Source organism: Vulpes lagopus, chromosome 5 (assembly GCF_018345385.1).
Source record: "Vulpes lagopus strain Blue_001 chromosome 5, ASM1834538v1, whole genome shotgun sequence".
NCBI lineage: Eukaryota > Metazoa > Chordata > Mammalia > Carnivora > Canidae > Vulpes > Vulpes lagopus.
In genome coordinates, this window is record NC_054828.1 from 127,181,640 (window position 1) to 127,469,997 (window position 288,358).

The window sequence follows — 288,358 nt, forward strand, 5'->3', positions numbered from 1 at the left end:
CTGAAGGCAGGCGGGGTTGGGAGGCTGAGGAACTGAAGCGGATCCCCAACAGGATTCCAGAGGGGCCAGGACAGAGCCAAGGTGGGGGCCCATTGGAAGACACAGGAGCTCCAGGACTCAGGAGCTTGACTCAAGTTTGGCCAGAGCCTGGGTCACCTCAGCCACGCAGTGGAGTTGGATGGCTGTGATAGAAAGTGAGCCAGAAGGATGTTTCAAGACAAGTGAACTGAGGGAGAAAACCATAAGAGCAGGAGGGGACAGCGCAGCACAGCAAAGCCGACATACCTCGCTGTGGCTGGGATGGAAGGTGTCAGGTGGGAGACTGGCTGGAGCCCAAGAGGCAGGGAGGGCGATGCAGAGCATAACCAAGCCCTCGGGCCAGTTCCCTGGCTTCACCTAGAATCACCTGGGGGAACTTTAAAACTGTGCTGATGAAGGACCCTCACTCCAGACCAACTCACTTCTGATGGTGAGACGTGGGCGTCTGTGTGTCTTACTGCTCCCCACGTGATTCCAGCGTGCAGCCCGAGCCCCTGGCTTCGGTCAGGTGTTTGGACTTGACCCTAATTACAAGGAAGCCCTGCAGGGCTTTCAGCAGGGAAGGCCTGAGAGCAGGTGTCTGCATCTCAGGACTGGACCACAGGGAGGCTGTGGCAGGACCCAGAGGGGACCGATGTCAGGGACTCAGAGCCCCAGTGCAGAGAAGACAGGGACAGACAGACTCAAGAGCAACTGGGAATCCTTGACTCAGACTGGTTACCTCGGAGAAAAGACAACTCCCTTTTACTCTATATATTGCTTTTTTTTTTTTTTTTAAAGATTTTATTTATTTATTCATTCATTCATGAGAGATACAGAGAGAGAGAGGCAGAAACACAGGCAGAGGGAGAAGCAGGCTCCATGCAGGGAGCCCGATTTGGGACTCGATCCTCGGACCTCAGGATCATGCCCTGGGCCAAAGGCAGGCGCCAAACCGCTGAGCCACCCAGGGATCCCCTATACATTGCTTTCTAAGATAATCTATGATAAAAAACTTTTACGTGACACAAAAGGTGACCCTTAGAGCTTTGGTTTGGGTCAGAGACAAAGTGGTGTATCTTACAGAAATATTTCAAGTAAAAGTTCAGATCTGTGCACTCGGGTCTCTCAACAGGAGGCAGGGAAGGAGTGCTCGGTGGCTCTAAGTCACCAAGAGGTGAGGCGAGAAGAGCACGAACAGGGCTGGTCGAGTTTAGGGGCTGTGGTTGGCAGACACTTTAGCTTGCCGGTCAGTGTGAGCCACTCTCGAGTTGGGCTGTGAAGGGGAGAGCGAGCTTCTGCACGTGCCTGGCCCTCCCACCCCCCGCAGAGGCGTCAGGCAGACCCCCAACACCATCCTGCTCACCTGCACTGCACTCCACACTCCTGTGTCCAGTTAAACTGGCAGGTCTGAACTACACGTGCTTCAGGAAATTGGCCAAATGACCACACAGAGCAATGCAACCACTCACAGCTGAATACCCTTGAACTTAGCTGTAAAAATTAGCCTGAATCTCTGAACTGAATGTGCAGATATTAAGAAAATATCACTGAATCCCGAAAGTCGTAATTTTACAAATGCACAAGTTACGGAATCTGCCAAGAGGATCGGGAGGGAAGGAAGAGAAAAGGCGCGTTAGGTGATCATCTCTATTAATTCACATTCAGAATATGGGTAAGAAAATACAAGCCATCATGCATTTTCTTCCCTTAGAAAGGACACTGCGACGTTCTGGTTCAGTTGCTAGGAGCCGATCTTTAAGGTTTCCAGGGCAGCTGTGCACGTGCCTGGAAGCAGAATCAATGCATTCTGAAATAACAGGCCTTTTATTTAGGAGTTCAGGAATCCTGGGCAAATTAGTTGGTAATTTAGGAGTACTTAAGCTGTTGGAATAAAGGCCATTTAACGTCATGAGTAAATAGGCTACGCCAGAGAAACTAACGTATTTTATTTTAAGTAACAGAAGCAGAGTCGAGCATTAAAAAAAGCTTTAACACGTACAGAGACCTCGAGGTGTCAGTGGACCGGTGTGAGGGCCTCGTACAGTCTCTGCGCGGCCAGCTCCACCATCTCTCGGAGGGACTCATCATCCTCGCTTCCTTCTTCACACTCTACAGTCTGAAAGTGAAAGCAGACAGGCCTTTCACCCGAAGTGTCTAGAGTGTACTATTGAGGATAAAGTCAGAATCATCATTTCCGGGAGGGGAGAGAGCCTGGCCTCTCCAGAGCAGAGCTGCTGCCCTGCAGGCTGCAGGCCCAGAGGCCCGGGGCGCACAGGCTCGACAGCACGATCACTGGGTTTAATTAGAGATTAATTTTGGAAAAATGCAATACATGGAAAATCTAGTGAACTATATTTACTCCAAAGCCCATATATTGACCCAGTAAGTGACAACTTGAATTCAGTCTTTGTAACACAAATTACTTAGCAAGTGACAGGTGTGCTCATCTACTCAACATTTGGTATTACATTTGCTTTAGATTAATAATCTAGTTATTTCTCAGCGACAAACAATATGATGTTTAAAATTTTTTTATCATACTGTAAATATTGCTCATATTAAAACTTAGTAAAGAAAAAAATGACACCCTTAAGTCTATATAACCTAATGTTGTCCAGATCACCATCTCCTGGATGGGTACATGGACAGTACTCCATGTCTTCGTGTACACCATACACATAGTCTATTTATTCAGTGACTTTATTTACTGTCTCCTACTCTTGTATATTTCAGTCTCTTGCAGTTTTGTTTATATGATAATTAATGCTAAGATAGAAATCCTTGTATATATATCTTTGCTTGAATTATTTTATCATTAACTTGTCTAATTTTCTTTGATTAAATCCAGTAAGTGGAACTGTGGATAAAGGTATTTATATTTTTTAAAGATTTTTATTTATTTATTCATAGAGACAGAGAGAGAGAGGCAGAGACACAGGCAGAGGGAGAAGCAGGCATCATACAGAGAGCCTGACGTGGGACTCGATCCAGGGTCTCCAAGATCACGCCCTGGGCTGCAGGCAGTGCTAAACCGCTAAACCACCCGGGCTGTCCTGAACAGTTGTTTCACGTGCTTGCTGCCTATCCATATTTCTTCTCTAGTTAATCGCTTGGCTATGTTCTTAGCTTTTGTTTCTAGTGGGGTAAGATAATCTAGTGTCTTCTCAGAGCATCTATATAGTCAAAGATGTAAAAGAAATTTAAAACCTATGTTATTCATTTGGGAGAACTGTTCTAATCTTCAAAAACAAGCCTGCAAGATATACTTATTCATTTATGCTCTAGAAATAGTTATGTAGGATCTCTAGTGTGAGACCAGAGCAGCCCCCCCTCGCCCCCCAATCTCAAATCCCATTTGAGAAATTCTGGAAAAACCACTTGGATCCTGCTGGTACAACAGGAGAGCAGCTTCTCTGAACAAATCTAGAGTCAACCAGATGCCAAACAAGAGAAATGCTGGGGTGGACTCCGGCCTCTCATGGAGAAGGAAAATCATGGGAAATGCACGGGAAACGTGTGGTGTGCAGCGAGGCGCAACAATACTTAGGACAGAACAGGGAAAAAAAAGCAAGAACACAGGGCACCTGGCCAGCTCAGTCAGAAGAGCATCCAACTCTTGATCTTGGGGTCGTGAGTTCGAGCCCCACAGTGGGTATAGAGATTACTAAAAAAAAAAAAAAAAAAAAAAAAAAAAAAAAAAGCTTAAAAAAAAAGATAAAGCAGGAATGTGTAACTTTTATAGATAATAACATAAAAAGCACGGAAAAAGCAAATCTGGAAGGAGAAGCCAAAATGGGAAAGTGAGCTGTTGGTGTGAGACCAGAGATTACTTTTGTTTCCACTTTTTTCCCCAAATGTCCTGAGATGTGGGAAGGCGCAGCTACATACCCGGGTCTCCAAGTTTATATTAGCAGTTTTCCCGTCCACTGTGACGCTGAGAACAGAACCATCTTTTACGCTTACACAGTCTTCTCCAAATATGTCCCTTAAGATAAATGAAGATGCCATATTAGTGAAAAATGCATTTACAAGTAAGTCAAGTACATTCTGATATATTTGGGGAAAAAATAATATTGAAGATTGCCGCTAGTTCCAAAGTAGAATACTTCTATCTATATACTTCTATCGGTTCCTGAGATGTACTTAATTTAGTTTCACATATTTTATTAATTTTATAAAATGGGTAAAACACGGGACGCCTAGGTGGCTCAGTGTTTGAGCGTCTGCCTTTAGCTCAGGGCGTGACCCCGGGGTCCTGGGATCAAGTCCCGCATTGGCCTCCCTGCAGTGAACCTGTTTCTCCCTCTGCTTGTGTCTCTGCTTCTTTCTCTGTGTCTCTCATGAATAAATAAATACAATCTTTAAAAAAAAAGAAATGGGTAAAACACATAGCTATCATTTATTAAGACTGTGTTCTTCACGGGCGCCTGGCTGGCTCGGGCTGTGAGTTGTATTTCCCTCCTGTGTGAAGTTCCTCAGTCTCAACCGACTATCCAAGGCATCAGGGATCTAAAATGATGAAGACCCTCAGGCTCGCAGGCTAGCAGGTCTGGCTTTTGGGAACTGCAGAGCACAGCCCTCTGTAAGGAGGAGTAGGACTGGGGGCTACTAGGACCGTCAGGGTGGGAGCCAGCAAACGCTGAATCTGTTGCCTTTCCAATGGCCCTGAGGGTCCCTGTGGGTCCCTGCCCCGCACTCTGAGCTGCTTTTCAGTTTGTGCAACAGGGATGCTTTTTAAAATCAAAATGGCAGCACCAAGACCAATTTTCTGAAGATATGTGGTAGCTTCTTATGGCAAGGTCACCATTTAAAGCTCATGCATTTTTTGGGATCCTTGGGTGGCTCAGCAGTTTAGTGCCTGCCTTCGGCCCAGGGTGTGGTCCTGGAGACCCGGGATCGAGTCCCGTGTCCGGCTCCCTGCATGGAGCCTGCTTCTCCCTCTGCCTGTGTCTCTGTCTGTCTTTGTGCCTCTCATTAATAAATAAAATCTTAAAGAAAAAAAAAAAAAGCTCATGCATTTTTAAAAGCTACTAGATGGCTGCCTTAAAAGATTATCAGTGAGTAATTTGAGGGGAAAGGAAGGAACAGAAATGTTAACATAAAATCTCCAAACATGCAGAGCCCTTCTTTTGTTAAGATATGTCAAGTTATTTTTTTAAAAAAAGATTTTATTTATTTATTTGAGAGAAAGCGACAGAGCACAAGCAGGGGTGAGAAGCAGAAGCAGACTCTATACTGAGCAGGGAGCCCAATGCGGGGCTCCATCTCAGGACCCCAGGATCATGACCTGAGCTGAAGGCAGATGCTTAGCTGACTGAGCCCCCCCAGGTGCCCCTAGTCAAGTAACTTTCAATTTAAAAATAGAAGCAGTTGGGATCCCTGGGTGGCGCAGCGGTTTGGCGCCTGCCTTTGGCCCAGGACACGATCCTGGAGACTCGGGATCGAATCCCACGTCAGGCTCCCGGTGCATGGAGCCTGCTTCTCCCTCTGGCTGTGTCTCTGCCTCTCTCTCTCTCTCTCACTGTGTGCCTATCATAAATAAATAAAATTAAAAATTAAAAAAATAAAAATAAAAATAGAAGCAGTTAATAAAAACGGAGAAATAAGTAGAAGCAGTCACTTACCCAACAAGAATTTGAGAGATACTATGTGCAAGGCACTGTGCTAGATGTGGAAATTATAAAATAAATTCAAATATTTTAATTTTCCTTTTCTTGGTATAATATATAGCTTAAATGGTAGCTATCCACTATGATGCAAATGATTATTTTGTTTGGAAAAAAAATTTCAAAATCAGGTTTTTAAAAATTTTTATTTTAAGTAGGTTCCATACCCATTGTAGGGCATCAACGCATGACTTTAGCAATCAAGAGTCACATGCTCTACCAACTGAGCCAGCCAGGAGCCCCCCAAAATCAGTCTTAAAGAGTATCTGAGGGGCACCTGGGGAGCTCAGTCAGTTAAGTGTCTGCCTTTAGCTCAGGTCATGATCCCGGGGTCCTGGGATTGAGGCCTGCATCAAGCTCCCTGCTCGGTGGAGAGTCTGCTTCTCCCTCTCCTTGTCCTACTCATGCTCTCTCTCTCACTTTCTCTCTCAAATAAGTCAGTCTTAAAAAGCAAAAAAAGAGTACTTGAGAAAAGGGGAAAAATCTAGTATCTGGTTTAGAAAAATACTGAGTTTTAAAGGTAATTCATAGTTTATAGACTTACTATCTGAGAAGAGTCCAGAAAACATTCTTAACACAGAATTTGCATTTAAGGAGAATATATATAATAGTTCTTAAAGGCACAGTAACACCAAGTGAAGAGTTTAGTACTCGTCCTTAATAACGATATAAGAATCTTTGTCAACTGTGCCAGAAATGGCAAACCAGGGTCACAGGTATTTGGAACTGGCTAGAGTGTTTAGCTGGAAGGATGCGGTTCAAACCACCTTACAGATACAAACACAGACATCCAGAGTGGTGAAGTGACCTGTCTGAGCCTCACGACCATCAGTGAGCCAGAACTAAATCCCGGCCTCCTCCTCCCTGCCCTGCCTCGCCACCCCTTGTGGGGCAATAATAAGGACAATACTTACTGGAGCATGATCTCCAGCCTCTTGCTATAGACATGCATTTCTAATTTTTTAGAAACCTTCTGTACTGCACCTGGGGGAAAAAAAGCAACATAGTTCCATTTCCAAATTCTTATTTAGAATAATTCCTGAGTCAATAATCAGAACACAGCTGCTGATAAGGTAAGATGATCACCTATGGAATCCTTCAAGTGACAAACCATTTACCTGCTGAGGCAAACCGATATTTTCGTCACTTTTGTTCTTGTTAAATACAGAACACAGAGTGACATTTAAGATTACTTTAAATTTTATTTGTAAAATTTATTTGTAATGTTTCTCAAACTTTTCTGCATTTTATTTATGAGCGGAAGTGAACCTAGAACTCCAGGAGTTCTAGGGTCATGTCCAGGCTCAGAGATCTCTGGAATTTTTGTTTTACCTAAAACGTTATATAACTTTTGCATTCTACTATATATAATGCACACAGGATGATTTTAATAAAATTACTATTTAAAATCATTTGCCTGTCATATTACTTAGCTCCCCCTTCCCAAAACAAAGTGATCTAACGATTCAGGAAGATGACCTGGAGTTTCAAATGTGCCCCTAGATCACTAAGTATCTCCCAGCCCATCACCAGCAGCAGAACAGCGAGGAACTATCTGGCAGTTCCTCAGAAAGTGAAACCTTCAGTTAGCCTATGACCCAGTAATTCTACTCTTAGGTGTAGATCCAAGAGAAGTGGAAACATATGTCTACACAAAAACTTGTACGTGAATGTTGAGAGCAACATTATCTATAGTAGCCAAGTGGTAGAAACCACCCAAATGTCTATCAGCTGATGAACAGAGAGACAAAATGCGGTACATCTACACAATGGAACATTATTTTGCCATGAAAAGGAAGTACTGATTTATGCTACAACATGGATGAAACTTGAAGCACTGTGCTCAGGGAAAGAAGCCAGTCACAAAAAAAAACATGTATTATTATTCCATTTATATGTAATGTCCAGGAGAGGCAAGTCCATAGACACAGAGAATAGGAAAAGAAAGTAGATTAGTGGTTGTCTTGACTGGGGGCTTATCACTAAAGAATATGATTTTTTTTGGTGGGGTGATGTAAATGTTTTCAAGCTGACTATGGTGAATCTACTTTGTGCAAAAGAACCAAATTGTCGTTTCTCTTAAATTATTCTATAGGTTAGACTATAGTTACTCTGATTGTTTTCAATTCATGAAGCTTTTTCCTTTTCAAAGAAATACAGATCTTGTTGGCATATAGCACTATATTAAAGATTTAATATCTGTACACATAGAGAAATGATCATAAGAAACGTAGTTAAGCATCTATCACAATAGTCACAGAAGTATTTTTCCTTGTGATGAAATAGTTTCATGAGTTTTTTTAAAGTTTGTTTGTTTGTTTGTTTGTTTATTTATTTATTTATTTATTTATTTATTTATTTATGAGAGAGAGAGAGAGAGAGAGAGAGAGAGAGAGAGAGATAGAGAGAGAGAGAGGGGCAGAGACACAGGCAGAGGAACAAGCAGGCTCCATGCTGGGAGTCCGACGTGGGACCCGATCCTGGGACTCCAGGATCGTGCCCTGCGCCAAAGGCAGGCACCAAACCACTGAGCCACCCAGGGATCCTGTTTCATATATTAACTGAATATAAAACAAACCAGATGTCAGCCAAGAAACCTATATAATAAAACTGTATACTTTAATTATAATCATTAGTCCTATTAAGTATTAAATAAGCATTTACCAGATGTGTAAAATCTCATAAAATACATTAAAAAAAATCTAAGCTATGAAGCTATTATAAGAAACTTTCCAAAATGTGAGTGCACATGTATGCATATTTGCCTATTTATCATAATATTTATGAGAAACTCCTCTGATACATGAGACTATATGTGTACAATGTGAGATCAGTTATACGTGTGTATACCTGCCCCTAATCGGTGTGTGTCAAAACAGGACACAGACATACTGAAAACCAGTGCATTGTAAAACAGAGGAATGTTAATGGAATAGAAGAACATAAAGGAATACATTTTGAAAATGCTTAAGCTTTGCTGTGTGTCCTCGGTGAGAACAGGAGACACAGAAACTGAAATTGGGGTAGAACACACACAGGTACAAACCCAGGTTGTGTTTCTAGAATCTGCACCCAAGGGCCAGCAGGCTAAGAAATGAAAAGGGAGTGAAACACTAGCAAAGAGGAATCAGACTGTTCACAGAAGGTGCCTCTAGAAGAGACCTGGCAACCTTCTGTGGATGGCCACACTGTATTTCAGGCTTCAGGAGCCACGTGGTCTCCACTGTAACCACCCAACTCTGCTGTGGGAGCTCGGAGGGCAGCGTTAGACAATATGTGAACGAATGGGCATTGCTGTGTTTCAATAAAACTTTACAAATACAGGTGGGGGGCGGGACTTGGCCTGTGGGCCCCAGTTGTTAACTCTGCTAGAAAATGTTACAATACCAAGTTTGGATAGGAGAAAGTCAATTTCTTATGCAGTAAGTGTACAGAATGAATGTCCTCCACTTCCCCATGTGCAACAAAAGAGGGAGCATGTTGATCCTCATAATATTTTTCACCGCCCACGGGAGCAAGTACTGCTTATTAGAAACCCTCTCACTTAGCCCCATGGGTGACAGCTCTCCACGCTAATGTATCACAGACACTCCTCACTGTCTTGTCTCTTGAAAATTCATCTTGTCTCTTTTCTCTCACCATCTGTATCTAACCCAGCAGGAAATACTGCTGGCTTTGCCTTCAAAGTGTCTCCAGAACCTGAGCACTTTCTGCCACCTTCACCACCTCTGCCTGAGGTCCTCCCCCCACCACCTGCAGGGCCACTGAGCTCCTGAAACACCTGCTTTCTTACTTGCCCCGCCAATCCCTTCTTAACGAGAACCAGAGCAATCCTTGGAAACCTTACAATGTAACCCACTTCACTCAGACTACAAGTCCGAAGTCCTTAATATGGCCCCTCAACCCCTATACATCTGCTCTCGCTCCCTCCAAACCCTCTGAAGCTGCCCCGGTGCTCATTAGAGTACCAGTTCCCAGAGGGTAACGATCTGCTGCAGTCGCTGCTCTGCCCTAAGCACCTAGAATAATGCCTGCCCGACAGAAGGTGCTCGATAAATATCTGTCAAATGAATGTAAGCTATGCCGGCCACTCATTTCTCCAAAAGAACAGAATAGCCTTTTCTTAATACAACACAAGCAGGGAAGAAGAGGGAGTACAGGGCAGCCAGCTAATTCGGCACAATTAACTCACGGAAGAACCCTATTCTGACCTGTCCGCTATGAATCCCTGCTCCAGTGCCCAGAGGCTAACCTTAGGAAACAATGTTTACACATTATGTTATTAAAAATGGAGCACTCTTAACAGTCATTTTTAAGTCAACTCCCACAGATCAGAGTGAGGGTATACTTTCACTCTGGACCAGAGAATACTGAGAGAGAGACTCAGCATCAAGTCAGACCAACCTATGAGAGCTCACACGTTCTCTCCTGTATGACACAGACGTGAAACGTTGGGTGATTATCTTTTCGTTTTTCAGCCGATCACATAGTGGCTTCACCACAACTGTAGGTGGCATCTTGCCAACACAGTTGACAGTCTCAGGCCCAACATGCCCCGTGACCCCTACCCCATCACACTGTGTGGAGCGGGGCTCAGGAGGGCTAGGACATGACACACCCTGGAAGACCCCCCCCAGCATCCTCACTGGCCTAGAAACACACCATTCTCGCACAGAAGTTTCCTTTTCCAGAAAAGTACACAAGTATCTGACAAAAATACTGACTTCAGGTGATTGTATCGCAAAACAGACTGCATTCTACAAAAAGACTGTTGCATTATACAATAGGAAGGAGCCCTGGAGGTTAAAGCAATTAAATTCCGGGGTATGTGGTGTGAACTGAACGAGCCTAACAGGGTGAGGGCTCTGATCCTGAATGGTGGGCCCGCTCATGGCTCTGCGTCTGAGCCTTCCACTCTTGCTCTCTGCATTCCACTCCGTCTCTCGCATCCCTGCCCCTCACTGCTGCAGCCCAGGTCCCCCTCCCCATACACCCCCATCTTGCACTTTGTCCTTTGTATCTCTATCACCTAAGATAAGAAAAATGTAAAATAGTAAGATAAGAAAAAACTGACACCGCCTTTAAGGCTGTTCTGCTGTGAGTGGGGTTCTGTGCTCCGGGGTAAAGTCTGTGACGCTGAATGAGCACCAGGGGCAAACCCAAGGTCCTCGGTGCCCCTGTGGCTGGTAGAAGCACACAGTTCCCTCTCCTGTGTTGCACGCACACAGGGGCATCCGCTCCCCACCAGTTACTTAATCCAACTAAGACAAGTCAAGTCCTCAGTGGTGTCTAAAATTTTTACCATTTTTCACAATTACTCAAAACAAATGCAAATGCTTACCAGTACCTCAGATGAATAATTCAGATTTGTCCAGGTATTTATTCATTATATAGATGCGGTCAGTTACGAGAAGATGGATTATTAAATATCCAGCTAAATATTTTTTCCTCTTGCAATCAGACTACCTACTTATTTTTTTTAAATTTCAAGACAGAGAACCATTGTCAGAGAACAAGACCTGGTACCATGAGAAGGGTAAAGGCTGGGAGGCTTCCCCAAATTTTTCAAGGGTGGGGCACCTGGGTGGCCCAGTGGTTGAGCATCTGCCTTTGGGCATGATCTGGGGTCCTGGGATCACATCCTACATTGGGTTCCCTGCAGGGAGCCTGCTGCTTCCTCTCCTTCTCCCTCTGCCTACGTTTTTGCCTCTCTCTGTGTCTTTCATGAATAAATGAATAAAATCTTAAAAAAAAAAAAAAAAAAGTAATTCTTTAAGGGTGACTCCCTCCCCTGGTAGCAAAAAGGGTTACCTTACATGCCAGTGAGGCATTATACTGAATTATGTCTAACATAGACTACAGGAAATCCCACAAAGATATCTTCAACTATTGTCTTCTTTGATTGAAAATGGCTATTTGGAAAAGAAAAAAAGTGACTACAAAAATTGCCCTATGGAGAGATTCCATTCTGCTCAACAGGTTTCACTAAACACCAATAGGGCAGAGTATTTTCTTATTAGACATGCTGGATTGATTCAGCAAATATTTTGGAATTTCTGATTAAATTGTTTTTGAGAAGACTGTTACCAAGGAATTTTATCTTAGTGTTCATGGCAACCAGATTTTTGGCAAGAGCACAAATAAAGATCTAGGACAAAAAGTAAAATATTAGTAACATGCATTGTTATGCACATGCTGTATCTTAAAGGCTACAGGAATGGAACAAGCAGATTTCAAGTTCTAGGATTCTATTTTCTGCTTTTTAGTTCACAGACTATGGGAAAAGTGAAAGAATTATTTGATAAAAAGGAAATCATTCCATACCTTTCCTGATTTTCGGGTTGGACTGAACTTCCAGTATCACAGTTGTTACTGTATCTGCGTACATATCGTTGGAAGGGTTTGCTAACCACTGCGAAGCAAAAGGCAGAATTAGGAAGGTATGAATACAGCCAACTGCAAAAGCTGTGAACCCGACCATCCACGGACTGTACCTATGGGACTTCTGTGTCTAGCATTTTAATTGACATTAACTATTTCCTGACATTACTAATGCTGGACTTCAGTACTGTGTTTCAGAAGCACACAGCATGGGAAGAGGGTAATATTTTTAAACATTTACTTTAATTACCCACACAAAGCCTAGGACCAGTTGCTCCTGCACATGCCCAGTGCTCTGAGATAGTTTTCCTTGTCTGCCAGGTTAGGGTGAGACCAGGTGAATTCTTTCAGGAACGAGTGCCTTCCCTAATGTGTAAGGGGCACCTGGGTGGCTCAGTCGGTTGAGTGTCCAACTCTTGATTTCAGTTCAGATTGTGGTCTTGGGGTCATGAGATTGCCCCAAGCATGGGCTCTGAGCTCAGTGGGGAGTCTGCTTAAGATCTTTCCCTCTGACCCCACTCCGGTTGCACACACACACTTTCTCTCTGTAGAAGAAATGGCTAAAGTCTTAAAAAAAAAAAAAAATGTGTAAGAACAGACCAGCAGATGATCTAGATGGAGAATTTACATATTCTACCCTGGGGCAGAAAAATGGATGAGGTACCTCCCTGGATCACTTAGTTCCAGGATTCACTTTAGAAGTCCTTCTTTGGGGATGCCTGGGTGGCTTAGTGGTTGAATGTCTGCCTTTGGTTCGGGGTGTGATCCCAGGGTCCTGGGATCAAGTCCCACATCGGGATCCCTGCAGGGAGCCTGCTTCTCCCTCTGCCTGTGTCTCTGCCTCTCTGTCTCTCATGAATAAATAAAAAAAAAAAAACTAAAAAAAAAGGGCCTTCTTTGAACTTAACAGAGGCCAAGCTATCAAAATCAACCATCAAATTAATTTGGTGTCTGGGTTCCAGATTCTACCAGTAGGAATTTAAAATTCTAATAGTAGGAACCATTCAATGGTTTCTAGCCTTTGTGTATTTGGGTCATTTTTAATATTGCTGATCCAAATTTTCAAAATTCCACTCTCTTTAAGCGTGCTATGTGACAAGTCTGTTTGTTTCAATGTAATAGAATTTCATTTTTAGCTTGAGCATGTTGGATATTTTGATATAACTGAAGACATCCAGGGCTATCACAAAATTAGTTGAGCCTTTCTCATTTGAGACATATATTCACTACACATATTAAATATTAAGACTTAATTTGTTATTAGTTTCATTTTTCTTTTTAACTAGGCTCCATGCCCAGCATGGAGCCCAACACGGGGCTTGAGCTCACAACCCTGAAATCAAAACCCGAGCTGAGGTCAAGAGTTGGGATGCTTAACCAATTAAGCCACCCAGGCGTCCCTAATATTAGTTTCTATGTTACTGGAACTACATAGAAAATGCTCAACTGTGTCATATTTAAAGCTGATTTGGGAAAGATAAATATGCACATATATACATATTTTTTTCCTGACTGAGAAGAAACAAGTTTTCTCTACAATTATACGTGAAGTCTTAAAATATTTTCCCCCTCCTTGTTAAGGTAAATGATCCTATCTTACTTCTAATACTACCATTCCTGGCTCCTGTATGACAGTAATATTTTTGAATACTTTCAGAGCAGGTTTTTCTTGAATTTCTAACTCTTCCACATCACCTGAAAAAAAGAATATTAAGACATATATAATTTTTTGATAATCTTCCATAAGCATCATTATTCCTTGTTTATATAGAGATAGCTGAAATAAATATGATACACAATGAAAAAAATTAATTTGCTCATTTATATAGTTAGATTTCAAATAAAGTTTTCTGTGAATTGCTTAGAGCAACTGAAAGATCTCAATGTCAATATGTATTAAAAAAAATTCATATAATGAGGCATGATTTACCTTGGACATTCAACATTTTATTAACCACAAACTCTGGTGACTGTCAAACATCTGTGTTTGTATAAGCCACCAGCATCTTAAAATTTAACATGAGACCAGTCAACTACTGCCACCTGGTCCCTTCTGCCTTCGTCTACACAGGCTTTATCATTCTACAGGAAAATTCTGTTGTCTAAGAGGAGACCTTCCTGGTCTCCCAGCAACCTCTTAATTAAATATTAATTCAGACATATTTTATTAACTTTCTGTGTGATGACCTATAATTCTAATATGAGGGTCTGAAGTAAAAAAAGGATTTTCTTTCTATTGGTTTATTCATGGTTGTATTTTGCTATTTGAATTATCAAGAGCATATTAATAAAAAGTGTAATTTGTAATTCAAAGTGTTCCTGCTTATTAGAGGGAATCCACACCTTTTAACTCAGGCATTGTCTCTCATTCTGTTCATACATAGAAATCTCTAACTCAAAATGGTCTAATATGAAAACAGAATAGGTGGGACACCTGGGTGGCTCAGTGGTTGAGCATCTGCCTTTGGCTCAGGGCATGATCCCAGGTCTGGGGATCGAGTCCCGCATTTGGCTCCCCGCGAGAAGCCTGCTTCTCCCTCTGTCTATGCTTCTGTCTCTCTCTCTTTGTGTCTCTCATGATAAATAAATAAAATTGTAAAAAAAAGAAGAAAGAAAACAGAGTACTGTTTTACTGGCCTTTGGCCAGTGGTCAAGTGTTCTTATAAAACCTGCTGTATAGACTGGTACTGACGGAACCAGAAAACTTATTTTCTGAATAAGAGATAGATAAAAATTTAGCAATAGTATACTAAACCCTAAACCAGATTTTAAACACAAGGAGCAAAGACTACTGATATTTCTAGAACTTTCAGTGGATCACGGATAAGAAGTATAATTCAATTAAAAAAATTTATGAGTACATTTTCAAAAATTCACCTAAAGCTGGTAACATGTCCCAGTGAAGTGCAAATAAAATTTGTGCAAATCCTGAGACAATTACCCAAATTAAATAATGTCCTGTCTCAGACATATACTAATTCTTACTCAAAAGCGGAAAATAATTAAATGATTTTTTATAAATATACACACCTGTCAATTTCTGTAGCTGATAATAGAGCAGATTAAAAGGGCCAGTATAGGGAATGGCTTGGGTCTGTTTTACAGTGCTCATGGCCAAGTCAGTATAATCTGAAGAGGAAATTAGGAAATTAGAATAAATACACTTTCAGTGACAATACTCGTCACAACAAAATACGATCTGCAAACACATATGGGGGTAGAGAGAAGTGAAAGTGAAGTAGACCAGAACGTGTTTTCAGAAAGCTTGTGAGGCACTCTTTCATTAGTTCTCACCCCACATTTCCCCCCTTAACTCTCGACCCCCACTCCCAGTCTAGTTAGCTTAGGCTTCAGCCATAAGCCGGTAGCACTACCCTGAAAACATCGGGTCCCCGAAGGTCTCCAAGCCAGTAAGCCAGCTGTCCTCTGTTTTCCTCTGGGCATGGCTGTTCCCGATGGCCCTTCACACCCGACATAAGTGCTACCTGGTCTGCAAAACCTTTCCTGACTCTTCTAGATCTTCTCCCCTTATATACTTATGTACTTCTCTGGGTCACTCATCAGTGCTGTGACTAGCTCTTGACAAGAGTGCTTCTCTCATTAGCTTTCCAGGGGCTGGGGCTGTGCTTTGCAGAGTATCTTTAGTCCTCCAACACCTGGCCCAGAGTAAGACTGCGCTCACCACTGAACAGAGGAGCAAGTTATGTTCACTGCATGATGGGCTGAAAGCTGACAGCGGGTCCAGATCACAGACGGCTATCTGAGCATTGCTATTTCTTGTTCTTTCACATGACACTCATACTCGATTAGTGCTATATGCATAAAATTGAGCGCTGTTATTTAAGAAAATACCGTATTTACTGCAAAAGTAATGGTGGCCCAGCATTTACACAGGCACACAACATAAAGGCTCCACAAACAAGGAGACTCTAGGTCATAAAGATCAAAATATGTGTGTAGGGAGGCCAAGGTTACTATAGAAAATAAAAGCACCAGAACTCCAGTGTGAAAAGTGGAAAACAGGCTTGTACAGGGTCAGCAGGAGTGGTCAACCATCTCAGAGGTGATCTCATGTTCCCAATTAAGAAAAAGTTATTTCACAAAGAATTCAAACATTTAAATAGTTCAAGAAAGATTTTTCCCCCCCATAAAGCTATGTGATATAAACTCATTAACTTACATATTATTACTTGGCTATTCCTTAAAATTTGGCCATCAGCAAGAGAAGCATTCATAGATTTTCTTTCAATGTTAAAATCAATTTATATTTGACAATTAATAGTATACTTACTGGAGAGGTCACAAGGAGAAAGTATGTGATAATTAAAGTTTCTTTTAACAAGTATTCCCGAGACCCGCTGGCCTTGTTCTGGTTTTTTGTCTGCTAAAAAGCCCATGACCTATTACGAAAAAAAAGAAGACAGAATCCTAGAAAATGCAATTATTCAGATACTCAGTCATAATGATGATCATCAGGCATTTGAAATCAAAAGTCGGGCGCTTAACGGACTATGCCACCCAGGCACCCCTGTAGTTAAAACATTTTTAAGTGCTGCATACTGTATTTCTTGAGGGTTTATAATGCACAAGGGCCTAATAAAAACTCTGAAAAGTCCTACTGTAAAGAAATCAGCTTAACCTTGTTCAAGTCTACTTCTCCTAAATTGTCATACTGTAAAACTGTCTCCCTCCCCAAATCTCAACCAGCAGTTTGGGAAATTCAATTCTTAGATTCCTAACTGAATACATTTTCTATAGGTATAAGATTGCGTCCAGTAAACTGGCCACTGGAAAGTTTTGTGAACAGGGGTTAATTCAGGAGTAAATACAACCATCTGTCTGTCCTTCAGCAACAAAAGCCTTACATCCTAACTTTTGCTTTTTTTCTTCTCAAACTTAACTGCAAGGAAGGATATTCATCAATTAGCCTTTTCATTTCTGGCTCATTATATAAAAGAATTGCTGTAAAGTTGCTCATTAATATATGTCTGATATTAAAACTTCAGATAATCATTAAAAAGTTTCCCTTAGATGTATCTTTAAAAAACTCCTAACAGGAGGCACAAATGCAGATACCTTACCACATCCCTCTAAAATCTCAGGAAGATTTTTAACTATTTATTTATTTAAAAAGATTTTATTTATTTATTCATGAGAGACAGAGAGAGAGACAGAGATGTAGGTAGAGGGAGAGCCCGATGAGGGACTCGATCCCAGGACTGCGGGATCATGCTCTAAGCCAAAGGTAGATGCTCAATCTCTGAGCCACCCAGGCGGCCCAACTATTTTATTTTTAAATTCTGAAAATACTATATTTCAATATCAAAAACAGACAATTTTTTATAAGTTCCACCATACCACATTTGTTTGTTTATTTATTTTTTATACCACATATACATTTAAAAATATGAGCTTATCTTTAGATTCTTTAGGAGAAGGACCAGTGGACAGAATACTATATTAGATGTAGTAATAAAACAGTAATGAATATTTGTTTATTTTCAGAAACAGGGAGGAAAAGAAGTGGTGATGTGGATGACAAAACTATCAAATTCAACTGCACTACGGTCTAATGTACTTGAAAACTTTCTATGTGAAGAAATGAATTAGTAGGACCAGAAGAAGACCTAAAAAAGCAAACGAGTATAATTAATATACTAAGCAAACAGAAAATCATCATTAAGGACATTATCTTGCTTTGATTAAAAGAAGTCTGTATTTTTAAGACATATACATTTCCCTTTAGAAAAGGCCTGCATAAAAAAGAAAAAGAAAGAAAGAAAAGGCCTGCATAAGATTAGAAACCACACTGGGACGCCTGGGTGGCTCAGTGGTTCAGCATGTGCCTTTGGCTTAGGGTGTGATCCTGGGTCCTGGGATCGAGTCCCGCATTGGGCTCCCTGTGAGGGGCTTGCCTCTCCCTGTGCCTCTGCCTTGCTCTGTGTCTGTCATGAATAAATAAGTAAAATCTTAAAAAAAAAGAAAAGAAAAGAAAAGAAAAGAAAAGAAAAGAAAAGAAAGAAAGAAAAAGAAAGAAAGAAGAAACAAAGAAAGAAAGAAAGAAACTATAACTTTTTACCTTGGCTAGCTTTTCTCCTCTGAAATTCAAGGTCACAGCTTCTGTATTCCGAGGATTATGAACCTCTATGTGAACTTCATCGTTATCCTCATATTCTCGAATCAGGGCTGCTTTCAATCTGGCCATTTCATTCTGTTCTCCATGGACTAAAATCTACATAGAATGAATTGGAAGAGAGCACAGAGAAACATCCTGAGTTTGGGTTAATGACAGCTCCTATCTGACACCGACATATACTTGGAAGTCATTAACTTAACTACTGTGAAGGGCCTCCAATCAGACTTGTACAGGTATTCTCATTGTTTGCCTTTAAAAATCCTGAAGTGAACTATTTTAAGAGAGAGTAAAGACTTCCACCTCAGGTTTTGCCACTAATGAGTTATGCAGCTTTATGGAAGCTGGCTTTTTTCTAGACTCCTATGCTCAACTGCCAAGGGCTGTACCACATGACTTCTTTAGCCTCTACCAGCTTTAGATGCATGATTCTTGTATGAAACTAGTGCTACTCTTAAATGCAGAAAATACCCAATTTTCTTTAGGTTTCTTAATACAAGACTTTCAAAAGAAGCTTTTTATGGGGGAAAAATAGACTGGTGATATTTTCTTCCATTTATTATAGTAATACCAAATAAAATATTTCAGAACCAAATGGAACTCCATCTGAGAGATATTTACAGTTGTATTTGAAACCAGATTCTTCCTATTTACTTTTGTAATCTATACCTTACAAGACCTAGTATTCTTAAACCTGCACACTACTGGTTGATGATTTCTTGCCTGGGCTTACAGAAGCCTACCCAGCATCACTACTAGGCAGAGATGTATGGCTTAGTAAAGAGCCCCAACTTTGATGCCTGGCTGCTTAAACACTAGCTATGGCAACTTGGGCAAGTTACCTAACATCTCAGTTTTTGCATCTACACAAACAGTTGTTGGTTGTAAAGAGTAAGCAAGTTGGTATCACGTGTAAACTATGAGTACGGGGTACCTGGCTGGCTCAGTCGGTAGCGCAGGTGACTCTTGAGCTCGGGGTTGTAAGTTTGAGCCCCATGTCAGGCATAGAGGTTACTTAAAACATGAGAACAGTACCTGGCACATGGTAAATAATAAATGCTAGCTGTTATTTATTATTACCACCAACACTATGGTTATTCTATCACGTAGATACACTTTTGCTGACCTGGTTATTGAAGGAAGGTAAGCATCGAGTTCAATCCAGGAATTTAAACTGTCGGCACAGAGAGAGCCTGAAGAGCAATGAAATGGGGCTGAGGAAGAGGTGGTGAAAGCCGAGAGGAAAAGGCAATACATCTCCTCCCTGGCTCTAACATGTGGGAGCGTTTCCATGAAACACACACACACACACACACACACACACACACACACACGGGAACCCCTGGCAGGAGCTGCACTTTAACAAGATTCAACACCTCACGATGCTAAAAATTTTTCTCCACCCAAGATTCTGCCGATTAAGGGCTGCTGGCAAATCCCTGCAAGGACTCCCATGCCAGAAAGAACTCAGAATAACAGAAGATCACATGAAAGGGCGCTCAGCATCATCCATCATTAGGGAATGGACGATGGAAACCACAGTAGACATAGACACCAATGCATGCTTACGGGGAACGGCTAGAATTACAGGAAGGCAAATAGCACGTGCTGGCAAGGGCATGGAGAAATTGGAACATCTGTGTACCACTGGGGGGTCACCACAGCAAGTCATCACAGCAAGTTGGGTGACTCCACCAATAATGAACAGAATTACCCTGTCACTTGGGGTGAGAACGGGCACTCAAACAGGTCCTCAGAGGCCAGTGTTCACCACCGCACGCATACACCACATGCATGAATGTGGTGTTTACCCGCAAAGGGGAAGGGAGTTCTGATATGTGCTACGGTGTAGAGGAACCCTGAATGCAGACGGTAACATGCTATTGGATATTTTGCTTAATAGGTACAGTTTCTGCTTGGTGCGATAAAAAAAATCTGGGAATAGGTGGTATGATGGTGCACAACACTGTGAATGTGATTCATGCCACAGAATTCTATGCTTCTTCCATAGAATGGCAACTTATATATATAATATATTTTCCCACAATGAAAAAACCAGCAAAAGGCTATTTCCTTTAAACATCCTTTTTAATACATTCAGGAAGGGCACTCCATCTGTTTCCCCTCCTACACCCTTGTTCCCTGAGTGTTCTGTTGATTAAAAATACCTATTTTTTTTCTAGCTTTCTTCTCTTATCCCCTCTCCAACCTCACCAAAATGTAACTTATTTTCGTTATTACATAAAACTTAAAAATATAAACAAAACACATCAGTAAGGAGCTATGTGATTTCAGATCCATTTGGATCTTTGACTTTTACTATTATGTGACTTGTGTTTCTCTTCTTTCCCTATTATTGAGCATTTACTCTATGCCAGGCACCATATTACATGCTTTAGATATATGTTCTCTAATCCCTTTCTCACAGCTGCCTTATGAGGCATTATTATCCCTTTTTACAAATGGGGCAGGGAGAAGTTAAGTAACTTGCCCAGGGTTACCCAGCAAGTGAGGGATGGAGCTGGGATTCAAAACAAGCAGTCACCAGCAAAGCCTGTGGTCTTAAGTTATTGGGGAGGCAGCAAAGAATGACAGAAAGAGCCCTGGAGTTGGGGTTGGGGGAGCTGATGAGGGACCCCAGGTAAGTGGAGACAATCAGAGCACACACCTTCCTAACTCAGCAGGGAGCTGCAAAGGTCAGGTCAAGGTGCAGGCAGAGGCCCCCGGGGAAGGGCTACCCTAATGACAGGCAGCGTTTGATTTGAAAACCAAATCGGCTACAGTCTCTTGGGTATGTTTTCTTCCCCTTTAATGTCACAAATCAAATTCATAGACTAACCACATGAGGCGGTTTCAAAGCACGAATAAATTCACTGGTTTGCTGGTAATCTGTGTGAGCAGAGAAAGAAATGTAATCAACAGACATTTTCAGTGGTAGCTTCTGTCCAGACATGGTAGTGATCTCTTCTGGCTCAGACATGATATGCTGTTAAACAGAAACAAAAATAAAAGAAACAAAACAAATAAACTACCCAATTAGAAGAGAAAAGGCACATTTTCTATTTGTTACTACAGCCAAAAACTTTTACGTTAAATTCGGGACTGTTAGCACACAAAGCGTTTTAACAATTGACTCAGTAAATATCAAATACTTATGTTCTTGGTCAAGCAAATATTTTATCAGGAAGGTAAGCAGGTTAGCTAAAATTCAATGTATTTGGAGCATTGGAAGTGGCAACTGTAACTTATGACCAGAAAGGCAAACTTGTATTCCCAGCTATTCTCCTGTTCTAGAAAGTCACTTTTCAGACAGATGTACTTCTATTCTGGAAATCTATTTTAAATCCACAGCCAAGGTTGCCTGTGTGACTTAGAGAATACACTAAAGTAGTAAAAAAAAATGGGGAATCATAACGTATTTAAAAAAATAAGACAAGTTCTAGAAAGAAGAGATAAGAGGATGTGATGATTAGATGCTCAGAAACTGCTTCTGGAGCTCAGCACCTATTTCCTACAATTTGTAGGAAATGTCCTCAAGAGTTTAACATCAACCGTTTTGTATCAACAAGAAGATAGGCAATCAACCCAGACACCTGTGACTTTTCACAAGAGAACACATATTTGCAAACTTCTGTGAATGAGGGTTGTCTGTGTTTTTGTATTGGTCTCAAACGAGTTCCTTTCCATAGTTTTTACTGCGACCAGATGGGTGATCCTTAGGCTTCACTGAGCCACCTTGGCAATTCTGATTAGGAATAACATGGTGGTCTAAGACCATGGCTGACCTTGGCAAGTGTCCCTTCCACACAGTACCCTGCTATAATGACGCCGTTCCTCTTATCCGTGCACCAGCTTTCAAAGAGCTCTCTGGATAAGCCACTCTGCATCATGCCCGGGGAGGCCATCACGACGCTGGGACCAATGTCATCAAAATGATCCATGCTCTAAGAGAGAAAAAGGAATGGCAGAGGAATGCTAAGTACCAGGGTTTGGCAAGGCATTCCTTGTTTTTAAAGAATAACAAAAAGCTAGGTGAAAAGATTAATCACACTACTGAAAGGGCCTCAAGACTAGTGATAAACATTTTAAGTCTGATATGTAAGTTCCTAAACAATTTAGGCTAGGAATGAAAGGAGAACAAAGTGATAGAAGGCAATTAGCTCACACTGACCTTTTAAACCTTCTACCAGAATTAATGGACTATTAGGACCATTTTTATTGCTAGGCAGGCAGGAAAAAGTAAGAGTCAAATGGCTTCCTATCTGTCCAAGATAGAACTCTAAAAGAATTCTCCTGCTCACAATGGCCTTGCATACTTCATGAATATTTTAAGCTACTTAAAAATCTAACCAAAAAAGTTTAACATTGTTTCTAGGGAAAATCTGGCTCTAATTCTTAAGCAACTAATTTAGAAAATAATAATGAACAAAGTCCATTTATAACTGGAAGAGGACTTATAGCTTGAATTATTTGGAGGCATTATTTATTAAGATTAAAGCATTCGTTTTAATAAAACAATACTTCTGTTAAAACTATTTTTTAACAAAAGGAAATCAGACTGTACTGAATGAATGTTCTACAAAAGTAAACATGAAAATTTTCATATGTGGAATTTGCAAGGCAAATCAGAAAGATGATTAGGTCTGAGCAAGAATAGAAAAACTTAATATGTGATGTAAGATTTTTTTTCATCAGGACTTCCTGTTCCTATGGCAGAGAGACCCAACTAAATCAGCAAGCGTAAATACTGAGAATGTGTGGAGAGTTGGAACAAGTGGTGAAATCTGTTTCAGCAGAAAAGAATGCCAGTTACCAGATTTTTGTTTTCAGGCAGAAAAATGGTGCCTGCTAGAGAAACAGTGAGACCTCAGCAAGAAGGACTGGCCCCAAATCAATGGCAGGCAGCTAAGAGCACTATAGACTCTGCGTTTACGGGTCCGTCAGCTTCCTTCCTCGGCACTCACCTTGAGGTTACTAATGTGCTTGAAAACAAAGGGATTATTGATGTTGATCTGTTTGCGGATTTTGTCATTCATGGCATTTACATATGTCTGGTACACTGCCATGCACTTCTTGGCCAAAGACGATGCGTAGTATATGGGGATATCATGGAGTTCTGGGTGGTTCTGCCAATACTCATCTAGAGAGATTTTATAAGAAACAAATTTCGTTTTGTGATGTGGGGTAAATAGTTCAAATAATAAATGATACATGTAACTGATTTTAAGAAATTCAGACAACCAAGAAATAAAGCATGTGACTATGTATATATAAAACAGTACATATATACACGGCCACATATATACATATTTCTCTATCTCACAATTTCTATAAATAACTAATTTAAGTGTTAATAACAAAGATAAAAGGTTTGGAACCCCCTGGAGTGTGAGAAGTACAATTTTTAATTACAAGCACAGAACGATTGATTCAACCTGTCAGCCACGGCTGCAGTAGTCATTACACGGTTAAGGGTAAGCCACGTTTAATGACACTGCTGTGCACGGCGATGGGAAGCTGGGGGTGAGGGTGCTGGGCTTGGACCTTGGTTGCCTTCCTTGAGGCCATCTCCTCTCTTAGGTCCCTTCTGGTGCTTTCTATAGTAGGCCATGTCTTCATGGCTCTGCACCTGGTTTCTCACAGAGCTGTGCCCCACCTGCAGATACCCATGTAACAATAAGTGGACCCTCCTTCCTGGGACTCATTCCTTGTGGATCTTGCCTCCTCCCCCCAGGAGGGGTGCTATTCCATCCTTGCTTCCCAATTTTCCTGGACAGTCTGGGAACACCAATACTTTTTAGTACAACCCGTCTTGCTTTAGTCAATGAGCCTGCCATAGGCTGCCTGTAGCGGAGGCTCTAGCTTCTGCTCCCTAGTTTCCCTAGAGGCCCTGCAGCTCTGTGGCAGGGATAGCCAACGGCACCAGAGGGGCTGACATTCCCCGGGCGTGCTGAGTAGGACTCACATAGGGTGTCTGCAACCACAGGGAGAGAGCACAGTCTGCATCTTACAGAAGGAATAGAGGTTCAGAAATACCAAACCCCTTGCCCAAGATGCAAAGTCACACATCAGAATGTGGGCAGGTAGGCTTTGATGCCAACAGATGGCCCAAGGCTCTGGGATGCAGCCTCTGGTTGGAAAGGGTGCTTCTTCATGCAACATACGTTGGTCAGGGATCTCTGGGTGGCTCAGCGGTTTGGTGCCTGCCTTCAGCCCAGGGCCTGATCCTGGAGTCCTGGGATCAAGTCCCGCGTCAGGCTCCCTCCATGGAGCCTGCTTCTCCCTCTGCCTGTGTCTCTGCCTCTCTCTCTCATGAATAAATAAATAAAATCTTATTTAAAAAAAGACAAAAAACAAAACACGTTGGTCCTTCTTGTGCTCTGGCTCCAGTGCAAGGCGGAGGCTATAGAGGAGCAGCAGGAGAGACATTCAGGCTCCTAGGTGCCTGGCCCTGGCTAGGCTAACATTTTTTTCCCCCAAAATTGAAGTATAATTGACATACAATATCCTATTAGTTTCACATGTACATCATAGTGATTCAATATTTTTAAACACAACAAAATGATCCCCATGGTAAGCCTAGCCACCATCAGTCACCAAAGTTATTACATTATCACATACTATTCCCTATGCTGTGTATCAATTACATTTCCATAACTTCTTTATCTTATAACTGGATGTTTGTACCTCTTAATCCCCCTCGCCTATTTTGCTCGATCCCTAAGCCCTCTTACCTCTGGTAACCAATAATTTGTTTTCTGTATCTATGAGTCTGTTTCTATTTGGTTTAGTTTGTTCATTTGTTTTGTTTTTAGATTCCACATGTAAATGAAGTCACACAGTCTTTGTCTTTCTCTCTAACTTCTTTCACTGCATAATACCCTCTAGGCCCACACATGTTGCAAACAGCAAGATTTCATTAGTTTTTATGGTGAAGTAATATTCTTCACTGTCTATATACACTATACTTTCTTTATCCATTCATTCATTATTGAACACTTAGGTCATTTCCAGGTCTTAGGTATTGTAAACAATGCAACAAGAGGGGTGCATATATATTTTTAAATTGGTATTTTAATTTTTTTTGGATAAAAACCCAGAAGTAGGATTCCTGGATTGTATAGTATTTCTATTTTTTACTTTTTGAGGAGCCCCCGTACTGTTTTCCTCAGTGGCTGCACCAATTTACATCTCCACCAACAGTACACAATGGTTCCCTTTTCTCCACATCCTCATCAACATTTATCTTTTTTTTTTTTTTTTTTGGTCTTTTTGGTAATAGCCAATCTGGCAGGTGTGAGGTGGTATCTTACTATGGTTCTGATTTGCATTTCCCTTGATGATAAGTAATATAAGTATCTTTTTCATGTGCCTGTTGGCCATCTGGATGTCCTCTGTGAAAAAATGTTTCTTTCAGTCCTCTGATCATTTTTAAAATCCAGTTGTTTTTTGATTTTAGGTTGTGTAAGTTCTTTATATATTTTGGCTATTAACCCTTTATCACATGTACGATTTGCAAATATCTTCTCCCATTCAGTAGATTGCCTTTTTGTTTTGCTTAATATATTTTAAAGAGTTCAAGAAAATTAGCCTGGTTCTAACTTAAACTTGCAAAATCAAAACTTTATTTTACATACTAGTGTATGACCTAAAAAGAATATTGTGATCACAATCCCAAGATGTAGAACCTTTTAAAAATTATTCAGTAGAAGTTTACAATGAATAACAGACCATAACTATTACCTTAAAGAGACATTAATTCTGGATAGTTTTAAATGAAAATGTACTCTCAATATTTCAAAGACTTATCAAAATTAGACTTTTTGTAGTGAGACTTTGCTAGTTACAAAATAGGATTGTCAGAATAAAATTGTTACTGATCACTTAAAAACAGGATAGTCCTATTACTGCATATTTTTAAAAAAGCTGCCAAACATATTTCTGGCAATATGACTTCAAAGGAAGGTTTATTTTAGGGGAAAATTCTCATTAAATCCCAAAATATTGTAACAGTACTATGGCCAAAAGAAATCACTTACTCTTCCAGGCACACCTGTATTTAGAAGATGTATTAAATGTCACCTATGGAATTTACATTTATTATTTACACATTATCTCTAATTTTGAAACAACTTTATGTAGATTCATCTCTACTGTACAGATTAGGAAACAGGCTTAAAAAAAGGTTGAATAGTGTGGGAACATAATTTTTCAATTTGATTTGTAAGTGAACAATCTATATACAGACAGGGACTTTTCTTGTCATGCACATTACAAATATATTTCCTGCTTTGCCCTCTGGTTTATTCTGCTCGTGTTTTTACTGATATAATTAAAATGTTTAATGGTGTCAAAGTTATATATATATATATATATATATATATATATATATATACACACATACATACACATACATATATATGTATATTTATATACACACATATATATATACATATACATGTATATTTATTTATTTTCTCTATATACTTTTTATTTCTCAAATATCTTGCAATGTATACTATATCCCAAGGTCGTATCACATCTCCTATTTTTTGTGTGTATTTTTATGGATGAATTTTAAATATTAAAGAAAAGTTGAATAACTTGCCCCAAGGTCAGTCACATGCCTAGAAAATAGACAAAATTTGAAACCACTCATTTAAATGTCTATCCTTTTTCTATTATACTACATCATAAAGGAGAATTTAGGGGGAAGGGAACAACCAATCGCATAGAGCAGTCCTGGTTCATAAAAGAAATCATAATATAAATCATAATAAATGCCATAATATAAATCATAATATATGCCCTGATGGTAGAGTTGCTAGATAAAAATACCAAATGCCAAGTTAAACTTGAATTTCAGATAAAAAAAACACCAAAAGATTTTCAGTATAGGAATATATGTTAAATATTTGAGACACTTCTGCTAAAATATTATTTATCTGAAATTCAAGTTTAACTGGGTGTCCTGTATTTTTGTGTGCTGAATCTGGCAACCCAATTTGATGATAACAACGTGACTTCCCCTTCCCAATTTCCTTTGTTCTTCAAATTACATTGTTATGGAAACTTTTTATTTATTTCAAAGATTTTATTTATTTATTTTAGAGAGGGAACACGAAAAAAAAAAAAAAAATTAAAAAAAAAAAAAAAAAAAAAAAAAAAAAAGAGAGGGAACACGAACAGGGAGAGGGGAATCTCACACAGACTCCTTGCTGAACACCGAGCCCCATGTGGGGCTCAATCTCACAACCCCGAGATTAGGACCTGAGCTGAAATCAAGAGTTGGACACTCAATCGACTAAGCCACCCAGGTGCCTCTATTATGGAGACTTTTTAGTTCAAGATTTCTAAGGATAGGGGATCCCTGGGTGGCTCAGTGGTTTAGTGTCTGCCTTTGGCCCAGGGCGTGATCCTGGAGTCCCGGGATGAAGTCCCACGTTGGGTTCCCTGCATGGAGCCTGCTTCTCCCTCTGCCTGTGTCTCTGCCTCTTTATCTCTCTCTGTTTATGAATAAATAAATAAAATCTTAAAAAAAAAAGGATTTATAAGGATAAATCTGACTTGCAGTTAGAAAAAAGGACTAAGAGAAAACTGGACTGGGTTAGGAGATGCAGAAAATGCAGCTCCTACTACGTCCAATCTCTCTCACAGACCAGCTCTTGAGTTGGGGTCTTTTTTTTTTTTCTTAAAGATTTTATTGACTTATTCATGAGAGAGAGAGAGAGAGAGAGAGAGAGAGAGAGACAGGCAGAGACACAGGCAGAGGGAGAAGCAGGCTCCATGCAGGGAGCCTGACGTGGGATTCGATCCCAGGTCCCCAGGATCATGCCCTGGGCAGAAGGCGGTGCTAAACTGCGGAGCCACCTGGGCTGACCAAGTTGGAGTCATTCACTCCATTTTTCCTTGTTTTCCTTTTCAGTGTAATGGGGAGAGACTTATCCTCATCACCCTACAGATGGAGGTGAGAGCAAGAGCCTGATGTGACAATTTCTAGTTCTTCACACTGAAACTGTATACACAGTCTTTAAGGAGAAAAAAGAAATCTGGATAGTGAGAAAGTGGATGACTTAACATCTTTCCAGTCATTTGGGTATTTTTAACTAGGATTGGAGTACATACTATTCTAAACTCCAATTTTTTTGGTCCGATTAATATTTTACGTGAAAGTATAAAATTACTCATCTGTGACGTGATTTTTTTTTCTTACAAGGTGATATTTACTGACATGATATTTCTTTTTCTTTTCTTTTCTTTTTAAAGATTTATTTATTTATGATAGACACACACACACACAGAGAGAGAGAGAGAGAGAGAGAGAGAGAGGCAGAGACACAGGCAGAGGGAGAAGCAGGCTCCATGCCGGGAGCCCGACGCGGGACTCGATCCCGGGACTCCAGGATCGCGCCCTAGGCCAAAGGCAGGCGCCAAACCGTGGAGCCACTCAGGGATCCCCTGACATGATATTTATTTAATAAAATGATGGGGCACCTGGGTGGCTCAGTTAATTGAGCCAAACTCTTGGTTTTGTCTCAGGTCATGATCTCATGGGTCATGGGATCAAGCTCCAAGTCAGGCCTGCGCTCAGTGGAGAGTCAGCTTGAAGATTCTCTCCTTCTGCTGACCCCCCAAAACAAATGTCTTTTAAAAAGATACCAAAATGATGAATACCCTTACTGATAAAATTCTCTTTGTATCATTTATTTCCCACAAATGGTACTGTTGGGTCAGAGGGTGACATATTTTTAGGACTCCTGAGGCTCACTGCAGGGTGTTCTGAAGCTGCTGGCAACCAGAAAGGACACCATTTATATTCCCAGTAGCAGTGCCCAAGGGTCACTGTTTTTTGGGCACATGTTTTTAGATGCAGAAACTGAAGTCCAGAAAGGCAGAATAACCGATCCAAAACCAAGCAACTACCTTGACAGAAAGACACTCCCAAGATTTTGAGAATCCCCCAATATAAAGGAAAAGGCATACCTAAAATCAAGAGCAGCTCCTGAGCCCTTCCAAGGGCAAAGACAGGAATGAGGCCTCTGCCCCCTCTGTTTACAATGTCATGAACAGTGTTACAGAATCTTGCTTCTCGCTCTTCGCGCTTCTCATGGATATGGGTCCCATAAGTAGATTCCTAAATAACACATTAGAAGTATGAGACCAAGACTGATGATTCCCAAAGAAAACAAAAGTTAAACATCAATAAAATGCAGCAGCAAAGTGTTTCATTTCCCCACTGACATGCCATTTACTTGAACATGTATTGTTATAATACTAATTGAAAAGAAGAGTAAATAAAAATGACGGAATTCAAATCTGACTAAGCAGTTAAGACATTTTTAAAAAAGGAAACAGGAAAAAACTTAAAAATGTATCTTCCCTGCTCAAGAGAATTCTTTTTTATTTTTTAAACCATTTTACTTTCCATGGATGAGCATTCCCGGGAGCTTTTATTTTTTTTTTTTTATTATTATTTTTTTTTATAAGGGCATTTATTTATTTTTTTTAATTTTTATTTATTTATGATAGTCACAGAGGGAGAGAGAGGCTCAGAGACACAGGCAGAGGGAGAAGCAGGCTCCATGCACCGGGAGCCCGACGTCGGATTCGATCCCGGGTCTCCAGGATCGCGCCCTGGGCCAAAGGCAGGCGCCAAACCGCTGCACCACCCAGGGATCCCCCCGGGAGCTTTTAGATGTGCTGCATCTTAGGTCCCAGCCTGGACCTACTGAACCCAAATCTGTATTTTAACAATGACAGGATGATTCATATGCAACATCAAAGTTTGAGAAGTACTGCACCAAAGAACCAGATATAATGAAAATAACTTTTTTTCTGAGGGTCAAAAAAACCCACAAACATACCCCACAAAACTTCCCTTAAATTAAGATCAATTTATATGCAGGGTACCATTAGCTGAGTGAAAATGAATTCATTTATATTTTGCTTATGGACAGCAATATGCTAGGGTCTCTCATACTTGGGTAGTTGGGGATATTATAGGTGATGAGGGAGAAACAGTTCTTCTGTCTTGAACTAAATATATTTAATATTCTTTTATGTATGATTAAGTCCAAAAGATCTCTCTCCTAATCCCTGACCTCACTGTCCCAATACACATTTATTAATTTGTTCCTCATCAACCACCACCCTACCCCTCACCAAAAACTCTGTACAATTAATTTTTTATTCTCCTGTGACTTGCAAACTAGTAGGCAGCTACAACACACACACATATAAAGTTAGTGGGTGCTACAAGGTGAAACACAGTAACGATGGCAAAGGCAATAAGGTCACATCATTCTATACAACTCTTACGACGTTCTATTAGTTTGGGGTAATTCTCTTAGAAGAAAATACTTAGGAGGTGTCGTATCATCTCTGATACAAGACTACAGTTAAGATATTGAACAGCAAAAAAGTAGAGCTGTACTAAGAGAAACAACAAAAAAGAATTAAAAAACTAATACGTTTACATCTAATAACATATATTATGCAAATATGGTATTTTTTCCATTAGAAAAAACTCTGCTTACATTGCACTAATGAAAACACACAGCACTAATACTTACAATAATAAGAATATCAGGTTTAATATTAGGAATTTCAGCTGCCATTAAGTGTCTGTCTTCTTGTCTTGAGAAGTCGCCTGTGTACAAAAGCTGTGAAAAAAAATAAAGTGAGAAAGTTAGGATTTTGGAAGGTTTGTTTTCCTAGTGAATATATCTAGCTCATAAAATCTGAAGGTGAAGTTTAGTAGAAAAAACAGCCTACAACTGATGAAATTTAGATGCAATATTTGTATCTAATTCAAAGTGTATATCTCAGTGTAGTTACACAAACTGCCCAGTGTTTCAATATTCACTCTAACTTGGGGGAATGATACACTCCCAGATGCACCCAGCATGCACAACCTGCATATTAATAATCCTGAGAAGTGCTCTGAACACCTGAGACAAAAAGGGAATGATGAGGAAAGAAATCTAAGGTATATGGAAAAACCATCTAGAGTGGAGGAGAAAAATTATGGGAGGGTATACATCAAATTTCACATGGGAATTCAGATCTGCATTTGTGCTATTTTCTGCGCCTCTGAGCAAAAAGAATAAATGATTTAGCAGCAACAGTCAGTACAACTTGTTGTGCAAACATTTCAAATGTATGAGTAATTGCTAACAGTTTGGGACAGTACTGCACTAGAGCATTGATTCTCAGTTCTGCCTACACATGGGAATCATCTAGAAAACTTAAAAAAACAAAACAAAACAAAAAGGCCAGGGCCACACCATGAGTATAAACAGGCTAAGTGACTCCAACATGCACCAGGGGTAAGAGCTGGTGCTGTCATTGATCTATGCCTTAGGTGGCATAGGATGGTGGCAAAGATCTGTTCTGATTAACACCTGTGACTCATGCAGCTCCCCCCGCCCATCTTCAGAGGCTTACATGTGTATCCTAGAACACCCAGACGACACAAATGCCTAATCACGGTTTAATGTGAAACAGGTACAGTCACAAAGACAGCTCTGCCCGCATCATTTTTCTAAAGGACCCTGGAAAGGAATCAATCCTATGGTCCTGTGAAGAAACTTTAGGCTTTAGAGAAGCTGACTTTACTATTTCTAATCTTGAAACAGGAAATCTTACCTTGGGGTTATGACCTGTGATATTTAAAAGGAAAAAGTATCAATTTTTATCCCACGTTTCAGTGTTTGGACACCTCACAAGTCTTAGGGAATCTCCTTGGGTGTCACTCGGGGGCAGAAAGCTCTGCAAGGATTTCTCTGGGGAAGGAAGCTGTCAGGGCAAGAGTACCTTCACGCCTGCGATCTCAATCATGAACATGGCAGCTCCCAGAACGTGGCCTGCGTGGTAACACCAAAACTTGATTCCTGCAACTTCTTTAACTTCATGGAAGTTGATAGTTTCAATTTTGTCCATGCTCTCTTCCAGATCCGTTTCTGTATACAGCATGTCGTCTGCCGATATGTTACTAAATATTTAATGAGGTCAACACAGAAGAAAATTACAGGTAAAAAAAATTTTTTAAAACTCTTTGAACTCAAAGAAACTATCTGTGAATAAAATAGCCACAAAGTTCTTTCACTGTATGGATTATGCTACTTACAATCTCTTGGACATTTTGTGTATTTTTTTACTAGGTAATTATAATCAAAGTTTGGTGCGTACAGCTACAAAGCATGATTTTAAGCAAAGTACACAATAACTTAAAGCAGCAGACTCTTATAGTATTTCTCAATATGATAGTTTTTCTTCCTGCCCCAATACTCGTTAGAGATCAACTCGCTCATATACTCAAGTACACTGAAATACAGCAGAGTTTCACATCAGGATGTGAAAAGATTTCTCTACGAGGTATAGTATAAGTTTTCTCCTGAAAATTATGCTAATGTACTTCCAAAAAAGCAAAAGGGGGTTGTGGTTAAGGCCACAGACTCTTGTGCCAGATTGCTTGGGTCCAGATGCCAGCTTCATCTCTTACCATGACCACCACAGGCACATCACCTAACCTCTGTGTGGCTCAGTTCTACCACCTGTAAAATGGGCTTCATAACAGAATCTACATCATGAAGTCGAGACGAAGATGAAATGAGTTAATACATGTTGAGAAGTGAGGACTGCGTCTGCACATGCTAGCATTATTTAAGTGGTAGGCAGTATAATTACTAACGGTAACTCTTCCATTCTTGTCTATTTACATGTGAAGATAACAAATTGCCTCTTTGCTATTTTTGGAATGTACACACTAAACGGTAAACTCCTGAAGGCTAATAATTTATGCTGTAGGTATCACAAAAATGCTTCTAACTTTCCTGATTATCCTCTTACAACTAAAAAAAACTTCCTTTAGGAAACTTTTTCACTTAAGATAGTAAATTGCTGTGATAAAATAATCTAAAATAAGATTTCAGTATATATCACAGTATCAAGTACTTGATCTTAAATTTTAATAAAATCATAAAATTAGGTTTATAGAATATTGTTTGTGTATCTTATAATTCACCTAAATTACAAAGATTTAAGGATGTAAAAACTTCATAAGGACTTTATAGCCAGGAAGGTGCTGGTACATGATGGGTATTTGAGGAGTTGATATTGAATGACAAATAAGGGGCGCATGGGCGGCTCAGTCGGTTAAGTGTCTGCCTTCCACTCAGGTCTTGATCTCAAGGTCCTGGGACCAAGTCCCGCATCGAAGTCCCTGCTCATCGGGGAGTCGGCTTCTCCTTTTCCCTCTGCCCTTCTCTCTCCCTAACTTGTGTGCTCACTCACTCTGCTCTCTCAAATAATGATCCATATCTTAAATTGTATGTATTCTACAGAAGGAAATTCCTGTATAAACCTAATAGAGCAATTTACCTGACTTTGACATAATCTGAAAGAAGCCATCTATAAATAGCTTTTGTAGCATGAGTCATAAATGTTCTTCCTTTGAAACTTGTCTTCTGTAGAAACCAGGGCAAAGCTCCACAGTGATCCAAATGGAAACTTAAAAAGAAAGAAAATGATTCTGTTAGTTCTTAAAATACTATCCACCATATAATTTATGAAATGAAATCACTGTTCATTGTACAGAGTCCTATGTAATAGTTGCATATGGATACTTTCAGAACACCAAGGGTATCTTGTTGCAGAAGGAAGGAATAATGAATGCATCCAGTTCTAGTGTAAGAAGATATCAAAAGTATTTTTTAAACATCAAAATACTTGCCAGTGATAATTACAGAAGAAAGAACATGCCCAAACCTCCTCTCAACAGCCAGAATTATAACAAGCGCTCTAGTGCCATGAAGCTGAAACATGTCACTTTTTACAAATGAAGTTCCTATAAAATGTGTCAAGGACAGTGATGTCAAGGAGATATTCCAGGAAAGGGCTTTCTTGGTTTCAAGTTTCACAGTGGTCCAAGGTGTACACTATCTCCTTCTCACTCTACAAGTAGGAGAGTATGTTTTTTTATAGCAAGCATTTCTAACCTGTGATGCCAATATGAAGTGCTGTCTTAGATGTCTGCAATATGCTTCCAAGTAGAAAATCCTCTTTTATTTATTTCTTAAGATTTTATTTATTTAGGGGCACCTGGGTGGCTCAGTCGGTTAAGTATATGCCTTCCGCTTAGGACTGAGTCCCACGTGGGATTCCCTGCTCAGTGGGAAGTCGGCTTTTCCCTCTCCTTCTTCTGCTCCCCCTACTGGTGCTCTCTAGCTGTCTCAAATGAATGAATGAATGAATGAATGAATGATCTTTAACATTTTTAAAAAATTTATTTTAGAGAGAGAGTGCATACCAGCAGAGGGAGGAGCCTCGGAGGAGGGTAAGGGAGAGAGAGATGAGGGAGATAATTCCCAGCAGACTCCCTACCAAGTGCAGAACTGGAGGAAGGGCAATCCCAAGGCGAGATCACCACCTGAGCTGAAACCAAGAGTCAGAAGCTCAAGCAACTGAGTCACGCAGGTGCCCCTTTATTATATTTTTCAAAAAATTCTGTTTATTGGGCAGCCCTGGTGGCTTAGCGGTTTAGCGCTGACTTTAGCCCAGAGCATGATCATGGAGACCCAGGATTAAGTCCCACATCGGGCTCCCTGCATGAAGCCTGCTTCCCCCTCTGCCTATGTCTCTGCCTCTCTCTCTCTTTGTGTCTCTCCCGAGTAAATTAATAAAATCTTAAAAAGAAAATCTTTTTATTAAGGGCACCCGTGTTTTGGCTCAGGTCATAATCTTGGGGCCCTGGGATCAGCCCTGCATTGTCAGGCTCTGTGGGGAATCTGCTGGACATTCTCTCTCCCTCCCCCTCTGCTCCTCTCCCTCCAATTCTCATGCGCTCTCTGTAAATGAACAAATCTTTAAAGAAAAAATTATTTTATCTTTTTTAAAGATTTTATTTATTTATTCATGAGAGACACAGAGAAAGAGAGGCACAGACATAGGCAGAGGGAGAAGCAGGCTCCACGCAAGGAGCCTGATGTGGGACTTGATGCCGGGACTCCAGGATCAGGCCCTGAGTCAAAGGCAGGTGCCCAACCACTGAGCCACCCAGGTGTCCCAAGATAAATTTGTTTAAATTAACTCTACCACCCTCAATGTAGGACTCAAACTCATGACCTGGAGATCAAGAGTTGCATGCTCTGCTGACTGAGCCAGGCAGGTGCCCCAGAAAATACTCTTTTAAAACACCAGAATCTTAAAATCTGATAATGACCTTATAGTAAAAGTTCTTGAGAAACAGTGCTGTTAAGAAAGAAAATAACTTACTGACTAATTAACAGGAGATCAATCTCGGCTGGGTCAATTAAATCAATATATGGAAGAGCATCCATTCCTTCTAGGCCAGGGTGGATCCCGCAGTCTAGCTGCAGAGACAGAAGAAAGGATTACCATCTCCTATACGTTTTATTAACACTTATTTAATAGACAATATTTAAAACAAATCCTTGACACACATAATTGAGATGGACTGTATACAGTAACACCTGCAATGCAATTCTTACTAAACATAGCAAATCTGGGGTGCCCAGGTGGTTCAGTTGGTGAAGTGTCTGCCTTTGGCTCAGGTCATGATCTCAGGATCCTGGGATCGAGCCTCACATAGGGTTCCCGGCTCTCAGCGAGGAGTCTGCCTCTCCCTCTGCTCCTCCCCCAACCTGTGCACATTAGCTCGTGCTCTCTCTCAGTCTCTTTCTAGTAAATAAATTCTTAAAAAAAAAAAAAAAAACAATGCACATTAACAATTCTAACTCCCCAAATATAAAATACGGCTCACAGGATACCAGGCACCTTCTTTGCAGCTAGTTTTCGTAGTCACTCTAACAATGCACGAACTCTTTTCCAAAAACTTTGATATGATAAGATGATGGGCATTTTATTTATATAGATTTGCTACTACTGGCTCTGGCTACTGTGAGAAACCAATGATCAGAAATGGGAAACTTACCAGATTAGGGCAACTGAAGTATTTTTCTTTTTAGAGATTTTATTTATTTATTCATGAGAGACAGAGAGAGAGGCAGAGACATAGGCAGAGGGAGAAGCAGGCTCCCTGCGAGGAGCCCGATGTGGGACTTGATCCCAGGACTCCAGGATCATGACCTGAGCCAAAGGCAGACGCTCAACCACTGAACCACCCAGGTGCCCGAAATTGAAGTATTTTAAGGCATTAGGGAGTGAGTTCTTCAAAGTCAGTCATTAATGAGTTACCAATTCATTTTGGGGCATTTCTACCCCACTGATACAATAAATGACTACAAAGACAATACCTGACATGTGCCTATTCTTTAACAATGGGAAAAAGTAGAGAAGTGGAATCACAGAACATGATGAGCCATTGACGTGCTTTTCTAGGGAGGACTGTGTAAATCATTGCTTCTAAACCCTCTTGTAGATAAGGAAACAGGCTTAGAGGAACAGACTGCCTTGCCTAAGGTCAGGGGCCCTGATGTAAACGTCAGTATCTAAGCTTCCAAAGCAGGGCTCTATCATCCCAGGCTACAAGGGGCTGGCTGGAGCTCTGCGTGTTTGGGCATTCAGTTCTTTGGCTCTCTTCCACAGGCGTCAGGAGGGAAGTTAGGTTGGTGCGACCTCCCAGAAGTGAAAGAGGGACCTTGAAGAAGCAACAGTTCAGGAGACATAGTTGACAATCTTACAATTTTAGAATACATCTTCTCAGCTTACCTCCTGTTTTGTCAAATTACTAAGCCCTAGTGTATATTATTTATTCACAATACTGTTTTACAGCCTAAGCTACATATACCAACTATGACCACAGTCCTGGAAAAGATCTAACCCCACAAGATCTCTTCCCCTGGAAAGGATCTACTAGTACAACAGACAGAGCCATACTATTAACCTGACTGCAAAATAATTACCATTATTTTTCTTCCTTTGAACTCCAGGATAATACATGATCTTCCTACTTCTTGTCCAGCGCCACTGCAAACATAGGGAGAGAAGAAAAGAGGATTAAATACAAAGTCAAGCCCAATAAATCAAACCTTTTTACAATTTAAATTATGCCCCATTTGATGACAGCATTTATCTCATGCAGATAAGAATTCGAGAAACGACAAATATAGGGAAGAAGAGTATCAATGTGGGAAAAGATGGAAAGTGATCCTTGGGAGTTTTCGGGACTTTGCAGCTGCTAAGATGGCGAGATGAGATGGTACAGATGCGAGAAGCCCACGGTGAAATTCAATCTTCTAAATGTTAGGGTTAAATCATGAAGTAATGGAAATGAAATCTCAGTTATGCAGATTATGTGATCATACTTCTAGGATCAGCACTTAAGTTGTAAACCCATAAGCACTTCAAAACTCTTTCACGGTCTTTAAGAGCCTAAGACGCACTCACTACATAGCTTCAATTTCAATAGATTTATTTTATTTGTAGCTGCGCCTCTCACTCCCTTTCCCCTCGAGCTTGTTATTTCAGGATCCTGGATGCCCCGGATTTCAACAATTGTCCTTTCTTCTTAAATGAATAAAACAGCCTTAATTTCCAATTATCACTAGATGCCCTTGCAGCTGAACCTCAGCTGTTGCTGCAGCCCCTCACCTTCTCTGAGGTCTTTTCCCACCTGCCCTAGGTAATGTTTCACTCACTCATTCAACACCAAGCACTGTACCCTCGGTGGCTCAGATGTGGAAACGCTAGTACCTGGAGCCTGATCTCAAGGAACTCAGCCCATTTATGAGGGGACACACACGAGATGGCTCCATCCCCAACTGGAGATCCTGCCGCAAAGCAGGATGCTGATAAAGAAAATCAAAGGACCCTGGCGCTGCCGTGACCTCTGGGTCCCCCACTTTCACTGGCCTGCAAGGCAACCTCTGAAGTGTCCCGGGCTCAGTTCTCTCTGCCACAGCAGGTGTTTCAAACTTTGTCCCCATTCCTACATTTCCCAACCTCCTATCTCCCTCTTCAGTTGCGGCGGGGCCTCCTTAGCATCAAAACAGAGGGCATCTGTCATTTTCTCAACGTCAACCTGCCTCCATCCGGTCTCCCTCCAGTTCTCCTGTGGTGACACAATAGAGCTCTTTCTGTCCAAGGCTGATCCTGCCACCAGTGTTCTCCACCCTGCACACTCCGCGCTCCAAGGACCTGGCCGTAGCCAGGCGGACACTTCCCTTCCTGTCTACTTTAGCATCACAACTGAGGTGTGCTACAGGGTTCTCACCCACAAATTAAATTCCCTGCATTCTAATTTCCTTTCCCCACCACCACCTCCCAGGAGAGCCGTGCACACTCCCTGCGGCTGGTTCCTCACCTCCTCTCCCTCGATTCACCGCAGGTCGGCTTCTGCCAACCACTTTTCTGGAACTGTGCTTGCAAGGTGGCTCGTTGTTGCTAAATGCAAATCGCCTTTCCCATCCTTCTCTGGTTCTCGCGGCAGCTTGGCACCCCTAGACCCCAGTCACTCTCCAAGTGCTCCCCCCTTGGCATTTCTGCCTCATGCTCTCATCCGTCTCCCTGGTTCCCCTCTGGAGGTCCCTTCGCACTCAGAGGCCTCTGGCCACATCCAATGTTGATACTGCAAAGTGCTCTCCCTGCCCACTTCTCAGGTTTCCTGATCTTCAGTCTCACGTTTTTGACACAATCATGATTACCAAGTCTGTATCCGTAGCCCAGAGGCTTCTGAATGGCGTTTAGGTGTCTCTCCTGGGCTAGCACACAGACACCTTAAATTCAAATGTGCCAAACTCGTTTTCACCTCAAACCCCTTGTACTTGCTTTTCTCCTGGATTATCCCTCAGATACTGACATGGTTGGCTTCTTTGTATCCTTTGGGTTTCAGTCCAAATGCCACCTGCGAAGGCCTCCTTCTGACCCCTCTTTTCATTTGCCCTTCACCAACTCTATCGTAACATAACTACATGAAGTTACTCTACCTATTTATAGTTTCTCACCATGAAAATGAAGGCTCCATATGAGCAGACATTATCTATTTTGTTCATTATTTAGCTGCAGTACCTGAGATGCACTCAATCTCAACAAATACTTCCCAAGTGCCTAAAAACTCCTAAATTATAACCTTGGAAACATTATGCTAAGTAAAAGAAACTGAAGTTGGTTATAAAAGGTTGCATATTATATGACCTTATTTAAGTGAAATGTCCAGAATAGGCAAATCTGTAGAGAAGGAAAATTAGTAGTGGTGGCCAGGGTCTGGGGATATTGGGGGAAATGGGAGTGACAGGCTTTCTTTCTGGAAGGACAAAAATGTTGTGGAATTAAACAGTAGTGATGGTTGTACAACTCTGTGAATATACTAGAAACCACTGAATTGTACACTTTCAATGGATTGTATGGTATGTGAATTATATTTCAATAAAGCTGTTATAAAACAAGAGAACTCCCAAATTTATTCCAGATCTGCCCCAGCTCCCGTACTCCTTGAGTGAATTCCATGATCGTTTACCAGTTGCTCAATCTAGAAATCCAAGACATCCTTACACTCCTCTCCACAGCTGCCCCTTCCAGTACATCTGATGAGCTACTAAACTGTAAAGATTTCAATTCCTTACTCTCTGAAACCTACTTCTTTCCAACTCAACTTTCATTTCATTCATTCCAAGCTCTCACTGCTTTTTACTGGGATTATTTCAATTCCATCCTCCTGGATTCCCTCCACTGAACCCACTCTTATTCATCTGCTTACCCTGCTGATAGGCGTGATCTTCCTAAACACAGCTCCCACTATATCTCATGGATGCTTAAACCATTCATTGGCTCTCTAGAACCGGCATGAAAAGTGCTCAAACTCCTCAGTAGGTATACAAGCCGGTCCCTGGGTCCCTTTCCCACCTCATCTGCTAATCTTTCAGTCACAGCCATGAGGAAACTGGCCACAACTACGACCACTCTCTTCACATGTGCCACTACTGCTGCCTGGAACACCCTTGCCCTACACTATTTTTAGTTCCTATTTATCCTTTAGGGCTCAGCTCACGCATTCTATTTCCCAGGATGCAGCCGTTAGCCTTCTCTTCTTAATTTGCTAGAGTGTGTGCCTCTCTATTCTCTTCTAACATTCCATTTACTGAGCAGCTTCTATGATCCTCAAAATAAGTGCGGCTATATTATTTTCACATGAAGAAATGGGTTCAGCGAAGTTGCTGCCAGGAAGTGACAGAGCAGGGACTGAATTCCACGTCTGACCCCCAAGTAAGGGTCTCCTATTATTCTAAACTATCTCTCTGGAACTTCTCACTTTGCACTGCAATTCCTTCCAAAAGGGTGAATTCAGTTAACTCGGCGCTCTCTTAGGTGCATCTCCAGTGCCCAGTGCCACGCTTGACACTTGCTCAGTGTTTGCTGCCCACAGGAAGAGAGGGTGAGTGCGAGATGAGTAGTGGAAACTTGTGTTACGTCCCCAGCAGGTGCTCAGCTAGGCCCTACTGATGGATGTGTAGATACTGCCCGCCTTTTGATAAAAGAAAAAAAAAAATGCACAGGTTAACGTGATGCTGACTCCTATCTACATGTGTTTGTGAATTCAAATTGCTCGCCTACAGGAAAAGGGGGGTGGGGTGGGAGTGACAGGCTTTCTTTCTGGAAAAAGAATTTTCTCCACAAGTCTGCTTTCCGGCCGGCAGACCGCCACCTCCACTGAGAGACGAGCCCTCCCACGGACAATCGCGGGCTGAATTTCCGTCAACATCTCCGCTCTTTCTCCTCTCCGTCTACCTTCCTTACTCTGTTAGGGTCTGAAGTCTGGACCTCAAAACTCATACAGCTAATGGATTTCCTCTTTCCCGTCTTGGCAAATGTCAAGTCCTGGAGGAAACAATAAACAGCTTTAGTTCGGCTTCGCGCCGCCACAGCCGAATCCGGGTCGGGTCCTCCGTCATCCCGCCGCCGCCAGCAGCACCGCTGCCCCCTGCGCTTCCACTCTAGCACCGAGGAAAGCGCCCAGAGGCCCAAAGCCATTCTTTCCCGCCGCCAACCCCAACATCCTCCGCCCTGAGATCGAAGAAAAGCCACGTCCCGCTCAACCCGGCAGACCCGTTCCGACCCACGTTTCTCCGAACCCCTTCAGCCTGAGAGGCCCGGCCCGCAGCGGCGGAGCAAGGGCCGGCTCCTGAGGCCTGCGGGCGAGGGGGCGACCGGGGGGGGCGACCGCGAGGGGGGGGAGGCCGACCCTCCGGCCGCCGCGCCTGCCTCTCACTGCTCCCAGCTTCACTCCCTCTCGCGCTGGGCCCTTACAGGGGTCGGATCAGCAGCTGGTCACTTTCCTCGGCGGGAATCGCAGACATCTCCGAAATCTGACGGCGAAGCGGGGGTGAGGAGCAGGCGGCGCGAGTCTGCGTAAACAGAAAGCAGAGCCACCGGGAACCTGAGGTAGAAAAACCCCATCCACCAAGAGCACAACTTCCGGCACTCGGGCGCCCGCGACACCAGGCTCCTCCCCCCGACTTCCGGCCGCAGAACCTGGGTCGCGAGGCTCCTCCCCCAGCGGAGTCCGGAAGCCGGGGGCGGGGTCATGTGTGCGCCTGCGCGGAGTCTCGGAGGCGGGGCTCGGCGGGCGGGGCCGGGGGCGCCGGAAAAGCTGGCGCTGGATTAGAACTGGAGTGGCTGCCCCGGCGTCGGTTCCCGGGGCGGTGGGGGTCTGACCTGGGTCGCAGGAGGCCCCAGGGGCGGGCCGGCGGCTGCGAGGTGAGAGCCGGGCCGTGGCCGAACCCGGGCTGAGCCTGGCCGGGAGCGCGGGAGCTGGGGCGGCGTTGGCGGGAAGGCCCGCGGTGGGGCGGATGGGTGGGGCGGCGGGGGCCGCGGGGTCCCGTCCTCCCGGGGTCGGGGACCCGGGCCCCCAGGCGGCGCGGGGCGGGCGGCGGGGCCGAGGAGCGCGCCGGGGCCTGTGGGAGGATGCGGTGCCCCCCTCCCCGCCCCGGTGCCCGACCCCAGCTCGGGCTGGGACTGCGGCGCCCGTGACGGCAGGTGTCGGGGTGGATCGGTCCCGTCTGCCGCGGGGCGGCTTCGCGAGTGGGCTCTGCTTTCTGGGGCGGAGAGGAGCAGCGCCCCTCCGCGCCGGCCCCCGCGGGGGTGTCCGCCCTGCCGCCCCTCCCCCACCGCGCCGGGCGGGGGGCGCCCGTGTCGGGTCCCTGCCCGTGCGCACCTGCACCTGCACCTGCACCTGGCAGGCGCCGCTCAGCCGCGCGACAGGCGCGGGAGGCCCGGTGCGGCCTGGGGAGAGCGTGGGCCCGGCTGTCTCGGGTTCCGACCTCGGCCCCACCCGTGATTAGCCCCGCGGCCTCAGCCGAGTCCCTTCGAGTTGTGGCTTCTTGCTTTGAAAGGGGCTGTAAGACTGCAGCCTTGCTGGTCTCTAGCGCGGGTTGCAGGCACACACAGCACCCTGCACTGGACGGCGCACGGCAGGTGTTCAGGACAGGAGGGTTCTTGGATGTCATCTTCCCAGAAGGTTCTTTGGTTCATTAAGCATGCCCTCTGCCAGCCCGTGCCAGGCATTGGGTGCACTGAGATGCAGGACCTAGCCCTGTCTTTGAGGAGCTCGCGGGGAGGTGGTTCTAGGTAGGCGGATGCTGCCATCAAGGTGTATGCTCAGGCTGCGGAGCATGGGCCCTTAGCCCAACCTGGAGAGGTCCAGCCCAGGCTTTCTGGTAAAGAAGCAGCCTGGACTGAGTCTTGAGAGGTGAGTAGTTAGCTGAATGAATAAAAGGTGGAAGGGCATTCCACGCAGACAGCATGGCAGGAGCAGAGTAGAGCGCATGCTGAGAACCTTGGAGAGGCCTCGTGTTCCTTACGGATTACTGTGTGAAGCTGGATGTGGAAGATGAGACTACAGAGGTAGATAGGAGCCCCCTGACATGCAGGACCTTGCAGGCCCTGGCGGAAAGCTTTGACTTCAGTCTCTCACTTTGACGAGCCAGTGAAAGATTTTAAGGACGTTAATGGCATCAAATTTGAGTTTTAAAGAAATCATCCTAGCTGGGGCTTGGTAGTAGATTTAAAGTGGCGAGGAGTCCTGTTGGGACAGACATGAATTCCTTATAGGCAGGCCCAACTTTGTGTATCTGTGCATTGTTATGGGCTGAGGATCCACTGCTTTCATCAGCTGATGAAAAAGCATTTACATACAGCAAAAGTCTAGCGATGGCATGGGCCTGTGAGAGGTATGGATGAGAGAACTCTTCTGGTGGCATATTCAGCAGATATTAGTATTTTCTTGGATGTGGGGCCTGGAGGACATGTCAGTTGAGGATTTCCTGGTTTCTACCAGAAAAAATACAATTTACTGAAAGGCAGACATGAGGGGTGGAGCAGATATGGAAAGGAAGATGAAGGGTTTGTTTCAGGCATTTTTGCATTTGTCAAGTTTGGAACATACAAGTGACAATCGGTATCTTTGACCTCATTTTAGTGCATGAATAATTTAGAGACAAGAATGATTTCCTTAAGAGCATGCATCAATATAGCAGCAGAGAGGTGCCCGGGTGGCTCAGACAGTTAATCATCTGCCCTCAGTCCAGGTCATGATTCCAGGGTCCTGGGATGGAGCCCCACATCCAGCTCCCTGCTCAGCAAGGAGCCTGCTTCTCCCTCTCCCTCTGCATGCTGCTACCCCTGCTTGTGCTCTCTCTGTCAAATAAATAAATAAAATCTTAAAAAAAAGCAGATATCAGAGATTTTAATAAATGCCTTTCCCTCCCCAGCTCCTAGATTGGTGATAGAAAGTCTTAAGGAGTTGCAAAGGCATGATAGTACCAATGGGGTGATATTCAAAGCATTCTAGTGTTCCAGGGATTTTTTTAAAAAAAGATTTTGTTTATTTATTCATGAGAGATAGAGAGATAAGCAGAGGGAGAATCAGGCTTCCTGGAGGGAGCCTGATATGGGACTTGATCCCAGGACCCTGGGGGTCATGCCCTGAGCCAAAGGCAGATGCTCAGCCACCGAGCTCCCCAGGTGCCTGACCCATATTCCAGGGATTTGAAGGGATGCTTCAGGATTTCACGAGCAACGGATTCAAATTTTATTTTAAAATTGTATTTAAAATTGTTATATATGTGTGTATATATATATATATATATCAAAATGTGCCTATATATATGTGTGTGTGTATATATATGTGCATACTTAAGATATAATGTTATTAAATAAGCTACACACCAATATTTTGACCCATCAGAGATTGCAGTTTGTGTAGACCTGGGAATAAGGCTCTCTTGCCATCTTGTTCTGATTGAAAAGCATCTCGTGAAGGCTCGGTGGTCCATGGCAGCAAATGATCCCCAGTATAGCCTGCTAATTCGTCTCCCTCTTTTTACTTGTATCCTCTGCAGCTAGTTCTCTACCCGCAGCCAGTCATCTTTCTAAAACAAGTCTTATCCTATCACTTAACTACTTTTTAACGTCCCCTCAAGTCTTTTTGTTAAACCCAAAATAAACCGCAGCCTTTTGTTGTGGTTTGCAAGGTGTCCCATGGATCTTTCTCCTTGTCTGTCCCTGTCCCTCCTTCCTGCTCCCATGAAAGCCACATTGGCCCCTTGCTGTTCCCTGCAGCAGGCATGTGCCCTCAGGACCTTTGCACTTGCCCTAGTCTCTGCCAGAAAGATTTTCCTCCATATTTCCATGGCTGCCTGCTCTTCCTTCTTCAGGTCTCCTTATTGTTCACTTCCTCAGAGCATCTTTTTCTGTCTAAAATGCTCACCCTTCCTTCCATCAGTTGCAAATGTTGAACCTGCTTATTCTGAACTTGCTTTTTTTCCTCTCATATCAGTTGTTTCTAACAACGCTTTTGTATTTGGTTTTCTTGTTGGTCTTTCTTGTTCCTCTGAAAACGGCTCTGTGAGGTCAGGTCAGGGGCTTTATCTGTCTCATTCACTGATCTATCTCCAGCACCTAGAAGGTGCTCACTGGGTACTCAAGAATGAGTGAACAAATCATATTTTCTTGCTCTTCCACAAATTAAGCAAAAACATAAAAATAGATTCTATGAAAAAGCTTGGGCTTGGGAGTTAGTCTTGGGCAAATGGCCTAAGGCCAGACCATAGTGAGTGGTTTGAGAGTGGGGTCTCCAGTTAGAGCGGGAGAAACTTCTTATGAGAGTGGGACATTCAGTGACCGCCCCATGATTTACCCATTCTTCTTCCTTCATCAGGTACCTTGTTTTTCTGAAAAGAACTGACCGTGTCAGAATGAGAGGAAGCTCTCTGTGCACACTGCCATCTGTGGGGCCTTTGAAGACAATAAAGTAGTATTTGTTCTACGTAAGTACATTGCCTTGCTCCCTCTGTAGGATCCAATCTTTGGTAAAAATTTGCTAGGCTATCTTATTCATAACGCCTCCTGAAAGACGGGTCACAGTCCCCTCATCTATAAATGCAGATTATAATCTCCCTTCTATAAGCCCCCAGCATAATATGCAGCACAGGCTAGAAACCCTTCTGGAGCAAATGAATGTGTCCCCAGGTTGTTGTGATGATAAAAGTGACACGATGTATTTGGAAGCATTTGAACTATGATATGTTCTGCAGATTAGTCAATATTTCTTCAAGTATAATAGATGTGCTCCTATGAAACAGGCAAGGATAAATTTTGTTTTCAGGGCATCAATTATTACTTAAAAAAAGATACATGTCATACTGACTCTGGAGGTCACCTCCTTCCCTGGCTTTACGGGAGAGCTGGCACCTGGGCATGTTTTTAGGTCAACTTATACTTCAGGATAGCTCAAGATGTTGAGAAAAATCCACAGTTCTGAGAGGTATCTCTGTGTCTTCTGTTCCAAGCCCTCCCAGTCACAGAATGTCAACCTGAGATGGCAACAGAATCTCAGTATCTCAGTTGGTAAATTAACATGCCACCTGTTTTACTAATGTCTTGAATTGATTCAAGAGAAGCAAGGCACTTGAGTATTCTGAGAAGTAGATGATGTGTGTCTGTTACTCCCGAGAACCATGCCTTTCACACCCCTGGGTATGACAAGAAGGGTTTAGTCTTTTTGGATCATTGGGTTAGATTTTTCAGCTTTATTTTTTATTTTTATTTTTTTAAAGATTTTTTTATTTCTTTATTCATGAGAGATGGAGAGAGAGAGAGAGGCAGAGACACAGGCAGAGGGAGAAGCAGGCTCCATGCAGGGAGCCTGATGCAGGACTCAATCCCAGGACTCCAGGACCACGCCCTGGGCCGAAGGCAGACGCTAAACTGCTGAGCCAGCAGGCATCCCAGATTTTTCAGCTTTAAAGAGAAAGAAGGAATGAAACAATAGTATCCAAAGGAAAATATTTCTGCTTCCTGTAGGAGGAATACACCATGAAGCGGGAAGAAATGGATGATTTTTATTCCTGTTATGCATAAAATGATTTAAAGTTGTTTTTCTTGCTGTAACTAACCACCATTTGTTCTTCTAGGGCAGCTCCTTTGGATCAAGCTATGGTGAAAAATGTTTCGGAAAGGCAAAAAACGACACAGTAGTAGCAGTTCCCAAAGTAGTGAAATCAGTACTAAGAGCAAGGTAGGGGGATGGAAATAGGAGCAGAGCCATAAAGCAGCGAGCGTTTTGTTTCTCTTGACTGATTCTTCATAAAGAATACTAAGCATGGCAGCCCTGTTGATAATTCTTCAGACTAGGTGTGTGACACTCATTTTTTGTACTAGAGACACATTCTGTGCCTGATTTAATTTTATTTTGTTCTGGAAATTTTCTGAGATTCCTCATGAACCTAGATGGGCCAGGACATATGAATGGTCTCACTGAAACACTGATTTTTAAAATTTTTGACGTGATCAAAATTCCAGGCCATTCAGGGTATGGAGCTCTTGAATTCTTGAATTGGGTTTGCGGTGTGTCCTCATGACTATAATTCTCTTAATAGTGAGTTGGGAGGCAGATGCCATGTTTAGGACTCTAGAAAAACGGAGCACACGACTACAAAGGGTCAGCAGCGTCCTACATCCTCATCCCTGGACCCAGTCGGTGGTTCTCACAGTTTTACTCCTACATTTTCCACCCTGTGAGCTCCCTGTTTTAAAAGACGAGTGTGTGCAATGCCAGGACGTGGTGAGGCAGGGGAGGAGCCGATGGCACAGCACAGAGGGGGTGCCCTCCTGCTGGGAGATGCACCCCCCTGGCCTGTGGCCACCAGACTGAGTCACACACATTGGTCAGTGAAGACACACATGACTGTCACGTTTCACTGAGCTGGGACTCTCCTCGCTAGGAGCACAGAAATTTGACATTTTAGGAATCCTGCCTCAGAGTGGGGGAAACTGAGTTTTCCCTAAGGTTTTTGAGCTGAAGCCCGTCAGGAACCTCCCTGCTATTAGCTTTGGGGCCCTTGCATGAAGACCTCAGCCTGGGAAACTGGTCAGGCCCACCTCTGGTCTTCTAGATCAGAGAACAGATAAAGGGAGACCTGAGGACTTCTGCTGGCGGAGTAGATTTTCGGAGTTCTAAGGCAACTTGCTGATGGCTTGAGATGCTAGCTCCAAGCCCTGGGTTCTCCGAGGTGGCAGGTGGGGCTGGAGTTGTGCAGAAGGGGCCACCTGTGAGTGAGGGCCTTACCCCGGGGGTGCTGTGACTGCCAAGTCATGACCGTTAGGTTTTAGGTTGACGTAAGCTTTGTTTGTCGTCTATTCTGAATGTGGGAAAAACAGACAGTGTCCCCTTCCTGTTCTCCTGGTTCAGAGAGAGGCTCACTGGGCACTGGTGGTGTCCGGCGTGGGGAGTAGTATGGAGCACAGAAGCTCAGTATGTTACGCTCTTCGGGGCTTGTGCTCATCCCATACGTCAGTCTCAGTTTGTAACAACATCTCAATTCCAGCTCCCTTCCCCTCGCCTGTTGGATATGTACAGAATTTCCAGGGTTCAGTACCGCACAGAGCATCATGGGGAACGTCTCTGTGCATACAGCGCTCTTCTCATTTCGCATTATACTCTAAGAAGTACAGGTTACAGAAAAAGGAAAAAACATATTTAAAACCTGTGACATTTTCGTATTCCCCTTGATTCACTTCTTGGAACATTGAAAAAATCTGAGTGCGTTGCACTTTTAAAGTCTGATTTTGATTTGAGGTGCAAAGACTAATGTTTTGAATTAGAGGCATTCACCGAAGGTCATTTCTGAAGAAAGGAAGCATATCCGGAGAGTACAGTTCTGGAGAACATACTACGCTAACGTGTATGGTTCTTCGTGTTTTGCTTAACAATTTTGTTGGTTTTCCTTTGCAAGTCACACCGCTGACCGTGCCCTGGTCTGCCAGTGGGCCTGAGTGTGACCGTGCGGGCCGGGTGCTGGTTGGCCTCCACAGAGGCATGGGGAGGGAGGGCCGGAGGCCTGGGGCAGAGGTTGGGGCCATTTCCTTGGTGTTCCCCTTGGGGAAACCACTTCATGCCGCTCGTTTTACTGTATAGAACCATACTCCCTGCCTGCTTTCTGCAAGGTTCAGGGGGAGTCACGTGAAAGCGAGGTGCTGATTTTCACATACAACCAAAATACCGGGCGGCTTACAGGGAGGCAGGGGTAGTAGCCTTGGTTTACCCTGGGACTGTCCACACCGCATTTACCTGACGTCGTGTTCAGGGGAGGGCAGCTGGGATTTCCTCTTTTTTGGAGTTTGCCATAGAATTCGACTTTAGAAAAACCTGTCCTGGCCTAGTATCTGCCAGAGCCATTTCTCTGCTCTTGTATGTGTTGACTCCACTCTCATAAATAAATGGTTTGAGTGTTTGCTATAGAACTTGAGAGAAGACAGTGCTAATTCTGTTTACATTTTTGTTGGTTATTTCTCAGTCTGTAGATTCCAGCCTTGGGGGGCTTTCGCGATCCAGCACTGTGGCCAGCCTCGATACGGATTCTACCAAGAGCTCAGGTACAGAGAAGGGTTGGACTTTGGTTAAGGCTGTTAGCTGGTGTTCACATAGCTTGACCAGAGCAGCGCAATAAATTCTCTTGTACCAGGGGGTCTTCGCTGTGTCGGGCAAGAGCTTCGGAAGGGCTCCGGGTCTGGTGGGACGTGGGTTGGTGTGAAGTGGTTGGCGAAAGCCGCCGCCTTGGTGGTTTGCTAGCGCCCGTGGGCAGCCTGCTCTGAACGACTCTCGAGCAAGACTGCGTGGAAAACATCATGGTAACAATTGAGATGTTTCTGAACAGCTTCTTAGGATGTGCGGTGGCCGAGTGTGAAGTATGTTGGCACTACGTTGTTCGTGGGGTGTAGGAGGAGCCTCTTGCCAAGTGAAGGGGTGGAGCCGCGGGCCCAGAGATCCCCCAGCTGGCAGACCTCAGAAGCACCTGGTGATTGCGGGTAGCATCCGTCACAGGCCCTCGGAAACGTTCACGAAGCCACCGGAAATTCGTAGCTCCTCAGAAATCAAAAAGTGGCTTCTGACCCAGGGCAATAAACAGCTGGTGTCTAACTAGAAATATAAAAACATACTCATTTTCCTGTGTGCAGTCTTTCCACTTGTCCCTTTGGGACCACAGACTAGTCTGTGAAAAGTGAGGATGAGGGAGGAGGGGGATGAAGAGAATCCCCACATGATGTACGAGAGAATATAGTAGCTAAGGTCTATTATTTTTGCTTCCAGATGCCTTAAAAATATTAAAAATGTGGGCATCTTTCTTTACATAAGCATAACCCAAAAGTAACCACCTACTACATTCCCTCAATGTGGCAGATACTGTAATGCGCTCTGGCAGTGGGGCCCTGGCCCAGTTCTCCAGCCCCTTGCCCTCTGCCATGTAACCCAACATCTGTTCATGTTAAAGGACTTCCTGTCAGGCATCATTCCATCTGCATGAAAAAAAAAGGATTTGTTTTTTTTTTTTTTTTTGACTGGTAGACGTAGACCAGGTTTGCTGACTCAGGAAAACAAGTGAATAATGAACATGGTGAAAGAGGGAGAAGAAACCAAAAAAAGCTTTAATATCTTAATATATTGTAAAGGTACCCGATCATTATCTAGTCAAAATTCTATTTTTTTTCCTGTGTCTTAATTTATTCTTATTGAGATTTTTATACATTTAGTATATTGCGAGTCACTGAGGAAGAGGTTAAATCCCAAGTTCTTTCCTGTTCCTTCAAGTAATCTTGCATTAAAATGTTTTAATTTTCATGAAAGTTAAGTTCTATTGATACAGCCTGTTTTTTATTTGCAAAGGAATTGAGGACATGTTGTAACGCAGATATTTCTTTTGAAGTCTTACCCTTATGACTTCTCTTTCACCTTTAGGACAAAGCAACAACAATTCAGAGACCTGCGCGGAATTTCGAATAAAATATGTTGGTGCCATTGAGAAACTGAAATTCTCTGAAGGAAAAAGTCTTGAAGGGCCTCTAGACCTGATAAATTATATTGATGTTGCACAGGTAAAAAAAAAAAAAAAATTAAAATGTTCTGGAGAATAAGTTCGTGGCTCTAGGGAAAGATGTTCCACTGTTAAAATATTGACTGAGCACTGTGATCATAGGTGGTTCGAGGTGCCTAGAGACTGAGTCCCAGAGAGATCAGAGTTCTTCTCTTCAAAAATAGCACTTTTCACTTTTTTTGGGAGCTAACTTCCTTGTTCAAATGAGGAGCTGAGTGCAGGGATGGGTTATACACCATAGGTATTTTTTTTTGTTTTTTTGTTTTTGTTTTTATTTTTTTTTAATATATTGGGAGCCTTACTGAATTTCCATTGAACTAGTCACCGCTCTTTAAAGAATCTGCCTCAGAGTGGTGTTGACCTGTCGATTCCCTCACACCCTGTTAGCAACAAGCATTAAGGTTAGGTGAGCTTCATAAACGTATCCCAGTCAAGAAGATTAAAAAGAAAATAACCGTGAAGGAAAACTAAGAATGAAAACAGAGACAAAGCAAAGATCTGTACCCTCGCCAGTGTGGAAGTGCATAAGCCATAAGATGGGAAATTGCTTCCTGAGTTCTAGAAAATGAGATTGCAGGTCTTTGTGTTTATTAGCAAAGGGATATTACCACCCTGGAAAGATTCCTTTATCAGTTCCTAGAGCGCTGGTTACTCTTCAGGCTGTTTGGTCTGGTAAATCATGGAGAACAGGATCACTAAATACAATGCTCCCTGCCCTCACAAAAGCAAAGGAAATCTGTCCTGAGGGGAATCAGCCAATCGCATGTGCGTTCCACAGAGACCACTTGGGAGTCTGGACTTAGACGGTATCCCAGTTGGTTTGGCACCAATCATTCCAGACAGTGTGCAAGCAACACCTCACCTAAGTGTTGCACTGAAAGATTGCTAATGTTTCCCCCCCGAAGTGCACTAGGATTGTTTTCATCCCGTTCGGGACTGCTCAGTTTCTCAGGTCACCATAGACTGTGGGCTTGTCAAAATTCCCTTCTGGCTAAGAGCGTTAGTATTGTTGCATCTTTGGATTCTTGGAATGCTTGAACCCTACCTACTGGGAGAAATCCCGGTAGTCATTTGAGGACCCCCGAATCAAGGCATGCAGGCATAGCTTCTTTACCAGAATTTCTGTAACGTAGGCAGATGTTTCCAGGCTAACATTTACAGGATGGAACATCTACTGATGGCCCTCTCTATCTTACGTACTGTGCATTAGACTAGGCAGGCCGTATTCTGACTTTGGGGAAAAAAGTGGGCAATCTGCTAAGGAAACCTTCACATATCATTTGCTCACGGCCCCGGGATGTGGGGCAACCAGACATACCTGGCATCTGGGTAAGATGTAAAATGGCTGCAAACAGTATTCCCCACTGCTCCGCTTCCTGATGGTTTCCTGTGCTGACATTAGCATAAGCTCTGAGCACTTTAAAACCTAAATACCTTTCTTTTTCTTTTTTAAGATTCATTCATTCATTCATTCATTCATTCATTCATTCATAGAGACACAGAAAGAGAGAGAGGCAGAGACACAGGCAGAGGGAGAAGCAGGCTCCATGAAGGGAGCCCAACGTGGGACTCGATCCCTGGTCTCGGGGTGGGGGGGGTTCTTCGGGATCATGCCCTAGACTGAAGGTGACGCTAAACTGCTGAGCCACCCAGGCTGCCCTTTTTTTTTTTTTTTTATTAAAAGATTCCTTTTCTTTTTTTTCTTATGTAGATATTTAAACCTCACTGGGAATTGTGTGAGGCAGTTTGTAGTTAGGGCTAACATTGAGACAAATGGAAGTGAATTTTGCTTAGGTCTGTGGACCTGAAAACAAAACAAAACCCTAGTGACAATTTCTCTTCTGCCCCTTTGAAGAACAGTTTTTGCCAGGCTGTCGAGTACCCCACATTCTTGAAAGGGTTTGGGTTTGGAATGGCCAGATACTAAACTGGACTAATCAGACTTAAGGAATGATGTAATTTTTAATGGAGCTCATGTAATTTATTTTTGCTTTTAAAAAAAAATTTTTTTTTAATTTTTGCTTTAAAGCAAGACGGAAAGCTGCCTTTCGTTCCCCTGGAGGAAGAATTTATTATGGGAGTTTCCAAGTATGGTATAAAAGTATCAACATCGGATCAGTATGTAAGTAATAGAATTTGTTAGGGAAAAAGTGGGTTTCAGGTATTTGGGAGTCAGCCTGCTGAGAGCCCACTTGTTCTGTTTGTCTGCAGAACTGTTGGTTGGTAAACATTCCTGGCAGCTGGTCTTAAAAAAATGACCGATTTCTTGGGGTGAATGAATAGAGGCCTCCGTTTGCTTCTGTATTGTGGGGCCCTGGCCAGCACCCCTGCTGCTGGCCCCTAGTGTGGTTTCAGTGTAGGACCCCATGCCAGTGCAGAGCAGCTGTCAGCTTGGAAACTGGGCACAGAGAGCAGGATCGTGAACTTGGATCTTCCTCCTGTCTTTGTGGAATGTTAAGTGGGAAGGGCTAACCCTGAAGGATAACTGCCCCATAACTGAGCATTTTAGAATTTCCCTTTGGGGGAAAGACCTATCCAACTATTTTCAGTCAGCTCCATAGATCGGCTCTGATGAAAGCCTCACATAGTAGCTCCTGCACAGAAAATGTCAACATGTTAAAACAGTCACGGTCTTTCTTTCTCTCGACTTGGGCAGGATGTCTTACATCGGCATGCTCTGTACTTAATCATCCGGATGGTGTGTTACGACGATGGTCTGGGGGCAGGAAAGAGCTTGTTGGCGCTGAAGACCACAGACGCAAGCAACGAGGAATACAGCCTCTGGGTTTATCAGTGCAACAGCCTGGTGAGGTTTAAAGTTGTTTGCTTTTTGGTCTCACTCATCAGGCGAGGTGGTAAAAGCAGAGGAGACTTCCGGTCTAGAAGAGGTGCTGTCCACTAGCATCTGATGCCTGGCAGAGTGTGGGTGACCGTCAGGCCCTGGGTCAGCCAGTGGTTCGGACCTGCCGCAGGCCGTCACCTATTTGGCCAGGGTTGGGCCTCACCTGGGCCATGATCTCCAGGTCAGGGCAGACACAGAGCAGGTGAGGAGACGTGGTACAGCCCCTCCTGCTCTGTACGTGTTATCTCACTGACTTGTCACACTCCTTCCCAAGGGCTGAGTTCCTACAGGTTACCACGCACCTGCTTCTCCAAAGGTGCGCTGGAAGGGGCCCAAGGGAGGTGATGTGTCCTGGGCTTCCAAAAGCTGTTGGTGTGTAGGTTTTTAAATTTTTTACTTTTTTAATATTTTATTTACTTACTCATGGGAGACACAGAGGCAGAGACACAGAGGGAGAAGCAGGCTCCCTGTGGGGAACCTGAAACGGGATTTGATCCCAGGACTCTGGGATCACGACCTGAGCCCAAGGCAGATGGCTCAATCACTGAGCTACACAGGTGCCCCAGATTTTATTTTTTTTGGGGGGCGGCAAAGTGTATTGAGCGCTTGTGAAGTTTGGGGAGTAATAGTACGAGCTCTGCAAGAGGCCTCAAGGAGACCAGAGAGGGTTGCCCGGGTGCAGGGTCAGGAGAGGTGTTAGGAGGGTCAGAGTCATACCTGTTTGGTCACATTAATTCAGGAAGAGAGCGATGAAGTCTCTTACTGTGTTTTCTACTTCACATAGGAACAAGCACAAGCCATCTGCAAAGTTTTATCCACTGCTTTTGACTCTGTATTAACATCTGAGAAACCCTGAATCCTGCCCTCCAGTGAAAGCTGGCTCCATGCGGACGGGCAGTGGCTTCCGGTCTGGAGTGCTGAACTGTTGTGGAAATAGAAAGTGATCCCTTGCTCTAGGTTTTCTGAAGAGATGCAATGTAGAAAGTATTGATCATTTGCTTTTCTATTAAAATGTGTCTTATTACAGTTAACTCTCAATGAGGTTGTCTACTTTCTGGGACTAAAAAAGAAACCTTATCTGTTACTTTTATTTCTCTTGTTTTTAAAGTTTTATTAGAGTGAGCGAGTGAGGGGGGCAAGGAGAGGGAGAAACAGACTCCCTGCTGTGCAGGGAGCCCCATGTGGGATTCCATCCTAGGACCCCGGGATCACAGCCTGAGCTGAAGGCAGATGCTTCACTGACTGAGCCACTCAGGTACCCATCTATCACTTTTTTTTTTTAAGATTTTATTTGACAGAGAGCAAGTGAGTGAGCATGCAGATGCACACAAGCAGGGGGAGTGGCAGGCAGAGGGAGGAGAAGCAGGCTCCCCACTGAGCAGAGAGCCTCATATAGGACTTGATCCCAGGACCCTGACCTGAGCTGAATGCAAATGCCCAACCGACTGAGCCACCCAGACGCCCCTCATCTGTCACTTTTAAACACAACTGAGCTCAACACCTAAGTGTCACAGACGTGCACGCAGTGAGTAGGCAAACACAGAAGACTTTCTGAGGAGGTTGCACACCATCTATTGTGTGGCGCATGGCCCCACTGGCTGGGAGCTTGGGCTGCTGGTTTGGAACAGCAACGCTGCCAACTTAGGTCACAAAAAGCAAAACTTTGGGCAGCCCGGGTGGCTCAATGGTTTAGCGCTGCCTTCTGCCCAGGGTGTGATCCTGGAGACCTGGGATTGAGTCCCACGTCAGGTTCCCTGCATGGGGCCTGCTTCTCCCTCTGCCTGTGTCTCTGCCTCTCTCTCTGTCTCTCATGAATAAATAAATAAAATCTTCAAAACAAAACAAAACAAAAAGCAAAACTTTAAAAGTGTATCGTTAGGGTGGCATGCTAGTAAGCCAAAGTATTTACCTGAGTTCAGGGAGGAAAGATCACCGTGCATATGAATAGCATAGAAAGAATCTCCTGTACAGTAGGCCAGTGGGTTTCTCTAAAGGACCACTTTAATATGCAGTGCTTATGGATTAAAAACATTAGAAATAACACTATGTCCATTTAAAAGTATTTTATTTTTTTTCCAGTCTCAAATGACTAGTTAACAGGAAGAATCAACTTATTGAACATGCTCTAGTTATAAATCACTGCATTAAAGACAACGAAAATAAGAATTGATTTAGGTTATACAATATATACAGTTGCGCTGCAACTAGATCGAAGTAATCAAGTGAATGAATCGAGTATCATACATCTCAGATAGCATTCCAAGCTGCATATTATTCTCTCCACCCCGTAGCAGATCACACAGGACCTAGGAGTCTGTGCACATGTTGGAGTCCTCATCCCTAGAAGTCAGATCTGATGGAAGATGGCATGCACAATGCCAGAATCCTGCAGCTAAGTTCAAGAAAAGTAAACTTTAAATATAAATAGATATCTACAATGTTTTCCTTCCTCTCGGTTGGTTTTTAATTTGCAAAGAGCAAATTACTAGGAAAGGATGTTAGCAGGGAAGTTAATATAATTTCTCCTCTGGCAAGAGTAATATTATTTACTGCACAATAGCACCACCAAATTGTCAACTGGAAAAAATATTTCCTAGATATTTATGTACCAGTGAACCTGATAGATTAGTTTGGGACTGGTGTTTAAATGTTGGTGAGGATCAACTTTAATTCCTTAGATAGCTGGCACCAAGTAGTCAAAAGGCTGATTATAAGACACAGATGCAAGAGGACTGTGTTAAAATATACATAAGAAGTGCACTGTGCAAAATATATCTGTTTACTTTCTTAAATCTAGAGAGAATTAACTAAAAGAAGGGTTCAAACAACGGAAATGAACAATTAGTGAAAATAGATGTAGTGCTTTAAAAAAAAAAAAACCCAAAACTTTAATTACAGATCTAACACATTTTTACCCGGAACTTTGGAGGGCAAAAAGCCATTGCCACACAACATCGTAAAACATTCCAGTTTGTTCTGTTTTCCTTTATAATAGCAACACAAAGTACAATGCAATAAAAAAAAAAAACTGCCTAATAAAGACGGGCTGCTCCAATCAAATGTACCATTGTCACCATGCGATGAAAACATCGCTGCCTCGCTTTCCAAGCCCAGACCTAAGCTTATTTCTTCACTTCTGGTAAAAATCCAAGTGGGCCTTATAGGCCTATTTATTCTCAAAGAGTGCCAAAATGTCCAATATTCCTATTATGAATCTTATGCTCACAATTACTAAAGAGAGGTATGACAGTCAAGTTCATTAAACTAATGAATTCTGATTTATCACACACAACCTAACCCCCCACCCCCAGTAGCTTCAGTTTAAGAATAACGTGATGGACTTTGGTCATGAAACTGGGATGTGTGTTCGGGAGTATCTTATTACCTGGGACCTACAGATTTCGGATATGCTCTTGATTACAAACAAACGGACAGATTCGATCTCAAGACAGTATAACTACCATTCCTGTTGGTATAGCATATAAATACAAGACACTAAATTGAGTACACATTCCCGGGAGCCGGGAAGGGAAGGCAGTGGTACACCCAATAGGAAACAGCAAGTGTGTGTGAACGTGCTAGCTGGGCGACGGAGGAGGGTCGAGAAGGCGAATTCCAAAACACCTAAAGCATACCAACTAGTTTAAAGAACTGTTTTGCAATCCATCATCCTTAGTTTTTAACCAAATTCAGGAAATGCAGGTTTCTAGAATGTGGAGCTGAATTAGCTATTACCATATGCCGTAATATAAACCATGGGTAGTTTTGCTAGGTAGGGTTGTTCACAACAGGCTACACGCACATGCAGGATACAATGAGAGTTGCAACCTCACAAATTAGGGCTGGAAGGTACAAAGCTAAGGTGTAAATTTCCAAGTTGCTTTAACTAAACCTTGGGTGGATTCCAAAGGAAATCATTAAATGTATGTTTAAAAAAGAAAGTCTTTAAGGTGAACTGATAGCATTTTTTTTCTAGAAAGTCTGGGGCTGGGCTATTTCTAAAGCAAGTTTACTGACTTCCTAAGACAATTGCGCTAGTGGTCACCGACTCTAGAATCGGGCCGAGGAAAGGCTGGAAGATGTCTTTCTAGTACTCAAACACTTAGGTTTAGCTAAATCTGCAGAATGACGATCTTGATTAGTTAAAATAACTTTTCAGTTCACCTTTTAGGAAATTCAGTTTTTCCTAATAAAAAGTATGGCAGTTATTTCATGAAAACCACAAATTATAAAAACAATTCATTTACACATACAAGTTGCCTTTGAGCTTGTAAAAACAGAAGAGCGGCGTTAGAGAAAGTGGCCTACCGCACGATACATTTCATGAAACTGGTCATCTGGCAAGAGTTTTGGTACCAATAACAAAACAGGAACATAACTGTTAAAAGAAGTATTTTTGTTCAGTAGCAATTCAGTCAGCAATAAAGTGCACAAATGATACGGGAAATGCTCCTTTGCGACTGGGATCTCCATCGATGTGGCCAATCTGAAAATAATCAAAGTTTATAGGTGGTTATAGAAATTCCAAAAGCAACTTTGAAGGACATTATAGCATTTGGGAAAAAAAATTTTTTCAGAGGAATTTGAGAAAGAATTACTTGGGTAAGACATCTAAACTGTTTTCTTTCCCTTTTTTCCTTCATGCCCATTTCAAATACAGTTGACCCTTGAATGCATGAGGGTTAGAAGTGCCATCCCCGACCCCCTGCAGTTGAAAATCTGCCTACGCAGAGCTTCTGACTCCCCAAAATCTTAACCACAAATAGCCCACTGTTGACCAGAAGCCCTACAGATAACAGAAACAGTAAGTGAACACATATTTTGTATGCTACCTGTATTGTGTGTACTGTGTTCTTCCAGTAAAGTAAGAAAAAATGTGAAGAAAATTATAAGGAAGACAGGGATCCCTGGGTGGCTCCACGGTTTAGTATCTGCCTTTGGCCCAGGGCGTGATCCTGGGGTCCTGGGATCAAGTCCCACATCAGGCTCCCTGTGTCTCTGCCTCTCTGTCTCTCTCATGAATAAATAAATAAAATCTTAAAAAAAATTAAAAAAAAAGAATCATAAGGAAGAAGAAATACATTTAAGCACTATACTGCACATATCAAAAAATAGTTCTGTGTGAGTGGACCCACGTGGCTCACATCCACATCATTTAGGGGTCAGCTGTGATGCGTGTCAACTGTGAGGAAGCGCTAGGCTAGTGGGTCAGGCATCTGCCTGGACGTGCACGCATCAGGGTCCTGGCTTCCCAGGGTGTTGGGGGGGGTGGTGGTCAGGACAGTCATCTGGTTACTGCCCCCCACTTGCCTTAGAAACCGAGTGTCAGATGTTGTTGCACAGTCACTGAAAGTGGCAAACATGTGAGTTGGCTCTACTTAAATGTAGTCAAGCATTTATGGAAGGTTTCAACAGATTCACTGATTTGGAGTCTGGGTAAATTATACACGGAGTATGATCTCAACCATGTAAATTATGTAGGTAAGTGAAAGTTTAAAAGAAAAATCACTGTAACATAATTGCTAAGATTTAGGAGAAACTGCTGAGATGTTGGGCAGCATTTACTTTCTTCGCTATACCTTTCTCGATTTCCACAGTTCTGGAAACAAACAGGTATTTTCCAGATGGCCAAGCCCACTGGCAGGCTGGAGCCCCACCCTAAGCCGGGTTGTACACAAGTGTGGAAGCCAGGCCTGCTTCAGCTCTTGTGGCCACTCAGGGGAGGAAGTTCGGGTCCTCACACTGTGGACGTGAGCGCCTCATGCCAAGGCCCACCATCCTCATTTTTAGCAGTAGCCTCTCACTGGGGGCCTTCTGTACCATCTCCCCTGTGGGGCTGAGGGGACTAAGGCTTAGTGACATAAGCAACCTGCCCAACGTCACCAAGTCTAAGAACTGAGTCTGGATTCTTAGGGTCATCAAGTGAAACACCACATTCATGCCATTCCAGCTCCCACCTGGATGTTTCAGGGACTTCACCCTCTGGGTCAGCTTTCTGTGTGCCTCCCTCCACCAACCGGCAGTGTGTGGAAGGACAGAACCACCTCTAAGCTCAAAAGCTCACTCCAGACCCTGAGTGCATTCTGAAAACTGCAGCCCACGTTGTCTGCCCACCCCCGTGTGGGAGAATCCCACTCTGCAGGGAGAAATCAAGCCCACACAAAAATGAGTATACATGGAAGGGACGGCTGAGGGGCAGCACAGCCAGTGGTCCTGAGGCTGCACGGACAGGGCTCTCAGGCCAGGTGGGCAAGGATTCACCTCCGCCCCTCCCAGGCACATCCCAGGCCCAGGCCCCCGACTCACCCACCACTCTTGGTCCTCCTCTCCGTCCACGATAATCACATCCCCCTCAGAGAATGTCAGCTCGTCTGGGTTGTCAGCCACACAGTTATAGAGAGCTTTGACCCGCTTGGGCTTTAACTTGGTCTGTATTAGAGAAGAAGGGTCAGAAGTGAGCATTGCTGGGGCACATCAGCTCCTGGGGCAGAGAATGGGGCCACTTTGTTTCCAGCTGGTCCTGGGGTCCTGAACACAGGCCCCGGAGCCCACAGGCAGGTGTAAAGATGGGTAGATCAGTGTAGCTCAGGGGTTGGGGGACTTCTAGGAGGCCCAGAGAAAAGTGCAGAGAGCGAGGAGTAAGGCTGCCCGGTGCCTAGGGTGCATGTGCCGAGGGGCCGAGCCCACCAGCTGGAGAGCTCTGTGGCTATGTCCTGCCCAGATCCAGGAAGAAGCCTCCCTTCCGCCCGCCAGGGGAAGAGGGAAAGACCTGTTTCCTAGGGGAGTCTCCTGATCACTGCTGGCCAGAGCCAGGGGGCAGGAAAGGAAGGGCTCTTCCACTTACTGTCTGTGACTTCCTGGGCATGGGGGCTGGGGGCTGCAGGACTCCAGTGTTGGACAGAGGACCCAGAACTTCCGTTCCAGAGAGATCTGCTGCTTTAGGATTAAAATGAATCAACTTCACAATATGCCCTCAGTCATAAGCCATGAGTTACACACAATTAATATAAATGCCACAGCATCATGTCCGAAAGGCAGGTTTCCAGAGATTTTCTGATCTATTGAGGGGAAAGTCCCTCAAAGGCCCAAGAACCTGTGACTTCGTGCAGCCTCTGTAAAGTGTGCAAGGCATGTGAGTGTCATGGAGTGGGTAAGATAATGCCAGCCCCTCTACAGATTTCTAGGTCCCTGCCCCCTCAGAGGGCGACAGGAATGCAGGACACAGTACAGAGCAGGCCAGGAGCAGGAGCGGCAGAGGCTCTGGAAGGTGGGGTGGCAGCTGGGTCTGGTACAGGGCTGAACATGGCTGGAAACGGCTCCTGCTCTGCCCCCATGGAACAAGCAGCGGTAAACCCTAGGTCCAAAGGAAATAATTACCAGGTCCTCTCGGCTGGCCTTTGTTGATCAGCGGGGTTGACTTGTCAGCCCTACAAGAAGAGGAAAGTAGATTTACTGATGCCTGACGCCCCAAAGACACGTATCTACCTGCACCTCACTCCCCTTTACAAAGGAACCATCTGTGCTCAGACCAATGGTGAAGAAAACATAACACTGATCTTATGTATATTTTCCAGAAATTAAAATCACATGACAAGCAAAGGCCCCAGCACCCAATGGGTCCTACCATTTGACTTCCATCAATGCCAAGACAGGAGTCATCACATTGACCCCCTCTGCCTTTAGTTGACAGGCCCACAGGAAAGGCCTGATCCTCCAAGATGCCAGGCAGCAAACCTTTCTTCTAAAGGGCCAGGCACTAAATATTTCAGGCTTTGTGGGTTATAAAATCTGTCGGGGTCACTCTACGCTGACGTCATGGCACGAGAGCAGCCATAGATAAAGCATAAACAAGTGAGTGGAGGCTATGTTCCCAAATGCTCTATTCACAGGCACTGGAACCCAGATTTTACATAATTTTCATGTGTCATGACATAGACTTTTTTTTCCCAACCATTTAAAATTATGAAAACCATCTCAGCTTGTGGGCCACACAGAAACAGGCTGACCAGGCTGCAGGAGTAGTTGGTGGACTCCTGCTCTAGGAGGACACATTTTGTAAAAACCCTGATTTCTACCCAGGATGAGAGTAGGGTGGGGGCTTCCTTTGCAAGGAGGCCACACCAGGGTATTCTTTTGAAACACAACTCCACCAGGCGGTGAGGACGCACAGGAACTAGGAGAAGCGCAGGCTCTGGCCTCTTAGGGCAGCGGAGAGAGCGTCCTCCCTGCTGCTGAACTTGGGGCCAGTGAGATGGCATGTGTACTGCATAGACCAGGAAGGCAAGGCCATATGCGTTCCATTTTAGGAAGAGCTCTTACAAAGCAGCATGAAAAACGTTCTGAGAGTCTTCTGGTTAAAAAAGGCAGACTGGGGCAGCCCAGGTGGCTCAAGAGGTTTAGCGTCTCCTTCAGCCCAGGGTGTGATCCTGGAGACCTGGGATCGAGTCCCGTGCCAGGCTCCCTGCATGGAACCTGCTTCTCCCTCTGCCTGTGTCTCTGCCTCTCTCTCTCTGTGTCTCTCATGAATAAATAAATAACATTTTTTTTAAAAAAGGCAGACTGAAATCCATTTAATTCCACTTTCTCTGAAGGAGAAAGATGGGAAAAAAACTCAAAGAGAACCTGAAGAGGAAACGCGATGGAAGCGGCCACTGGAAGGACGAATCCTAACCATGCTGGCTCACTGGCGGAGGAGGATCCCTTGTGCAGTGAAGGCAGCCCTGAAGGACCCCCACCTGTGCTCTGAGCCCCTTGGAGTGGGGGTAAGGCAGGGCAATAAACACAGAGATTGGCCCAAAACCTGCTCAAGGAGCTACTGAATCCCTGGATTCCCAGCCCAACCCTGAGAAGCTAAGCAACTACCCTCCCTCAACCCACTGAAGACTAGAAGTTTCTATTACTGGAGAGGATAGAATAAAGGGTGTCTGGATGGGGGGGCACACCACTGTGGTTTTGGGGAGCATCTTTTAAAAAGGGAGGGGGACTAAGAGCGCCTGGGTGGCTCAGCTGGTGAAGCCTCCAACTCTTATTTTCAGCTCAAGTCATGATCTTAGGGTTGTGGGATTGAGCCCTGTGTTGGGCTCAGAACCTGCTTGAGATTCTCTCTCCCTCTGCCCCTCCTCTCCACCTCTCGAAAAATAAAGTGGGAGAACTAAATGAAGGCTTAACTTTATTTTTTAAAGATTTTATTTATTTATTAAAGAGAGAGCATGAGTGAGGAGGAGGGGCAGAAGGAGAGGCAGGGTCCTCTCTGAGCAGGGAGCCTGATGTGGGGCTTGATCCCAGGACCCTGAGATCATGACCTGAGCCAAAGGTAGAAGCTTCACCGACAGCAACCCAGGCACCCCCTTAACTTTATTTCTATATTCAACTCCTAGAAAACCTGCTCCCTTCAGGCAAGAGATGAAGACTGTTCTCTACAGAACCTGAGTTGCTCAAGAAAAAAGGCCCCAATTCAGGGTTCCCCAGTGAGACTCCCCAGGGAGATGCTCCATGGCCAAGCCCACACAGGCAGCTCTGCCAATGAGGGTACCATGCGTGATCAGTTTTAATGCCTCAGCTGAAGTGGCAGCTATTGGGCAGGGAGCACCAGATTTACAGGAAAAGCCTCTAATGTAACAGAAGTGAATACAAAGATAATGGACACGGAAGAAACAAATTATTCTGAAAAGCAAAAGCTAACATAAAAACACCACCCCAAATCCATCACTCATAATCTGAGATGAGAGAAAATGATTCCATGAAACAAACAGGATATTGTTACCTTGAAAATTATGTGGTAACTGAAATGAAAAGCTCAGTAAAGGAACTGGAATATACAGTGAAGAAAATCTCCCAGAAGGCAGATTTGAAAAGCAAGTAAACAAGCAAGGAAGCAATGCAGAATGGAAGCTAGAAGGTGGCGGAGAGCCGCCTCTCGGCTGAGCAGAGCTGCACTTCCAGCCCCGGCCTCCAGATGGAGCCCCGGGACTGGCTCTGGTCAAGGCCCTCCCGCTCCCCCACCCCCACCCCCCGCTGCTCCCTCAGGAAGGAACCCTGGGTTTGGGGGGAACAGAGAAAGTGGTGTCAGAAGTAGAAGGAGGGTCCAGTCTCCCACTCGCCCCTAGAGGCTGCTGTACAAGCAAGAATGTGGGCACCCAACTTCGTGTAAGTCAGCTGCCTATGTTAAACCACGGAGATGGATTCAGGGGGAAGCTCTGAGGGCTGTCCTCTTACTGGAATAAAAAGAGAAAAGACAAGACCTGTATGAGAAAGGCCAAGGGAGTCTTCATCTGAATAACACAAATTATATTAAAAGAACAGAAAAAACAGAAATTAAAAAAAAAAAAATCAACGAAACTTCTCAGAATTGAAGGTGTAATTTATATCCTGAAAGGCTCCATCATCTATCTGGTGGCATGGATGAAAAAGGACCAGCCCAGGGAGTCAGAGCCTCTGCGGGGACAGGAGGCCTGATGGGGTGTCCTGGGTGGGATAAGGCAGGCAGCAGGGGGAAGGGGGCCTCCCTGTGGGACCCGGGATCTCAGTGGGGAGAGGAGGTGGCAGCAGAGATGAGAGATGAGAATGAACCCGTGGTGCTTTGCAAACACTGCCCCCAAATTCTTTCCCGAGATCGGGAGTTTGCAACTGCTCTGTGCTGTCGCATTGTCTCCACTTCAACCCTTACCCTGGGCTCTGCCACTGTTTGACCAGTGACACGCAGAAGGAGTGATGACCTGCCGTTCTCCAGGGCTAGACCTGTCTCTTGGGCATCGTTCCTGGGCCCAGCCACCGTGACTGCAGGAAGCCCTCACCACACAGAGAGGCCACGGACGTGTTAAGCATTCCAGCCAAAAGCCCCAGCTGACAGCCAGCACTGACCACCAGGTGCAAGGACTGGAGAGGGGACATGAGCCCTCAGTCAATGAGTCACTTTCTGAGTCCAACCATTCCCAACCTCCAGGGTCTTTTCAGGTAGGGTCCCAGATAATGTGGAGAAAAGACCATCTATCCTCACCATGCTGATGCAAATTCCTGACAAAGTCTGGGAGCATAATGAAACGGTTGTGTAGGCCAATAAGTCTTGGTGTGGTTTGTCACTACAACAACTGACATGGGGGACTGTGTGGACTAATGAACTCCAACACATACAAATATGGAGACAAATGAGTTTATAAATGTATGTATGCATGGATGTACATCTATGTATGTACCTGTGTGTATCCCGGGTCCTGACCACACAGAGGGCCTGCCTGGGAGCAGTGACACTCCAAGAGCAATGAGCACACAAAGCACTCAGATCTTGGCTTCTATGTATCACTGCCACTAAAGGAAACAAACCATTGTCCACTAGAAGGATCCAGTTTGAGACCATGAACTGGATCCCTCTCTGGTAAAGGATGTTATATGGACATCTATAAACCTTGAATGGGGTCCAAGCATTGGAACATTGTCTTTGTTAATTTTCTGACTGTGCTGTATTGTGTTTATGCAGGAGAACATCCTAGTTTGTAGGTATATGCCCCATGCTGCAGAGGATGCACAGAAGCCAGATAACCTCATGAGTGACCAACAAATTGAACCTAGAGGCTTCACACCTTGAGGACCTTAATCCCAAATCTAAATTCATTATGTGGATAGAAGATGTACATTTGTATGAAATCTTTACAGTTTAAACCAAAAAAAAAAAAGAAAAAAAAAAGAAAAAAAAAAAAGAAATCTTTACAGTTTAAATATTCTTGTGAAGTTATTTTTAAGACACTTGAACCTGGTGAATTAGTTAGGTGACACCTGAACTCAAATGTTGTAGTAGAAGCACCAGACATTTCAAATGTTTGCACCAAAATTTCAGCAGATGGGGCCATTGCCCCTTGGAAGTTCCTTGAATTCAAGAAGCAAGGATGGCAAGCTGGCCAGGCCCTGAGGGGGACGTGAAGACAGGTGGTTACCCGGGAGCAGGCCTCTTCTGGGGGAGGCGGCTGGGCGGCTGGGGCGGCAGGGGCGGGGGCGGGGCTTTGCTCAGTGAGATCCCAGGCTGGGCAGGCTTGCTCTGCTGGCTCAAGGCTTCTATCACACTGGGCGTTTTTGCTACTGGAGGGGGCGGTGTGGGAGCCAAGGGATCTGCAGAAAGAGAAAAGGAGAGGAATAGAGAGGGTCAGGCTTCATCACATCCCCAGCCTTCTCACCAGAGGCTCTTCTGGTAAGGGCTTCCTTTTCTTTTAAAATGGTGATTTCATTAGGGAAAAAAACCCTCCTTTCATGGCAGATTATTAGAAAACCGTATTGGCAAGGAGTCCTTCCAAGACTCAGGTTAGGATTAAAATGTTCCTATGAGCCTGTGAGTATCTGCCTCTGTGGGGAAGCCACCCCGAGACCTGAAGAGACAGAAGTAGGAGGCTGAGTCTGGGCCTGGGATCTTGCCCCAGTCCCATTCCTGGCAAGCAGGCCTTCCTGGGCTAATTCTCTCACTGCCTTAGCTGGCCCATGGGCCCTGCCCATTCCACCAGGCTTCCAGCAGGTCAATATGAGAAAGAACTAACCCTGTAAAGGCTCCACAGTCTATGAGAGGCCACAAGGCGAAGAGGCTATTTATTCACAGACTTGGAGGCCGAGAAGTGATGTGCTTGCCCCCTAAGTTAGAGAGTTGGTAAGACAGGGAGCTGGGCCTGGAGTCCCTGGGCTCCTTTCTCCGTGGCCCCCTCTCCAGAAAACATTAGTGCTACTCCCAAATATCCAGTGTCCTTACCCGCCATCCTTGCTGAGGCAGCAATCGTGCTGAGGACAAGATGGGGACACCCAAGGAGCCTTCCAGTGCCACCAGCTCTCGCACACATGGCACTTACTGCAGCTGGGGCTGGGCCTCTTCTCAGGTTAAAAACCTCAGGGAGCAACTTGGGTATACCCCAGGGCTCCCAAAGCCAGCCCCGAGATGCTGGAGGTCCTCCCTCCTCTAGCCTGCAGCTTGACACCCCACGGGTCCAGCAAAGGCGTTCCTCTTCCCCGGCCCCTCCCCTAGGCCACAGGCCTTACACCCACATGTTGACACGGAAGAAAGACACGTACCAGATCATATCCACATGACTGTGCCCAAATATTGGGAACCATAGAATGGCCAGAGGAAATGATGCCCTGGGCTCGTGCATGAAAGAAAGCAATGTTGCTCAAGTGCTCGGGAAGACAGAGGAGAGTATGTGAGCCCCCTGGGGCAGGGTGCGGGACAGACAGGAGCTGCAGCTGGGGAGGGCGGCTGCGGGGGCTGGGGGGACACACAGTGCTGGGCTCCTGGCAGCGTCTGCCTGTGGGCGGGCGGCTTCACAGCTCTCCCCGCGTGGCTGCCGAGAGCACCCCCCAGACATCCAGATCCAAGAGCCCACTGGCAAGAAAGGAAAAAGGAGAAAACGTACTGGTAGATGTCACGCGGAGAGGGGGCAGCGGTGGATGGACAGCTGGCGGATCTGACGAAGATCGCTGCCTGCTTGCACCGTCCACACTTACAGAGTTTGTCTTCCACAGGGCGGTAGCGGAGGAGGCTGTCTGAACTGCACACGCACGCACATGCACACGCACGCACATGCACGCATGCACACGTACATGAATGCACGCACAAGCACAGAACAAAAACAGAAACAGAACACTGCATTATTGATCCTCTCTCTCAGAAAATGGTAAATATGACCCTTCTAGAACAGCATTAAGACCACAAAGAGAATCCTGATTTTTCTTTTTTTAATTCTTGTCTCTGATAAGATAAAGACTTATCCACACCAATTACCAGCTGGTTTTCACAATCTCACTGCTTTTCTTTCTCAGATATAATATTGTTTGAAAAGGTTAACGAATAACCACAGGGACAGGTCCTGAGCACTGCACTCAGGCTGTAGAAGGTCTGCTTGTCTCTACCCGTTCATCAAGTCCTCCCATGGGTGTGTGAGGGTCACTGTCTGGCAGAGGGGAGCACCTGTCCTCAGAGCACAAGGAGACAAGGTGCAGATTGGAGGCTCCCCACCTCCTGACTAAAAGTCAGCACACTTGACACCATGGAGGCTCAGGTGACACACAAGGGAGGTAGCACTGCCTAGGTCACTGTCCCTCCTCTGTGCCCACAAAGCTCCATGCATGGTGGGGCCAGGCCCGGGGAGGAAAGCGAGCACGCCAGCATGGGGCATCGCTGCTGCAGATGACGTCTGCCCTGGTGCCGACTCCCCTCCTGTTTGCCGTGTGGGGATGCCCTGCATGGAGATGCCCTGCTGGGCCAAGTGTGGACTAGACTCCGAATGAGGAGGCTCTCTGGGGACTACAGGGATGAAGGACAATCTATACCATCAAAGGATGGCATGAAACTAACCACACGGATAGTTTAAAAAAAAAAAAAAAAAGTAAAAAAAAAAAAAGAATCCCAAACCTTCTTATTCTAAGACTTTACGAAAACAAATTCTATTCCTTTCACATGACCAACAGAGCAAAACAAAATCTTTCCTCCCATGACACACAAGTCAGTAAAAGCCAAATCATTTTAGTTCTAGGCTTCCAAAATTAGTAGACACACACAGGATATAGGAAGAGGCTGGGGAGACAAGAGGCCCCACAAGAACCCGACTGTGGCTGCTGCCCTCAGCTGCCCTGGGCCACTCCCTGCCAGTGCAAGGAGGTGACAGGGAGAAGGGCAGCTGTGGGACCTGGCCTGCAGCTTCCTTCCGGCTCAGGAGTCACCCCATCAGGCCAGGTGTGGCCCTGCCTGGGGTGGGGGCATGCAGGGGCTGTGGGCCCCATGGGGGAGATGAGGAGACTGTTTCTGGGGCCCGCCTGGGCAGCATTCACTGGCCTCTTGGGAATTTACTCCTGGGGGTGTGACCTGGACAACAGACCTATCAGCCTTCTCTGGGCCTCCCTGAGCAATCTCCCTAGTGCTGGGGGCAGGGCCACGGCCCTCGCCCACATCCCCTCCCAGAGAGCAGCTACTGCACCACTGCAATCTGGGACTTATTTCTGGACCACCAGTAGCCCACAGCAGCCACAGTGCCTAGACACCACACCCCACAAGGCTCTGTCTCTCCTTCTCACGGGAAGCCCCCGGGAGGCTGTGCCGGCCACGTGCTGGACCTGCCTTCAAGGAGCAGACTGGCTAGCTGGCCTTCAGTCCTGGGCAAGTCATTTAACTTTGGGGGCCTCAGTTTCCATTTTCATAAAAATAAAAACCAGCATCTGTTGAGTCTAACTCATTCTGTTGTGACAGAGCAACTAAGGTTAAGCTTAGCAAGCTCTGGCCCTGAAGGCCCTTGTTGGATGTAGGGATTATTTTGTATCTTTACAGTTAGGTTGAGTATTGTTTACCAAATTAGCATCTTTTTACCCTTCATTTCATGGGAATCACAGAGATAAAAAAAAAAAAATAACCATAGGCATCACAAGCTGGCTGAATGCAGGCTGGGCAAAAGGAAATAGCAAAGAATAAAGGCAGAGGGAGGGGCAGTGAGTGGCAGAAGCAGAGAGAAAAGGAAGGTCTGCAGGAAAATGTCTCACAGGACCAGTGTCATGAGCTGAACCACCCACCTCAGACCTGCCCTGGTGGCGTCCCTGCACTCCCTGAGTGACACAGATGCCACACCTCTGCCCAGAATAAGGATCAAGCCAGATGTTCCACTACCATTCAGCATCCTAAGAATGATGAGCTCCTTTAGGATGCCAACAGCATAACTATAAGACCAAAAAAGCCCCAAATGTCATCTAGCAGGGGGCAAAGCAACTATAAGCTTCCCAAAGCAAAAACCAAACCATACTGTTCATGCACTGGCAGGAGCTACAGCAGTTCAATACCTTTGGCAACATTCCGTGGGGGCAGCGGGGGGGCGCTGGCGGTGCTGGGGGCTGCAGGCTGGGTGGGTGGCGGGCTGCCACTGAGGATCGCTCCGTACGTCTCGTTCTGCAAGATGCTGGGCACAAAGCTCCTCTGCTTGTCCTTGGCCAGGCTGGCGGCATCTCTGGCCAAAGATGCGGCATTAGACTGCAGCTGGTTGGAGCCCAGCTGGTAGAAGCTGATGGGCCGGTCTTCTCGCCGACTGGGGCTGGGCTGCGGAGGGATGGCAGGCAGAGGTGTGTGGCATGCACACACACACTGACCTCTTGGTCTCAGCGTCAGTCTACTGGTGACCACCTCACATTCACTGCGGCTACTTGGGCACGGTACCTTTTTTGGCTCTCAACTGTTACATGAGAACCACAAGATTTCAAAGTTAATCTCAGCATGTCTCTTATTGGAGATACACATGACCCCCAAAACCATGATTTATAATTTACAATTCTCTATTCTGTGAAGGATTTACAGCATTGGCCATTTCATCTTTACTAGCCAGAGTGATTTTAACCTAGATCTGTGTTTTCATTGGATTTCCCATTAGTAAACAAGCTCTCAATTGAACACCCAGCTGCAATCAATCCCCAACATCTAGGCGGCAAATTCAGGGGACTGATGTTTTTTTTTTTTTAATATTTTTATTTATTTATGATAGTCACACACACAGAGACAGAGAGAGAGAGAGAGAGAGAGAGAGAGAGAGAGAGAGAGAGAGAGAGGCAGAGACAGAAGCAGGCTCCATGCACTGGGAACCCGACGTGGGATTCGATCCCAGGTCTCCAGGATCGCGCCCTGGGCCAAAGGCAGGCACCAAACCGCTGCGCCACCCAGGGATCCCCGGGACTGATGTTTTTCTTCCCTTATGAACCGAACTCTCGAGATTCCCCTAACTCAAGAGTCAGCAAACCATGGCTCGTGGGCCGCCATCTTTTTTCAAAAAGTTTTATTATTAGAATACCATCATACCCAATCATTTACATATCATCTATGGCTGCTTTTAGGCCACCCTGGCACATCTGAGTCAGAGTAGAGATGGTGATTTCTTAGGCCAAGAGGCCTGAAATATTTATTATTTGGCCCTTTTGGTTTGCTGACCCTTGCTCCCCTGAAGGTCATGTGCATAAAATCAGGACTCGGGTAAATCAGACCTAATTCATTTCAAATACCAGCTTCATTATAAGAGCTATGATCCTGAGCAAATAGCTTAACCTTGCTGACCCTATTTCTCATCTATTCAATGGGTAGAACTTTGCTTCTCTAGCACAGTGATTGGCAGATACAGTACTGGCTGTCACACCCCATGTCCCCTCACAGGACCACCCACCCAGTCAAGGCTCTGGCCAACCCAATGGCTCAAACTCAACTCAGGTATACAGAACTTGATGGCTAGTTCTCTTTGTGCATATTTTAGATTCAACAAAGCCCATGACTATATGAACAATACCCACCTCTGGTGGAAACAGGGAGTGGATGAGGGTTAGCACTTGCTGTCACACTTTTACTTGGACTGTGTGACCTGCTAGGTTATGCTACACTGATGTGTATACCTGCCTTGGAGTCAATGTTTACAATACTTTTTTAGGGTAAGTATAACATGAGTCATGAGTCAGCTCTTCTCACTTGGACACCGTTTTATAGCTAACTCAGTGGAGAAGTTTCTTAGTCTAAGAAATTTTAAGTATGGATGTTGACTGCTCCACAAGTAAGGATAGTCAAGGAGGTACTGGAAATGCCACACACGTGTATAATGAGACATCCTCAATGTGCATCAGGACACTCAAGTCCTACCATAAAAACAAAACTTTACATGGGAGTCCCCACTGGTTTCATAGCAGCCAGGAGTGTGGGCTCTGGAGTCAATCTGCTAGAGTCTGACTCAGCTTTAAGACCTGCATGAAGGTGGTCACCTGCCAGCGGCACCCCCAAGACTCAGAAGCAAGTGCCCTCAGTCTGGGCCTCAAGCTGGCCTCAGTCAACCTCTCTCGAAACATCCCTGAGACATTTTCTTATCTGATAAAGGAAAAAGGTGGACCCAGAGCTCTAATGGTCATTTAATGATTCTAATTAAGGTTTTGAAGATCAACTAGGTGAACATGAACTATGATGCTGGGGACCCTCCAGCTCTTTATCACATCCACTGTGCGAGGGCTTCCCCTGTATCTTTCTCTCAGATCAAAAGGTGGGCAGCTGACAATGATGATACAAGGGACATTCCTTTAAATCAACACATGTAGGAGCTGGGAGACCAGTGACAGTTGGGGGAAGGGCAAAGCCAAACACCTACTGAGATGGATGGAAGCAGAGTTAATTCTACTTCTTGAACAGATCCACTCTGTCCCCTGATTCTAATCCAGGATCCACACAGCTCCAAGCAAAGCTCATCTCAATACTCCTGGCACCCCGAGGAATGGCACTGACCTGCAATTTCTCGTCCACATCATCATCGCTCTCATCCAGGTCTTCGTGGAGCAGTCGCCACTCGTACTCGACATGGACATGAGAGTTGAACCTCCCAGATAAGGCCTGCGTCAGCTGAGGGAAGGAAGGGCTGTCAGTGATGCTGCCTGTGAGGTGGGCTACTGCGGGCGGTGGGGAGGGGCAGAGGCCAGCCCACAGAAATCCCTCTCCCAACTTCAGAGGACAATGCACGTGTCCACTAAATGCTGACCCAACCGTGCCTGGCCAGCATGATAGATCAAGTCCCACAGAAAAAGGATGTGAATTTTCGCAACTCTTTCAAGGAAGGTAGATACCAGCCTCTGTTTTATTTATTTTTAAATTTTATTTTTCTTTTTAAAGATTTTATTTATTCATTCATGACAGAGCGAGAGAGAGAGGCAGAGACACAGGCAGAGGGAGAAGCAGGCTCCATGCAGGGAGCTCGATGCAGGACTCAATCCCGGGACTCCAGGATCACACCCTGGGCCGAAGGCAGGCGCTAAACCGCTGAGCCACCCAGGGATCCCCCCAGCTCCATTTTAGATACACAGGAGAGAAGGGAATTCATGAGATTCCGTGGGTGTCTTAGTGAGTTAGCCCTTAATTTCCTCCACAGCCAGAGAGGAGCTGGGTGACCTTGGGCAAATGACTGAACCCTTCTGTGCCTGTTTCCTCATTGGTAAAACAGAAGAAACCATGTCATAAGGTGCCTCTCAAGTACTAGGAATAGTACCTCTTACTCTTCTCACCTTGGGTGGCATTTACTCTCTGTTCTGTTTATTGAGCACTTACTGATTTTCACAGAGTGCAATGCTGGCTCTCACAACAACCATATAAACTGGCAAAGCTGACTCCATCTTAACAACTAAGGAGACAGCTGGAGAGCCGGCACTAGCCTGACTTTCCCACGTCATGGTGGGGGAGCCCTACACTGTCTGACCCTGTGGGCTCTGTCCACTGGCCGTACTGCCTCTTCTTCTAGAACAGGACAGGAAAAGGTGGTGCAGAAGAATCCACAGGATTCGGGACTGGGAACAGAATAAGACACCAGCTTTGGATGCTGCTGCAGGAGGAAGAGCTAGCGGCTTACAGACTCCAGAAAAGAGCCAAAGCTGTGGTGGCCTCCACCTGCCTCAGATAATGCCACAGCTACCATACACCTGTCTAACAAGCAAGTAGTAATGTGTGTTCAGGTGTCACTACAAAGGGGTGGTCATGCCCTCTCCAAAGATTCCCAGGACGCTTTCTCCTGGTTGTCCCTCTAAGGTCTGTATGTGGGAAGACCCTCTGCACAGAGGACAGGGCCCCCCCACCCTGGTCCGGGAAGGGCGCCTTGACTCCATCTATGCTAGACAGAGGCTCACCAGCTCCTCGCAGTGCTCGTGCCTGAGGCGTTTGGCGATGTCCAGCGGTGTCTCTCCGGACTCATTAGCTAAAAGGCCGGGCAACAAAAGGAGGCATTATGGCAAAAACAAGCAAAGGTCTGGTTGGCGAAGCAATTAAAAGAAAATATAGTGAAGCAGCAGTAGTGAAACTGAGCATTGGGGCTGTACTGGTCTTACAATCGCACAGAACTGCAGCAGTGTATGGCCGGTAAGACTTCAAAAGACAGGGTCAGCTAACCACGGATGCAGATATGAACTCCTGTCAGCCTGTAAATCTGAAAATGTGTGTTTTCTTCTAAATAAGCCTCCATCAATAAGGTTTGGTTATTAATTAAAAAAAAAAAAAAAAAGGCAAGAAACTTGGCTCAAGCAGGTGTGTGCCTTCTCTTCTCTGTTTCCTGTTCATGGTTCTTCACAAACCTTCCTCCTGATGTGATCACAGCTGCCTGCCCTCTGGCTGGCTGCCAGCACATCAGGGTCCCCTGGCAGAGGGAGGGATGAAGGCCCAGCAGATCAGGGTCCCTCATGGAGGAGACTTGGTGCCAGGATGGGCAGTGAACAGTGAGTCCCCACTGCCCCATAAACCTTCCACCCAGAGTCAGGAAGGAGTTAAACCTGGTCCTGGGTGGTGGAGATTCTTAACAAGAGGGCAAGATGCCCCAAATCTTGTTCAAATTCACCTCGGCACGAGTGACATCTGCAGGGTCTGTGCTCTGCCTCTTGTAACCTCTGATGCCTGCCAATGATGGAAAGTCTATGCAGCAGATGGAGGGAGACCACAGCAGCCTTACAGAGCATGCAGGGGAGGCCCCCGCCTTTGGAGGGCAGGACTACGGTCTCCTGAGCTTGACAGGAGCCCAGCACCTGGACCAGGAGCCAGGGGGGTGCCCACTCACCCGTCTCGATGGACGCCTTCCCCCGTAGGAGGAGCTTGAGGCACTCGGCGTTGTCCGTCAGGCAGCAGTAGTGCAGGGCAGTGCTGCCCTTCCCCGTCTGTTTATCCAGGTTCCCACTGGCCAAGAAGAGGGGCAGGGCAAGAGAAGGAACAGTGAGTCATGGGCCAGCAGAGCAGCACTGCCCAGCGGGGGCCTGAGCACGTGAGCAGGAGGCATCCGGCCATCGAGTCACCGAGGGGCACTCCTCCCAGTCCCCCTCCTCTGTGGTAGGACACGGTGCCAGCCCTTTCATGTGGATGAGGCAACCTTGGCGTGAGGCCACCAGGGCACTAGCAACGGTGGTGGACAAGGCCAGGAGGAGGCACCCATGTGGCTGCCGAGCGGGGGGCTGAGGGGGTGTGCATCTTGCCTCCCCCAGGCCTGCCCCAGACCACGGCATCCCTCCTGCTTCCCCAGCAGTGCCCAGATGCAGGGTCTGTCGGGGCCTTGGGACACCTGTGTGACTTGTCATCCTGTTCCCCAAAAGGACAGGGAGAGCTTTTTCTCATTATATCATTGGCACTCTTGCCAAGGAAGGGGAAGAGCCACCTCTCCCCAAGTCCAGAATGCGAAAACGCCTCTGAGGCTGTTGGCCTTGCACCCCCCTGAGAACAGCCAGAGAGGCAGCTGTGAGATTTCAGAAGTCATCTGACGTAAAACAAGACCGGGTTACCCCAAAAGGCACTGGGCTCCTCAGACAAAGCCACTCAGCCTGCTGCTAGAGGGAGCCCTGAGACGTGGCTGAGCAGGAGGGGCACTGGGGCCTTGTGGCCGCTGGAAGGACAGACGGAGGACAGCCACCAGGTAACACCTACTGTTCTCATCAGGACAGAACCTGTTACACTTTTGGGGTGAAAAGGAGCCTTATCTTCTGATCTCGGCCCTCTTCCTGCTGCCCTGCTTCCAATGCTGGAAGAAAAGGAAGCAGGATTTCCCTTCTCACGCAGCAAGAGTTTACGCGGAGGGAGGATGGTGTCACCGGGCTGTGTCGTCCACTGTCCACTGAGCCACTGTGATGCGCTGGGTGGGCGTTCAGCTTCCCACAGTGGGCGGCTTCCACGGAGTCCAGCAAACTGCCAACCTGCCTCAAGCTCCCCTACCGCCAGCCATTTTGTCCTCCAGGGAAATGCAGGGAAAGGCAGAAATGCAAAATATGACCTTGCTTTTGCACTGTGGACATTTCCACTCTGTCTGGAGCACTCTTGGTAGCTTCTGAGAAGCAGCCCCCCTCCACACACCCCAAACCACCATCAGGGAGTCCACATACACTGTGATGAATCTTTGTGTTTGGCCTGCTGCTGCCAGGCAGGTGATGCCCTGAGGGAGGTGGGTGGAATGTGCCCAACAACAGGGCTAAGGAGCCGGGGTAAGCGGCGTGCACACACTCCTTAAAGGCAACTTCTAATTAAAAAATAGAAACAGCTTCTTGAACCAAACCAAATGCCCACAACCCAGTGTTGCAGTTTACAATCTCAGCATAGGCAGGTGGCTCATGTGTGGATTTGTGCGTCCCCTTCTCCTCTCCCCACTGCTCAGGGCACCCTGCCCGGCTCTTGTGAGACACTCGATGGACAAGCACGGGGATGGCTCTGTCCACACGGGGTGGTCGTGGGGTCCGGACAGTCTGCCCTCCAGGGCCCAGAATTCAGCAGATGTTTCGTCCAGATATCCCCTGAGTCCAAGATACTAGAAGATTTCTTGCAGAAACCAAGAAGGGTCTCTGTCCTCACACTCTCAGGCTTTTTGGGGGCTCCCACTCATGGTAGCTCTCTTCCTGCCCCCCAGTTCATGCTCAGGCCTGGGAAAATCCCAGCATGTTGGCCACGTAATGAGGCAGGAACCTGATCCTTCCTTGGAAATACCAAGAAACAAAATCAAACGCCTCCCCTAATTTTAGAACACCCACCTGTTCTGGACTAAAAAGTCAACGATGTGGAGAGAAGTCCGGTCCACCGATCTGACCGCCAGATGGAGGGCAGTTTCATCTGGCTCCTGAAGACAAAACAGAAACATTCCAGAATTCCAAGGGGAGCATTCAGTTTTGTGTCCAGTGTGAGTGAAATCACGTCTGTCTCTTCCAAAGCCTTTTATTCTTTCTCTCAAACCTTTAATCTCTCAGACACTCGGCCCCTTTAATCTCCATGGCAAACTCTGCCCTGGGGAACCTGCAATGTCCAGACTGGTCCTCCTTCTGCCACAGGAAGTAATGAGAAATTCAGGGGTTTCATCTCAGAGTCCCCTCAATCTCCATGTCCTACCCCTGAACCAATAGCACAGGTGTCACCTCTCCATTCAAAGAAACCAGGAAGATTCCCCAGGCCTCCTATACCCAGTCTCTTCTGCCTGTGTTCACGATTCTCACTCTACACTTACAGAGAGGGCTCAGGGGACTCCTGACCCCACTGCCTTTCCTGAAAGGTGGGGGAGGATAGACCTGATGAGGGCTGTCTCATCAGGTAGGTGTGTGGGCAAGAGGCAAAGGAAATACTCATGCAACAGGGAACACGGAGCAAGGAGGAAGGTGCCCCCAATCCACTGTCTGGCCTGCGCTACCAACTAGGGCCACTCCCCCATCCCCTGCTGCGGCAAGGCTCCGAGCTGAGTGTGCTCTGCCCTGGACCACTGGGCCTGACATCTCTCTCTCTTAAAAATTTTTTTTTTAATTTTTATTTATTTATGATAGTCACAGAGAGATAGAGGCAGAGACACAGGCAGAGGGAGAAGCAGGCTCCATGTACCGGGAGCCCGACGTGGGATTCGATCCCGGGTCTCCAGGATCGCGCCCTGGGCCAAAGGCAGGCGCCAAACTGCTGCGCCACCCAGGGATCCCCATCTCTCTCTCTTAAACACTGAATATCAGGCTCCATATAACACATGGTAAGAGGTAACAGCCCAGGACCCTGCACCTTCCCTATGACAGTAAGGAGGTTTCCAGCCAATGAGTGTGTGTCTACAAGGTCACCCATGAAAGAGAACTAGGATACACGCCAGCCTGTGACACTGGTAATCCATCCTAAAGGTAAGATCCCACCCCACCTCGAGGCCTCACCCTCTCAACAAGGTTTTCCTGGAAGACTGGGGGATGTCCCTCCTACTCCGCTTCCCCCAGGGAGGAGGGTGCAGGGAGGGAGCAGGCCGTGGAGCTCTCCTTCCTAGGGCGGCCTCAGCAGCTGCTGCTGCTATGAGTTTGGCTGCCAGCTGCCCATGTGCCCAGGAGGCACCAACGCTCCCTGCTCATCAGGGACAGGACTGCTGCTAGGTTGCTCGGGTCCCTGAGAAGATGCCCCCTTCCCCTAGGGACTGGACTTTCCTCCCAGGGCTGACATTATATTTTTGTTTATTCTTAAACAAAGAATAAACCACCAATAACCACTTAAACCACCAATTTCTAAAATTCAATGGTATCTTCTTTCAGAGACTTACGCCTTTGTCAGCATTGCTGCCACTCCTCATCCTCCCCCACCCTCTCCCCCATCTTTTTCTAAAAGTAGCAGGCCACACTCTTACATGTCCATTGGCCAGTGGGATTTTTTCTGTAAGATCCACACCGTCAGCATACGCCTGGAGTAAACCAAAAATATCTCTTGTTTTGACGGCCTCACAAAGGCTGTGAAGTTTTGCTGCATTGTCCGCGTGCCTCTTCCTCGCGTATTTCCTCTCGATGTACTTGGCAGTAATGTAGTCCTTTCTGGCATTCCTGAAATCAAGCATAATTGCCTTGTAAACGATTAAGGGCCTCTATTCAAACATATCTAACCTTCCATCATCTGTTAACAATTTAAAGAAACCCAGCATATGCCCTCCTTGCAGGAAGTGCTGGTGTATAGGAAGCGAGCCACCGTGTGACCACAGCAGTGCCTACATCCAGTGACACCTGGAGCCCCCCTTTTAGAAGCGTTGACACTTTCCAGTTTCCATCACAAGAGGCCTCTTGGCCCTGGTGCAGGGTGCCTGGGTCTTACTCAGGGGCCAATGGTAGGCAGCCAGGCTAGGCAGAGGGGGAGGCCCTCCTCAGAGGTGAAGACTGTAGCCTCTCAATGGTGGGCACCGTGCCTGGCAGGAAAGAAACACACCACATGTCTGATGCACCAGAGCAAACTATCGGCTCTGTGGTGTATAGTCTGGCCTCCCCACGGCACTGTGTTCAGACCACACCTTCCCACCCAGCAGGGAATGGCTGTGCCTCCCGGAAGCCCAAAGAAGCAGGGGTTCAACTTCCACCGCCACCACACTGATAGTGTGTCCGGGGACAAGAATTTCATCTCTTGAGGCATGAAGGTAGGTTTATGCCGAGCATGTACCATGTACCCTCATGGAACTGTGAGAAGTACGTGAACTGACATTTGCCGGGCCCTGGAACTAACTGATGAACTTAAAATGTAGAGAGCAAGAAAAACAGGAGCGGCTGGTCAGAGGATTCTCAGCATCTTACTCCAATGACCTTAACAAATAACAGCAGAGCAATAAAAGACGCAGACGGGATTTCCGAGAGGCACAGGGAATGCTAAGGTCCCTGTGGCTACCCGGTGAGAAGTGACGGGGAGCAGCCCAGAAACCCATCAGCTGAAGAATGGATAAACAAAATGCTCTCTCCACATAATGGAGAACTCGTCAGCCATAGAAGGAATGAAGTACCAACACAGGCTGCCACATGGACGAGCCCTGAAAACGTTACACAAAGTCAAAGAAGCCACCCAGACACACAAGGCCACACAGTATGATCCCGCTTACATGGAATGCCTGGAAGGGTTAAATCTGTGGAGATAAAAGGTAGGTTAGCAGGGGTGGGGGGAGAAGGAGGTGCTGGTTAACAGGTGCGGGGTTTTATTTCGGGGGGATGAACATGTTCTACAATTGCAGTGATGCGGCTCCTGGATAGCTCAGTCAGTGAAGCATCTGAGCTTGGGTCATGCTCAGAGGGTCCTGGGATGGAGCCCCACACTGGGCTCCCTGCTCAGCGGGGAATCTGCTTCTCCCCGTCTCTCCCCAATGCTCATGCGCATGCGCTCTCTCTCTCTCCCTTTCTCAAATAAAATTTTTAAGTAAAATAAAATTGTGGTGATGGATGCACACTCTGTGAACATGAATACTGAATTTACATTTAAATGGGTGAACTGTATATGAATACAGTTCATTAAATCTGTTAAAAAAAAAAAAAAAGCATGTCAGAGAAAACTAAATTCCACCAATAACACAAAAACTTAACTTTAGCCAGTAGATGAACAGAGACATAGGGAGAATGGCACTGACAAGATTGATGCCCTTGGTTCTTTCCTGGAAACTATTTTCTGGAAAGTGTGAAGTACCTTGAAATTTCAAAAAGTTGGGGTGGGGGGTGCAGGGGGAAGGAAAAGCCAGGGCCTGGCGGTTGGCTCTGAGAGATGGGACGGCCCAGGGTCTCTCAAATGGCTGCTCACACTGGCTCCACTGCTCCCTGTTGAGGGCACTGCAGACAAGCCCTTCCCGTGACAACACCTGCTGTTGTCACGAAACAGAAACAACTGGGCTGTTGCAGGTGACACGAGATAGCACACTTAGAGCATTCTAGAAACACCAGCGTGGAATGAAGGGGCTCATGGTGCCAAGTGAAACCTGCTCAGCTCTTCTCAGCTCAGGCACTGCTCCTTCCCATCCTGCCACCAGGGCTCTGCCAACCGCATCTGCTATCAGCACCAGTCACGAGTCCCTCAGATCAATACCCCGGGGCCCATGCTGTAGCACACCAGGGCTGGAGTGGGCAGGTCAACTCCAGGCTCCGAGAAGGTGGCAGGGGCTTCATTCCCCACTGTTGATGACCTGACCTAAGACACCCACCACCTGGGTGTTTAGAAAATGCAGAAAGCATGAACTGTGCTAACCAACTTTACATGTGTCACCTCACAAAGGTGCGTTGCCTGTGGGCTTACAGGTCCAGTGAGACGTGCAGTCTCATTTGGTCCTGACAACAAGGCTATGAGCTTTGTCTCCACCTTACAGAAAAATAAACCGAAGCTTATTAAGGGGACATAAAGGAAACCTGGTGACTCAGTCAGTGAAGCATCTGCCTCCAGCTCAGGTCATGATCTCAGGGTCCTGGGATCGAGCCCCGCATCAGGCTCCATGCTCAGCAGGGAGTCTGCTTCTCCCTCTCCTTCTGCCCTTCCCCCTGCTCCTTTTCTCTCTCTTCTCTCTCTCTCTCTCTCTCCCTCTCCCTAATAAATAAAACCTTAAAAAAAAGGTGTGGGGGACCTAACATTGTTTCCTCCCACAGCTGGCAAGCTCCCTGAGGAGGTCTCCTGGCACAGCCTGGCACACACAGGGAACTGCTCAGGGACTCTCTGGGCTTGATGACAGGCCAATCTGACAATGACTCTAATCCTACAGATCTCTTATTATGAGTGGTTGGACTAGATGGCTGTCAAGTTTTAGGGAGTTTCAATAATCCTTGTGGGACGGACAATCACCACTGTGATCTCCCCTGCCTCCTTTGGATGGAGCTGGAGAGATACTGGACCCTTCACTTATTTTTTAATGTATTATTCATCTGCCCAGGGCTCTGCGTCCCCAGAAGGTCATACCTACACAAGTATGGGAACGCACCTGCTTTATGCACCACCACGCTCTATGGCGCTGTGAAGGAAGTTCACCCTGCCAGCGCAATCCCCTCCACACTTTTTTTTTTTTTTTTTGGAAAGGCTTAGACTTTTGGAGAAAAGCAGTGAACTTAAAATAACAACACACTTGGCATGTGTTCAAGAGAGGTTTCTTGTACTTGTGAAGGATGGGCCTGTGTAAGGGTTCCTCACAGAGGAGGAACGGTGCTGCCTCCACAAGCAGACATTCATCAGTGGGCTTCCTCTTTTCACCTATTTCTATTTCTCCATAGCGCCACCCAACCCAAATCCAAAATCTGGGGATTCACAGGCCACTAGAGGGGTCTTTGGCTTCCCTTTCAGCAGATTTATCTGCAGATGGTATGTTCTTCTGAGATGAAGCCAGAAACAGTACACTCCTTTTCATTTGCAAGTAAAATACTGGCTTATATAATAAGTAGCCACTGAGCTGAGACTTTATCTTTGACTACTTGATTCATTAAATATGTATTGAACCACCACAAGCAACATGATGTGGCGGGAAATACAAAAAATTAGAAAGATACAATTTATTAAAGAAATATGTGTCAATACTTTATAAAGTGGGATGAGAGGGTTTTTTTTGTTTTTTTTTGTTTTTTAGATTTATTTGATGGGGGTTATGGGGAGAAAGCACATGCAGGAGTGCAAGAGCTGGGCAGGGAGGGGCAGAGGGAAAGGAATAGGGAGAAGCTGACTCCCCACTGAGCAGGGAGCCCCATGATGAAAGGTTTTAAAACTGAGCCCAATGCTACAGAAGCACAGAGCCCAGCAGTTAATTTCACCTGAGCAGGTATGAAAGTAGGTGGCATCTTGCTATCACACTGGCCCTCATTCTGGGGGGAAAGAGAGAGAGAGCTAAACTTCCTTTTGATTTGTGCCAAGGTTGGGGGGGTGGTCTCAATATAGACAGAACATTCATATTGAAGGATTCAAAGCAGACAGTGATCATTTTTTAAGAATCATCTGGCCCTAGAATAAACAAATTCCTTACTTTTATAAAGCACCCCTGGTATTGGATGAAATTATCATATGCTTTGTTCAAAATTGATCATTATTATAGCATTTCAGGACACTGGTACCTTCTTTTTAAGCACAGGTATCAATTAGACTGTAAATAAATAAATATGCCACACTGGACTATGAAATTTCCTTTACTAAACAGGATCATCTAGCTATCCTAGGAAGAGCTGGCTCACCTCTGGGTAACTCTAATGAAAACCTAAATTGAGAGGACGTTAATTTTGAGGGGTATGTGGGATCGCTGTGTAGCACTTACGTTGCCTCTACTGCCCACACCTATGGTGAACAGAGCTGCCAACACCACCTAAGTATGTGTCACCTCACCATCCCACTGATAATCATCCCAATGGCGCTATGAGCAGGGAAATGTGATCTCCTGCTTATATCAGAGGAGAAGGCTCAGAGAAGCCAGCAAGCCTGTCCAGGTCCCACCACTGGGCTAGGGCTGGATTTCTACATCTCATACTGTCTCTCCAGGTCTGGGTAAGAATACAGATTTGGAACTCAGGTCTTTATCCAGAAAGGACAATAACTTAGGCTCACACCTGGTATCCAATCTCATGGAAATGCTACAGCACAAGCATTCGCTCTAGGAGTCCAACATGAATCAGCTCTAATCCAACACCAACCAAATGGTCATCTCAGATATCTGATACATGACAGGGTGTATAATGGCCACAGGCTGTGTTCATGCCCTTAGATGTCTAGGCTATCTTACTGCATTAAGTTACCCATCTCAATGCAGAAGAACACAGATCCTATGATCCCAGCTTCCCAAAGGCACGTCCCAACAAATTGGTTACAAACACTGAAGTCCTCAGCTTTTGCTATGAGCCTGTGTGCTGCCTATTTGGGAAAGCTCTCTCTAAGCACATTGCACTGTTCCTCACCCAATGTCCTTTAGGAGGACCTGTGCCATCCATTCCCTCTCAAGCTACTCCAAGGGCAATGCTGTCTCTGTAAATGGATTTTTCTACTCTCTCTTCTCACATTTTCCTCATTTCTTCCTCTCCTGCTGGAAACACTTGGATCCAGACTCACCACTCCAACGCAGGTGCTGTGTCTCTACTGGCCTGCAGACACCCCCCTTCCTTCCATGTGCTTCACTCTGCCTCAAAACATAGCAGTAACCACCCCCAACCGTTTGGAGCAGACAGGCCATCCACTGCTCTGACCTGCTATTCTCCCACCCATCTTTCACTCTCAGTGACCAGTGTGATCTCGGTGATTATGCTCTGTTTGAGAAGATTGGCAGGAAAATACCCTGTTATAAGGTCTGCTCATGGGGCCAGTGGGATGCATGATGAGGCACAAAACCTCCTCCGTCAGGTTTTGTGTCAACAGTAAAACAAAAACAAAAAATTTTTGTTGAAGAAACCATACTCCACATTTGAAAGTACCCTGAGAAAGAAAAGAATACATACTCATGTATCTATGACAACTGACCCTCCCAGTGGCTGAGCAGTTAGTTATGCAGAGGAAATGGGCAGAGAGAACTCCCCTGACGCAGAAGGCGAGGGGGCACCCACACACCCCTCAAGGGTGACAACTCGCCATTCTTCCTTCATAGACACAGAGCATCAGCCAACACTGTCTTCCTGTGGTTTCTTTCTAAGAAAACAAGCCACGCCAAATTTTCATTTGGATATCCAAAAAGGTGACTTACCAAAAAAACCCAGGCTGATTTATTCCCTAAAGAAGCAATTACTGAGATACCCCAAGCTTGTTTTTCTCCTGTGTCTCAGGGCTTGGGTACAAGGCCAATCTTTGCTCAGAAAATGGAACAGCCAGTTCCATACTTACATGTCACTGCCCGGGTTGGGTTTGACGGAGTCCTCAGCTGGAAGGCAATACTCCATAATCTCATTAAAGCCTGCATTCCCAATATTCTTGGCAAGCTGCAAAAACAGAAGTCTATTTCAGGGTACTCAATTATTAATCCATTCCACTGTGACACACTACTCATGCACTGATGATTTATTTAATAGCCACTAAGAAATAGAGCAATAAAGTGGCTTGCCTTTAATAAAGATGGACAAACCCCAAAGGTACCCATAAACTTGAGGTAAGAAGCAGCACATCTATCACAGACAAATGTTCTCATAAAATGTCCCCTGGAGAGAGCACCCAGATGGACAGGAAGAAGCAGTAACTTGGTCCAAGGAGAGTGTCCATCCTTACCCACCCTCCCAAAAAACTCATGCTCCAGTTGAAGTGGCTCAAACAAAATCTATTTACACCAGCAAGGAGGTGTCTCTGATAGAGTCAAGAGGGTACTGGGCCAGGAAGCTAAGACTTGGGTTCAAATTATGGTTTAACTCCCTGATTTTGTGACCACACACAAGTCAGTTTACCTGGGTTTCAATTTTTCATTGGTAAAATGGGGATGATACCTGACTTGTTGGGTTGTAATTAATAATAATAATAATAATAATAATAATAATAATAATAATAATTTAGACAATTTAGGTGAATACATTCTATACAATGAAACACTAAAAATGTATTTGTTCCAAATGTAAGTAAGGTCCTCCCTTCAACAATTCACTTTCTTATTTGTTAAAAATTAAATGAACACATCTTAGTTAATGCTGATTGGATACTAGGCACTACACTCGGTGAAGCAGGCAGGAAGACAGACATCAGTTTGTCTTAGTCTAGCGACCCTGACAATATGGCAACCGGCACTCTCTTGAAAGGATCACAAACTCCTACTAGTGACCAGGAGCTCCTTGAAAGCAGGGGTTTAATCATCTTATTCCAGCTCCCAGTCCAGCACCTGACAGGGATTAGCTTCTTCAGTGTTTAATGAAATAAATCCGGTGGAGGGGGGCACCTCACACAGGGCTTTGGAGAGAAGAGACGTTTTAACTTCATGTTGAAAATGGCAGAGTGGCCATTTTAACTTCATGTTGAAAATGGCAGGGGGCCTCTGCTGTTTCTACTCTCGATGAATGATGTGGACACAGGGCCACCGGGAGGAGGTCCTAGGAGATATGGTTGCAGTTACGTACGGTTACGTACAGTGAGATACGGTTCCTGTGCAGCCCCTTTTCTCCCCAGAGGGAGCTATCTGAAGAAACAGCCAAAGGGATCTGAGTTAAGGTGAGGCTGAACTTTCTGGTGGCAAGTAACATCAAACAGTGAAATGGGATTGTGAGGGATGCAGAAGGACAGGGGACACGTGTCAGCTTATTAACTCTATGATGAGGCTTCCTAATTTTGTTGTCCTTAAATGAACAGAGCATCTCAGATGGCCCAAAGCACCAAGCACTAACCAACCCCACTTGGGCCCCCATCCTGGCCTGATGGCCTCAGGCCACTGTCAGGTGACAAAACCCCAGGGCCTCACTGCGGTTTCCCCAAGAATAAGGCTGATGGTCAACCATGTCGGGTGACAGATCCAGAGCTGAACCTTGGTATCAGATCTGTTTAGAGCCAGGCATGCTCTAATGATGCCATCTTTCAATATAATGTGGACACCGGTCTCCTAGCTAAGCACAGCCATTTTCAGAGGGTAAGTAACAGAACAAGCCACAGCACCCCTCTGTGAGTGAGGGGCCCACATGCCTCTGAGTCTGTGGTACGCAGATGGGAGGGGGGCGTGAGGAGGAGACTTCCCCAGGAATCGGAAAGCTGCTTCCCTTCTGCTTGGACTTGGCTGGTTTACCAGGGGACAGCTGGTCCAGGGAGCCACCACATCCGTGCGTCACACTTATCCAATGCAGAGAAATGTGCCGCCTGACAGTTTTGCCAAGTTCCAGTGAATATTTCAGCCTGCAGAGAACTTCTTTAGAATCATCAACAAAAGCAAAGCATTTGCAGATGGAGGCTGCAGGGTCATGTTAAGAAAACGTGGGTCCCATGCAGGCCAAGTGGGCAGGAGCCAAGGAAGCAGGATGGCTGGTGTTAAGCAGGCCCCAACACATACGTCCTCCATTCCCAGAGGACTTTGAGGGCTGTGCTGAAGCAGACATGGGGCCAGATTAGATCTAGGAGCGTCTGGGGCATTTTAAGTGCTATATTACTCAGCAAAGCCAATGCCAGCCCTGGGTCAGTGTGCAAATGCACAGTGAGTTCTCAGGAGTGCTAGGCGCTGAGCATGAGACAGGACCCTGCTTAGAGAGAGAGCTCAGTCTAACGAGAGGGACATGAATAAAAAGAGATGCATGGTGATGAGGGCTGGGAAAGGAGCCCGTACTGGGTACTACGAGTATGGACACGGCAGGTGTACACCAGCAGGGCAGCTGCTTGGCCAAGATGCCCACTTTATCTCACCTGCCTTACATGGAAGCCTGTGTGTCTCTCTCTCACTGTATGGAAGCACCTGAGCACAAGGACCAGGAGTTCCACATTTCTGGAGATCTGTAGCACCTACCTGTGCAGGGTCCACAGAATCACCGAGAGGGCTTGAATTTTACTCAGAAATTGTCTTAGAGTCTGGGGTGAGGATGGGGAAATCTGCCCGTCTTCATGTTTCCAGGTGGAGGCATATCTACTATTGCGATATACTTCTCTGTTTCTGCACCACCCCCCAAGGGGAGGAGTGGGCAAATGAGAGAAAGAACTTCTCTGAGACAGGGTCTCAGCCCCACTGTACATATAGGATGCCATCCTAGGGGCGATGGGCTCCTCCTGCCCGAGCCTGAGACTTCAAACTTGTGAACCTTGTCAACTAATCTGGCTTTTCTTAATAACAAAGCAGATTTTTGATCTCTCAACTGGTTCCATATCCATGCAGGGAAATGGAATGTTATTTACTGGGCCACTCACATCCCAGAAGGGTGGAAGGCTAGAGACCATGACAATGTACAAATGGGTTAGGCCCAGGGAAGGGAAGGCACTGGACCCCAGCAAGCCAAGCTAAGAATGCAGTGAGCTCTAAATTTTTACCTCCAAAAGAGGGAGCACCAAAAAAAAAAAAAAAAAAAAAAAAAAAAAAAAAAAAAAAGATACTCTGGGGAACACGGAAATTGTATTTTCATTTAAAAAAATTATATTTTCATCCAAGGCTTTAAACATTCTATTTTGACATATTTTACGAAGTATATAATATACTTCTCAGTAATACTGCTGTAGTTAGAAATTGTTTTATATATATGTATGTATGTTTTGGTGTTCAACTTTTTTTGGTGTTTACTTTTTTTTAAGTAATCTTTACAACACCAGGCTCAAACTCAAGACCCCGAGATCAAGAGTGGTAAACTCTTCCAATGGAGTCAGATAGCCGCCCCTCAATCTCTTTCTGATAGAGTTTGTGGCTGAGAAAAAGTTCAAGAGATGTAATTTAAATAGAACAGAACACAGGCTCTGGGGTATGATGGTCCAGAGTGTAATACCTGGCTTCACCGTTCCAGCCCCTTTTTATAAGACAGTGTTCTTGCTTAGGTTAGACACAGAGCACCTAGGACAAGGCCTGAGTGTAACAGGTGCTCACTAAGCAGTGGCTGGTACACGCCTCTTGCTGCCTTCAGCTTCCTAGGAGTGGCTTTAACTTAATCCCAGGTGAAACAGCGCTTCCAGCTGTAAGGAAGCTCTGATCTGCAGGCCTCCATCACTGGGCTCTCCTTCAGACCTGGCCGTCAGCCGACCTGCTCTATGCTGGACAGCTTGTTAGCTTATTAACAATGTCTCGAGAGGAGAGGCAGGACAAAGTTAGGTAACACAGGCCAGAGCCAGCAGTATGTGCACCTAGGTGCGTGACCCTGTGCTTCAATTTGATGGAAAAGATTTTTAAATTACTGACTCAACATCAAGTTCATAATTCCAAATTTCCCTTTATTAATTTCATGCCAAATGGTGGTGTCAAATTGATCATAGGCTACAGGGACCCTAGTACCACTGGTGCTGTTTTACATGTGAACTAAAATCAATGCTGAAATGATGATCTATGTTAGGGAGGAAACTTATCTTTTTTTTTTTAATTTTTTAAAATTTATTTATGATAGTCACACACAGATAGAGAGAGAGGCAGAGACATAGGCAGAGGGAGAAGCAGGCTCCATGCACCGGGAGCCTGACGTGGGATTCGATCCCGGGTCTCCAGGATCGCGCCCTGGGCCAAAGGCAGGCGCCAAACCGCTGCGCCACCCGGGGATTCCGAAACTTATCTTTCTAAAATCTTTGTTCAGGACAATTTCTGAAAGCAGGTTTGCTTTAAAATCTAAAGATATCTAGCAGTACGTGCTAGAGTACCAGTTCAAAGGGCATGACTTCCCTTCATGTACCTGGTTCCTTTCTGCTGAATGAGACATGATTTCTAAAAGCAGGTGGAGGGAAGAAAAGATGACTGCTACCCGGCCACCTTCATGGATGCCGCTGAAACCCATTCAGTTAATAAAAATATTAGAAATCAAACATGCTTTGAAACCAAAATAAGAAAGGAAATAGTGAAACTGCCACCACGGTGTACCATCCAAGAGAACTGTGTGCAAACCTGAGACCAGAAAATAATTTACGAGCTTAAGCAAAAAGCTTTTTATCATGAAGAAGGAGGCCATATGGGAGGACAGGAGTGACATTCTATGTGACGAGCGTCTGTCTGTTTAGAAGCACCATGCCAGCCAAGAATGAAAATCCCTGCTTGTCACAGCATACCATCCTGAGATCTGATTTTCCTCAAGGACAGAGAATGTCTGAGCCCATAAAGTAATTTGGCCCAGGCTGCTCCCATGGAGACACTGGAAGGTTACTTTCCAGTTCACCCTCTTGACAGGGTGTGGAGAAGTTTCCTCAACATCTGCTGTGCAAGAACACATACCATCGGGAACGACTCAACCAAACAGCCTGATGTCACTGCTCTGCGCATCCTACAGGTTCATTCGTGCAGCAGACGAGGACACTGGAATCTTCCTGCGGATTCACACACACACACTAGGACACAGGGATTATTCTTCCAAAAGGATTTAAAGTCATCTTGGAGTAGGGAATAAGGAGAGCTAATCCTTTACAGTTCTTACTATGTTCCAGACATAATTCTAGACACACACAGAGAGACATCTATGTGTCAAGGCTTCAGGAGAGCCTCTGTTCAAGCATCCAACTGTCTAAGCAGAACAAAAGAACTGGGATGCCTTAAAAAGTCTTGAACTTATAGGGATGCCTGGGTGGCTCAGTCTTGGTTAAAAGTCTGATTCTTGATTTTGGCTTAGGCTATGATCTTGGGGTCATGAGACTGAGCCCTGCCTTTGGCTCTACACTCAGTGCAGAGTCTGGCCGTCTCTCTCCCTCTGTTCCTGCCCTCACTTATGTGGGTGTGCACGCTCATTCTCTCTCAAATAAATAAATAAAGGAGTGTCTGGGTGGTTCAGTCCATTGAGTGTCCAACTCTTGATTTTGGCTCAGGTTGTGATGTCAGGGTCCTGGGATCATACCCATGTTGGGCTCTGGGCTGTGCATGGAGTCTGCTTGAGATTCTCTCTCTCTCCCTGCCCCCTTCCCCGCTTAAGCTCAAATAAACTTTAAAAAATACATAAATCTTTTTTAAAAAGGGTTGAACTCATGTTTTACAAATGAATCCTAACCCCTGACACACACTGTCCACGCAGTGCTTGACTGAATAGCTGAGCAGTGAGGGTTCTGGACAGGATGTCAGGCCGTCATCCTGGCACCCAGTGGGTGGGGGTGGGGAGATGCCCACCGTCCATGAGCATGAACCACATCACCACACAGGCAGGGTTGAGAGGGAATCAGGGGATGGGAGTGAACCTCACAAGATTTGGGGCCCTTTTTCCCTCTATTTTTCTGTAACCACTGAGGAAGAGACAGACAACGGAGAGTCTGGAACTACAGCAGAGGTCAGGTTCTGGAAATACCTGCAGGTAGGTATTAAATGAGCAGGCTCTGCCTGACAGCTCCATCAGGGCTGACAGCTGGCCAACTGTTAAACTCCTGTGAGCATGCATAGACAGAGGCTCTGGGAGATAGAGACCAAGATTCTAACTTAGCATCAGAATCCATCTCATCATTTCACTGAGATGTAGACATCTTCCCTTCTACCTTCCTTGGCCTTTTTCTGTTTAGTAGGCAAGAGTCTCATGAGTCTCATGAAGACCATGCTTAGGTTTTGAGACCTATTTAAGCAGGTATAACAGATGTGCTGGGGTCAAGCTCCTACAGGCTCACGAAAGTCATTAGTAAAATTACATTATATGAACTCACAATTACACAAATTGTATTAAAAACAAATAGTCAAAACTCATCACTTCCTAATCATTTTACTACTCTGTTTCTGAAGTCACAGACAATCACCATTTGTGAGGTGAGCTCATTGTATAACAGGGTGTGTTTACTCAGCACCTCTTTCTCACCACACAATCGGTAACTCACACTGGTTACTGATGATGGCAAAGATTTGACAAGAAGGCCACGGTGAGATCATGACATCATGCAGAAAAGCTGTTAAACATTTGATGGGGAAGGGTACAGGGATGGGAATGGCAGATGGGGGAAGAGGAGTGACAGCAGTGAATGCTCACATGCTCACTACACAGGCACACAAGCCACTACAAAGGCCAGTTATGGCCCGGGCTCCTCAGAGGTTAAGTGCAAGCTCCGGAATCAGATGAAAGGATCCTGTCCCAGATCTGGCACTTTATAACTATATAACCTTGGGCACATGAAAATATTCTAAGCCTCAGTTCCTCCTTTGTAAAGTGGGGATAAATACCAAGGTCATTGGGTTGTTGTGAAGGGGAAATGAGCTAATATATACCAAGTGCTCTGGGAAGTACCTCATACAAAATAAGCAATTATTATTTCACCAGAAGTCACTTAACATTGCCCACTGTTTTGAGAAAACCAGTAGGACAGTACAGTAACTGCCTTAGTTTACCAGTGCTTTCTGAGAATTTGTGTTTCTCTGAAAATATACTGTGGGAATCTCAAATTTATGCCATCATCAGCTTCCCAGGATTCCACTTGTACACAGATGGCTCTAAGACACAGGAGGAATGTACCACGACATTAACGATAACCACACTGACGATCCAAGAATACACTGCTTGAGTCTTGCCAAGTCCAGCTTAGTTTTAAACTTTAAGTCATCAAGAATATTGCTAACCGGGAGACCAGAATTCACTCTAGTTTCTCCCAACTTTGTCTTTCAAGACCATAAAGGAATTCTTTGGAAAGACTGGAAGGATTTGACAAGATAGTTCAAAATGCATTGTGAGCTCAGACATGCTGGTTCTAGGGCAGTCATCAAGAAAATTTATGGCCCCTTGAGAGGTTATACTGACCACAATAATTGATTTTCTGTCAAGACTATTGTACTTTTCATTACAATCAACAGCAATCTGTAACCACTTAATGTTCACTGTCCAATGCCCAGCTACACCTAGAATTTCTAACACTGCTTCCTACCAGCAATTGCAAATTTTGAAAACAGTTCACAAAAGCTTCCTTTTAGGTGGCTCCGAAACACCTAGTGTGATGTGCCTTTCCCTCAGTGAGGCCGGTCTCAATACACTGGATGCTACTTCACAGAAAATGCTTCAACCTCTCAGTCTTAATGGACATCGCACTGCACAGCTTATGTGTTCTCACTGAACCAAAATGAAACCTTCCTTAGAAACAAAGGCAGTGAAAGCAAAAACCAGTATCTCCCCCAAAGGGTAATAGTAAGGGGGCAGGGAAAAGTGCACTAGAGGCTTGAGCCAAATGGTGACCACAGACTTGGCAGGAATCTGCAGGTGACTTGGGGGGAATGAGTCCTTGATTATCTCTGGGCTTTGTGTTCCGCGTGTGGCAAAGGAATGAAGTAAGCTCGACAGTGCCACCATCCTAGTCCACGGTCTCCCAATAGTCTCAGCCCTCCTTTTAGCCCTCCTTTTAATCACTTCACTTAATTCATTTAAGAATAAAGTTTTACAACAAAAAGTGCCCTCAACTACTAGTAGCTAAGAAGGAGGAATCATCACTGAGGTTCTAATTGGCCAAACCCATCTGGCAAAAATCAACAACCATCAGCTCAGTGGAATTTCAAGAAGACAAAATGGATTTGAATACCAAAATAAAAACTTGGTTTTTAGCTTATTCATTTCCATTTCAAAATCAAGGACTTGAGAGTTACCAGCAGCTCAGATGTTCCTAAGACATCTAATGTGAGGGACTGCATCCGGGAATAGTGAACCCCGAGCTCCCGGTGGATTCCAGAACACTCAATGCAGGTCAGGATGCCCAGATTGGTGGAAAGCCATGTAGGATCTGCCAAAGAGAACAGGGAAAATTGGAGCTTGCAGTAAGTAGAGGGCCGGGGTCACAACGTTTTTCCTGGAGTTACTGCATGTGGAGTTTTGAGCATGAGCATTTTCTCAATCCTTAACACAGCTGGAGCTCTCATTCATCATTCATTCGCAATAGCACCGGTTTATGCACAACACACACACATGCACGTGTCTGCTCCCCCTCCTCATTCCATCCCTCCATTTATTTACTCATTTATCCTGCCCACCCTTCCATTCATTAAGAACTCCCAAGTGACAGGTGCTGTGTCCAAGAATAAACAGGCCACAGTGCCCTCTAGTGAGCGTAGGCTTTTGAGGGCTGTCCTGAACAGACCACGCAGGTCGTCAACCTTGGTCAGACCAGCAAAGGGGAAAGAAAACCCCCCCAGTCTAGTGCTGTCTATATGGGGATGCCTGGGTGGCTCAGTGGTTGAGTGTCTGCCCTTGGCTCAGGGCATGATCCCAGAGTCCCGGGATCAAGTCCCAAGTCAGGCTCCCTTGCAAGGAGCCTGCTTCTCCCTCTGCCTATGTCTCTGCCTCTCTTTCTGTGTCTTTCATGAATAAATCAATAAATAAATCTTAAGGGAAAAAAAACACGTCTCTATGTTCACCAAATGCTAATGGTAATTATGGAGAACACATACTATGTGCCGATGCCATACTCTGTGCTCAGCACTTTGGGAGCAGCAGTGATAGTTCTGTATCACAAGAGCCTCAGAAATTACAGATACTGATATATAATACTTCATTTAGCACAGACAAGGGTGCCAGCAGGTGAACAGGACAGGTGTCTTCACAGTGCAGAAAGGAGAAGGGCCTTGCTCAAGGGGGTGGAGAACCAGACCACAGCCCTGCCTGGGCCGAGGCCCGATGTCATCTGGCACTGTGTCACCGTGCTTCTCAGAGCAGTTACCTACTCACTGAGGCATCCTACTATGTGTGGGCCACACAGCAGACACTCCAGAAGTGCCTGATGTATAGGTGCTAGATTGACTAAAAAGGAGGCATTCAAAATAAAATCTACTCGAGCACATCATCACAGCCTTTATTAGGTACCATTCTCTTTCGAACTGCCTGCTGCCTTTAGAAACTCACGGCAGGCAAATAGTGTAACCTGGGTCCCTAGATGATTGTCAAGTTCTTTTTTTAAATGTTCAAGTTACAAAAAACATTATCCATTCCAAAATACTTCTGGGCATCTGCATTTTCACATCTATCGTATTGGCTGATTCATGCTCTTGGCAGGTATGAGTGCGTTTTGACTACTTTATACCAAGTGTCACGTCACCCATCTTGTCTCAGCATTTGCCAACAGAAATGTCCATAGCTTTGACTTCTTTCTGGAAGCATTTTAAAAGTCCAAGTGCTGCACCATCCTTCTCTTTTCTTAAGAAAAAGCATGATTCACTATTTATCACTCCCTCATCTCCTGCCAACAGGTCATTTTTAGTGGGTCTGAGACTGAGGCAGTTCCTCAAATTACCCCCAGATATACAGCCTTTGGGGCAACATGAAACACCCAGCAATTCTCAACTGCCCACGCTGTTTTTGTTGTGTTTGTTTCTTGTAAGAATGGTCAGAAAATTAGAAGAATGAAAATGGTAACTGACCATTCTACCATCTTTCTCATTTTGTAAATGTCCAGAAGCAGCTTTTCCAAAGCTCCCGACCTCACAGCACCATTTCATCTTAATCAGAAGAAAGCCACTCTTTAAGCTTTTAAAATACCAGCGATTAAAATCTACAATGTTACTCTATGTCAATTAAAAAATGAAGACCCTGAGAGGGTTCATGAAAAGGCAGAAATAAACCTCTCATTTCACAGAACGTGGCAACCTGGGAGGGACCCGAAAACCCTCTGGGCCAGTTCCTTCATTTTTCATACAGGAAAACCCACACTTAACAAAGACAATGGCTCTCCCAGCATCACAGGCTAGACAGTGGCTTAGAGTCTACAAAGTAGCACAAAGGGAGGATGGGGTAAATCCCGGGAAAAGCCACCCCTACAGCTGATACAATGAACACATGACCTTGGTTTCAGCCGCCTTCCGTGCTTCCGTTTTCATTTCTCAAAAAGCTTTAAATCTTTTCAGCTCCATGGGCCTGTTCAAGGCCCGGAGGCAGGTGTCTTCCCACCCTCCTCCCATGCAGTCTGCACACAGCCCAGTATGCAGCTGCGACTGCAGGGCAGCCCTGGGTCTGCAGCACAAGGGAAAATTGGTGACTGGACTCTGAATCGGAATGAGATGTGACTGTCCAAGAGCAGTGGGGGCGGGGAGGGAGGGGGTGTCACCTGGCGCCCCACAGTCGCAACACACGTCATTGCCCGTCATCTTCTGCACTTCGGAGATGATCTCCTTTGTCAGTTCTTGGACTATGTTATTTTCCCCGGTATTGTCATCCCCCTTAAATGCATTGTTTAAAGCTTCTTCTTTGCTATTCTGCAGCACAGACATCCAACTAGAAAAATCAGAGATGTTGTGTTAAATCCCCAAGGGCTGCAGGATCCCGGCCCCCAGGCCCACCTCCCAAGTAACTTACATTTGACATTCCTGCTCATCCTCCGCCTGGAAATGGTACGTCCTGTCATCTGCATGGCAAGAGGAGTTTTGTCACTTGTGAGGCCGCGCAGTAATCTGCACACAATTCCCGCAGAAAGTGGTTTATAATTAACCTCAGGGAATAATCTCAACTCTCTGCTGGAAATGAACGATCTGTGGATCACTGGGCCCTCTCTCATGTCCTTCCCGTACCTTGCTTGCCCTTGCTCAGAGACTGGCTTTGACATTCAAATTCACAAATCTGCCGTCTCCCATCCCAGTTTATAAAAGACACGAGGCTTCCCCAAACTGAAGCTGTCCTGTGATGGAAACCATCATCATCTTTTTAAAAGCTTTGTTTTTTTAACTGGCCACAAAGTTGGGCCCCCAAAAGTAATTGCTACAGCCCTTTGAATAAAAAAAGCCTTTTCCAAATGAGTATCTTAGAAGTTTTCTGGCCTTTTTAGAAAAAGATGAGACATTCTAATAGGCTGTGGAAGTGCTGTATTTACAGAACAGCCAGGTGATGATGGGACACAAGCTGTATGCTCACACACAACCTGTGTGCAAACACGGCAACGACTACAAAGCTTGTGCCAGACTGCTGACCCCTGTGTGCAGAGCCAAGACGAGGGGCATGGGATGTGCTATTCTCACCAAAAACACAGAAGCTTGGTCCAATTGTGGGAAAACATCAGGGAAACCCAAGTTGAGGGGCACTGAACCAAAAAACTGATTAATCTTTTTCAAAACAAGTATCAAGGTCATGGAAGACGAGGCGAGGCTCTGGTATTGCTACAGCCTGTAGCATACAAAGAAAATAAAAACCAACCACAGGATCCTGCAAGGAGTCCCAGAGCGCCAGGGGAAACGCTGATATAATCTGAGTAAGAATCTAAGTGAATATCATCATCAATGTTAATTTCCAGGTTTTGAAAGCAGTACACATGGTTGGTACCATGTACTTAACTAGACAAGTCATGGTGGGGAGCAGATATTCAGAAATCCTGTCTATACTCAGTGTAAACTAAAGCCAAAAAGGAAATTAAATTTAAAACCAAACAGAATAAAAGGAGGAGACCCAACTTCTCCAGACAGCAGAGCAGTGACTGTTCTTGGGGACACACAAAACCCTCCGTGCCTCTCTGAATAAGCTCATACATCATCTTCCAGCAGTGGTCTTTATGCCCCCGGAAGCACGCTGGTCCTGAGAGCGGTTCCTGGTGAGCTGGCTGGAGGGACACCTAGGTCCAGGGAGGGTGGGTAAGTGACAAAGGTCAAATGCAGCCAGCAGCAGAGGAGTAAGGTTTCCGAATCATGGTCCCACATGCTTCTTCCCATCCTGACACTTGGGGGATTATAACTAAACTCTTGCTGCACCCCACCCTGTTACCGCAGAGAGGAATGGGACTTAAGAACAGTTTCAAGTTCAGAAAAATGAACCGAATTACACGATTCAGATGTTAGAGGCTGAGCCATGCTGAACTACCAGTGCTGGAAAAGGGGAACACTGCCCTTTTCCAGCTCCCACTTTCTGCCCTGACTTTAAAGGCCTCACCCAGAGGCAGGACCCACAGGGGCAGAGCCACACCCCAACCTGGGTGGGTCTCTGAGTTCTCAGGAAGCTGTGCTGTTGGTGGGTATGCTGGAGGCCGGGACTCTCACTGACCTGTCTCCTGGCCAGACCAGCCATGGCTCAAGGAGGAGAGTCAAGGTGGCGGAGGGGCAGCCCATTTCCTTTGGCCAATGCTATATTCTGAAATGTGAGGAGCAGGTGAAGTGCTCTGTGAAAACTTCCAAATAAGAATTTATCTCCTACAGACGCTCCTGAGATGTTTTCAAACTCGAGAATAGTTTCTAGCAGCTTCAACTATGAGAGAGAAGAAAAAGCAAGAGAAGATGGTAGCTGGGGCCCGGGAAGGGCTGTCTCTCTGCCTTAGGCTTGGGCTCCAACTGGCCACAAAACCGAGTGTGTGGACTTGGAAAGAGACTGGCTCTCTGTGGGTCTGTCCTATTCAGGGCACTGACCCAGGTGACCTCCAAATTCTCCTGTACCTTCCATCCTGCCAAGAGTGCCTGTGTGATTGAGAACAATGGGGCAGGCCTTGAATTTGCAAAGGGTAGGGTCGATGTGAGGGCAGCAGAGCTGGACAAGCTCCCGAAGAGCCGGCTGTGCCACGAACAACGCTCTCCTTGAGAAGCCCAGGCCCATGTGCAGCTTGTACAGAGCGAGGAATCTCTGGTGGCGGAAAGAATGGTAAAGTAGGGCCCTGCAGGGAACCAAATGAAGCCTGCTGTCCGTCTCTTGCTCTTCCAGGCTCTTTGGGTCACTCTGGAGCGGCTTCACAGGGTGAGGGTGACTCTTGGGGCCTGACAGACCCACAGCTGAAGTATCTTCCTCACTGCACACCATGCAGCTTGACTTTTATTCCTCCAAGCACCCAAATGTTTAAAGAGCTCAAATGCATCTTTGTAATACATTTCCCACCAGCCCAGCCAGCAGGCGGGGGAAGAACGGAGAGGGTAACAGCCTCGTTTCCTGTGTCAGGAAGACACGGACCCAAGCCTCAATCTTCTCGAGGAGCTCAACAAATCAGGGCTTCATCACTGGGCAGCGTTTCCCTAGATGATTCCTGGCCAGTTTTCTGGCTTCTCTGTGACGACCAAACCCACACAGCACGGTGACAAAGCATTATCTTCACAACTCCTCCCAGGAGAGTAGCACCTTTTGAAAACTAGGATGAAAAATTGGTAGGATTGGGATTCACTCTGCCCACTAAAGGACAGTGCGGGGAAGAAGAAACAAGAGCTTTTTACAAAGAATGACAATGGTTTCTGGCCAATTTACAAAAGCTCCTCAAACCGAATTCAGGAGCCCATTTGGGGATCAGGGGTGGGAAGCTATTGCCTGAGGTATTTATTATGCATTAGGTAGTAGAGCAAAGATACTGATGGAATCTTGGCAAATGCTGGCTTGCCAGAGCGTTCATACAAAACCAGATTTGCACAGGCCCACCTTCCCACATGTCCAAGGAATGCAATAATTCACGTTTGGTAGGTAGTGAGGCACACTTACCATCCATCCACTGACCCTCCTTAGTGCCTGACCCGGGGTTAAAAATGGGGAGTGCTTTCGAGTTGTTTACAAGTGTGTAATAAATGCTTCTGTGCTGCTCTCATGGTGGGGGGGCGGAGGGGGCAGGGATGCTGGAGGGACTGGGCCAAGTGAAGTGATGAGAAATGCTCACATCTGCCTTCCAGTGTGTGCACCACACGGGCAAGCTTTGTTAACTACTAAGGGCCCATCAGGTCTTGAAGGGTGACACCCTGCTTATCATGAGTTATCACTTCAGAAAAAGGGAACGGCCTAAAGCCTCCAAGTGGTCCCCAGCCTCTTGTTGATACCAGATTAGGACATCAAGTTCTCTGTTCACATAAAACCTCTGGAGGCAGGTAACCCCAGAAGTGATCGCATTTTATTTATTTTAAACATTTATTTATTTATTTATTTTAGAGAGAGTCAGAGAAAGAGAGAACTAGAGAGCGAGCTCAGGGGGGTACAGGCAGAGGGAGAGAAAGAGAAAGAATCTCAAGCAGACTCCCCACTGAGTGCAGAGCCCTCAGGGGCTCGATCTCATGACCCCGAGATCATGACCTGAGCCAAAAATCAAGAGTTGGATGAACCAACCAGCCCCCCAGGTGACCCTAGATCCCATTTTGAATATGGTCAGTTCTGCATGTTTACACTATCCTGTGTGAATGCAGAAGATCAAAAGCAGAAGAGGGGTAAACAAATTTGTGGCCCTCCTGAGCCAAGTAGGGACACGGGGTTTGAAGCAGGACAAAGCCGATTTTTATTTTACAAATTAAGTCTAGAATTCAAAGGACAGAACAATGCCCAAAGCCTTTACATCACACTGCTCAAGGCTCTCCCCCACCTCAGTACGGGGCGCAGTACAATGGGGACAATAGGGTACGAGGGTGAACTGCGGGCCTCTGTCTCCTCATCCAGAGAAGTGGAGGTGGCAATAATCACCTCCTAAGCTTGCTGTGAGAAATACATCACAGAGGAAATAAGTTCCAATAATATGACCCAACAGACATCTTAAAAAAGCAGACACCTCATGCTCTGGATACTAAGGCACATAAGACAGTGCTCACCATCCTAAAATGCATGCTAGACTTTTCCTCTACAAACTCAAATCCTGTGCCCAAATCCCTTATGACCCCCCCCCCCCCCGCCGCACCACACACACTCTGAAAGGGGATCTGGCTCCTTCTTTTCCCCAAACTGTAACCCTGCCACCCGAAAGTACCATGCACAAAAGGCCAATCTGGTTTCCATTAAGACCCACTAGTCTTTTCCCTTCTTCGTATGGTTCTGCGGTGATTCTTTTGTGTATGCCACAAAAAGGAAAAGCATACAGATGCAGAAAGACAAATTCTGTGGTAGGGAAGACAAAACAATTTCAAAAACCAAAGTTTCCAGGGCCCTTCTGAAGACTTCACCATGTTAGTTGTGCAACATTTCTAACATCACCCAAACCATGGAAACTTTAACAACAGAATCGTCCTTTTTTTAGTTAAGTGAGGGGATTTTAGGCTTGAGAGCTGATCTACTATAATCTCGTTTACAGGGGCCTGTGAGAGCAGGGCCGCCTTCAGCGTCAGGTCTGAAGCTGCAGAGACACTGGCAAGCAAGCCGTTATGAGTGGAAAGAGAGAGCATGTATGTCACATCAAATGAAGGCATTTCTCCCTGACAATCAATTCTGTGAAATGGGACTGATGCCCTAGCTGAGAATTTAAAATCATTTCTCTGTGGCAGAGTACCTGAGAAATAAACTTACGTGAAATAAGGTCAAAACACTTTTTCTCCTCGGGGTTGGTCTTCACTTGGCAGGTTAATAGGTTGAGCTTCGCAGGAGGCCGGTTAGCCTGTTCAAAAACAGAGAAACAGGGAGATGTGTGGGAAGGAGGGGAAAATCATATGGTATCATTTCTCTTTAAAATACAGCAAGAACATCGGGTACCTGGGAGGCTCAATTGGTCAAGTGTCTGCCTTCAGCTCAGGTCATGATCTCACGGTCCTGGGATTGAACTCTGTGTTGGGCTCTCTGCTCAACAGGGAGTCTGCTTGTCCCTTTGCCCCTATCCCTGCTTCTGCTCTCTCTCTCTCAAATAAATAAAATCTTTTAAAAAATACAGCAAGAACAGGGTTTCTGCTAGTTTACAAAGACAACTCGCAGAAGGCAGATTTTATGTAGGAAGGCACAACACAGCATGTCCTTAAATCTCAGCTCCCATGGGGAGGGCAGCTGCCACTCCCTGAGAGGGACGCTTGGTGGCCCACACACCCACCTGGCCAGGGGGACAAGTGATGCTAGCTCTGAGGTCGATGGCAGTGGGCTCCCTGAGATCAAATGCTCCATGGCTAACGCTCTGAGACATTTTGTCCCAATTCCTACTGATGACACAGATGGTTGGCTGGGTGACTTGGGCACCCAGCTCAATTTATGGTGATCTTAGAAGTGTTTTCCTCAGTGTAAACACTCATTTCCAAGGAGAGAATCTCACAGCACAATAATGACAAGAGAAAGAATTTTCCCTACTTTTTGAAGTCACAACAGATAATTGATAATTCTAAGTGCAAGTTTTAACAAAACTCATCTCATTTACGAAGTACCCTGAGTCCCCTGAGCACAGTGGCAACAAAAGATCACAATACATTTTTGTCAGAGAGGTGTCAAAATGGGTATTTTATTTATTTTAAAAGATTTTATTTATTTATTCATGAGAGGCACACACAGAGAGAGAGGCAGAGACGCAGGCAGAGGGAGAAGCAGCTCCATGCTGAGAACCCGATGTGGGATTCGATCCCAGGTCTCCAGGATCACACCCTGGGCTGAAGGTAGCACTAAACCACTGAGCCACTCAGGCTGCCCAAAATGGGTATTTTATTACCGTTTCAAAAACCACAATTAGTTGAAAAAAAAAAAAAAGCAAAGATCAAATGATAAGACAATTTAGAAGGAAAAAACCCCCAAAAAAACCTATTAATGGCAAAATGTCTCTCAGAAATCTTGGAGAAATCTCCAAATAAGAAAGGGCTTATTTTACCCACTCCCCAAGCTGCTGAGGGAAAGATCAAATAAAATGTCATACACTTCAACCTCTTACTCACCCTATCTTGGCTACCAGCCATGTTTTTAGGTTGTAAAAGCTTGGATTTGGGATTCATTGAGAAACACACACATGTCCACCCATACCTGGGCAGACCTGTGAGACCTTCATTCATTTGTAGATCTCTTTTCACTAAACTCAGAAAGTCAGGGTAAGGGAGCATAGTCTCTGTTAAAACAGGATGGATCCTTGCAGTGTGAACAGTTTGAGTTTGATAAAGGTAGGATAAGCAGAAGTTTGGATCAATAGGGTGGACCAGACTCACCTGGTTTGTGGCCACATTGGGCTCATCTCTTATATGAAAGTCACTGGATATTTTCCACAGTCATAGATGCCTAACAGAATCCTTGGATCATCAGAAATCAGTATTAAATAACTTCAAACTCTGTTCAATCTTGCAAACCTTGACAATTCTGAGTGAAAGTACCATCAACCTAATTTTGGATCTTTACCAATAGAAGCACCTGGCTCATCCAGGAACCAATACACCGAATGATATATTTCTATAGTGCCAAGGGGGAGACCACACCAAAATGCAATCACGGAATTTACCATATAAAGCAGGTGTCTAACTCATTAACTCCTGTGCATATGCATCTAGGGGACTTTCCTGGCCTACTTCCAAACTGCTGGTGTCCATCGAGTCTTAGGCACAGAAGCAGTAAGAGGGGTTGGTGTGTACAGAAATACTTTCATGCACAAGAAGGTAATTCTGAATAATACGAGTAGTTACATTTACTCATCTATTTGTAATAATAATGATTATGATGATCAGCCTATAGGAGGCAGATACTGTTCTAAGCATTTAAAAAAAATAATTCACTTAATCCTTCTGACCTTTGAGATATGAACTGCTTCAGTGTTATAAAGGTACTGGCCCAGATAGACTAAATAACAAGACGGACCTTATAAAGCTTGGAAGCAGTGAAGCAACATTTGAGCCAAGCAGCCTGGCCTCAGAGCACAAGCTCTTAACTGCTGCTCCTGGCTTTCTGCAGAAGGCAGAGTCATGAACCTGGACATATCTGTGGGTATCTTTCAGTGCAATGAAGAAGGTCAATGAACTAATACCACCCCTTCTCCGTCCCCTATAACTTGTATTCTTTCATTTTCCCTGTGCCATGAGGAAAGTTGCTCATTCTTACCGAGACAGCTACCATCAAAGACAGACTGTGTCCTTCACAGTGTACAAACACCATAAAACATGGGAAAATATTCAGTGCCTATAGTGGGAAGTAGGAATAATTATAAAGGCACAAATGTGGCTACACATTAAAAGTAATAGCTGTAAGAGTAGGTCCACAAAACTCAGAACAGCTGATACTGCTTAAGATGGTCAGCTTGTAGGTTTTATATTCATAGCTGTTTGCTATCTGTCCATCCAGATTAAGGAGTAGTTGATACCAAAGCCTTAAGAAAAAAGTCTATGAAAAGGAAGAAAAAGAAAAGAAAAGAAAAGAAAAGAAAAGAAAAGAAAAGAAAAGAAAAGAAAAGAAAAGAAAAGAAAAGAAAAGAAAAGAAAAGAAGTCTATGGGAGAAAAAAAAATTTTTTTTTAAATTTTTATTTATTTATGATAGTCACAGAGAGAGAGAGAGAGAGGCAGAGACACAGGCAGAGGGAGAAGCAGGCTCCATGCACCGGGAGCCCGACGTGGGATTCGATCCCGGGTCTCCAGGATCACGCCCTGGGCCAAAGGCAGGCGCCAAACCGCTGCGCCACCCAGGGATCCCGAGAAAAAATTTTTTTAAAAGATTTTATTTATTTATTCATGAGAGACACACTAAGTGAGAGAGTGAGAGAGAGAGAGAGAGAGAGAGAGAGAGAGGCAGAGACACAGGCAGAGGGAGAAACAGGCTCCACGCAGGGAGCCCAATGCGGGACTCGATCCCAGGTCTCCAAGATCACACCCTGCGCTGAAGGTGGCACTAACCACTGAGCCACTCAGGCTGCCCTGGAGAAAATTTCTAAATAGAGAGCATTTTCTCCTTTAAATTCCCTCCCCTGCTGCAATTTGGGGAAAATGGTGTCATCACTGAATTCAGCTACAGAACAGCTCTACTGAATTTATCAGATACCAGTGCTTGTTGAGAGCGTAATTTGAAAAGCTCTGGCTTAATAGAAAGGAAGAGGCAGGGTAAGAGATCTATTATAGATTTTGTGTTTGACTGAAGGCACTGATTATTAGAGCTCCTCTCATTTTAATAATGCCCTTCTATTTTTTCCCAATTTGTCAGGCTTTTAATAGGAAGTCTGTACTCTTCATGATTGATGATCATTTAAAAAAAAAAAAAAACAAAACTGAGACTACATAAGAACCAGTGGACAGTTCTTCCAACTTAAAAAGTCCCCAGCCTTTGGCAGTGTGGCAGTGATGCACTTGACAAAGATGATACTCAATTAGTTACTTTGTTCCAAGGATCACTTCTGCCTAGTGCCAGAAAACACAATTAACCTTGGCTAATGGGGAATACCAACTACGGGTTTCACTGAATTCATCCGGATGTTATCACCGTCCCTATGCTAGAATACAGAACACAACAGTCTCCTTTCCCAAAGGCTGCCAGCCTCCTGAGAAGAAACTAGTTTTCCAAATGGAGCAAATACAGGCTGTGCTTCTACAATGTAAAGATCTGATTCTCCACCAAGTGCCAGACACTGCTCTTAGATCCCCATTTACTCAGTCTGGTCTTTGAACAATTGTCCTCCATTCCCTTGATGATAAATTACCTTCTCAGGGAGATGCTGGCTACAAATGTAAGCTACACAAGGAGCCAAATCCAAAAAAAAATGTTTAAAAAGGCACAAATCCCTTTCTGGGCAGAGGTTAATTCCCATGACCACATGTGAACACCGTGTAGGTGCAGTGGCACGTGTGTGTGTTGGGGGGTTGGGGGGTGGAGGGCTCTGCCTTCCAAGAGCATTCAGAATACACAGACAGGAAGGAGGAAAGGACTGCCCTGTGTTGTATGTATACATCGCTCTTGCTACAGTAACCCTCTTATTTCCCTGGCAAGGCAGAGGGTCAGAGCTCTCACCTGCAACTCCTCTGCGCTGGAGGCAATGGCTGCTCCAGCAGCTCCCAGCCCAGGTTGCAAAGGGCAGGGTGAATCATAGAGTGTGCAGAGATTCCCTAGAGAGGGATCCCCCAAACACAAAGCACTTATTAAATATGCAAGTTGTGTGACAAGGTGAGCTGTCAGCATTAAAGCTAGTTATAACAGTACTATTCGCCAAAAACTGGAGTGACCCACCAACACTGAAAGGAAACTGAGCTTCTGCGTCTTCTAGGGAAAAGCTCAAGCAACAGAAATGATGTGAGCCCAAGTTTACACTGTGAGCCAGTTTTCATTTCTGTCTCAGAGGGAGAACCACTCACTGGCTTAAGCCAAGGCCCTGGGACTAGCAACATACTTTCATGAGGAAAATATACCAAATAATTTAAGAGCTGTAAACAGTCCCCAAATGAAACTCAGTTTACTCTGTGAAATTTTTTGCATTGAGGCAGTACACCTGAATTAAAACAAACAACTGAGTAGAAAACCATTTGAAAGCAGAGCACAGAATCACAGGTGTTTAGAGCAGGGAGGGAACCCGGTCATCATCCAGTCTGTGGTCTTAATTTTTTTTTTCAAAGATTGTATTTATTTATTCATGAGAGACACACAGAGAGGCAGAGACACAGGCAGAGGGAAAAGCAGGCTCCGTGCAGGGAGCCCAATGCAGAACTGGATCCCAGGACCCTGGGATCAGGCCCTGAGCCAAAGGTAGACAGACACTCAACCATTGAGCCACCCAGGCATCCCTGTGGTCTTAATTTTAAAGAGGCATAGTGACTAAATAAATCTGCCTCCCAGAGTCTATATCATTCCTCCCTGACACTCAGGCATGTTTATATGGAAAGATCACACCAGGATCCAAAATGCATGGCCCCAGGAGTGATGTCATGACCACAAAGGAGGCCAGTGAAGGCTGGATTTTGGAAATGATCTCTATTTGCCCAGGCAAAAGACACATTCAATCCCGTGGGGCAAAGGTCCAAAGAGATCCCTGCAGACAACTGATGCTTGTTAGGGCCCTGTCTCTCTCTCTCTTCCCAAAGCAGAGTTGGGGAAAATGAAGGGGCCCCCTGTGGGACTCAATCCACATTATGGGTCCAGCCTTCAAGTGGGGTTGTCCACTGTTTCTTGATGCTTGAGTACTGAGAAGAGCTATTTCTCTGGAACCCACATTGAGCCATGACCTGTCGAGAGACATCTGTGCTCCTGCCCAGCTCTGTCCGTCACCAGGGGAACTGGGAGGAATGAGGGGAAGGGTGACAGACTCCAGGTCCCTCCACTCCCATCCACTCATAGGACTGAGGCTTGCTCGTATGCACTCGGTACAGGCCTCCTGCTTGGGGAACAAGAATGCTGACCATCACCAGTGTTCTCATTAGCACCAATAAAGCAACAATTAAGCCTTTAGACATTTTCAGAAATGTCTACCTGCCTGTGTGGTATTTACCAGATTCTGCTGTACCAGGTAAGGTGACAATATGCCTAAGCCACTGTGGGAAAGAGCCCCATGGTATGAACAGCTGTTTGTAACCGTGGTTAAAATTCCTGGTCTCTGAAAGATAGATTAGTAAGTCATTCTATTCTGATTGGTTTTTTAAGAGGCTCCACATAGGGGCCTCAGTTTCTTGCAAGGACTCATACACAGGATGACAGGAAAAGGACCTGACTGAGGTTGGGCACAGTGTGTTAGATTTCTATAATAAAGTGACTGAAATCTCTCTTCTCTTGGATTTTAATTCCCAGAGTACTGACCACTTACACGCTTCTCCTTTACTGGAAAAGTAGGGATCTTCCTGAGTGGGATGTTCAATTTCCTGACAGCTGGGAAGTGGTGTGCTGTTTGTTTCTGGAAGCTGCCAGGGTCTAAATAAAGACCATCTGGCTCATCAGGTCTTCCTGACCCTGTTGGGCAATGAACGACACAAGGCTCTCCCTGGCTAGAGAAGCATAAACAGGGGGCAGATGCACCACATCGAGAAGGCCCCCAAAAGGGATCCTTCTAGTAGGGAGGACTTTAAAAGGCATCCATCCTCAGGACACCTGGGTGGGTCAATGGTTGAGCATCTGCCTTTGGCTCAGGTCGTGATCCTGGGGTCCTGGGATCGAGTTCCACATTGAGCTCCCCGCAAGGAGCCTGCTTCTTCCTCTGCTTATGTCTCTGCTTCTCTCTGTCTCTCATGAATAAGTAAATAAAAGTCTTACAAAATAAAAAGGCATCCATCCTCAAGGCCATAACATGCACAGTGGCCTGTGTCCCGCTGTCACTTTACCATAGCAAACCATGAATTAAAAGAGAATACTTACGGTGCCGTGGGATATGGTCAGAAAACCGTTTTTAACTGAACATTTCCTTTTCTGCCACACTTTTCGTATCCTTATAGATAAATGGGGGAAAAAAAAGAGTTCAGCAATTTTGGACACAGAGGAGCTAAACCACCATTTAAACTCTAGTGACACAACCACTTACCCATCGCTCTTCTTATATAGGTTGCCATTCCGCTCAGTCCCGTGTTCTTTGTTTCCCTGAGGCTGATGTAAACTATAGGCTGTACTCTGGCGAATCTGTGAATCCTAAAAGTGGTCAAGAAGTTGTGTTTAATCCTGTCCAGATTCCAAGTTTTTAAAAAAGCCAATCTTATTTATTTTTTTAATTAGAGAAATGTTACCTATCGGCACACCAAAATATGGACATAAAATTCATACCCAGGAAATTCGTAAATGCCACCTACCAGGCTGGAGAAGGAAATGTCAAACCAGCATCCCCCAACTGGCTGAAAGAATGAAACCATCTGGAAGTTACAGATTTTACTTAATTACAAGCCTTAAGTCCTTGGTAATGGCAAGAAGCTCCTGGTATGGCAAAAGCAGAGCTCACTAAGAAGGGTAACATATGTGTTAGAAAAGGCAGCACTTTAAAAAGCAAGAAAAACCCCAAAACAATGTTTTACCTATTATTTTAAGCAAGTTACATAAGCTCCCTGCCTCCATTTCTTCCTTGGAAAACAGGAAAACACCACCCAGTAAAATGGTAACTATAATAAGGTCTGAGTCACAATAGGCGTGAAGACCTGGTCCATCACAGGTGTTGAACTTTCTTTCCTGACCCATTAGCCCAGCAGAGGGGCCAAAGCACTGAACCTTAACTGCTTAGCCTAAGGGTAGACCATTTGCTTGGTCAGCTGAGAATATGGCTGAGTCTGCACAACTGGGAACTCCATTCTTCAGCTTCTTAAGGGCAAAGACCGTCAATGAAACCCCAGGCATCCAATAGATGATCAACTATTGAACAGATGATACTGGAAGCCCCGAGCCAAGCGTGAAAAGGAGCTGTCCATACTAGCGCTGGAAATTCTGGCATATGTAAGCAAACAGGGGGGACGAAACATGAACAGAGTTCACAGGCCAATTATTTATTGAGAAGCCCCCAGCCAGTCCATTTCATAATAGAGGAAGTAGAAATATGATGAAAATAAGTGATTTAGTTTTAAGATGCAGAGCTTGTTAGGGAGAAAGGAAAGTAGAAGGGAATTCCATTTCCCCCATCGATGCTCCTTCCATGTGCCCTCACCAGAGGATGTTCAAGACATGAGGGCAGTCTCATCTCCACCATCCTTTGGGAAATGAGGCACTGCTGAACAATGAAAGAACTAATGCATGTCAATCAATATGACCTGAACCAAGAACACAGGTACTTAAGAAGCAAAGAACCAAGTGAAGGAAACCACAGGAGTATGGATGGAGGGTTTTCAAGATGAAAGCAGGAATAGGTGGAGAATAAGGGAGGGCACACAGAGGCTTGGAGAGGAAAGTGGAGGCTATGGTCATCCTCTACAGAGACAAGGATAGCTAGTGCAGCTAAGATGAAGTGGACCAAGTGGTAGAAGAGCCAGATAGACTCGTGTTAGCATTCAGACTTTATCTGAAAGCAAAAGCAAGCCAGCTGGATTCTTGATAGTTTTTTTTTTTTTTTTTTTTTGATTCTTGATAGTTTTAAAGGTTTTTGAAGCATAGCATTTTAAAATTTTGATGAAATTTATCTATTGTTTCTTTTGTCATTTGTACTTTAGATGTCATATCTAAGAAACCGTTGCTGGGATGCCTCAGTGACTCAGTCGTTGAAGCATGTGACTTTAGTTCGGGTTCTGATCTCAGGGTCCTGGGATCGAGCCCCATGTCGGGCTCCCTGCTCAGTAGGGAGCCTGCTTCTCTCTCTCTCTGTCTCCCCCTCCCTTTTTTTTTTTTTTTTTCCCCCTCCCTTTTCATGCTCTGTTTCTCTCTCTCAAATAAATAAACAAAATCTTAAAAAAAAAAAAAAAGAAGCAATTGCTTACTCCAAGGTCAGGAAGATTTATACCTATGTTTTCTTTCTTTCTTTTTTAAGATTTTATTTATCTATTCATGAGAGACAGAAAGGCAGACACAGGCAGAAGAAACAGGTTCCCTGCAGGGAGCTCGATGCAGGACTTGATCCCAGGACCATGGGATCATGACTTGAGCCAAAGACAGATGTTCAACCACTGAGCCACCCAGGTGTCCCTATAACTATGTTTTCTTCTAAGAATTTGAGTTTTAGCTCTTACATGTAGGTCTCTGATTCACTTTAAGTTAGTTTTGATTATGGTGTGAGGTAGGGGTCCAAATTCATTCTTTTGCTTGTGGCTATCATCCATTTGTTCCAGCATCATTTGTTGGAAAGACTATTCTTTCCTCACTGAATTGTTTTAGCACCCACGTTGAAAAATCAACTGGGCCTATGTGTAAGGGTTTATTTCTGGACTCTCAATTCTGTCTCATTGATCTGTAAGTCTATCCTTGTGTCAGTATCACACTGTCTTGATTATTATAGCTTTGTGGTGAGTTCGAAACCAGGAAGTATGAGTCCTCCAACTTTTGTTCTTTTTTAAGGCTGCTTTGGCTATTCTAGGCCCCCTGCGTTTCCTTATGAGTTTTAGAATCAGCTCGTCTATTTCTGCAAAAAGGAAGGGGGAGCATGTGATAGAGATGGCACTGAATCCGCACATCAGTCTGGGGCTGTGGCCATCTGAACAGTATTAAATCCTTGATTCCATGAACATGGTCTAACAGTTTTTTTTTTTTTTCTAGCACTGACTTTTTAACTGAAGTATATATGGGATAACTCTGCAAAAAAGAAAACTAAAAGAAAAATCTTGATCTGAGAAGTTAATAATGTGCTCAGGCATCCCATTACAACAGAGCCTAAACAAACAGACCCCAAAAGAGGAGAAATGTCCTCATTCTTTGTAGAGTTCACATAGCACTCCTGCCTGCAGACAACGAGGGCACACAACTCATCCATCAGGTGAGGATGGTGCCAGTTTCCACATTCTCTCAAAGGTGCAGAACATTAGCACTAGAAATCTAGAGCAAACCCCGCATTAAGCATCATGGGGAATAAACGTGTGGAGGAGAAACAGAGAAGTGCTTCTCACCTATGCGAATCTCTGTGAAAGACTAAAAATAAACCTGTCAAAAGACTAAATTGCACAACCAAGAAATACACTATTGATTGGGGAGAAAAAACCCTGCACAAATTAAGTGGTGGAATCATGTGACAACACTGCTGGAAGTGTTCATGCCAAGCATGTTAATCAGAACTCTCACAGCCCTTAGGAATACGATAAAGGGCATTCCTCTTTTCAACACAATCAGAACCGTGGCCAGACTTTAAGAAAGAAATTACGGTTTTATTCTTTAGACCAGGCATTTCTTGAATCGATTAAAAAGTGGAGGGAGGCAAATCTGAAGCTGTACAATTCAAAATGTATAAATAGCAGGAATATAATGTTTGACATAAAATTAAACCTTCTTTAGAACTAAGTATTTCAGCATCTTCAAGGTGACTTCCAGGTGATCAAACAAAAATAGCCTTTCTTCACCTGTTCATACAGGTACTTTATATAATACCTGATCAAGTAAAAGGGTGACAAATGAAGTCTGCCTTTTCACATAACCAAGACTGCAATTCAATGGAATATAATCCACAAGAAAAGAGCCTTTACTTCTGGGGAGAAGACAACACATAGAGAGGTGACTGGCTCGGGGCCAGGGGATCCATGTTCCCCTGACTTTCGGAGACTCTGCATCATACTCTGCACTTTCTCAGAAAAGCCAAGGATGCCCTAGGGCTTGATTGAACAAGCCTCACAAGGTGGACACCGTCTGTATGTACAAAGGTTTTCTATCAGTATGCACACATCCTCTTTCCTGTGACATCCAGACAAGTTCTCAGACTCCAGGCACCATCACAACCCTAAAGTTTACGTGGCCATATGAAATGTTAGGAATTGGGTCCTACCAAGATAGAGACTGCCCAGATGAGCAGCAGACTTAATGTCTGAAATTTTCAGGAACAGGGAAAAGAAAAAGAGTGATGATGTTGCATATATCATACATATAAAGGTTTACTCATACATCAGAAGTACCCCCAAGCTCCCTAAGACTCTAGAACATCATAAAAACTTATATACTTTAGGGGTACCTGGGTGGCTCAGTGGGTTAAGCATCTGCCTTCAGCTCAGGGCATGATCCTGGGATCGAGCCTAACATTGGGACCCCCATTCAGTGAGGAGTCTGCTTCTCTCCCACTCTCCTCCTCTGCTTCTCTCCCACTCTCCTCCTCCCTCTGTCCTTCCTCATCCCACTCGTGCATGCACATGTACGTTGTCTCTCAAATAAGCAAATAATCTAAAAAAAAAAAACCCACCAACAACAAACTTACAAACTTACTTTATCTGTCTACCTCTCAGAAAGTCTATATCCAGACAATTCTTGTGATAAATGGATTGCTAAGGAGTCACCTCTGGATACCTGAAGTTTAACTACCAAGGGAGAGCTGTATGTCCAAGTATGTCCCACACATTCCAGTACCTTCTCAGAGTACGACAGGTGTGTCCACCCACATGGACACAACCAGGAGCTGGAGGCTTTGATAAGCAAGCACTAAGCTGTGGTCTAAGAACACTGTCTTCAAATCTCATGACCACACATTCCCCGTTTTTGTGGATAATTTTTAAGATTTTGTCTGATACAAAGTATGATTACAATCTGGCTAAAGAGAACAGGCTTGCAGTAGAAAAGACCAGGGTTCAAAGCCTGGTTCTGACACTACTGAGTGGGCTCCAGCAAGTATACTTTTCCCTTCTCTCAGACTTACATTATAAATGTGGACTAATACGACCTGCCCTGCAAGGTGGTTGTTGGGATTACTGGTCACAGTTATAAAGTGCTTGGAAAAACCTAAGAAGTAAGGCAAGTAGGCCTGGCCAAACCACAAAGCAGACCCCTGATGCAGTGAGGGGACAGGCATCAGTGGGTGAAGGCAGGAAACTGCAGAAGTGGGGGAGCAGGGGTCAGGAGTGGGGGGGGTCAGTCTAGGTTGGGGTGTGATGGCTCCCAAGTCAGAGAGGGGAGGAGGGCAAAAGTGGGGGTCAGCCATGAGGACAAGGTGCCAGATGACAAGCCAACAGGGAGCATCAAGTTGTCAACTTATCAGAGATACCACCACCAACATCCATTACTGTTCAACCACCAAGAGGTGGCAATTAGATAATTTTTTCGTAGCTCACTATGGTTCTTCAGCATCTAGCAGCACAGTATGTGTTGAATGAATGAACTGTTTTTATCAAGATAATGTGTAGAGTGCTTTATAGAGACTATCTCCTCTCCTCTAGTTCTCATAACAATGCTCTGAGGTGGCAATATCATTCCTGTTTTACAGAAAAAGAGACCAAGGTGTGAAGAGGGCAGGTTACTAGCTCCACACTGTCCTAGTAGGAAGCAAAGACCTACGATAAATCCATGCTCTTCTGCTCTGCTAGACAGCTACTCAGGCGAATTTGCTGTCCTGGTCAGAAGGTGGCTCAAATGCCCCACCTGTTGCGACTTTATTAACTCTTAGTCATCCTCCAAACCCTCAATCCTGACATACACCCACCTAACACATACACCTGTAGCCCACACTGGAGAGATACCTTTTTCTGGAGCTGACTTGCACTGGAGTTCTCATCACACTGTACCCCAATTACTTTTCTGACCCCACTCCCAGAGCCCTTTAAGAGGTGAGAATTAGGGGATCCCTGGGTGGGTCAGTGGTTTAGCGCCTGCCTTTGGCCCAGGGTGCGGTCCTGCAGTTCTGGGATCGAGTCCCGCGTCGGGCTTCCGGCGTGGAGCCTGCTTCTCCCTCCTTCTGTGTTGTGTCTCTGCCTCTCTCTCTATGTCTATCATAAATAAATAAATAAATAAATAAATAAATAAATAAATAAATAAATAAATAAATAAAAGAGGTGAGAATTATATCTATCTTATTGTTTGTGCAGTGCCTGGCTTGCAGGATGAAATGAAACCCCAAGAAAATGGGGGTTGTGGGGTGCTTGGGGGGGACGCAGTTGGTTAAGCATCCAACTCTTGGTTTTGGCTCAGGTCAGGATCTCATGGTCTTGAGATTAAGCCTGCATCAGGCTCCATGTTTAGCAGGGAGTCTGCTTCAGATTCTCTCTCCCTCACCACTCTGCTCCTTTTCTGCTTGCTCTAATAGATAATGTATGTACGTACGTACATTTGTATGTATGTATGTATTTATTTATGAGAGACACAGAGAGAGGCAGAGACAAAGGCAGAGGGAGTATGTATGTATGTATGTATTTATTTATGAGAGACACAGAGAGAGGCAGAGACAAAGGCAGAGGGAGAAGTAGGCTCCCCGTGAGGAGCCCGATGCAGGGTTCGATCCCAGGATCCCGGGATCATGCCCTGAGCCAAAGGGACACGCTCAACCACTGAGTCACCCAGGCGCCCCATAAATAAAATCTTTAAATAAAAAAAAAGAAAAGAAAAGAAAATGGGAGTTGAATGTGTGACTCAATAAACAAGTCTTCCATGGAGGGCAAACTGAAGGCCAGTGTCAGGCCTCTGGGAGCTTTGCAGGAGAAGCAAGGAAGTGAACACCTGGCCAGAGGGTTGTGATTAAGGTCAGATTCAGGCACAGGAAGATATGCAAGCCTAGACCAGGAAAGCCAGAGTTGGAAGAGAATTACAGCTGCCATGGACCTCTGTTCTCTGGACAGCACATACTATTGCAACACATTCCTACCAGATAGGGACATGTGAAAAGTGGGGATCACTGGGGCCCCGGGTGGCTCAGTCAATTAAGCATCTGACTTCAGCTCAGGTCCTGATCTCAGGGTCCTCGGATGGAGTCCGGGATGGAGCCTCACACTGCATGCCCCTGCTCAGTGGGGAGTCTGCCTATCTTCTCTGCCTTTCCCCCCTCTCGTGCTGTGTGTCTCTCAAATAAATAAATAAATAATAAATAAATCAATCAATAAAACCTAAAAAAAGAAAGAAAAGAAAAGAGGGGAGTATAAAGCTGATGTGAAGAGAGACCACACTTGAGATGCCCATAGTGGGAAAATCATTGTGGTTTCAGCGCTCAGGCCTACCAAACCCAGCTCCCAGACGCTGAGTCCTCCCCCTAGAGGCACGAGTCTGGGTTCTCAACAGCGAACGGCAGAGAACCCACATGCCAACAATGAGGTTTTGGCAGAGAATCTGCCAGCACTGCAATGGGATGAGATGGGATGTACACGGGGTGGGGAAGCAGAAGGCTCACACAAAATGAGCAGTACTAAAGGGCTTTAACTTTGTTGAAGGGATCTTTCCCAGATGTTAAAACTATGATGCATACAGAGGTGTTCCCTGCACTATTTTTTAATTCTTCTATGAAAATGCAAAGTTTCATAATAAAAGTAGAAAAATCAAACAGTAGAATCTTCTTCACAGACAGCAGAGATATCAAAGAATACAAAGGCCAGTGATTGGGAGTTGTGGGGGCACTGGGATAGTAGCAGCATAGTCTCCTTTCTAAAATGTGGCCATAGGGTGACAAAGAGAAGCAGCCCAAAGCCGCCATATGTGAGAGCCACATTCTTCACTTAGACCGATGGGCTGATGGGATTTACAGGAAAGAAATAGGAGAGTGGCTCCTACCAACCAGTAATACAGTTTCTCTGGGGCATATTACCTAATTTTTATGAACTGAAATGATGTAGTAAGAATTTTTATAAACGTTAAATAGAAACTATTAGCACCTTTGGTTTTCTAAGTCATAGAGAGAATCCAAAAAAAGGGAATGAGCGCTAAACAATGAGAGTGCCCAATGTTCAATTCTCACTGTAACTGAAAGAGATGGAACCCCAATCATAAAAATTATTTAATAATATGTAAAATCCCACTTATATACATTTGCTTCTTACTGGCAGCTGTGTTCACAGACCATCCAATCTATAAGTACCATCACCAAAAAGCAATGAAGAGTGTAATATAACATCCAGAACGACACAATCACATCAAGAGACTGAGGAGTTCGATCTTTGGGCAGAAATCCAAAGAGGAGCAGTAAAGAAGGTTCTTATGATCCCTTTGTGCAGTCGTGGGCAGTTGGGCTGGTCAACAAAAAAACACAAACACAACAAACCATAAAGACTGGTCTGTGCTGGTAGATTTGTCATACTTTTCTGCAAAACTATAAAAACCAGCTGACAACAGCCAGTTTTCCCAAACCTCCTAATTCTGCATAGCCAAAGTAAACATGGCCTTTGCACTGCGCCCAGAGGACCACTCAGCTCCAGCATCTGCTCTCCTTTACTGTAAACCTGAGCTTTGCTTCATGGGTGTGACAGTCCTTTCCAGGCAAGAGTGGCTCTCAACTGCTCCCAAAGCCAGCTGCCTTGATGGCATCGGGGCTCCTACACCTAGAACCCTCTCTTCTAGTTATACTTGAGCCATTATTTCCTTCATACTCTAAGTCCTTTTTCTCCTTTTTACTTTTCTGCTTATAGTCCATGTTTGGGAACATCAAAGTGTCAGGATATATATTCTCTAGACTGGGAGGAAGCCATCACCCCGTGGGTAATTTTGAACACTCTCATATAACTTCAACCTGCCAATCTCTCACTTAGCTGACCCATGTTTACCAAGAGCCTAGTAAATGAGCAATATGGGACTACAATGTGATGGCTGACAAGGCATAGAAGGCAGGAGAGCAGCCTCAAGCTGCTCAAGGTCTAGCTGGAGAAAAAACATCTGTGCACTTGAAGACACAGCCAATACCCATCAGGAGTATGTCATGACTGAAATAGCAGGAACTGAAAACCCTGGGGCTAGAGTGAGTAAAGGTGGTCTCCAGAGGCAGGGCTGGCCATGGTCAAGAAGGACATGGAGAATTCAGCTAGGTAGCAGAAGGGGAGGGAGGGGGTAAGCCGCTCTGCTTCCACAAAGGGACGACAGCAAGAGTATAAACCGTACACTTGGAAATGTGCCATTTCAGTGATACTTGTGAATTCAAATTCTTTACCCTTTAATAAAACCTAGAGAAAGAGTTAAAATTAAAAATGCCACTTAGCCATTAACGTATGCATGGAAGGAACTAATTGAAGTTCATGAAGAAAGCATGCAGAACTCTCCAATTTATTAAAATACTGAACTACTTACTCTCCTAGACTTCGGTCACAAAGGTAAATGCATTTGGGAGAGAAACAACAATATTCAGTTATAGTACAAGAACTTAAAATAGAGCATACCAAACTGCAGACAGTGAACCCCATGCTCTGCTAAGTAGTTTAACAGTTACGTATCTAAAATCTACTAGTTACACATTTAGATACATTCCTTTATGCACAAGGAAGGGGATTAGGTTAAATTTCACATGTTAGTATCCACACTATAATAAACAGGTCATAGAATTACTTAAAGTTTTACTTTTTAATATATTTTTAAGAAGACTCCAAGACATGAATTGTCACTCTATGTTAGCATGCAGCAAGGGGATTATAGGAAAGATGATGCCAGAGAAATGAAGGTTTCCTGCTCATCGAAATGCAGCTGTAAGAAAGCGTAGCTCCCCATGTTTTACAGAGCACGATGTCAAGGGTGGCGGGCGTGGGTGGCCACCCTGTACCTGCTGAAGCCCAAGTGGGCAGAGTCCTCGTATACTGGACCATGGAAACCACAAAGTTCCAGGTAGAAAAATTAATGGCATAAATACCCAGTATCTACGTAATAGAGATGTTAAGAGCTGCTCATCTACAACCACAGAGCAGAAAAAGGGTTTATAGACTGCCATGAAGGCTGGGGCTCCAGTAAATGCTTCCCCCCATGAAATAAACATATCTCAAAAGATGGTTTTACAAAACCAAACTGAAAGAGCAAACCAAATGGTTGGTGCTGGCTGATACAGTCCCAGAGTGAGTGAACTGTGGTACCTCGAAGACCTGCATGTCCCATTCTTCTGTCCCAAAGCCTCGGAGACACAGGTATATAAAAAAGCAATCTATCAAAATTAAATCCTCTCACCTCTTTCTGTTCAACTTGCAACGCTGATTTCAAAATATCTCGAAGCTGTATCAACTGCCTTCTCTCTTCATCCTGGGCCTGCTTTATCTTTCAAAAAACAGAACAAAGCAGAGAGCAGCACAGCTGGGGTACAGCAAGGTGCCAGAGTGCACAGGGCATTGCTGCATAAACGTGCCCACTGCCTCCCCCAAGGGTCACCCCTCCCCTGGTCATGACAGAGGATGGGAACAGGAACTCCATCCTTCACGAGGCTGTTGGCTTCTGGGGGGCACAGCATGCAAACACAGGATCATACATCATACATAAAGCAATGTTTAAATCAGAGTGTTTGTTGCATAAAAACCATTTCGACACTCATATGGAAGGGAAGCTGCTTACTGTGTGAAGGTCTGTTGAAAGCGTCTCAATGGAAGGCTTGAGGCTCTCAACTGCCTTCAGTCCATCCTGGAAAAAGCTAAGAGGAACAAAAAGAGACAGAGACAGTGTTTTCATAAAAGAGGAAACAATTTTATTAGATGGAGAAGCTACTTCTTTAAAGGAAAGTGAGTGAAATCATTACATCATTCCCAGGGGAAAGGATTGTGTGAACCAAACTTTTAAATATCAGGCAAACAAAGAAATGAAATGACACTGAAAACCCGCCAAGAAGTGACAGAAAAGGAACTGCAATAAACCTAAGTATTTATAATATTGCTCTCAACCCATATGAAAGGAGCCCTAAATTCTCAGTGTGTAACGGGAAACAGGCCCCTGCTGACAGAGGGCAGTGAAGGCTCTGTTTCAGGAATGAAAAAGCCTGAGGTCAGAAAGAATGGGGTGCAAATAAGAACAAGACACCAAAAAATCTGCCTGGATAGTCAATAGTTGGGTGGAAAAGAGAAGAAGAAAAAAATGAAGCCAGTTTGATGCAGGTGAATGGTTGTGCCACATCTGCAGAACAGGGAAATGTGGCTGGAGAACTTGGGATCAGATATCAAAAGGAAACTTTGTTTTTTGAAGGCCCAGAACTCAATGCTTGGGAAGGCGTTTGTGTGATGCAGGAAATAGAAGAGAAGCTAGACAAGTTTTTCTGCAGCACCAGTGGGCTGATGCTCAGCACTGCCTCTGAAGCATGTTGTATAACTCTTGAGAAGAAAGAAGAAAAACGCTTCCCCCGTATGCTCAGGGCAGAGTTCAAAATGTAACAAGGCCTGTAATGCCTGTGAGATTTGGCTTCTGTCTCTGTTTCCAAGCTTTAAGTAGCACCGTTTACCCCTTTCATTCACTAGATTCCAGAGCTACCAGCCTTCTGTCAACAGCCATCAGATCCTTTCTGCCTCAGGTCCTTTGTACATAGGGCTTCTGCTTTCTAGAGTTCTCCCTGCAGATATCTTCTGTTTTGCCTGGATTATTCCCATCCACTCTTCAAGTTTTAAGTTAAATATCACTTTGTTAGTGAGGTTTCCAGGATCCCCTACTTTAAAAGAAGTCTTCTTGCTATATTCTCTCAGAGCACCCTGTCTCCTGTTTCAAAACTTTCAGCACAACTGCCATTATGTAGTCATTAGTGTGATTATTTAAACTATACCCACCCTCCCTTAGATCCAAAGTTCTGAGGATAAGGACACGGTATCCACAAAGCCTGGCACATTTCAAGCACACAGTATTTGGTGAGTGAAAAAATAAATTAATGAAGGAAAGAGCTCCAACTTAAGCCAGGTTCCTGGAAGGAGATGATCTTCAAAATGTGATCTGGGTCTCACATGTGCTCTTGTGAGGTGATGTTAATCAACTTTTAAACTCAGCAACGGTCCTGTGGGACTTTCCTACATGAGGTGTGTAATGAACAGAAGGGGCTGTAAAAGCAATGCAGCATGATATTTAATACAGAAATTCCAAGGAGGAAGGAAGAAGGAAATACACACACAGGATGTGGGTTATGAACCATTACCAGCCAGGCAGCAGGAGTCACAGAAGCTACACTATGAGAATGTTCTAACCTTAATTTTTAGATCCATGCATAATTCTTTATTTTATAGTCTCATTCCTACATTTTACCTAACACTTTTTCTGAACATGGAATAAATTTCTGACATGGCAACCGTGTCAGAGTGTTATAATGACTTCTCCAGGGGTCTGTGTCCACTGTCAGGAGAGAAAGGCCATATCTTATGCATCTCTGCGCTTTCTGCTCTTCACACAATGGCCAACACACAGCAGGTACTCCTTTCAACTGAGAAGGAAATTTGGAGGCACACACACAAGAATGAAAAACTGAGCTTCTCCCCTCTTGTCAGGAACTCATGTGGTTCTCATGATTTGCTTCAGTTACATTTTTTCTATATAGAACTATTTCCTTAATTACTTCAAAGTCTTGTGAAATAGGTAGGAAAGGGGTGGGGGGGAACACCAGGGGAAGGAGTAGGAAAAGTATTGCAGGAGACTGGTATGGAAATGGCTCCTACTCTTAGGTGCTCAGCTCTAAGAGCTTCTATGCCCAGCAAGCGCCATGGTGAAGAGAGCCTGTAGCAGAGACAAGTTCTCAGAGAGTTCTCATTTGTGATGAGAAACACCTCCAGCATGACACTGGGCAGTGCACTTGGAATAATGATACAGATTTATTTTGGTTTAAGATTTGGTTTTTATCTTTGTAATCACCTAGCTGATTCTGACCATCTACCTAAAACACCTCCTCCCTCTGATTGTCAAACTCCTTATCTTTCTGTACCATCCTTTTTTTTTTAGAGGTAGGGAGGGGCAGAAGGTGGGAAGAGAGGGAGGGAGAGGGGGAGGGAGGGAGGGAATGAGAGAGAGAGAGAGAGAAAGAGAGAGAAGCAGACTCCTCCTTGAACAAGAAGCCTGATGCAGGGCTGGATTCCGGACTGAGAGATCATGACCTGAGCTGAAGGCAGACACTTAACCAACTAAGCCACCCAGGTGCCCTCACTGTGACATTTCTAAATACAAACCCTGGCACATTTTTCTTAGGTTGAACAATTAACACTTTCCCAAACTTCAATCAAGCAATGTTTACTGTCGATATTACTAAATATCAATTTTTTAATTAAATGTTTTCTACCCAGCCTGATTAAACTCTCAAGTCTTTAAAATGCACTGAGATTCAGTCTTCAAGTTCCCACCCATGCAGCGTGGCCTCTCCCTCTGGTCACAGGCTTTATGAGAACACCCCATTCTCATGGCCCAAGACCCACCTGCCCTCTGCAACCTGGCCCTGGTGTCTCACTCAACACTGTATCCCAACCAAGTACATCAGGTAACAGGTGGTCATCGTGGTTCTCAGTAGGTACCAGCTAAAAGAACAAGTCAATTCAACATTCATCACCATCTTTTAGAACAGGGATATTTTTGTTTGTTTCAATATTGTTTTAGAGACTGGCCTAGTTCTAGACTCCATTAGAGAATAAGAGCCTCAACCTTCAGCAGCAAAGGCTAATAAGACAAATTTTTAGGATATTCCAGGAACTAAGCAGAGATGCAAATTCTTTCTTTAAATGAAATAAAAACAAAGAACATGAAATACTCTTCAAGGACACTGAAAGTGAAGAGCAAAAATGAATCAAAAGCAAAATAATACATATATAAGCAGTTCTAAGAGTGAACACTCAAACATGGCTCCCAGAATCTAGTCTATACCTGCAGAGAACAGCAGCATGTGGGGATATGTGCTGCCCGAGCTGGCTGCCTCTGCCCATCAGGGCACAGTGCTTTCCTGGGCTAAGGATGGGAGACTGGGAATGCTAACTGGGGAACATAAGGGCACTCCTAGAACAAACAACATATGGCCACGTGGTCCTCCGTCCAATGGCCGAGTCACTTCTGCTCTGCATTTTATGCCCCAAAATATGAATTAAAAAAGTCAAAGCTGTGCAGATGATTTGAAGAACATGCAGAGTGTGCGCGCGCGCGCGCACACACACACACAGAGGAAGTAATAGAAGATTCATCATTTTTAAAGGTTACTGAGCTCATGCCCATAAAAGGCCAACTAGTTCACTTTTCCACAAGTGGTCTGTTGCTACCCAACGGATCGGTTTGGGCAAAATAAAGAGAAAAAAGGAAATCCCAGAATAGCTTCTTAAAAATAAAATATTAGCAAGGAAGCGACCCACTTCCTAATCTGCCTCACATAAGGTTATGAGGACAAATGGTGAAGAAGTAATTTGTATGTTAATCACAAAGTTAGGATTTTGAGTCTCTATAAAAGAATTCATCTTGGAAATTCTACACATTAGAGGTCTTTGTCCATCCTCCAAGACTCTTTTCCCAAGCTTGGAGCTCCTCTTTTAACCTAGGACGAATCGCACAGCATAGCTTCCTCTGCTGCTTGACCTGAGATGCTTCAGAGATGCACTGTCACCGATGCAGTATTAAGAGTTCCAAAGCTGGGCAAAGTTCAACAGTGCAATTCACCGCTGTAACTTTGTGCCAGGTTAAAGCACAATAGATTAAACACCATAGATTAAACAAATAAATGTCATGGCCCCTTTTTTTAAAGAATATACAGCTTGGTGAGAGACATGACACAGCATGAAAGATACCATCCTAGAGATAGAGAGTATAATGATACCCTCAGAAGGAAGAGAAGTGTAATTCTATCAGGGGAAGACCAGGCGACTTCAAAGTAGTAGTAGGTAGGTCTTAGGGATGACCATAAGCTAGGGGAAGGCAACAAGGGAGCAGTGGGACATTCTAGAAAAGGGAGCAGTACGTACAAAGGCACATCAGCATGGGGCATAGCCTGCTGGGCAAAAAGCAAGAGGCAGGTGTGGCAACTCAACCTCCAAAGAGTTCTCACATCATCACACCCTCTGCTGGCTTTGTCACCAGTCTAGGCCAAGACATCATCATCCGTGGACTGTGCCGGGATGCCCATACCCATTCTTGCTTGTCCCTTGTTAACACAGGAATGGAACTGAGAAGCCTTCCCAGATGTTTCCCATCTCTCTCTCTTCCCTTTCCCTGTTCACAACCATGCCCACTCCCTAAAAACTGTTAGAGGTTTTCTTACGTGTTTACTATTTATCCACCCCATCAGAACTGAAGGTTCATGAGCAAATACTGAGCAAATACTCAGGCACTATTTGCTGAGTGAATCCCCTCCTTAAAACTTCTGAGAGCTTCCTAACACACTTAGAATAAAATCTAAAATCTTTCCCAAGACTCCTAAGGCCATCCATGTCTCTAGGTTTTTCCATCCTGCTTCATGTCACACTAACCTCCCCCTCACTCATTATGCTTATGTCACACTGGGCTTTTTCCTGCCTCAAGATCTTGACTTTGCCTGGAACGTTCTTCCCCTCCTCCTCATCTGCTAGATCCTCAGATCTCAGAATACAGGTCTCCTCAAAGAGGCATGCAGCTAGTTCAAGAAGTATTTGAATATGTACCATGTGTTGTGCTAGGTACCATGTCTGGTGGCTGGAGAATACAGCAAGGAACAGGAAAAAAAAAAAAAAAGAATCCAGTGTCTGTTCTCAATCTTAATCTAAATCGGGTCCTTCTAGTCTGTTCTTTGTTAGATGCCAACACCTCTGAACACGTTTCAGACGTGCAATCAGAAACCCAACTGCGTAAGCTCACTTGCCTACTTGATTCAAACAGGAACTATGTCTGTGATGTACGTTCTTTTATCCCCAGCATCTAGGACAGTGCCAGACACATGGCACACGCCCAGCAAGTGAGGAACGAGCCAGGGGCCAGTGTATGTGAGGACTGCGGGTCAGGCAGAAGTGGGGGGACGGCAGAAGCAAGAAAGCAAGTGTGGCATGACAAGGGCCAGGCTGTGAAGGGCTTGAGTGAAGGTCAAGCTGAGTATGAGGCAGCCGCAAACACAGAAGCTTTTCCTTCTCTACCAGATTCAGCCTTCTTAGCTCAGTGCTGTCAACTGCTTTCTAGGATAAATAATACATTAAGGCACCTGGGTGGCTCAATCAGTTGGGCATCTACCTCTGGCTCAGGTCATGATCCAAGCATCCTGGGATCAAGCCCCAAGTTGGGCTCCCTGCTCAGTGGGGAGCTTGCTTCTCCCTCTGCTACCCCCACTTGGGCTCTCTCAAATAAAAAAAATCTTTAAGAATATAGGTATATGAAAGTATTTCCTCAATTTAATATACTGCACTAACCCCATCTAATTTCTTTTTTTTAAAGATTTTATTTATTTATTTATGACAGAGAGAGACAGAGACAGAAAGACAGAGAGAGATAGAGACAGAGACAGGCAGAGGGAGAAGCAGGCTCTATGCAGGGAGCCCAACGTTGGGACTCGATCCCAGGTCTCCAGGTTCAGGCCCTGGGCTGAAGGTGCCCTAAACCGCTGAACCACCTGGGCTGCCCCCCACTCCCCATCTAATTTCTTACAAACAAAAAATATCTGTGAATCATGTATTAGATCAAACTTGTTTGTCATTCTGCAAAAAGGGTAAAATAAATACATCTGAGAATTACTCTAGATTTTTATATTGTTTATTTTTACTGTTTATTGAAAAAGATTCTTAAACCACAAAATATGCCCTTATAATGTATATAATTTAGGGGTTTTATTATATTCACAACATTGTGCAATCATAAGCACTGTCTTATTTTAGAACATTTTCTTTTTTTTTTTTTTTTAAAGATTTTATTTTTTTATTTATTCTTGAGAGATAGAAGGAGAGACAGAGCCAGAGACACAGGCAGAGACATAGCCAGAGGGAGAAGCAGGCTCCATGCACCGGGAGCCCGACGTGGGATTCGATCCCAGGTCTCCAGGATCGCACCCTGGGCCAAAGGCAGGCGCCAAACCGCTGCGCCACCCAGGGATCCCTTTAGAACATTTTCATTACCCCAATTAGCCCCAGTCCCCCTAAGCCCTGGCAATCACTAAACTGTAGATCTGCTTATTTCTGATCTTTCAAGTAAACAAAATCATACAGCATGTGGCCTTTTGTGTCTGGTTTCTTTCACTTAACGTGTTTCTGAGGTTCACCCATGTCATTGTGTGTGTCTGTACCTCACGCCCTTTACATTTAAAGGAATGTTTATTTTCCTCGATACGATACTACGCATCTATCGGTAGTGGCCATAAAGAGAGAAACAGCTGAAATAACATCAGAGCAAAGAGAAAGAACTTACTTGCACTGGGCATGAAAGTATTTGATCAGATTCTGCAGCAAATCCACTCCCTTCTTAATTTTAATTTCATTGACCTTCAGCAGATACTGTTAAGAAAACACAAGAGGGTGTGTCATATGCAGAACAGGACAGACTGCCTTCTCCACTATGTAGGATAAATCTAACACCAACCATTAATTAAAGATAAGGAAGAAACTAAAGAAACATCCTCTTTGGCTGCATAGACAGACTCACCTCTCACTGGTGCATTGCTAGAATAGTCTCTCCATTAGTGTTTCTCCACTTATATGGGGGTAGAGCTCCTGGCAGATGCCTAGTACTTTCTGAATGCCAGAACTAAACATTTCTCTCAGTCTGGTGCTACGTGAACTATTTGATGTCCAGGTAGTTAAATATTTAACTTGAAACACAACTCTTAGTAGTAAGACACTGTATCTTAATCTACTAGAGGAAATCTTCTATGAGCTACACAAAGAATGTGGATGTTGAGAGGGAATGGGCTCTTTCTATCTGCAGCTTTCCGTCCTATGTCCCTTCTTGGGCAGCTCATTGTCTGCCACACTAACCACCAGTGTCTAGGAGTGGAGACTCTCATCACCACATCTCTAACTCCGGCACTGAAAAAAAAATGTGATTGCTATCAAAACCAAATTTTGAGTTGAAATGAATGAAAGCCATTTTTAACTTGGAGAATTCAGGAATGGCCACTAAAATATCCCAAAGTCCCAGGGAATCCACAAAACCAGCATCAGAAAATACATTTGTTCTTTGCTAAAGGTTTGCAGAACAAAGACTCCATAAATTCTCTATCCCTTCCACGGTCAGGATACAACAAAAAGAACTCTGACAACATGTCCTCTCCGAGACTGGGTGCCTCCAAAAGAGCAGCGACCTCTGCTGACCACGCCCACTACTCAGCAATAACCTGGGAAGTAAGTTCATGTTCAAGCCACAGTCCAGCCAGAGAGAGAGAGAGAGAGAGAGAGAGAGAGAGAGAGAGCACTGCTCTGAGACAATCAAGTACAAAATCTCCTTTTCCTATACCAAGCGCCTTTTTGTTTTCTTCTTTCAGTCTGATATTTATTTACTGTTAACTGAATAAGATGCTTGGCAGCGTGTCAAATGGTTAAGCTGTTAATAAGATGCTTCGCAATGTGTGGACCTTTTGACATAGAAATTCTACTTACAGGAACTTATTCTAAGAAGATAATCATAGACATTTACAAAGATGAATAGATAACAAGGTTCAGTGCAGACTTGTTTGTAAAAGTAACAAATGGCAACCCAAATGTAATGAATGGAAAATTAAAGTATGGTTCAGCCACACACAAAAAATTGCTATGTAGCCATGAAGTCAGTGAAGCAGAGACTTTCCAACATGGAAAGATGCCCATGACATACTCATGAGTCAAAATAATCAGGTTACAGAGCACCAGTAGAGAATGATCCTGTTTATACAAATTATTTTTATGTACAGATATATATATATATATATATATATATATATATGAAAGATATATATATGTATTTTTTCATATATATGAAAGATGTCAAAGTGCTTATCTTCTGGTGAGTAAAATCTGGGGTGATTTTTAATTTCATATATATATAGACTAATTTTTTAAAGTGTGGATTTTTATAATCACAGGAAAACAAGAGAGGATCTCTTATACATTCTCCATACACAGATGTTCTATATTACCTACTTATTATGGCACACTGAATTTCTCTACAAAATTAATTTTGAAGAAAAAGTTCAGCAGCTTTAAAATAAACACCTGAGGGGATCCCTGGGTGGCTTCAGCGGTTTAGCACCTGCCTTCGGCCCAGGGCATGATCCTGGGGTCCCGAATCGAGTTCCGGATTGGGCTCCCTGCATGGAGTCTGCTTCTCCCTCTGCCTGTGTCTCTGCCTCTCTCTCTCCCTCTGTGTGTCTCTCATGAATGAATAAATAAAATCTTTAAAAATAAAATGAAATAAAATAAACACCTGAAAGCCACTCTTTTAGATTAAATCTTGGGCAACTAACACTTTAGATACCTAAACAATGGCAAGAGTTTATGATACTTGAGATGTTCGGCATGAGGAACTAGCTGAACAATTTTACCATTAATAACTCCAGCAATCTATTCACTTTGAGATTCTGGGGCCTTGGGGGGAGGGGCAAGATGGCGGAAGAGTAGGGTCTCCAAGTCACCTGTCCTCAACAAATTACCTAGAAAACCATCCAATCATCCTGAAAATCTACGAATTCGGCCTGAGATTTAAAGAGAGACCAGCTGGAACGCTACAGTGAGAAGAGTTCGCGCTTCTATCAAGGCAGGAAGACGGGAAAAAAGAAATAAAGACACAAAAGGCCTCCAAGGGGGAGGGGCCCCGCGAGGAGCCGGGCTGAGGCCGGGGGGAGTGTCCCCAGGGCAGGAGAGCCCCGTCCCGGAGGAGCAGGAGCTGCACCAACCTTCCCCGCGGAAAAGCCTCCCGGGGAATTGGAGCAGGATCCCCAGAAAGGCGGGGATGCTCTCGGGCTCCCTGGGACAGTAACAGAGGAACTGCGCCCGGGAGAGTGCGCCGAGCTCCCTAAGGGCTGCAGCGCTCGGCGGGACCGGAGCAGCTAGGAGGGGCTCGGGCGGCGGCTCCGCGGAGGGGGCTGCGGGGCGGGAGCACGAATCCAACAGCGCAGGCCCCGGAGCACAGGGCGCCGGGACACAGCCCAGGATCCGGCCTCCCCCAGGGACAGGCAGAGGCTGGGAGGGCCCAGGACAGCAAGGACGCTCCTGCCTGGAACTGAGCAGATCAGCGGCCCCGCCCGGGAGCCCCCAGGCCCTGCACACGGAGAGCCCCGGAGCTACTGCGGGAGCTGACTCCAGGGTCCCAGAGCTGCCCCCGCCACTGTGGCTTCCTCCCGGGGCCTCACGGGGTCAACAACCCCCACTGAGCCCTGCACCAGGCAGGGGCAGAGCAGCTCCCCCAAGTGCTAACACCTGAGAATCAGCACAGCAGGCCCCTCCCCCAGAAGACCAAGGAGACGGACCAGTTCCAAGGGAAGTCAAGGGACTTAAAGTATACAGAATCGGAAGATACTCCCCCGTGTTTTGTTTTGTTTTGTTGTTTTGTTTTGTTTTGTTTTGTGCTTTTTTTTTTCTTTCTTCTTGATTTCGGATTGCTTCCCCCACCCCACCCCCTTTTTTTTTCTTTTTTCTCCTTTCTTTCTTTTTCTTTTTCTTCTCTTTTTCCCCCTTTTTTTTTCTTTCTCTTTTTTCTTTTCCTCTTTTCTTTCCTTCTCTTTTTCTCCTTTTCCCAATACAACTTGTTTTTGGCCACTCTGCACTGAGCAAAATGACTAGAAGGAAAACCTCACCTCAAAAAAAAGAATCAGAAACAGCCCTCTCTCCCACAGAGTTACAAAATATGGATTACAATTCAATGTCAGAAAGCCAATTCAGAAGCACTATTTTACAGCTACTGGTGGCTCTAGAAAAAAACCATAAAGGACTCAAGAGACTTCATGACTGCAGAATTTAGATCCAATCAGGCAGAAATTAAAAATCAATTAAATGAGATGCAATCCAAGCTAGAAGTCCTAACGACGAGGGTTAACGAGGTGGAAGAACGAGTGAGTGACATAGAAGACAAGTTGATGGCAAAGAGGGAAACTGAGGAAAAAAGAGACAAGCAATTAAAAGATCATGAGGATAGACTAAGGGAAATAAATGACAGCCTGAGGAAGAAAAACCTACGTTTAATTGGGGTTCCTGAGGGCGCCGAAAGGGACAGAGGGCCAGAATATGTATTTGAACAAATCCTAGCTGAAAACTTTCCTAATCTGGGAAGGGAAACAGGCATTCAGATCCAGGAAATAGAGAGATCCCCCCTAAAATCAATAAAAACCGTTCAACACCTCGACATTTAATAGTGAAGCTTGCAAATTCCAAAGATAAGGAGAAGATCCTTAAAGCAGCAAGAGAAAAAAAAGTCCCTGACTTTTATGGGGAGGAATATTAGGGTAACAGCAGACCTCTCCACAGAGACCTGGCAGGCCAGAAAGGGCTGGCAGGATATATTCAGGGTCCTAAATGAAAAGAACATGCAACCAAGAATACTATATCCAGCAAGGCTTTCATTCAAAATGGAAGGAGAGATAAAGAGCTTCCAAGACAGGCAGGAACTGAAAGAATATGTAACCTCCAAACCAGCTCTGCAAGAAATTTTAAGGGGGACTCTTAAAATTCCCCTTTAAGAAGAAGTTCAGTGGAACAATCCACAAAAACAAGGACTGAATAGATATCATGATGACACTAAACTCATATCTATCAATAGTAACTCTGAACGTGAACGGGCTTAATGACCCCATCAAAAGGCACAGGGTTTCAGACTGGATAAAAAAGCAGGACCCATCTATTTGCTGTTTACAAGAGACTCATTTTAGACAGAAGGACACCTACAACCTGAAAATAAAAGGTTGGAGAACCATTTACCATTCAAATGGTCCTCAAAAGAAAGCAGGGGTTGCCATCCTTATATCAGATAAATTAAAATTTACCCCAAAGACTATAGTGAGAGATGAAGAGGGACACTATCTCATACTCAAAGGATCTATCCAACAAGAGGACTTAACAATCCTCAATATATATGCCCCGAATGTGGGAGCTGCCAAATATTTAAACCAATTAATAACCAAACTGAAGAAATACTTAGATAATAATACACTTATACTTGGTGACTTCAATCTAGCTCTTTCTACCCTGTATAGGTCTTCTAAGCACAACATCTCCAAAGAAACGAGAGCTTTAAATGATACACTGGACCAGATGGATTTCATAGATATCTACAGAACTTTACATCCAAACTCAACTGAATACACATTCTTCTCAAGTGCACATGGAACTTTCTCCAGAATAGACCACATACTAGGTCACAAATCGGGTCTGAACCGATACCAAAAGATCGGGATAGTCCCCTGTATATTCTCAGACCATAATGCCTTGAAATTAGAACTTAATCACAACAAGAAGTTTGGAAGGACCACAAACACGTGGAGGTTAAGGACCATCCTGCTAAAAGATGAAAAGGTCAACCAGGAAATTAAGGAAGAATTAAAAAGATTCATGGAAACTAATGAGAATGAAGATACAACCGTTCAAAATCTTTGGGATGCAGCAAAAGCAGTCCTGAGGGGGAAATACATCGCAATACAAGCATCCATTCAAAAACTGGAAAGATCTCAAATTCAAAAGCTCACCTTACACATAAAGGAACTAGAGAAAAAGCAACAAATAGACCCCACCCCCAGCAGAAGAAGACAGTTAATTAAAATTCGAGCAGAACTCAATGATATCGAGACCAAAAGAACTGTGGAACAGATCAACAGAACCAGGAGTTGGTTCTTTGAAAGAATTAATAAGATAGATAAACCATTAGCCAACCTTATTAAAAAGAAGAGAGAGAAGACTCAAATTAATAAAATCATGAATGAGAAAGGAGAGATCACTACCAACACCAAGGAAATACAAATGATTTTAAAAACATATTATGAACAGCTGTACGCCAATAAATTAGGCAATCTAGAAGAAATGGACGCATTCCTGGAAAGCCACAAACTACCAAAACTGGAGCAGGAAGAAATAGAAAACCTGAACAGGCCAATAACCAGGGAGGAAATTGAAGCAGTCATCAAAAACCTCCCAAGACACAAGAGTCCAGGGCCAGATGGCTTCCCAGGGGAATTCTATCAAACGTTTAAAGAAGAAATCATACCTATTCTCCTAAAGCTGTTTGGAAAGATAGAAAGAGATGGAGTACTTCCAAATTCGTTCTATGAGGCCAGCATCACCTTAATTCCGAAACCAGACAAAGACCCCACCAAAAAGGAGAATTACAGACCAATATCCCTGATGAACATGGATGCAAAAATTCTCAACAAGATACTAGCCAATAGGATCCAACAACACATTAAGAAAATTATTCACCATGACCAAGTAGGTTTTATCCCTGGGACACAAGGCTGGTTCAACACTCGTAAAACAATCAATGTGATTCATCATATCAGCAAGAGAAACACCAAGAACCATATGATACTCTCATTAGATGCAGAGAAAGCATTTGACAAAATACAGCATCCATTCCTGATTCTGGGGCCTTGGGGGGGGGGGGAGGGCTGCTTTTCAAATATATTCCTCCTTCGTCCATGGAAAGTCCTTTCCAGCCCACTTCTGTTTGGCCAACATGAGTATCCTTCATCAGGTATGTCCTCCTCTGGATGCTTCTGCACACAGATAAGGTGCCTGCATCCACTAACTGCCAGAACCCCAGCAAGTATGCAACTGAGAGGCATCATCTAGACAGGACGTTTTCAATAAAATTAACTACTTCACCAGTGCACAGATCTATTCACCCTGACTCAGAAGGGGAGATTTAACTAGTGTTGGGTGCAATGCACCTCACCTCAAAGATACACTTAGTTAAGTTTCACAATTCACTAAACATTTTTAAACAAGCAGTTTTTTGCAGAGTTTAAGCTAATGTATTTCCTCCTTACTAGCCAAAAAAGAAAAAAAAAAAAAAAAAGAAGAGCATAAACTGTACACAACATAAACACACACACCTGTTCCAAACCCATTCTTTGTAAAACACTGCTACTCATTTTTACCCCAAACAGAAACAATACTTCATATTGGTGTAACAAACAGCAATTTCCTATCCCATCTCATAACCTCTGGGCTGATTCCCCTAACACCCTGTGAAACCTGTGAAATCAGCCAGGCAAGCATTGTTACATATGAGGTCTGTTTACAAAACAACACGTTTCTAAAAACATCCACTCTCCTCTTAAGACTTAGAGCTTAGTTAACTTTCTAAATATCCACTTAATGAAAAAACAGCAAAGGAAGAACAAAGGAATAAAGAAGATATGAGATATAAAAAACAAAAAAAGACAGCAGACATAAATCCAACCACATCAATAGTAACATCAAATGTGAATGGATTAAACAAACCCATCAAAAGGCTGAGTTTGTCAGACTAGATTTTAAAAACACTGTCTGCCGGAAACACGCTTTAGAGTCATAGAAACACACAGGTTGAAAAAGAAATTCCATGCAAACAGAAACTTAAAGAGCTGGAGTGGCTGTACTGGTGTGAGACTAATATCCTCTCCTTGATCCTGGGACTGGTTCTGCGCCACTGACCACTGAAGAGATTGCTTGGGGAATAAAAACTCGTTTAAATATACTCCTAAGATGCACAATTCTAAAAGTTAAACTCCCGTTGCAATTAATAAACGTTCTGAAGTCAAAAGTGCCTTGTGGTTCAGCTTTGCTGTGGAGTGCTCCCAGGGTGCCGGAGAGCAGGCTCAGCCAGTTTTGGGGCCTGTCACAGACATCACCAAGCACTTGGCACATCTAAAACTGAAGTCTGAGCTGCCATGGCACAAATGCCAAGGAGCACGAGGGGCTCCATGGGCACTGCCAGGAGAGGGGACCCTCAGGCAGAGGTGAGAGTGGTTTCCACAGGGCTTTCTTCCCCTTCTTACCCACAAGCAAGGCATAAAAGGCCTTCATGATTGGTGTCTGGTATTTCCTGCCCCCCCCCCCCCTCAGCCTCCAGCAAGGGACGTGTCCCAGGGCATCAGTGCTGCTACTTCCCTCCCCCACAAAGGCAAGGGCTCAGGCTGCAGAACAGAGCAGAGCAGAGCAACTCCCCAGGGCCGCCTGCCTTGATGAGTGAATCTGGGTGGAAGCGCTTCAGAGGCAGGTGGCTTGGCTTTCCGTAGTATGTTCTCACTCACTCATTCACTCACTCACAGACACCCACAGGGGACCGGCTGCAGTTTTTTCCAGCTGACTTCTCCCTGGCCCTCCTCATGGATTCCACTGGTATAATGGGAACCCAGATACCTCATTAAAAAAACACTAACGGAGAGAGTATTCTAGCAACGCACCAGTGAGAGGTGAGTCTGTCTATGAGGCCAGAGAGGATGTTTCTTTAGTTTCTTTCTTATTCTTAATTCATGGTTGATGTTAGATTTATCTTATCCCACCCTCCCAGAGACTCAGGCTCCACTTGTAAAAGAAATCAGACAAATGGAGTCCAATAATGCATTAGTGTGCTGTCTGAAGCCTCTGGGAAGTGTGCACTCCCCGGAGGAGTTCATGTGCTGGCGAAGGCAGCCCACCTGGAACCCAGCACCCTGCCAGAACCTGCATCCCACACCTTCCCAACCATGGTGGCACCCTCAGCATTCACCCTGCACATCTGTAGCTGGAGCCTGCACCCCCTGGTGCTTACCCTGCACATCTGTAGCTAGCCTGCACCCCCCGGTGCTCTGCTCCCACATCTGTAACTAGAGCCTGTACCCCCTGGTACTCTGTTCCCACGTCTGTAGCTGGAGCCTGCACTGCCTGTGCTCCCACATCTGTACCTGGAGCCTGAGCTCCCTGGTGCTCACCTCTCACATCTGTAGCTGGAGCCTGCACCTCCTGGTGCTCTGCTCTCATGTCTGTAGCTGGAACCTGCATCCCCCGGTGCTCTGCTCCCACATCTGTAGCTGGAGCCTGCACCCCATATGCTCCCACATCTAGAGCTGAAGCCTGCACCCCCAGGGCTCACTTCCCACATCTTTAGCTGGAGCCTGCACCCCATGTGCTTCCACATCTGTAGCTGGAGCCTGCACCCCTGGGGCTCACCTCGCACATCTGTAGCTGGAAAAGCCGCCGCTCCTTTTCCATCTCTTCAGCAATTTCAGCCCCACTGATTTCGGTGCGAATCATCCCATGCAGCTTGGCATGCTCCTTCTTCTCCTTTTCAATTTTAGTTCTACAGGTGAAAAAACAAGGATAATTTGAAATGTCTCTTAGCACAGCACTCTGCACTGGACAGGCTTGCCGGGATGCCATTACCCAGCCTGCAACACAAATGTGCACAAGTCTTTTAGAAACAAGACAGCCTCTTAACTTACTGGAAAGGAACATGCATTTGATCCTAAGAATGTAAAATCTGAACCTTTTTGTTGAGTACTCGCTCAAAAAATACTTTCTAAGCACCTCCTTTGTGCCAGATCTGGGTTAGAAGAGGCAGAAAGCCTGCGCATGCCTCAGGTCTCCTTTAGGGCAGCGCTCTGTCCGTCTGTCTGGGTATCTGTCACTGTGCCTGCTGAACAACACATGGGGCTGTGTGGTGGGACTCCCTCCCTCCTCCCATTTCTCCCCACTCCTCTCCACCCACCTCCTGAGCGAGGTCTTGCCAGGGCTCTGTCTTGACTAGGATAGTGTTCATCACTGCAGAAATCAACCTCGCATGTAAACGATTAAAGAGTTACTTTTAAAACTTATCTGAGAATTATTTGAAGCTCTTGCACTGTCAAATTCTGGCATTTTGTGAGTAATTCTGTCCCTACTCTATGTATGTCCTGATTTTACAGAATTTGATCTCGTTCCCCCTTCGAGTCTTTTCCTTTTGGAACCAGCAGAGTCTCTCAGGCAATCTTCCTCAACCCCCCTTGTGGCCCAGGTTCAGTTACACACAGAAGTATCCCCTCTGAGGCACTCGAGGGTGGTGGCAATTGCAGCTGGATGGAAAGTCACCCACTGGCCCTGGCTCAGTGGCCCTCTCGCTAGCTGACCGGCAGCAAACCACCAAGTCCTGGCCTCCTGTCTCTAAAGCAGGAGTGGTGATCCTTTCTCCATCGAGTGTCCTGTACTGGTATGCAGAGGACGGTGCTAAGGGCCAGAAACTTCTCTGGCTTGAACAGACCTTCAAGGCCATCTACCTCAATACTCTGTGATTATAGGTGAATGTATGCCATTAGTGAAAAATCCAGAATTTGGAGATCCAAGCAACTTCGAGTATGAAAATGTAAGATTTCCAGGAAGGGGACAAATAGCAAAGGTTTGGTATTCCTTGGTTTGAGCTTCGTGATCCTTCACCCAAGGCTGGTTTTAAAAACAAAACACACACAAACACAAAAACCCCAGGTCTACTTAAATACTTGTAGTTACATCTGGAACTACTTTCTTCTTAACACCTCTCTCTGTAACAGATGGCTTCATGTTAAAGTTTCTATTTCCACTCAGAAAACTCTACATTGTTACCCGATGCACTGTAATTGCAAAGCAAACATGAGACATTTAAAAATATTTTCTGTCTCTCAAGTATTTACAGTAATTGAAACCACTATCCCCACAATCGCCAGCCCAATTCCATCGAGCTGAACCTTCCCATGCTGGGAAGGAGAGACTGTGATCTGAAATGTGCCGATGGCACAAACAGATGGACAGAGTGGTCATGTCTTCAGTGGAAACAGTGGTGCACATCCAAGAACCAACCAACCCTTTCTTCTTGTTCTTATGGCAGATGAAGCGATCAAATAAGGCTAGAGTAGGGTGTTGCAACTATCTCTCTTTTCTCTCTCTTTCTAAACTGAGGGACTGGTGTTGCAGGGAAATCGAGACACAAAACTAAAAGCAGACAGCTCTTGCAAATCACCAGGAAGCTGGTTGCCAAAAACTGCATTGCCATCGTAAATGGTGACAAAATGGGGAAAGCATTTAAAAAAAAAAAAAAAAAAACGGGAAAGAAACACCTCTGACACAACCTGGACTTCACATTCTTCAATTACCTTTCCTGAAAATAACTTTCTGTAACCATTATGACATCACAGAAAAGGACCAGGAGAAACTCGTTGAAGAGGTCCCCCTAGCTTCACTGAATTTGGACACCGAGTGTGAAAGCATTTGGCGTCATAACAGACCACAGCAACACAGGTTTAAGTGAAGTCTCCCCTAGGTTAAGGTTTATTTAAAAAATACCTTTGAGCCATAAAAGCTCAATTTAAAATTAAGATCTCCAATTTCATACATTTTTTAAAAAATGGAAACACTCACATTTTTGTTTCATAGTCCTTCCAAGCTTTATCAAAAGGCTTTTTCAGATCCTGTAAACAGAGAGGCATAAATTAAACGGAACTAATATTAACTTCTGGGCAAGACAACTTATTTATTCCTGGACTGGTCCTGAAAGGAACATTAATTTCTGTAATAAATGATGTATGCAATCCCATGAAAAATAAAGAACCTAGGGTACAGGCTTTTAATTAGATGAGTAGCTTTGCCACACACACACAGAGGGAGGAAGCAGGGAATCCTGGCACGCTCACACTGCCCAGCTAGAGTGAGTATGAACTCAGGGCCAGATGAGTGTGACCAGATACCCCACCCAGAGAACCATTTAATCTCCAAGTGTTTTAGTACCTCTCTCTACAAAAAAATAGGGACACTGACTTTTTCAATGAATAGGAGATGTAACCCTGATTTGCACCCTCAGAGCAATGACAGAAAGGCTGTTCACCTTCTCCTGAGGTCTCCTGATTCCACTCTTCTGTCTGGAACTTCGGACCTCATGTGCTTTCATAAAAGCTGGCTCAAAAGTATACTGAGCCACTGGAGATTTTATCAAATGGTTCCCACCTATTTGTGTTTCCTTTAACAGGGTTCTTTTGTAAGAACCTCCTTTTTTAGGGGTCAGGAGGCCTATTTTTTATTCTTTGGCTCTTCACTGGCCTTATGACAAGGCCAAAGCTCATAGTCCAGCATTGGAGGCCTTCCACAAACTAGCCCTTCCTACCCTGGAAGCCTTATCTCCTACTCCTGCACCTCCCTGGACTCAGGGCTCAAGCCTCAGCAGTACCCTGTCACGCTCCCACCTACCTGGATGTGTATCCCTTTACCTCGTGTGCCCTGCCCTCCCATTTTGCTGGCTAACTGGGCTGACATGTGTTCTAGGACCGAGGTCCAGGACGACGAGGAATGTTCCTCAGTCTCGTAATAGCTCGCCAGTCCTGGCAAGCTCTGGGAAGTAAATACTGAAAGGTCTCTGCAGAGGTCGCTGAGATTGGCCAGCCTAGGCTTCCGGATGAGCCAGACGTGCCTGCGAATCACGTGCAGATCCAATCAGAGAATGTGATTTAAGAACTGGGGCACAATCATCTGTCTTTCAGATCACACATCTGTTTGGGCCAATGACATGCAAAAGCGGCTACTGCTCAGCATCTGGTACAGACACCACTCAAGCCGACTTCCTCACTCACATGTTCATGAAACAAATCACAGCCTAGGCGTTTATTCTGAACAATGAACGTCCTTTGGAGGATGGAAAAATAAAGTCGGCTCAAGCCTTACTGGTGCGGATTTTCCTGCCAGGAAGCTACATCCTTGCAAGGACCCTTACCGCAACAGTCAGTGAGAACCACAATGGCCTGAGAACCAGACTTCCCCACAGGGGCTTCCCCACTCAACTGACAGAGCCTGAAAACTGTTCACAGAAAACAGTTTCTTTCCCTTCCTGACCTCCTCTCCTTCCCACATTTATGGCACCAGCTAGATGTCCGGAAAGGCCATAGGACACCACCGGTATGCCTGAAAGGTGATGCCAAGATAGCAAATTGAGGGAAACTGAGGCAGCAAAAAACCATCTTATCCAGTAAGAAGCTGGGTGTGTGCTGTGGCCTCAAAAGGCCAGCAGAACTGCAATTCTACGTCCCCCAACGGCCGTCCCTGGAGAGTTGTTTCTTTGAGGGCGTACCCCTTTCACTCCTTTCAGGTCTCCCTTCAGCAGACTGTCCAAGGGGAAGGAGATGATGTTGTTCATATTCTGAATCTAAAAAGCAAACAAACAAAATTCTCATTCAATTTCCTTTTTAATCTCCAGTAAGGACAGCAAGATGTTAGAGAACAACTGGTATCAATTAACCTTCCCTAAAAACCTGGCCTGCATGAGCATGTCAGCCTTCTTCATTCCGAAGCTCTTCGTGGTGGCTTTATCTTGCAAACAGAAACATAACTCATAGAAGTCTGTAACTGTCTATTCTTCACAACTGTGAAGCTGGTTGAAAAGATCGTCATTGTGATGAAGAAAAATTATTTCAAAATAATGAGAGAACCACTCTAAAGATACTGGACTAGAATTCACAAACACACACTTCCTGCTCTCACTCACGGCTCTGTCCAATGTCCTGGGCTATGTTTCATTGATGTCTCAGGGCCCACAGATCCCAGTCTCCCCCAGAACTGACCCCCACAGGGGAACACAGAACAAAGAAGAGAATGAAGGGGGTCACTGTTTTGTGGATGCATATGAGTCAATGTTCAGAGACAGGAAGAGAAAGAGGTGGGGTGTATTGCACGTTGTTGCATGTGTGAGGTGTGAGGTGTGGGGTATATGTGAGATTTGTGGTGTGTGTTGCACGTATTGGGCACATGAAGTGTGGGGTACATATGGTACATGTGAAGTGTATGTGGGACATGTGGGGTGTGTGTGTATGTGTGTGTGTGCATGTTGTGTGTATGAGGTGTGGGGGCATATGGGGGATGTAATATGTGTGTGTGTTGCTGGAAAAGGAGAAAAATGAAAAAAGGATGGGGGGGGGGGTCTTGGGTACTCTATTCTTCTCTCTGAAGCAAGAAGACAAGGGATGGAGGCTGAGCAAGTTGTCACCATGGATCAGATAGACCAGAATCAAACCCAAGGCTATCCCCACTGGCTTCCAATGTGGGTAAGCTAAGATAAAGCTTCAGCTGGGACCTTTCAGGCACAGCCCCCCATGTTCTGAGGCCTGCAGAGTCCCTCCCTGGCAATAAGCTACAGCTCTATTGTCTCCTCTTCCCAGGCTCAGCCCACTACCTTAAATCAACACAATTGCCAGTTGGCATTGCCAGGGCCTGGTGGCATGTGTGTCACTTTGGGATATACACACCTAGATTGTGGCCTATAAAAGAAGACAGACAAGTAAGGACTTTGAAACCATGTGCATTTATTCTTACCACTGAGCAGAGGAAAATTTTAATCTTAGTAGAATTACACTGAATAGAAAGACCAACACCAGGTATAATTTTTAGGGCAATAGGGGATCTGATTTTCAAATACTATTCAGCATATGAAACCTCAAAATGGGAGGAAAAAATTTATCTGAAAAATGCTGCAAGTGTGTAATGATGCCTGTGCCAAAGCACCAATCCTGCCAAAGAAATGATCGACTGATGACGGTCATTTCAGAAATGGCTTTTTTTGGGGTAACATTTGTCTGAGGCTCACACACCTCAACGTGTGTCATGCACCTGGCAGGCATCTGAGGCACAATGTAATCAGCTAGGACTTGTGAGGATTCACCTTAAGCATTGGATTTTTAGACACTGAGAAGTGGAGTTTAAGGCGAGGTCTCAGGGCTGCCTGGAAGGAACAGTGACAAACAAAGGTGGTGCTGGTGAATAGTCTCTGATGGCAGGCACACCTGGTTTCCACTGTAAACCGTGGCAGGAGTAAACCTGAGTGCAGAGCACAGGGCTGCCGCACGCCTGGCTCCTCCCACACCTCCACCCACTGGCAAGGATGCCTGCTGGCGACTACGTGGACCCAAGCCAGAAGCCATCCCACACCCGCCCTGCTGCTTCTGGCAGGTCCCTCACACCGGGCTCCTCTCGGCTCCGCCTTGCAGACCAGCTGCTCATCCACAAGCTCCCCGCTGGCCATTCTTGCCGCCATGTTCCTGGGTGGGTCTCTCTGCCCCTTTTCTGGACTGAGGCTCCTATGCTCCTGGCCTCCGGCCCCTGCTCTCTGCCCGACTCACCCCCATCCTCGGCAGTTGTCAGATTCATCTGGTGTGGTGTCCCTGCCCTAGGGACCCTCCACGGTCCACCTCCTTTACCACTTTCCATCTTCGTATCCAGCCAAGTGGAAGTCTTTGCTCTTGTCTGCTTGTGCTCAATCTGTTCCACCCCGCTGAGTGTCCTCCCACACCTCCTCGTCCAAAGCCTTCTCATCCACCAGGCTTTCCCCACATGCTACCTTCTCCATTAGCACCTCCCAGCTGCCAGCAGGAAGTGATTCCTCCCTCCCAAGTCCTCTAATATTCTCTTTTTAACAAATTTCTTCAGGCCCTTAACAGGTCCTACACTGCTTCATCTCATCAGTCTCGCACTGTACACCCTGAAGGACAGTTTTAAGTATACTTCATTTTATATGCCCCGTGGCACCTAGCACAGGGCTTGGCCCAGAGCAGGTGCCTGAGAAACACTGAGTAAATCAATATACTTAAGTATTTTCCTGATCATCTAATGCATAAGAGACAGACCCTTGAGATACATTAATACCCTTAAACCGAACATCATATGGCAAATATGTATGTGAATTCGTTAATCCATTCATCATGTATTTACTGAGCATGTATTTTGTAGACACCAACTAGCTGGCTACAAAATAAAACACAGTGCTTGCCAGCCATGCAGGCTACCCTGGGCTTGGGAAGGAGGAGTCTGTCCCAGTTACTGAGCCTTGAGACATTGCCCATTCAGCCACATGATCACAAAGAGCCATGGCTAAGACTCAGAGGCACTGATCAATTTGGTCCTAAACACTGTTGAAAGGGGAGCCAACACAGCACCATCTTGGATAAGGCAAGTACAAGAAAGAGGCAGCAAAAACAGTCTGAGGAGGAGCATTAAAACTGCCCAGGGTGGCAGGTTGAGCCAAAGGCACCAGCACAACCCAATTATACAGTGGGCTGGAGGGGGAGAAAAAAGACCAAGGTGCTTACAGATTAAAAATCTTATTATTAGGGCAGCCCCAGTGGCGCAGTGGTTTAGCGCCGCCTGCAGCCTAAAGCGTTATCCTGGAGACCCTGGATGAGTCCCATGTCAGGCTCTTTGCATGGTGCCTGCTTCTCCCTTTGCTTGCGTCTCTGCCTCTCTCTCTTTCTCTGTGTGTCTCTATGAATAAAAATAAAAATCTTATTATTAGAAGTCTAGTGGGTTTGTTACAAGAGGCATGTGTAGGTATGAGTGCATGCATGGATGAATGAGGAGAACAGAATTCTTTACAGCACGGGGAAAGAACACAAAATTTGGCTGATAAATCTATTTTAAGACTATTTGTTATTTAATTCAAACAAGAGTGTAGGTACTGATAGACAGGTGTTAGGTCCAGAAGAGATAAACTAAGCTTTGGTATCTAGACTGAAACAGTAAAGTTGAGGAGTGAAAACTGATGGCTATGCAACCAGCTGGCTTTGCTTTCATTATCTTTTTTTAAAGATTTTTAATTTATTCAAGAGACAGGCAGAGGGAGAAGCAGGCTCCTCACAGGGAGCCCAATGTGGGACTTGATCCTGGGACTCTGGGATCACGCCCTGAGCCAAAGGCAGACACCAAACTGCTAAGCCACCCAGGCGTCCCTGCTTTCATTCTCAATGCTGTGGATGGGGCCCGCAGCTTTGCAGTGACCAGGACGTCACACAGCTACTATCACGCCCTGAGCCAAAGGCAGACACCAAACTGCTAAGCCACCCAGGCGTCCCTGCTTTCATTCTCAATGCTGTGGATGGGGCCCGCAGCTTTGCAGTGACCAGGACGTCACACGTCCCCATGCTGCCAAGGAGATGCACAGGGTCCTTAGGGAATGACAGGAGATAAAGCTGAAGAGGCACAGAGGGTTAGCAGACAAAGATGGATTAGATAGAACCGCGGTCCCCAGGAACTCACCATTTAATAGGAAAGATAAAGCCCATAATTAAGTAAGCAACCTGCCCTGTGAAAACTCTGAAGAGCCATAAATAAAGCAGTGGAGAAGCAGCCAAAGGTACATGTTAGCCATGTGAGCACAGGGGCAAGGAAGACAATGCTGAGAAGGAAGTCCAGATGCCAGATGGACCCAGGGAGTTCTGGCTTTCATTCCAGTGGATTTTTTTTTTCTGGAGTTATTCAAATGATCTAAAATAAGAAACCATTACTTCTCTAATCAGAAAATAATTAGCTGAATTATTACAAGAGAGACTAAGTGGTTGCCTGGAGCTGGGGGTTAACTGAAAGAGTACACGAGGGACCTTCCTGGGGGGAGAAATGGTCTCTAGGCTGATGTATGGTCATGGCTTCACCATTGGTAGAGTTCCTAGAAATCACTGACTTGTATACTTGAAATGGGTAAAATTAATGACATGTAAAATATACCTCAATAAGGCTGGCTTTTTTAAAAAAAGAAATATACAATTATAAACAGAATCCTCATCAATGAATTCATTAACCCAGCTTCGTACTACAGGACAGTAGCCTCTGGATTTATATGCTCCACGTATATAAACTGCACAGCCCAGAAGCATTCTGACTCAGGGTGAGCATCCCAGAAAATGTCTGCTTTCATTTCCACCTGGCTGGGAGAACACGTACACTGGAGCCCAGATGCTCTGTGTTGGCAAGACTGCCCTGAAGCACGAAGGTTGGGCTCTGAATCTTTCTCTGACTCTGTGTGCTTGGGGCAGCCCCACAGCCTTGAATGCACCATCTTCTGTTCTGGCAGACAGCAGTGAAAACCATAGCCAAAGACTAGTGCACATCCTTGTGCTCAGCAGCCCCTGCCTCAATTCATGAGTAATGAAATCTTTATGACCTAAGGGAATAATTAAGTTATCCCTGGGTAATCCAGCCAGAATATTCCCTTAGTGCTAAGCAAGCACTGAGCTTTCTCCTATGTTCTTACTTTTAACACATATATTTATACAAAATGGCTTTCTGAATCACCAACCATGATCCAAATATAAGTCATTAAGCTCAATCACTGCTAGTAACTATGGATCTAATACCAATAGCAAATAGGTAATCTTTTTTCTTAATTACAGTTTTTATTTAAGTAATCTCTATGCCGGGATCCCTGGGTGGCGCAGTGGTTTGGCGCCTGCCTTTGGCCCAGGGCGCGATCCTGGAGACCCGGGATCGAATCCCACATCGGGCTCCCGGTGCATGGAGCCTGCTTCTCCCTCTGCCTGTGTCTCTGCCTCTCTCTCTCTCTCTCTCTCTCTGTGACTATCATAAATAAATAAAAAATTAAAAAAAAAAAAAGTAATCTCTATGCCCAACTTGGGGCTCGAACTCATAACCCTGAGACCAAGAGTCACATGCTCTTCTGACTGAACCAGCCAGGTGACCCACAAATAAGCAATCTTTGAAGTAACAATTCCCCCTTCTCTCTTCCTGTCTTCACTTTTTCTGGATTCACTTGGATATGTGACAAGATGAGTCAGTAAGTAGTCAAAGGTCTGCAATCTCACAAGGAGAAATAAAAATGATTCAATTGGTGGGGCAGACAGGCTGGCAGAAATCAAGAAGAACCTCACTATGCTACTGCCACTGTTCACCATTCGTGAACCAAAATGGGCAAGATTAGTGGGGGCTGGGGGAGACAGAGCCAGCCAACAGCCATCTTTCCATGATATTCTTCCTAATTTTGGGGTGGGGGTATTAAAAATTCCTTGACTCTAGCTTTGTCACTTCCATACTCAGTAAAATCTTTCCACTTTCCCTCCTATGCTTCCTCAGCCCACAGGGGCACCATCTCGCCTGCTCCTTTAGCTCCCATCACTAGTGACCACCTGTTGCTAATCCAGCCAAAGCTCCACCATGGTCCCATAAATAAAGCACCATGGAACTTCTAAGAAAAGAAACTTACTTTTAGTCTGGACACCAGGGAAATCTTTGCTGATTGGGGGTTATGTGAGATAGACCTTTAAGAAAGAGAGAGAATTTTGTATTGCAAGATGGGGTGGAGGGTCTCCCTGGCAAAAGGAGCACGGTGGAGAAGTGTACAACATGCCCTGGGACCTCGGTGCTGCCGCCTTAACTCAGGCAATGAGCAAAATGGCTTTGCCAGGTGATCTTGCTAAAGGGGATCCATCTAGAAGCCTGAACCTAGACAGGATACTCTTATCACAGCTATTTTTAAGAAGCAGCATGAAAAGAGAGAATCACAACAGAGGAAGTCACTGGGCAGACTTCCTACCTCCAGGCTTGTGAATCTAGTAAGCCTAGGTGTTCCCAGGGCTCCCCTCCAAAATCCTTAATAGAGTCCAACTCTCTTTGGGGATACTCAGGTTGTCTCTAAAAGGCCAGTGTATTGCTATATAAAACATGGCTAAGGAATCTCACCTGAGACTGATCTGTGTCATGTAAGTTTATTTTCATCTGCTTTGTTCATGAGAAGCCTGAGAAGCAGACAACACTTTGAGATCTGTGGAGTGTTTCTTTCTTTCTAACATGAGCAAATGCTGCCCAATCACAGAGTTACAGAAGTAAAAGTGAGGCTTCAAAGAAAGGCAAACCACAAGGAGGCCCAGCTCCTCCTTGTTAGGGTGGAGGGTTGCAAAAAGACTTCAGACCTCATTGCTTCAGTTAAGGGCATAATTCTCAGCAAGGTTTCAGTATTACTAAGGATAAGTATGTAAGAAACAGTCATCACCTGCTGGAAGCTTTAAGTTATTTCCAGGAGCCAGAGCCTAAGGCCCAGTAGGGCGTGTGGGTTGCTAAGTGTGTTATAGTAGCAGGTAAGGCTATACACCTGTGCTGTCCAATGTGCTAGGTTCTAGCTACACGTATATACTCATCACATTGAAATTAACTGAAATTAAATCAAGTTAAAGACCAAGTTCCTTAGTTGCACTAGCCCTATTTCAAGTGTCCAACAGCTACATGTGGCTGATGGCTTATACTGAAGCAGGTATCAACATTTCCATCAATGCAAAAGTTCTACTGAACATCAATGCTTTAAACCAATAGCTTAAAAAAAACTTAAGCACCTTTATTAAGGTATAATTGACATATAGTAAGCTACACACACTTTCAAGTGTACCTAACTCTGGGAAACGAACTAGGGGTGGTGGAAGGGGAGGTGGGGGGGGGGTGACTGGGTGACGGGCACTGAGGTAGGCACTTGATGGGATGAGCACTGGGTGTTATTCTATATGTTGGCAAATTGAACACCAATAAAAAATAAACTTATAAAAAAATAAAGTGTACAATTTGGTAAGTTATGACACATATACACATACCCGTTAAACCAGTACCAAAATCCTGATAGTGAACATATATATATCCGTCCCCCAAAAAAGTTTCTTTGTGCTCCTCTTACAATCCCCATCTCCCAGTTCCTCAGTCCCTGGGCAGCCACTGATCTAATTCTGTCAGCAAAGAATAGTTTGCATTTCCCAGAATTGTATGTATCTGGAATCATGGGGCATGCACTCCTTTCCGTGGCATCGTATCTGGTTTGAGAGTGAGCACTCCTTACTTGGAGAGGCGTCCATGCTGGTGCATCAACAGTCCACTCTTGTTCCTTGCTGAGCACTGTTCCACAGTCTGGCCAGACTACAATCAGCTTATCCTGACACCTGCTCACAGACTTCTGAGTTATTTCCAGTTTGGGGGCTACTATAAATCTTACAAAGAAAGGTGCTAGGGATGACTCATGGCATGGGACTCTCAAATAGTGGTTGGAAGGCCTTTTCAAGAGGAGACATTTGAGCAGAGTAGAAGTGAGGCACAGAGCCACAGGAGAATCTGGCGGAAGAGTGTTCCCAGCAGAAGGAATTCCTAACATGAAGGCTCTGAGGCAGCAGTGTGCCTGGTGGATTTAAAGAAGTTTTTTATGTGCTTTCCAAAGACTGCTTATCTGAAAGAATGGGCACCCAGGCCAAAAGTTTTTTGGAGAAGCAGAAGGTATTCTATAAAATGGTCTAAATCCCAAAATGGCGGTGGGCTATTTGGTTTCATTCAACCCTAATAACTATTCTGAGAAGTAGGCACAGTTATCCCCATTATACAGACGTGCAAAGCAAGAGAGAGCTAAGTCACCCACTTGGCCCCCAAATCCCATTAGAAGCAGCAGAGCCGAAGGGAGAGGCTGAAGCCAGGGCTTGTCCTATCATTTTGCTGCCAGAGACGGACTCTCACACACACCCCGAGACCAGGCAGGAGGAGCCGGGAGGCAGAACACAGGCTTCCCTCTGAGGGGCCGCTGATGTCACAGTTCCCTTCTAGTCCCTTGTTGAGCAAGCAGTTGGTCAGGAGAGCCACCCAGGTCACTGAGGCTTTCAGGGTCTGTGAAAAGGCTCTGCTGGCTGGGGTTGACAGCCTGCACTGGCCCGCTGCACTCCCAGGCCGGCTTCGCTGACAGCACAGCCACTCCGCTGGTTTGTTTAATTAAAAAAGGCGGGGGGGGGGGCCCACGCCGATCTTGAGTTAAGTTTAACACAAACTGAAAGATCCAAACCAGCCAGCTGCCAAAAACACACTGGCAACTTTCACACCAGAAACACGATGGGATGTAGCTGGCCTGGTTTCTGCCTTACACACCGCGTCTCTGCCACTCATACTGCTTTGATCTGTCAGGTTCTAAGTGGAGAGAAAATAGTGACCCTTTGCCCCTCTTTTCCATCAGAGGCCAGGTGTTGAAATTACACACTACAGCCTCCCTGCAGCCATGCTGGAAACCCACAGACAGCCCCCTCTGAGGCCTAGGGGCAGCCACAGAAGAACTCAGGTTCCACAACTTCTCCGAAGCCCACCTGATGTGAAAATTAAGCCACTAACCAAAAATGAAAGCACCTTTTCAAATTTCTTACTTCCTAGAATCCAAGGCTGGGAGATACTTGCTGGCTGCAGCATCACTGTCTTCATCTCTGGTGTAGGTAAGCCTTGGAGGCACCTCACCAGGCTGTCTACAGTAGCTGGCTCCTAACCAGTGAGGTCAGCATCATGAGGAAACTTCTTAGAGATGCACATGGTTAGACCCCAGGGAATGGGCCCAAATAAGTGTTCTAACAATTCTGTAGGCATAGTGCGGCACCAAAGTTTGAGAACCACCATTCAGCAGGTGCAGTGTGGGGTTGTGATTTTTACTCTGATGAGTTCCAGGTGATGCCAGTGCTGCTGCTGCTGTCCAGAGACTACACTGTGAGAACCTCTGCTTTAGATCAATGCTTCTCAAACCCTATGTGCCTACTCATCTCCTGGGGAATTTTATGAAAATGAAGATTCTGGTTCAGTAGGTATAGTGGAGAAGGGCCTGGGAGTCTGCATCTCTAAGATGCCCCACCTGATTCCACTTGATTGCAAGACTGGGGCTTCTAGTGGCATGGTGAAACTGGCATGGGTGAAACAATATATAAATGCTCTGTGAACTGAGTCTGGGATAGGCAAGCATTGACATGGTTTACCGAGTTTTAGATTTTAAGGAATGACTAATAGCTGAAAATTCCCAAAGAAAGGGGAGTATAGGTCACCTGGGTGGCTCAGTGGTTAAGTGTCTGCCTTTGGCTCAGGTCATGATCCTGGGGTACCTAGGATTGAATTACGCATCAGCCTTCCCACAGGGAACCATGCATCTCCCTCTGCCTATGTCTCTGCCTCTGTGTGTCACTCATGAATAAATAAACCAAATCTTTAAGGAAAAAAAAGAAGAAAAGGGGAGTGCACATGAAGAAGCTAGGACCTTGAATTTATCAACTCACTGTCGCCTCCCCACAGAGGGGCAGGGGCCAGACTCCTGGTCAAGCACCTCACTAACAGGAGGAGACACCAGAAGCACTGCTGACAGTTTGCAGACCCCCTTCTGTAGCATCAACCTCTTCCAGCCACCAGCTCCATCCCTTTGTCACTTTCTCCTTTCCTTATCAACCTCCCCTAGAGCAGCAAACACCTGCTGTTTCTGCCTTGTGCTACTGCAACTTGTCCTCTGCTTTTACACACTCAGGAGAAAGGTTCCTGTGGCCTCTTGATCTCCGAGGCCACTCATCAGGGCTCCTCCTCCTGCTCGTTTGCTGCTAGGTCCAGCTGACTCCCTTCTGCCTTCACTCACATCTTCTACTCCCATCTGTCCACACGTTATCTCACAGATTTTACAAAAGCTTTTTTATTTTTTTAAAGTTCAAAGTTCCCTATAACATGGTGGCTGTCCCTTAAATAGCCAACTACTTGAGGAAACGTAGGATGGTGGGAGAGAACAAAGAGAAACCTTGTTTTGAGTTCACTAATGCTCTCAAGTGATTATTCTGTAACAGTGCATCCTCCATCTGACAAGTCATTACAGATATGTGCAAGGCATATGTTCATAAACCTTGCCATCATGCTCATTTGCAGATGGCCCTGGGGACACCTTGTGAAGCCCCACAAGACTCCCTGGACCCACCTCCACCCCAGGGACCCAGGGACCCAAGGTGGGGTCATACCCCCAGGGCTTTGTGGCATTTGCACAGTGGCCATCGGAGCACACATTGCTTCTAACAAAAGCGTCTGTGTGTCCCCGGCCAGATGGCAGTGCTCACTGCCTAGACAGCGCCAGAGCGCGCCCTCACCCAGCGGGCCATCATCACCCTCCCCCCCCGCCCCCAGTTAAGCTCTCCTCCCTCTCGAGGCCTTGTTCCCACCCTGAGCTTCTCCCACTTTCTCTCACTTCTACAGGTCAGTGGTAGCACTGCCATTCCAAAAAAGAAAAGAAACAGAATCAAAGTACATTTACACATATCAGGTGTCTGAAACAAGACAGAGACTCTGACATTTTTCCTGCTTTTGTTCTTCTGGTCAAGCTAAGGATGTGCTTTCATTTGAGAGCATAGGGAGCAGCTTGCAAGTCTAAGAGAATTTCCAACTGCATATGGGGCCAGTTAAGAAGTCAGTGCAAAGGTTTCTAGGCATCCAAAGTAACAGTCAGTAGGCCTGCCCACAGACTCCATCGCCCTACAGCTCTAGCTCTCCAGCCCTTCACACTCAAAGCTTAGAGATTTTTACTGTGCATACAAGCCTAGGAACCAAGTCATCCTGAGTGTCAGCTCCCAGCACTGGAACAAGAAACAGTGGGGGCAGATACCACAGCGGTCAGAAACCAGTGATCAGCAGGGCAAAGAGCATCAGGATATTAAGTGTCGGAAATGGAAAGTAGGTGGTCTGGCATCAATCTCAGGGCAGAAATCCCCATATACCAAAGGAGATATGATATAGTGGGGGAGGGGTTACTTCAAATTTCAGTGTAGTTCATTTACACCCAGAAAAACGGTAAGTCTTCCTCCCAAAAAGAGGAAATTATGGTCCCCCTGAATGTAAGACATTTTAATATATAAAACATTTTCAATAAATGAAGTTGAACGAGAAGAAGTATGTGGGCATGTGGGTACCTACTTGTTAAGAGTCTGCCTTCAGCTCAGGTCATGATCTCAGGGTCCTGGGATAAAGCCCTGGTAGGGCTCCCTGCTTAGTGGGGAGTTTGTTTCTCCCTCTCCCCCTGTTCATGTTCTCTCTCACTCAAATGAATAAATTTAAAAATCTTAAAGAGAGAGAGAAAGAGCAAAGTTTGAGGGTAAAGACCCCTGGCAGGAAGCTCTCCATACTTTAAGCAATGAGATATTCTCTGTTTATCTACAAAATGAGCTCACAGTGACCGGAACACAGAGGATATGACAGGAGAACCTGGCTGGGCTACTACCCACACAGCAGGATGGGACACCTTTCCTCCAGGCTCTGCCAACCTCACATGAACGAGGCCACAGGCTACCACATACCCCCAACAGAACCTCACCAGTGCTTTACTCTGCTGCTAGAATATCTTGTAATGCCAATCATTTGTGTAAAATAAATTCATGACTCAAGTGCATGATGGTCGGTAGAACTTTCAAATTCCTCTTTCGATGCAAGTGAAGTGAGATTTCCTCAGCCGCAGGGCCACCCCCAGATCTCACATCGGAACTCCATCCTTTCCTGGGCATCTGTTGGCCCTGTTTCCAATTGGGGCAGCCCTGTAGACAGGGAGCACAAATATCACCTCCAATTCTCTGGAACCAGAGACACAGGGCTGTGTATCTGGGAGTGACCTTTCGGCAATATGTCCTCTAATGCAGCCATTTGTTAAAAAGCTACCTCTTAGCACAGAAGTGGTCCCTGGAAAATCTTTCCAGGATTCTCACATCCATCTGGTAAGAGGAAAAGAACTTAAGAAACTGGGCTGACTTTATAACCAGTTTAATTTCACACATGTTACATTTCTGGAGCTGTCTTGTTTTTCCCTTTATCCTGCATAACTGCAGAGAAAATTCATAGGCTCTCTGAAGGTGAGAATCTCACCCATTAGTAACAAAATCTCACTTTATATTAAGTTGGCCTTTCTCTGGAGATGTTCCAAAGGCTTTCTAAACATCCTCTCACGCCACAAAGCAGGTAGGTGGTAATTCTTCTTTCTGGACAAGGGGAGAATTGACAATCTTAGCCACCCAAAACGGAAATGTTTTAAAGTGCCTGAGAGAAAGTAAAAGCAAGGCTTTAAAAATAAGAGATAGGATAGATGTGACCAAAAATAGGACTAAGAATGGTATACAAAATACCAAAAAAGGAGAATTCTCCTGTAATCGGCTCACTCTCAGCAACAGCTCCTTAGAGGCGGCCACTCGGTGGTCTGGTGGCTGGGCAGCTGTGCCACCAACACTGGCCCAGAAAAGCAGGCCTGGTAAATCTAATTTTGGCACAAAAAAGAGATTTTCCCCCTCACTCTGATCTTTGCCAGAGGCAGGGTCAACAGCCCTAACTCCATAAAGCAAAAGCTGAAACCAAAGGAAGGCCCACAGACTCAAAGCTACTACTGCCAGGACTTCAGTCAATGTCTCGTCGTGACACCAGGATGTCACCCATGTGCTGGGTTGCAATTTTCAAAGAACCCTCCCCACTTGCTGCTTTCCTCTTGCTGAGCAGGCCTGGTTTTCCCACCATGAGGGAAACCGAGGCCCCGTTGCTGCCTCGTGGTCACTGCAGCTCAGTGTGGCCTGTGTTTCTTTTTACGCTTTCCCCACGTTGCCATCTCTCCTGTTCAGCCTTTCTCCTTCCAGAAGAGAAACCTTAATTTCTTTAAATGCCACAGTGGACACAGTATGGATCCGGAGTTCTGAGAGCTGGATTTGAATCACAACTCTGTTGCTCACTCAGCACGGACCTGGTGAGTCACTTATCAAGTATGTGCCCCCGTCAGATGAAGGTAACTTGAGCTGTCCTGCACAGTGGTCAGGAGGACTGAATAAGTGTCCCCTCACACCTCACCCGGGGCCTAGTGCACCATGGGTGCTCAGCAACGATGGCCACCTATGGTTCACTCACCGCGGCAAGGCAGGTAGCTACTGGGCCTTGGTGGGATTCCCGAAGTGCTCAAAGTGGCAATGCCATGGGGTGGTAGGCAAACCAGCAGTCACAAGGTCCAGACCCGCCCTGCCTTCAGTTGTGCATAAAATCAAGAAAAGAAGGGGGGGTTCTGTTTAACTGTTTAGTTGCTCCTGCTGATAACCAGGTACAAGATGGCTTACTGGGGATCCACTGTGTGGAGTACTAGAGGAGGCCTTTCTACACCTGCAGGCACATGGGCCCATGTCCCAAGGGCAAGCTCTTTAAAAACCCCAGAGCCTCCTCAGTTATATAATCTACGAAACAAGGAGAATGTAGACTCCCTCCGGGGGTGATTATAGAGATTAAGTAAATTCAGATGTGTAAAACAGTGGACTCCAGTCTATACACACAACCAGGTGTGGCACTATTACCTCCATTTCAGAGCTGAGAAAAGCTAGATCTGGGGAGGAGTTGAAGATAAGAGTAGCTGCCTGTGGGTGGCACGCAGCGGGGAGGCCCCTGCCTGGGGCCCTGCCTGCTATTCCCTTTGCCACCCTCCAGGGATCCCTCCTGCTGCATCCTGTTTCAGGACTGACTCACGCATTCAGATGACTCACACATCTTGCTTGTTCTTGGCTTCCCTCTTCATCTTGCTCAAGCACATCCTTTAGGAGTTTCAGAGAAATGATGCATGGGAGCTAAACTTTTTGAGCCTTGAATGTCTGAAAATCTCTCTAATTCCACTCTCAGGCTCAGCTGGTTAGAATTCCAGGTTGGAATTCTGTTCCTCAGGATTTCAGGGGCCTGGCTCCATGCCTTCAAGTTTCCAGGGTTATTGCTGAGATGTCCAGTACAGCCGATTCTCAGTCTGACCTGTGCCTTCTGAAAGGGCAAAGACTGTTCGCAATTTCACATGGAGATGCCTGGGGGCCTCTCCTCTCCCTGCTCTGGGCTCGGACCAGCCTTCACTTGGGAGACACGAGTTGCTGGTGTCAGGGACCGTCCTGTGCTCACAACACCCTCCTGGCCTCTGCTCCCTCTGAAGCACCTGTCCACCGAATGATGGGCCCTGAGGATTAATCCTCATCCATTTTATCTATTTTCCACTCTTGTTTTGCTTTGTTTTTGACCTATTTTCTGAGGAATTTCTATTCCAATCTCGTCAGTGGATTTTGCTTTGTTATTGTCTTATTACATTAATTGCCTCTCCTATTTCTTTAACCATAAACTGCATCCCTACTCCTTTCCTCCGATACAATGTCTACTCTGATCTCTCTGAAGAATTACATGTAGATTCCTTCAAGTTTTCTTCTGTTCTGTGCCTCTGAGTCCTTCCCTCTGCTGATTTTGGTCTCTTTCACCCTGGAGACTGCTCATTCATACTTAGGAGACAAGAGCCCAAAGCCGGGGAGGGGCTGACCCATGGAAGGCCTGGAAGAGTGGGCTGCATACTGACAAGGTCCCAAGAAGATCCCCACAGGTCTTCCCTGGGGTCATTCAGTTTTTCCAGTTCAAACAAAACATTCTAATCCGACTCAGTGGTGAGAACCTACTAAGTGTGTCTGCCAGGGTCCAGGGAGCAGGGTGACGGGGGGTGGGGGGCAGTTAGGGCTCCCCAGTCACGGCACTCACTGCCAGCCTGTTTGGAGCAGGAAGAAATGGGTGACAAACTTTATAAAAGCCCCAAGAGACTGCAAATGAGCCTGAGTAAAAAACTTCAGCACAATAATAGCAACTGAAATCTTTTATGAGTGGAGACGGGGAGAGAGACCCAGAGCCTTAAGGATCTGGTTCTTTCCCTTCCCCGTTATTAACTTATACACAATGTTCCCTTCTTTCTGCCCCGCCAAGGCTAGACATACATACCCGCCATCACCACCATTTGAAGAACGATGAGCTACTTTTTCACTTGTTATTTGCTTGCTGACAGGAGAAATGAGAATGGCACTGCTGTTTGAGACCTTAACCTGCTCTGATCACCCATGACCTTTAGAAGCTGGGAGAGAAAAACAGGAAAGGGACGCTGGGGCCATCCCAGTGTACATGGCCCTTGTGGAAGAAGCCAGGCGCAGCAGGGTCACGAACACTCTCTCAGGCTGCCCCCTTGTTCAGAATTCTGTTCCCACAACGAGGAAGGCACAGAGCTGCCAAGCTCAAGAAAGAAGCCCATTCACCCACATTACCCAGCACCTACCGCAGGCAAGAAGTACCAGCTCCGTGTTCCCACTTGCTTAAAAAGTGACTTTTTTTAGGCTCTGCCTTTGGGAGCATAAAAGGCCTTTAAATATTCATGGCAATTTCTGTGCTTTGATTATAGGTTACCTTGGTGTGTAAGACAGGCCTGGAACATATTTATTAAATATTGTAAGTTTAACTGCCTACCATAATTACCAGAAACAGATGATTCTACATAGTTTAGAAACTTAAAAATTGAAGTCAGAGGCCCTTAAGAAGATGAATGCATTTATTTGCTTTGTCTCACAGCTGTGCACATTTAAAATGTTGACTTGAATTTAAAAAGCCATGTTACTGTAAAAAATTATAATTCTAAAATTTATTCCAAAGTGATCTAATGGTTATAGAAAATATAATTCCTTTAGGTACTGCATAAGCTTTGAAATTTATTCACAGTTTATCAGACACACCCTCTCTATCCTCTACTGAGCTACCTTTCTAGCTAAAGGAACTGCAAGCACTTTACACGCAACCCAACAGCTGCATGTGCGCAATGACACTCACCAGGTTTTTGAAAAGTGCTGTCAGCTCCTTGGTAAACACTGAGAACTTCAGGAATGCACTTCCTAAATCCGGGTCATCTCTGCACACACAGTTGCCACCAAACTTCTCCAGAGCCTGGGTGTACTGCTCTTCATTTTCCACGTGAGCTGCAACAGCAATGTGAGATGCACTGTTAATACAGCAACCTCTCCATCCCCCCACCCTTACCCACTCCTGGTTGTAAGTAAAACCGAACACGTTACCAGAATAAAAATCTGAAAAAAGTCCAGTTGCACCAGGAACAGAAATTATTGTGCCATCCTGACAACGTCCCGTTGCGTTGGCAATGGACCCCAAAGAACAAGCATGACGACCGGGATGGAAAGAGCCTTGCACGGGCCCCATGGCCTCCAGTGCATCAGATGAGGCTCCACGGGTACCCCAATGCCTTCCACATCCACTAGGACTCCCCTGCAGCCTACGTGATGGCAGGAGTCACCAGTCCAGCCAACAGACAGCCTTCTCCTAGAAACTCAGCAAGAGGAGCCTGCTCCTCCCTAGTAAGGTTCACAGCCCTAACCCAGAGCCACATGTCACAGCTCTCCTTTCCACAAAGAGCTGTGGACCTCGGAGCACAGGCTAGGGCCACGAAGGTCACTTGAGTGGCTCTGAGCTGTGCTCAGACGCATCCTCTGCTCAGGTTCCCTGCCTTCCTGGACTCCTGTACATCCCACAGATGTTTCCTTCCTCCAGGAAGCCTTCCATGACTCTGCCCTATGCCCCTGGTATCTGGCTTTGGCACTTTCCTGTCCTTGCTCTTAGCATGGACATTGAAATTGTCTGGTAATGTATTTTTCGATGTTAGAAGTGTTTAGAGGACAGAGACTAAGTTTTACTTGTCTTTGCACCTAAAATACAAGATACATGTTGTCTGAATAACAACAAAAAGTGAACCTTGTCATCTCTCTGAGGGCATTTTACTATCACTATGCCTTAAAACAGCACCTTTAACGCATGAAAACCTGGATTCTGGGTCTCCAGCTTAGTGGTTCCCAACCCCTGATGGACATCAAATCATACATGGATCTCACCAGGCTGTGGAAGCCACCATCCTGCCTCAGATCTCCGATTCAGAAACCCGGGGTGGGGTGGGGGGAACACTGGTAATTCTAGTAAATTAATGTGGTTAACTATAATCCCCTCTCTTCTGGGTCAGACATTTTTAAATGAATCCAGCCAGTCTGTGATAAAACAACTCTAGTTTGCATCAGGCACCTGATTTCCACGTTTTCCTCATTTTAACTAGAAATGTAACACAACTACTTTGCAGGCACAACAGAGCACAGAGATGTGCTATGTCAACTTGCATGCGAACACCACCAAATTCCTACTTAGGTAAATAAAACCACTGTCAGCCAATCCAGTTCCTGGGCCTGATAACCCAGGCAAACAAGGGGAACATGTGTTTGTGATGGGCACCCCGTGACCCTGAGCCAGATCCCTCCGATCTGTGAATGGTGTGGCAGCCTGTCTCACCAGGGAGGTGCTCTGGCCTAGACCTCTGGGGGTGGCCTGAGGGGATGCCCACATGGGTCTGACAAACACAAGAGAAAATTAATTTCACTGTCCGAGCCCTTTTCCTTGTTTTTTTCTTTGACATTTCAGAAAAGAACCTGAGAGCTGTGGCTAAATTAAATGAATTTCCGAGACCCTGCTCTGCAAACAAGACAGATACACACACAGGCCCTGGAGGATGCGTGCCAGAATGGGAAGAGCTCTAGTCTATGCTTTCCAGGAAGTATGTGACTTTGGTGAGTAAATGACCAAATGTCTGAGCCACATGGAAGTCAGAGACCCGCCGTGAGCTACTCACAAGGTTATAGTAAGAATTAAACAACAGCACAGATGGGAGTTAACAGCAGCATGGATGTCATTTCTATGAAGCATGGACATAGGCTTTTTCTACACCTCACACCAACTTTACAAGATACACACATTATTTCTCATCGTGGTGAAAAGAAATCAGGGCTCAAAGAGACCAGAAAACTTGTCCTGGGACACAGGCCAGCATGTGCATCTCACCCCAAGGCCCACTGTTCTGCTCTGTACTGGTGTTTGTCCCACTAACAAAAACAGCTCACCTCACCAAAACCAGGTGGACAAGTTTTAGATTTCTAAAACTCCATTTCAGAGCTGGGTCAGGTATGCCTCCTAGTTCACGCCAGCTAGAATTCTAGCACACAGGGTTAACAGTGAAGGGCAGTCCCTCTCCAACCACATGCTCTTTTATAACTATTTCAAAGCTGGTGGTCAAGACGTGGGTAATTCTGGTGTGGCTCTGGGAGTGACAGTCACAGCAGACATCTGGTGCTGAGGTCACACCACTGGGTGAGAGAAATAGGAATGCAGAGGCCTAAGTCGCCTTGGGAGTCACATGGTGCTCCTCCCTCCCCCCCAAAAGTGCACGTACCATCACCCGAAGGGCAGCAGGAGGGAATTCCCTTTCAGTTAATGCCTGTCAGGTGGCCTGTAAGCCTTTATTCAAACTTAACTTGGTAACATCATGAGGTCTTAATATTATCATCCCTATTGTCTTCTGAATAAATTCAGTGGAATTCAGAGTGGTTACAGGATTTGCTCGAGATCACACAGTTGGTAAGACATGGGGCAGGGGTCAAATCCACCCTCTGTTCACTCTGCAGGCTGCCTCCTAGCCAGTGGTCACCTTGGGAAAGAGGAACCTGTCTTGTCTTCAGTGGTAGTCAGCGAACCTGACACAGAGGAGAAACAGCAAGACTCCACACTCCAGCATCAAGAAGTAGGAACAAACTTCCCATCATCCCTCCTCCTGGGCTTTTCAACAGACTACCTGCTGCTATAGGTTATGGTTTTAAAAATTCTTTTCCATACAAATCATTGAAATAACGTGTTGATTCCTACACCCCAGTCATGATCGACAACGTTTTGGGTTCATCATCAACCCCATGACCTCATATATTTATATTTAAAATGTCCTGGTCCACTGCACTCTTTACTTTCTGATGCTCAGGCTGTTTCAACTTGGGTCAGTGGAAACCTCTTCACGCTGATCTAGTCAGGGTTTCTTCCTGCAAACAAATCTGTTAGCTTCTTGATAAAGACCACAGTGCTGTAACTCTCTGTATCTTCCTGAAACACCCAGCATGGTGTCCACTGTAAGAACAGTAAACCTTCCATAACTTATACATTCACTGATTAACCCACTGCTCCAGATTGCCCAAGGTTTGAGATTTTCCTACTAGAGAACAGAAAGTAATTGAGTGCCTTTATTTTTTTCTTTTGCCAGAAACAAACTTAAAATAGGAACCTGAAATAAATAGCTTGGGAATAAATCTTCTGGAAAGAACCCAAACTGGTCTATCAGCTTTTATTTACAAAATTGTTGAAAGCTGTTTTTCTAAAAAGAGCTCTCTTGCCTCCCCCGTTGTTCAAATATATCTTAAACTTGGGTTCTCATTAATGATTCAGATCCAAAAGTCTCTGATGTGCGAAGGATTTAGGAAAATGAGAATCCAAGTCCCTGAGACCACGGTAGGACAAGAAAGACCCTGTTTCTGCTCAGTTCTAACCCTGCAGACCTTCCACTTCCCACACCTCACCGCCCGAAGTCACACTTCCCACCAATCCAATCGGAGGAATGCAAAGAGAGATTCGCACTGACAAATCCATTAGGAAGCCAGAAAGCTGGCTAAATTCTGAATTTAGAAGAACTGGTTTTATCATGTACTCTTTAGTTTGCTTGATTCAGTTTTTGTTTTTGTTTTTTTAAAAAAAAAAAAAACCTGCTATCAAGGAGAAGGCCCAGTGAGTATAGTTCAAGCAAACACAGTTGGACCCAGGAAGGACAAAGGACAGACCCTTTACTCCCACACAGGGAAGAAGTGAGCCATGGACGCAGCACCTGTCAAAAGTGGTCCCACAGCCAATTCATCTTCAAGCAAGCTTCACTTCCACCTCAGATATTTCATTCATCACCTCCAACTCTGCAAAGGGGAGGACCACATGCTGGGGTGGGACACAGACTAGCATGATCATGGTCACTGACATCTAGGGAAAGACACACTAACCCACGCCACTGATGGCCTACAATGTGCCAGGTGCTGAGGATTCAGAGATGCCAAGAAGGGGACATGTGAAATGGGGCTCCAAGATCAGGTTGGAATTTCCAGAGAAGGAACAGGAAGCAGCGTGGAGCCCCATGTGGTCAGAGGCTGTGAATGCTTTCGTGGGTGAAAAGCCCCTGCCTGCATGCAGCTCTCTAAACCATCACAGGGCAGCACAGGCCCCATGGGCCATCCTCCTCACAGCCATCCATACCCACCGCTGGGTCTTTTCAGTTGCAATGGGAAATGATCCAGATTCTTCTCTTTACAGACAGGAAACCAAAGCTCAGAGAGGGTGCTGACATGTTCAAGTTCATATGGCAGGTTTGCAGCAGAGCTGGAATGAGAACTCTGGTCTCCTGACACCCAGCCCTCCAACATTCTTCACACAGCCACTACTCTGCGCTCTGGGCTAACGTAATTATCCAGTCTCCCAGCCAAACATGTGCACTGGTGACCCACACATCACAGGCTACAACCGGAGAGATGGGAGTAGGTAGGTCACTTTGACTAGGACTGTCTAAGCACCTGCTCCTGGCTGGACCACCGGCCTCTCAGGGGTCTGGCTGAGGCAAAGCTCTGCTGACACCACACATACCAACCACCCACACAGACAGCTCTGCCAAGAGTGCGTTTAAGAAGAGATGTATGGGGATCCCTTGGTGGCGTAGCGGTTTGGCGCCTGCCTTTGGCCCAGGGCGCGATCTTGGAGACCCGGGATCGAATCCCATGTCGGGCTCCCGGTGCATGGAGCCTGCTTCTCCTTCTGCCTGTGTCTCTGCCTCTCTCTCTCTCTCTCTCTGTGACTATCATAAATAAATAAAAATTAAAAAAAAAAAAAAGAAGAGATGTATGTTCTCTACAGTAGAGGCTTTACAAAGATACCCCTGAGATAGCATGGTGATTACTATTTGACTGTGTGCCACAATTCTAATGTCAGGATAATCTGCACAAGTGAACATCAAGGAGACCATCTCCACTCACACTGGTGGCCCTATACATCACCTGGTTTTGCATCTAAACTGGAGAGCAGGGGCTCCTGGGAGAACAACGCTCAAGTCAAAGCTAATCCCTGTTTCCAAGAGGATCCGTGCCCTGTGATCTTCTGTCCCGTGGGAGAAAACCATTTTTAGAGCTTTATTTCCAGAATCATCCCAGATGAAAACCTTTCAGTTCACCATCTGCTAATCTGTATCAAACGTCTAAAACATTTTTGCCATCCAATAATCCTACTTCTGGAAATGCATTCTAAGGATATAATCTAGGTGATCAGAGATGTGTGTGCAAAATAATTTGTGAAGAGTGAAAACTGAGTGTATCAAGTGCCAACAGCGTGGAAATGGGTGAATATCTATCTCTACAAAATGGAATATTCAGCAGACTTTTGAAATCATGGAGTAGGAATACGTTCAGGACAGAACTCAAGTTTCAGAGGGAAAAAAGGCAGGATACAAAACCACATATTTAGTCTCAACTTTATAAGAAAATGTAGAGAAGAGGCTGAGGAAAATCCATCAAAATGCTAAGTGGTGGTAAAAATAGTAAGCACTCCAACAGCGTAGCTGGTGTATGCCAGGTACCAGCCCGTGTCTATGCAGCCCTGTATCCTCTCCCCGTGGGCATCCTTCTGGTGCAGGAGCAGCCAGCCTGGGGGGCACAGCTCTGACTGGCCAGGCCTTGACCACTATCCCGCAGGGCTGCAGGCCAGGAACACACCTGTCCCACGGGGAGTGGGACCCGCCTGCAGCCATGACTTTGTGCTACTGCTTTTCTGAATTTTCTAAAATAAGCTCTTATCATCTTTATAATCAGAAAACAACATAAAGGATAAATAAAATAAATTGAAGTGTCAGCTATCCTGGCTGGATAATTTTGGCTCTCTGTGCCTGCTGAGGATATTACAATCTGTCTTTCTCCACCGAAGCCTCTCCTGGGCAAGGTGACATGATAGAGACAGCCTTTGGAACCTGAGTACTTACCTGCATCATCTCTGAAAAGACACAGGCACCTAAAAATCAAAATGGGTTTGATGAGAAACCTATTTTATAATCCCTGGGCTCACACTCAGGACAAGAGGAAGCATGGTCTATCTCGTGGGAGTTTCTCCAACATACGGGGCTCTTTCCTATTTTCAAAAGTCAATTCCTTTAACCCTTTCCTGGGGCATCCCCTTTGACCTCATGGAAACCACCAGGTTTTTTTTTTTTCTTTTTTGAAGATTTTATTAATTTATTCATGAGAGACACACATTGAGAGGCAGAGACACAGGCAGAGGGAGAAGTAGGCTCCCTGTGGGGAGCCCAATGCGGAACTCGATCCCGGGACCCTGGGATCACTCCCTGAGCCAAAGGCAGATGCTCTACCACTGAGCCACCCTGGCGTCCAGAAAACCACCCATCCTTGTGGAGGTGCTCATGGATGTATCCCATCTGGTGATATCTAGCACAGGAAGCTAGCAATGAAGTTATTAAGGTCAAGGTGTGGGCTGGCTACTGAAACATGAACACTTTTGTCTGAGATCACCTCATTCTCATTGATCCTGCCCTCTATTACTAACAACACTGTGACAGCTGGAAGTCTGTGTGATGAACTCCACACAGGCCCATTGCCTCCATATATGCCCTCCCCCACCCCACCCCTGGCTCACAAAAGTACATTCGGGAGGAAAAGGAGGGGGTGAAGATCAGAGACTACTAGATGAGGTCTTTTTTTATGCTGTCCTTTTTGTCACTTTAGATTATAGGCTCAGAGTACAGAAAAACCATCAACATTCACTTGTGTGTACTCATTCTCTATTTCCCGAATACCCACTATCAGGCAAGAACATTATTCCTGGCTACCAAAGGGTAAAAATCTAACCACGTTGAGAGCCTTTTCCACAGCAAGCACTAATGAACACAAGAATTCATGAAGCAGAGCCCCCGCCTCAAGCAGCAAAGCTTCTGTGTGAGAAAAAGTCATATGCCAGTCAATTCGGTGCAGAGATGACAGCTGCAAAGAAAATGACACTGGGGACTCAGGGGTGGGGAGGCAGGGGGAGACCAGGTGTGGCCAGAGCATGGGGAGCAGCCGGTGGGAGCCAGATGAAGGACTGCAATCCCAGGTGACAGAGGGCCCCTAAAAGGCCACAGAGTGACATGATAAGACTTCCATTTAAGGAAGCCACATTTGGAGGGGACAAAGATGATAAAGCTTGGTACCTGCGAGTGCACAATTGAGCAAGAACAATAAATGTGCACGAACAGTGCTCCGCGACACACGTTACGGGAGGCAGAACTGAAGCTTGATAGGAGGAAGAGAGTACATTTTCTGGGGCTGGTGATGGAAAAGGCTTCTAGGAGGAGGTAAAGCTTATAGGACTTTCGTCCTTCAGAATCTGGTCCAGGAGATTCAAGCTGAGCAGCCAGCAGCTTGACTCGGCCCAGATTCTCCTTAACCAAAGAGCTACTTCCCATCCTAGGGCTGCTCTATGGCCAAATCGGAGAAGGAGGCAGAGGCTCCAGCTGAAGGGCTGGCAAGGCTCTCCTTTAGCCTAGAATCCCCAGGTTAAAAGCATGGAAAGTGGGGCGGTAAATCAACATGTGCTAACTGCGGACTATTGGCTCGTAGAAACTTAATGTCCAACTACACAGATGCCCTCTGTTGGCGCAGCAGCTTGCCCGACCGCACCAGAGACTGCATTGTCACTGCCACTTGCATTCAGTCTTTCTCCCCTTTATTTTTGCCTCCTCCTCCCTAAGGATACAATTCCCATTACTTACAGATGCTCACCAGACTTCCCCCTGCCCCACTTCTTTGAGAGCCCAGCGGACCAAGAGAAAAGACCATCGGAGTCTTCATGCCCCGGGACAAGCAGCCTCAAAAAATCAATGGTCTCCAAGCCTCATGTAACCGCTGCTAGTCAGGCAGGAAAGATTTTAGAGACATACACATATACCACCATATGCATACACACATGTACACGCACACACAACCTTTCACCTCTACAACTCTGGGAAATTTTATAGATGAGGAAGGAGGTTCTGATACTCTTTGAATAATGTAGTCAATGTTTTACAGTAAATAAGGCAGTCAACTCTGATGGTATCACATCTGTAAAACATGGGGGGTTTAGCTAGATCACTGGTTCTTTGATTTTTTTTTCTTTATCACAGACAGACACCAATAAAAATCAGAAGAATGTTTCAGATTACCTCTCCAGGAAAAAGTACCTTTACATAATTTCCTATACAATTTTTGGGATGCACAGACCCCTTAAGCCTGTCTGCAGACTCTACATACCGGGTGAAAAAACCCTAGCCTAGATGAGCTTAAAAGTTCCCCACCCAATAAATATGACGACCCTAAGTACAATTCATGTTAATACCTGGGACTCTAAGTCACAAATTTGAGTGTTCCTTCCAATTAGCTACCCTTTCACAATTAATATGTTGATCACTGCTGACCGGATTCCACAAGTTACTAATCTAAATTCCAATCATTATTCTTAACCAGCAGGAAGGAGACCATAAGCATCTCAGAGGCTTGTAAGTGGAAGACATCTCAAGGTCTCAGAGTCCATGACCCCACCACACCCTACAACTTCTGTAGAGAAGGGGGCACCACACCTCTACTGAAACCCTTCCAAAGGCCAGCTCACTTCTCTCTCATGTTTGAGTCAAAGCCTGCTCCCATCAAACTACCCTCCAGAGAGGAACAGATGATATGCCTCACTTCCTCATCCTAGAGAATGCCTTTAGATATGCCCTCCCCAGCTAATAAGTCCTGGGTCTTTCCAATGTCCTCCTACAATAAGGTTTTTAGCTCTAAGATTTTGAGGTCCCTCTTAAAATGTTGCTCTTATGGAGCATCTGGATGGCTCAATGGTTGAGCGTCTGCCTTCAGCTCAGGTCATGATCCCAGGGTCCTGGGATGGAGTCCTGCATCAGGCTCCCTGCAGGGAGCCTGCTTCTCTACATCTCTGCCTCTCTCTGTGTGTCTCACATGAATAAATAAAAAAATTTTTTTAAATGTTGCTTACAATTCAATAGTGGGGTAACCACCTTTTTTTTTTTTCCCTTAAAAAAGCATACTTCCCCTAAGTCACCTGATTCACCTTTAAGCTTCTCACATACTGGTTCATACTGAAGTTGTGATCAATCAAAACCACCTGGACTTTTTCCAAAAGGATCACCATGGCTCAGCTAGGTGATATCCAGGACAGCCCCACAGCCTTACTGCTTGGTCCTTCTTTGCTGTGTGGACCCTCATTCACACCCGGTGCCTTGTGTACTAGGAAGTGTGCTGCCATGGACAAAAGCAGAGATAGGCAAGTCTGGCTGTGAATCTCTAGTTCCTAGCTGGACAACCCTGGGCAATGACCTCTCCGTGCCTCACTGACCTCATCTGTGAATGGAGGTGCTGATAGTACCTAACCCACAGAGTTATTGTGAGGATTATACTTATGTAAACTAGTTATCTAGCACAGTGCTTGCCCTACAAGAAGTACTTCATAGGTGTCAGATTTTTATTACTGTTATTATGCCTCTAGTCTCACATTATGAACATCAATACAGAAGCACTTTCTTTTATCATTTGTCATGATCTCCTACTTCTTTTGATCACAGACACGGTAACATATATTTTGTATCTTGAGTTTTATAGTCTGAAAATGTCATCATAAGCATTTTTTTTCATGTTGCTACATAACCATAATTCCATCAGGTAGTATATCCTAATTTAGTTATAGGAGGCTTTCAAGTTTTCTCTGTGAGGAAGCACTGGGACAATGCAATGAGCATCTTTGTGCATCTTCCCACATAAAGTTTTATTTCTCTTGACATGAACCATCAAACCACTTTTTAAAAATTCCATGTCCTGGTTTTCAATGCACCAGCAAAGTAGTAGAATACCAGTTGCATCCTATTCATGCCAATCACAGGGGATTATTATGATTTAGTTCTTTTTCTCATGTAACAGATAGAAAATCAGGCCAGATATAGTACCTTCTTCATGCACAATGGAATGTCACTTCCTAAGCTACTGCACAGATTTCTTTCAAACTGTTCTATCCTAATTATGTATCTATAATATAAAAAATTCTCTGTATTAATTTAATAGCTATATCTAATTAGCATTGCAAATAAAGGGAAAAACACACAAAATTACTAAATTCTCATTTTCTTCATGATGTGAAGGATGTGACATTTACACTAGGACATTTCAAGGACAATTACAAGGACATTTACAATTTCAAGGACAATTACACTAGGACATTCAGCTCCAGAGGAAAGAAGATATCCCTCTCTCAGTGAGAAGAGCTGCACCAAATCTTTAAAATACAGTAATTCTAGAGAAGTGAAAATGAAAGTCTTCCGTTACTTCCTTTTTGATAAAGATGAGTTTTCCACCCACTGATATGTCAAACAGCTAAAAAATGTCAGCTTCGACTTCCGGGAGGGCGGGGGTGCAGGGAGAGAGAGAGTATCTTTGGGCTGAGACAGAGCTTGGGATATTTTAGACTAATAAAAGTTTCAGAACAAATATAAACTGTATGTTTTTAAGACATCAGATAGCAGATTATGAGCGAAAAAAATTATTGTAGATACCATCTCTCCACAAACCATTTTAATGACGGCTTCTGCAAACCTGCATTAAGATGTTCTAGAAAACACACCTAGATGGACTGTCATCTTTGAAAAATGGGAGCAAATGTAATATACTTGCTATTGTGTAAGAAAACTATTGTTTTTCATCTGTGGGGACACACATGATACCCTTTTGGCTTCAGCCAATGTTTCAAGTTACACATGTGTGTGTACACATATGCTGTGTGGAATAGTATTCTCACAGGCCAGCAGCAGCTGCAGTGTCACCTGGGAATTTCCTGAACCTACTGAACCAGAAACTCTATAAAGATGGAGGTGCTCAGCACCCTGTGTTTTAATAAGACCTCCAGGGGATTCTGGGCACTCTGACATTTTAGAACCACTACCCTCATGCAGAGGTTGGCAAACTTTTTCCTAAAAAGCCAGAGAATAATCTAATTTTTTAAGATGTTATTTATTTATTTAAATTTTATTTATTCATTCATGAGAAACCCAGAGAGAGACACAGGCAGAAGGAGACATACAGGCAGAGGGAGAAGCAGGCTCACTGTGGGGAGCCTGATGTGGGACTCGATCCCAGGACCCTGGGATCATGCCCTGAGCCGAAGGCAGGCACTCAACCGCTGAGCCACCCAGGGGTCCCAGAGGGTAAATATTAAAGGCCCTGCAGGCCAAGAGGCAGTATTGAGGTTACTATGTAGGTAGCTGGTAATATGGTAAAAACCAGCCGTAGCTCACAGGCTGTAAAAACAGCTGGTAGCTCTAAGGCACCGCAAATCCCCCTTCTACATAAATCTATATAAATCCTCACATAGCAGCAGAGAGGAGTCAGCCACAAGTGCACTAATTACACCTAAAGTTTTATGTTTCTCTCTTCGACACGAAGAGGACAGTCTAAGAACTTGCAGCAGAAACACAGGAATGACAATTCTGGGGCACCGACTATGGATCTGCTAGCCACTGCAAGGAACGCACAGCAAGCATACATGCCGCTGCCATGCTCACATGAGCCCTGAACCCCATCTGCCACTTCTGTCCTGTACTATCTCAGTTAATCTTCACTAACAACAGGTTAAAATATTAATATTCCCATCTCATGTGTGAAGAAACTGAGGCTCAGAAAGATTAAATTATTTTCCCGTGACAGGCTTTTTGAGTGGCACACCAACTTCTATTCCAGGCTTCTTGCATTCTACTACCTAAGTGCTCTTTACCCTGAACTACACTGCCTCCAAGAATTAGTCCCTGACCTCAAGGGCTTGCCATCTAGTTAAGGAGCAAAGATCAATAGACATACACCTGCTAGAGAATAATAAAGAGCAATATTTAAAGAGTAATAAGTAGGACCTGTGTATTAGGTACTTACTTTTTCATTCCTGGCTGAGTAGAAGAGTCAAAATGGATTCAACTGCAAAACTCAGAACTTAGAGGTAAGGTGTGGAAGGCAGAATAATGTCCCCTCCCACCCCAAAGATATGCACATCCTGATGTATGGGCCCTGTAAAGATGTTCTGCTACCTGACAAATGGGAAATGAGGTTGCATATGAAATTCAAGTTATTCATCAGCTGAATCTGAGATGGGGAGATTATCCTGGATCACCGGGGTCAGGTCCAGTGTGATCGCAGGGTTCTTACCTGTGCAAGAAGGAGGAAGGAGAGTCAGTGTCCCCTATGGACAAAACTGTGTCGTGCTCCTCCTCCCCCATCACCATCCTCCAGTGTGGTGAAGGGAGGTCTTCTGGGAGATACTTAGGTTTGGATGACATCGTGAGGGTGGGGCTCTTCAGCATGGACTAAATACTCTTACAAGAAAAGACGGCCAAGAGCCCACTCTCTCCACCATGTGAGGACACGATGAGAAGGCGGCTGTCTGCAAGCTAGGGAGAGAGCCTTCATCACAACCAGCCATGCTGACACTCTGACCTTGGGCTTCCAGCCTCCAGAACTATGAGACACAAATGTCTGCATTAAGCCACCTGGTCTGGGTATTTTGTTACAGCAGCCTGTGCAGAACAAGACGGAGTCACAGTAACAGAGAGTGAGAAAGACTCTACTGGCCATTACTGGCTTCAAAGATGGAAGGCCATAAACCGAGGAACACAGTTGGCCTCTAACAGCTGGAAAAGGCAAGGAAGTGCTCTCCCCTGGACCTCTGGGAAGGAGCTCTGCCAACACCATCATTTTAGCCCACAAGACCCATCTTGGACTTGGGGTCTCCAGAGCCATGAGATAAATTTGTCTGCTTCTTTTTCATTGTAACAGTTTTTATTGGAAATTGTATATAAGATTACTTTATTCCTGTATCTTCTCAATGGTGTCCTCCTTATATTTGCTCTTTCCCTTTCCTACTTGGCGAGATTCGGCTTTACATCCCAGGATCTTTTTGGGGTCTTTGTCCAGTTTTGGGCTAGGGATCACCACCTTATTAGGGTGAACGCCCACATGGACAGTTGCTCCATTTGACCTCACGCCATACGTACCCGCTCAGTGCACATGACATATGTCTTCCTGTAAACCTGGACTACTCTGCCAATCTGCTGACCTTTGGAGCGTCCTCACACAACCTCTACTTTATCATTCTTTCGGATGGGCATGGCTCAAACACTATACTTCTGGCTCAGCATTTTGGAAAGAGGGGAAGACATAATCTTCCTGCAAATGTGGGAAAATGCACTGAAATACCCTTTATGGTTCCTGCTCCCATCAGATGTCACAATGGGGTTAAATTTCATTTTGGCCACTGGGGTTTCAGTGATGGCCACAAAGGAAAGAAATAAATTTGTCATTTTAAGGCACTCAGTTTGTGGTAAATTGTCAGAGTAGCCATAGAAAATATAAGAGAGTAAAGAAGGTTAATGCCATGTCAAGTGTCGGGTTGATGGATGTGGGTGAGAAAGGGGAAGGTCTTCAACAGGGGCCTGGGACAGGAGGGCATGTGGGGACAGACCAGGAGTGGGGCTGGATGGCAGACAGTGTACAAAGACAGATACTGTCGTGACATGCTCATGAAGCAGGGGGAGGTCAGTCAGCCTGGAGCAGAGAGACACTGGAGACAGCCAGAGATCAGTCAGAGGTCAGATGGGGCCAATCCATCACAAATCAGGAAAGCGGGCAAAAAAATCCCAATCTCAGAGAAACAAAGGAACACAAGACACGAAAGGTATGTGGCAACATAAGGCATAAATGCTAAATCTTTTCTGTTCTTTTAATCATATGTGAAATGAGTGCTTTTCCTATGCAAGCAGTTGCCTTAGGACATTAAACACACTCACGATCAAACCACATGGGCGTCCTCTTGGAACTAACCTCCTCAGAGACAGAATGAGCGTACACCCACAATGCTCCGGACCAACTGTGGTCACCCGCAGCTAATCCCTTCCTGAATATGCCCCACTGATTTCTGATGTCTAGTTCTGAAAAAATTTCATCTATCCTCACACTCCTCTACCAACAATATTCAAAAGAATGTGCTTACTAAAAGCAGTTCTAGAGAAGAGTTACAAAAATGTTGTGAATGGCGTCAGCGACATCACAGGAAAAGGTATGGGGTTTCCTCTAGAAGTCACCAGAGAAGGTGACTTCTTTGAAGCAGGCACCATTGTTCTGAAATAAAGGCTTCAGGATCAGTATTCCAACTTTAAAATAATTCAGACTCAGGGCCTCATGATAACTCAAACTTGGCAACATCTATCAGATGAGTAAAAAAAATGACAGAAAAGGAGACCCCACCCCCAAAGGCAGGCTAACAGTCAGCCTGCTGTGCGCCTCAGGAAGTCACAGGCTGGGCGCCCCAAGTGCGATGTTAAAAATTCCAGAACCAGCCTTTCAACTTCCTTAAGCCTCCGTTTCCTCCAATAAAGTGGCAAAATGCCCTTGCAGGCAGACAGAAGAGCAAGTGCAGAGGGAGAAAGCACAGAATGGCATGTACTGGGGGAACTGCAAATTATTTCCAAGAAGGGCACAGACTTGGAAGAGCCCCCTGGACAGGGAGCCTGGGGCCAAGGGGTACAAGGGGCTCAGCTGCCTCTGGAGTTTTGCCATGTTTCCTGAGCCAAACAAGTCTTATGTTGAATTGATGAAGAGAGGTGATGGCACTCTTGTAAGCAAATCAATCTGGAAAAGGCTAAGACAGAGCTCCTTTCATAATCCCCAGGGGCAGGTTGAAGTCTCCGACCAGTCCTGCAGGAATAGACACCGGGTCACCTGTGCTTGACCCCAATTTCCCTACAATTATCGAGCCCACGCAGGCCCTCCCCATCTCTCCCAGGCTCTGGAACTCACCTTTGAACACCAAAGTGAATAATGAGAAAACACTGTGAAGTTTTGAGCAGAAGAGTGACATCACTAGGCTGTATTTTAGGAAATGACTCTGGGGCAGGTAAAGGAAGGTTTGTGGCACACGCTCAACAATATAGGCCAGAAAGGCAGATTAGACCGAAATGTTACTAAATTTGTACAGGCTAGCTTCCTGACACCAGTGTGTTTACACCTCCTCCCTCTATGCTTGCTTGTTTAAAGCCATGTGACAGGGTACTGGGCTAGCCTACAAGGACACACATGTCCTTCTCAGGACTGGCAGTGGTCACATGGCCAATGCCTGCATGAGAAGCACCATCCTTCCTTTTCATTTCTGATCAGAACAGCCTTCTTTACATACAACTTCAAAGTCACTCTTGAACCTCATCAGAATATAAAATATTCCCCTTTTAAACTAGTTTTAAATTCTAAACTCAAAAAGCCAAGTGAACACGGTTAAAAAAAGAAAAAAAACCTTTTAGATACTTTTTGAAATCTACTGCTTGTCAAAAGAATTAAGCATTCATCTTTGAGTGATTTCTGGAAATCTTGAAGGTAGTCAGTCAGTCAGACACACTGAAGACACGTTGTGGCCTTGAAACAGAGCGGGCCCCTGAACACGGCCCCCAGGGCCAGCAGGAAGCCAAGATCCACAGAGCATCCTGGGAACATGGTAAGCCCTCTGATCTCAGATGGCTCATTTGTAAAATGAGGACAGTTGGCTGTAAAGATTAGCAGAATGTACAGAAAGCACAAGGTTTGTGTAAGTGTTCAGAAACAAACAATCATTACACCTCCCTGCACCACCCGACCCTGACTTTATCCTGAAAAGAGCTGGAGGCAGGTGACCACTTTTCTGGATATTCAAACAGTTGCTTCAGCAAAGTTCAGTGCTAAGTGAAGAGTTTTATACTCTTTGAAATTTCCTTCTAAATAAATAATAATTTCTTACATATGCTTACATCTAGTTATGTGTTACTCAATGAAAACTAATTGTACTTCCTTCTTTCATAAAATCAGTAATTGTAAGGTAGCCGATCAATGTTTATGCACTTGCAAGCTAAGCATGGTGGTGGTTTCTGGGTTTGTTTTGTTTTTTAAAAACTGCAGAGGACTTTGGGGGTGCTTGGGTGGCTTGGTTGGTTGGGCACCCAACTTTTGGTTTCAGCTCAGGTCATGATCTTGGGATCATGGGATTGATTCCTGCACTGGGCTTGGTGCTCAGCAGGGAGCCTGCTAGAGAATCTCTTTCTCCCTCTCCCTCACCCCCTGCTCTCTCTCAAATAAATAAATACAATCTTTAAAACAAAACAAAACAAAAAACTGTAGAGAACTTTGAAGAGCATCTAGTTGAAGGCTTTAACCTTGGCACTACTGTCATTTTGGCTCAGCTAATTCTTTGTTGGAACTCTCCTGTGCATTGTAGGAGCTCTAGCAGTATGCCTGGCCTCTACCACCAAGGTGCCAATAGTATGTGCACACGCTCACACACACGTGCACACATACCTCTCCAGTGTTAGTAACCAAACTGGGGGTACAAAATCATCCTGGTTGAGAACCACTGATCTGCATTCTAACCTGACTGGATTATTTCAGACACAAGGAACCCAGGGCTAACACATGCTAAGCGATTTGCTCCAGAGTACAAGAGCACCACAAACTCCAGATCCAAGAAGTTTTCAAATTTGGTTCAGACAAGCTTGGTCATGAACAACTTGAGTCTTTCCCACCTCTTTCCTTTCCTGAACTTCTTTCACATTCATTTGGAACTTAACCATAAACAACTTAATACCTGTATAATCAATTTAACATCAATACATCACAACATACAAAATATGGAAACTGAAGAGAAAAAAATATCTATAAAGTCAAAAATGCTAAAACAATCATTTCCTACATATGTGTTTTTCCCCCTTCTGAGAAATTTTTAATTTTCTCTTTATCCCTGAGGTCAAGATAGTAGGATATGTTCTGAATCTGTACACATATTCACCCACACATAAATACACACACGCCACACACACTTTGCATATGTACATGTACATGGGTGTACAATGTTTTCCTTAGAATGCAGTATACTCTCTCAATCTGAGATAGTATTTAATTTTTTTAGAGAGAGAAAGTGAGACCACACACACACATACAAGAGGTGGGGGAGGGGCAGAGAGAGAGAGAGAGAATCTCAGCAGGCTCCATGCTCAGCACAGAGCCCAACATGGGGCTCAACCTACAACTTTGAGATCATGACATGAGCCAAAATGAAGAGTTAGATGCTCAACAGACTGAGCCACCCATGTGCTCCTCAACCTGAGATCTTAAACTTTTCTTTCTTCTTTTTTTAAAAAAAATATTTTATTTATTTATTCATATGAGAGAGAGAGAGAGAGAGAGAGAGAGAGAGGCAGAGACATAGGTAGAGGGAAAAGCAGGCTCCCCGCGGGGAGCCCGATGCAGGACCCGATCCCAGGACCTGGGGACCATACCCTGAGCTGAAGGCAGACGCTCAATCACTGAGCCACCCAGGTGCCCCTTAAACCTTTCTTTAGTTCTGAGAATTTGGCAGCTATTATCTTTTAAAAACTTTCTCCTTTTCCATTTTCTTTTCCCTCTTCTACAAGTCTTTTTGGATGGGTGCTAATACTCACCCCTCTGAATCTATTTTCTTTGGCTCTGGATTTTTATTTTACGCTGTCCATTCCTTTAACTCATGTTCCGGCAACACAGGGCCTCACTAATCCCCTCTTCCTATGTGTGCAGCCTGCCATTCAGCAAGTTTTAATTTCAACAATTATGTATTTTTCTACTTCCCCACCTTTTACTGGTTCTTTTTCACTAGTATCTTTTCCAGTTCCAGTAATTAAATATCTCCCTTGCCTTTTTTAAGGATGTTAATCACATGCTATTATTTTAAAGACCTGTTCTGATTGCCCTATTAATTTCATTTCTTCAAGTGTAAGCTCTTCACTGTCTTGACTGGGGGACGGGGGGCGGACATCAAATGTTAGGCTATTCTTAACAGCATTTTTGAGTGCAAAGAAGTGTCTCATTTTGATGAAGTCTGATTTGTCAATTTTTTTCTTTTATGCTATTGCCTCTGTGTCCTTTCTAAGGAGCCTTGGCTGCCCCCATGTTGTAAAGATGTTCTTCTATGTGTTCTTCAAGAAGCTTTATAGTTTTAGTTTTTACTCTTGAATCTATGGCCCATTTCAAAGTACTGTTTGTGTGGGGTGAGAGAGAGGGCTGTTCTGATGGAAAGATCCAGTTCTTCCAGTACCATGTGCTAGAAACACCCTCGTCTCCCCACAGGACTGCCTTGGCAACTGTGCAGACAGTCAGACACATCTCAGTGAGGGTCTATATCTAGACTCTGTCTTTTGTTCCACTGATCTCTTGTTGGCCCCCTGCTGGCAGCACAGTCTAGACCACTCCTGTCTCACAAGACTTGAAGGCAGATGGTTTAAGTTCTCCAATCTGTTTCTGTCCCAAGATTGCTTGGGATATTCCAGGTCCTGTGTGTTTCCATATACATTTTGGAATCAGCCTGTCAATTTCTCGTGGAGGACTTTTGATTAGGATTGTGGTGCATCTTGAGATCAATTTGGGGAGAACAAACACTGTGATTATATCAAGTCTTCCAACCCACATATATCATACATGTCTCGTTTATCTTTAATTCTGACAGTGGCGTTTGGTAGTTTTCAATATAGAGTTTTTGCACATCTTTTGTTAATCTGTTCCTAAATATATTTGCCATTCCTGATGTAATACCAAATTTGTAGCTGAGATTTCCTACTGGCCTCGTCACAATCTTGGTTTGCAGAGCCCTCCCTGGGGGAGGCATATGCAGTTATTGGAGCTGGTGCTCACAACAGCAGAACTGGGGTGGGGGCAGGGTTGGGCACAACAGGCACTTCCAGACCATTCCGCATCCCTCCCTCCTTTTGACCACCTATGGCATTCTCTGTCCTTCTACTCCAGTTGCTACTGTCATGAAAGGGAACACCTGAGGGTGATCCAGTGGCCTAACTGCTTCTGTAGGCACTGAGCCCTCCTCTTGGGGCCCCAAGTGTGTTTCTGTCACACTCGACAGGTGGTGTGCTCTCCCAGGAGCCAGTCTTACTCTCTGTAGTCCATCAGCTGGTTCCAAGGTCTCTGGGAGCTCTTACAACCTTTAGCCCTCCAAGGCTGCTACTAGCTTGTTTCTGAGAAAAACTATATAGTCATTTCATGACTTTAAAAAATTATTTTCTATCACCTGTAAGGTTTTGAGCAGGGGGCAGACCTGTCACATATGCACAGCCTGAAATCTTTAAGTCAGAGAAAAGTTTATTAGTCTAGATCAGATATTACTTTGAATAGTTGACTGTGCTTTTATGTTGTCATTCCAAATAAGAAAGGCAAGCATTGGATGAGAGAAACGGAAGGGCCATTCTAACATGATTAACACACAAACCAAACAACGGAGGCAGGAATGAGGCTGGTGTCCTTGCCGACCAGTTAGACAAAGCTGGTTCATGCAGGGCTGTGGTGGGAAACTCAGCTACACTTCAGAGAACAGGAAGCAGTGCATGGGATAGTAGGAGGGTGGGGAAAGGGGGTGGCAGATGAACTGCCATTCCAGAATTAGACAATGAACAAAACAAAACACACTTCTAAAAACTAAACATCCGACTCAACTTCGTAATTTGCAAGCCTAGAAAAAAAGGTTTAACTGGTTATTCATTAATGGTGATCTCTATTATGGCATCAGTATTGCTAATGCAAGGATGTGCACAAAGAAATCTCTAGGAAAGAATGCATACTCACCCAGCCCAGAGATATTTATTGCTTTCACGGATTTCTTCATTTTGTAAAGAACCATCCGGTCCACGTCCAAAGCCTAAAACATAGAGAAGTGGTATTAATTACAAGGTGTTTACAAGGTGTTTGAGCTTAGATCATGACTACCAGGTGATGGCCTTGTGACAGCCACTCTGGAGGCCACTGTGGAGCTGTTTCTTTGGGACAAATACTCAGTATGGCATGAAGATGGAGTCATCCCCAAACCATGGGTGCTGCATCCACTTGAAGCATGTGAGCCACCTCTGCCCACACTACCCATTGGATGTCCACCTTCTACAGTGAAAAGGGTTTTAACTTAGACCGACTCTATTTCCACCAGGTCTCAGTTCTCCCTGCAAACAAGGAAGGCTCAGACATGTGCCCACCTGCCAGGTGCCCCTTCCCAAGAGAGGCAAAGAACAGGGAGCAGGGAGAGGAGCGACAAGGGTGTGGTGAGGCAGATCTACCATGAGTGTGTCCCCACCCTGGCAAGACCTCCCTGCCCAGAAGCAGCAGGGTCCGGTGGAAGGCAAACTCACTGGATTTGCAAACACCCAGACATGAATTTGTTCAGGTTAGAAAGCATGTTCTTCTTAAATCCTCTCCTAGCCTAGGTTTCTCTTCCAGAACTAGGGTGTGACAATACCTACTCTGCAAGGCTGAATGATTAATTAGACTCACTTAAGTATTTAATATTCCTTTATTATACTTCACTTAGTGTTACACTTTAACAGACCAATCATTACACAGCAGCAGCATATGGCACTTACCATGCCTAGCACATAGTAAGTGCTCAAGTAATATTTGCTCAACGACTAATCAAATTAGGAGTTTTAAGTATAGCTCAGCTTTCTCAAAAGTTATAGGGGTAAAATTTCCCTTTAAGCCAATTAAACACTACAGAAGAGCAATGTGTCACTTTCAGTTGTGACAGGAAGAACAGGGCATTTGTAAACTGGGACAGTGAGATCACCCATGACAGGGTCACTGCAAAGAACTGAAGAACCATAGGGGAAACAGCCAGCCCAATATCTGGTATACAGTGACACTCCATAGTATCATTATTACTTATCAGGAGTTGCAATCATAAAAAATTGCAAACGACTGTCATCACAGGTATAACACACCACCTCAGAGCAACAGCAGAGTCCTTTATGTCCAGCCTTCCTGAATAACTTTTTTTTTTTTTTTGAGAGATAAGAGCAGCGAATGTGGAGCAAGGAGAAGGGTCAAAGGGAGAGGGAGAGAGAAAACCTTAATCAGGCTCTATGCCCAGAGTGGAGCTTAACCCAGGTGACCCCTGAATCACCTCTTGAATCCAATTTCAATATAAGTCCCATTCTAAAGCAACAATGACTATTTTTATTTTTTTATTTTTATTTATTTTTTTTAATTTTTTATTTATTTATGATAGTCACAGAGAGAGAGAGAGAGGCAGAGACACAGGCAGAGGGAGAAGCAGGCTCCATGCACCGGGAGCCCGACGTGGGACTCGATCCCGGGTCTCCAGGACCGCGCCCCGGGCCAAAGGCAGGCGCCAAACCGCAGCGCCACCCAGGGATCCCTATTTTTAAAAAGATTTTTTATCTATTTATTATTTGAGAGAGAGAGAGAGAGAGAGAGAGATTGAGCAGGGGGAGGGGCAGAGAAGAGGGAGAGACAAATCTCAAGCAGGACCCCCTGAGCACAGAGCCCAGTGCAGGGCTTGATCTCATAACCCTGAGATCATGACCTGCACCGATATCAAGAATTGTGGATGCTCAACTGACTGAGCCAGGCACCCAGGTGCCTGGAGAAGTGATATTTTAAGGTTTCTTTATTTATTTTAGGGAGAGAGCAAGCATGAGCAGGGGGAGGGGTAGAGGGAAAGGGAAAGAGAAAATCTCAAGCAGACTCTGGGCAGAGCATGGAGCTCAACATGGGGCTCTACTCCTTCCCCAAGATCATGACCTGAGCTGAAACCAAGAATCAGATGCTTAACTGAGCCACCAGGCAACCCAGGACAAGTTATATTTTAAAAAGCATTATTGGGGCACCTGGTAGACTCAGATGCAGAGCATATAACTGAATCTCAGAGTCCTGAGTTCAAGCCCTAATGCTGGGCATGGAGCTTACTTAAAAAAAAAAAAAAAAAAAAAAAGGCATTATTTTCCGACACACTATAGGAAGGGGTAGGTAAGAACTGGCACAAGAAAGTAAAAATTTCTTGTAGAAAACTAGCTTTTCTTTTCCTAGATCATCTCTGGTCTGTTCTTGACCTTCCCTTGGGATAGGAAAAGGGATGTGGAAACAGAACATAACCCAGGAAACTCACTGTTGAACTCCTTCTCTGGGAGTCTCACCAACTTTTACTCCTCAGTCTGCCACCCAGCAAACAGTACGCTGCAGGGCATGTGATGACTTGCAGGGTTCTGCCAGTGACAACAAGAAGACAGGATTTGTTCAGGGCTATGTCAGAAACACCGGCTCCTGAGGCTTTATCGACAGTGTGTCAGAGAGTACAACTCTCACAAAGACACAAGTTCAATGACTTATCAAAGCTCTGGAAGGTCCCAATCCCCAGGTGAAGGGCCATTACTGAAAAACATATATGATCTAATCAGCATCTACTCCAGTGCTTGCAGAGTTTGGTCCGGAATTGCTAGAACAATCTCTGACCTGCCTTCAAGTAATTACACCCGCTCCTCCTTCTAAAGCTTCCCACAGACAGCAGAAGATGCCAACACTGGCCCAGCCTACCTGGAAACACAAGTCAGCCAAGATTCTCACGAAGCCCTTTCCACGGGCTACGAGGTATGAAGAGAGAAAACATCACCCACAGGAGAGAGATGCAGGACACAAGTTCAAGGGGCCCCGCCCCGCCTAGGAAGCCGGTGCTGTTTCTGCACATCCTCAGAATGGGGCATCAACTCTGGGCAGCTCGAAAACCTCTTTGTGACCTGGCCCCCACTGCTCTTCCAGCCCCATCTCTTGACCCCTTCCCCAACCGTGCCCTACGATTCCCTCACAAGAACTCCTGCAGCTCCCCTCAACCTTCTTCCTCCTCTTTACTTCTGAGCACTGTGCACTCTCTTCTCTCCTTCATAAGCTCTCCTGCCTCCTCTTGACACGTTAGTTCAACTCTGGCTCCAACTCCAACTCTGCAAGTTGATTTAGAGACATGTCCTCCTCCTGAAAGCCTTCTCAGATGGGCTAGGTACTCACCTAGGCTTTCCCTGTAGCACCCCATACTTACTTGGTAGTTGGTCTGGTAAAATTTCCTGTAGCACCCCATACTTACTTGGTAGTTGGTCTGGTAAAATTTACTGAGCACCTACTTGCTTAGTACTTAGCGAGCTATTAGAGACACAAATGGGTGAGCAAAACAGGGCCAATGCCCATGCCTGTATGGAATTCATAATCTAGCAAGATAATCCCTTAAATAAACACAAAGCCAGAAGCCCAGGCCTATCATGTACATCACCTGCTTTTCTTTTCTTTTTTTAACATTTTATTTATTTGAGAGAGAGAGCCCAAGCCAGGGGAGAGGTAAGGGAAGCAGCAGACTCTCCACTGAGCAAGAGCCTGAGGCAGGGCCCCAGGATTATACCTGAGCAGAAGGTGGACGCCTCACAGACTGAGCGCCCCCCAGGCACCCCCATGACCTGCTTTTCTATTTGTCCTGCTCCGCTCAAGACCTGTGCTGCTTAATGTGGTACCTACAAGATACACATGTTTATTGAGCATGGAAATATGGCCAGTGTCACACATTAAACATAGTATTTTGGACATAATAGGTTAAGTGTTAATAAAATTAACCTTATGTCTCTTTTTACCTTTCTCAATGGTCTGTAAGGGCAGGAGCTTGCTCATCACTGTGTCCCTGGCACCCAGCAGAAAGCTGACATACAACAGGACTCAACAGGCAGTTCTAAGTGAGCCTGAGACCAGAAAGGCAGGCAGGGACTCAAGAGGCTGCCATCGGTGTTCGGCTGAGCCCGGACATGGTGGGAAGCTACCGAAGAAGGCTTCCCAGCAGGGGAGAAGGGAGAGTGCACTTGAGGTCACTCAGGCCACAGCAGGAACAATGCATCTGAGCAGGCAGGAAGTGGACTTAGGGAAAGGATCTAAAGGTGAAGGACGCAGCTGGGACCCATGATTGGGAAGACACATGGGATGGGTACAGGGCAGCACACCTCACAGAGAAGTCTGTGAGTAGTCAGAGAGATCTACTCTGCCTCCTGCACGGATTTGAGCTCTCCAGCCTCTGGCACTCTAAAAGAGAACAGAGTAATCTGTCTACAGCCCTGCTCAATCGTGCTGAGACAAACGGCAACTGGAGTAGTCATATATCTCAGTGTGGAAGGCAGACCACAGACGAAATATGCTTCATAACACTGAACTCTGACAAATTTCCTCCCACATTATACTGTGTGTCACACCCCTCCCTGATCTTTTCCTGCATAGAAGTCTTGTAAAAATAGGCCACCATATGGAATCTTCTACCTGTTATTAAAGGGGATGTGCTGTTTCCTGAACTCATCAAAGAGTGGATAAACGATAACTGTTGCTTTTCTACAGTCTGTTAAGAAGAGCCTGGAAATAAAGGTGAGATCAGCGTAGAGGTAATTTTAAATTAAAACTGCAAGAGGGAAAAGTAATTACCTCCCCACTCAAAAACAAACCCTTCATTATGATGCATACTTACAGATAATTAAGATTAAACTTGGTCAGGAGAAGTCAGATTGATGAAGAATGAATGCTACAAAAGTCTTCCGTCAATTACATATAAAAAAAGCACTGGAATCCTAAAATAATTATAAATAGCACAACTCGAGAGCCTCAAGAAACCAAAGGTGTCCACCAATCAGGGTGAGATTTCAAACAGACTGGGCACTCGCCCATATCCTCCTCTCCCAAAATCTACCCACGCTTAGAAGAAGGGAAAAGGGCTGTAGCCTTGGCCAGAACGTGTGTTTAAAAACTATAAACACAGGCAAAGACTGAATAGCCAATGCGGGCCTACGCGGGAACAGCACAACAGCTCTAGTCTGGCCAAATCCCATTAGTTCTGAGGACCTACACTGCAGTTGACCTTTAGTTTATAAAACAAGTTTCACAGAGTAAATTTATCACATAAACAAGACAGTAGGGATGTGTCTCAGATATTTCAGAAGAAAATAAACAATCGTTTCTGACCACTCCAAAAGCATCTCTTTTGATCCCTGAACCATTACACGAACGGCTGGGGTTTTGATTTATTCCTGCAAGCAGCTCCTCGCAGTCTCCACGGCTCAGTCATGGTCACGGTCACGGTCACAGGTGGTGGCTCCCAGGAGGGCTGCAGTGTGAGAAAGGGAAGCCCTCCCATGAGGGGACACAAAGCCCTTTGCTCTTTCCCTCTTCAGGAAAAGGAACCAATATGGTAACCACTAGCCATGAATGAACATGGAGAATACAATTAATTAACATTTTGTAAAAACAAAATCCAGTTCCTCATGTCTCGCCACCTTTCTCAGGAGCTGCTCAGAAATACACAATCTGTTTCTAAACATGCCACCCACTTTATGCTCTTCCTCTGTACCTACAGATCCTTTGTGTGCCATCCCCTAGGGCAGTCCCATAAGCCACTGGCATCCTCTGTGGGGAGGGAGTCCTCTCCTCTTCCCCACCCCACCCTGGGCTCAGCACAGAGGTGACTGTGTGACCTATTGCCCTTCGGAGGCTGAAGTTCATCTTTGTTTCCAGAGCCTACAGCATCCCGATGCTGGATGGTGAGGCCAAATCCACAGTCTGAGGAGCTGAGCCTGGAGCAGGTGGGTACCTGATGGCAGGCCAGTTTTTGTGTGGCCGCAAGCTAAGATCTGCACAGATGAAGATTACAAACTGATTTAACAATGAGGCAAAGGGGAATACTAGCTTTGACCACAATGCAGAAATCTTCCCAGAAAGAACTCCCTGATTCTGATTAGTAGACTGACATTAGCAAAAAAATTGTCCTCCAGTATTATATTTTGAACTTTGTTTAAAAAAATTATGGAAATTTATTTTCTCTCTTATTAGTACTGATACAGTATCTTCAATTTTGCCCCTAGGCCTACAAAGCCTTAAATATTCACTGTTTGGCCCTTCACAAAGTCTGCTGACCCATGGCCCTAAGGATCCACACAGAGGTTTCTCTAACACTATCAGCTGGCCCAGTTTCCTCTTGGCACAGCACCAGTTTGGTCCCCAGCAATTCAAACCAATCCAAGGGTGGGAAGGGGCTGGCTTCATTCTTGGAATCCAAAGATGCTGCCTGGAGGAAGAGAGAATGGCCCCCGATTTGGCCTCCTGGGAGGCCTGCTCCACTCTCCTGTTCCACCTCCTCTCTCTCACTCCTTTAATGAAAAGCTAACCTGAGAGGGAATAACATTTTTGAAAGACACAGACCAAATAACAAAACAAAGCAACACCCAGATCTGTTGGATTTTCCCAAGGATGGCTTTGCCATGAAAGAACCATACAAATATTTAGATGGCAGCTTTGCCTCCTCACACATTTGACTTTACTTTTAAAGTAACACAGAACATTAATAACAGTGTCAAATATTTCCAGAAGCCTTCTGGGAAGCACAGAAATGCAGTGTGGCCTGCAGGCTCAGTTTAAAACCAGAGCAATAATGGATCTACCTCCTCCTGGGAATAAAGCAGAGGCCTGGAGAATAGCAGGTGTCACAAAGAATTATGATCAAATAAATATCCAAGCTAAATCAAGCTGTGTAAAACACGTATGCATAAGGACACACTAAAAGGGCACATTTGGCATTCTCTAATAAAACTAAAGTTACCCATAGTATGTAGACATCTGTACCAGAAGACAAGGGTGTTTGTGGCACTCTTCCAAATAGCTGAAAATGGGACAAACCCAAATCCCTGTTGAGAGTAAAATGGATGAACTGTTGCACGGACACAGGCAAACTTTATCCACTCAGAACCTAAAGGAATTTCACAAAAATGTTAAGCAAAAAGCAGCAAGTTGTAGAAGTATACATGCAGTATATGACCATAAAAGTTTAAAGAAATAGGAAAAACTAAGATTATATTGTTTATGTTTAGGGATGTATATACTGCCAGTAAGACTACAAATAGAAGTGAGGAGTTTGCAGTCGGCCTGGCGGCTACTCTGAGGGTATTGACAGAGAGGCAGGCAAGTGCTCTTAGAATGCTGACTGTTGGGACACCTGGGTGGCTCAGTGGTTGAGCATCTGCCTTTGGCTCAGGTTGTGATCCCGGAGTTCTGGGACTGAGTCCCACATCGGGCTCCCTGCATAGAGCCTACTTCTCCCTCTGCCTGTATCTCTGCCTCTCTCTGTGTGTCTCTCATGAATGAATAAATAAAATCTTAAAAAAAAAAATGCTGACAGTGACCACGAAAGACAGGTGATGAGTGTTTGTTCATAATCATTCTTTAAATTACAGTATATTTCCTAATGAGTGTGTGTTTGTGTGTGTGATATGCTAATTTGAATAAAAATAAATTTAAACCCTTCTTTATGCTCACAGGGGTAATATATTAGCTTAGCATTTCGGTCACATACAATGAGTGTAAGGAAATTAGAGATCCCCTAGTCCCATTTCCAAGGCATCCGAGAGCAGATGACCTAAGTCAGTAGGCTGGAGAGAGAGGTGAAGACCATGTCCTCAATCACAGGTAGCCTGCAACAGATGCATCCAAAGAGATGCTGTGTGTGGGGGGGGTGGTCCAACTAAGAGAGAGGGGCACCAGCATACCCAGCCTGAGTGCATGAGGTTGATCCTGACCCACATGAGTATAGAGGACTTGGGAGACATGGAGAGCAGAAAACAATAAGGCAACTTCCAAAGATCAAAATGCAACATACTTTTCTCAAAATATCATCTTGGGAAGTAGGAGAGTACAAGATGACTTACTGAACCAACTGAACACACATACACAAAATTGTAACCAAGAAATAAACTGTTATAAACTAGAGGAAAGTAAGTGTTGTACTACACACACCAGCTGACTGTGTATATAGAAAGAGAGGAAACAAATCATCTTCATTGTCTCAGGGAAAGTTGGAGGGCTTTTTGAATTTTTCTACTTTTAAACTATTGTCAACATGAGTACATTATACTTGAAATTTTTTAAATTAACAAAAAAAGTACTTCGATATCCTGTGCTATTATCTTCTACAATTACTTTCAGATCGAACAGGATATTGAGGATTTAACTTTGAGCACAAAAATGTACAAAAGAAACAGACTAAACAATAAAGAAAAATACTCAAAATGGCATCTTTCCATACATAAATATACACATAGGAAAAAAAAAGTTCCAAAGACAGATGAATCCAGCACCGGGGCTCCATAAGGAGATGGAAAAGACCATGAAGGAAGACTCATTTTTTGGTACTGTTCGAAATATTTACTACAAAGATATACCTATGTGTGATTTGTATGGTTAACAATAAGCAATGGAAGATAAACAACTCTCTGGAATGAAAAGGAGTATCACTAACCCAACCTTACTGGCTGAGAACATCAGAAGTTGGACCTTAGGAAGCTAAGAACTCATAAAACATGAAAATCACTGAAGGTTCTGGGGCAGAGAAAAGAAATACAAATCAGGGATCCCTGGGTGGCGCAGCAGTTTAGCGCCTGCCTTTGGCCCAGGGCGCGATCCTGGAGCCCCGGGATCGAATCCCACGTTGGGCTCCCGGTGCATGGAGCCTGCTTCTCCCTCTGCCTGTGTCTCTGCCTCTCTCTCTCTCTCTGTGACCATCATAAAAAAAAAAAAAAAGAAAGAAAAAGAAATACAAATCAAAAGAACAAGGCACTAGGTGGTAGAGAGGGCTGATGGTGTGAAATACAAAACAGGGGCACTTGGCTGGCCCAGTCAGTGGACCTTATGACTCTTGATCTCCAGGTTGTGAGTTCAAGCCCCATGGTGAATGTAAACATTATTAAAAAAAAGAAACTTAAAAAAAAAATGAAAGACAAAACTAAACTGGTGTCACCATGCTGCACCCTGAGTTGGCAGCTGAAGGCACTGCTTCCTGCTAGGGTCTTCTGGAAAGTAAGCTTGCCAGAGGGAGCAAAGGGCTTTACCAAAGCCGTTACTACTCTTCTGTCCCAATCCAACTGTAGAAGTACATCCCCATGTCCTCCCTCCTTCCCACACAAGTTATTTCTACAAAAATGTTCTCAGTAGGACTTTGAAAAGAGAAAAAAAAAAAATAGGCAACACCCCAAATACCCAACCAAGGAAAATAACCAAACTATAGGACCCTGACACAAATTCTGGAGAGTTGTTACCACGACTGAAGTGGACTGTATCATACTACGTGAAAACATTTGGGCGGGGGGGAGAACACAGACAATGTGAAAATGCCATGTTAATAAAGGAGAGCCTTGAGGGTCGTCAAGCTTGAAGACCCAACTAACCACAGGCACTCCTGTGAACCCTACCAACTGGAGACATCAGCCAGGAACTCAGGCATTTCTAGATCACTCTCTCAGAGAAACGGAAACAGAGGACAATGAATTCTAGCTTTACAAAAATGCTCACATCCTGATTTCTGCTTTGGGGGAAAGAGCCTCTGGGAGATCTAGGGGAGTTGAAAAGAGAAAGTTGAATTTTGGCAAGGCAGCTACAATACCCCAGTACCAAAGAAAGGCATTCCTAATCTCTATGGCCCTGGTGCCCCATTCCCAGAGAAGGGCCTGGCCTGAAGACCCCCTGACACCATCAACACTGCACCACTCAGCTCTGCTCCCCTGGCTTAACTACAGAGCCCAGATGCAAGCAGGAAGAGGGCCATCTCAGGGGAACAATCACAGGCGGAATGAGGAACATCATACCAGAAGGTGCGAGCACAGCACTGAAGGGTGGGGCGGGGGGGTGGGGAGTAAGGCCACGCACAAGGCCAGGCGCTGGGGGCCCCGGTGACACAGAAGCAGCGGGAGAGGCTGGGAAGGTGACCTTCAGTTGGGAATGAGGTCAGCCTTCCACATCTGTCCCTGTTCCAGAAGACAATGTAATCACAAGCCAGGCTGATTTCCCCAGGAAACAAGGATCCAGCCACACGAACTCCACTGCAGTAACATAAACAGGAGAAAGGAGATGTGAGAGAGCTGTTTTCTCTGAGCCCCACATGCAGACAAGGAGTACAAGGGAGGACTTTGCTTCCAGAGGCTCTGGAGGTCTGCCCAGAAACCATGGTTCACACTCAGTTCGTGGGCTCTGTCCCCAGCCTCATGCCTTCTAGCACACTGGCACTACCACGCCAACTGAGCCGTCGACGGCGGCTTCTCTGCCATCAATGGGCTGCCACCCTCGTGCGGCACTCTTTCAGAAAGTACATCTCATGACTGCAACTAGACTTTGGGTGATACACACATCAAAAAGGGAAAAGCCATCATTCCTTCAAGGCGCCTCATTCCCTTTCACCCCCATACCCCTAGCTCCACGATGTCACCTCCAGGGAGACACTGAAAAGAAAACCCAGTAGAATGTGTGATCTTACTTCTAGTCCCTCCATGCTGGATCCTGTAGAATAATGCAGTGGCTAAAAGTCACTGGTTTTTTAAACCAGATAGGGTTCTAAACCAGATTCCCCATATCAGTGCCATGACCTCAGAAAAATCACTTCCCCTCCCTGAGTTTGGTTTGGTCATCTGTAACTGGGGAATAACAATACTTGCTCCATAGGATAAGATTATCAATGTGCACAGTATCTGGCACACTGGAGATACTCCATAATTAATAGCTTTTAGGAGGTGCCTTCTGGGTCTCCAGGGGCTAGGTCTACACTATGCTGAGTAAGGGGGCTGGCCAGGAACATCATCATCCCAGCACTGTTGCAATTGGTAGGATAAATATTTTCTGGACTGATAGTGGTTATGGTAACAAGGAAAAAACTAAGAAAAAAATACCTTTGTAGCTCATGCCAGCCTTTCACTTGCATTAAAATAAGTTTTTTCCCATCAACATTTAAATTCTTCAAAGCATTCCCTGATGTGTTTCTAACTCCCCAAGGGGAGACATCGGCAAAGGCAGGGCCACATGACAAGTGACAGAGTAGGGTGCTGTGGGCCAACTTAGTGGAGGGGGTCATTGTCCCCTTTGGGGGACACACAAGGTCAAACGGGACACAGTGGGTGAAAGGGAAGCAGATGGGAACCTGGTGTCAGCCTGTCCCCTGCTCCCTATTCTGCAGACTCTTTGGGAACCCCACTCACAAAGTCAGACCTCCAAGCAGGCTGGCCCCTCTCACACTTATGTGACCCACCTGTGTCAATCCAGCAAAGCCCACATTCTGTGCCCACCCCCCACCTCAAGCCACACTGAGGGGAGGGGATCACATTGGACAGTCTCTGGGTTCTAGGAGTGTTCCCAGAAACAAAGTTACTTGGGTAAAGTCACTGGCATTTAAGAGAAATGCCTTTCAGTTCCAAAGACAGCAGCAGGTGAGTGGTCTAAACAGGCACCTACAGTTCCAAGAATCACAAAGCACTTTAAGCATCCACCACCTTGCACAATATTTACAACATCTTGTGAAACCACCACCAATTTCCCCAATTTAAAGTAAAAGCAACTGACTCAAAGAGCTGGACTTGCCCAAAGTTGTTTATTTGGCTTTGAACTAAAGAAAGGCTAGCGGAGTTCCAGCAAGCTGAGAAGCAAGCTTCCAGAATCATGTGGTACCCATCTCACCCTCCCACTACAGTTCATAACCATCTGGCTACCAGAGCCAGGATGAGCTCAGGGAGTGCTGGGGACTTCTGCTGTGACTTTTCCTGATGTTGGGGTAGACACAATCCCCTCCCCCCTCTGTCCCCCAGGCTTCCTTTAAGCCCCCTCCCTAGTCCAGGGATAAAACCACGTGGAGCTGCTCCTCCCATGCCAGAGATGCCCACTTCCGTTCACTGCGTGGGACTGCCCTGGCCTGTGGGACCGCTGCGCTCCTGCCACCCCAATGCACTGTACCTGACCTTCACCTGGAGCGCAGGCAACCCACCTAGACCACCTGATGTGAGCACTTCTGTGGTTTTAGCACCTTCCCATGGGCCAGAGCACCAGAGGAGTGGACAGAAGGCAGGTGGTAGAGCTGGGCAGTCAGCCACCATTCGTCTGTGTCCAGGATACACCCTCTCTCCTTGGGCTTTAAGGGGAAGACTAAAAGACCGTGTCCGTAGTCTCCCCATGTCTTGATCTTCCACTTCTCAGTTCCTGTTTCCCATCCCAGAGACCTGGCCCCACTGCCCCTCGATAGAATGGGAAGTAGGGAGGAGGAGGGAGACCCAGAATGAGGAAGGGAGAAGGGAGGAAGGAAGCACCAGGCTCGTTGAGGCCCCAAGTGGCCTGTCACACACTAAGCCAGCCTCTAAATGCAGCAGACACAGTTTCTGGAAAAAGGGAGGGAGAGCACGCAAGTGAGGCTGATGTGCTCACTGGATCTCTTGTGCCCCTTGCCCTACTGAGGTACACAGACTTTGTGGTGCCTTCCCTCCATCCACCGCTCCCTGGCTGCAAGTCTGTCAACTCCAGGAGCTAACCTTTTGTTTCTATAATCCGAGAGCCAGGCTGATGGGGATGAGGAAAGCTGAGCGGGAATGGCCAGGCATTTTTCCTGTCTGCAGACAACACACTCTGCACCCCATTTCATCCTTGTCACCCAGGTTTATCATGAAAGCCATCAGTGCAGTAAAGAGACCATGGGCTCAAGACACACAGACAGTGGACTTCAGTTCCCACATCTCCACACCCAGATTTCAGATCTCCTGGGCCTCAGGGTCCATATCCCTAAAATGGGGAAATAACATCCATTTGATATGGCTGTTGTGAAGATCACGTGCTAGGTATGAGCACAGCCCTGGCCACTGGAAAGCATCTGGGTTAATGTGAGGACACTCCCCTCTTGTCACCCCAACAGACAGCACAGCAGAGCAATCAGGTCGTCTGGTTAGTGCCTGGCTCTAGGGCAGGACAGGTCCACTGTAGATCTGGGTCTTTCTCTAGCTCTCCTCCAGTTATACCCCTTTCCACATATAGTAAGGGCCAAAGGTCAAGGGGGCCATCCTATAGGGAGCCCACAGCTCCCCCTCCTAGACTGCACTGTGGATACCTAGCTCCCCACCACCCCCCTGGACCAGCAGCCTGAGTCTGTGTGGGCTTCCTCCCTGAACTTTTCCCAAATGTGTTTAACCCTAGGTCCAAAGGGTAGCAAGACGGTGGACAGAGCTTGGACAGGAGGTGACCCCCACTGGTGTGAAAAGGTAAAGCTTATCCAGAGGCCTTGCTTTATAAGTGGGGTTGCCTACAGGGTGGAGGAGCAGAGGACAGGTTGACACCAGGTGCCTCTGTTCCCCTTGCACCTGGAACTGGGGACCCCTTCTCTGCTCTCCTTGACCCCAGGACTATGCAGGATCCTTTGGGGAGCTGAGAAGGCGTGAAGTTCAGTATCTTCTCCCAGCCTCAAACACAGCAGGGCTACCGGCTAGTGTACATGGCAAGTATCAGAAGAGTTCGTTTGAAGAAAATATACCTCTGCTAAAAACACAGATGCAATCTGGATCCTGCTGCCTAGAAGGACAGGAGTCCACAAAACGGTGCTGCATGGTGACCAGCAGGCCAGCCTCAGAGAGGGGTGGTCTGCAGGCCCCTGGGGACAATGTGGGAGCAGCAGAAGGGCCCATCAGATGCACACATCCTCGTCCCTCCTCTCTCCCTCTGAGTAACCATCCTCAAACAGCACCTACTCACCTAGGAAGCAGGAGTAAAAGATGTGACAGAAATTCAGGAAAGGCCAGCTTAGGAGGAGCCCAGAGAGCATGACCAGCTGGCAGGAAGGGCAGGTCATGGGGCCAGACGAGGCGGTGGGGGCAAGACGGGAAGTAGGGGGAAGAGGTGACAAAGGCAGGGCAGGGTCTCTGGCCCCGAGGGGTGGGGGGAGAGGACAGGACTTGCAGCACAAGGCAGGAATGGCTCTTGGCTATGACAGCTCAGAACCTTCTAGGGCTTCTGCAGGTCATTAAGGACTGTTTCAGTATTTGGGGATGTGAGCATTTCTCCTCAAGGATGGGCTTCAGACCATTAGTTTTACTTTCTTTGTCTGGTCTCCATCCAAAGAAAAGAACATCGGAAACCCCGGCTAATAAAACAAGAGGGATAGAAAGGGAAGGGCGCTGAGGGGAAGAGGTGGCCCTCCCCAGACAAGCCGGAAGCAGGAGGACCAGGCCCCGGGGCCGCGGTTGTCAGCTTCCCCACCACAGAGACACAAGGCCCAGCTGTACTCCGCGTTCCCAGAGGAACCCCAAGGTGCTGAGTCCTAAACACAGACACTGCACATCATGCTGCTGCTGGTGTGGGGGAAGGAGACAAGAGAGGGACAAAGACAGAAGGTGTACAAGTCAAGATTGCTCAGGTTTCTCGGCCAGAGAGTGCTCTCTGCCTTGAAGCTAATGTGCAAGGTTATTTATTTATTCACTGCCCCTCGAAAAGGCAAATATACAGATGACCCTCTCTCTTCCTCCTGAAAGCTGGGACACTGCAGGAGCCTAGGGAAGAGATGGCAACATGTCTGGTTCTTTTTTTTTTTTTTTTTTTTTTAAAGATTTTATTTATTCATGAGAGACATGCAGAGAGAGAGAGAGAGAGAGAGAGAGGCGGAGACACAGGCAGGGGGAGATGCAGGCTCCATGCAGGGAGCCCGATGTGGGACTCAATCCCGGGACTCCAGGATCATGCCCTGGGCTGAAGGCAGGCACTCAACCGCTGAGCCACCCAGGCATCCCAACATGTCTGGTTCTGCTGCTACAAGCCGTAAGGCCCAGGGATGCACCAGGCTTCCATTTATCAGCAACAGGGAACACTGGATTGTGCAGGATGAGGGCAGGTGTGTAGTGGGGGGAGAAGGCCAGGAGTGCTGGATGCCACCCAAGCTCTGACAGCCCCTCATATCTGGCCCTAGATCAGTGACTTCTCCTCCAAGGTTTGAGATGTAAAATCCTATGGAACTACTGTCCTCACGGCAGCTGCACTCCAGCTATGTTCAACTATATGGGATGTAAGGGTCAACTTTCCAGATGAAATGAAGAATCCTACTTGGAAGTGTCAATAAAGCCAAGTAATGACTAGCTATTAATACTATGAATAATCCTGTCCGAAATGTAAAAACCAATATTTGATAATGACAAGAGGTAATTTTCAACAAATTTTTTAAAAATTCCACTGCATTTCTCTGGCGTGGGTTTCTCAAATAGACTGGAAGAAATGTCAAGCGTCAGTGAGGGCAGCTCACTAGAAGGTCAGGTACAGACAGGACAATATTAGCAGGGGTCACGGGGGTGGCAGCAGTAAATCTCTTTTGTCCACATGGCACTTGAAACAAGAGGCGCTTGTATGTACGTTACAGCTGGTGATTCTTAGACTCCAGGTAAGGCAGGTAATATAACAAAGAGGAAAGTTGGGCTTGGGAAGGAAGCTAGGTCATTTTTTTCAAGGCCATAGGGTAAGGATAAATACCAACATGCTATCTTTGTGATTTCCTTTTCAGTTCAAAACTGCAGGCCCCTCCGCCCCCATTCCCTTAGCCTGTTGTTCTTTCTGAAATCATGTGTTGCTTCATCTATTCAAAGCAAACTGTTAAAAAGCCAAGAAACAAGGAACAACAAACAGAGAAAATAAAGCTATTTTCATTCTATGGAATAAACTGTAAAACCTCCAGTCATTCCATAATGCTTATTAGGCAGTTATTGTGTTCATGTAGCCGTGTGAGATTCTGTTCACAACCACTGCTTGTGACACAGCAATTGACACTTCTCAGAAACTGAGCCCCACGGAATAAAGACAACCAGCTCCTCGGGGACAGGGACCCACACTTTTGTCTCTGAATCCACAGCACCTAGTTCAGCTCCTGACACCTATAAATGCTCCATGAACATGGACTGCATGACACCACGTGCATCTGGTCTTCAGGGCACACCAATCAACACTGACATGGCTCTGTTGGGGAAAGGGTTCCTGCCGCAGGTAAGCAGAGCCGCATGCTGAACGCAAGGAACCGTTTGCTGGCAGGGAGCTGAGTCAAGATCAATAGAGAAGTAGGGCTCTCCCCAGCACCCCACTGGTGGGGAGTGGGGGATACACCCAGAAGAGAGACCAAGAACAAGAATGGGCCAGACAAATGGCAAAGGCAGAGTTGTGACGGATTTCATTCACTTGGTGGCAGTTTTTTTAAAACACAATTCCTCTGTATGCAATGGATTAGAAAGCTTATCTTACTAGTATACAAATTGTTTAGATATAGAACATCACGTCCTATAAAGTGACTCAGTGAAAACAATGACGCTGTTTTCATTCATTTAGAATTGGCAGCCTGGATGCCGATGGCCTATACTTTCACTTCAGAGCTCTTACACAAGATGGGGAAAATTCTGATTTGTACATATAAATAAAAACAGATGGTCACAGACATTTTTTTAAAAAACAAAACAAAACAAAACAAAATAGCCCAATATTATTCATTTAAACTAATTTAAAAGCTTTGAAATAGTAAGACATTTATTTCAACTCCCTACCACCCATGCCATCTAACACCCTCTGGAAGTCCTTATCTCAAATATGTTCGACAACTAAGCCCTTAAAACTTACAGTAACTGCTAAGCCTGTGAAAATATTATCATGGCATTGATTTGTGAAACATTAATTCCTTCTTGTACACTGACTGCTTTGCCTGACTTTTAACTGAAGATGGCACATGTACACACACACACACACAAAACACTGATTTTTTTTTAATGTGTGTGCTATACCTAGCACAGAGTCCAACACAGAGCTTGAACTCACAACCCTGAGATTAAGACTTAAGCTGAGCTTAAGAGTCACTTGACCTGAGCTGAGATCAAATGATGCTTAACCAACTGAGCCACCCAGACGTCCCAAAATACCAACCATAACATCCTGGCACCCACATATCAATGTATTTTTTTTTCTGTCTTGGTCACCCCAGGGTCCTGCTTGACACATAGCTGACATTCAATAAATATCACTAATGAATGAATGGTGCCACCAGGATAATCTGCTTTGCAGAGACCCTAGAACAGCTTTTCTCCTGCAATCTCTGTGAACATGTCTGAACCTATAATTGTGTCACTGATTAGGAAGGCTGTCAATCAGGCTATCGATCAGCATTGGTCTTTCTATGAGTTGAGATCTACATATGTTCCTTTATCAAAATAGGGCATTAAAAATCATCTAACTTAAGGGCTGTAGCACTCGAACAACTCCAGTTAATAAGTGTTCTTCAATACCAAATGAGTCACCAACAGGCACACAAATATGGACAGTGAATTTGCACCCCACTTATCATGAATGGGTTAAGTCCACTCTTATCAAGAGTTCAAAAAGTTGGGATGCCTGGGTGGCTCAGTGGTTGAGTGTCTGCCTTTGGCTCAGGGCATGATCCTGGGATCCAGGATCAAGTACTGCATCAGGCTCCTTGCAAGGAGCCTGCTTCTCCCTCTGACTATGTCTCTGCCTCTCTCTGTGTCTCTCATGAATAAATATATAAATCTTAAAAAAATTTTCAAAATGTTTTGGGATATCACCTCACTGCTAGGGGATGGAAACATGACAATATAAATCTTGCTTCTGACAAGTTTTTAATTTTTCTTCTTCTTTTTAAGGTGTACAATATAATGATTCAACAGTTCCTACTTGGTGCTCATTAAGGTAAGTGTACTCTTAATCGCCTCCACCCACTTCACCCATCCCTCCACCCACCTCCCCTCTGGCAACCACCAGTTGGTTCTCTATAGTTAAGAGACTGGTTTTTGGTTTGTCTTTTTTCCCCTTTGTTTGCTATTTTGTTTTTTAAAATTCCACATGAGTAAAATAATCTGGTATTGGTCTTTCTCTGACTTATTTTACTTAGCATTATACTCTCTAGCTCGATCTATGTCATTGCAAATGGCAAGATTTCATTCTTTTCATGGCTAAGTAATATTCCATTGTATGTGTATACACACACACACATATATATATATGTATATACACACAAACACATCTTCTTCAACTATTCATCAATCAATGGACATTTGGGCTGCTTCCATATCTTGGCTATTGTAAATAATGCTGCAATAAACATAAGGGCATATATATCCCTTCAAATTAGCGTTTCCCTTTTCTTTGAGTAAATACCTAGTAATGCAATCACTGGATCATAGTGTAGCTCTATTTTTAACTTTTCGAGAAGCCTCCATACAGTTTTCCACAGTGGCTGCTCCAGTTTGCATTCCCACCAGCAGTGCCAAGAAGGTTCCTTTTTCCTCTACATCCTTGCCAACGCTTGTTTCTTGAGTTTTTGATTTTAGCCATTCTGACAGGTGTGAGGTGCTATCTCACTAACGTTTTGATTTGCATTTCCCTGATGATCAGGGATGTTGAACATCTTTTCATGTGTCTGCTGGCCATCTGTATATCTGCTCCTATCTTCTGCCCATTTTTAACTGGACTGTTCAGCTTTCTGGTATTGAGTTATGTAACTGCTTTATATAGTTTAGATACTAGCCCTTCATTAGATATGTCATTTGCAAATATCTTCTCTCATTCCATATATTGTTGTTTAATTTTGTTGACTATTCCCTTCACTGTGCAGAAGCTTTTTGTTTTGATGTAGTCCCAGTCGTTTATCTTTGCGTTTCTTTCCCTTGTCTCAGGAGACATCTCCAGAAAAATGTTGCTATGTCCAATGGGTTTCTGACAACTTTTAAAAAGTTGTTGGCAATACTAAAGATAAAAGCAGTATAGGGGATCCCTGGGTGGCGCAGCGGTTTGGCGCCTGCCTTTGGCCCAGGGCGCGATCCTGGAGACCCGGGATCGAGTCCCACGTCGGGCTCCCGGTGCATGGAGCCTGCTTCTCCCTCTGCCTGTGTCTCTGCCTCTCTCTCTCTCTCTGTGACTATCATAAATAAATTAAAAAAAAAAAAAAAAAAAAAAAGCAGTATAGAGAAACCCTTAAGAACCTCTGGGGAACATTAGGGTCTCTGCATCAGTTCTGCCCCTAAATCCCTTCGTCATCTTGGACAAGTAGCTTCACCTCTGACAACGGGGAGGGTGTGAACTCCATAACCTGTAAGGGCACCACGTAGAACTATCCATGGTTGTTAACACACAGAACCAGCATGTCACCGCTCCAGTGTTCACCTACATCAAATCATTCCACAATAGCAAGATGGTGTGAGACCATCTCTTCATAACTCCACAGAAGAACTTTTCAAGTAAACTGGTAAACTGCAAGCTATGAATTCTTTAAATTTTTTTCTGTAAGAATTTATCCTAGCTCCACAGAATATCTGCAATATTATTCTGCTGAGTATATCTTTCAGAATCTTATGACAAATGATTGTTATTTAAATGTTCCGTTTCTCTTGAATGGCCCCTTTCAGTGAGCCAGTCAATACTCATTAGAATCTCTGCTCTCACAAGCATTTTAACCTATAAAAAGTAAGTTACATGGTGTAAGTAAACACATGTAGATCAAGAGAGTTACACAATGGCCAAGAAGAACATGAAAAGATGCCGAACATCATTAGTTATCAGGGAAATGTAAAATGAAACCACAATGAGATTCCTCTAACACACTCACTAAAATGGCTGATAATGCCAAGGGTATGAAGGGGCAGGAACTCTCACACATTGCCAGTGGAAATGAAAAATGGCACAACCACTTCAGAAACCAGTATGGCTGTATCTTAAAAACACATACTCACCATATTACCCAATAATCCCATCCCTAGGTATTCACCTAAATCAAGAAATAAAACATTATGTCCACACAAAGACTTCCACTCAAGGGTTCATGGCAACTTTATTCATAATAGTCAAAACCCAGAAAGAACCCAGATGCCCATCAACTGGTCCTGATAAACAAATTATGGTATAGTCACACAACAGAATATACCCAGGCATCTGTCTGTATCTCCAAGTACCTTCAAAGGCCTTTAGAATAAATTTCTCTGGATTCACTGGTTCTTCAATCATTTAAAGTCTAATGCAGTTCCAATAGCTGTCGGTTCCATCATCATCAGCTGTCCATCTGCCCTGCCTGGACCCAATGCCTGCACCCCACAGCAGCACTTGTCAGCACCTCTGCAGTGTGTGTTAATGGCTGTCTTGACACTGGGGATGCGTCTACTCCCAGCATCTCCCAGAGGGGAAGTGTTCTTTAGGATACCACTCTAACCTCTACTTGTCAGTATCCCAATGACATAAAAGACTGATGAAAGAAACTTGATGCATTCCCATGATAATTTTGGGGGGAAAAATGTAAGGAAAGGAAAAATGAGATATGCTGGCACATACTTCCTTCCTCAAGTCTCTTCTCAGTTCACCTGGGGCCTGCCCCTGGTCCCATTTACGCGCATAACCCCCTCCCCTTCCTGCCAATTCCCTTGCTCGATGGGCAACTATTAATGTCTCAGCTAAGGTGATCTCCCCTTTCTATCATTCCTAAAGGCATCCCATTTTCCACACTAATTTACACCCAAGTACTCTGCTCTCCAACACAAACCCAAGGTCTCTAGGAAAGATGCCTGCCCTCTGAACTCAGCAAGGTTACTTTCCTCTCTGTTCCTCCCAAGGATGCACTGAGTCCCAGCATTTGCCAGCTAGGATGGAGGAAAGGAAAAATCAGATGAGGGGATGGATACTTGGGTGGCTCAGTGGTTGAGCGTCTGCCTTCAGTTCAGGTTGTGATCTCAGGATCCTGGGATTGAATCCTGCATCGGCTCCCCATAGGGAGCCTGCTTCTCCCTCTGCCTGTCTCTGCCTCCCTCTGTGTGCCTCTATGAATGAATGAATGAATGAATGAATGAATGAATGAATAAATTTAAAAAAATCTGAAAAGAAAAATCAGATGAGGTGATGAGCATTTTTAGTAGAGTAAAAATGCACATTTTTCTCTTTAGTTATTTAACATACAAAGCCCATTTGATGAACATTGGGGATTAGCCATTCTGCATCGAGCTTTCAATTTCTTCACATCCTATGAAGAAATTGCTCTCCTTTGCAGAGCCATGCAGCAAGCCAAATTCAGCCAGGTCCCATAGCTTTCAGCACCCGCTAGGAGAACAGAGACCACAGAGACTGCCCCACAGAAGGCACTGTGCCAAATGGTGCACTGAGGGTGGAGGTTATGTTCCCAGGACCTCAGTTCCTTTCTCTATAAAGTGAGAGACCTGGTGAAAAACCAATGGGCCCATGTCGCTGACAGAATAAACCCCCTTATCCTGACAACTGAAGCTCTTAATACTCTAACTCCCTTCTTCTTTCCAATGTCTACCTTCACAATCCCTTTGGCAACCCTCCATACTCCATTCCTATCAGACAGCTCACTCTCGAAGCCATGGGCTTCACATGTGTGTGAGCTCATGCCATTCCCTTGAGCAGAATGCCTGTTCCACTTTCACCCTTTCTCCAATGAAAACCCTTCAGCCTTTAAGACCCGCCCAGTGCCAGTTCCTCTGAAGCCTCCCCATCCCCTTGGGCTTCCCAAGGCCCTCTGATGCTACTTCTTTAAGAAAACCTAATTTCACCTTGCCTTGTTTTGTAGTTTATTGCTGAAAAATTGTCTGCCCCACCAGATCTGAAGTTGCTCAAAGGTATGGCCTGTGTCTCCTCTATTTCTGCTGCCCTACAATGCTGGCCTCAGTGCATTGCTCACAAATGGTCTATAATGGTTGCATTTAGTTTAATCTCTGTGACTCATTTTACCTCCAGCAGCTACTGTTTGATTCTATGAGGCACATTACCAGGAGTTCAACATCGCAGAGGCCAAAACACCGTGCCCTCCAGCCAGGCTCTGATTATAGCTCCTGAGCACCGCAGCCCATGACCTGTCCCTCTCTTGGGCACATACTGCTCTCCACTGTGTTGGATGGCTATTTGTGGACTCAGTTTCAGCAAAACACCACCATGCTGTACTTTCTTTGGGGACCAGGCAATGTGTTCTACATCTTACATCCACTGTAGAACAGGAAACCACTATGTGTTCAAAGGCTTGGTAGGTGATTAAGGATCCAAGGCTCCAATCATTGCACGAGGCATGGGTCTGACATCTTCAAAGTCACTCCTGGCACTTGGAGTGCTATGCAAACTCTGGAGTTCTAGAAACAATGGTGTAATTTAATGATCCGGCTTTACATTTCTTATTCTTTCCCCTGTGCTTAGCATGAAGTCTGTGGTCAAATACCATCAGCTGAATTGTTAACAATTACCATGTGTGTAACACAGCTTACAGATCACAGAATTTTACTCAACAAATTTCGAACACCCGCTTTGTGTCAGGTAACATGTTAAATGTTAAAAGTGATAAAGATGGAGTTTCTGCTGAAAGAAGATCCTGTGTGTTATTTCAGCTTCACAACAATCCTATGAGGGATCCCTGGGTGGCGCAGCGGTTTGGCGCCTGCCTTTGGCCCAGGGCGCGATCCTGGAGACCCGGGATCGAATCCCACGTCGGGCTCCCGGTGCATGGAGCCTGCTTCTCCCTCTGCCTCTCTCTCTCTCTCTCTCTCTCTCTCTCTCTCTGTGTGTGTGTGTGTGACTATCATAAATAAATAAAAATTAAAAAAAAAAAAAATCTTTCACAACAATCCTATGAGGCAGTGGGGTAGGTATTAATTTCCTCATTTTATAATGAAACTGAGGCTAAAGAGATGAAGTAAATTTTCGAAATAAGAAAATGGTCCAGGGATCCCTGGGTGGCTTAGCAGTTTAGTGCCTGCCTTTGGCTCAGGGCGTGATCCTGGAGACCCAGGATCGAATCCCACATCAGGCTCCCTGCATGGAGCCTGCTTCTCCCTCTGCCTATGTCTCTGCCTCTCTCTCTGTGTCTCTCATGAAGGATAAGAAGAAGGAAGAAGAAGGAAGAAGAAGGAAGAAAGAAGAAGAAAATGGTCCAGAGGGGAAGAGATATAAACTCAGACTTATTGCTATTCCTGCCCTCCTCCCACCCTGAGTAGGACTAGCCCCAAGCAAAAGTCTGGGAACTTGGCATTCTTGTTTTCTTGGTCATTCCTCTCTGACCAAGCCTCTGGGGCATCCTCTGCAGTGTCCCCAAGGAGGTCCTGACTTCCTCTGGAGCCACCAGTGCACCTAATTCAACTCAGCCCGAAAAGGTTACTCTGCTCGAGTGCCAGGACACAAGCAGGTGTTGTGCAAGCTCTAGCTCTTACAGAGGTTACAGGCTCCCAGGCCACAGCTCCAGCCGCACACAGGCTGTCCACGTTCTGTCCTCCATACAAGCACCATGTTGCTCTATCTGCTAAGGCCCCATATGCCCATTTGTGTGACAAGTCCACCCCCATTTCCTTCCCAGAAATCGTCCATATGATCTCAGCAAGGTCCTTCCTGCAGGACAATCCTTGCAGGCTCCCAGGCAGACAAGACCTTCTGATATCCCCTCAAGTCGATCCCCACTTGAGAATAAGGCAAATCCAAACATGTGGCTCAAGGTCCTAAGTATGAAACCCTTCAGACACCACAATCATCAAAGAAATGAAAATTACTACAAGACAGCCCTTGCCATGCCCCTGGGAGGCATGAGGACAGGCAAAGGCAGATGGAGGGAGATTAGGGACAGGGCTAAGCTGCAGACCCCAGTGCACACACCAAGTTCACGCTGAGAGTTCACTCCATATTTAAGGTCCTCTCAGGGCAAAATTTTGAGGCTAAAGTTTCATAGCAGACAAACAAGACAGTAAGCTCCATCAGCGTTGTAAAGAGGGGAAAAAACCTGGTCTATACAGATACCTAAAGACCAGTCTGGCTCCACCACTAACTAGCTGTGTAGCCTTGGCCAAGGGACCAACCTCTCAGCCCCTGTCTGGGCTGGCCTATCTCACAACAAGCAGTTTGGCCACAGGAATGCTAAAATAAAGTCTCGCTTAGACCTAAAACTCTAGGAGTCTAAGATTCTATGTACGTGGGGGCAGGATGATCATAAAAGTTGAAGGATAGAATTACTCAACACAAACTTCATCCTCTGGATTTGAGGATGGGTAGAATTTTTGTTGACAGATGAACACAAGGGCAAGCCTCACTCACCACCAACACTGGGCACTCGGCAGGCCACAACAGTGACAGTGACCACTGGGGACAAACACCATGATCAAGAGCAAGGTCCTTCACTATAAAGGATTTGCTGAAATATATAACTGCCATGGCATACGGTGGAAGAGAATTTACACGAGGGAGTTATTGCTGTACGCAGAGTAAAGAGCAGGAAAGAGGAGTTAATTCCCACACCTACCCAGCACCTATATCTGGCGCCTTCAGGTCAGGGTCTCACAAATTCAGGTGACCCTGTGAGCTAGGTGCTTTTATCCTTGTTTTGTAGATGAAGAAATGGGATGTTCAAACAATTAACTGCTGTTGGATCACCTAGCAAGTAGGTGGCAGAAATCAATAAAATACTCTAACATTTCCCTCATCCTTAAAAAATGAAGAGTTCCACATAAATTAATTACCCAGGAAAAAATGACAACAAAATACAAAGGTTTGTAAAAAATTTATCTTGGTTGCAATCCCAGAAAAGCAAATTTTGTATTTTCCTCTTTTTTTTTTAATATATATGTATTTTTAGTTTAAGTAAGCTCCATGTTTATTAGCATGGAGCCCAACACAGGGCTTGAACTCATGACCATGGAATCAAGACCTGAGCTGAAATAAACAGTAGGATGCTCAACCAACTAAGCCACCCAGGCACCCCTTCCCTGTTTTCTTAAATATAGAATGCTCACTATAATTCTGCCTTGATACTATTGGCAGAACCAAAGACTGACTGTCTTACAACACTGGATGGTCTGCACAGGATACAGAACTGCTGGCCACCACGCTGAAAGGCCCCACTCTGTTGGGCTTTTCTCTCTGTTGCCAGCTGTTCCGCCTTCCATTAGCTGCCTTCTCCTCCACCTACCCTCTGACTTAGACACGAGGGCCGCTGAGCTGAGAGGCCTTTTCTGTGGACTTCCGGTGCCTGGATATGTTCCAGATGGCAGAGGTTACTAAAAGTCTGACCTCTAGATAAGTGGAGCATAATTATGCCTAAGAGCCGGGGGACGCATCATAAGTTATCAGTGTGTGTGTGTGTGTGTGTGTATTCTGTGTGTGTGTCTGTGTGTGTGTGCACGTGCGTGCGTGGAGGGGAATGAGGAATAGGGCCAAAGACTGACGGTTTCCTGGATCAGCCAAACTTAGCACCAGATTTTAAGCCTGAGAACATGAAGTATAGAGTAAGGAGGAGAAAGACTATATAAGGGTAGAACTGTTAGCATGCGCAAAAAATAACAGTAATAGCTCCCATTCACTGAACACCTACTCTGTGTCTGGCACCAGCCTGTGTGCTCTCTGAACACGGTCTCAGTTAATCAATGACTTAGTATTACTCTTAAATTTCCAAAAGCTGAGGACCTAACTGAGCTTTTAAGACCAAAGACATGAAACATGAAACATAGGAAGCAGCACAGGTGGGATCTGAACCCTGGAAAGCCAATACCATCCAAGTTCCTTCCTCCATATCACACTACCTTAAACAACCTTCTACAGAAGCAGCCAGAAAAATTTCTAGAATAACTGAAATCAAAAAGTTGAACTATGAACAGAAGGAAGCACATGAGCTAATGAGTTCTGTGAGAGCACCATTCTATTAGACATGCAAACTGTTAAAATGATCACCTGGTACAGATGAAGGCCGTGGATGGTCTCAGGCTACCCAGGCATCTGGTAATTTGGAACCATTCCAAGATGGTGCCTCTCTGGCAAAGGGCAAGTCAGTCTCCTTAACTGAGAAACAGAGAGTTCATCTTTATCAAGATTCCCAGTTGCTGCCCTTCAATATCAGATCCATGCATGGCGTGTTATAAAAACTCATAAATAGACAAACTGCTGTCAGCCAGAAGATCCTTCTCAATTTAAAACATTGCTGGATGATTCTCCAGCATACAGGCTTGCATGGAAGCCATTAACTTCCCAGAGACAAGCCTTTCCTACACTGCAGACTCATCAGGGCTGAATGATTTGGATGTGCAGCTAAGGCTCAAAAGCATTAAACACAGTAGGGGTGCCTGGGTGGCTCAGTGGTTGAGTGTCTGCCTTTGGCTCAGGTTGTGATCCTGGAGTCCTGGGATCGAATCCTGCTCACCGCGGGGAGCCTGCTTCTCCCTCTGCCTGTGTCTCTGCCCCTCTCTGGGTCTCTCATGAATAAATAAAGTTTTTTTTTTAAAAAGCATTAAGGGCAGAAAAGCAAGAAAGGCATATTGTACTAAAGATTACTAAAGACATTTTATAGGTTTTAAAAATTCTGGACCCAGGATGAAACCTCACACACAGCTGAATGATTAAACATTTCACACAGTTCACCTGCTCTGTAGTAGATGGGTTACTAAAAAGTTACATGCAAATCAAAAGTTGCTTAGGTATGCCTATTTTTTTATCTTTATTTTTTTATTCATTCATGAGAGATGCAGAGAGAGAGAGAGAGAGAGGCAGAGACACAGGCAGAGGAGAAGCAGGCTCCACTCAGGGAGCCGGATGTGGGACTTGATCCTGGGACTCCAGGACCATGCCCTGGGCCGAAGGCAGGAGCCAAACTGCTGAGCCACCCAGGGATCCCCAGATATGCCTATTTTAAAGTCTACTGAGTATGGGCTTTGAAAAGACTTTACGAGAATCCCACCCAAATTTTTATACAAATGTAAAGAGCTGTTCAAAGTCACACAACTTATCAGGGTCAGAGCCGAGGCCCCTAAATCAGGTCTGCTGGTGCCCAATCCAGCGCCCTTTCACTGCCCAAGGGCACACTACCCACCTGTCCTTCTAGTAAACTTATATAACCACCCATTCTATATACCAGTTGTTAAAGGTTTGATTACATGATCTAATCAAAGGTGGGGCTCACCTTTCTTGCAACTGGGCCCTGACCACCAGCACAACAAACTCTTTACTGAGAACCAGTTCTCTTCCAGGCACTGTTCTGGCCACTGGGGAGCTGGTGGCAAACAAAACAAAAAGAAGCCTCTGCCGTCACTGACTGTCTAGGGTCATTCTGGTGGCGAGACACACAATAACCTAATAAATGTGTGGCATGTGCTGTCAGACAGGGACAACAGCTACAAAGAAGAGAAAGCTTACGTGAGGTGACATCAACTCTGCAAGGCAGGGATGTCTGTCTCCTGTTCGCTAAGGCATCACCAGCATCCAGAAGCGCTCAGGAACTACTTTTTGATACAGGAACACCAGAAGGCAAAGACTGGTGCCATTTTAGATAGGGAAGTTAGGAAGATGTGAGGTGATACTTGAGCAATATGTGCAAAAAAGACTTTAGAAACTAAAGTCTTCGGTGTTACAGAAGGAAACTGCCATCACTTGGAGAAATGACCAAAAATAAATGTATGACTCATCTTGTAAGGTTTGTTTTTACAGAAAGCTCCACCCCTAGCATGGTGAATGGCCATGCAGGCCAGCAACATGTAAGGCAGCCCCCACTCCGGGTGTCTCTAGAGCCCCCCAAGAGCAGCAGTAACTTTGGCCTTCCATGCCACAAAGGATCCAGAAAGCCATCCTCCCCAACACACACACTGCTCATCTTTCTCAGACCAGAAGCTCTTGCACAGGAGGATCCCAGCTCTTTGCACTCAAAATCCAGCAAGGTTCCTGGAATCTCTATTAATTACAGTAGTATCATTACCACTTTGTACTGAACGCTGACCGTGTGTGCCATACTGTAGGAAGCATAATGTAAGACTATGCTTGACCCTCCCAGACAATTCTGCACAGTGGGAAACACAAAGTCATTTGCCTGAGGCAACACTACCATTAAAAGGGAAAAGTCCACACCCAAACCCAGACCTATATGATTCATTGTCTTTACCATCTACATTATAGAGGTGATCACTTAATGTTGGCTAGATGCGCACGAAGTTGGGCACCATCATGTCGCCGTGTACAAGCGTTCATTTCAGCAGAAAAGCTAAATAACCAAACCTAAGCCATTCTTTTTTCTGATGCCTTAAAGAGGATGTAGTGAAATGCCTTTCCTTCACATCAAACACCCCAATTATACTGTAAATAAATATACATTAAATCCGTCCCCTGGGGATCCCTGGGTGGCGCAGTGGTTTAGCGCCTGCCTTTGGCCCAGGGCGCGATCCTGGAGACCCAGGATCGAATCCCACGTCGGGCTCCTGGTGCATGGAGCCTGCTTCCCCCTCTGCTTGTGTCTCTGCCTCTCTCTCTCTCGCTGTGTGACTATCATAAATAAATAAAAATTTAAAAATAAATAAATAAATAAATAAATAAATAAATAAATAAATAAAAAATAAATCCGTCCCCTGCTTTTTCTAATGGGTGCTTGGTGAGGTATTCCGGGCACAGTCATTAAGCACTGTTTACACTGTGGCACCACCTGAAAGCCCCAGTTAGCGATTCTGTCCTCCACTCAAGCAAATATCAGAGCCACCGAGGCAGAACGGCTTAACATGAAACATGCCTCAACTACTGAGTGTGGTATCAAATTCTGCCCCTGAGTGTTAACTGTGTCACATGCTCTGTGCTCTTACACAGGGTTCTCTGTTCTATTGGCATCATGAACCCTAGACCTTTACTCAAGAATTTTCAGAACCCTCTCTGACTCTGTAGATTAACCTTCACCCAGTATTCCAAAATCAAGCATTTGAATTTAATCCTCATTTAAGGGGATCCCTGGGTGGCGCAGCAGTTTGGCACTTGCCTTTGGCCCAGGGCGCGATCCTGGAGACCCGGGATCGAATCCCACGTCGGGCTCCCGGTGCATGGAGCCTGCTTCTCCCTCTGCCTGTGTCTCTGCCTCTCTCTCTCTCTCTGTGACTATCATAAGTAAATAAAAATTTAAAAAAAAAATTTAAAAAAAAATCCTCATTTAATGGCTTGTCAAGGCACTCTACGTGTGAAGGCCTGAATGTATTCAAATTCCTTTAATGATGAGTTTATATGAAAGCAATTTTTCTACTAATTCCCAAAAGAAAATTTCACACATATTTCGTGTGTGTGTGTGTGTGTCACACACACACTTCATAAAAACCAACACCACTACCACCTCTCATTTTAGAGAACAAAATTTGTTGGCTATTTTTACCATACCATTTCCTAATTACCTGTATCTGTCTCTTACAACTAGACTGTGAGCCCCAGAAGGTCTGTATTTATGCAACTCTCGGCAGCCACGACAGTACACAATCCAACTGCTTGATGAGTAAATGAATGAATGAACGAATGAATGAATAAATGAACAGAAACTCGGGAGACCTAGTTCTCTATTCACTATCTCAAATTAGCCTAGATAAAAACAAAACAAGCTTCAGCTTCTCTAAGTAGAAATGCTATCTCATTCCCTAACCCATACCCTCTTGCAAAATACAGTATGTCTTTGACTTTCCGTCGAACTAGATCTCAAAAGTATTTTAAGCAAATTAATCTGCATGACATACAGCAAGCAGATGCTTTTTAAAAATCATTATAATAGTTCCTTCTCTGACTTAGTCACATTTCCCATCTGACTTCCTATACCAACTGTGATTGTAATCTATGAACAAAAATGTGCTTTATGAAAATTTTTTCAAGGCTGGCTACAGCAAACCATTCTTGTTCTTAGAACCTGAAGTACAAACTTTTGTTAATCCATATGCCTTATCTCCATAAATACCTAAAGCCATTATTCAGATCAGGCCAAAATAAAGCACACAAGAGCACTTATGCATCCTTTTGGAGAAAAAAAAAATTTTTTTTTTAAGTTATTGGGCCTTAGTTACATCCAGGCAGGAGCTAATACTAATGGTCTCATACCTAATGGTCTGAACATATAAGAGTCTCACCTGACAGTCATCACACAATCATAAGCTGTTCCTCAGTATCATGCTACCCTAGAGTGGGCAATTTCCATCCATAAAGAAGGCAGGAAAAGAAAGAGAAGTTGGAGAAGAGGAAATAGCAAAAAAGTGATAAAATGGTGATCAGCTGGGTTCCCTCCCTTGTGTTACAAGGAGCCAAAGGTATCTAGATCACTTCCCCTCTCAGTGATCTGGCCACCAACTATTCTCCCCAAAGGCTTCAGCGAGAAGGCCTGGAGGACAGAAACAACACTCTGTTCTGACACAAGATATTCATTCCAGGCCAGGCTGGAGGCACATCAAGGACCCATCACGACAGGCTGGACAGCACTGTTGCAGTGCTGGAATTATTCAAGGTCCATAGCGGCCAATTTCCCAGGGGCTGATCCTCCCAGTAGAAAATGCTCATAGAAGCAGAGAGCCAGAGGTCACTGTAAAACCTGAGTATACTGACTCAGCAAACATTTAACTGTACCAACCAATGTGTCAGCACTGGTCTAGGGGTCCCAAGAGCAAATGACAGTCTCAGTAAAGGCCTACACTTTCTGTGGTCCAGGCCAGATGAGATTCCACCAGCAGACCACCTAATTATGTTCCTTAAGACCGCTGCCCACACAGAACACTTATCATTACTGTCTGACCAAAAAAATCAGGTTTCATTTCAGCACAGAGCACAGACCTCTCACCTCTTCTAAGACAAGAAACACATACTGAATGCCTATGAAATAAACATCGTACCTTCATCTTTTTTTGTCTCTGAGGAAACTAGAGCCAACTTGCCCAGAAGTACAGAGCTAAGAAACAGAAGAATCTGGTTTGAAACTCACATCTGTCCATCCAATAACAAAGTTCTTACTCTGTCAAATATGCTCCCCTAAAAAATGAACTTATTTGGACCCTAGCTCATGCAATCAGAGGACGACGCTTTTTTGCCTGTTGAATTCATCCATTCAAAATGGATGGCATTCCTTTCTCTTCCCCTCCCTTTCCTTGACTTAGCACAGTGTCTGGCATAAAATGGTGCTCAGTGAATGTTGGCTGCATTGAAAATAAACACGTCCATTATAGGAAGATCACAGTTTTTTGTTTTTTTTGTTTTTTTTGCTGCGGCATGAGCATATACTCAAATCAATCATTTTCATCTTCAAGGGTATATGTATATACTCAACTCTGACTATGTGTTAGGTACTCATAACCATAAATACAGCGGCAATATGGTGATGGCTTCTCAGAAAACTTTCAGCTGAAAACTATCAGGAAGAGAAAGTGCCAATGCTTTACATGCCTATAAGGTCAACTAAAATTCTGCAAAATCATTGCTTAATATTGATAATAATATGTTCCTGAACATAAGGTGAAATAAGAAGGAAGACAGTTGTTCTAACAGATAAATATATGAGCTAATAATATTTAGTTTTGAAATTTAATTTGTACTCATCCTGGTATTCATATAGGTCTGTGAAGACCGACTGTGAAAATCTTGGTTTAGGAGATGGTCTAGTTTTTCATCCTGACTGAAACTCTTTCCCATTAAACCATCCTCAGAGTAATACAGGCAAAAGAACTCAACTTGGAAACAGAAGATCTGAATTCAAAATCTGGCCCTGCTTTCTCACCAGCTGTGTGGTATTGGGAAAGTCACTTAAACTTCTCTATCAATATCTTCACCTACAGAAATGAGGATGCTGCCTACTGAAAAGCTTTTATATCAGTAGATGGATCGAAACTTTTGACCCATCAGTAGTGCTCAGTTAATGTCAGGTGAAGGGAAATTGACTTCTCTTACCTACAAGAAACAGGACCTCAATCTCTTCATTTGTAAAATGAAGGAAATGGCACCTATGTCTTCGGGTCCCTGTGGGAACTCAGAGGTCCTATTGTCTGGCATACAACAGAAGCCACAGAGGGTGTCTTCTCTCTCACAAACATGGCTTTACCCAAAATACAATGAAATTGTAAAAAAAAGGTTAGCAGAGTTACATTTAAACAGATCAGACCCTATGGGAATGACTATGGAGAGTAATTGTTGTCAAGAACTCTGAATGTACTAGGAAATCATGAAGTGCAAAACAGCTAATCCTCAAATCCCAATATGATGACACAGAATCCGTGCCTACCCTACACATAAGGCTTCCGTTCCGAAAGGTAGTCGCAGCCTTAAAAATGTAATGTAATTCATCACATTAACAAGCTAAAAAAGGAAAACCATATGGTCATTTCAATCGATGCAGAATAAGCATCTGACAAAATTAAATAGTCATTCACAAGGGAAATTCTTAGCAAACTAGAAATAGTGGAGAACCTGATAAAGGGCTTATACAAAACACCTGCAGCTACTGTCACAGTTAACCATGAAAGGCTGGATGCTTTCCCCTTTAGGATCAGTAACTGGACAAGGATGCCCATTCTCCTAGTGACCACTCAACACTGTACTACCAGAGGCCTAGACTGTGCAATAACACAAGAGAAATAAATGAAGGCAAACAGACTGGAAAGGAAGAAGGTAGGGGCAGCCCAGATGGCTCAGCGGTTTAGTGCCGCCTTCAGCCCAAGGCCTGACCCTGGAGACCCGGGATTGAGTCCCATGTCAGGCTCCCTGCATGGAGCCTGCTTCTCCCTCTGCCTGTGTCTCTGTGTCTCTGTGTCTCTGCCTCTCTGCCTCTCTCTCTCTCTGTTTCTCATGAATAAATAAATAAAATCTTAAAAAAAAAAAAAAAAGGAAGAAGGTAAAACTTGGTATCCACAGGTGACATGATCATCTATGTAGAACATGCTAAGAAGTCTACAAAAAAAGCTCCTAGAATCACCAAAAAGTTAGCTTAAAGCAGGAGGGAACCTCTTAGAATGATGGAAGTGTTTTATATCATAATTGTGGTAGGTGATCACATTACTGAACACTTACCAGAGTTCACCAAACTGTACCCTAAAACAGGTGGCTCAGTCAGTTGGGTGAATGACTCTTCGTTTCAGCTCATGATATCAGGGTCGTGAGATGGAGCTTTCCCTCTTCCTCTCTCTCCCCCTTTGCCCCTCACCACATGCACTCTGTCTCATAAATAAATAAAATTTTTTTTAAAAAAATCAGTGTTATTATATGTACATGACACCACAATGAAGGTGACCCAAACAGGAAACAATACTTGACCACTCCTCAGTTACAGGCTGCAGTCCTGCCACCCCACCTCCCCACACACATACAGCACTATATCTAAAATACTTGAAGCTTTGTGGTTTCCCATCTTGAGGAGGGAATTTCTGACTTGTAAATCAGAAAAGCCCTGGAGAAAGCAATAACTAATAATTTCTACAAGTAATACAGAAATGAAAACAGCTTTATGCATGAGGTTGGATGAGGTGATCAGGATTCAACACAGTCTGGTAAGACAAAGCTTTGTGAAGTGGACGTGTCTGCAGACATGAGAGCTGGGCACAAAGACATCTGTTTACAAAGCCCTAGAACGTGAGAACTGAAACCAGGGCTCCTCTAGTCTCTGGTGTTAGAGATGAGAAAACCGAGCCTCCAGGAAGAAGCAGTGACTTGCCCAAGAACACAGAAGTTTCTACCAAAGACCAGAAGGATAACATCTAAGCTTTTCAGTTTAAGGCAGAACTTTGATTAAGAAATAAACTAGAGGGATCCCTGGGTGGCTCAGCGGTTTAGCGCCTGGCTTTGGCCCAGGGCATGATCCTGGAGACCCAGGATGGAATCCCACATCAGGCTCCTCGTATGGAGCCTGCTTCTCCCTCTGCCTGTGTCTCTGCCTCCCTCTCTCTCTGTGTCTCTCATGAGTAAATAAATAAAATCTTTAAAAATAAACAAACTAAAGGGGCACCTGGGGGTCTCAGTGGTTGAGTGTCTGCCTTGGGCTCAGGTCCTGGGGTCCTGGGATGGAGTCCCACATCAGGCTCCCCAAAGGGAGACTACTGCTCCCTCTGCCTATGTCTCTATTTCTCATGAATAAATTTTAAAAATTTTTTAAAAAGAAAGAAACTTGAAGTTAACACTCAGAAGAAAATAAACACCTTTTATCTGATGCAGGAAAGGAGAACAAAAAAAAAAAAGCAAGAAAGAAAAGAATTTTAACTGTGCTGGAAATAAATTATAGTTCAAATTACCAAGGCAGGGCATTGTTTTCTTTAAAAAAGTAAAATGTATCATGTGTAGCTTACACACACACACACACACACACACACACACCCTTACATATATGCACATGCAATAATGGGGTAATAGGTTGCTTTCTATTTTTTAAAATTCTCTCAATCTTTAAATTTCCTTTTAAGTCTCAAGTGGAAAGTTTTCCTACTTTTATAGATACCGAGTTAAGATTTTTTAATACGGATAATTATGAAAGCAAATTAAAGTCAAGCTCTTTATAGGAGTACTAAAACAGTTTTAATTTTATTAATCTTCATTTCACAAAAGTAAGGTATCGAAATATACCCCAAAAGGAGGTCATCCGGCATACTGCACAGCACAAGGTTAAAGGGCATAAAAAAAATAGTAATACAGGAAGAGGAGTCTAAGAGGATCAGCATTTTAATGCAACTCTTTGAAGATCTCCATTGACTTAATATACCTGAGTGTCCTGAAATCACGATCTTTACTTCATGGCACTTGATTAAACTTCAGCTTATGAAAATTTCTAAATCATCTTCATCCTGTCCAACTTAAAAGAAACTCGGGCCCACCAAGGCCCTCCCTCCTTTCACCAGGAAACCAGAGCCCAAGAGCAGTGAGAGTGCAGAGGGCTGCCCCCTGGGCCCACCAAGCCCCCAGGAACTTGACAACCTTCTAACCCCAGGGGGGCTCTCGGTATATCACTAGCATCACCTGGGCTGGTGCACTGCAGCATGTTGAGCAGGACCCCTGGCCTCTTACCCACCCCTTCTCCCAGGATCAAACATGCCCTGGACCTTGCCAAGAGTGCCCAGGTTGAGTGACTCTGTGACTCTGTTCAAGCCCATTCCTACCGCCCCAGCAGGGTTCGAGGGGCAGCATCACCAGCCTCACCCTCCAACAGAGCTCTCCAGGTACCACCACCATGGCCACCCTCGGGGTTCAGAATCTCTGGCAAGACAGCCACACCAGCTTTTTAAATGCTTCTTTAGCTCTGCCCCAGGGCGGCGGCCAGCCACACCGCGGCTGGCCTCACTGTGCCTGTCCTTCCCACAGCTCCAGCTCTCCCTCTGATTTTTCTATTATTTCACTCCCTAATGTATCAAGCTTTCCAATCAGCCTGCCAAAAGGCCTCGGGCTATACAAAAGAGAGCCGCTGCGTGATGATTTAAAACATCCGGCCTCTGTTAGAATGAGCAAGGCCTGTATTAAAAACTGAAATAACAGCAAGCTATGGTAAAAATCAGACTGTCCAAAGGAAAGAGCCCTGTGTGCGCTGCATGTGCTCTGTCTGCCCCGAGAGGCGAGGCCGTCCTCGCTACTCTGTGTAATAAGGCTCTGAAAGCAACTCTGGCCAGGGGAGCTGGCATATTCTGCATCACCACCACCCTGGTGCACAAGAAGACAGGCCATCTGTTTGGTTCAAAAGGTCATCTAACTCAGTCAGGTTCAAAACTCCAGGCCCCATCTCTAATTTGATTAACTCCATCATTAGTCACTCTGGAGCCAAACGCAGATCCCTGCCTACGACATAAGAGGAAGCTTCCAGTTGGCATGTATCAGGTCAAGGCAGTGAAACGGTGCATCTGGAGAAACTCGACTTGTTGGGAGACCTGAGGCAGGTGGGGGCGGTGGGTGTTCCTGGGGGAAGCAGAAAAGCAGGGCCATCTCCCCACCCCCCCAGCCCCATTCATCATCAGGAGTACATTTTACACCGCTCTGAAATTCTTCTCTCAACACTTCCCCAAACAGGATGTGTCCAATCAGTGAGTCATGAAAAATCGGGTATTTCTAAAAATCTGCTGGAAGGAAGGTGTGGGAGAAAATTTCTAAAGGGAGAGAACAAAAAGACAATATGCAAAGCTAATTAACAATGCAAAAGGCCGGAAGTGGGGTAGCTGGGCCCTGTATGACCTGACCCCAGGGTGGCTGCCAGGTCTTTCATTTCACTCCACCCCCTGGCTCACCTTGAGAGTACAACCCACTACACCCCAGAACAAATCCATCTTTCTGCACCTTGTCATACCTACCCATCTAGTCAAACCCTAGCTTTTTAACCTGTTAGAGCCCCAGCTCCTGGATCTATCCAATGGGGAGTCAGTCCCCTGATGCGCCTCGCCTGTCCTCCCCTCCGCCTACATAAAGGCATCCTAGTGCCCCCAGAAGTAATCTCTGTTATCAGTGCCCTGTAAGGACACTTAGCACATGTTACCTTGTATTAGTGTAATTTGTGCACCATCTTATCTCCCTCCACTAGACCACAGTAGCAGTGCCAGTTGCCATGAGCCCTCTCCATGAGACAAGCTCTAGGCTAAATGCCCCACGTGAGTTTTCTCATTTAATTCCCACACCAATCCTCTGCCCAGGCAGTATGATTATCAGCTTTCCCATTTTATGGATTTAGGAGGCTCAAGGGAGAAAGCTGATAGGCAGATACATAGTATCATGATGAAAGCATGAACTCAAGAGCCTGAGTGCCCAGGGTTGAAATTCTGGCTTTACTCTACCCAGCTCAGCCATCCTGGAAAAGCTACTTTAATCTGTGTCCCAGTTTCCTCTTCCTTGAACATGGATGACACCAGTACCTTACCACAGAGTTGTCATTAAGGATTAAATACATCTAACTTGTGTTAAGCGCTTAGTGCCTGGCACATAGTAAGTGTTATGTAAGAGTTTGTTAAATAAAAGTCAACAGGCCTACCTGCCCAAGGTCATGCAAGTATTAACCGGCTGAAATCAGTGTTTGAGTCCTGATCCAACTGGTTCAATGCAGATGCTCTAGTCACTGCACGGGCTGAGGAATAACAAATTCCTCCTGGGACCGGACAATTTCTCATTCATCCCTGCACTCCTGAAAAAGCATATCGGTCCCAGGTCACCACACAGCTTTTAGAGGTGTTACTAAAGAATGAAATCTGAAGAATTTATATAAAGCTGTCTCCGAAAAGAGTTTAGAAACACTAAAGAACTACCAGGGCCTGCAAAAGAAAAACCTACAAAAAAAAAACCATAACAGCCTCTCATCAAGTAACCTTACAATCCAGACATCCATCCTGACTACGCTCTTTATCCATCCTGACTACGCTCTTTTGGAGACACCGACATTAACAAGACAATATTCTAAACAGGAAAACAGGGTGACAGGGCAGGAGGTAACCATGGCTTCTCAACTCCCTTACTATCTGAGAGACTCTTCAGAGTCCCAACATAACACCCATCTCCCTTATAATTTTCACATGGACATTGATCATGATCACCAAAGCAACCCCTGGCGGTTAAACTCCCAGCCATCGTGAATAATAATTAGATGACTCACAGTTTCAAAGCCACAGCTCTGAATCTCTCTGCTATGGAACTACTTTGTTCCCACTGAGTAAAAAAATAAATAAATAAGCAGATTGGCAACATTGTCCATTCATAATAAATAGCAATCTAGAAATATACAGGTGATCCTCAGAGCTCTGCTGGAGCAGAACAAGACTGTGGCTAGTCCACATCTCACCCTGGAATTCCTTCCTTTAGAGCAGTAAGGCAATCTCAACCCCTTCTACACAGGTCACAAGTGCTGTTCCCAAAGGATGGAGCAATTCAACCCAACTCAACTTTTTTAAGGGATCTACACTCACTAATTCAACTTTTCAATCATTACCCTCTAAGAACCAAATCTCTTCCCTTCCCTTTGACCAAAGAAACAAGATTTCTATTATCCGGCAATATCACTATTTCTGGAACACCATGGGCCACTCCCCACAATCTAAGCTGTACCTGCTGGCCACCTTTGTTCATTCAACAAACATGAATTATGCATCAGGCACAATTTTAGGTACTGATTAAAAATTCCTGCCCCCATGAAGCTTATGATCTAATGTGGGTAAGGGGGAGAGAGAAACTACAGCTGCAACAATTAAAGAATTTATTAGATTAAGAGGTGCGGAAGGGAGGGTCAGGGAACTGGTGTAAACCATGATCAGTGCAGGCCTCTTGAGAAGGTGATGTTTGAAAGAGGGAAAAGGAGTGAGCCATGTGGATTACCTGGCAGGAAAGCAGAGAGCTCTGGACAGAAGGAACAGCCAAGGACACAGTCGTGTGTGCAGAGCAGCCAGGATGCAGCATGGCTGCAGCAGAGGAAGGCAGGGGCATTTAGGTCAGAGAAGACCCTCTCAGGGACATGAGGGTGGTATTCACAGAGCACCAGCAACCTTAACTCTTTCAGTGATTCCTAAGTGCAGGTCTGCCTGTGCTCAGGAAGGCCACAGGCTGATGGAGATGGGGTTGATGGGACAGTGCACGTGCTGATCACCAGCCTTGAGAGAGGTGCCACGGAGGCTGTGCGAAGCCAGGAGGCGGCTAACACAGCCTCCAAAGATGCTCCAGCTGAACTTTATAGGACAGGCAGAGACAAGATGAAAAGGAAGTGACTCGACCGGCAGAGGAGTAACATTCATAAAAAGACAGTGGTACGGGGCAGGGTGATTATGTTGAGTGTGGCTGGTGGGGAGAATGGGGATGGGTTGGAGAGGCAAGCAGGGGCCAGAGTCTGGTCATGAGCCAAACGTAAAGGGAGTCACAGTGAGTTTGAAGCTCTAAAGTTAAAGGCCACGTCTTTGTTTTAGGATGAGCTCTGCAGCTGGCGTGGAGGCCATTGGATAACTGAGCTGAGAAATGACCGGTATCCACTGCCACTGTAGGAATGGAGAGGAGTCTAAGCAAGAGAGGTTGGAGGACTAGTTAACCAACTGGAGGCAAGCCATGTTGATTCACAGAGCACTTTCCAAAGGAGCACCAGTCCAGTTTAGACGGGGCTGCACACAGCCCCTCCAACTTTCCTGTGAAGCAGGAAAAGGCAAGGCTGCTAGAAGACAAAAACCAACCCCTTCCCTGACCCACTCCCAATGATGGCTGAGATGTAAGACCGGGCAAGAAGTTAACGTGCAGGGGATCCCTGGGTGGCTCAGTGGTTTAGCACCTGCCTTTGGCAGGGCGTGATCCTGGAGTCCCAGGATCAAGTCCCGCATCGGGTTCCCTACATGGAGCCTGCTTCTCCCTCTGCCTATGTCTCTGCCTCTCTCTCTCTCTCTCTGTCTCTCATGAATAAATAAATAAAATCTTAAAAAAAAAAAAAAGAAAGATGTTAACGTGCAGAAAACCTCCAAAGAGCATCTGCAGCATGAGGCAGGAGGGGCCCATCAGCAGGAGTTGGGGATACAGGCAACAGATGTCAGGGACAACCAAAGGCCAGCCAGAAAGGCAGGCCTCTTGCTTTAGGAGCGTCTAAGAGCAAGAACATGGCCCTCAGACAGGTGGGGGGGAGGAACGGACAAAAGCAGGGCAGGGGTGGGAAGTGAGGGCAGGTGTCCTCGATAAGAGTGGGGCAGGCAGCCAAGCGTCTGAACAGGAGTACTGGGCAGAGCCTGGGCCTCCCAATGGAGGCAGTCTTGTCATACAAATAAAAGCCATTTCTTGGCATTCGCTAAGCAAGTGGCAGGCCTATTCCATGACATAATAAAGCCCAGGCTACCACCACCACATTAGACACCCATTAAAACCGAGGCTCAAAACTAGATGTGACTTCACCAAAGTTCCCAAGCAAGTCCCTCCGGGCTGAGGTCAGAGCAAAGTTGAGGAAGGGCAAGTCAGAGTGCAGGACAAGATGCAGAGCCTGAAAACCCTGGCAGTAGTCAAAAGGAGATGGTCAGCGGCTTCCAGGAGGGGACGAGTTCTGCCCAGAGAGCTGAGGGGCAGATTTGTGCCAGAACAGCCTTCTCACAGGCAGAAATGGCACCCATGGATCCTGCTGGCAGGAAGAGGAAACCCTCTTGCCCCTGCTGGCATATGAAGGAGAAGGAAGGAAGTGGCTCAGGGAAAGTGACCAAAATATAACCACAGACCAACCCGAGCCTGGGCAGCAATCCCCCCTCTGTCAGAAGGCAAGAAGCCCCAGCGCGTGGGACATGCCAAGGGCCTCCCTCACACACCACAACTCCCCAGTCCCACAAAACCCTGTGGCCCTGTGCTTGTGGCACCGACAACCAGGCTCTGCATGGGGCCACGGGGCCCTTGTAGCTGTCCCAGACACTGCTGCCGCCTTGGCATATGTTCTCATCAGAACCTGCACAGATCCTGGCTGATCTCACTGAGAAGGCTGCTCCAGTGATCAGAAAATGCAGATGTTTCCCTGACGACCTTCCCTCTCCTTGCCCCAGACCCGCCTTTGCTCCCAGCCCAGAAGGAAAACAAGGAACGTCCTCTTCACCAAGTACTCAGGAGATGTATCCTCTCTACCAAGGAGCTCAGGAGATGCAGGTGCTATATTTAGCAAGCTGGCTCTCAGCAGAAGCCAGGTCCACGTGCAGAGGCTGCCCTCCACCCCTCCCACCCCTGCTTCAGGAGGCTGCGTCTACCCAGGGAGAGCTGCTTGCAGTCTGATCACAGGACTGCGCTCTGGGGAACCAGTCACAGCACAGGTTTTTCTTGCTGGTTCCAGAAACTTCTGTAACACTCCTGCATGGTAAGCCTGTTCACCAGGGTCAGGGCTGACCCAGGTACACAGCGGCACATCTGTACCATGTCAGCATCACTGGTCCATCGGGTTCTCCACAAGACCCTGGGCAAACAAGCCTGTTCACTGCCGCGCGTTGTTATGAGCGACTTGACGTTGCCATAGCAACCGCCTCGGTCTCTTGCCGCATTTATCAAACCATACCCTAATTGTTTGTTTACGCATCTGTTTATACCGCAAAACTGTCAACTCCTAGAAATCCAGGACGCTCTCTTTATTCACATTAGTAAGCGCCCCAGTGCCTGCACAGGATACGCAGAGCTCCAATGAATGATGTAAAAATAAGCAAACGCAATAATCTCTTCTTGGAAAATCATGAAGCTGTTCCCAACCAACGCCTTCCTTTCCTCTTAGAGCTTGGTGAGGATCTCTCCTCACTCCACACACTCAGATGAAAGGCCCCAACACCTCCCCTGCCCAGATGAAGAGGTGAACACAGTGCACACAGCCCTCCCCACCAGGCCCTGCACTTGCTTACTTTCTTTCTTAAGATTTTATTTATTTGAGAGATAGCCAAGTGAGCACATGAGGGAAGGGGGGAGCAGACTCCCCACTGAGCAGGAAGCTTGCCATGGGGCTCAATCTCAGGACCCTGAGACCGTGACCTGAGCTGAAACCAAGAGTCAGATGCTCAACCAACTGAGTCACCCAGGTACCGTGGCCCTGCACTTTCTTACCTTTCTTCAGGCAACTCTCTTGCCCAGGCTCAGGTACCCTGACCTTTCCTATCAGGCTCTTTCCTATCTCTCTTTGCAATCATTTGTTCATCACTTACTCAACAAATCTCCCTGACTGGTTTTTGGTATGGCAGGCCTTGTTCCTGGCTACCCCTGCCTGCTTGTGCTTCCTGGTCCAGTAAAGGTTCAGGCTCTGGCAGGAAGCAATGCTAGCCACGCTGGTCCCACTCTCCTCTCCAGAAAGGAGCTGGGCCTCTCCCCCAGGCTAGCAGCACACCCGGGAGGGTGCTCACATCTCTGACCTCTTTCACAGCTGCCCCAGTGCCCAGCTCAACATGGGCTAGAGACAGTATTCAGGTGGGTTATCAACAGATGGGGAGACTCCTCCATCAAGGCCCAAGGAAATTCAGAAGTGAAGACAACAAATGTGTAGGTAACACCCCTGCAGTTGCGGCTGAGTGAAGTCTGGCCAACGTACCCGGGGCAACGGCAAAGCCCAGCGCACACAGGATCACTTCCAATGCACTCACCTTATGCACGCTGCCTACCCCTCAGCAAACTCTGCTGATGAAGCCCTTCCATCTCTCAACCTGCTTGGAGTCTTTTTCCCTGAATGTGAGATGTGATGACCCAGGGGGCAAAGAGGGACACAATCCTGAGAAGCCCAAGATAACTTTCCATCCAAAGTACTCCCTTCCTGGTCTCAACGCCCTCAAATCCTTACTAAGACTCCTCTCCTTGCCAAGTCATCTTGACAGGCTGTCCTCAATCAGGCATTCCCACACCAGGAATAGTCACGGCCATTAGCAGGGAGCTAGGCAGCACTCGCTCCAAAAGGTGCCAGAAATCTTCCACCCCTGGAGCTGTAGCCCGGTGGGGGTATTTGGAGCTGCTGGAAATGTCACAGAAATTCATCAGGAAATGACTACTGATGCACTTCGTTATTGTGGCACTAAAACGGAAATTTTAGTTACAGAGCACCACTATTTAGGTACCACTCATGGTGTCTTTGTCAACTGAGCAGCATAAATTTACATATATTAGGTACCAATAGACATAATTTGCATTTGGGTGTGCTAACTCACATACACATTCTGTTGTCCCTTGGGATTCTGAGAAATTCAATGTTGAAATGGCAACAGTGGTTTTTTTGCCCATGTGACAGCCAGCTGGAAAGATGGAAAGAGACCATTCAGTCGTCATTCACAGATGAACTCTGCTTAGAGGAAGAGCACCATCTACTTTGTCCAGCATAACAGAAATGCATCATCAGCCTCAAGATGGGCTCATTTCTCCTGCAGCCACCCAATCGCCTTTCCTTAAAGAAAGAGATCTAAAATCAAAAATCAAAACAAAGCAATCAAAAGGAATGAGAAAATCATAAAAACAGGGACACAGACTCAAAGACTGGATGCCACTTAGCTACCACCTAGAATCCCCTTCTCTTCTTAAGGATAACCAAGTGAGTAGGAGGAATGTAAAAAAAGGAAATATGCTATGTAACCAGAATATTCACTATGACACATGACAGAAAGAAACACTTTTAACACTAAAGAAAGATATGATTCTCTCAAAAGGGTATTTCATTCCAATGATAAATAATTCAAGATTGATGCCTTCTCGTGGTTATATGGCCAGAGTACCTCCTGTCACAGACAGGATATAAATTATGCCTTACACTAAAATTTGGGAGCTTTTAAAACCTTTATTTAAAGATTTCCCCCCCCACTTCCCTTAAATTATAATTACACCCACATTTATAATGTCATCTGAGCTTTCCTCTCCAATCTTGCTATTATCTGGATATTACGAATAAACAGTATCTTTTCCCGGAACAGCTAATACCACTAGTATTAATAGTAACCGTTATTATTAATTCTCGTCTGATGTAATGTGCAAATATTTCTAAAGTATCTGTCCTCTCCAGTCATTTCTAAAGACAGTAACATATAACTAACAGTGCATGTACAAAATTTTCAACCTCTTTTAAAATAAAAAGACAGGGCAATGAGGTTCCTAAACTTAGGGAATCTATGCATATGCACATGCACTTCTCAATATTATACCCATACATTTTCTTTTTAACTCAAAAGAATGATTATTGAGCAGCTCTCAGCTGCTCAGATGGTTCTGGGTAACAGAAAGATCATTCACAAGGGCTGTAAATCCTTGTTCAAGTCTCATGACCCCCACCAAACTAAGTATCTTATTTTATGAAGCCATTAAACCTCTGGGAGGCTGTTTGCTCAGCTGCAAAATGGGCATAAGACTTGTCCCATCCAAACTATGGTTTGAAAAAAATTAAGTATAAATAAAAATAAGAGGGTTTTTTTGTTTTTGTTTTTTTAAGAGCTCCTGTTCTCAGGAGTTTGCAGTTTGGATTCAGGAAATAGGAACACAAACACAGGAAACAGGTCCACAGTGTGAATGGTACACTTGTTTTATAAGAGATTAATCATCCAAAGACATTTAAAGAGGGTCTGGGTCCCTGGCACTGAGGGACACGGGAAAACACCAACACTTTCCTCATGGCGAGCACACATCCTTACAACAAAGGGCTAAAGGGTGCAGCCAAGGTGAGGTGCCCAACATTGTAAGAGGTGCAGCTGAAGGAGCCTATTGTGATGAATGGAAATTTCTTCAGCACAGCATGGCTGGAGAAAGACTTAGAAGATAGAGTAGGATTACAGAACCAGAGAGGGGAGGAAATCCTCTGCTGACTGTCCCCAAGACACAGGACTCTCTCGAGCATCCTGCCTTGGTTTGCACATCAAATTCCTCTCCCTTCTCCCTTTGGGCTGGGCTCTGCTGACAATCACCCTGTCCCAACCCATCCTCCATGCCTCCGTCAGGCCAAGGGGTGCTCAGCCTACAATCTCTCTCTAAACCAAGGCACTTCTCAACCCCAGGCTGAGAGCTGGCCAGGGAGCATCCAGATGGAGAGCATACCCAGGTGATGCCAGGTAAGGGAAGAGCCCAATATATGGATTGCTGACATGTGAGTGGGTGGGAAACAGATTTCTTTGGGTTTTTTCCAGGCTGCCTATAACCTATTCCTTGAGTCTGCCCTTCCACTCAGACATGTCCCCCACCCCGCCTCCGCCCGGTCTAACAGCCCAGTATGAGAAGACAGAGAAGTGAAGCAGGATGACCCCTCCTGCAGTAGCAGGGAGAACCCAGCAGAGGCCAGAGTTCAGAACATCTTTAGCACAGCTTACTCCACCCATCTCCCTTTTACTATTGCCCTTCAACAGGCGGCAGGACACCAAGAAATGAGGCAAAAGGTATTTGGAGGAAAAAAAAAAGCTCAAGAGGGCAGAAGGCAGACCTAAGCGTCCTGTATGGCTAAGGAAGGTGACCCTGTACATACACTGGTGATTACTAGGCATATACGAATGTAGGTATATTATGCGCCTCAGATAAGTAAGTATTGAATGAGTAAATTCATGGTTGAATAAATTCATGACTGGTCTGTTCTTTTTAAGTGGTCAGTTCCTTAAAGGTAGAGACAAGATTGTATCTCTAATATTTTTGGTGTAATGTTCACTTCTCACATACAGCATTATTACTCTAAATACGTGACCTGCTGCCAGAGATCAAATACTCAACCTCTGAGTCCCTATTGCGTGCAAGGCACTGGGGTAAGACATACCTGCGCGAAACAAACTCCACCTTCAAGGAGCTCATCTGCTGCCACCTCCTCCCCTCATCCCCTCCCTGGTACAATCCTTATTTCCTTCCCTCTAGCTCATGAATACCTTCAAGGCATGAACTCTGTGGAGCCCAGGGCCTGGTACAGAGCAGGTGATCTATGTATTTAATGAAGGAAAAACAAAGGCCTAAACCACCAATCAAACCAACCAACTCTGAGTCGATGGCCAAGTCCACAGACAGGTCTGACAAACAGGTGGCCGCTGTTTTACTCCCCTGCAGCTATGTCCCTTCCTTGGATTTCCCACTGCACTATTTCAGACCCCAATGACCACCTTCTTGGGCAGTGGCCAGTGCTTCCCTATTGGGCCCCCTTGCCTTGGGTCCTCCTCACCCTCCCATCCCATGTCAGATTGGTCTTCCTGAAGCCCAGCTCTGTTCATCTCACTCCCTTACTCAAAAGCCTCCTCCCTATAACCCTGGATAGAAAAGGATGCTTCCACAGGTAGCACGGACCTCAACACTGCAGCAAGCAGAGATGTTCAAAATAGGGGCTCATGTAATATGTGGACCACTAGGCTAAACAGTTTTTTTTTTATGATTTTATTTATTTATTCAAGAGAGACACACAGAGAGAGGCAGAGACATAGGCAGAAGGAGAAGCAGGCTCCCCGTGGGGAACCCAATCCGGAACTTGATCCCGGGACTCCAAGAGACCATGACCAGAGCCAAAGGCATTCAACCACTAAGCCACCCAGGCATCCCTAGACTAAGCAACTTTTAAGCTTACTATATGCAACATTCTGTCCAGGTTAGGACAGATTCTATACTCATACCCAATGCTCTCACCGAGAGGTGGGAAAACTTTCTCTATAAACAGCCAGAGAGTAAATAAATATTTTAGGTCTAACAAGGTACATATATAGTCTCTGTTGAATAGCCTTTAGATTTTTGGGTTTTTACAACACTTGCTAAACTATGAACTCCATTGTTAGTTGTTTTGTTTTGTTTTTGCATACAAAAACAAGCTCTGTGCCCCTGAACCCAAATTGCTTTGTTCTAACTTCCACAATGCCTCAAGCTACACCCTGTTGTCCTTCTCCTTTGATGAGATTCTTGCTCTCAAAGCCTGTGAGCACTGAAGAGGGAAGCAAGGACAACCCTCAGCATACAGGAAGCGGCCACATGTGCCGTGCACCAGCACACTCTCTACTGCTGCAGAACACTTTATGCTTTGGCACGTGAGACATCCCAGGTCTGTCCCAGGGATGGACAGACAGACTGGCTGATCGACTGATGGATCAAAAGATGGATCAAGGATAAACAGATAGGTAAGTGGACAGTTGGATAAAAAAGAACCAACAAGTGAGTCAGAGAGTAACTGCTTTAAGAATTCAGAGAAGTGGGGCACCTGGGTGGCTCAACTGGTTAAGCGTCTGCCTTCGGCTTAGGTCATTAGGTCATGATCCAGGGGTCCTGGGATCCAGTCTGCTTCTCCCTCTCCCTCTGTCCTTTCCCCCTTGCTTGTGCTCACTCTGTCACTATCTCTGTCTCTCTCAAATACATACATACATAAAATTCAAAGAAGAAAGTGGTCCTGATGGACTGGGGATGGGGGGAGGTTTACAAAAGAAAAGACATGATTAATATACTTTTCAGGGTAACTCCTGTGGCTTAGTGGTTTAGCCTTCAGCCTGGGGTGTGATCCTGGAGACCCGGGATTGAGTCCCACGTAAGGCTCTCTGCATGGAGCCTGCTTCTCCCTCTGCCTGTGTCTCTGCCTGCCTCTGTGTGTGTGTGTGTGTGTGTGTGTCTCTCTCATAAATAAATAAAATATTATATATATATATACTTTTCAACAAAGAAATTAGGTATTAAGTGGGATGCTTTATAGAGCAGAGATCTGGGTGACTCTTAAAAAGATCTTCCTGTTTCGAAGGATGGCATGACAATCTTGATTTTGCAAATAAAAAGAAATTTATTTCTAAACACACAGAAAGCCTTTTGAAGGGACAGATACAAAATCACAAAATCAAAAAAATTACCTCACATTCAACACTTTCTTCGAACTGCATGCTGAGAACCATGTTGGCTGTTGAGGGTTCAAAGACCCACTCCTCATCCCAGGTACGGTCTGATATGAAGGTCCACCATGGAAACTAGTCACTGCAGGCAGGGGGAACTCCAGATTTGGAAGCTACTTCAACCCAAAAAGGAAGTGCCAAAATACTCTGAGGTCAGATAGGAAACCACACGGCTCATTCTCTCCCTTTTCACACTCTTTAATAGCAGACATCTGAGGGCCAAGGGCTGTCCTTACATATGTCCCAGAAACCGATTTCTCCATACATCTGCCACAGTCCAAACTCCATCCAGGAAGCTACACCAAAGGCCTCACTTGGGCCAACACCACAGAAAGGGGTTGTTCTACATGAATTAATTTCTCAGTAAACTAAAGCTCATCAAAATTACACCACAAAACCCAAAAGCTATTTTCATGCAAATTCTCCTCAGTGGAGGGCCTGCTTCCCTCCACCACAGCAGGGGGCACACATCTGGACCCTTCTTAAACAGGCTCTGCCATAGTGTTATGGCCTCAGGGACAACCTTCTGCAAGAGTCTAATTCCCTTTTCCTCCCTTCCACTGGCCTCAGCGGTTGAGCACTGGTCTCTGCTATTTCTATTTTACTACATGATCTTTTCTAGAACCTTGAGGATGACATGACCCTGACCTACAGAGAAACAAAATGGGCTTCCTAATAGCTACTTTACTATTAACTAGGGGTCTTTTTGTTTACTTCCTGGTTCTAATGCAAGCCCTATGGTCACCAGCTTTCATTATTCAACCCAATGGTACATTTTCCTTTGGAAAAAACAGTAACTCTCATTTGCTGATACTCTACTCCCTAATCCAAACCAAAATCTGGCAAAGTGTCAGAACCCTGTAACAGCTCACCTTGTATCAGGGGCAGAAACAAAGCCCAGAATGTGACGTTGCAGGCTCTCTGGCTTTGTGCACAGATGCTCGAGGGATGCAAGGTAGTTCATAAATTAAAAGAGCAAATAAAACAGGAGCCCTTAAGAGATTTCATATTAGCTATGACTAAATCAATTTTGTCATAAGATCAAGCCTCCTTTATTTTGCTCTGACCATGAAGAAGAAAACTGTGCATTTCAACAATTACACTCCTTTCACATTGCCACAGAAGATGATAAATCATTTTTTTAAAAGATAGAATCAAGGCAGTTCTGGAAAATGGAGGCAGCATGGCAGGAAAGAAGGCCAACTTTAAACGTCATCACCAAAGCAGCCGCTTACCAGTGGGTCTGCAGAGATGTAGGAGGGCAGGCCTCGGCCGGAAATCCCAAATTAAAGCTTCCCTCCGGAGTCCGTTCTGGCTAGAATATCCACTTTTAAAAAGAAAACACAAGGCCCTGAGGGTCTGGAAATATAAAGAAGGAGTGAAGGTAAAAGAGAAAGCAAGGGAGAAGAAGAGGAGGAGAATGTTAAGCTTTGGACATCACCTAAATTGCAGCCTAAGAAACTTGGTCCCCAAGGAAAAGGCAGAGACAGGAGTGTGGAGGAGGGAAAAGAGGAAGATGAAAGAGGTGAAGAGCCATTCTGCCTCCTTCACGATTTTCACTGTGGGTTGGCAAACAATCAAGCAGGACCTCTTCCAAATCAAAAGCCTGCGACCCGGCAAGCCACAACCAAGACAAAGAAAAGCTACAGGTTCTGACAGCCCAGCAGTTCCAGTAGTAAACACACCTAATTCCTATTTGCCAAAAAAGAGATTTACAAGGTGAGAAGAAAACCAGGAATCTCAACAATTACCTTTTGTCAAAAAATGAGTGGTCTCCATGGTGAACAAATCAAGATGATGCTTATAGAAAGGAGCAACCAAAAAGCCACATTAACCAGCAAAAACAATGGGTTGTTCAGAATCTGCTGCTGCAGAAACAGACAAGGTCAGTCCCCTGGGCTGTAAACCTCCCAGGTGACTACTAAACATCCAGGCTGAATGAGGCAGATATCTGAAACCCACTTACTAACCCAAGTGAGGTTTTTAACTTACTTTGCAACTAGAGACCAAGCAGGCAGATCTTCCAGTTTCCTTAGTATTTTCAGGGCCCAGATGAGAAGGAACAAAACAAACTAAATATAAGCAATTTTGGCCACAAATACAAACTGTTTTCTTAATCCTAAAGTCAGTCATCCCATAAAGTAATTAAGCCCCTACTCTGTACAACCCACCCGGCATTTAAAGATGATTAAGAATTGATCTCGCAACTAGGCAATACAAAGACATAAAAGACACCCAGATTGTTAAGGAAGAAATAAAACGATCTCTAATTGCAGATATTATCTTAATACAGACAATCCTAAGGAGCACAGACATGCACAACACACAACCATGAAAACTAATAAGTTCATCAAGATTGCAGGATCAATATACAAAAGTTAATTATATTTCTGTGCATTAGTAATCAATAATCCAGAAATGAAATTAAGAAAGCAATTCCATTTACAATAGCATCAAAAAGAATAAAACACTCAGTAATTAACCTAACAAAAGAAGTGTAAGATTTGTACAGTGAAAACTGCAAAATATTGTTAAAAGAAATTAGAGGCTTAAATGAAAAACATCCCGAGGTAAAGACTAGAAGATGTTAAAAGGAGTTGTTAAGATGTCTATACTTCCAAAATTGATCTGCAGATTGAATGCAACTCCCAACAAAATCCCAGCTGGCCTTTTGGCAAAAATGGACAAGCTGATCCTAAAATTCACATGGTAATGCAAGGGACCCTGAATAGCCAATTTTGGAAAAGAATAAAGTCAAAGGACTCAGGCTTCCTAATTTCAAAAATTACCACAAGCCTACAGTAATCAAGACTGTGTATTATTATTACTACCAATTACTAGAATAGAACTCATGGTCTAGTAATAAACCCATCAAAAAACAAATAATTTTTAAAAAGGGTACTCAGAGAATTCAATGGAGAAAGAAACCTTTTAAACAAACTGTGTTGGGACAACTGGATATTCACATGCAAAAGAAAAAAGTCAAATCCCTACCTCACATCATATGCAAAAACTAACTCAAAATGTATCAAGGACTTCAATGTAAGGGCTAAAACTATAAAATCCTCTTAAGAAAATATACGAATAAATCTTTGTGACCTTAATTTAGGCAATAGTTTCTTAGATACGACACCAAAAGCATAAACAATCAAAGAGAAAATAGGTATTCTGGACTTTAGTAAAATTAAAAACTCCTGTGCTTCAAATGATACCATCAAGTGGGTAAAAAGTTCACAAAATGGGAGAAAGCATGTGCAAATCACATATTTGTTCACAGTCTAGTTTCTATAATGTATGAAGTAGTCTTACAATTTGACAGTAAAGACAAATATCCCATTTTAAAACTGGGCAAAGGATCTCAAGAGGTATTTCTCTTAAGAAAATATACAAATGGCCATAAGCACATGAGACAATGCTCAGGACCATAAATTATCCATCAGGAAAATGCAAATTAAGTCCATGAGATACCAGTTCATTGCTCGATGGTTATAATCCAAAAAACAACAACAACAACAACAAAAACAAACAGACAATAAAAAGCGTTGACAAGGGTGTGGAGAAATGGGAACCCTGTATGCTGCTGGTGAGAAATGTAAAGTGGTGCAGCCTCTATGAAGAGTAGTCTGGTGGTTCCTCAAAAAGTTCAACATAGGGTTGCCATGTGACCCAGAAATTCCACACCTAGGTATATACCTAAGAGAAAACATGTCTGCTCAAAAATTTGTACAAGAATATTCACAGCAACATTATTTACTATAGCCAAAAAGTAGAAACAACCCAAATGTTCATCAAACAATGAATAAAGATGTCATAAATCTATACAATGAAGTATTACTCAGTCAGAAAAAGGAATTAAGTATAGACTGAACCTCAAAAATATTATGCCATGTGAAGGAAGCCAAAGACAAAAGGCCATATACTGGATGAATCCCATTACATGAAATGTCTGCAGTAAGCAAATCCACAGAGATAGAAAATAAATTAGTGGTTGTCTGATAAAAAGGGAAATCAAGAGTAGCTACTAATGGGTACACGGTTTTTCTTTGATGTGATGAAAATGTTCTGGAATTGGACAGTGGAGGCCACACAACTTTGTGAATAAAATTAAAAATCAGGGACGCTTGGGTGGCTCAGCAGTTGGGTGCCTGCCTTTGGCTCAGGGCATGATCCTGGAGTCCCAGGATGGAGTCCTACATCAGGCTCCCTGCATGGAGCCTGCTTCTCCCCCTGCCTGTGTCTCTACCTCTCTCTCTGTGTGTCTCTCAAGAATAAATAAAATCTTTAAAATTTAAATTAAATTAAATTAAAAATCAATGAATTAGTTTAAAAAGGTGAATTTTATGGTATGTGAATCAAATCTCAATTTAAAACAACAAATAAGCACTCCAGGAAGCCACCAAAAGGTCTTTAAAAAAAACAAAACTCAAGTTGGAAATATAATTCAGAAGCTACACTTTCTTTTCAGGACTACAAATTAGTAATTTCCTGGTGACTTTTATTCCTATCATTTATTCTAGAACCTTTTCAAACCCAATATATGTGATGCAAAATCCATGGTATTTTCAGGCTGGAGAGAGAAGTCAGCGACCATCTAATGCAAACCCCTCATTTTAGACGTTCAGGGTAGTGACTGGCCCAAGGTTATATAGCAAAGTGGAGACCAAATTAGAGCTAGAATCACCTCTTCTAACTCTTTGGTGGGTGATCTTTCCACTCTACCATATTAACACAACCCAATCCACAGAGCTTCATAATCGAGGGCACAGCTTCCAATGAGGAAAATATTGGCTTTACCCAAACCTAGGGAAAAGCTATGAGAACCTTGATATCAAAAGATCAGTATTTACTTCAAGTTCAACAGTCCAGATTATTTAATGATCACAAAACCCTGTGATCATATTTTCAGTAACACAACCTGTTTTTCACCAGCAAAACAAAGCACCACAGAAATAGACTCAAGAGACCAAGACATGTAGCAAAGACCATAAGAACTGCTCCAAGGAGAGATGGATGGCAAACAACACTGCCCCACTTGTCCCAAACTTGAACTAGAACTGCACTCAATGACATTCCAGCTCAAGTACCAACAACCACTCGGCTGACTCCAGTGATCTTCTGGGGAAGGGACTCTTTAAAGGGGGAATGGAAGAGGTGAAGCTTATTTTCACTTATAACCTCTTGGAAAGTATGAGTATGAATAGCTAAGAGAAAGAGAGTAGAGGAAATGATCAGAAAAAAAGGCAGGTGATTTGTGTTGCAGACAGCTGTAGACACGGAATGTTAAAAGAGCTGGAGAAGCCCTGCAGTTCATCTCATCCTGCTCTTCATTCTACCAATGAGGCCACTGAGGTTGGACCAGAAAACACCAGCCCAAGATCCATGAGCTGGTTAGCAACAGGTCAGGGCTAACAGAGGAATAAATACAGCACAGGACTCAAGACTCCTTGTTCCTCTCAGAATCTCTCCCAAAAAGTCCCCTAACTGGCAACAGAGAACTGACTCCTGGAGTCTGCCTGGACATGCCACATTTGTGATTCACCCTCCAGTGGCCTTCTCTCAAAACACAGATTTGCTGGGCAGCCCAGGTGGCTCAGCGGTTTAGCACTGCCTTCAGCCCAGGGTGTGATCCTGGAGACCTGGGATCAAGTCCCACGTCAGGCTCCCTGCATGGAGCCTGCTTGTCCTCTGTCTGTGTCTGTGCCTCTCTCTGTCTCTCATGAATAAGTAAATAAAATTTTTTTTTAAAATCAACTTTCTAAAAAAAAAAACACACACACAGATTTGCTGCTGACAAAGAAATCTGTATGGGTCTGATCACTGCTGAACTGGCCGCGGAATCCCTTACACATAGCTGTGACAGTATTCTCAGTCCCTTGGCTCCAAGGAAACCAGATCTCTCCTTTTAACTCACTTCAAGGCAGTCAAGGTCACTTAATAAACACCTCTCATGCTAAGCACCTCCCGAGGGGTTAGTGTCTGATGGCCCTATCTGGGCAATCACACATTCTCTAAGTCAGCAACAATGGGAACTGGCCTACAGAATGTCTACAATTATCCACGTGTGCTAAAGAGACCCACAGAGATACCTACAGAGGAACAGAGATGCCAGCAGGAGACATCAGGCGGTTCAAGGACCAAGACAAATAAGGGCCAGGATAGCAGGGCTGAGGTCAGCATGGCTGAGAGGACTGGTTCCGTCAACTGCTGGTGTGGGATGGCAGAGTCACAGTCATGTAACTTAACTTGTCTGCGTCCTGACTTCCTCAACTGTAAGATAGAACAGGATCTACCTCAAAGGATCACTGAAAGGACTCAATCATCAATTTAAAACATTGTGTATGTCCTTAATACACAATTAAGGCTCAACTCAAAGAAATGTCAGCTATTGTTGCAGTTAGTTTAAAAAAAATACTAAAATGGGCAGCTGGGGTGGCTCAGTGGTTTAGCGCTGCCTGCAACCCAGGGTGTGATCCTGGAGGCCCAGGATCGAGTTCCACGTCGGGCTCCCTGCATGGAGCCTGCTTCTCCCTCTGCCTGTCTCTCTCTCTCTCTCTGTGTGTGTGTCTCTTATGAATAAATAAATAAGATCTTAAAAAAAAATACTAAAATAAGAATGTGATTTCTTCTGGGAAGCTAAAGAAAGAGGCCTCCAAATCCTGATCACCTTGATAGAATCCTAAAAGACACAGAAATTCATCATTAGAGGGAGCAATCTTCATCAACCACCTGATTTTACTGACAGCATCTGTGTATAAAATCAAATTGACAAAGCCATCTCCAGGATCAAGTGGAAAGATGACATCATTAGTAACACCGTTAGTAGGACAGGCCTCCTGCCAGGGTGTGAGCAATGCCCTGGGCCACTCGGCTCTGCACGGCTGGGCATGTCAGCAGAGCAGCGAAGCCAAGGAAGAGAAACCATTTCTGCAGCACAAGGACAGAGAGGAAGCAAAACAGCGAGGGCTTCCCAGAAGCTACTCCCCAACACTAAGGGGCGGGGGGGGCCTGCTGGCCACGCAGCCATCAACACTGAGGGCCTTCTCTGGCCCAGGTTATATACAGGCAATTGACTGCTAAAAGGGCAGACTCTTGTGTTTAAATGCCTGAGTTTGAATCCTGCTCCTACCGCTTCCTAGTTTTGTGATCCTGGCAAAGTGGCTGAGGTCCTCTGAACCGTGTAGGGTTTTCATAATAATGAAACAAGGTAATAGCATATGGAGAGAACTGAAAGCATGTCAGGCACATGGTGAGCACCCCATAAAGGCTAGAAAGAGGGAAAAAGAAGTGACCAACAATAACACTCCAGCCACACTGTGGATATCCCAAACACATTCCTACAACAGCAGCATCATTTCAATGTAATCTCACCAAAAACAAGATTCTGGGAAGTTTCCCTTAAAATTAAAACTCTGGGCAGAAGGTCCCTGAAAACGTACTACAGCTTGACAAACAAGCCTGCCATACAGAGTCAAGGATAGTGCGTAACATGCTAGCAAAACAGGAAGGGTAAAAACAGGAGGACTGGCTTGCAGAGAGGCAGCCCTGCTCAGGGTCCTAAGTACAGGATTCAGAGATGCATTCACAGTTCTGAACTCCAAGGCATGGGTAAGTGCGTGAATGAACTGATGGGACGGTATGAGAGGCTGCCAAACCCTGACCCTGAAAAAATGCAGAGAGCACCATGGCTGCCAAACCACAACTGGCAGCTCTACCCACCACCCCAGTTCCTCCAAACATCTTTACTACTTGATCATTTTAACACCAGCTTTGGGTATAATACTTCTCAGCTAGACCCTAAGAACCAACTCATGACAATGACAGTATAATAACTGCAAAGCCTTTTTAAAGAGCATTGTTACAGTCAATCGCTCACTCCAAAATCAATGAACTGAAAGAATCTTACCACCAAGCCTAGAATTCTTTGTCTGAATTCAAAGGGTCCATAAACCTGGATTGGAAGAAAGAATCACACGTGTATTTCATTAGTCCCTTACTGAAATTTAGTATTTTCTTCATTTATGAATGTAAGACACCATAGTAATATTAGCAGCATCTGTGACTCCAATAAAAGGTATGTTAATAGAACTTCAGAGTTTGAAATATCTCACGGTATTGCTTATACTCATTGGCACCTCAGAATTATTTATTATCAGACCCACTACCAACTCTTGATATTTAATGTCTTAGTAAAATAGCATATATTGGTATGATAGATTTTTCAAATATTTTGCTAACTGTATTTCAATATATTTGGTTACCTTTCACTTCCTCTGTACTGTATCTGATGCACTAAAACATCTTTCTGAATAAGGTCCACCACCTTCCTCAGAATGTCAGAGGGGTCCATGGCACAAGTAAGGCTATAAAAATAAACTATAATTGCACAAAAAAGATGAGAGTATAAGTGGTTCCTAGGGAAGGAGCTAGCCCTGTCCACTTTTATAGCCCTGGCACCTGGCAGCGACAACATATTGGTAGGTGCCCATGACAGACATTTATAAACCAATAAACTCAACAAAACCAAATACAAATAAAAAATACAGCCCAAGTGTTCCAGTTCTAGTTAATGGCCCATTTATTCCAACATCATTCATATGATAAAATGATAATGGTACACAAGTGCCTGGAAGGGCCCTGGCAACTGCTTTAAGGCCATACAACATGTGAAAGCATAAGCAAAGGAGGCAGGATATTGACGAGGTGAACTCAGCACCTCTCTTTAGTAGGGAAAGAGGAGTGTTTGGGGAGCTTAATCAGGGACAGGATCTCAGGCATCTGACCCAGCCATAAAAGTGTCACCAGCTAACCCCTGCCTAGAAACAGCAGAGGAGAGAAGCAAACATGTCCCTCCCACCCAGGTCTACATCGCTGGATCTCAGTCTGCCGTGAAACAAAATAAATATTCAGGATCGGTCCTAACAGAAGTTCTAGAACTAGTGAGGCTGTGCAGCACACGGTTGGCTTTGAGGTGATACAAAGCAGCAGCAGAGAGCTTCAACTCCACTACACAGGCACCGGAGGTCCCTTCTCCCAGTCCCCTGGGTGAACCGGGCTTGACTGCCGCCTCGTGGGACAGGGCCTCAGTTCTGCTCGCCTCTCCCCAGCACCCCAACACCATCTTCACCAGACGGCTCCTCTGCCCCCACTAAAGGTCAAGACCCTCTTGTCTGGATGGCCCCAAGTCTCCCGCTCTCCTCTCTTGCCTTGCTAGAACAATCTCCATGACATCTATAAAATGTAAATCAGATCATGTTCTTCCCTGCTCAAACCCACTGATAGCTTCCCAACTCATCAGTTAGGTCCAATCCTCTCCCAAGACCACAGAGGCCCGTGTGACCTGCCCGCCCCCATCCTGCCCGCCTTGCCCACCTCCTTCTTCCTGTCCTTAAATACCCTAGCCCATTGCCATCTTCTGGCCTCTTCCACGCTATTCTTCCATCCCAACTCTTCCCTGGCTTCTTCAATGCATTCTGGGTTCTGCTCTACTGTCACCTCTGCAGAGAGACCTTTCCTGATCTGTCTCCCAATCTAGTTCTAGGCAACTTTTCTTATCGCTTATCACTTACCAGTACCTGATGTTGCACTAGATGATTATCTCTTTACTGCAGGGATCACCAACCCCAACTGGGGAGAAGCTCTCAAAAATGCCAGCACTCCAGGCCTCACCCAAACCAGTAAATCAGAGTCCCAGGGAGTGGATCAGGCATTTGTGTTTCTACAAAATCCCCCAGCGCCAAGTGATTCTAATGTGCAGCCAGGATTCACACTCCTAGAACAGTGCTTCTCAAACTTTAATATGCATATAATGCACCTGGGGATGATATTAAACTGTTTTAATATGCATATAATGCACCTGGGGATGATATTAAACTGTAGACTCAGTTTCAGTATGTCTAAGGTGGGATCTGAGATTCTGCGGTTCTGACAAGCTGCCAGGTGGTGCCAATGCTGCTGGTCAGTGGACCCCGCTTTGAGTTGCAAGGGTCTGAAACAGCACTGCCTGACAGAACTTTCCACAGGGATAAAAATGTTCTAAATCTATACCATCCAAAACATACATGGCTACTGAGCACTTGAATGTTAGCTAGTACAGTGGAGAAACTGAATTTTTAATCTTAGACTACCATGTGAGTACAGGACTAGAAGGTATATGCTCCATGAGGAAAGGCAGCAATGCCTAGAAACGTGGAGGGTAAGAGAAGAATTAAGATCCCTCCAAATTCTTGACCTGAGCAGCCCTCTGTAGGTCGGACACTATGAAAATCTGATCAGAGGCCTAGTTGGCCACCACCTCAGGAGTGGATCAATATTTATCTAAAGCAGGGAGGCAGACACAGAAGACTTTTGAGACTTCAGTGGCTAACAAGCATGTGGAACCCACAAATGACTACCTTGCCCTCACGACGCAATCACACATCACTACACAAAGCCCTCCTAACCACAGCCCCAGGTACACCTGACCGATGCCATCCTTGAGCATCTGCGATTCTGGATGATCTTAGAGCCACAGCGCTCACACTGACTTGGTTAATTGCACGGATTTGTTTATAGGATGCCTATCTCTCCCACTCAAGCTGTAGGTTCTTTCAAAGACAGAACTTACTCCACTTGGTATTCTATTCCCGCCACTTAGCACACAACAGGACTCAATAAAAACTGCATGACCGAGCCTGGAATCTACCAGGAGTACGATTAGTGGTTTTACTGTTAATCACAAGAAAGAGGGAAACTGAATTGTGGGAAGGGGGGGGGGGGCTTACATAACAAGAGAAGATCATTTCCTCCTTAAATGACTCAAAAATTTCCAAGCACATCAGTACAGATTTCAGAACACAGCATAAATAAGGTGGTCTTGTGTGACCACAGAACCTCATTTCCAAAAACACAAATGCGTGGCCAAAAAGATGATGTTGTTCTGACAACAAATCCAAGATCTGTTCGTCTGGGATTTGGAAGAGGCCCGTTCATAAAGAGCTAAGATTCCAAAACACACTCTTGCCTAAAAGGCACATGGGCCAGGTTCCCAACTGCTGGGAGGGGCATCTGGCCCCAAGGACAGCAAGGCCCCTTGGGAATTGGTGTAGCCCAGATGCTCATTTTACCCCTGCAGTCAGAACGCTGTGCTTGTGACAGCAATGAGATTTCCAAGGTAACCAAGGACAACAGAGTAGAGAATTATGGCCCCGGAAGGAAGTAGATTAAATTTTAATACTTGCAAGTCGACATCAAATTTATTTTTAAAACTACGTATCTAACAAAGCCACCAGATAAGCAAGACAGAAAGGATGGTGCTCTATGGGAGGGTTTAACTATAAACGTGAATATTCCAAGTATGTATACAATTTTTTCCTATTTTGAGGATACTTCAAAGTTCCTAGAGACTCAAAGAAACGGAGACAGAAATAACACCCCCCCCAAAAAAAGGGGGGGGGGAGAAGCTCACTTTTCAAAGTTATGCCACAACTACTTATTTTTTCCCGTTATTTCCAAAAACACAGGGCAGATTCCATCTAGTGGTAGCAGCAGACTTTGCTAAAACTGTGCACAATAATTACTTTACCCAGAGAAAGTGATCACCAGGCAACTATTTTAAAACATAGCTATGTGCTGACCTGCTGTCAAGACGACAAACTGGTTAAAAAAGAAAATAAGCATGGGTTAACAGATACATAGTTTTTTATTCCCTTAACTCATTCTACTATTCATCCATTTCTCCCACTCTTCCTACTCAACCCCCATGTAAATCCCATCTTGATGCCAAAGCCCTCACCAGTTTCCATGGATTAACTATAATATAACCTGTTAAGCAGTTAGCATTTACTCAACCAGTTGTCTGTCAGGTATCTCCCTGTGGATTATCTCAGTAAGCCCTCCCCATAACCCTCTGAAGTAGAAAAGTATTGTTATCCAGAATTTAGTGCTGAGTAAAGTGAGAAAACGGGTATCTCAGCCAAGTTCACACAACTGGCAACTGGTAGAGTCTGAACTTGAACCCAGATCTATCTCACAAATGAGGGATTCAGAGAAATCAGTATTTTTTTTTTTTTTGAGAATTCAACATTATTAAAAGTAACAAAACAGGGGTGCCTGGCTGACTCAGTGAAGCAGGTGTGACTCTTGATCTCAGGGTCGTAAGTTCAAGCCCCATGTTGGGTGTAGAAATGACTTAAAAATAATCTTTAAAAAAAGTCATGGAAAACAGCAACATTTCTGAAAATAGCACAGAGCCAAATTCAATTCCAGCTCTTCAACTTCCTAGGCTCTATAGCCTTGAACAAATTATCCTGAGACTCAATTTCCTCACATATAAAGCCAGGATGAGAAAGACATGTAAGAGATGTGATGTTCATAGTATAGAGCAGGGACCCATAGTATAGTATAGGATATTCATAGTCGGCAGGGACTACTCATAGTCTAGCTACAGGTGCGTGTTATCAAAAAAGTACAGTGCAGTTGCAAGACAATTTTTATCTAATTTGCTAATCCTATGACTCATTTATTTAAACACAGGGCCAAGAGCTTGCAAATTTTAAATTCATTTTACTTCTGTTAAATGAGTGACAAGTCACAACACCCACTGTTTCACTCCAGTACAAAAAGTAGATGCTTGTTGAAAACCAAAATGTGGATGCATCAAGTTTTGGTAATGGGAATGAACATTCGAGTGAAGAAAAAAGCATTATTTAAAGGCATCCACAGTGATTTCTCAGAGAGTAAACACCTTCCAAATCCAGTTATCCCATAAATCCAAACTCACAAACTTCATCATCATAGTATGGATAGTGGCTTTGCTTAAAGTGAAGACAGCCCCATAACGATTTCAAGTTTTTCATTTTTGAGAGTTTAACCAATTTGTGTGCTTTGATGGCAACACAGAGCAAGTCTGCAGTTTAATAAAATGACCAAATCCAGGCTCTTTTTAATCTGCTCAGTAACTGAGCTCTTGGGTAATCCCCTGCACAGCATACAAAAAAAAAAAAAAAAAAAAAAAGCCTTGGAATAACACACTGCAAACTAAAATTAATCAGAGGAAGGGTATGCCAATTTTATCAGCAATTCCTATTTGCTAGCTTCCCAGCATCTGCCAGTGTTAATAATATTTAACTGACAAAGCGCCGTGGGTAAAAGAAACAGAACTTTACACGCAATCAAGCCTTCTTTAAGGCATAGAGCACAAAGCTTCCTTCTCCAAAGAAATATTTGGCTACTTCTTTGGTTGCAGTCCTTCCATAGATGTTATTAATGGTGTATTCTCAAAACTTCATGAAAACGTTCCCCTTGCTTTTCAACCAGTACTTCTGGAAAAACTTCTTTGGGTCATCCCCATCTGCCTCCTTTGAAACCATCTTTTTAAAGCCTTGCTGACACAAGTAGAATTAAATGATGTGGGATTACAGAACTCACTGCAAAAGATTTACACGGAGCTCTCCTCCACCAAAAAAAAAAAAAAAAAAAAGGAAAGAAGGAAGGAGGGAGGGTGGGAGGATGCCCTAGCTATACTTAAACATTTAGAACGCTGAGTCTATAACTTTTGAGTTAGCCTATTATTGACTGTTTACGCCTATAAAGAAAAAAATAAATTCCATTAAGGGAAACATTCTGGATCCCCCCCCCCACCCCAAACAGTTCCTAACAGCAGATGCTCTGTTCAAGTGGGCAAAAAAAAAAAAAAAAAAAAAAAAAAAAAAAAAAAAAAAAAAAAAAAAAACCCTAATGGCATCACTTAATTAAAACCTCGGTGGTGACCTTCCCTCACTCACTCTAGCCCAATCCTCTTCTAATACAATCCCTACAATACCCCATTTTAAGGCTGGAACCTGACGTTCTGGCCAAGAGAAATGTAATCGCCGATTCCGCACCTGCACACGTGTGGCTCGTCAACCAGTTACCTATTATGAGCCAGGCAGGGTGCTAAGCACCTTACGCACAGGGTCTCTAACCCTCGTAATAACCCGGGAAAGGATGCATCCCTAGTCCCGTTTGCTAGGTAAGGAAAATGAGGGGCAGAGGTGAGGAGCTGCCCCCACCCCACACGGCCAAGCGGGGCCCTGGACTCCCAAACTCGGCCCTTCCCCGCGGGCTGCTCTGATCGTCAACCGAGGCTCGTCCATTCCGAAGCGTTCTCCCCTCAGGAGGCGGAGGGGCTCACCCGCTAGCACGAGGCGCGATGACTTTGCACCTTGGAAGCACTTGACTAAAATCAGGCCCTTTTGCAGGAGGATGGGGAGGGCGGCGATGAGGGTGGGGGACGTGCAGGTGAGACACACACGCAGACGGGGGCGGGGGGGGCTCTCCGAGGGCTCCGGGTCCGACGCGCCGGCTCAGCGCCCAGCTCCCCGCACCGGGCTCCCGGGCGCGGCTGCGGGACGCGCTGAGGCCTCCCCGGCGGAGGCGTCCACCCCGTTCCCGGGCGGCCGGGGTCCCGACGCCCCCCAGGGCCCGGCCGAGGCGGCGCGCGCTGCAGCGGGGCTCGGAGCTCCGGGCTGCGCCCCCGCGGGGCAGGCTGCGGGCAGGGGCTCCTCCGCCACGACCCGCGGGGGGTGGGCGCCAGGGGAGGGCGGGCCCGGGGGTCCCCGCGAAGTCGGCCGCGCCGCGGGGAAGTGAGCGCGGGGGGGGCTCGGAGAGGCCCGAGGTGGCCGTCAGCCGCCTCCCCGCAGCCACCTCCACGGAACAAAGGGCTTCTGTGCCGGGCCCGGCCGCGGCGGATTCCGAGGGAAAGAAACTTTTCCCGGGCGGCGGCGGCGGCGGCGGCGGGCGGGGCGCGGGGCCACCTGAGGCCGGAGCCGCCGCCCCCGCCGCCCCCGCCGCCCCCGCCCGCCCGGCGCCGCTCACCTCCTCGATGGCCGCCACGGTGTTCCGGCACTGCGCCGTGCGCGTGGTGAAGCTCGAGGCCGTGGGCGCCTTGTAGTCCTCATGGGTCTCCGCCACGAATTCCGACACGGAGATCTGGTCCGGCATCGCCTCGGCGCGCGGGCGCGGGGAGCCGCCGCCTCAGCCGCCGCGCGGGCTCCGACCGGCCGCTCGGACGCCGCCGCCGCCGCCGCCGCCGCCGCGCCCGCAGCTCGCCCGGCCCGCGGACAAAGGGAAGCGCCGGGGCGCGGGAGCCGCCGCCGCCGCAGCCGCCGCCTCAGCCGCCTCAGCCGCCGCCGCAGCCGCCTCAGCCGCCTCAGCCGCCGCACGGCGCGGGTCGGCCGCCCGCGGGGCCCGGCGGCGGGAGCAGGGGCGGCGCGTGCAGCCCCGCGCAGCTCGGGCCCGGCCGCTCCGCCCGCCGCGCCGAGGGCTCCGCCGCCTGCCCTCCCCGAGCCTCGGACCCGAGGCGGACGCGCAGAGCCGGCGGGAACTGCGGGCCGCCCAGCCGCGGGCCCCGAGCGCCTCCCGCGGAGAGAGGGGCGGGTCCGGGCCGGGGGCGGCGGCCGGCGAGCGCGGGGCGGGGCGGGGCGGGGCGGGGCGGCGCGGGGGGCCGGGCCACCAATGGGCGCGCTCGCCGCCGCCGCCGCCGCCGCCGCCGCCGCCGCCGCCGGGAAGCCGAGCCCGCAGGAAGGAAGGCGGCGCGCGCCCCGGCCCGCCGAGCCGCCCGCCCGCCGCCGCCCCCGCCGCCGCCGCATTGTCTCGGCGTTCGAGGCCCCGCGCCGTGGTTCGAGGGCGCGCCCCGCGGGCCCAGAGGGGACGGCGGGGGCCGCGTCGCCCCCTCCCCCCGCCCGGACCCGACCCCCTCCCCGGGGGGCGCTCACCCCGGGCCGCCGGGAACGCGGGTGCGGGCGGCGGAGAAAGGCCGAGGAGCCCGCCCCCTGCCGGACGCTGCGCCCCGGGGTGGGTGCCCCCGAGCCCTACGTGCAGCCCCCGGGCCCCCAGCGTCGCGGGCCGCGCCGAGCGAGGCTTGCTGGCTTCACGGAGAGGGCAGCGGGCGCGGGGCGAAGGGCACCCCCACCCCCACCCCCACCCCGGGGCGGCCTCGGGGTCCAGACTTGGGTCCTGCCCCTCCCCCCCGCAAGCGCTCCCGGGCCCCGCGCGGGTGTCCCCGTCGCGTCTCCCGCGCTCGCAGGAGCACGGACCGCTCCGCCCACAGTTGGGAGTAGTTTCAGGGTCCTCGCCCTGGACCCGCCCCGGGAGGGTGACTGGGTGCCCCGAGGCGCGGGGAGCCCCCGAAAAGAGCTCTTTTCCGTACGGTGGCAGAGGGGAACGTGCGACAATGGCAGGCAAACCTCGTTCGGGACTGGCCCAGGGCAGAATTTGAGTTAGGGACGCCTGGGCGGCTGCGAGGTTGAGCGTCTGCCTTTGGCTCGGGTCCTGGGATCGAGTCCCGCGTCGGGCTCCCCGCGTGGAGCCTGCTTCTCCCTCTGCCTGTGTCTCTGCCTCTCTCGAATAAATACATAAAATCTTTTTAAAAAAAAAATTTGAATTAGTACAGATTTTCATGGAACAGCTCTTAAGGAAACTTTTAATAGTGTTTTTTTTTTTTTTTTTTGAAACCTAGAAGCCCTGAAGACCCTCCTCAAACACAATCACACCCTATATAACTCTACACCAGGCCTGTGGCATGGTCTCTGTAGCTGCCAGCCATAAAACCAAGAGAAACTTTACAAAAACCTTTTGTGCATCTTGAAAAGGAGGAAGTGTGAGAGACGCTGGAAATTCAATATGTCAGACAAAGCAGTCCCCTGACAAAGCTGCAGGACAGTGGACCAGTCAAACAATCTTTTTAAAGCTCCCGTGTAAGAATTTGCTATAGGACATGGCAGCTTGGGTCAGACGTTATGTATGGCCTTTGGTATTTTAGTAGCCTCGCCTGTGAAATTTAGCTCTCCGAAATAGCTGTGTTAAGTGGATGGATGGCTTTCATTACTGCACTAAGCAATGGGAACGATTTTCAAAACCGTAGTAGCATCTCTGCTTCTGTCTTTTATGTGCTTTCACTCTTTTGGCGTCTTTGGTGGGTTTCCTCTATATGCAGCTTTGTACCATCCGAGTCCTGTACGGGTTTTTATCAATACATCCTCCCCTACGCCACGGCAACGCTGTATTCCTCCCAGCTAGTTTTCCAGCTACAGCTTTTGCTGTGGACGCCAGAGAATATTCTGGATAATTTTTCAAGTCTTGACTTTGAGAGGACTAGTATCTACCAGGCTGTGAGAGTTTAAGAGGAGGAAGTAGTATTTTTCCTTGGCATCTAGTACGGCATTAACCAGACCGATCAAGATTTCCTTTACCAGGACAAAGTTGAGCGTGGCATTCTTCTCTGCTCTCTTTTTATAGGCAACTTCTCTTCTTGTGTCCTGTGGTTTAATATAGCTCTTCGGGTATCTTTACAGGAACCTTTAGTAGCCACAGAAATAAAATTGCAAAGCAGCAGTGCATCATGCAGGTGTATGGGACGGCTGGTGGGAGGCAAGTAATTACCAAGTCCACTGGTGGTGCAAAGAGGTCATCTTGAACATGGCTCAAGAAAATATGACACACAACACACACACACACCCATTTTTTAGTACACGAATGGAAGAACTTGCTGATAATATCATTAAAGACCTGCATTCCTGGACACCTGGGTGGCTCAGTGGTTGAGCATCTGCCTTCGGCTCAGGGTGTGATCCCGGGGTCCTGGGATCGAGTCCCACATCGGGCTCCCCATGGGGAGCCTGCTTCTCCCTCTGCCTGTGTCTCTGCCTCTCTCTCTCTCTGTGTCTCATGAATAAATAAATAAAATATTTAAAAATAAAAAAAGTCCTGCATTCCCTTAACAAGAACTTTAACATCTAAATAACCCTGAAAACATAGTTTCAAAAATAAGTTTCAGTCATAAAACTGACCTGAAATGAACTGACATGAAGCTATTTTATAGTCTTGTTTATCCCACTTCATATGAATATTTATGCTTTGCTGCAAAATATAAATGTGCATAATTATGGACTACTGCCCCAGACCCTACTGGGGGTGACTCAGAATATCCAGTGTGTGTGCTGTATTACCATTCTAAAACTGAAAAACTCTGAATTCCACACACATCAGGCCCCAAGGATTTCAGATAAGAGGTTGTAGGCTTGTATTACTTAAAAAGAAAAAAAGGGGATGCCTGGGTGGCTCAGTGGTTGAGCTTCTGCCTTTGGCTCAGGTCGTGATCCCGGGGTCATGAGATCTAGTACAGCATTGGGTTCCCTGCAGGGAGCCTGCTCCTCCCTCTGCCTATGCCTCTGCCTCTCTCTGGGTCTCTCATGAATAAATAAATAAAATCTTAAAAAAAGAAAAAAAGGGAAAAAAAGAAAAAGATGGTGTTACACACTTCTCATTTCCAGGGAAGAGGAAAGAAACTCTCAAAAATGGCATTTATAGCAGCCCACTGGGACTGGCCAACAGCCCATTTTCCAAAGGGATTTTCTGCTCCACGAGTTCTCAAGAACCTGGGATTTTTCACTCTCAGGTCAAGGTGTAAAATAAGTTCTTAACTCTGAAATGTATTTGAGGGTTGGCTGGTTTAATACAAGACTTATCCAGTTCGCTTGCTATTAATTTGTGAACAAGTACTCTTAGAATGAATAGATCTTGGCTTTAAAAGAATTATGGTAAATAGTGTAATGAAAAAAGGGGCAGGGGAAACCTACAACAACCCCAGTGATAGAACATGTAAATATAACCAAAAGTTTCTCTTCTACAGCTTAACAACATTCTCCACCACCACCACCCCCCCAACACACACCTCCAATGTTAGCAAAGGGGCACATTTATCCCAAAGTGAGACAGGTTTGATTGAATACATTTACCACAATGATCTTGCCCTTGAGAGGGAAAAAATTAGCATACAGAAACTCTTTTACAAGTGAGAACTTAGGCTTTGGTATCAGCTTTGCTCTTCTGTGATTTGGTTAAGTAAATTAACCTCTTTGGACTCAGTTCATTTGTAAAATGAAAACAGCTGGACGAGCTAATTCCGAAGGTTCTTCCTGCATTGGTACCGATTCCATGATCCATGTTTTATGTTAGTTTGGGCCCAAGAGGGAATACAAGCCCTTGCTACAAGGACTGTATTATTACTGAGAATCTAATCATTGGTCCTAGACATTTGAGAATGAGCATGTTTTAGAAGATGTTTCAAACTAATTTTTGAGAATGTTGTCATTTTGTTACGTTGGTAAGTTGAGATGACAAACTGATTTATTCATAGCTCGCTTTGCATTAAGATACTTGAGGTGTGTTCATATATATATATATATATATTTTTTTAACAAAGCAGTTTCTCTAGGGGACACTCTGCTGAAGAGACAGTTCTAGAAAAATGAGGCATAATCTGCACTATGCCGCAGTCAGCTAGAGCTGATTCCAGAGAATTGACAGATTGTCAGAAATTTTGTGAACTGTCGATTACCCCCATGTGGTGGAAAGACTATTCCAACAGTGTGCTACTGTACATCTCTTCCCAGTTCCATGCCCTGGTGGGAGTACTTATGAATGCTAAAAACCAAGGTTTTATTGTTGTGTTAATCATCTAAACTAAATAAAGCGGTAGAGAAACATTAATAATGCAGATTAAAAGTGTGTCATGTCTGTAACCTTTCTGTTGTGAATCGTGAAAATATTTGAGGTGATGTTCTTCTAGGATTTGCAGACTGTCATACGATTCAGCCAAGAGGTTGCTCACATGTCACTGACAGATGAGTGAAGCTACAGCGTACATCTTTATGGCTTCACTTCTCTTTTATTAACATGGACAAAAATATCAACCAACATTCATGTCGGAACTACACTCATTTGTCAATGACATGAACAACTTCTTCGCTGAACTGGATGATAATCAAGCATTTATTCATGATCATAATGTCAAATCATGGGTGAGTTGCAAATGCTGAGTGGCCATGAATACAAGAGTTCAACAAAAAGAAATGAAAGCATTCTGGGAGAATCAATTAGCTGTATGGAACTTATAAGAAAGAATATTGTATAATTTGGTGTTATTTATAAATTAGGTGCTACATATCCTTTATATCAGTGAAATTTAAAATAAATGTATGTATACACACATTTTTTTTTCCCCTGAGAGCAGGTTGTTAAACATTTACCAGCTGCTGGGTATAATTGTATCCTCCGTGCCAGGAGGCAGAGCATTAGACCTTCCCACCCTGAGTCATGCTTATGGGATAAAGCCCGTGTGGGACAAAACCTCGATAAATTGGACTTCACAGGCAAAGGCAACTTGTGTTAATAAAAATTATCTTAGGGTAATTAAGAAAATGCCATTTGTTGTTTTCAAGTACTTAGAATAACACAATTAAGTGCCAACAGAGGGTGTGGTCTGTTTTAATGAAAAAGCAAAGAAAGTTTAATTAGCACTCTGTATGTAAATAGATTTTGCCAAAGCATTTAAAGAGTGCTTGCATTAATTTATTTCCTTGCAGCAAGTCAGTGGCTTTCCCCTCAACTTAGCTCCATTCTCAGGCCTCCTAGGATGCCCTCAGGTGGCACAGATTCTCATTTGTGCCTCATCTGAACACCCTACCCCTCCACTGAACAGCTCTATCGGTTCACTTTGGCCACACAATAAAGCTGAAACTCCTTACTCACACACAGTCTGTGCCAGGCTTTTCCCCAGCCTCCTCCACCAATTATCTTCTCTCAGCCTTGCTCTCACTCGGGGTCCCCAAACTATGGCCCAGGGGCCAGAGATGATCCGCAGCCTGCTTTTCTACCGTCCTCGAGCTTACAATGGTTTTGACATTTTCCAGTAGGAGAAAAAATCAAAAGAAGAATAGTTTGTGACACAAGAAAATGATATGCATCTCAAATGTGAGCCCTGATAAAGTTTTATTGGCACACAACCACACCCATTCACTTACAGATTCTCTGTGGTGTGTGGTGTGTGGTGGTGGAGTTGAGTAGTTGCAACAGACCCCGGAAGGCCCACATACCTAAAATGTTTAGGTATAATATGACCCTTTACAGAAGGAGTTTGCTCACCCCATCTTAACTGCACTAAATTTCTCATTTTTCCCAACTCAGAGAGACCTTTTGAGATAAGTGGAGTGAACACGACTGCCTTTAATCTCATTTTCCCAGAGGGCAAGTCCTAGCTTCCCTGCTGCTCCAGCCTCATCCTCAGCCACTTACCCACTTTCCCCTCCTAAACCCTGTAACCCACGCCTGGGCCACACCTCTCTCTCATTGTTCGCTGAGTTCATTAAGTATTTCCTCACCACAAGACCTGAGCCTGGAGACTCTTCCTCTTGTCCATCTGCCAAACCCCTGACCATCCTTCAGGATCAAACCCAACCCTTCTTTTTTTGTTTTTTTAATTTATTTTTTATTGGTGTTCAATTTGCCAACATATAGAATAACATCCAGTGCTCATCCCATCAAGTGCCCCCCTCAGTGACCATCACCCAGTCACCCCCACCCCCTCCATCTCCCCTTCCACCACCCCTAGTTCGTTTCCCAGAGTTAGGAGTCTTTCATGTTCTGTCTCCCTTTCTGATATTTCCCACTCATTTTTTTCTCCTTTCCCCTTTATTCCCTTTCACTATTTTTTATATTCCCCAAATGAATGAGACCATATAATGTTTGTCCTTCTCCAATTGACTTATTTCACTGCTGGGGATTTACCCCAAAGATACAGATGCAATGAAACTCTGGGACACCTGCACCTCGATGTTTATAGCAGCAATATCCACAATAGCCAAACTGTGGAAGGAGCCTCAGTATCCATCGAAAGATGAATGGATAAAGAAGATGTGGTCTATGTGTACAATGGAATATTACTCAGCCATTAGAAACGACAAATACCCACCATTTGCTTCGAAGTGGATGGAACTGGAGGGTATTATGCTGAGTGAAACCCAACCCTTCTTTCCACAAAGCCTCTTCTAAACATTTGAGGCCGAGGGGCGCCTGGCTGGCTGAGTCAGTAAAGCATGCGATGGAGTCCTGAGTTCAAGTCCCCGTGGGGCATGAAGCCTACTTTAAAAATGACCAAACAAATGTTCTAGGCCAATTCAACTATCTCCTCCTCTGCTTCCATGGTGCTTTAGACCGGTCTCTGGTGCTTTTGTTAAGGAAATGGAATGGCACGCCAGGCTCTGCACCTTAGAACACTGTAAAAGGCCTCTTCTGTCCCTCCTCCCTCCCGTGCTCACCCCCCCTCCCATTCTCTTTGATGTGTGAAGCAATTGGGTTGGCCAAATAATGAGTCAGACAAGATGGGCACACTCATTTCAACTGAATTGATAAGTCTCTACTCTGGAAAGAAAACGCTTTGGCTCCCCCAAAGCTCTGGACGCTTCCATTAGAGAAACGTTCACATTGTATCATGACTAGCACGTTATTTTTCTCATCTCACTGTGGTCACCAGATTAAACTCCTGGAGGAGACGGGGATGTCTTTGTGCCTCTAGTTCCAAAATACCAGGCAGGCACACAGTAGGTGCTCAGTAAGTGTTAACAGAATTGAAACGCATGCAAGTGCTTCTCTTTCAGCATACAGAATGAGAGAAGACAGAGCAGTTCAACATCCAGAAAATCCACAGATTTGAGAGGTAGGAAGGCAAGTGAGCTTTTCCTATGATGGGGCCTTCATCGCTCAGGTGTTCCGGTAAAGATATAAGGGAAATCTGGCATTGGATGGTGGAGAAGAGAGGATTGCCGGATGACCCGCCCCTTCAGAGGCCGAAATATACAGTTTTCTTCCCTTGATATGGGAAGACTTACCATGCTGAGGATGGTTTCAAGATGACAGTGGCATGACATCATCACACGTGGCATCCCCTCAATCCTTGCTGCTCCATCTGCGGTCCCCAGATCAGCATCATCAGCATCTTTTGAATGCCTGGGGGAAGTGCAGAACCCAGACCTAGTGAATCAGAGTGTCTGCACGTTAACAAGACACCCAGGTAATTTGTTTGCATTTTAAAATTTGAGAAGGAATTTTCTAGCATACATAAAGGGTACATACACACTACCTGGCTTTCCCATCCTGCCAGAGACCCAATATTCCAATTATGTAAACTATACTGTACTAAAGGGACTTGATAAAACCCAAAGAATTAAGGTTCTTTCCAATCCTGAGATTTATTTATTATTTATTTATTTATTCATGAGAGACGCAAAGAGAGAGGCAGAGACCTAGGCAGAGGGAGAAACAGGCTCCATCAAGATGCGGGACTTGATCCTAGGACCCCGGGATCACGACCTGAGCCAAAGGCAGCCTCTTAACCACTGAGCCACCCAGGTGCCCTCCAACCTGAGATTTATGAAGGTTTCTTTCGGTTCTGAGGTGTCATGCTATAATGCACTGTCTAGGTGCTGCTCTGCTACATTGCCCAGTAATTCCACTAATATTTACCAATAGCCTACTATATGCCGGACACTGTCCCCAAAACTAAGATGTAGCAGTGAACAAGCCAGAGAAGGTCACTGCTGTTATCAAACTTAGACTCTAGCAGAGACAGACAGATAGTAAATACATAAACAGTTTCATGTGAGTCCCTGTTGAAAGAAATGCAACAGGGTGATGTAATAAAGGGGATCTAGGATGGATGAGAAGTTACTACTTTAGAGAGGGCAATCAGGAAAGACTTCAGGCAGGAAGCAGCTTTTGAACTGGGTCTGGAAGGAAGAGAAGGGGCAGCTGAATGTAAATTACAGAGGAGCAAACAACAAAGGAACAGCAAGAGCAAAGTCCCTAAAGCATGAACTAGGTAGATATTTAGACAAAGGTCAAAGCAGCTGGGATGTTGTGAGCAAGAAAGATAACGTAAGATGATGCCGGAGAGGTGGACGGAGCCAGATCACACAGGCTAATCTGTGACTTTCCTACATGCAGGAGCCTGGCAGAGTTTGCTTTATACTTTTAAAAAGATCATTTTGGCTGCTCCTGGAAAACTGACTGCAGAGGGTCAAGTGGAGAGGCATCACAGGTGGATGAAACACTAATTAGCAACATAGACATTGGACTTCATCAAAATTAAAGACTTTTGTGCTTCAAAGGATGCATCAAGAAAGTAAAGAAAACCCCCAGACGGTGGGAAAATATTTTCAAATATCTGATAAAGGGACTTGTACCTAGAATATAGAAAGAACTCTTATAACTCAATAATAGGAGACAAACCAATGGAAGAATGGAGAGAGAATATCAATAGGCATTTCTTCAGAGGAGATCTACAAATGGTCATAAAGCACATGAAAAGATGCTCAATAGAATTAGTCATCAGGGAAATGCAAATCAAACCACAATACAATACTACTTCAAACTCGCTAGTATGGCTGTAATAAAAAAGACAATAACAATGTTGGTAACAATGTTCTCCACAATGTGGAGAAACCAGACCCTCGTATACCGCTGGCAAGAATGGGGAATGGCGTAGCTGTGGGGGAAAGCAGTCTACTAGCTCCTCAAAAGTTTGAACACCGAGTTACTATATGACAAGCAATTCCACATCTAGGTATGTATCCACCCAAAGGAGAAGAGAGCACATGTCCACGTAAAAACTTGTTCACAGAGGTGGACTGCGGCATTACTTGTAATAGCCCAAAAGTAGAAACAACTCAAATGTCCAACAATGTAACTTAGTGTGAACTCAGCAAAATGTGGTAAATTCATGTACTGTGTGTTAGTTTGCTAGGGCTGCCATGACAAACTGTGTGGCTTATTGTCTCATACTTCTGGAGGCTACAAATCTTGGAATCAAGGTGTTGTTGGCAAGGTCAGCACCTTTGAGGACCTAAAGGGAGAATCTGTTCCATGCCTCTCTCTGAGTTTCTGGTGGTTGGTAGCAACCTTTGGCATTCCTGGGCAAATGGCTGTCATCTCTGTTGTGTTCATGTGGTGTTCATCCTGTGTGCACGTTTCTGCGGCCAAATCTCCCCTTTGTATAAGGGCATCGATCACCCTGGAGTCAGGACCCACCTACTCGATATGGCTATATGATGTATAGGACCTCTAGTCTGATTGTTTATATGTGCAGTGTTCCTATTTCCAAATAAAGTCACATTCTGATCTGCTAGGGGTTAGAATTTCGAGAGATGAATTTTGGAGGGACCCAATTCAATCCATACAACAGTAGAATATCATTCACCTATAAAAAGGGATGAAATACCGATGTAGGCTATGACAGAGATGGACCTTGAAAACATGAACTAGGGACACCTGCATGACTGAGTGGTTGAGCATCTGCCTTTGGCTCAGGGCATGATCCCAGAGTCCTGGGATTGAGTCCCACATCAGGCTCCCCACAGGAACTCTGCTTCTCCCTCTATGTGTCAGCCTCCCTCTGTGTGACTCTCATGAATAAATAAATAAAATCTTTTTTTAAAAAAAGGATATGGAGGGCAGCCCTGGTGGCTCAGCAGTTTAGCGCTGCCTTCGGCCCAGGGCATGACCCTGGAGACCCAGGATTGAGTCCCGCGTCAGGCTCCCTGCATGGAGCCTGCTTCTCCCTCTGCCTATGTCTCTGTCTCTCTCTCCTCTCTGTGTTTCTCATGAATAAATAAATAAAAATCTTTTTTTAAAAAAAAGGATATGGGGGTTCTTTTTTGGTGATGAAAATATTCTAAAATTTATTGTGACGATGGGTGCACAACTCTGAATACACTTAAAATTATGGAATTGTATACTTCCAGTGGTTAAATAGTAGGGTATGTTAATTATATCTCGATAAAGCTGTTACCAAAAGAAAACAAATTAGTGTTATAAAAAATGTTAAAGACAAAAAAAAAAAAGTGTGCCTTCTAGGCTTTGGAATCCAAAATTCAAAATCTGGCCCTGCAACCTTCTGTTACCTTGAGCAATTTTCTCAGAGAGCCTTAGCTCCATTGGAAAGGTGTAGATGGGGAAGGGACAGACGGCCACATACCTAGCAGGGTTGTCATGAGAGTTGGAGACTATCTCAATAAAATACCTGACACATACAGTTGCTCAATAAAAGATATTGTTCGGGGCACCTGGGTAGCTCAGTGGTTAAGCGTCTGCCTTCAGCTCAGGTCGTGATCCTGGGGTCCTGGGATGGAGACCCACAGCTTGATGGACACTGCTTCTCCCTCTGCCTATGTCTCTGCCTCTCTCTGTGTGTCTTTAATGAATAAATAAATAAAATCTTAAAAAAAATAAAGATATTGTTAGTTGTACCCTTGAAAGCCGAGTGTGAGTCCATCACAGATCAATCTTTCTTTCGGTTACTTATTTCTTTAACTGGTCAGAGAAGGGCTATTTCATGCCTCTCAGGAAGCAAACTCCCAAAATGGAGCCCAAACTTAGAAGAAAAACCTATCCTCTCATATTATTCATGCCACCAGAGGACCCAACTCTACGCTGCTTTTTCTGCCTCTGACATCTCTTCCTGACTTTTGTTTTTATTCCTGGAGCTGATAATTGAAGCTGTCAGAGATGGCTCTTGAGGCTCCTTATTTCATTGATGGATTCCAGCTGGGACCTCTAGAGCATGTTGCTGAGTAGGAGAAAGAGAGAGGAGGCCTCTCAGGAAGGAGCCCACACTCAAGGCAGTGGGGGTTTGAGCGTCTGGCTGGTTATTCAATCTGTGCCAGGAGGGTTTCTCAGCACATGCATCCGAAGGGACAGGCCTGAGTCAGCAGGAGTCTGAAGAGCACAGTGAATCCAGCAAGACACCTGGAGACTTAAGTCGCTGAAATGAAATTAGAGTAGACAGTGATTCCTGCCACAGGCCTAAGCATTTCCTGATGCTTTCAAGGGAAGATGAGAATCAGATATCGCTCTGGTCGTGAGTCCGACATCTCCATCAAATGCTGGGAGCCCCCAAGGTAAAATAATATTGAGAGGCTCAATTCAGAGCAGTGCAGTGGTGTCCACGGATGGCATCCTGTGTGCTAGGCACTGCGTTGGACTCTAGAGACATGGGGACACCTGGGTTCACACGCAGGAACCAACAAGGCCCTTCAGAGAGGCGCTCCTCAGGAGCTCAAGGTCGCAGAGAAACATGGCCCGAGCTGTGTCAGAGCACCAATGACTTGGCAGCATGTGATCGGAGTATGAAGTGCTGATAAAACCTGCCCCCAAATTACATTTTCTTCTAACTCTCTAGACGGTCTACTTTATTGCATCCTGCCACTGTGCCCCAAACAGGTCCTGCCCAAATAAGTCCTACGGTTATGAGTCATAATCCGAGCAGCAGCAGCCTCATTATAGAACAGCTTATTCAGGAATGATCTCCTCCTGAACTTTGAGGATGAAGATGGTTGGTAGGTAAACCCCCTCACCTCTGAACCCCGTTCTGAGGATTTCTTTTCTTCTTCCAGGGCTCTTCTCCCTGCTGCCCCCATGCCCAGCACAGGCCTCTCCTAGTACCAGACTCCTGTGGTGACCCAGGCCCCCATGATCTCCTCTCCATTGTGGTCACTGCTCACCTGTTGGGGGTGTGGTGGGAATGACCACGAGGGCGGGCCCACCCCCTCCACCTGTGACCCCTGGCTTGAAACATTGCCATTCTTCACTTGTATAACTGAGAATTTCCAGGCACCCTTGTTAAAATCCAGGTTCCAGACGGCTATACCATAAACCTACCAGGTCAGTCTTCAGGGGAGGGACCAAGACATCTGGATTTTTAATATATGCCCCAGGGGATTTTGGATAAAGCCAGTTTGGGAGAGCAAAACTAAGACTTTTGGGCTTCTTGAAAGCATATGCCTGTGTTGGGGCAAATCCTAGAGGCAGATGAGTGAGTCCCCTTCCATTACAGCATTAATTCCTCTCAGCTCCCTGGGGAACCATTTACAAAATTATGATCTGAGAGCAAAATGTTCCCTAGGGATCCGAAAGTGCCTAATACTCATTCTGAAAGTGCTGGCCTAACTGCCCTCCAGGGAATGGTTGGTTTGCCCGCAGGATTTGGAGCTGTGGACATTTCCTGCCTCGATGCAGACGTAATAACCCCTCCTTGTCATAAGAGACCTAGTCATGGCTTTAAACAGAAACTTCGGTTTCTCAGTTCAGTGGCATTCCCTAAGTCTTTGTGACTGAATGTGTGATTCTCCTTGGAAAGGGTTTGTGAGCTATTTTCTCAGGCCTTTGAACTTGACCGGGGAGCAGCATTCGGTGAGCTGCTCTGAGCAGCCTCAGGGGGCAGGTATCAGAGGGACAGGGGCAGACTGCCTCTGGATTTAGAGTGGCCCCCTTTTGCTCTAAGAGTTCCTTTCCCAGTCGTTTCTAACAAGAGCTACACCCTGGTTGCATGTGCCCCTGTGTCCCCTTCCTTCCTCTCCTTGACTCTCCCCGCCGGTTTGAGGTTCTCAGCCAAAGTTGACCTCACTTGCTGACTCCACATCGCATTTTGGTGAGTCCCAGTTACAAATGCCAAGAAGTGAGCCGTGATGTTTGCTCAGGCCCTGTTCAAATTTTCCATAAGACTCTGAGCATAATAACTCAGCCCGGACTCCCTGCCTCCACTGGGGTCCTGTCCTGAACCATCCCTGGGCGCTGCCCTGAATGTGGCAAGAAGTGCCGCCCCCCACCACACACAGGGAGTTGGGCCTGTGCAAATGGCCGGTGGGCACACTGGGTCAGGCAGCCGTTGTGCTGGAGACAGGACACAGCAGAGGAATGACCTAGGAATTTGATGGCAGTGCACCAGCTGATCAATGCCTCCTTTGTGCCTTGCTTTGTAATATGACACAGCAGCGCAGCCTCGAGCTTGTAGAAGCAAAGAACACATCTTATGGACTTTGAATCAGATGGAAAGGTGCTGATATTATAACCAAATGGGACTGACTCACTCACTGGGGTTACAGATTGAACAAAGGTTCTCACACTCCTTGAATCTAAGAGTCCCTGGCATAGCAAAAGACAGATAACTGTTGCTTCCTTGCTCAGAAAGGCTGACCAGAAGCAGTAGGAAAGATGGTTTTCCTTAGTGGAGGCCCCAGGGATTGACGACCCAAAGTAAATAGATAATTTGCTTCATGGTCCTACTGATTTAATTTGTTCTTTTTCCTCAGCCCGCTGTCCAAACAGAAATGGTGGCACCATCCTAAATCCTTCTCCATATGCCACAAAACCAGTCACCAGATTCTGATATTTCAACTTATAAAAAGTCACATAGATGCCCCCCGCCCCAATTCCCCTCCACATCCCTCATCCATCCAGGTTCTCACCCTTTGAGCATTAAGAATGCAGCTTCATTAATGAGTCCTTGTATCTCTAGCCCAGACAACCTTCCAATCTGTCCTATTTCCACCAATGCCAGAGTTATCTTTCTAAAAGTGGTCCTTTAAAAATGCAAATCCAGTTACAGTGCTTGCTTAAAAGTCTCCCAAAGGCCCCCCAGAGTCTGTGGACAAAATCCAAATGCCTTGGTGAGCTACATAGGGTCCTTCACAGGGTACACTGCCTAACTGTTCAGTCTTGTTTCTCTTTGAGCCTCACTTGGCCCTTGCATTCATTTGCTGTGTTCCTGTTACATGCCAGATCCTGAGCGAGGCTCTGAGGATCCAGTGGTGAGCAAGATAGTCAAAGTTTCCCTGGAGCTGGCAAGGGGAGGACAAACTTCAAACAAGAAGGTATAATCAACTTTGGAGGGCACTAAGCTAGGGCAGGTGCCAAAGGACATCACTTAGCCTTGGGTACATCCCATGATCCAAAGGAATTAGGGAGCAGTGGTGAACATGAATTGGAAATTGGAGGTGAGAGACAGTACGTAGAGGTTCAAAGATGAGAGAGCTTCATGTTTTCAAGCAACTGAAGGAAATGTGGCCTTCAAGCTATGAGCAAGAGAGAGCTGTGAAGTGAATAGGAGCCTGGTCCTATAGGAGAGCTTAGAAGATTGCATATTAAGGACTTTGTGACTTTACCTGGGGTTAACAGAGAGCCACAGACCCATATTTTTAGCAGATCTGCATTTTTTTAAAAAAGATTTTATTTATTTATTCATGAGAGACAGACAGAGAAAGAGAGAGGCAGAGACACAGGCAGAGGGAGAAGCAGGCTCCCTGCGGGGAGCCTGATGTGGGACTCAATCCCAGGATCCTGGGATCACACCCTAAGCCAAAGGCAGACACCCAACCACTGAGTCACTCAGTCATCCCTAACAGATTTGCATTTTTGACAGATCCCCAGCTGCAGTCTGGGGAATGGGTTGGACCACTTATAGATCCCCAAATTGCTGTGCGTTTCTGCATAGCTGTGCCTTTGCACAAACATTTTCGTCCAGCTAGGAGGCCCTTCTGATTTCATCTACTTAGTGAGTTCCTTCCATGTTTCAAAACTCAGCTCGGAATCCTTAAAATTCCCAGCCCTGGTCCCGCTGGACCCACCTCCACCTTTGCTGCCACAATATATTGTTCATCATTCTATTAGAGTCTTGTTCACATCATATGCCAGTCCCCATTACTGGGCTATGAGTTGATAAAGGAATCCAGTCTGTGTTCTACTGTTTCATACCCCTAAGGGCTAGCACTTAGTTGTTGCTTTAAACACATTCAGTTTAAGCCTCCGACTCCTGATTCCGGCTTGGGTCACGATCTTGGGGTTGTGAGATTGAGCCCCATGTCAGGCTCCGAGCTGAGTACGGAGCCTGCTCAAGCTTCTATCTGCCCCTCCCTCTCTCCCTCCCTCTCCAATAAATAAGTAAATAAATAAATAATAAAATAATAAAATAAAAGTAAAAATATTTTTAAAATGTTCCTTGAATGGATGATTTTTTTAAAAGAATTTAGTTATTCATGAGAAGTACAGAGAGGCAGAGACATAGAGGGAGGGAGAAACAGGCTCCCCACAAGGAGCCCCATGTGGGACTTGATCCCCTGACCCAGGATCATGCTCTGAGCCGAAGGCAGACACCACCCAGGCGTCCCGATGGATGAATTTATGCCAGAGGCAAGAGAATCCTGAAAAGCTGAGATTCAAGACTTCTGTGACTCCCTCCACAGTCTGTCTCTAGGCTGGAGGGGCCCCATTCCCCCTAGACCCAGAAGCCACACAAGGGTTTACCATCCCTGAAGGCTTTTCTGTTCCACACAAAGTACATTTCAGCAAGCGGACTCCTGAAGGAATGGGGAACTCTAGTGTCGCCTTCCAATCTTTTATGATGGTGGAAACCCTTAACTTTGTACCCAAGTTGCTTAAACTTGAAAGCCTGGTCAGGAAGTCTGAATTTTATTTTCATTGAAGTGGCCCAGGCCAGGTAAATAACTCAGGTGTCACATCAAACTGCATGTTTATTAGGCTTTTGTGGGGGAGCAGATGGCAATAGTGTCTTGAGGAAGGGGCTCCCTTTCTAACCACACAAATGGCTCTATATGGGCTTGAGAAACTAGGAGTGTGTCTTTAGTGAAGATGTTAGAAACTTGGTTTAGTTGATTGTTATTTATATGTGACTTCTAGCAGTGTTTAGTTGGGATTAATTGATGTAAAGAAGAATGGGCTTGCCTTTTTGGAAAGGGTCTTCACATCAGCGGGGCAGACACGTTTCGTTTACATCATCTGCCCTTCAGTGGGGACTAGGGCTCTGGAATATCTCAGATTCTTTGTTGAAGTTATAAGCTGTTCATTCGTTAATTTAATCCTTTTTTCATTCATCCAACATATTAATGGAGCCTCTTTTGGGGCCCAATTTGCCATTTGCTTTACACAAGTTATGTTCTTGCGAAGTCCTTATTACACAGGTATGTCATTCCCATTGCACCGCTTATGGACTAAATAGGAAAGGCGAAGTCCTGTGTGAAGAGCCGTATGTTTAGGACATGCTAGAGCTGGGCCCTCTCTCTCCAGGGACTTAGACTCTTCCAGGGTTGACAAAACATGTAGAGAAATACCCATGATCTGCAATAGGAAGTGACAAGTGACCTCCATAGTGGTGCTCACAATGTTTCTGGGAGTATGACAAAAGACCATTTCTGATTGCCAAGGGCTTCCTGGAGAGGGCTTCCTGGAGGAGGTGGCACTGGAATTGGACTTGATAGGATTTGGATATGTAGAAAGGATAAGCCCTTCCTCTCTCTACAGTCCTGCAACGGCGGTGGTTCTTCTTCTTCTTCTTCTTCTTTTTAAATTTTACTTATTCATCAGAGACACACATACACAGAGGCAGAGATACTGGCAGAGGAAGAAGCAGGATCCCTCTGGGGAGCCTGATGCGGGACTTGATCCCAGGACCCTGGGATCAGGCCCTGAGCCAAAGGCAGCTGCTTGACCATTGAGCCACCCAGGTGTCCCTGCAATGATGGTTCTAAAAGCTAGAGCTTTAATAAGTCTTAGAAGGATGCAAATGTTAGGGAATGGTTAAAAACGAAAGGCAGAGAAGCCAGATCTAATTATTTGAGAATCTCTCTTGGCACAGGTCTGGGAGGAAGCATATAAAAAGCCTTGGCCCCTGCCCCATTGGCCAGCAATTTAAGAAGCAGACAAGTGGCCACACACTCTCCAAGCACACATGAGGTAGGAGGGCATCGAATTAGCAGAGCAGCATCCAGGAGCCAAGGCAATGTTTGATTTTATCTTCATAGGCAATAAAATGTGAAGCATACTCTCTGGCAGCAATCAGAAAGGCAGATTGCTGGCTTTTCATGATTCTCTGGAGTCTTAGAGCGTGTCAGTTAGCACAGCAGTTCTCGCAACAGAGAGATACCTTGTGTCGGGGCCGACTGAGTGTGCAAGATGAGTGTGGCGGGAGGCTGGGGCTTGTGACACAGCGCTCGGCCTTCAAGCTGTCCTGCCTCTTCTGAAATACGTTCAATTAGAGAGCTCATCTGCTGTGCATTCCAGAGCTCTCGTGGGAAACGACTGCTCGATCTTGCTGTCGTTAGGTGCGTGTTTTACATGACACCAATTATGATAATGCTTCTAACGTGGAGACAACATTGTGACGAGTGCCGTTTTAGCGCCTGGTGTATCTAGACCGTGGGGCGAGTTCCCTGCAAGTCAAACGAGTCAAATGTGTTGTGCTTTCAAGAACACTGCTCACACAGGATCACTTTTAAGTTTTATTTCATCGCCATCTGTTGAATCAGGTTTGACATGTGAATTAAATAATCATCACCGTAGATCCTGATGGCTGTCTCTTCATCTCAAATAACCTCCTGCCATCGAGAGTTCTTATGAAACGAAATGACGTCATTCTCATCGGATGCTGGATGTGTGTTCTTTCTCATTTAGGGATTCTGCAGTCTGTAAGGATGTGGGCTCCTGTATTGCAGATGGCGAAATTGGCTTCGGGAAGTGGTTTCCAGGGGTGCCCAAGTCGGGAGGGGGGCTCAGTGCACTTAGGTCACCTGGCTCCAACACCCATGCTCTCCCATGTTCCCAGGGCCTTTGCGTGAACGATCATCTCTAAGTCAGACCCAGGGATCTGGTGCAGAGGTGACCTCCCCCCCTTCCACCCAGGCGGTAAGACAGGAGCACCAGTGATAAGGCAATTGTCCCTTTAAGCCTCTAGAATTATGTGGCAAGTCATTAAAACTAAACCAACGCAAAATCACACCTTCCCTGCCACAAAAGGGAAAAAAAAAAAAAAAAAACCTCATGAATCAGAAGGGAGAGCAGCCACCTGTCTTCTATTTATCTGCAGAAGGAACATGACACAATATGTTCGGGTACATACCCTTGAGGAAGGCACTTCTGAGTCTCCTTCACCAAACCATCCACTGCATCCCCTGCCCGGAATGGGGATCGGGCCCCTGGAGCTGTTACTTCTCTCAGAAAAGAAGCTAGGAGGGACGCCTGGGTGGCTCAGTGGTTGAGCATCTGCCTTTGGCTCAGGTCGTGATCCCTGCTCGTGGGATCGAGCCCCTCATCGGGTTCCCCACAGGGAGCCTGCTTCTCCCTCTGCCCACGACTGCTTCTCTCTCTGTGTCTCTCATGAATAAAGAAATAATCTTAAAAAAAAAAAAGAAAGAAAGAAAGAAAGAAAAGGAGCTAGGAGAGGGGAAGGCGCTCTGCAGCCCAGCCCCCCAGCCCCACTTCCCATTCTCTCACTTCTGGTCCCACCATGTCAAGGAGAGACTATCTTGGTGGAACACTAAAGGTGAGTCAAAAGAATCTGAATATCACACGGCTGCTTCTCTGAACTGGCTACGGAGGTGCACAACCCACCGTGGGCCTGTTCCAGCCCTTGGATATCACATCTGTTCTGAGATCCTAGGTAGACAGGGAACCAGCCAAGAAACGTGCTCTTAGCTGGTGTAGGGGACAGATACTTGTCCCTTTTTGCTTCCCCGGCTGTTCAAAGTTCTAGGTTTTAACTGCCCAGAACCCAGATCACTTAGCAAGTCACAAACTAGAGGAAATAGGCCTGTAGGGGCACGAGGGCAGCTTGGGGGCTTGTGGCAGAGCCATCTGGGGCCCTCGTGACCTTGGGATGCTCCCATGGCAGGGGGAAGGCTGGTCCTGGCCCGTGGCCCCCAACGGGGTCAGGCTCTTGCTGCAGGACAGCCTGGCTCAGAGGCGGCATTGGAGCCTGCCAAGGTCTCTGCCAAGGACCTGCTAATAGCTCCCGTCTATCATCCGGGGAAGCGATTTCTGGGGCTAGATAATCGACTTCTGTTCATTGTGACGGATGAGGTTTTAACACGCCTGGGCCCGCGCCTGTCTCTTTCATTAGTGACAGGCTCTGCCTTGGGAGGGCAGGTCGGTGGGAATGTGTGTTCTCGCTTTCACCCCAGCGCAGGGGTCAAGCTGAGATCTGGTGTTATTATTTCTGTCCCTTTAGGTCCCAAGTCCCTGTTGTCTTTGCCTTTATAGTTATGCAAGAAATATTGAGGTTCTTATTGAAAGAGTTAATAACTGCTTACATTCATACAGTTTGTACTACTCTTCCACAGTTTCTCTGGTTTATTTATTATATATATATATATATATATTTTTATGATAGTCACAGAGAGAGAGAGAGAGAGAGAGAGGCAGAGACATAGGCAGAGGGAGCAGCAGGCTCCATGCACCGGGAGCCCGACGTGGGATTCGATCCCGGGTCTCCAGGATCGCGCCCTGGGCCAAAGGCAGGCGCCAAACCGCTGCGCCACCCAGGGATCCCTATATATATATTTTAAAGATTTTGTTTATTTATTTGAGAGAGAGAGAGAGAGCACACGAGAGGGAGCACAAAGCAGGAGGAGGGGCAGAGGGAGAGGGAGAACCAGATGCCTGCTCTGAGCAGGGAGCCCAGTGCAGGACTTGATCCCAGGACCCCAGGATCATGACCTGAGCCAGAGGCAGATGCTCGACCACCCGGGTGCCCCTCTCTATTTCCGTAATAGCACTAACACCCTCCCATATGTGGCACGGTCCAGTGACATTTCCCTCGTCTCCCTGTGAGGCAGGCTAAGTAAGGAGGGTGCTCTTCTCCCCCCGAGACTCAGAGACGTTAAGTGGCTGGCTCGGGGTCACAGAGCAGAGATGGGGCAGGGCCAGGACTCCAGTTCCTCTGGTTGTGAAGTGCCATCCCGGCCTGGTCGGCTGGTTTCAAGGCAGCTCCTTCTTGTCCCTGCTCTGGCGCGGGTCCCCCACCTCACAGCTGGGGCTCTGGCAGCCGCTGAAGGGCACCCCCACGTCATCCGCTCCATCTAGGACACCGCACACGGGTTCAAACCAGTTGGGCCTCCCCCCAGCACCACCTTGCTGCCATCCTGAACATGTGCTTGGGTGAACAAGCACCCAGCACAGTGTTTCACCCATAACCTGCCATCGACATTATTGGCTGAATGAAAGCACCGGTGTGCTCCTCAGGGCGGGCGGCATGCTGTGTTTACCGGGGACCCCATGAGCCAGCACAGGGTACAGGGTGGCCGCCCAGCCGTGTTTGTACCACACGATAAGCAAGAGGGCTTGTCTGCTCACTTTCAAAGGCTCCCTCTCCCTATTAAGTTAGTGTTCAAATGGCTTTGCCTGGCATTCATTATACATCTTTCTTTCTTTTTTTAAATTTTCCTATTTATTCGTGAGAAGCACAGACATAGGCAGAGGGAGATGCAGGCTCCTGGCAAAGAGCATGACAAGGGACTCGATCCCAGGACCCCGGGATCGTGCCCTGAGCTGAAGGCAGACGCTCGACCACCTGAGCCACCCAAGAGCCCCTCAATATACTTTTATAAAATATTTCTGTATTAGAGATTACAAACTCACTTGCAAAGAATTAAGCATAAAAAAGGGAATTTATTGGCTTGTATGACCAGAGGTCTATCAAGAACAGGATCAGGCCACCTAAGGCAAGATCTGGAAAGCCAGCAAGGAAGCTGAGGTGCAGAGATGATGGGGGATGGGAAGGGGGTTGGAGTAACCTTCGTCGTAGGTGCTTGCAGCAAACTCTGGAGTCTGGGTCTTCACGCAGTCCCCGGACATCGTCTGCACATGCAGGACCATTCAAAGCGGCTTCACTGGTAACATCCTGTGGAGTGTAAGGACTAAAGGCCCCTCAAGCAGGGGGTGGGAGTGGAGGCAGGTGCTTGGAAATGACATACCGGAGGTAGAATTAAGAGCTTCTATCCAGTAAGATGGTCATTTTTAGGTAATAGGCTCACCTGAGTGAAAATTAAAATTGCTTTCTTCCCATCGAGAACATCAGGGTTCTTGCTGTGGGCCTCAGTTCTTCCTCTGGATTGCTGTGAGAATGAGAGGAGTCACTGCACGCAGACCCTGGTTGGCACACAGTAAGCGCTATCTAAATGTGCTCTTATCTTTGGACGATTATTACATCATGCTGCCGAAAATGATTTGCACCCAGAAAAACAACATTCTAGAAAAACAGGAAGTCTCTTTTCAAATGGAACCCCAGGAAGACTAACAGCCCTGGGAAAGCTGGTGTTGCCTTCCCCGCCTCGGTCAGTATGTCCCTCACCAGTGGGTCCAGGCCCAGGACAAGGCCCTAGCAGGGAAGGTCACCCGAGAGCTTCGCCGGGTCTGTCCTTCGTGGCCTAAATTAGATGGTCTGATGGCCGTTTGGAAAAATGCACCACATTCTTTATGAATTTTCCCCATCAAAACACGTCTGTTTCGTTCTCTTTTAAAGGGCATTCATGAGTCATGCGGCAGGAACAAAGAAACTTCAGTCTGAAACTTCCATGGGGGAAGCAGTTTAAACAGTGTGGGCTCACAAGGTTTTCTGAAATCTGAAAACATGCCTTGGAGGTGCCCTCAAGCACCTGAGAGCAGCTGTTCTCTCTTGACAGCTGGATTCCAAATGTAAACATTATTTGTCTGAACACGTTGGAGTCATTTGCATGCAGATGTCGACAGCTATATGACAGGGCGGACCGGGAAGCAGCTAGAAAACACTTTCTGCTCCCTGTCAGCTAGAGCCCGGGGTGCGTTCCTATAGGGGCTCATTGCCTCACAGAGGTGAGGACCTCAAGAGCCAGGCCAGCATCCTTTCTCTTTGTGGGGACAGCTCCCCAACTCTCCAACCCAATCCTCGGGCCATCAGCGTGAAGTGAAGATGCAGAAGGCCAAGGGCGGGGGGTGGGGGGGAGCAGGAGTGAAGTCCTGCCACCTGGAGCCCAGGCCCAGACATCCAGACACCCAGCACCCACACCCTAGCCTCTGTGTGCAAACACCCCTCTCTCAGCTCCCTGTACACCTGAGCCCACCTGCCCTCACCCAGGTGCATGTTGGTGGTGGAGTGAGGTGGTCTGTGATTCAGGTACAGGCCACTCCTTATTCAGTGACTTGCACCCCGAGTTTTATCAGCTTCTTACAGGGGATAATAACGCAACAACTTCCCCTCATAGGGGCGGGGTGAGGATTCAATGGTGTCATGCACGTGAAGTGCTATCCCAGCGTCTGGCACAGGTAAGCCCTGGGCACATGTTGCAGGTTGTTCAGTCAGCAAGTCCCCCATAGCCTTCCCTGGTTATTACGCTGGATTCCAATGGGCCTCCCGTTCCCGCTGTGGCCCCAGCCCCATCCGCCCCCAACTTGGTCCTGAGTTAGTGCCCTCCACTCACGTATGGGTCTCTAGTCTTCTTCCTAAACCCTCGGTGGGATCCTACTGCTTCAGGACACACACAGGAGCTTCTATGCCTGGTTCCCAATGCCCGGGATGGGCTGTCTTCTACGTCCCTCCCACCTTCCTTCCCTCCCTCATTCACTTATTCACTCACTCACCCATTCACTCACTCATTCACTCACTCACACTCATTCACTTATTCAATCTCTCATTCACTTATTTACTCACTCATTCACTCACTCATTCACTCAATCACTTGCTCACTCATTCACTCCTCACACTCTCATTCACTAATTCACTCTCTCATTCACTTATTTACTCATTCACTCACTCATTCATACTCTCACTCATTCAGTCATTCCCCCACTCATCCATTCCCTCATTTATTTACTCACTCACACTCTCACTCATTCATCCACTCACACTCTCACTCAGTCACTCACCACGTAAATACTGCAAGCTTAGTGTGTTCCAGGCTCAGTCCCTGCTGGCAAAGTCCAGGCAAAGTCCCAGTTTCTGCCCCCATGGAGCAGGGGACACAGAGAGATGGGAGGAAAGACCCTGAGGAAATGATTTCTGAGCCTAAATCAGAAGGAAGAAGCAGACTTAATCTGGCATGAGGAAGAGGGAGGGGGCCCGGAGCATGTCAGACAGTGGTTAAGCAGGAAGGCCAAGCCCTTTCAGACCCTCCTGGGAGGGTCCTGCCGTTTTGGAGACCCCGATACCCTCTTTCTCTTTCCGTCCCTCACTGAGTGGCCCCGGAACGGACATCATAAGGCCTATTCTGTGCCCAGAGAGCACTGGTTGAAGAAATGAATGGCCTGGGTGGACCATGCTTGCTTGACATGGGCTTTCCAAAAACACTCTCCAAGGGCAATTGAGTCATCCTTAGATGACTTTAATTCATCTCTCTGGAGCCCACTTGCGCAGTGCGGCTTGTTGGTGCCTGGTGTTCAGATTGGCCAGAGGTGATATTCAAAAAATATTTCACAACTGGTGAGGAAGAGGTGCTGACCCATCTGGACTGCTGGCAAGACCGGGTCGGGCAGAGGCGCTGCTCGTGATATGCCCAGCGGTGGGTGCCCACGATTTGTTGTTTGCAGAAGAGTATGTCCCATAACTACGGGCTTCTCTTCATTCTCCCACATATTCTGTTCACTTCAGCCGCCAGCAGTTATAAGAGCAGTAAGAGTCCTCTCACATTGCCGGACACTAAATCAACCTGTGGGATGAGCCTCCTCTCTTTCCTTCCGTAAGCGGACATACAGTGCAGAGGAGAGAGCAAAGTTTTGGAGCTAGGTGGATGAATATTGAAGTCCTCGCCCCACTACCATGTGTGATTTGGGGTAAAACACTTAAGATCCTTGAACCTTCAGTTTCTTTTCTGTAAAATAGAAATAATTCATTGCATCTACATTAGCAGCTGTGAAGCTTAAATGAGAAAATGTATGTGTGGTGCTTGATATATAGCGGGCGTACAGTGATAGGAGTTCCCTCTTTCTCTGGCGGTCGGTGGAACTTGCTGACCTGATAGTTTAACTGACACCCCCCTTTCACTGTAAACACCCAACTTGCTCCACGATCACAGGCTGAAAGTTTACGGTCACCAGGCCACTCCCCAGAATGCTCTTCTTATACTTCTGCTTCTGTCATCGGCAGAGCTGCACGCTTTCTGAGGGGCGGCTTTGGTTCCCAAGCCCATTTATGCCAGCAGTGCCTACAATTTTCATTATATAGTTTAATTACATGCAATGCAACCAATGAAATATGAGGCTGTAAATAGAGTTATCTAGAAAAAACAACTTTATTTTAGATAAAAGACTTATGGGGGAATTACTACCTGTGGAATTCTAATGAGACATGCAGAACTCCAATTAGGTACAATCACTCAAAATAAGAATGAATAAATGTACACTTTAAGTTAAAATAAGAAGTTTAAGAATAAATAAAACATTTTCCTTCACCCTGTTTTAGCCTATCCTTGTGGTGGAGAGACCAGCTGTGGCTTCTGGTCCCATTCCAAATGCACTCGGTATCTCATTAGAAGATTGACATGTATGTCTCATTATCCTCACCACGAGGTAAGAATATGTGTATGACCAACAAACTTAACATAAGGTCAATTTAACCAAGATAACATTTATTTTTCACATAAAGGAAGTCTAGAGGTGAGGAAGTCTCCAGTGTTGTCAGGGAGCCAGGCTGCTGTCTTCTTGTTCCTTTTGCTTTCTCAGCCATGGCTTCCAGTCTCAAGATTTCTCCCTGAGTCCAAGAAGAGTGGCTTTGTGAGAGCTCCAGGTGTCACATCTTTAGGTCCAGGGACCCCATCTTTGTTTCAAGCAACAGGAAGAAGGAAGGGGTGGTAGTTGGGGAGGCTATTTCTCTATCTTTGTAAAGCTGAGAACCGTAGTCTTTTCTTCCTGGGAGCAATATGACCAGCTAATAATCGAGGTCTTGTGAGCAGGGAAAAAGGCAAAAGTGGTTATTAGGGTTGGCAATTAGCAGTCTCTGCCACATATTTTTATTTTATTTTATTTTAATTCAATTAATTAACATATAGTATATCATTAGCTTAGGAGGTTGAGGTCAGTGATTCATCTGTTGTATATAACACCCAGTGCTCATGACATCATGTGCCCTCCTTCAAGCCCATCACCCAGTGACCCCACCCGTCACCCACCTCCTTTCCAGCCACCCTCAGTTTGTTTCCTAGGATTAAGAATCTCTTATGGTTTTCTCCCTCTCTAATTTTGTCTTGTTTTAGTTTTCCCTCCCTTCCCCTCTGATCCTCTGTTTTGTTTCTTAAATTCCACGCGAGTGAGATCATATGATAATTGTCTTTCTCTGATTGACTTATGTCACTTAGCATAATACACCCTGTAGTTCCAACCACATTGTTGCAAATGGCAAGCTTTCATTTGTTGTTTTGGTTTTTTGCTGGCTGAGTAATATTCCATTGTATATAATGGAATATTATATATCACATCTTATCTGTTTCTTAAGATTTTATTTATTTATTTATTTATTTGACAGAGAGAAAGAGAGAGCAGAAGGGGCAGAGGAGCAAGCAGAGGGCGAGGGAGAAGCAGAGTCTCTGCTGAGCAGGGAGTCCGATGTGGGGCTCCCACCCAGAACCCTGGGATCATGACCTGAGCCACCCAGGTGCCCCTACCTCATCTTCTTTTTCCATTCATCTGTCGATGGACACCTGGGCTCTTTCCATAGTTTAGCTATCGTTTTTGCCACGAGCATTTCGCAGGGAGAAATCGGAGGCTCAGAGAAGGAAGACCACGTAGCTAGTGAGCAGCAGAGCTGAGGCTCAGACACAGGTGAGCGGAAAGGCCTGACAAGGTAAAAACATCCTCCTGGCGTTGAGTGTTTGCTAAGGCAGCACTTAGTCTGAGTCACCTGTCTCTTAGGAACGCCTGTGCGACTGACACCCTGACCTCTGCCCACACCAGCACTCAGCTGCCAGCTCAGAGCTGACTCCCAGCTGTATTTGTCCACGGCAGGTTTTTAATTGGTTTCCATTTTTGCAAAGTAGTCATAGCAGCTTTGGTCATGACCATGATGTGGTTCTTCATAGCAGTTTCTCATTACAGGAGGATAGGATTGTCAGAGGAAGGAGTCGTGAAGATTCAGTTAGAATGGTATCGATGGACAGGATTGCCTTGTGGGGCTTAGATCAGTGCTTCTCAACTAGGGGCAAGACAATGTCTGGAGATGTTTTCGGATGTTATACTGGGGAGGGGGCTACTGGTGTCTAGTGGGGAGAGGCCAGGGATGCTGTGATGCATCCTACAATGCACAGGACAGGCCCTTACGACAACAAGAAAAAAATCAAGATGCCAAGGTGGGGGAACCCAGGTCTCGACCATTTGAACTAATGGAGCTGATGTAATATGGCACCTGCTGTTTTACAGGGATGTCCTAGTAAGAACCTGGGGACTGAGTCTTCACCTTTCTCTTTCTGTTTCTGCTCGTGGCTACAGGAAAAAAGAGATCCTAGAGAAGCCTACTCAGTGGATGTTTGGTTGATATTCATTATTGATAACAATACTCGCAATCATATCTATTTTTTAAACAACTTTATTTTTTTAATTTATTTATGATAGGCACACAGTGAGAGAGAGAGGCAGAGACATAGGCAGAGGGAGAAGCAGGCTCCATGCACCGGGAGCCCGACGTGGGATTCCGTCCCGGGTCTCCAGGATCACGCCCTGGGCCAAAGGCAGGTGCTAAACCGCTGCGCCACCCAGGGATCCCCACAATAATATCTTTTAAAATCAATTGCTAAGTATTCATTGAGTTGCCTCAATCCCTAGAACAGGAATTTAGGGATCATCCAATGCAGAGATGGCAAGTCCATGGCGTCTGTACCGTGCCCTGCCTGCTTTTGCCCACACCTCTAGAAAACTGTCAATCAGAGCATTTTTTTGTGGAGCCCAGATGCAGCCTGAGTCCTTTCTCAACACAGCAAGCCAGGGACAACTACTAATGAATATATATGGCATGGAATGTAAAACCTATTTGCCTTTCCTCTCCTAGATCAACCCCTATTCCTTGCTTGCTAAAACTAGAATCTAGGTTTTGTAGCTTCCTGTCTGCTGTTCATTTCGCTGCCCTGTGCTAGAGCCTGTGACTTCATTTACGATCCACAGTGGTTTGAACTGTGTCCCCACAAGAAGCTCTGCTGGAGTTCTAAGCCCCAGTACCTCAGAAAGTGACCTTATTTAGAGAGAGTGCTTTTTACACAGGTAATCAAATTAAAACAAGGTCACGGAGACAGACATGCACCAGGGAGGATAGTGTGGAGACACAGGGAGAAGACAACCACCTGCAGCTGGAAGACACCAACTAGAGGAGCTGGGAGAGGGGCCTGGGACAGTCTCCCCACCTGTTCCCAGGAGGCACCAACCCTGCTGACACCTGGATCTTGGACTCCTGGCCTCCAGAGCTCTCGGTGGATAAAGCTACCCACTCTGTGATAATTTCTTGCTGTAGCCCTAGCAAACTCCTACAACACCCAGTGCTAGAGCAGTCTTCCATAGCACAAACTACTGTTATTCCAGATTTGTTGGTTTTTATTGTCATGAACTTCTCTGATGTTTGCATGTTTTCATTCCTCCTGTGTTTTGATAGCGATTTTCCTCATTACACCTGTGCTGAGGAGTACTCTGCTGAGTACCGAAGGGACTGTCCACAGATCTGCAGAGTTCTCCTATCTGGTCCTCCTCCTGTAGCTAGAGCCGCCTGGCTCCCTGGACTTGCATGTCTTCAAGTCACAGAGGTGGCAGTGCCCTGCCTGGATCTTTCTCCTGCTGCCACAGCCTAGGAAGAGTCTCTCCTAAGTCAGCTGGAGCAATGGCAGGTCTGCCTTACCTGTTGCCAGGCTCTCGGGCACGACTGTCTCTTATCACCCACTGTCTCATGTCTTGCATGTCATTGTTTTATTACCCTGTCTTGTTGTTGAGTTGTTTCAGGTGGAAGGGTGAAGCTGATTCCATCTCGATTGGGAGTGGAAGGCTCCACAGGCATCGCTCAGGTTCTGTGAGGCCGGGAGAAAGTGATGAGGGAATTCAGGTGGGAGGAAGCCGGGAAGGGGAGAAGCTGTGCCAGGTGGGGGTGAAGGCCCTCTACAAGCTCCTCCTGAAGGTTCTGCTAAAGTCACCTAGACCTGAAAACGGCTGTATGGGGCTGGGGGTATCACAAAACAAGGCTGAGACAAAGGAGGCCGGAAGGACACAGGCTGCCCTGGACTTCAGTGCAGTCTTTGGGAGGGTCTGAACCTCCACCAGCAATGGATCCATCCCATCTGGGTCTCAAGAGGCTCTCGCCCAGATGCCCACCCTCCAGACAGAGGCGTGCACCCCCCGGCTGCTGGGGGTGTTGGTGACAGACCACTCTCAGTGGGTCCTTCAGGTGTCACACTCAGTCAAAGAAAATCTTCTCACCAAGGATATGCCCTCCTCTCAGGGGCCGCCCACACCCAGTGATTGGTTAATGAAGGGGGTACTCACTCTTGGTCCCCTCTTTGTCAAGGGAGACAACTCTGGAGGGCCAACTAATTCTAGGCTCACCACGGAGCCATGGAATTGGCTGAGGTCTCTGCTGTGACTACATCTCACGTTGCTCTGGGCTCTTCCCTCTGCCTCATTCTGCACTTCACTCCCTTCGAAGTGTGGATTCTCCAGTAAACCTCCTCCACGAGAATCTCCGTGTGTCTGAGTGCGTTACATACAGGGGATGCCGCACATCTGCATGCACATGTGTGTGTATTACATGCAATGGATGCCCTATGTGTGTGTGCATACAATGCACACACACATCAGTGTTAACATACAATGAAATTTTAAGAGCATTATTTATTTTAGAGAGGGAGAGAGAGAGCATGAGGGGGAGGTGCAGAGGGAGGGGGAGAGAGAATCTCAAGCAGACTCCCTGCTGAGCACAGGGCCTGACTCAGGGCTTGATTCCAGGATCCTGAGATCATGAGCTGAGCTGGAATCAAGAGTCTGATGCTTAACCAACTGTTCCAACCTGGTGTCCCAACGTACAATGGATTTCTTAAGGCAATTAGAGTTCCATTTATTGGGATCCCAGTTGAGAAGGGCTCTCTGGGATGTGCACACCCACCTTTCTGGGCTGGAAAGTCTGTCCTGGGAACACATGCCCGGCTCCTCTGACTTGGATCCACTTCTCTGTGGCTCACACTGTGGTGTCCAGCAGCTTCTGTGTCCTAGGAATGTCCTGGCTTCACTCTGCACCCTCTCTTCAGCTCCTAGGGCTCCTTTCCAGCCTCCTTTCCAGCTGCTGCCTTGCACATCTGGGCTACCTCACCATGGTTGCCCTTATAGGTTTTCTTAGCCACGTGCTCTGTGGTTCCTTCTCACTGACTGCAGGAGGGGCTACTTATTTAGCCCTTAGGAAACCCTGGTGAATTGTCAGAAAAGCATTGTCTTCTGAATAGTGGCAGGAAGAGAATATCCCCCTGGAAACAAAACAAACCTATCTCTAAGGCATGTTGTTCCTTCCATTCTCTCTCTGTTTTTTTTTAAGTGTGACTTCTTTTTTTTTTTTTTTTTTGAGAGAGAGAGACAGAGTGCATGAGCAGATGCACAAGACAGGAGGGAGGGGGGGCGGTATCAGGGAGAAAGGGAAAAAGGGAATCTTAAGCAGGCTTCATGCCCAGCACAGAGCCAGACATGGAGCTCAATCCCACAGCCCCTGAGATCATGACCTGAGCCAAAATCAAGAGTCAGATGCGGAACCAAGGGAGCCACCCAGACACCCCTGTTCCTTCTATTCTAAAGAGGCAGGGCTAAACCCTATCCAGACCAGAAGAATGCATTCTTTACGCTTCTGCTTTTAACCATTTGATGCCCACCACAAGTGAGTTACACCATCACATGAAGAGAAGATTAAAAAATATTTTTCAACAATTAAAAGACCTAGATATAAATAATTTGCTTGCTGATTTCTGGTGCCTTGGCCTGGGGAGAGGCTACACAATGCATTTGAACTTGGCTATTTGGATGACTAACATTTAGCTACTAGTGGCCAAGGTGCTGATAACAGCGCGCATATTCAAAACACTTTGTATGCACAAACTTATTTTTCATGATCCATGCACTGAATCTCAGCTTTACAATGGGATGTGTGGCTCAAAGACAAACTGGGGCAGAATTAAAACTCAACACCTGATTTCTATCCAGACATTTAGATTGTGTCTTGGGAGGTAAAGTACCTTGGCATTCCTAGACAAAAATCAACTCAAGAAAAATGCCTTACTATAAAGAAAATGCTCACAATTTCTATTTCTCTGCCTATCTCCTGGGAAAGTAAATAGCTTTAGATGAAATATGTAAACCATGTTTCGTGCAGTGTCATAAGAGTTCATCAGAGAGATCTCTTTAGATTTTGCAAGCGTTGGTCAGCTCACAGGGAACTATTCGAAGTGTCACATGTCCTTGTACCTCTGAAGTCAAAGTCGACAGCACAGCCAGCACAGGGCATTGCTTCCAATGTCTTCCCAACTAATGACGTGTTTGGGGACTCAGACTGGAAGGCGCTGCCTTGTTTAGCTGGGCTGAATATTGACAGAGGGGTCAAGCGGCCAGAGCCGAATGCACAATCCTGAGATGAAAGGAGTCTGTTCTGCAAACAGACATTGTTCATGAAACGACACAGGCTGAACAGCAAGTCACTGACAGATTTCACGACATCCGAGATCCAGGAGTGACCTCCGAGATGGGCGAGTGCTGAGGACGTGGGGTTGGGTCTGGAGAGCCGCAGAGCCTGGGGAGAGCTGCGTCCCCTGCCCTGCGGCGCCCCCTGGGCTCTGGCTGTCACTGGGAGCCTGCTTCCTCCCGCCATCCGGTCCGGCCTGGACAGTCTCGCCCCCTCCCATCAAACGGGCTGCGGAGGAAGCCCGGTGGAGGCTTGCCCTTTTCCTGGCTCTCTCACTTCCTTTATTCACGGCTCCTGGGAAGTGAGTCACCAGAGGGAGAGATGCTCCCGCAGATGTCAGGATGAGTGGCACCACCGCTAGGTCCTGCTGGGCTTGGGGCAGGCCGCATCCCCCCTCTGGGATCCCTTATCTGCAAATGAGGACACGGGCTGCAAGAACCTGGCTCTGGCCCTCCAAACTGCACTTTCTAGAATTTCACTTTCCCATTTTCAATCAGGTTGGCTTTCCTCCACCAGCAAGCGAAGAAACAATGCATGGCCACCAGCCGAGTCCCCACCCGTTCAGGAAGCCTCAGGTTTCACCGGTTCTCCTAGATGGTGCGGGGGATGCTCGGGGCCAAAGGCGTTTCAGGCTCTTTCACCTTCCTGCGTCGAGCTCCCTGGATGGATAGCGGGCGCACCCCCCCCCCCCGTCCCTCCAGGGGGGGCAGGCCTGCCATGACCTGGGCTGCTGGGCCCTGGCCCGGGCGCCACTACTGTCACCGCCTCTCCCCCTCTAACCCGGGAAGAGGGCCTTCCTCTGTCGCCTGTCCCCGGACTGCCACACCCTCTGCCCACTCTCAGCTCCTCTGCCATCAATGTAACCAATTCTGTGCATTAAATTCCCTGCTTTAAATAATCAGAGTTGTTTGCCTTCCTGGTGGAGCCTGACTGATAACACCCGATGACCACGGGGGCCCCCCCACCCGGATCCAATGCTCTGTCTTCCAGACTCCTCTGTTCTCACGCCGGCCCCCCCATAAATTGACTGGTCTTGGGCAAATCGCTTCTCCCTCTAGAATGAATGCTTTGTCCTCCGTGGGCTTTAATTCCTTCCTGGCATAAGAGCTCTGCGCCCATAACTAAGCCTTGAGGCTCACCTGGGGGTTTACATTCACTCCCCAGCCCCGCGTCACCTCTCGAACTGCGGCAGGCACCAGCAGGCACCAGCAGGCACCAGCATGGCCAGGAGAGGTCATTCGAAAGGCAGGAAATTAAGGAGGGCTCCTGATGAGATGAGCACTGGGTGTTGTAGTAAAAGTTGGCAAATTGAATTTAAATAAAATGTTTAAAAAGGCAGGAAATAGGGCTGCCTGGGTGGGGCTCAGTCCGTTGAGCATCCGGCTGGCTCTCGGGTTTGGCTCAGGTCCTGATCTTAGGGTGGTGAGGTTGAGCCCAGTGTCTGGGTCCGTGCTCAGTGGGGAGTCTGCTTGAAAGACTTTCTCCCTCCACCCTTCCCCTCCTCCTTGACTCAAATAAATAAATAAATCCTAAAAAAAAAAAAAAAAAAGGCAGGAAATACAGGCTTTAAACCTGAAGGCTGTGATGCAGTTGTCCTGAGGCAAGGCCCAAGAATGTGACATTCTATCAAGCATCCCAGGAGACTCTGCGGCAGGCAGTCTGCTGCCCTTTCTAAAGATCTAGTGACTCCAGTTTTTATGACAAACCACCAAGGCTGCGAGACAGTTTAGAGAGAGCCCGTGGCTCTGCTCGTTCATGCTCGCTCTTTGCTGGTGGCGCTGTGATGCATCAACTCCATTTTTTCTTACTCTTCTTCTGACTCTAGCACCCATCAGGGTCTTAGTTTCAAGTAAACAGAATCCAACTCTGGCTAATCCAAGCAGAACGGGACTTTATTTGTAGGCCCCTGATAACCCACAGAATCTCCAGAAGGGCTGGTGGGCCAGGCTCGGACGTCGTGCAGCCAGAACCACATCCACTCTGCAAAGCAGCGCTTGTCCTCCCAGGAGGCCGCCGATTCTCAGCCCTGGCCACTGCCACATGGTGGTGCCGCCACGAGGGCGGGAATTGTATCTCACCGCTACCTGCTGGCGCTGCTAGAGAAGATCTGCTCTGCTCTTTTTCATTATGAATGAACCACATGAGTCCTCCTTCTCCTTCCAACCCACCCCCTCCTCCACCTTCTACCTTTGAGGCTTCCGTGGCTCTAAGAGGGTGATAACAGAATCCAAGAGCAAAGGTCTCTAGTTCTTGATTTTAAAGCTGCGATGTTCAGCCCTAGACTCACATCAGAATCACCTGGGAGATTTAGAAGCTCTCCTCGTCTGGATCATAGCAAACTGATTGGATCAGAATCCCCAGAGGTGGGGCCTGGACACTAGTGTTTTTAAAAGTCTCCCCAAGTGATTTTAACGTGCATCAGGGCTGAGAATCCCTGTTTTGGTTTCAAAAGCTATGATAGAGGTATAATATGGGCAGAAGGGTTTGGAATAGTATGGGATTCAGCAGAGATGGTTCTTCCCCTGCCCTTGGTGGACTAGAGAGGGGTCCTGAGCTGGTAGGAGGGAGAGTCAGGAAGAGGGGACACGCTGCTGTCCCCAGGCTGAGCCCCAGGCTGGAGTAGGGCATGGGGGAAACTGCAGATGTGGTTTTGCCCTGAAGGCAGAGTGAACTTGGCTACAGATAGGGCTGCTCAGCGCTTCTGAAAGATGAGCTGAAGGCAGCCTTACTGTCGTGACCATGCCATTGAGGTATGGAGAGCAGCCAAGGATTTTTCTTCATGTGACTAAGACAGGCTCAGGATGAATGGTAATGACAGCAGCTCTGGAAGATCCTTCTGGGCAGAAGAAGGGATGTGGCAGGGACTTCAGGGTTGATGGCCACTTGGAAGGACAGCAGAATGTGGCAGCTAAGAGCTCAGATTCTGCAGAATGCATGAGCTTGAATCCCAAATCCACTGCTTTTAGGTCTGCGACCTTGGGTAAGGTACATAATAACCTCTCAGTGCCTCAGTCTCCTCATCTGTAAAATTGAACTAATACTGTGACCACCCGACAGGATTGTTCTGAAGAATCTGCCTATTGCTTTGGGTGAAGTACTAAGAACTGTGTCCAGCAGGCAACCAGTTAGCACCATATGGAAGCATCTTACATAAATGCAGAGACGGGCATGAAGACATCTCCACGGATGCTAGCTCAGAAGCATTGGATGACCAAGAACCAGATACCTACCCTCACGTCCTAATGCTAAAAATCCCCCAGGGAGCTTGGCTGCAACTCTGGGGAGACAGTGGAGAGCAGAAAACCGTGAAATGTGTAATTTTGTCATGAGAGGAGAGTTTAACGTAGACGCTGTTCACAAAGGACACAAGGGACATCGCAGAGCCCAGGGCTGGTGCCAGCAGGCCTAATGCCAGGGGTTAGCAGGACGAGGGAAGCCAGAGTTCACGGAGAGGGCCACCTGGAAAGGAGACACAGCCTGCTCGTGCGACACACAGGGAATAAAGCCCCTGACCTCCCTCCCTCCTTTCAATCTCTACCTGGGCTCCACATTGGCTAAGCCCAACAGAAGCTAGAGGACCAGGGAGACCAGGCCCATCTCTGTGGGCAGACGGTGAGGTAGAGGGGATGTGGAGAAGGGGCTGGAGCAGAGCACCTGGCTGTGTGGGAAGAACTCAGGGATGAGGCCTCACTTGGAAGTGAGTTAACTCTGTGAACTTAGGTACTTACCTTCCTCTTTATAGGCCTCTGTTTCCCCAGATGTAACAAGAAGAGGTTGGACAGGATACTTTCTCAGAGCCTTTTTGTGTTTAACATGCAATGATCATCCCAACGCCTCCTTAATGTGGTATGGCTACTCTCAGCTTCTTGAGATTGAACTTGGCTGCAATTAAGAGATAACACCGATAATAGTAGCTTAAAGAAGATAGGGATGTATGTCCCTCTTTTTGCAAGAGAAGTCCAGTGGAGGGTGGTCTCAGACTGACATGGCAGCTGCTTAGAGACCCAAGGTCCCCCTATTCCTCCTTACAGCTATCTCTGGGTGATATTTGTTACCCTGTGTTCACAGAATGGCTGCTGGAGCTCCAGCCATCATGTCCCTGTTCCAGGAAGACAGCAGGGAAGGTTAAAAGGCAGAAGAGGTTTTCCTAGAAGACTGGCTCAATATCTTCTACTCAATCTCCTTTGACAACCATGTCACATGTCATTGCAGAGTGAGTAGGAAATTTAACATTTTAGTAGGACACACTACTTCCTTGAATTGAACCTGGGTTTAATTAATCAGGAAGAAAGAATGGCTTTTGGGTTGGACTCTCTCCATCCCTATTATAAGATACTGGCTCATAAGAGAAGACAATGGTCAACAATAGCCCAGGAAGGGGAAAGGACCCAATGCCCAGGACTTGGTTAACCTACCAGCAGGTACCAGTGTGCCTGGTGACCACTCTACTGGGCTGAGCATCTGGGAGAGGCTCCCGGCTCCTCCTGAGCCCCTGGGATCCGGCTGCACTCTGCAGGCTGACTTACTTGCATCCCGCCGTTGCCGTCGTGGTTGGAGCTCCATACATCCCCGCCCCAAGCCTACAAGGCATTGCACAGTTGGATGCCATTTGAGTGAAATTGTTTCATTTTTAAATGTTAGAGTGTTTAAGAAAAACAACTTATAAGAGGAGCAGGATTTAATGAAATAAAAGGTATCTCTTCTTCCTAGTCTTAAGCGGCTTCATTTCTTCATTTTGCTCTGGCCGCGGGTGCAACAGAGCCAGCGACATGGAGGCTGATGACGGTGAAGGGAACAGCTGGCACTCTTTCCGGAAAGAGGTTGGAGCCAAACCTCACGGGAAAATCGATCAGATGCAATTTTTAACTAATTGATGAATTGCTGTCTGAAGTCCATTCATTAAAACACAGTCTTATCGATGATGGAGTCATAAAATTGCAAAACCCCAGCAGGAGCGGATGGAGCCACTGTCCCCGGAGGCCACGGGTGGCTCTTAGGGACCCTGCCTGCCAAGCCGGGACCCGGGCAGCCTTCCTGAAGACTCCATACAGGGGAAAGAGCCGGGGCTTCAGGGGCATAAAGAGCCTCACTCTGAAGCTCGGGTGCACTTAGGTGAGGGTATCCAGAATCTCAGAGGCTCCTGTCCTGAAAGTGGATGAAATGCAGGGTTAAATCTGTAGGGTATATACGTGCTCCCGCAGAGCACCATGGGTAGGGACGCAGTAAGGTCTGCTTATAATCGTTGAGCCTTGGGGCTGGAGTTGAAAAGGGAAGAGCAAGGGCCAGGCCATCTGCGAGAGGTCCTCCCTCCCGGTTGTCATTCACTTCCCTTCCCCTTGGAAAGGAGAAGCCAAATTCACAGTGTTTGGGGTTCAGCTCATGCCGGGGAGAAAGACACCCTACACGGGCCAGTGAAACTTGGCTGAAGGAATGTCCGTGTTGACTAAAGTGAGTTAAAGCAGTGAGCTATTTTCGACCTTAGGCATGCTCCTGTGCTCTGATGCGGCCTTCAGGACAATGGCATGGGAGCAGAGTCTGCGGGAGCTGGGCCTCAGGAGTGGGGGGGCACCTGTGGGCTCCCCTGTGCCTGGTCACCGCACTCATATTCAGCACATGAATAACAGATGAAATGCACCTGAACACTAGCCAGTTATGATAGAATTTTCTCAGATAATCGGGAACAAACAAAAGGAACAATCATTTCTGAATATCATGCCCTCAAACCCGCTGTGAAGTCAAACTGTATCTCTGCAGCTTGCCGCCTGTTGGGTTTTGTATCTTTTTTCTGGACAGTGTTGGGGCAGAGGTGGTCCACACGAGCTGCCAGCTTTTCCTCCTTTTCTGGATCCTCCTGCAACCCTCCCTCCTCTCAGCCTGGGGACCTGAAGGGACATCCATCCCGCGCTGGCTCCTCTCTGGATCTGGATGACTTGGGCCTCCCCATGGTCCCTTCCTGGGCTGCTGGGGCCACAGGTAGGGCCAGCTGGTGTGGGACAGAAAACACGTGGCCTCAGAGGCCACTGGAGCCTCTCTCTTCAGGACTGGCCTTCCTAGAGCCACACTCCAAGTCAGCACAGCTAGAGGCGGTGGGGAGTCAAGGACTGAGTTCCATCTGTCCAGTTGAGCTTGGGATGGACCCTCCCAACTCTGTCCGTAGCTGGCTGTGTGGTCCTGGGCAAGTTCAACCTCTCTGAGCCACCACTTCTCTAGGGTAAGACAGGTTTCAGAGAGACACAGCTCAGAGGACTGCCGAGGTGGAAGTGGGGGTGTGGCATTGGGGGGAATGAGCCCAGCCCAACCCCCTCTTCACAGAGCCCGAGTGGGGTTCTCACCAGGGTTGGGCTCCTGTCCTTCAGAGCACACGACACTTACTGTTTTATGTTCATTAGGCTGAGTCCCCTCCCTACATATCGAGTCCCCACATTGGAATGTGAGCTCCACAAGAGCAGGGCCCTTTTTGGCACCACCCTGAACACTGCCTGACCTGGGGCGCTGGACACGGATCTGCTGCATGGACCCCGGTGAGTCTCCGTCCTCTGACCGGCTTGGCCGGGTTCCGCGCCCGCACCCCGGGAGGGGCGGTTAGTGTGATCACATCGTGCACTGCACGCACCGCGGGCTTCCCAGGCGCCAACTGGTGTTCCAGGCCTTTAGGTGTGTGGGCCCCTTCAGTCCCCATGGCAGCCACCAGGAGTGGCTGTTACTGGCCCACTTCACAGAGGGGCGAAGCAGAGCACAGACACTTGAATTGCATTGCCCTAAATCACACAGTCTGTAAGGAAAGCAGGATCAGAATGACCGCTGGCCATTGGCTCTTTACCTCCTCGGCTTAGGACTCAGAGAGGTCAAGCTTATGACCCCCAAATCCTGAGTTAACCCAAACTGGGTCCTCCTCCCCCTCCCCCTCCTGCCTTGGGTTCCGTACTGGTGGGGTTGTGCTAGAAGGTGGGTGGTGGAGGGCCAGGGGGTGGGAGGCCCTGTCTAGCCCCTCACAGGGCCAAGAGCTGCTAAGCCATCACTGGAGTCCCCACAAGGCCCGGGGGTCTCCCCTAGGGACAAGCAAGAGGCCCGAGGTGCTGTGCCTCATTGGCATCCCCTGCTCCTCACAGGCAGATGCTACCATGGGATGTAGTTCCCGAGGAGGGGCTAAGCCCCCGGGTTTCTCAGACGGTAACAGGGAGCCTCCCCCCCATCTCCCAGCTCAGCTATCAGCAGAGCCACAAAACAGTGAGTGAGGAGGCAGGGTTCCTGGGGCTCCCCGTCTCTTGCTGTTCTCGGAGAAGGAGTGTGGGGCGGCCTCGCCCAGCAGGTGCAGGGCCTTTGAGGCCTACCTCCTCCCAAGCCAGCCGGGCGGGATGTGTGCAGCAGAGGCGCCGGAGGTCCTGGGTACCAACTCCGCTCCCTGGGCCCGGAGCTCCCGTTAATTGTGGGCATCGGCATCCGTGGAGAATAGTCCCTAAGTTTACACTCGTTTCGCGCCGAGAAAGACAGCTCCGGGCACCGCTGCACGTGTGTCTGCTTCGCTTTCCTCCCTGACTGCTGTGCGCCTACTGTGTGGTCTCGAGCACCTCCTCTGATTTCAGGTCTCAGGTGTCTTCACCTGCTCAAGAGGCTATTAAAGTACCAACCACGCAGGGCATCAACTTGCAATGATGGCTGTGAAGTGCTCAGCGCAGGGCAGCGCATGAGGGGCTTTGGAAATTTTTACTATCATTGGACGCTTAGGCTTCCATGTGCCGGGGCCCAGTGGGTGTGGGAGAAGCAGAAGAGAGAGAGACGGGAGCCATGCGTTTCATGTCCGGAGTGACCTAGAGATCACGGAGACCGGCTGGAGCCCACCCGATGCAGCAGAGCGAGGAATCGAGGAATCAGGGCAGGGAGCAACCAGAGGCCTGGAAAGGTCAGAAGGTCCCTGGAGGAGGGAGACCCGTGGGTGAACAAGAAACTGCCCTCCTGGTGGACCAGATGGGGAGGGACCTGGAGACTGGAACGCCCAAGCCTGACCCCCGCGCCCACCCCACCCCACCCCACCCCACCCGGTGTCTATCCCCTCCCCGCCTCCACCCACTCCCACCCTGCTCCTGGCTCAGGCAGGAGGAGAGGTGCTGGTGGTGTGGGGTGAGGGTATGGAGCTGGGAAGGACCACAGACCAACCCTGGGGGCCACCTACCTTTGAGAGGCCTATGGGAGAGAAGACCACAAAGGAGGCCAAGAAAACACCAAGTGTGGGGCGAGAATCCTGTCCCAGAGCCCAGGAGGAGAGAGTGTTCAGAAGGAGGACCGGGGGACCAAATCCTACCAGGATGCAGGCAGGGGGGAATGGACAGAGTCTTCCCATTTTAGGATCTCTAGTGAGGAGTGGGGGCAGGACCAGATTGCTGGGGCCTGAAGAAGGCTCTGGAGTTCCAAGGAGTAGAGCCAGTGAGCACAGGAGGGGAGGCAGGGGAGGGGGGACACAGGGGAGAGCAAGGGAGTGGACAGGAGGGGGAGGGGAAGGGGGACAGGATGGGGAGGTGGGGTCTGAGGCAGAGGGGAGGTGGGACCAGTGGGGGAGGGGAGGTGGGGCACAGGGGAGCCATAGGGCAAGGAGTCCCAGCAGGGCCCTGGGTGGGGGAAAGACTGGGACGTTTGTCTTGTTGGGTCACAAGCCCAAGGCTTCCTCCCAACTTCCGGATATGGGGCTCCCAGCTCCTGGGGTGAAGTCTGGAGATCACTTCTGCCTCCGCCCATTCCTTCCCTTTCTGCTAGGGGGGAAGGTACAGAGGAGAAAGATCACTGATAGAAGGTTCAGGAAGACTCTGGACTCGCCTGCAGCCCTGGAGGTGTTGTCAGCCTGTGCACTTCCTCTCTCACCTGGGGTGGCTGGTGGAGCCCACCCCTCACCCCCGCACCCCGGGGCGCCTGCAGCCCTGCTCCCCGCCATGGCCCCCATGGGCTCTGTGCCAGGCCCTGCCCCGGGCTGGCCACGCCTCGGCCTTCTGCAGCCGCTCCCATCCGGTCTCCTCTTTGCTTTCCAGACCCTTCCTGAAGTGACCATGACGATGCTTGTGTTACTGTCCAAAGCTTTCCACAGAGCTCCGCGTGCGCCCGGGCTATGCGAAGCCCTCCGCAGCGATGAGCCCCGGCTGCAGCTGCTGCGCATAGCATTTGTACCTATTTTACAGATGAGAAAACCAAGGCACGTGGGGCCGTATGACTGTCCCCAGGGCCACGCGGGTATTGGCAGAGCCGGGGTTCACAGCCGGGAACCTCGGAGCTCGTGCCCTAACCGAAGACATTTCTCTGCTCCACCCAGATGGCTCTTCCCACTTTCTCACCAAAAGCCTCGTGAGTGTGGTCAGACTCCTTCACGAGGAAGAGAGGGAGGCGGGAAGGGGTCGCACACGACTTGTCACAGGCCGCGTGGATCCTAGAGCTGGCGCAGCTGGGCCTCAACCTCTGACCCATGGGCCTAGCTCTGAGAAACTCAAGATTAATTCCAGATGGCAAAGAAGAGAGCCAGGTCGGGGAGGACCCTGCTGCTGGGAGCACCCAGCACAGGACGGAGGGAGGCTCGGCCCGGGGCCCAAGAAGGAGACTCGCACGGTCCCCATTTCACAGAAGAAAAAGCCGAGTCAGAGCGATGAGGTGACTTGTTCCAGGCCTCGTAGCTGGTGGCCCGGCAAGCTTTCTCTGAGCTCCAGGGTTCTGGAAACTGGAAGTTCAGGTTCTGCTACTTGGTTTGACTGATTAGACTCTTTCCTACCACATCCTGCCCGTGGTTCTGAAGTCAAGTGTCCCTCCCACTAGCCCTTTGCTCCTCAAGCCTCATGCGATGAAAGCAGTGAATTTTACTTGGTCTCCTGCCGGAGAGCCAGAGCCGGACAGTAGCTAGAGCACAAAACCGATTTCCACCGGGAGCTCTATGGTGGGAGGGGAAAGGAGAGCTGGGGTCAGAGGTGGGTTCAGTTCTGGAAGCAGCGTGGACAAGCAGGTGTTTGTATCCAGAGGTGGGGCGGGGGCCGGTGGTGGAGGGCTCCTAGGAGACGGGGTGTGGGGGGACGGGTAAGTGGGATTCAGGTTAACCTGCCCAAGCAGGATTCCTGCTGGAGGCAGGGGTGGGGGGTGTCAGACATCACCTGGGGCAGGGAGGGTGAGGGAGGAGGAACCTGCTCAGATATTGAGGGTGATCAGAGGGGTGGGGGTTTATAAACTGACCTTACAGGATTCCTGCTACCGCTGGGCGATGCAGGCCCAGCAGGGGTGGAGGCCTGGCCTGGCGGCTCGGGAAGCCTGACTTGGGTCGGTCAAGGAGACAGTTTTGTCACTTCCTACGTTAATTTTCAATGTCTACCATGTAATCAGACTTTAATGTGGGACCTGACCACGTACAGCACCTGGAAGCCCAAATGACAGGATGGCTTTTGTGTTTAGAGAGGGTCACCAGGGCTGCAGGGCAGAGATGTGCCTAGAGCCTGGACACCTGGAGAAAGAGGAGGTGAGGACCGCTTCACCACCTCAGGGAGATCCCAGGGCAGCGACTGATCGGTGGGACGGAGTGACGGGGTCCCTCGGCCATGCTAGTTGGAGGAAGCTGGGGGCCGGGGGGTGGGATCTGGAATAGGGGAAGCTCGTTGGACACACAGGACAGAAGAGTGGGCTGGACATGGAGACACAGGCTTGCAGACATCTTTTTTTTTAATTAAAAAAATTTAAATTGCAGATTCACAGGGCAAAAAATGTGCAATTAGGTCCTATGTACCCTTCATCCAGTTTCACTCAATGGTAATAGAGTCTTGGAGAACTACCGCACAATATCAAAGCCAGGAAGGTACAACCTACTGTGTTTATTCAGATTTCACCAGTTAATATGTATAAAGTGTGTATGTGTGTAGTTCTGTGCAATTTTAGGACACAAAATGATGTGTATAATCACCACAACACCATTCACATACTTATTGTACGTGTGGACATTCAATTGTGGTGTCCTGGAGGCATCTCAGATACCAAAGGCCACAGCCTGGGGTAGGATTTCCGAGGGCAGGGCAGAGAGGGAGAGGAGGCGGCGGCTTGGATGGACGGAGGAGGAGAGCTCTGCTGGGGTGGAAGAGACCCTGAGCTCCCCTGAAAGGACACCACGGTGCCGGGGGGGCCCCCACCCCACCCTGTCTCAGCTCTTGGACCTACACTTTCCAGCCCTGCTCACCCATGTCCAAGTCACCAGCCCAGAAACACCAACAGAGGGGTCTCTGGGCTATACTTCCCAGACAGCGGTTTGCATCTGGAAAATGCTTTGTGGGGCCACCTGTACTAGATTCAGGCTTGGAGAAATGTAAATATATCCGTAAATGTGTCAACGACACTTAATGCCATTACCAAGGGTGGTTCTGAGGGGACCCTGCCCTGAAGCTGGACACTGGGGTCTCGTTTACCTTGGCACAGGGCCTAGTGCAGAGGGGGTGTCTGTGTGCAGCTCTCATATGCCACACTTTTGCACCTTTTTTCCCCCAAAAAAGAGCACAGCTGAGTGGTTTCCCTAGAGCCTCAGCAAGTCAACTCCTCCTTGAGCAGGGGCAAGCGGGGGGGGGGGGGGGGGGGGGGGATCTTTTTTCCCCCAAGAAGAATGGAAGTGCCTCAGTATGTTTCACGCCGTCTATATTTTTATTCCGTCACCTGCACATTAATTCTTTCATCCATGAACTCAGAATTTTACAGATTCTGGGGATCACAGCTTCAGACACTTGTCCCTTGGAACACCCCAAGGGCGCCTTGGAGGCCAGGGGGCGCCCGGATGGCGCGGTGGTGCCATCTGCCGGCGGATGCGAGTGCGGCACCCGGCCTTCCCAGGCTCTGCCCTCCAGCCTCCCCGCAGCCCAGAGAAAGCCTGCTGTGGACCTGGGAGACAGGGACCCCGTTCCTGGGTCCCTGCCGTTTGTGTATCAGGGGTTACGGTGGCTGCTGAGGACCAGAGATGAAGGGACAGGGTCCCTGACGCCCCAGAGCCCACCCCCTGCGCGGGTCAGAGCCAAGCTAGAGACTCTTGGAGTTTGAGTCCTGGCTCTTTCTTGCCACCTGGGGGGCGGGGAGCGAGCTACTTAAGCATTTTGAAAAGGCACTAAGCTTTTCCATCGGTAAACAGAAAAATGGGGCTAATAATTAGTCCCTGGTGTGGCTGTTTTTAAACGACATCCTCTCTGTGAAATGTGGAGTACGTGATAGAGATTCACTAAAGGGCAAGTAAGTGCGCTTTTTCATTGATGTAGTAACAACTGGTCAGACGAATTAGGGAGTACTGGGGCGTGGGGGTGAGGAGAGGCTTGACAGATGAGGGTGCAGTCGGCCGGGCTTTGAAGGATGAGTAGGAGTTTTCCAACCAGGCAAAGGAAATAGGCGTTTGGGATGGGTGAACTGTGTACAAAGCGTAATAGTTGGTGCTGTGCTGCCTTTGGGAAACTGTAAGTAGTCTGGTCTCTTCTGTGGGAGAAGCGAAGCAGGTGGAACTGGAACTGGACAGGGGAGCTGGATCAGAATCGCTAGGAGCCGGCTGTGGAAATCCGTATTTGAAAAAGATTCCCGGGGTCCTTGTTTTACACAATGGAAAACTGAAGCTCAGAGAGGTTGGGTGACTTGTCCAAGGTCACACAGCCAATGTGTGCCAAGATTCAGTGTCTGGTCAACTTGACTCCAAGCCCCATACACCCAGTGAGTGCTCAGTAAAAGCAGCTATTACCCTAAATGCCAATGCTCTTCAGGCCTGGGCTGCCAGATGTGTCCGTCTCCCGTCTTCCCGAAGTCTGTCCTGTCAGTATTTGCAGGAAGATGTGGACGGGGCCAGAGAAGCCCACTCTGTGGGCCAGATTGTTTTCTAAAGATTTTATTTATTTATTCATGAGAGACACAGAAAGGGAGGCAGAGACACAGGCAGAGGGAGAAGCAGACTCCCTGCGGGGAGCCCGTTGCGGGACTCGATCCCAGGACCCCGGGATCACGCCCTGAGCCGAAGGCAGATGCTCAACCACTGAGCCACCCAGGCGTCCCCACGGGCCAGATTCTTGTGCTGGGCACATGCAATTAAAGAGTTTTTCCTCGTTAGAATTCCTCATTGGAAGGAAGAGTGCCCTCCTCTCCTCTCCTCTCCTCAGGAATTGTTCAGAGTTTCATAGGTGTGTATGTATTTTTTTTAACTAAAGAAACTCAAATTTATAGAAAAGGCTTATCACAAATTACATATTTTATTCTGGAGCCATTTAAGGGTAAGTTGTCAACCCGGTGCTCCGTCGTCCCTGACTCCTCCACCGTTTTTCCTACAAGGACTCTCTCCTATTGGGTCAGAGCAACGGCACGAGGCCGTCCGGGGGTTCCTTTAGAGTCAAAGGATCCAGCTCAGGTTTGCAGGTGGCCTCCGGTGGTCGGGTGTCCTCAGTCTCTCTCAGCCTGGAGCAGTTCCTCAGTCTTGCCTTTCGCGACCTTGACACTTTTGAAGATTCAGGGGAGACCGTGCCCCCTTGTTTGGGTGTGTTTGCTGTTTCCTCGTGATTAGTTTGAGATTAAACGTCTTTGGTGGGAGCCTCCCACAAGGGCTATTCAAGTGGCACAGGATTTCGAGGAGTCCCCGGAATATGACGCTCACTTTGATCCTTTGGTTGAATGGTTTCTGCTAGGCTGCTTTCGCAGTTATTCTTTCTCCCTTTGCAATTACTAACTTGGGGGGCGGCAGGTGGCAACTGTGTGACCCCATTCCTCATCAGACTTGCAATGCTTCATCCATGTTAGCATGGCCTCGGGGTTTCCCGTGTACTCAGAGGGTTATCATCGATCTGGGGCTCCAGTGGTCTCAGGTTGGCCAGTGGAGCCCCTTGGAGGCTCCTGAGTCCTCCTGGCGTGTCCCCTGGTTCTCTGGGCACCCCCTCCCCCGGCCTTCTGACGCAGTAGGACACCAAAGCTCAGTTTGTACTTTCTCTGTCCCCTCCCTGGAATCAGCCCATCCTCCAAGGGCCCCAGTTCTCTTTAGCGGAGGAGAGAACTTAAAGTCACGATCTGGGTGATGTGTTCGCGCAGTGCTATCGAGGGGTCGCCGCTCCCAGACCCTCTCAGCAAAATATATGCATGTGCACGTGAATTCACACACGTGTGTATACTTCTGCATTTGCTCTATCCCCATCTATATACCGATGTGTTTAGATCACGTGTTTACTTATTTATCAACCTTTGGTTGGCAGTCTCTTAGCTAGATGGCTTTTGAGATTCAGAGAACAGTGGAAGGTTAAAGCTTTTTTTTTTTTTTTTTTTAAGATTTTACTTTTTTGAGAGAGAGAATGCGAGCTAGCGAGAGCAAGCTCACAAGCAGGGGAAGGGCAAAGGGAGAAGCAGACATGGGAGTCAATCCCAGGACCCCAGGATCCTGAGGGAGCCAGAGCCGAAGGCAGATGCTTAACTGAGCCACCCAGGCCTTTTTGAAACCATCTCCTCTAATGTCTTTATTTTGCAGATGGGGGTTGAGACCCAGCGCAGGGGAGCAGGAAGTTCTGGGGCTCCCCGCAGCCTGGCTGAGGACAGAAGAGTGCCAGGCTCACTCCCATCCGGGCACGTGCAGGTTTTGATCAAACAGGTGGAGTTTGTCTTCTGGGAGAGGATTGGGCTTACTGGGAGAGGAGGGGGCTTACCTGGGAGGATGGGAGGACCTCAACTGCGGAACAGGACCCTGGGAAAGCAGATGTCCCCTTGCAGGGAGGAAGGAGTGTTCACAGTCTTGCTGGGAAGAGTGGCCGGTGGTGGGGAGCTCACTCACCAACCCTGTGTGTGCTGCCCTGGGGCTCACGTGTCCAGAGTGGGTGGGGCTTGGGGCACCTGGACTCCTGTCAGCTCACCCATCAAGCCTCAGAAGTGCCCTGGGTGGCTCAGCGGTTTGGCACCCGCCTTTGGCCCAGGGCATGATCCTGGAGTCCTGGGACGGAGTCCCATATCGGGCTCCCTGCATGGAGCCTGCTTCTCCCTCTGCCTGTGTCTCTGCTTCTCTCTGTGTGTTTCTCATGAATAAATAAATAAAATCTTTAAAAAAAAAAAAAAAAGAAGTGCAAGGCCTGGACCAGCAAGTTCTCATCCCACCTTCTGCTGTGCAGATTTTCCCGCTCTTCCCAGGTCACCCGGACTCTGGGGGTTCAGCCTTCCCCACACTCTTGGATTCGCTGACTTTTCAGTTCTGACCCTTTTGAGCCCCACTTAGAGCTGCAGATGGACTTCTGGGGTCATCAGAGAACCCTATGAGCCTGACATCCCCCTGGTGTCTCCCCTTGGGTTCTTTTTCCCCTCAGAGTGCAGGTGGCCTTTTGGGTCTGGCACACATTATGAGGTGGCCAGGAGGTGGTGCTGCTGGGTCCGGGCCCTGCACCCCTACATGTTAATTAAGTTCAGAGAAGGGACTGTGTGTAGGGCAAACGGGAGGTGTGGAGACTGGGAACGAGAGGCTGTAGGGTACACCTGAAGCATTCTGTGTGTGCGTGCACGTGTGTGCCAGTTAGTACAGTAAGTACGTGCCAGTAAGTACGTGTGCCACACACGTAAGTACATAAAGTACATGCCAGTAAGTACACGCACACATACATCATAATACATGTAAATATATATTCACACATACATATACATACCAGGACAAATACATGCATACAGGGGTGGTGGCTGGGGGGCTCAGTCTGTTGGGTGTCTGCCTTTGGCTCTGGTCGTAATCTCGGCGTCATGGGATCAAGCCCTGTGTCGAGCTCCCTGCTCAGCAGGGAGTCTGCTTCTCCTCTCCCTCTGCTGCTCCCCCTGCTTGTGCTCTCTCCCTCTGTCAAATAAATACATCTTAAAAAAAAACCCAATACGTGCATATACCAATATGTATATATACACCAGAGGAACACGTATACATCCACACACATACATGCATACTGTCCACACGGGCACATATACCAGCGTACGGAGAGAGAACCAATGACCAATATGCATTTCTAAAATATATCATATGTACATACATACACACACCCATGCGTATATGTGTGTGTGTATACTGGTGTACACGCATGCGAATACTCACCGACATGCATGTGTCCGTATATATCTGCGCACACTGGTATCTGTATCTGTGTGTGCACCTGCATATGTATATGGCAGCAAATAGGCCCTGCCAGTCTGTGGTTCTGACGTCGGGCCTGGGAGGCTCCAGGAAGGCGGCAGCTTCTCCCGGGAGCATGCGGCTCAGTCCAGATCTCCTTTCTCATCACGGATTTGTTGGCCACCTGAGGGCAAGATCTTAGCACACCTTCAGAGAATGTTGCCCCAGGTTGCCAGGGTCTAGAAATCTCCCCAAATGAAGAAAGAAGTGGCTTTGACTTGAGTGAGGATATTCTTTTTGGGGTTCGGGTGGGAATGTGATCGAGGTCAGTGTAACAGACGTGGGGCATTGGAAGGGCCTTCCAGAGAGTGCCAGTCCCGGTCCCTATTGTGTTCCAGACAAGGATATATTGGTTTGCTCGGCGTCTGTGATGAAGTACACAGACTGGGGGGCTGGAAACACCTGAAATGCATTCTCTCGTGGTTCTGGAGGCTAAAAGTCTGAAAGCAAAGCGTGGGCAGGGTGGGTTCCTTCCCAGGGCTGTGACGGAAGGCTGTGTTCCGTGGTTCCCTCTGGGCGGCTGATGGTTTTCTGGCAAATCCCGGCATTCCTTGGCTTGTAGACGCATTGCTCCCATCTCTGCCTGGGTCGCTACAAAGCCTTGTCCGTGTGTGTGTGTGTGTGTGTGTGTGTGTGTGTGTGTGTGTAGAGGGACAACAGCCCGACTGGATGAAGGGCTGCTGTGCTTCAGTGTGACCTTGTCTAGGTGCCATCTGCAACAACCCTATTTCCAAAGAAGACCATTCTGAGACTCTGGGGGTCAGGACTTGAACCTGTCTTTATTAGGGGACGCAGTTCAAACGGTAGCAGAGGGACTATGACTCGCTCAAGGCTCACGGCTAGTTCATTGATTAGTCCGCTTTTCTCTGCATCTGATGCCTAATTAATACAAAGTGAACCTCCGATTCCTGGAGTTCTCGTAGCTTCTGGCTTGTCCGCCGTTCCCGTGGCCTGCTATTCAGACAAAACAAGACTTACTTGACGGATAAAAAGAGAGATTAGCTAGTTGTCTGCAGTGTCTCGCTTTCTGCGAGACAGCTACCGGCACTACATTCTGGGGGAGAAAACAGTTGCATAAGGCGAAGGAAGCTCTGACACCCCTGCCAAAAGCACTTGAGCTCTGAGTAGATACTTCCCCTGTCAGGCCCGGGGGGAGTGCTAATGGATCTGTGCATCACTCTCTGAACCTTGGCAAGGGAGACTGGGTTTCTCACGTAAGGAAGGCGGCTCGGTGCCAGCCAAGAGATTGCAAATCTGCAAAGTCGGAAATGCTGGAGGACGCGGGGTCAGCTGGCCCGAGAGATACATGGCCATAGGGCAGGTGGCTGGTTGTTGGGGTCAGAGCAAGCCCTGCGGACCTTCCTTCTTGTTGGAGCCGGAGAGCACAGCTGCGCAGATTATATCTGGGCATTGGTGGGACAGGGATTAGGGTGGCTGGCTTCAGGGGTGTGTGACCGGGGCAGTCACACAGGGACCTGCGCTTAGAAGAGCCTTGAGCTTGGTTTTAGGCATTGACAGTAGTCACCATCTTAAAATTCTTTTCTTTAAATATTTTTTTTTATTTATTTGAGAGAGAGAGAGAGAGAGAGAGAGAGAGCACAAGGGGGGGGGCAGAGGGAGAGGAAGAAGCAAACTCCCCCCTAAGCAGGGAGCCTGAGGTGGGGCTTGATCCCAGGACCCCAAGATCATGACCTGAACTGAAGGCAGATGCTTAACTGATTGAGCCACGCAGGCGTCCTGCCATCTTGAAATACTTAATGATAGTTTGACAACCACTCTTGCATTTTCTTCCTTTTTTTTTTTTAAGGATTTCATTTATTCATCACACACACACACACACACACACACACACACACACACACACACACACAGGCAGAGACACAGGCCGAGGGAGAAGCAGGCTCCATGCAGGGAGCCCGATGCAAGACCTGATCCCAGGACCCTGGGATCACGCCCTGGGCCAAAGGCAGGCGCTCAACCGCTGAGCCACCTGGGTGTCCCAAGACTCTTGCATTTTTGTGTGCACTGGTTCCTGCAAATTATGTGGCAGGTCCTGATGGATGAGTGTCCTCAGTGTGTGGTTATTTGCGAGGCAAGTGGTGCCACTGATAGTCTATAATCTATGCTCTGGTGTCAAAGAGAGAAGCCAGAGCCCCCGGAAGAAGATCAGAGGCTGGCCTCGAAGACCCTTAGGCTCTAGTCTCGACACTGCTGGGACCTGGACTAGCTATGTGCCTTTGGGCAGGTCATTGAGCCTCCCTTGACCTCAATTGCTTTATCTGTGACATGGACACACGAGAGCCCTGCATACCTCACACAGAATTGCTCTGAGCTCCTCGAGCATAGGGACTCAACTTCTCCCTTTGTACCTTGGGTGGAATCCAGCCCAGCACTTTGCATGTGGTACAGTTTCAGTGCATCCTTGATGATTAAAAACGAGGTAATGGGGGATCCCTGAGTGGCTCAGTGGTTTGGCACCTGCCTTCGGCCCAGGGTGTGATTCTGGAGTCATGGTATTGAGTCCCACATGGGGCTCCCTGCATGGATCCTGCTTCTCCCTCTGCCTGTGTCTCTGCCTCTCTCTCTCTCTGTGTGTGTCTCTCATGAATAAATAAATAAAATCTTTAAAAAAACAAAAAACTGAGGTAATGCAGGGAAAAGTGTTAGGCGAGGCCACACGAGTGAAAGGTGTGATGTGTCATCGTGACACACTGATGCCTTGTGTGGTTCTCCCAGCTGGGCTCTGAAGCTCTGAGGTTTCATATATGAGGGTCACAGACCCTTCACCTTGGGGACCAGCCCTGGAACATCTCCGCTATGGATACTTGGAATACTGAGATGATCGACCTCAAAGAGTACACAAATGTTTGGGGTGCCTGGGCAGCTGTCTGCTGAGCATCCGACTCTTGGTTTCAGCTCAGGTCATGATCTCAGGGTCGTGAGATCGAGCCCCGACTCACTGTGGAGTCTGCTTGGGACTCTCTTTCCCTCACCCTCTGCCCCTCCCCACCCTCCCCACCCCCCACCCCCTCATATAAATAAATCTTAAAAAAAAAAGGAATACATGAATGCTTCCTTCTTGTCAGCCAAGTTTTGATGATTCAGTTCAGGTCTTCCCTTCGGATGGCACCATAATGATCGTAGTAGCCCCTCTGGATGCGCACTGTGCGCGCAGGTGATTTCATTCGTGTCATGACCCTGTTACAGTCTCTCTCCATTTAACAGACGAAGCTCTGGCTTGAGGGACCTGCCTGCATTTCATGACTGGGAGGGACAGGTCTGTCTGGTATCCCCATCTTGGATCCTGTCACCTGTGCCGGGCACTCCTGCACACCTGTGTTCACTGTGTCTCCTGAGAAGGGTCTTCTGGGGGCTTTTGTGATGGGTCACTCCGCAATATTGTTTTCTAAAGAGAGCCTGTTTTCATGCATTTTAGCCTCCCCTATTTCCCAAGGCTTCTGAGAGAGAAATGTGCTACAGGGGCTGCAGGTACCTGTCTGGGCTCCTTCGAAGTCTTAGGAGACTTTAACATTTGTTTATTAATTTCCTTAAGAACTTGATTATGGTATATTTACATACTATACAATTAACCCATTTAAAGCAATTCAATGGCTTTTACTATATCCAAATAACGGCACAACCATCACCACAGTTAATTTTAGAACATGTTCATCATCCCTAGAAGAAATGCCACACCCTCCCCTGCTAGGCAGCTGCTGGTCTTCGTTCCGCCTCTGTGGACTTGCCCATTCTGGACATTTCATATAAGTGGGTTCATGCCGGGTGTGGGCTTGGGTCCGGCGTCTCTCATTGAGGACCATGTTTCCATGGTTCATCCACGTTGTAGTGTGTGTCAGTACTTCATTCCTTTTTATGGCCGAGTAACATTCCACTGCAGGGACATGCCACATGTGTTTATCCAGTCATCAGCTGGTGGACGCTTGGGTTATTTCCACTGTTTTCCAGTCATCAACTGGTGGACACATCAACTGGTTGTTTCCGCTATTTGGGCCATTGTGAATAATCCTGTCTGGACATTTGTGCATAGATCTTTGTGTGGGCACATGCTCTCTTTTATCCTTTATTTACATCGTTCTCTTCTAGGACCCAAATGTGGTCTCTGGTGGTCCCTCCTGGATGATACTGAGTAAACCATAAGTCTTCTTGGGCTTAGGTATCTTGTGGCTGTGTGTTCGGACGGCATGTGTCTTTCTGCATCGGGCTGTGATGAGGCTGGAGAGAGGGGTCTAATCAGGAAGCAGGTGACCAGGTGAGCTGGAGAGGCACTCCCCCCAGAAGGACATCCCCAGAGAATGATAGATCGGCAGCCTCTTCTCTTTGGGTTCCCCTCTCCTGTGCTGGCCAGAGGTACAGGTGAGAAGAGTGTAAGGCACTTTGGGATCAGGCCTCCGACTGGCACAGTTTGACTTGGAAAGTGGACGTGGAATTGTGCCATCTGCGAGTCATCCTGCAGGGACCACCTTACCGTTGCCCTGTGACCCTCATCCGGCAGGAGCTTCTCCCAGAGACCTTGCCCGCAGAGCAGAGAAGATGCACACTGTTCCATCTTCCACTGACAGGTGTCTCTGGCTCCCTTAGGCGTGATCCTAGTTTGGCCCAAGTCATTCAGATTCTTCAAACGCAGCTGGGCAGAGTGGAAAGAGGAAGCACCGGGATTTGGACAGCCTTGATGCAAACCCTTATAGGCACATGGCCTTTATTTAGCAGGCCACTCGCCCCCCCCCACCCCCATCCTGTGAGCCTCATTCTCTGTGTCTGTAGATGAGGCTGACGGTTCGCACATTGGGATTGTCGGGAGCATCAGATGATGAACACCAAGTGCCTGGCGATAGTAGACAGCCATGAACGCTGGCTGTTGTTGTAGGACAACGTTGAGTGAGCTATTGAAAACACACCCAACTACTTGGCCGCTCGTCTAACCTGTGGGCAGAAGGCGGAGAACAAGGAGGCTTCTGCTTTTCAATTGGGTGCATCTTTCCACAAATGTTCTTTCTACTACATATGCATCAGCTCATAGATTTCCAAGGGACTCTGAATTTTAATTTGATGAATTTTACTAAGTTGTATTGCATATGTGAATCACCTTCAATTATTTTACAAATATTCATCCATCTGACCAGCCCGTATGAGTTTATTTTCCAGGCCCACCTCTCTGATGGGTGGAGAGAAGGGAAAGTATAAGACAGGCACCTGGTGGCTGTCAGGTAAGTGTTCGACTCTTGGTTTTGGCTCAGGTCATGACCTCAGGGTCCTGGGATTGGGCCCTGCTTCGGGCTTCTCACTCAGCTCGGAGTCCACTTGAGATTATTTCTCCCTCTCCCTGCTCTCTCTCTCTCTCAATCAATAAAATTTTTGAAACTTGGATTTGTGGATTCCTTCCAGAACAGACTGGAATTAAGTGGGGTTTGAGACCCTTCGCCAGCCCTGACACTCCAGAAGGATGTTTGCTGATCACTTTGGGCAGTTTATCCTCCTCTGTAGGAGAGCACATCTGCCCTCATTCCTCAGCCTGGGACACTCAGCCTGGGAAATGGGGCGCACTGTGGAGCCTGGCTCTTCTGCTTTCAGGTCTTATCACCACACATCTGCATCTTCCTTATGGATGGATCCATCTTACTGATGGATTTCTGTCAGAACCAGAAAGGTGGCATGTGGCACATCTGGACCTGGGCTGAGGGTGGACAGCCTCCAAGGTACTGAGCAGAGTACAGATGGCTTTATTACATCATCTGTTTTTAATTTTTATTAAGGAAACTTCAAGCAGAAAGGTAGATAGAACACTGTAATGGATATCTCCGTACTCACACCCAACTTCAACGGTCACTGGCCTTCTTCCATCTTGTTTCATTTATCCTTCTTCTCCAACACATTTTTTAAAATTTTAATTTAACTGTAAGGTAAATCTCAGACATCTTATAAGTTCACCTGTGAGTGATATGAGATTTATTTCCGACATATGTAGCTGCGCCTTACATACCTCCAATGCCATTATCACACCCAACACATTTAACACTATCCTCTACTGGCCAATTCATATTCCAGTTTTGTGCATTTTATTTTTTAAAAGATTTTATTTATTTATTTGAGAGAGAGACAGAGAGAGCATGAGCAGGAGAGAGGGGTCAGAAGCAGCGGGAGAAGCAGACTCCCCACTGAGCAGGGAGCCCGATGCAGGGCTCAATCCCAGGACCCTGAGATCATGACCTGAACTGCAGGTACACACTTAACCAACTGAGGCACCCAGGCGCCCCAAGTTTCAAACATCTTAAAGACTGTCCAAATTATGAAGGATATATTGGCCTGTCCAAGTATCCATCCATTCATCCATCCATCCATTCATTCATTCAACTGATGGCGTGACGTCTTTACTGTGGCCAGTAGTTGGTGGGGCTCACTGTCTTATTGGGAACAAGCCTTCGGCAAGCAGGTGATGGGGGAAGGTCGGAGCAGGAGAGAGAAGGTGTGGGAAACAAGTGGTGCTCGGGAAGCAACAAGTATGTGTAGCAGGTACTCTTCGGGACCTGTGAACGAAGCAGACAAAAATCGCTAACCCGGTGCAGCTAACGCTACTCGTCGGGAAGACTCACAATAATGTAATAAATAAATGTCTACGACATGTTAAAAACAGGACTGTGGAAAAGAAAAACAGAACAAAAACGAGGTAAAGAGGATTAGGTGTGCCAGGATTGGGACCGGTGGCCATGAGGGTGAGGGTGGGAGAAACTGGCCAGCTGCTCACACCTCTTTTCCTCCTGTGCACACAAAAACTGGGTTTCTCAGCCTTTTTTTGGAGTTAGATTGGAGCAACTGATTGCGTTCTGGTGGATAAGAGACAGCTGGAAGTGACGCATGCCCCTTCCAGACCTGGCCATAACCCTGAGTGACCTTCTGTGTTCTTCTTTCTTCCTCTTCCATGACTTGTTGGAGGTCACGCACTGGGGATGAGACAGCAGAGCCCAGGTCCCTAAGTCACAAGTTTGGAACTGTATTTAAAAATCCTGGGGGTTGGGGCAGCCCGGGTGGCTCAGCGGTTTAGCGCCACCTTCGGCCCAGGGCCTGATCCTAGAGACCCGGGATCGAGTCCCATGTCGGGCTCCCTGCATGGAGCCTGCTTCTCCCTCTGCCTGTATCTCTCCTTCTCTCATGAATAAATAAATAAAATCTTAAAAACAACATCCTGGGGGCACCTGGGTGGCTCGGTTGTTTAAATGTCCGACTCTTGGTTTCAGCTCAGGTCATGATCTCCTGGAGTCATGAGATCAAGTCCAGTGTCAGGCTCCATGCTGAGCATGGAGCCTGTTTGGGATTCTCCCCCTTTCCCTCTGCCCCTCCCCCTCTTAAATAAATGAATGAATAAATAAATAAATAAATATCCTGAACTCAACACTAACATTCATAGTGCAGTTGTGTCTAGTGCCCTAGGGTAGCGTGGCCCACTCTGGTCCTCTGTTTTTTTTTTAAGATTTTATTTATTTATTCATAAGAGACACAGAGAGAGGCAGAGACACAGGCAGAGGGAGAAGCAGGCTCCCCATAGGGAGCCCGATGTGGG

At 46.1% G+C, this 288,358-nt stretch overlaps 4 protein-coding genes and 1 pseudogene across 12 annotated transcripts; 1 reads left to right on the forward strand and 4 right to left on the reverse strand.

The window, feature by feature from the left end:
- Nucleotides 1–881: 881 nt before the first annotated feature.
- Nucleotides 882–41,608, reverse strand: CPSF3 (cleavage and polyadenylation specific factor 3). Of its 4 annotated transcripts, none has more exons than XM_041756053.1 (19): nucleotides 41,425–41,608; nucleotides 37,086–37,149; nucleotides 35,476–35,573; nucleotides 33,583–33,711; nucleotides 32,017–32,194; nucleotides 30,774–30,863; nucleotides 29,185–29,335; nucleotides 23,166–23,341; nucleotides 21,987–22,145; nucleotides 21,041–21,187; nucleotides 18,148–18,300; nucleotides 16,360–16,468; nucleotides 15,099–15,197; nucleotides 13,669–13,763; nucleotides 12,012–12,099; nucleotides 6,602–6,671; nucleotides 3,910–4,006; nucleotides 2,021–2,137; nucleotides 882–1,902 (listed from the first exon to the last, which is right to left on the reverse strand). In XM_041756053.1, the coding sequence occupies exons 1-18, from the start codon at nucleotides 41,472–41,474 to the stop codon at nucleotides 2,036–2,038; spliced, it is 2,055 nt and encodes a 684-aa protein (XP_041611987.1). In that variant the 5' UTR covers nucleotides 41,475–41,608; the 3' UTR covers nucleotides 882–1,902; nucleotides 2,021–2,035. The 4 variants fall into 4 exon arrangements, with proteins under 4 accessions (XP_041611987.1, XP_041611986.1, XP_041611985.1 ...); XM_041756052.1 differs by having other exon boundaries at nucleotides 883–1,806; XM_041756051.1 differs by lacking the exon at nucleotides 882–1,902 and having other exon boundaries at nucleotides 1,935–2,137.
- A 119-nt stretch (nucleotides 41,609–41,727) lies between these two features.
- Nucleotides 41,728–54,419, forward strand: ITGB1BP1 (integrin subunit beta 1 binding protein 1). The gene is made up of 8 exons (XM_041756056.1): nucleotides 41,728–41,874; nucleotides 45,335–45,443; nucleotides 46,590–46,693; nucleotides 48,972–49,050; nucleotides 50,411–50,547; nucleotides 52,576–52,668; nucleotides 53,203–53,352; nucleotides 54,173–54,419. Exons 3-8 carry the CDS (start codon nucleotides 46,622–46,624, stop codon nucleotides 54,242–54,244), a joined length of 603 nt encoding a protein of 200 aa, XP_041611990.1. The 5' UTR covers nucleotides 41,728–41,874; nucleotides 45,335–45,443; nucleotides 46,590–46,621; the 3' UTR covers nucleotides 54,245–54,419.
- A 1,017-nt stretch (nucleotides 54,420–55,436) lies between these two features.
- Nucleotides 55,437–233,963, reverse strand: ASAP2 (ArfGAP with SH3 domain, ankyrin repeat and PH domain 2). 6 transcript variants are annotated; one of them, XM_041754372.1, is made up of 29 exons: nucleotides 233,429–233,963; nucleotides 171,585–171,657; nucleotides 151,774–151,919; nucleotides 135,668–135,742; nucleotides 133,972–134,021; nucleotides 131,776–131,905; nucleotides 123,095–123,180; nucleotides 116,363–116,438; nucleotides 115,985–116,071; nucleotides 115,124–115,132; nucleotides 106,083–106,186; nucleotides 105,920–105,989; nucleotides 99,226–99,313; nucleotides 94,378–94,426; nucleotides 94,130–94,296; nucleotides 91,683–91,816; nucleotides 83,414–83,508; nucleotides 77,484–77,673; nucleotides 75,883–75,968; nucleotides 73,938–74,053; nucleotides 73,021–73,088; nucleotides 71,636–71,749; nucleotides 69,181–69,433; nucleotides 66,771–66,905; nucleotides 65,316–65,487; nucleotides 60,766–60,815; nucleotides 60,233–60,324; nucleotides 59,695–59,817; nucleotides 55,437–57,874 (listed from the first exon to the last, which is right to left on the reverse strand). In XM_041754372.1, exons 1-29 carry the CDS (start codon nucleotides 233,552–233,554, stop codon nucleotides 57,800–57,802), a joined length of 3,039 nt encoding a protein of 1,012 aa, XP_041610306.1. In that variant the 5' UTR covers nucleotides 233,555–233,963; the 3' UTR covers nucleotides 55,437–57,799. The 6 variants fall into 6 exon arrangements, with proteins under 6 accessions (XP_041610306.1, XP_041610308.1, XP_041610309.1 ...); XM_041754374.1 differs by lacking the exon at nucleotides 115,124–115,132 and having other exon boundaries at nucleotides 60,233–60,321; XM_041754375.1 differs by lacking the exon at nucleotides 66,771–66,905.
- Nucleotides 164,775–167,143, reverse strand: LOC121490593 (annotated as a pseudogene).
- On the reverse strand, nucleotides 233,588–234,201 carry LOC121491897 (alanine and glycine-rich protein-like). The gene is made up of 2 exons (XM_041757024.1): nucleotides 234,058–234,201; nucleotides 233,588–233,968 (listed from the first exon to the last, which is right to left on the reverse strand). The coding sequence occupies exons 1-2, from the start codon at nucleotides 234,199–234,201 to the stop codon at nucleotides 233,588–233,590; spliced, it is 525 nt and encodes a 174-aa protein (XP_041612958.1).
- Nucleotides 234,202–288,358: the final 54,157 nt, after the last annotated feature.

Coding starts and splice junctions, on each gene's coding strand:
- LOC121491897 (XM_041757024.1), bottom strand. CDS start 234,201: ATGCGGCGGCGGCGGGGGCGGCGGCGGGCGGGCGGCTCGGCGGGCCGG. Junction 233,969..234,057: donor GCGCGCCCATTGGTGGCCCG/GCCCCCCGCGCC, acceptor TCTCCGCGGGAG/GCGCTCGGGGCCCGCGGCTG.
- CPSF3 (XM_041756053.1), bottom strand. CDS start 41,474: ATGTCTGCGATTCCCGCCGAGGAAAGTGACCAGCTGCTGATCCGACCC. Junction 33,712..35,475: donor GATCTCCTGTTAATTAGTCA/GTAAGTTATTTT, acceptor TTTCTTTTTAAG/TTTCCATTTGGATCACTGTG. Junction 15,198..16,359: donor TTCTCCTTGTGACCTCTCCA/GTAAGTATACTA, acceptor TTTCCTCTTCAG/ATTATACTGACTTGGCCATG.
- ITGB1BP1 (XM_041756056.1), top strand. CDS start 46,622: ATGTTTCGGAAAGGCAAAAAACGACACAGTAGTAGCAGTTCCCAAAGT. Junction 49,051..50,410: donor GGATTCTACCAAGAGCTCAG/GTACAGAGAAGG, acceptor TTTCACCTTTAG/GACAAAGCAACAACAATTCA. Junction 50,548..52,575: donor ATTATATTGATGTTGCACAG/GTAAAAAAAAAA, acceptor TTTGCTTTAAAG/CAAGACGGAAAGCTGCCTTT.
- ASAP2 (XM_041754372.1), bottom strand. CDS start 233,554: ATGCCGGACCAGATCTCCGTGTCGGAATTCGTGGCGGAGACCCATGAG. Junction 105,990..106,082: donor CTATATAAGAAGAGCGATGG/GTAAGTGGTTGT, acceptor TTTATCTATAAG/GATACGAAAAGTGTGGCAGA. Junction 60,325..60,765: donor AGGCCAGCCGAGAGGACCTG/GTAATTATTTCC, acceptor TTAATCCTAAAG/CAGCAGATCTCTCTGGAACG.